This window comes from Patella vulgata, chromosome 3 (assembly GCF_932274485.2).
Source record: "Patella vulgata chromosome 3, xgPatVulg1.2, whole genome shotgun sequence".
Classification (NCBI taxonomy): domain Eukaryota; kingdom Metazoa; phylum Mollusca; class Gastropoda; family Patellidae; genus Patella; species Patella vulgata.
In genome coordinates, this window is record NC_065881.2 from 28,086,804 (window position 1) to 28,375,161 (window position 288,358).

Here is a 288,358-nt window from a genome sequence, read left to right on the forward strand (position 1 = left end):
AAAACTAAATATCTGTAGATGCTATGTTTCAGGTTAAATATTTGTTAGACCTTTAGCCTTAAATCCTATCTGAAAATAAGGTTGAACTTATATAGGCCCTATAAATCCGGTTACTGTTATCAATAATTATCAATGTTTTCTATAAAGGGAGATAACTCCTTTTACCATAAATGGATTTCCGACATTCTATATGTTTCCCTGTCCATTATGTTTTCTGCATTTTGCTTTAAATCAAATTTAACCAACAGCATATTCCTTGCATAGGATGAAGGCATCGGGTGTTTTCGTCAATATTTAATTTTATGTCAACCTCACAATTATTTGTATAAATATAGCATTTACTTGACAATTATCACAATTTTCATCTGGCCCTAAATCAAGTTAGTGCAGACTTTTTGCTTGGAACTCTCTGGATTTGTGTTCCTGGTGTTATTAGCTTTCCAATAATGTATAGTTTGTTTATTTGTGAGGACCATGTAGCAGAACTTCACGCTAGAAATTTTGGCCGCAGGCCTAAGTGCATAAACGGTAAATTTCACCTTTTGACCTACAGTGAATTTAGCAAGTTTGCAGTTTTATTGAAAGTGTGATTACTTTCGATCATTTTCAGCTTCTTTTCATAATACAAGAATGACTGCGCATTCACTTTCAGTACAAATGAACTCATTTGACCTTTGACCCCGAATATCTCAAACGCCCCAACAGCGGACTGATTACCACTCGGTATCGTATTCTACGCAAAATTTAACTGTAGAAAAGTTGGGTCTGGTTTTGTGCCCATTTTATGGACCCCACCCCCGCGCGCTGAGCCTCCGGTCTAATAAGCTCCAGAAGCGAAAGTTATCTTTAATACAGAGGTTGTATTTAGTTAGCACTTTCTAGTCAAATCATTGTGTAATGGGAATGTACTTTCAGTTGGAGGAATGAATTTTAGGAGAATGTTGAAAAGCAATGTGCTTGCTTTAACATGTTATAGAAAAATTATGTCTTTTTTTGAGCCCTCTTAGATGTATATTGTGTAATTCTATTTTCAGGTGCCTGTGTAATTGTTGTATATTACTGGTGCTTTACATTCCCATCAATTCAACAGAGCTTTTAATTATTTTATTTGTTTTGCTGTGACTGTTTTATCCTACTCAGCTGATGAACATTACCTCTGAATTAGTTGAATTGCATAATGGTAATATTTTAATTCGATAACATTAAGAAACTGAGGATATGTGAATACAAAGAGATGATTTTATATTTGCTATTGATTATTGTCAACACTGTTAGCTATATTATGTTTTATACAAGTCTTTCAATCCTGTCTTTCATGTACAAAGTACCAACTTCTGTATGTCAAATCATTTATATTGTTTAAAAAGCATGGAAATCAAGCTTTTCACTGCTACTAAAACATGATTATAGTTCAAAAGGATTTATTTATTATACTGTTCAGTTACATGTGAAGTAAGTAAAAAAAAAAAATGTATATGAAACTATGCCTTTGTTATATTTTAACACTCAGTGTCTATGTATTAAAATTCATTATGCTTGTACCAGAAACATTTATTAAAAAGAGGTTTATATTAATCTGTCTTCATTAGCAGGGTTGTTACAGAATAGTGGGACATTAAATTTCATTTGGTTCACACTGCAAGCTTGTACCAGAACCAACCCCATAAATATATGCAAGAACTGACAACCACCCCCGCACACCAAAAGCTGTTTTCTATAATAAAACTGCCCATATTTTATCGAAATATCATTGTTCTCGAATTAGCAGCATTTTCATCTTTTATAATATGATAGATATGAGAAGTGTGCACCTTCTAAAAAATTTCCAGATACTGGGACCACCGGAACGATGACTCGGTAGTCAAAAAAAATGTTTTCGGCATTAAAAATGTGTATAATACTAATACCTATCACATATGGAAGAATTTTGCCATACCTACGTAAGATAACAAATGTGCTGGAAAATCAAATATAGTTGGGGCCTAAAAATGATCTGAACATAGCACTGCTTTAATTGGGTGATGGAAAAAAAATTTCCCTCTTCAGTTTCACTAACCATAATTTTTTTATACGCCCACATTGAAATGTGGTCGTATATTGTCGTCGCCCCTTCCGTCCGGCGTCCGCAATTGCTCGTGGACGCTCTAGAGGCTAAAGTTAATATTTGATTGACTTTAAATTTATACACAGTGTTTAAGGTCTTGAGACGAAGAAGCCTATTGATTTTCAGCGATTTCCGATAATTACTGCCAGAGTTATGGCCCTTGATCACTTTGAAAAATCTTGTGGACGCTCTAGAGGCCAAAGTTAATATCCAATTGACCTTAAATTTAGACAGTGTTTGAGGTCATGAGACGAAGAAGCCTATTGATTTTCAACGATTTCCGATAATTACTGCCAGAGTTATGGCCCTTGATCACTTCAAAAAATCTTGTGGAGGCTCTAAAGGCCAAAGTTAATATCCGATTGACTTTAAATTTATACACAATGTTTAAGGTCATGAGACGAAGAAACCTATTGATTTTCGACGATTTCCGATAATTACTGCCAGAGTTATGGCCCTTGATCACTTCAAAAAATCTTGTGGAGGCTCTAGAGGCTAAAGTTAACATCCGATTGACATTAAATTTATACACAGTGTTTAAGGTCATAAAATGATGAAGCCTATTGGTTTTCATCGATTTCTGATAATTACTGCCAGAGTTATGGCCCTTGATCACTTTGAAAATCTTGTGGACGCTCTAGAGGCCAAAGTTAATATCCGATTGACTTTCAATTGATACACAGTGTTTAAGGTCATGAGACGAAGAAGCCTATTGATTTTTTAGCGATTTCCGATAATTACTGCCAGAGTTATGGCCCTTGATCACTTCAAACAATCTTGTGGATGCTCTAGAGGCTAAAGTTAATATCCGATTGAGTTTAAATTTATACACAGTGTTTGAGGTCATGAGACGAAGATTCCTATTGATTTTCAACGATTTCTGATAATTACTTCCAAAGTTATGGCCCTTGATCACTTTGCAAAATCTTGTGATGCTCTAAAGGCTAAAGTTATAATCCGATTGATACACAGAGTTTAAGATCTTGAGACGAACAAGTATATTGATTTTCAATGAATTTTTATGACTTGAACAGTTAAATCCATGATATTAAAAGCTATCAGAAATTTTTTTTAACATTTGTCAGATGAGACGAACCGAGGTCCTGTGTACATTTCCTTTAACATTCAGGAATTAACAAAATTTTAATAGTGCTGTATGATAATTTAGGACTATCAACAATAAGACAATATGGAATTGGCATTTTCTATCTTTAGGAATTTTCAGCATATTCCCTTTACATTATTTTTAACTATTATAGCGAGAAGCCGAGAACTGTTGTCATCTCTTTGTCTAATCTTCCATAATTCCACTTAAAGCGCTAATCCCGATAATATTTTGGAGAATAAAACTTCTTAAATTGTGTTAAAATCCCTTAACATTCTCTGCCGAAGGGCCGACCAACTAACTCAATATTTGTGATACGTTTTCAAACAACTTTAACCCGCCAGTCTTTGTCTGGAAATGGAGACCGGTGTTCCAAGCTGTATTATGCGATGTCGGGATAAAACCCAGATATTTTTTTTATAAAAATATGTAGGTGAAATTTACCTTTCGTTATCAAGTACAGCACGTGGGTCATTCACTGTATAGACGGTCATTGTTCATGAGGTCACCCAATGAAAAAATTGACCTGAAATCTTAAAAAGGTTAGTGTCCGGATAAGCAGTTTTGGCGTTCACGTCCCAACGACTCAATATTTGGAGCTGAAATTTTGAGACAAGGCAAATACACCATTCCTCTATATTTTGGCGCTGAAATTTTATACATACTCGGACTTTTATTTTTGAGATACTGTTCAAATCGGGATAGGCCCTTTAAAGTTATCACTCCCGGCATTTTCTTCAAAACTAATTAAATTTTATAAGTATAAAACATGCAACATTCCAACAGAACTAGTAATTAAACAAGTAAATTGGTAACACAAACCTGTAAGTACGTTATGTGTGACTGCTTCCCTACCATTCCAAATGATTTGGTAAGAAGATTAACTGGAGATGAAAGTTAAACATTCTACCTTACCATCAGACAAGACATTAGGGCTGTGCTCTACTAAACAATAAACCAAATAAAAATAAACAAGTGTTGTCCTATTAATTATGGTAGACATGCATTCATTGCCTGTCTCTTTCAACATTAAACAAATCAATTTTAAATTAAGAAACAATAATGGAAATATTCTGTTACCTGTGAAAAGTTTTCCCACTTCCTTCGTATTGTCTATTTTACACAATTGAAAGCCGCATATCAATAACCAGCAGTTGCCAGGCAAGATATGCCCACTTTTTGCAAGAGATAGTTTAGTTTAAATAAAATTGTTCATATGAAAAGGATTGAACAGGCAAAGCCTATATAAGTTCTTTCCCAGTGATAAAGAAAATAATGAACGATATAATATAAATACAGTATATACATAAAAACAAGATTAAATATAATAAATTGTAAAACCAAGCATATACAGTTTCATGTGGAAGTGATATATACGAAATATAGTTGATGCAATTATTTGATTATACAACATTATGTAAAAGCGAATCAAAACCTTTTGGTACTTTTCATAAAATTATGGACTACTTCAAAATATTAGAATTGTTCAAAAGATCTGTAGAGCCATTCAAAATTACATCAAAATTAATAGTTTGATTCTGATAGTTGAATAAAATGAGCAAGAGAAGAAGTGGTAGTTTTCTTCATCCGAAGAATTGCATTTTTGACATATTTTTTATTCAGATATCTATAGGTGGTGGGGGAAAAGGTGATAGAGAACAAGCTAAAAAAAAAATCCAGGTAGTTGTTGGGTAGTAAACTCATCTTTAATATTGGTTACGTTTACTCTTCTTTAAATATAACACGGTACGAACTTGCTCAAAGGGAGCTAACTGTTACAACTTCCTGTAATGTTTTTTTTTTCCTTCATTAAAAGTGGCAGATGTTTTTCCTGTCTTTATTTTTATGTTTAATCCCCACCAATCGCCAATAATACAATGACAGAACATCCACCACCAACACAGAATCCAACAGGTTATGGGTCCAGGAGCAGAATTCCAGTGTTTGACGGTGATGAACGAAAATATGAGTTGTGGGAAGTCAAATTTCTCGGAGGTATGCGAGTCAGAAATCTCCAGAAAGTATTCTCGTCCTTTGAAGATAATATCAGGGTGATAGACAATAATCAAAATGAAGAAGCGTTTGCTGAACTTGTGCAGGTACTAGATGATCGTTCCCTTTCATTAATTATCCGTGAGGCTCGAGATAATGGTAGAAAAGCACTTAGAATATTACGCCATCATTATCTACCCACAGGCAAACCTAGAATAATAACCCTGTACACTGAATTGACCTCATTAGTCAAGCAAGATTCTGAAACTGTTACAGATTATATATTAAAGCAGAATCTGCTGCTTCAGCACTGCGAAATGGAGGAGAAACTATAAGTGACAGTTTACTTGTAGCTATGACAATGAAAGGTCTACCAAGTACTTACCAAGCCTTTACGACTGTGATTACCCAAAGAAGCATAGCTATAACATTCTCAGAGTTCAAAGTGGCCTTAAGAAACTTCGAAGATACAGAGAAAATCAACGCACAGCCATGTACCGGCACATCAATCATGAATTTAAGACAAGGCCAAAACAGATCTAACAATAAGTCAAGATGATGTGAAAACTGTAAGTCTAGTACACATGACACAGATTATTGCCGAAGAAATTCGTCCAAAACAAAACGTTGGTGTGAAATTTGTAGAAGTAACTCCCATGATACATCTTATTGTCGAAATAAAAGTCAAACAAGATGGTGCGAGATTTGCAAGTCTAACACACATCTCACCAAATCCTGTCGTAAGAAAAAGACAGACTTAAAAAGTGTGAAAACGAACAATGATGACGATTTTAATCACAGCTTTGCATTTGTTGTTGCATCCTCTACTCTTAAAAATAGCAAAGCGGACAATTTACTTGTTGACAGTGGTGCGTCAACTCACATTATAATTAATAAAGACAATTTTATAAGCTTTCAGAAGAATTTCATTCCAGAGAAACATGTTATTGAATTAGCTAATGGTACTACAGCTGAAGGTGTAGCATTAGGACGAGGTAATGCCATGGTAACACTCCATGATGCCATGGGAAAACCCCATGAGGTAACCCTTACAAACTCCTTATATGTACCATCTTTTAGCCAAAATATATTTTCCGTCCGTGTTGCTACCCGAGAAGGAGCTCGTGTTGAATTTAGTGGCGATTCTGGTGTTATCAATTTCAAAGAGTATGACAGTGACAATTTTAATATTTATAGTTCAAATAATTTGTATTTTATCAATACATTTAATAGTAGTCGATCACGTACACTCAAAGAATGGCACCAAGTCTTAGGACATTGTAATTCAAAGAACATTACTGACTTACAAAATGTGGTAACTGGCATGAAGATAACAGATCCAGATTCAAATTTAGATTGTGAAATATGTTCTTTAGGTAAAATGACACAAACTCGTTCTAGAATTGATGTTGTACATATTGACCTTGCAGGTCCTGTTGATCCTGTAGCTAGAGACGGCTTTAAATATGCGTTAGTTTGTGTGGATAGTTATTCTAACCTTTCTTCGGTTTATTTTCTTAAGCAGAAAAGTGATTCTGTAAATGCCTTTAAGAAATATCTTGCAGATATTGCCCCTGTAGGTAAAATTAAATCTGTGAGAAGTGATCAAGGTGGAGAATTTATATGAAAAGAATTTAGCTCTCTACTCATTGAGAATAAGATAAAACATGAGAAAACTGCCCCTTTTAGCCCACATCAAAATGGGAAAGCTGAACGCATGTGGAGAACACTATTTGAAATGGCAAGGTGTTTACTTTTGCAATCAAGTCTCCCTAAAACCTTGTGGACATATGCCGTTATGGCATCCTCCTATATTAGAAATAGGTGTTATAATAAAAAACATTATGTATAACTCCATTTGAGGCTGTTACTAATAAGAAACCAGATTTGGAAAATATGCACATATTTGGTCAAACTTGTTTTGCATTGATACAAAATCCAAAGAAGTTGGATGATAGGTCAGAGAAAGGTATTTTTGTTGGGTATGACAGGGATAGTCCTGCTTATTTAGTATATTTTCCTAATACTGGTTCAATTAAGAAAATTAGAGTTGTAAAGTTTCACAATTATGATCTAGATGTCCATGATAAACCTAGTGAAATTGAAAATGATAGTGATGAGAAAGATTTTGTCATTCCGAAAGAAAAACAAAATATTCCAATTAATGATGATGCTGAAATTGAAATCCCTTCTGTTTCTAATCAAAGTTCAAAAACTAGAACTAGAACAAGATTTAAACCTAAACATCTTGATGATTATTACATTGACAAGGAAATTGATGATCATTTAAATATATCTGTCCATCATTGTTATACGGTAAATTTAAATATTCCTAAAACATACAATGAAGCAACTTCTAGCAAAGATTCAGAAAAATGGGAAATTGCTATGGATAAGGAAATGCAAGCTCTTAGAGAGAATGAAACCTTTGAACTTTCTACTTTACCACCAGGTAGAGAAGCTGTTGGTGAAAGATTGGTTTATACCATTAAACATGGTTTAAATGATGATAAAGAACATAAAGCTAGATTTGTTGCTAAGGGATGCTCTCAAATTCCTGAAATGGACTATCAGGAAACTTTCTCTCCAACAGCTCGCATGAATTCACTTAGAATTTTAATACATTTAGCAGTACAAAATGATATGATTATACATCAAATGGATGTTAAGGCTGCATATTTGAATGCTCCAATTGATAAAGAAATTTATGTTGAACAGCCTAATGGCTATGAAATTTCAGGTAAAACTGATGAAAAATTGTATCTCAAATTAAAGAAATCTTTATATGGTTTGAAGCAAAGTGGTCGGAACTGGAATCAAACTCTGCATGAATATTTGATTAATTTAGGTTTTTCTCAATCAAAAAATGATACACGTGTTTATGTTAAGTATTCACATAATAAGCCTTCGGTAATTCTTTTAGTATGGGTTGATGATTTGTTAATAGCATCTCAATGCGAAGAAGAAACAAACATGATAAAATTGAGTCTCAATGAAACTTTTAAAATTAAAGATCTTGGTAATGTGTCATATTTTCTTGGTATTCAGTTTCAAATTCTTAATGGAACAATTATTATGTCACAAACAAAATACATTGAGAGTCTTTTACAAGCTTTTGATATGCAAGATTGTAAACCAAGATATACCCATAGTGAAATGAAAGTTAACAAAATAAATGATGATATTTTGCTAGATGAAAATAATTCTAAAATTTATAAACAGATAATTGGAAGCTTAATTTATATCATGACAAGTACAAGGCCAGACCTTGCTTACATTGTGACTTATTTATCTCAATATATGTCTAAACCAAATGCATATCACACGACTTTGGCTAAGCATGTACTTAGATATCTTAAAGGTACTATTGATCAAAAATTAATCTTCAGTAAATCTGAAAACTCCCTGACTATAATTGGTTATTGTGATGCTGATTGGGCAAATGCAGACGATAGAAAAAGCATCACTGATTTTGGTTTTGGATTATCAAAGGAGGGTCCTTTAATTTCTTGGAAATCAAGAAAACAACCGACAATAGCTTTATCAACATGTGAAGCAGAATATATGGCTCTTGTTTCAAGCATGCAAGAGGGCATATACTTGCTCTCATTCATTAGTGAATTAACAGGTCAAAATTTGATCAAATTTTTACTTTATTGTGACAATCAGGGTGCAATAGCACTAGCTAAAAAATCCAGTCCAACACCAAAGAAACAAACATATTGATATTAAGTATCATTTTATCAGAAATGTAATCCAAAATGGTACAGTTGAAGTTTCATATATTCCATCTGATCAAAATATTGCTGATGTATTCACAAAACCTGGTAATAGAGTAAAAAAATAGCAAATTTAGGTCCTTTATGATGGGAAATTTATATGAATAATCACGTTAATTTTGTTTATAACTTAGCATAATCTGAATGTTTTATTGTTAACAATTATTTTCTTTTGTTTTTAAGAAAATATGACTTTAATATGCTGAGTTTAAGAGGGGGTGTTGGGTAGTAAACTCATCTTTAATATTGGTTACGTTTACTCTTCTTTAAATATAACACGGTACGAACTTGCTCAAAGGGAGCTAACTGTTACAACTTCCTGTAATGGTTTTTTTCCTTCATTAAAAATGGCAGATGTTTTTCCTGTCTTTATTTTTATGTTTAATCCCCATCAATCGCCAATAATATAATGGCAGAACATCCACCACCAACACAGAATCCAACAGTAGTACTTTTAACACTATTTGCATACAAGTAGCGGCCATTTTGTTGGGCAGTTTCGATCCAATTTTTACGAAATTCGACCTCAACGATCATTATGGCCTAATATTCATATATTTGTGATCTCTTAGAGGGTCCACAACCTTGATATACCATATTTTTTACACTATTTGGTTCGAGGGGCGGCCATTTTGTCCGGCATTTTTGGTCCGATTTTCACGAAATACTCGACCGACATTTCAGTATAACAGTGATATATTCAAACATTTTTTAAAATCATATTGATTAGAGTGAAGCAATGTGACTAAAATTTTCAGCATATTCCCTTTACATTATCTAGTTTTTATACGCCCACATTGAAATTTGGTCGTTTATTGTCGTCGCCCCCTTCCGTTCATCGGTTCGGCGTCCACAATTGCTTGTGGAGGCTCAAGTTAATATCTGATTGACTTTAAATTTATACACAGTGTTTAACGTCTTGAGACGAAGAATCCTATTGATTTTCAGCAATTTTCGATAATTACTGCCATAGTTATGGCCCTTGATCACTTTGAAAAATCTTGTGGACGGTCAAAAGGCCAAAGTTAATATCCGATTGACCTTAAATTTATACACAGTATTTAAGGTCATAAGACGAAGAAGCCTAAGTAAACCATACTTACTAGGAAATAGAGGTCAGCAATAAGCAACTAACCCATCTTTGAATTTATTTCAGTTCACAGAAACATAATGAAAAATATAACCATGAACCTTACTTGCCGTGTGATAATGAAACTGTCAACCATACATTTCAGCACTTTGTAGACTCAGACTGAAAAATCAGTGAGGCTGATGTCCCCCGTCGAAATCCCAAAATAGATGACACATATTCATTAATCGCACATTTATTTATATTTTTTTTCTCACTAAGTTTCATCTCTATCAGATAGAATCAAAGTTATCGTGTTCCAAAGCATCGAACAATGAAATTGATCAGCTCTGCTTAGCTTTAGCTCGAAATGTTGATTATTGAACTCAAGTCAAGACATTCACCTAATGAATATCTACATCTAGTTTAAACATTCTACCTCAATTAAAAGCAGAGTTGTTATGTTCCAAAGTCTTGACCAATCAAATTGCTTATCTCTCCTTAGCCTAAGCAGAAAATTCTCATCATCGAACTTAGTCACGGTAATGATGTAATGAATCTATATATGGATTTGACTTCATTACTCTGAAATCGACCGTAAAAATGAAATACGAACAAATATCCCAATATTATACGTTAGAATTAAGAGATTGAGAACGGCCATCTAACTATCTTTGTGTATTGATAAAGTGTACTGTCGTTAATATCTATAATTAATCAACCCGACTAAAGTTGCAGACATGGGGCCATAAATTAATTTACATCTCGATGTAGATAATGATTAGCGTTGCACACACATGGGGTTATAAATTAATTTACAAGTAAAGATGTTGGATTAAGAATGTTGATTAGGTTATTATTAGCCCGCCAGATCAAAGACATCACTCTAGGTAGAACGTGTTAAAACTCCACGAACGAACGACACAAGTTACGGGGAAACTTTGCTGCAAACATTTCTCCACACCACAACTAATCGTTGAATCGTACATTACTCTTACTCATCAGTTGTTTATAATTATTTTTTACCCAATAATCAATTAGATTTGTTCACCGATGTTTTTGTAATAAAGTAGCCTCATATTATTTGTTGTTGGCGTTTGGACAATATTTAATGGACTTGATACGAAATCTGAATATAAATTATTCGATAGATAAACGTTTGCGATAAGATTAGGTTATTGTCTAACATCGTTGAACTTCTTTATAAAAAAAAAGTATTTAACAATTACATTCACACTTTAATAGCTTACCAAACCGCATCAGGAACATTAGTCACGATGATCACGTGTATTAGATATTCATGTCCATGAATCCCATGCAATTGTCGCTCCAAAATTTAACGTCAGTTACTACGGCCGTAGTATGCATGACACCGTACACGATTATAAGATAACCAACGTTGATTGGCTGAGAAATGAGGGCAATCTATTGTTATGCATAGTCATTGAACAATTAAATATTCGCCGTGAATTTCAAATGGAGTTACGATATAAGTTGTTTGTGTATAGAAATGGTTATTATAATTATATGTAACCAATAATGAATAGAACGACAAATTACTGGCACTATTTGTATTTCTGTGCTTATATAGAGATAGTTTGGGAAATCAAATATTATTGCTTGGGTCGTCTTCATCTGTCACGTGACCTTTTAAAACAAAGGACGCTTAAATTGGTCTACGGTATGATAAAGCATTTTAAATTCACGCGAAAATACTCCAATCACAAAAAGTCTAATCTATAACAGCACAAGACGATAATTCGGTGATTATGATTAGGCCAGTCACGTATTAATTGGACCGTGATGTGTATATCAGAGATATACTTTACAGGTAGTGATATATTGTGTATAGATAATGTATATACTATGTGTAGTGCCTGTGACGTCACCAGCCAATCAACCAGATTAAGGTCGTAATTGAAAAATTGAAAAGCGTTTTTGCGTGTCGGATAATCAAACGTTAATAGCCGAATTAATTCTAATCAGATTGGCGTGAGCTTGCCGTAAAGTGGATATAGTAACTATTGGCTACACGTAGCGAAAAAAAAAATGGCCATCTTATGTGGTCTTTAAGAAACGGCAAAAATTCCAATGTTTATGAAAAGAATGTTTTAGTTCTTTATATGTGTAATATGTATATAAAAAAGCAGCTGATGAGTTTATTCGAAATAGGCCAATTCAAAAAAAAAAAAAAAAAATATTAGCACGAAACACGTTGTTATTAAAAGGCTCCACCAAATTGTAAAACATTAGACATTAGTTGCACAGGTAGCTTTTCTTCGTACATGTCGCTTCAGTAACTAACCTGTAACTCTAAATTATTAAAGACCAGTCACATCACACATATCCATACATGTAGTTACACAAACACTCTCTACGTACATTGTTCTATATAAATATGGCAGTGGCTATTTGCCACATGTGGTAAGCAAGAATTTCAAAATAGCCTAACGACTACAGACCGCAATTGTTACCCGATTTTAATGAAACTTACAGATTATAATAACATTGATAACATCTCTGAGTAGCAAAACTTTCGGCCACTTCCGGTTGGCGGTTTCTGAGATATGGGGGTTACCACACATTTCATATGGCACGGCTACATACCGCAATTATAAACCGATATCCATGAATCTTACAGAATATAACATTATTAATATCTCATCAGAGTAGCCAAAATTTCGACCACTTCCGGTTAGCGGTTTCTGAGATATCAGGTTACCACACATTTCATGTGGCACGGCTACAGAACGCAATTACCAACCGATTTCAATGAAACTTGCAGATTATAATGAAATTAATAATATCTCAGAGTAGCCAAAATTTCGACCACTTCCGGTTAGCGGTTTTCGAGATATCAGGTTACCACACATTTTATTTGCACTCGCAAAAGCGACACAGCCATAGTCACATATTGATCTTATCGTGGACCTATATATCATTAGCAGGGTCGTTTTATTTGCTCCCCATATGCCAGTCAGACATCTCATTACGTTCAGACCATCGTGTCCTCGTTTAACCATATTTTCAATATGTGGTATAAACGTCATTTTGCGATCAAAGGTCACCCCTAGAAGCTTTGCCTCATCTTTAAATTCAATTCGGATATTGTTCAATTCCAGTTTCATAGACGACACTCCCCTATGATCCCTACAAAAGAGGATGCCTACTGTTTTACTTTCATATCCCTCTTAGGCCCCGTGTGACATGTACGTCACATGAATTTTAGGGTGGTGGGTTAAAAAACATGAATTCAACTATTTTACCACTTAAGCCCAAAGTGACACTACTGTCCCTCTAGTAAAGCTAACAATATATAGTTATTCTGATAGACTGACAAGAGACATTTCCTGGACTTATTCTGCCTCCTTGATTTTATAGTGGGGGGGGGGGGGGTCTGCGCGAGTGTCCTGTCTATCTATGACTAATGTCTGGGTTTTTTTTAAATTTCAGCATGAGACGCAGATCCAATCTGACTGTAAAGGATATTTTAATTATACTTGACACTGGTGACAGCGCGGACGGTGTAAATTGTGCTCCATAAATAATACGGACACGCTCTGCGAGAAATGTGATCTCCGTCTCTGTTTGCACATGACCAGCGGCGAAGCCGTGAAATATATAATGAAATTATATAAAATGTTGACAGTCTGTGACGCCGGAGGCACGAGACTGCGCAGCAGCCGATGTAGCGCGATTGGGAGAGTGTGGGAGGGGGGGGGGGGGCTACCCCAATAATTTTTTTTTAAAGTTTCAATCTTCTTTAATAGGCAAAAGACCGAAGACATTTATCGTTCAAGTTCGTTGCAACAACCTCTGTCGGAGATTTTAATTTTTTTTAATTACACGTCTCTTTGTATTAATTTAAAAACCATGATCTCCACACATTCGGCATGTGCCAGTATTTAATAATTCTTTTTTAAAAATGGGGGGATCACCTGGCTAAGTGGGTAAGACGCTAGCTCGCTAGCCTGGAGGTCGGGTGTTCGATCCCTGCATTGGCCGAGAAAGTTCATCCAGATTTTCCGACGTGTTCTCCCTTGTCAGTGATGCAGGACGGAGGGGCTGACAAGGAAAGCTGTCTAGTCGTTCGGACGGGACGAAAAACCGAGGTCCCGTGTACACATTGGCGTGCACGTAAAAGATCCCTTGGCAGTTGGAATTCGATATAAGAGTAGGCAGTAGTGCCGCTGTCCGGGCAAAATTTCCCTCATAGCACACTGTATGGCGTATGCCCGTTTTCATTAGCCCAGGTTAGGAGCAGAACAGTAGGACGTTAAACCTCATTTCATTTCATTTCATTTCTTTTTTAAAAATGGAATTCTTTTTAACCTAATCACCTAAAAAATAAACATTACACGCGTAGGAATACACGCGAAGTTTGTTGCCGAGTGCCATTTTGACCAATCAAAATAAAGAAAATGTTTAGCCCCGATCACTCAATCATGGCGTATTATAGTCAACAGAACACAGCTCACCAAATATTTTTACGCCTTCACCCCACGAATGTAGGGCAAAAGTTATTTTTAGTCTTTCTCTCCCTTTCCCTTTTTCCCCCTTTTGCATGGCGATTTTTGTTGACTTTTTGGTGTAGAATCGAAGAAAAGGGTTTGAAAATGCATTTTCTACCAGGTTTTGGTGAATATTCATGATTTTGAGGCGGAAGGATACAAGAGTCAGTTGAGAGGTTGGTTACGTTGAAATGTAGGGTCCAAAATTGCATGTTTTCTTGTCTCTACTTCCAGCTTGTGTATCTCAAGTTTTCCATGGTGAACCTCATACGTGCTTTTGGGCAAGAGGTTGCCACATGTTGCTCCATCTGTGGTAGAAAGCGTTCTACCCAACGAAAATTTGGGAAAAAGTTAGAGCCGGTCTAAGAGACGAGAATTAACATTAAAGTCAATGGGCAAATGTTTAGTGATCTGTGTGTGACAGGCTGAGACTGATATGCCTTAGTTTTGAAAATATGAAGATTAAACTCTCAGAAAATATGAATAAAATATTTTGACTACTGAAAAACTAAAAAAAGTTAAATTTAAAAAAAAAAAAATCAAAATTTGGAGAAAAATTGTGATTTTACTGCAAATTTCTCAATTTTCAGTTTTTATTTAATTTCTAATAGTAAGAAAAATATTTTAATGCCCAATTTTGGCTTATTCAACCTCAGAAAGCACAGATACAGTGAACAGTATTGTAATTTCACCAAATTTTGTCTAAAAATCAGGAATATTCATAGAAAATCTTTGGATTCCCCCCATTTCAATGTAGAAATCAATCCTTTCATGACTACTCAAATGAGTCAACATGTCTAAAATGCATCTGATTTTCATTGCTAATATAACTTAGATGGGATCTACAAGTTTATCAGGTTTAGAAATAGCCCCAGCTTTCCTACAGAAAATTGAAAATTGGTAAAACTGAGTTAATAATGTACAGCAGATGGGTTTGTACAAAATGTTCAAAACAGGGGTTGGCTCAATTTTGCTACTGTTTTACCCAGAACAAGCATTTTTTTCTTCTTTGTAACATTAAATTCTTGCATTTCCTTCACGTAGAAAGCAATATTCCAGTCTTTCTAGTCATTTTTAACTCCACCGTTTCCTTAGGAGAGGCTATAAATGCCCCACCCCACCCTTTTTTATTAATGTGTTTTGAGGGATTTAATTGCACCTGTGTTGACAATAAAATGATCGTAATTGGAATTTGTGGTTGAATTACAGCTAGGAATGTTGTTTTTCACTAATAAATAGCTATTTTGTACATTTCAAAAATTTCTAAGCCTTTTTGTTTAAAGTCAAACTTAGAACCCAGAGACATGTCAGGCCAATGAGACCACACCCTAATATAAAACTGGTGTAGATGTGTAAATGTCAGCTTAATGTTCAATATTTTCTTATCAAAGTCTAGGATTTGTGGTGATTGTTGCATTTATGTTACTTATAGAACAGTTAAATGTTAATATTGCTCCTTTTCAGGCCTCCTTCATCTTGTCAACTCTGTCATAATTACTTTTTGGACTTCATTTTTTCAGGCAATTGATGTAAAGGTCCAGACATCTTGCTTCAGCACAAGAATTGCAATAAAGATTTGTATGGTGCCTTGAGATGTTGAAAACATTGAAATTTTCCCAAATTTGTGAAAATTGTGTATTCTGTGACCCTTTTGTTAGAGAGGGGTGGTCATAGACCAAATATGGCATTTTTTTCTTTCATCAAGGCCTATTTTTAACCATAATTCATATTTATTGCACATATTTTAGTTTATATGTACATATGTTTAAGTATAGATCTCTAATATTACAATCAATGCAGCTGATTTGTGATTTTTCTGTTTCTAAAAATATATCCCTTTTCGGTCTGGCTGTCTAAAAAGTGGAAAATAATTGGGGGGTTTTGAAGATGCTACATGTAAATTTTGTACATTTTTCATGACATGGCAGTAAAAAATTATATTTTTGAAAAAAAAATCCAGCTTATGAGTGTTTTCTGTGTAATTTGTTTGTAACTTGTCTAATTTTTTCACAGAACTCAAATACTGCCTTTAATAAAAAAGATTTTTAAATTTTAGCACAAAAGGCTCATGGACCTGAGATGCACTACTGTACATAAAGCGGCATGTATACTTAAAGGGCCATCATTTTTGCAATTATTCTTTGATTTTGATTTCCTTTCACCGGTATGTTACCAAAACATATGGGAAGCATATAAAAAAGACTTTTTGGTGATACCTGAAGTTTCACCCCTATATAGGACACAGCTCACCAAATATTTCGACGCCGTCACCCACGAATGTAGGGCAAAAGTTATTTTTAGTCTTTCTCTCCCTTTCCCTTTTTCCCCCTTTTGCATGGCGATTTTTGTTGACTTTTTGGTGTAGAATCGAAGAAAAGGGTTTGAAAATAATTTTCTACCAGGTTTTGGTGAATATTCATGATTTTGAGGCGGAAGGATACAAGAGTCAGTTGAGAGGTTGGTTACGTTGAAATGTAGGGTCCAAAATTGCATGTTTTCTTGTCTCTACTTCCAGCTTGTGTATCTCAAGTTTTCCATGGTGAACCTCATACGTGCTTTTGGGCAAGAGGTTGCCACATGTTGCTCCATCTGTGGTAGAAAGCGTTCTACCCAACGAAAATTTGGGAAAAAGTTAGAGCCGGTCTAAGAGACGAGAATTAACATTAAAGTCAATGGGCAAATGTTTAGTGATCTGTGGCCAACAAGGACACATTTTTCTGGCATTCTGACCAGAAAAATGAAGTGCCTTATTTATCAGAATGCAACACAGCCCTGCAAGTTAATGGTTTTTAACGGCAACACCTGGAGGCATTGTGTGGAATATTCAAAACAGTGGCAGACTTTGGATGGAGAAGAAAAAAACATTGCAATCACGTATCGAGATGTGTTCGAAGGTATGTTTCTATGTTATTATTAGTTATTTTATTATTATTATTTTCTTAGTCTTAGTATTTAAATTTTTTCTAGGCTGTGAGTGTTCACGTTGGTTGTTGTTAAGAAATATATAAAGTACTTGTTCACAATACATGGTATCACGCAAACCAGTGGTGGGCAAACTTTCAAGTTTTAAAACAAAACTGAAGCCTAAACTGGTGAAGGGCAAAACATTTTTATGAGACATAACTAACAAATTACATTAGTCATTAATTACAATGTCAAGGGTTATGAAATATCATTTTCAATAAAGTAATATTAGAAATATGGAGTACAGCACATAATATTTAAAATTACATTCTTATTAGAATCATTTTAGTCAGGTTCCATGGAACTTTGTCAAATTTATATTCTGTCGGTGATTGGTCTAAAACAAAACCTGCCGTCTTGTGGGAGCATAGTTTGGAATAGCCTTTACAGCAAAAATCAAAGGCAATTAGTCTAAGCCGTAAAAAGATCTGCAAAGATTATTGATCCTACAGGCGGAAATGCTATTTAAATAAGCAATTTTAGATTTTGATTTCATTTAAAGATTGCATTGCTCAAAAAAAAATTCACACATGTGACATACAATTATGTTTTTTCTATCATATTTCCTATTTTCTTTAGGAACAAAGGAAGAAGCTTCAAAGGTGAATCAAAAAGATGTTCCTGTAAAGTTGCTGCTCTTTCCTGTACAGATCTATGTGGATGTAAAGACTGTCAAAATTCCACACCTACACCCACAGAGATGGCTATGGATGATAATGATGATGATGATCATCATGATGATGAAGAAGAATGTTGAATGTAAAAACTATATATTGTTACAAAGATAATAATCAATACATTCTCAATAATAAAAAAATATATATATATTTTCATTATTACATCAACAAATATTTGTTTTAAAAGTATTATTATTTTTTCCTTTTCTTTAAAATGATTTTCTATCCCCAATTCTTTGTACACCTTTAACCTGGCATTACTAAAATTAAAGCAATATATGGGAGCATGGATTTTATCCTCAGTTGAATGCAACATTCTCACATAGTTTATAACTCTTACATCAGGTTTTTTTTTGTGTCTGTCCCTTATGATCGACTGAAGTTTAGTGATTTTTTTTTCTCTTAATTTCTGATATTTTTAAAATCATGTTATTCCATCGGATTATAATTTTGTTTTATCTTATAGTAAAACTAATGTTTTAAATCTGTATCATTAGTCGAGTTTAAATTTTGAACAGTTTTACAATTCAAGTAATCTTTGTTAATATTGAACCTATCATTGAACTCGCTATAACATATATTAACCATAACAAATTCATTATGCATATTTTGTACACTTTAGTCCATGAATGATTTAGTTTAATTATAAAATCAAAATCAACATGTTTTATTAAATTTTAAAATGACTTTGTATATATGTTTTTACATACCTATTGTATGCTGATTCAAGCCTATGAATTCATATCTTATCAACAGAGCTTGTACATACTGTTTTTTTCCATATTCATTTTCATTAAAATCAGAACTTTTGTCAATTAAAGTCATTACAGTAATATTTAAAGGAGCTAAATCGCTAACACTTGAGACCTAGAAATTGACAAAAGTGGGTCGCAACGCATATAATACCTATGCATTAATTTCAAAAAGTCATAATTTAGCAAACACAAATAACTGTCCACAAAACATCAGTTAATTGTTATTACATTGTCAAACCTTATTAGGGGTGCTTTTGTGGGTATATTGATATTAAAAGGTATTTCCAAGCTTATATGGAGGGTTCGGGGATTAAGCAGTGTATGAGGGGGGGGGGGAGTGCTGGGCCTTGCCTTTGATATATGCATAGTTATATTATTTGGATGCTACAGAGATGAGGAAGGGTGGTGGGCTTAGGGGATTTATTCTAACCAGTTAATATTAGGGTGAACTCGACAATGCAAAGTATGTATGTCTACACACGCAAAGACTACAGTAGGAAGAGAGCCTCTAATAAAATATAGCTTCACACACCTTGATTGATTTTGATATTTGGCAATTATCTTTATTTATATTCGATTATATATAGGCCTATATCATTGCTATCAAACAACATTTCCAACCCTTCTCAAATTATCTTAATACTCGGAGCTGTGGTGGGACGTCAAACACGATGCATGCAAAAATTAATTCCACAGTGTCGTGTAGGCCTACTTTCTTAAGAATAATAAATTGATTCATCACATTTACACAAGCTACAAACAGCTTAAAATTTGTTGAGAGAGGACAAACCCGTCAAGTATTACCGACAGCGGCTTCACGGGGGTAAGAGGGGTAAAGCTTGTCTGGCATCGGGGAAAACTTTTCGTCTGATGGGGCGGAGGGTCTGAAAACACGGCACATGTGACATAATCGCCAAGTGGTAAGCAGCTGTCAGTTGGAAACTCTACCCAATGAGTCATCGCTGACCTAAATCTTTCACATTTATGCACTTATTACATTTTAGCCGATACCGGTAAATACCAGTATTAATAGTGCGCACTTTCTTTTCATTAGAAATATGATTTACAACGAGTTTGGCTAAAAAAAATCGACCTAATTATATTATAGCAAAACAACGACATTGATCTATTAAATTCTCCTTAAGGTCACGTGTATTTACTGTTATTCGCTATTTACTAGATTTTCATTGGCTGAAAGCTCGCCGTCTCACTACCTTTATTATTGCGAGGACAAAAATGCTGTCGTTTAGATTATTTTTTAAAACGTTTCTGGCACATAAATTGGAGTGTGCCAGTTTTGTTTACAATACATTAGGGTTATTTCTCGAGAAATAAATATTAAAACTTTCCAAAGCGGTGAGTTGCAACGACTTTTGAAAACTAAGCTAGTTAGAACTTCCCAGTCCTCCGCCTATATTGTTGAGCAATGGAAATTGCAAATTGTAAAACTAAAATACGTATTTTGAACTACTGACATTTGCAGTTTGCACCGTGAACAATGAAATAAAATTGGCAACGTTATACTTCCATAGTGTTTGGACCTGCGAGACACGCTCACAAACACAACCCTTCACACTTAGGTTCACTAAACAATAATAAAGTAAACAATCTTTATTTTAACCTATAACTATAATAAAATAATTTTATTATAACTTTCCTCTCCCGTTTTTTAACGAAAAAGATTAATTTTTATCCGGTACTACCATTTGTAGTGTCGTGTGTGTATTTATATGCGGGTAGACTAATCACCGGAATTCATTTACAATCACCGGAATTCACTTCTAAAATCCCTGATTCCTCCCACAAAACTCCCTTATCTTAATTGTATAATACATTTTGATCTCCCCACAGGCCAGATAAAGGCGCTGTAGGTGAATTTATTTGAAAGACTACCGGAATTCATTTCAAATATATGCATCATGATTATGATAACGTAGGGCGCGTCGTATTATTATTATTATTATTATTATCATCATTTATATTATAGCGCACGCTTTCACAAAATGTGTTCAGATGCGCTGTACAATATACATTACATAAAAAAAAAAAAAAAAAAAAATAAAACGTACGTTTAAAAATCTATAATAATTGTATAAAATTAAAACAGTAAAAACAAATATATAAATCAAAAGCTTGTTTGAATAAAAGTGTTTTCAATTGCGATTTAAAAATCGATAAAGAGGTAGAACTTCTGTGAGTAAGTGGGAGCTTATTCCACAGTTTAGGAGCCTGCACTGTAAACGATCGTTCACCGTAAGTTTTCAGTCTAGCTGTTTTACAGACAAGTGAATAATGGTCACTTGAGGACCTCAATGTACGAGTAGGGGAATATATATCTAAAAGAGACGATAAATACAACGGTGCCATATGATTTAAACATTTAAAAGTTAAAAGAATGACCTTATATTGAATTCTAAAAACAATGGGTAACCAGTGAAGTTGAATTAAAATAGGGGTGATATGATCATTATATTTACTTCTGGTAATGAGTCGAGCTGCCGCGTTCTGCTGAACCTTTTGCAATTTATCAGTGAGACGAGATGGTAAACCAATAAGCAACGAATTACATTGATCTAATGTGACAAGCGCCTGAACAACAGTTTTGATTACCCAATAGGCGCGTCGTATTACTCCAAAATAACACAATAACAATTTGCGTCGAATTACCCAATAACTCCAAAATAACAGCCAATAACTCCAAAAATGTTGACTGTGGAAACACAATATAACAATTTAGTTGAATTTAAGAAGCCTCGCTGATTTGTGCCCAAATCGGAGGTTCACGGGAGATAACTCGTGTATGTGATTTGGTCTCAGACTAGCAATTTTTTGCCCATTGACTTCAATGTTAAATGACTGTAACATCACAGGCTGTAGCTTTTTGCTCAACATTCCGTTGGTTCCAATCTTTATAGGCACAATGGGGACAACATTTGGCAATCTCCTCATCATAATTTTGTAGGGGGGTGACCATTTAGATTTTTTGCTACGCGGATTTGAAGTTGACTGGGGTGAAAATCTCACTTCCGACACAATGATTGCTCTGCAGAAAGACACTTTACACCCACTATCCCTCCGCTGTAATATCATCAGTATTACCCAAAACTGCTATGAAATTGCAAATTTGATCCCCTTTCTCCAATTCTAGACCAAAAAGTCAACCAAAAAATGCAGGAAGAGGGGAGAAAAAAATTAAGGGACAAATTGTCTATTTATAACTCGCACTACATTCGTACCATCATGAAATAAAGGGGAAATAATTACTAGTCTTAGTCCTAAAAACCTCACACGTTTCTGCAGTTTAAACAAATCTGTTGTTATCTAATAAACAAACATATATGCAATTCCCTGGCCAAAGAATATGAAAATCTATGCATTTTCAGATGAGCTGTGCCGCATTCTGCAAACACTATAATACATCAGAAAACTATGGAAATTTCAGACAGAAATTTAAAAGCACATGAATTTTGAATTCCACAGAACATTTTTATTTTTGAACATAAATGCATTCTGTAAAAAGATAAGATAAATTCAATATAAATCAAACACGAAAATACTTTAAAACAGTCGATCATGATGCAATATTAGACTTTTAAACACTTTCATCAAAAACCACACATTTTTTCTCTGTTAACGTAGTTTCAAGTGCCAAATTGTGGTCAAATCTAAAATGTTGAAACATGCAGTGCCTATCAATTTTAAAATATCTCCTATATAGCTGTATTTCCATAGGAAAAGTAAGTTGAAATAATCTGATTATGTAACACTACAACAGCTTTTTCATCCCCACCCCCAGTTTGGAATCTGATAATTTAAAAGCACATGAAATTTGAATTCCACAGAACATTTTTATTTTTGAACATAAATGCATTCTTCAAAAAGATGAGATGAATTCAATATAAATCAAACACGAAAATACTTTAAAACAGTAATCATGATGCAATATTAGACTTTTAACACTTTCATCGAAAAACCAAACAGTTTTTCTCTGTTAACATAGTTTCAAGTGCCAAATTGTGGTCAAATCTAAAATATTGAAACATGCAGTGCCTATGAATTTCAAAATATCTCCTATATAGCTGTATTTCCACAGGATGAGTAAGTTGAAATAATCTGATTATGTAACACTACAACAGTTTTTTCATCCCCACCCCCCAGTATGGAATCTGATACATTGCTGACCAATCATAGGTCTCCCCGTTCACTCTGGCCTGTCAAATGATTTACAATGGCGATGGTGCCTACAACTTTCCTGACCAAGAGATATGCACAACCGTCGATCAACACACAAGCCATTTATGTTATCTTCCAATATGAGAGGCCATGATAAACACAAGGGCGTCCTTTTCAAGCTCGGAAATGAAGTCATCACCAAAAAGCAAAGTTTACAGAGGTCCTCGGGGCTGGAACCCAAACTGATTACGATTTGCCCTCCACTTCCACCACAGGTGTCATAGAAATCAGGTATGAAATTGATATGCATCATCGTTCTACTAAAGCCAGTCCAGGAAGACATCAGGTTTTGAGATGTAGACCTGAAATGTTAAATTTGGATGAGAATGAGAATTCTGGGGCGAATACTATCCAGGGAAACGGTCATTAACATCCAGAAAATGGTCAAAATGTGGAATTCTGTCATTCAGTTACATGTCAAGGGGAGAAGACAGCCTGTGCAGTACCAAATTTCCAGCCCATTACTATTAGTGAGCAGAAGTGGGGATCAGGTTGGATGTACTTCTTAAAGTGTATGAAATGCACATTTATCTCACCTGTTTTGCTTCTTATTTTTTAATACTTGTGTTGAGGTCAATCATTCCACTCTATGAAACATTACCCTGGCACCTGAAATGATAGGAGGCTGGGGATAAATATGCAATAAAAAACAGTGAGAAAATAAGAAAAAAAAAATGGTTTCAACTGGAAATAGAAATAAACCTCTTTATTTCTAGCGAACAGCCCATCACTGGCCCTCCAAAAAGAAACAAGTTAACAGTCAGTAAAAAAGTAAACCTTGAGTGTCACATAAGTCTATGCCAATCTCAAAGGTAGATCCCATGTTTTAAGGTTCGGTCTAAATATTAAGGCCAACTGCATGTTTGGTCAAAAGTCACACAGGTGTGAATTTTGGAGTGTACATGTTAACATTTCATTGTATGATGTCAAAACATGTTAGGTCTAAATATTAAGGCCAACTGCAGACTTGGTTCAAGGTCACAACATGTAAATAGGGTTAGGGCACATGATTTTTTGACACAATTGTGGGTTTGGGCTAGGGTCAGGACTAGGTCTTGGCTTAGGCCTAGGCTACATGCTTTTTGACAAGATTGTGGGTTAGGTTTAAGAATTTGGGGGAGAGGTTAAGTCTACACATAAGCACTGACCTAGGATGATGAAAAGTTAGTTCGCGATATTTCCTAGTTTTATTAAAAATACATGCAATACATTAGATTAATTTATAGAAGTAATTTCACTGTTTTTGGTGTTGGTGGCGCTGATGGTCTTCCTTGGGTGGTATTTTTGTTTCTGAAGAAGAAAAAAGAATAAATTTGAGGCTCTCGGGGGAGTGCCACATTAGTGTGTTTCCTACTACGAATTGGATTTTCTAAAAAATCGTGTTTGTTCCACATCACCGGGTTAGGGCTAGGGATTCTTATATCTAGTTGATTTTATTTACTAACGGTTAGGGATAGGATTTGATATATGGTTTGTTTTGGGTTAGGGTAGAGACTGGTCTTAGTTGATCTAATTTACCGTGCACAAGGATATCGTTCAGATTTTTATCTTTAGAATATGCAATTATTAGTTTCTGTGTGAATATTTTCGGGTGATTTTCTTGGAGATCAGTATAGTATGGTGGCTGAAAGCGTCCATTTAGATCGGCGGGTTTCTAGATACATCGCGAGAGTCGCCGTTAAGCCAGCACGACGAAAAAGTCGCCGATCGGCGCCTTTTTCGTCGTGCTGACATAACGGCGACTCTCACGTTGTATCTAGAAACACGCCGATCTAAATGGACGCTTTCAGCCACCATAGTATAGTGTTTTCTGATGATTTTGGATGCACTTGCTGCTGTTGCGCTAAATGGGACTACAAAAGGGGCTATAGCGCTAGCCGTATGAATATTCAAACCTAGGGGAGCTGTTGTTTTCAATTTGTCAATCCAGAATTTTTCTCTTGTTAGCCTAAACGTTTTAATTTCTTCTGTAGTTTCAAAGTCGCTCTTGGTCTTTTCTATTGGCGTGACAATGAGATCAGAAATGTCGTGATTTGGTTGGTTGAAATGAATTGAGACAGGTTTGTCTTTTTTGGTGACTATGTCTGATCGGTGACCGTTAATTCTTTCCCTAAGTGCATTTTGAGTCTCCCCTACGTATTGCTTGTCACATTTTCTGCATGCAATTAGATAAATTATATTTGAACTACTGCATGAAAGTTGGTCTAATATTGGGAATTGTGTGCTGTGCCAGATGTTTTGTTATGGTAATGGTCGGATATGTTTAAGATTTTGCACGTTTGACATCTTGGATGACCACAAGTTTTGGTTGTAACTGCTGATTGCATATTTTTTGTTTCTTTGGCGGCAAGTTCAGCTAGAGTGTTGTTTTTAATACGACGTAGATAGCGTTTGGAGTATCCCCTTTCTCTTAGTTTGCCAAATACCAGCGTACATGCTGACTCAAAGTCGGTCTTCTGAGTACATATCCTATGAAAACGGAGAATCTGTGATTTTATGATGCCAGAGAAGGTATGTTTGGGGTGAAAGGAGCTCTTGAACAATAATTGATGTGTATCGGTTTCTTTGAAAAATACTTTAGTTTCCAGTTGGCCGGTGTTTTTGGTGTTGCTACTTTTAAAGATGGTGGTGTCAAGAAAATCTATGCTGTTATGACTTACATTTGCGGTTAATTTGACAGATGGGTGATGATTGTTCAGAATGTTGAAAAACGTCCAAAATTCGTCTAGTGTGTACGTCCAGACTATGAAAACGTCATCTAGAAAGCGCCCATAGAAATCCGGCTTTAATGGACAGAGCGGCAGAACTTCCCTTTCCGCCATGAAGAGGTTTGCATAACTCGGGGCAAATCGTTTTCCCATCGCAGTTCCGGAAGACTGGAGGTATACTTGGTCGTTGAAAGCGAAGTCATTCCTCCTCAGACAAATGTCGAGTAGTTTGAGGATTTCTTCGTCCGGCCTGGGTGCTTGCGGGTTCCTAAGAAATGCTTTCCTAACTGCTTCAGTACCCGTGTTATTATCGATGTTCGTGTACATGCTCTGTACATCGATGGATATTAAAATGGTGTGTTCGGGGACTCTTAACTGTTTGATTTTGTGAATGAAATCGTTAGTGTCTTTAAGGTAGGATGGGTGTTGGCATGCTAGGGGTAATAAGAAATGGTCTATATATTGTGATACGTTGTATGATTCGCTGCCACAGTCTGATATTATTGGGCGCCCCTTGGGTAATTTATTAGGTATGAACCATTCTGTTTCTGGATTTTTATGTATTTTTGGTAGTGTATAGAGATGTCTTTGTCGGCAATCAGATTTAGCAGATAGATAATCATATTGTTTTGCTGTTATGTATTCCTTGTCTTGCAATTCATGTAAGATGTTGTTTATCAAAGTTGCGGTGTCCTTAAAGATGGGTTGGTCTAATTTAGTGTAATGTATAGGATTACTTAATTGTTTTTCTGCCTCTGAGATATAGTCTGCGCGATTCATTATGACACAACACGAGCCTTTGTCGCTTTTCTTAATTATTATGTTTTTGTCTTTTTTGAGGGCGTTTAATGCTGTTTTAGTTGCTCGGTTGAGATTTGTTTTTTGTGATTGTGGTTGAAGGGATGATATTTCTGTGTTCATTTCGTCGAAAGTTTTTAGGATGGCTGGTGATAATGACTTTTTAGGTGGTTTCCATGTGGATTTTTCTGTGAATATTTTTTTTTACCTCTGCCGGGTTTGTTCCTGAAAAAATACGTCAACGAAAGTGTTCTTTGGAAGCGATCGGTTGCCTGGGTGATGGGGTCTATGGTGGTTATTGTGGGGGTTGGGATGAATTTAAGGCCTTTATCAACAATGTTCATTTCTAGGGGGCTGAGAAGTCTGTCGCTCAAATTGACAACTGTCTGTCCTAAAGACGGCTTCTCATTCCTTTTCCCTAATCCTAGTTTAAATTCCTCATCCAGCAGTTGATGATCTCTCTGGCCGTGTCTGGGCTCCAATGGATTGCGTCGTTACCTTTCAGTTCTACTTTGCCCTTGAAGGCTGGTAATGTTGTGGCGTTTGGTGAAGGTGTCGTGGAGATCAATTGGTTGTAGCTGGTAATGTTTTGGTAATCTGCAGTTGAGTTGACCTTAATATTTAGACCTAACCATGTTTTGATATCATTGTGGACAAAATGTTACACATTTACAACCCAAAATTCACACTCGGCCAACGGATACCCCCAATCATGGCAATTTGGATACCAAATAGTCAAAAAACTTACTGCTGGGCAATAAAAAAAGCAGTATTCTTACCATTTCTGACACTTTCCATTCAATACTTCAGGAAATAAGCCGTTGAAAAAATATCAACATCCCAAGTCGGCCATTCTTCATTATATCACCAGGACTCAGACTAGCAATTATTTGCCCATTGACTTCAATGTTAAATGACTGTAACATCACAGGCTGTAGCTTTTTGCTCTACATTCCGTTGGTTCCAATCTTTATAGGCACAATGGGGACAACATTTGGCAATCTCCTCATCATAATTTTGTAGGGGGTTGACCATTTAGATTTTTTGCTACGCGGATTTGAAATTGACTGGGGTGAAAATCTCATTTCCGACACAATGATTGCTCTGCAGAAAGACACTTTACACCCACTATCCCTCCGCTGTAATATCATCAGTATTACCCAAAACTGGTATGAAATTGCAAATTTGATCCCTTTTCTCCAATTCTAGACCAAAAAGTCAACCAAAAATAACTTTGGCCCTTGTTTCGTGGGTGACGGCGTAGAAATATTTGGTGAGCTGTGTCCTATATAGGGGTGATACTTCAGGTATCCCCAAAAGGCCTTTTTTATTTGCTTCCCATGTGTTCTGGCAACATGCTGGTGAAAGGAAATCAAAATCAAAGAATAACTGCAAAAATGATGGCCCTTTAAGTATACATGCTGCTTTATGTACAGTGGTGCATCTCCGGTCCATGGGCCTTTTGTGCTAAAATTTAAAAATCTTTCGTATTAGGGGCAGTATTTGATTTCTGTGAAAAAATTAGACAAGTTGCAAATAAACTACATAGAAAACACTCATAATTTGGAATTTTTTTTTAAAAAATAATTTTTTACTGCCATGTCATGGAAAATGTACAAAATTTACATGTAGCATCTTTCAAAATACCAATAATTTTCCACTTTTTTAAATATCCAGACTGGCAAGAAATATATTTTTAGAATCTGTGGACAATATGCAAACAGAAAAATTGCAAATCAATTGCATTGATTGTAATATTAGAGATTTATACTGAAACATGTGTCCCTACCCCCTGCACATGCCACAGATTGAATCAATCTAATCTTTGGTTGCAGAACTAACATTATCAAAGGAATCTGTCTAACAGCTATGTTTTACCATCCGTGGCTAACATATGTGCATAGAAACTAAAATAGGTGTAATAAATATGAATTATGGTTTAAAATAGGCCTTGATGAATGAAAAAAAATGCAATATTTAGTCTATGATCACTCCTCTCTAACAAAAGGGTCACAGGATACACATTTTTCACAAATTTGGGAATATTTCAATGTTTCCAACATCTCAAACCTCAGAGGCATCATAAAAATTTGTATTGCAATCCTAGTGCTGAAGCAAGATGTCTGGACCTTTACATCAATTTCCTGAAAAAATGAAGTCAAAAAAGTGGTTATGACAGAATTGACAACAAAAAGGAGGCCTGAAAAGGAGCAAAATTTACATTTTATTGTTCTATAAGCAACATAAATGCAACAAACACCACAAATCCTAGATTTTGATAAAAAAAAATATTGAACATTAAACTGACATTTACAGATCTACACCAGTTTTGTACCAGGGTGTGGTCTCATTGGCCTGACATGTCTTATGGTTCTAAGTTTGGCTTTAAATAAGAAAGGTTAGAAATCCTTGAAATGTACAAAATATCCATTTCTTGGTGCAAAATAACATTCCTAGTCGTAATTCAACCACAAATTCCAATTTCTATCATTTAATTTTCAACACGGGTGCAATTAAATCTCTCAAAACACATTAATAAAAAAGGGTGGGGTGGGGCATTTATAGCCTCTCTAAACAGAATGATGGAGTAAAAAATGTCTAGAAAGACTGGGATATTGCTTCCTACATGAAGGAAATGCAAGAATTTAATGTTTCTGAGAAGACAAAAATGCTTATTCTGGCTAAAATAGTGGCAAAATTGAGCCAACCCCTGTTTTGAACATTTTGTATAAACCCATCTGCTGTACATTATTAACTGAGTGTGACTAAATTTCAATTTTCTGTAGGAAAGCTGGAGCTATTTCTAAACCTGACAAACTTATAGATCCCATCTAAGTTATATTAGCAATGAAAATAAGGGCATTTTTAGACATTTTGACTCATTTGAGTAGTCATGAAAGCATTAATTTCTACCTCGAAATGGGAGAATCTGGAGATTTTCTGTGAATATTCCTGATTTTTAGACAAAATTAGGTGAAATTACAATACTGTTCACTTTGTCTGTGCTTTCTGAGGCAGAATAAGCCAAAATTGGACATTAAAATATTTTTCTTACTGTTAGAAATTAAATAAAAACTGAAAATTGAGAAATTTGCAGTAAAATCACAATTTTTTGCCAAAATCGATAATTTTTTTAAAAATTTAACATTTATTTTAGTTTTTCTGTACTCAAAATATTTTATACATATTTTCTGATAATTCAGTCTTCATATTTTCAAAACTAAGGCATGTCAGTCACAGCCTTGTTATACACAGACAGGCCACAGATCACTAATTATTTCCCCATTGACTTTAATGTTAATTCTCGTCTCTTAGACCGGCTCTAACTTTTTCCCAAATTTTCGTTGGGTAGAACGCTTTCTGCCACAGATGGAGCAACATGTGGCAAACTCTTGCCCAAAAGCATGTATGAGGTTCACCATGAAAAACTTGAGATACACAAGTTGGAAGTAGAGACAAGTAAACATGCAATTTCCGGCCCTACATTTCAACGTAACCAACCTCACAACTCTTGTATCCTTCCGCCTCAAAATCATGAATATTCACCAAAACCTGGCAGAAAATGTATTTTCAAACCCTTTTTTTCGATTTTACACCAAAAAGTCAACAAAAATCGCCATGCAAAAGGGGGAAAAAGGGAAAGGGAGAGAGAGACTAAAAATAACTTTGGCCCTTGTTTCGTGAGCTGTGTCCTATATGAAACTAATGTATACTTTCGTTGCAATTCGTTGTAATGTATTGTAATAAAAGATTGATAATAGTTTATTAAAATAAACAATTTAATATTATAGCTATATTTATTTATTTATAATTGCAAATTGCGCCATCGTAACTTGTTTAGAAATAAATAAATTCTCATTCTCATGTTTTCATAGTTTGTTATGTTTTTTGGAGGTGTGATTGTATGTGATTTGTCACCTTTTACAATGACAATTAACTGGTGAACATTCTATATGCCTACTATTGGCATATTATTAAAATTACACTTCATTTAATCTGGACTGCTTCATGCTACAACGGATTATCTATAAAAACATCCAAACCATTATTGATGAGACTTTATAATTATTTGATTGGCTGATTGGAAATATCGTTTTACAGCAGATACATTCTAGTATTAATATTAATGCAAAATATAAGTAAATACAATTGTCTTGGGGCGAATTCCGATTTTCTCAAAGTGAATTCCGGTGTTTTAAAGTAATTTTTTATTAATGTAAAATATTAGTAAATACGAAGGTCTAAAGTGCCAATTCAGATATTTTGTAAGTGAATTCCAGTGTTTTAAAGTAATTTATTATTATTGTAAAATATTTGTGATCGAGAACCAAGGTCTGAAGTGCGAATTCCGATATTTGAAAGTGAATTCCGGTGTTTATATATGTTTTCAATGTGAATTCCGGTGATTTTCGGTGATTTAAAGTAATTTATTATTAATGTAAAATATTAGTAAATACGAAGGTCTTCAGTGCGAATTCTGATATGTTGAAAGTGAATTCCGGTGTTTATATGTTTTCTATGTGAATTCCGGTGTTTATGTGTTTTCAATGTGAATCCCGGTGATTTTATGTGTTTTAAAGTAATTCAATATTAATATTAATGGAAAATATAAGTAAAGTAAAGTAAATTCCAAAGGGAATTCCGGTGTATGGATTTGGTCAAATAATATTGTAAGTTAAAATTAGGACTGAAATGCTGATAAAAGAGGCATTTTGATGAATTACAAATAGGTTCTACACATAATTGTTTTAAAACATCTCAAATTTGACGAGTTACAAGATTTTCTCCACACATGTCAAATAATCTCCCTTTATTAATGGTCAAAATATCGAATTTACAAATCATATTAATGTAAATATTGTCATTGTATAAAGTGACAAATCACATACAATCACAACATAATAAACTATCATAACATGAGGATACTCTGAACAAAGACTATTAATTGTCAGCGGAACTTATTTAAATTGATTTCATTTATTTATTTCAAAACAAGTTACGATGTCAATGACAGAAAGTGACAATCGACACAATTTGCAAGTATAAATAAATAAATATAGCTATAATATTAAATTGTTTATTGCACTATATATAACATAATATGTTTCATGCATATAATTACTGTTTTAATAAACTATTAATCAATCTCTAATTACAATACATTACAACGAATTGCAACGAAAATATACATAAGTTTCTTGTCAACAAAAATCACATACACAAGTTATCTCCCGTGAACCTCCGATTTGGACAAAAACCAGTCACGCTTCTTAAACTCATACTAAATTGTTATTTTGTGTTTCCACAGTCAATATTTTTGAAGTTATTGGTTGTTATTTTGGAGTTATTGGGTAACTAGACGCAAATTGTTTTTAAGTGTTATTTTGGAGATCGGCCTATTGGGTAATACGACGCGCCCTACGTTATCAACCATGATGCATATATTTGAAATGAATTCCGGTCGTCTTTCAAATAAATGTTGTAGAGGGGGTCTGGGGGTCGTTTTAACAAACAATCTAGATTGGGTTCAATACTTTATTATTGTATCAACCAGGCAAGTAATAAAAACCCTGCAAATATAAAATCCAATATAAGTTTTACATCACAAAAGGAAACATCAAGATACAAACATTATAACACATCAACTATAATCATTTCTACAGCATAGACATAAATCTGTGCTACTAATTAAATTACTATTTAAATAAATAATCAACATGGTACCAGTACTTTAACTAGTCTATATCAACATTTTAAACTAACTTACCCGAAGTGGGGTTTTAAATGCTTAGATTAGCTAAATGTAATCAACTTAACAACCTGAAATAGGATGAAATGTATATATATATGATGTGTGAATGCATGTATCGTGTATGCAAATTAACTTTATCCATAAAAACCAACTTCAATATTAAAATATAGATCTACAGAGCTAGACTTATACAGCTTATATAACCAGTAAAACATAATACAACATACCTGGTAAATCACTATAATTCTTCACCAAGGTCCAAAGCTTCTAGAACCAACCACCAAAATTCTAAACTTATACACAATACTTTCTATGACACCTCTTTGAAACAAAGATAGCTAGCAACTGAATGTAGCTACCAACAAAATGAAAATCAGATCACATGACCAGAAACAATGAAACTAAGTTAAAAGTACTCACCATTGCTAAAGCAACAACAGCTTACAGAAGTTGACTTATAAAGTTTAGAATATTAAAGTGGGGGTTTAAAGGTGCTCACTAACATGTGCTATACTAAAAACATTTAAAATTAATATATACAAAAACTGTAAAATATTTTTTCTATTTTACCACTTCGTTCACATCGTCCTCTCTTCCAGTCATATCTGCGGTGTTAACCTGGGGCAGGAAATCTGCTCCATCCACAACATATACTGGTTCGTCATCTTCACCACTGCTGCTGGATTCCTCTCTTAGATGATCATCAGGAATAGGCTTGTCAGCACCTGAAACAGAACTTGTACCTTTTCCTTTGGAATCGTTTGCTGCAAAAACCGGAATGGAACCTATCGGAAGCAAATGGTTGCGATGTAACATCCTGCTTTTCTTGGAACCTACCTCGGATGCCACTTCATAAACCGGAATATCAGGGTTTGGTTTTCTTACTATGGTGTACGGTGTCTCTTCCCACTTATCAGCAATCTTGTGTCTGCCTTCTTTAAAAGCAAGCCTCTTTACCAGAACACAATCTCCAACTTCTAACTGGTTGCGCCTTGCTCTAAGATTAAACTTACCCTTACGATGTTTGTGGGCCTTCTCCAATTCAGCGGAAGCAGTCTGGTATGCATAATCCAACTTCTGTCTTAAATTATCCACATAGGTCTTATAATCCTTGGCATCCTCTTTATTGTTGACCTGACCGAGAAGGACATCAATCGCTAGAACGGGCTTCCTGCCGAACATAAGATGGAAAGGTGAAAATCCTGTGGCTGTATGTTTTATACAATTATACGCATGCACTAACGATGGTACATAGGCTTTCCAGTCACTTTTCTGATTCGGATCCAGCGTTCCTAACATATTCAACAGAGTACGGTTGAAACGTTCGCATTGTCCGTTCCCCTGCGGATGGTATGGGGTTGTTCTTGACTTATCCATGCCGGTTAGTTGACACAGCTCTTTTATAAGTTTGCCTTCGAATTGTGCCCCTTGATCACTGTGGATTTTCTTTGGAATCCCATAATGCACTATAAAATTCTCAAAAAATACCTTTGCTGTCAACTTTGCTGTTGTATTGCGGACCGGGTAAGCTTGGGTGTAACGAGTAAAATGATCTGTTATCACCAAAATGTTTTCAAATCCACCTCTTGATTCCTCTACACAAAGATAATCCATGCAAACTAACTCCATTGGTTGTGACGTGACTATATTCATAAGTGGGCATGCTGACGGTGATGACTTACGCCTTAAACATCTCGGACAATTTGATATTCTTCTACATCTTTACTCATTCTAGGCCAGTAAAATCGATCCCTGATTAAACTTAAAGTCCTATCTCTGCCTGGATGACCAACATCATCATGAGTCCCCTTAAGCACACAGCTTCTATAACTCTTTGGCATAACCAACTGATACTGTAGTACCCCATCCAATTCAACACGCCTGAACAGAGCTCCGGTCGTAGAACGAAGCGTTCATACTCTCTATTCAGCAATGTCTCCTCTAACGATGTTGCTTTACTGGGTTTCCTGCCTTCCTCTAGATCATTGATTACTTCTCGAAGCATAGTATCAGCAAGTTGCTTACCTCGCCACTGACTTGGACTAACAATAGGAGATACCACAGAAGACATATCCAAAATAACTTGACTTGACATGCTCACTGTAGTAACAAATCCTTCGTCGACATCAATATTTTGAAGAGCTTTAATAACGTCAGCTTTAATTTCCGTTGTATCTGTATCTGGCTTCTCCGGCAAACGACTCAGCGCATCAGCATCTACATTTCTCTTTCCCGCTCTATACCGTATATTAAAGTTGTAATCTGCTAGTGAAGCTAACCATCTGTGTCCTGTAGCATCAAGCTTAGCTGTGGTGAGCACATACGTGAAAGGGTTATTATCTGTGTAAACTGTAAAATGGCTGTTGTACAAATACTGGTAAACTTTTCTGTAATTGCCCACTTGAGAGCTAGAAACTCAAGCTTGTGAGCAGGATAATTTCTCTCCGACTTTGATAATGATCGACTAGCATACGCTATAACCCTTTCTTTACCGTCTTGTTCTTGATAAAGAACAGAACCGAGTCCATAACCAATTGCATCGGAATGAAGAATGAACTGTTTACTAAAATCTGCATAGCTCAACACTGGAGGATTTACCAATAATCTTTTCAAACTGCTAAACGCTTCTTCTTGCCTTTCTTCCCATTTCCATTCTTTACTAACCTGGTCACTTACCTTCCTCCCCCTCTTCTTTGTCATTGGTCCACCAATCAGCAAATCATTCATCGGCTTGGCTATCTTGGAGAAATCTTTAATAAACCTTCTATAGTAACCTACGAACCCCAGAAAACGTCTCAACTCATCCACGTTGGTTGGTCTTGGCCAATCAGCAACCTTCTCCGTTTTCTGCAGATCTGTCTCGACACCTTCTGATGAAACAATGTGCCCTAGATACTTAACCTTTTCCTGAAAAAACTTGCACTTCTTCGGGGCTAACTTCAATCCATGGGTCTTTAACTTATCAAATACCTTCGACATTCTATCCAGATGTTCTTCGTATGACTTACTATAAATGATCAAATCGTCTATAAAAATAGCGCATATTGATAAATTCAAATCCCCTAGACAATCCTCCATAAGACGCTGGTAAGATGATGCTGAATTGGACAAACCAAAAGGAAGTCTGTTAAATTCATAGAATCCTAACGAACCTACTGTAAAGGCAGTCTTATGCTTATCTTCTTCCTTTATGCCAACTTGATGGTACCCACTCTTCATATCTAGTACAGAGAAATATTTCGCTCCCGCAAGATTATCCAGCATCTCCTCTATTCTAGGCAAAGCATAAGCATCCTTTATCGTGCGTTTATTCAGCATGCGATAATCAACACACATTCTTATCGAATTGTCTTTCTTCCTTACTAAAACAATAGGTGATGAGTATGGGCTATGGCTTCTAATAATGTCCGCCTCTAATAACTCGTGAAGATAAGTCTTAACCTCATCATACATAGCTGGTGGAATACGACGATAAGGTTGTTTAAACGGAATATTATCCAGCAAGTTAATTTCATGCTCCACTAAATTAACAAATCCTATATCACCACTATGTTTGGAAAACACACACTCCCATTCCGACAGAAATTTTTTAAAACGCATTAACTGATCAGGCTTCAGTATCGATGTTGCGAAATCTATGTTACCTATAAAACTCTCTTGGTCATCTACTTCTACAGGTGATGCTGGCTTCTGAACCAAACCTTCTCTAACTGCATCAACTGGATGTAACTCACAAAGTATTGCTTGGGGGAATATCCTAACTGGTGACAAGGACAAGTTTGAAAGACGAATAACGACATCCTTGGATCCTTCAGCATCATAATCCAATACGGTTGGGGTAACTTCAACATGGCTCGGTAATTTGGAACAGTCTGACCTCTCAAATAAAATCTTCTGTTTCCCAGCCAGCGCATAATCACTAACCTCTCCTGACACGCAGATAGACTTATTAGGACCAAGAACCATTGACCTCTGCTCTGAGCATTTCATCAATCCAACCTTACCATATAACTTCTGCTCCTGAAGACGCATACATCTAAACGTCATTTTCCATGCCTCAGGTAAACCTGTTGACATTGAATAATCTTTACCATGTTTCTGAACAACATTATTCAATACAACACGGAGAATATTTGTTCCTATAAGTGCTGGTGTGGTACGATTATAAGGAGTGTTACTGTTGTTAAATAGTTAGTGGTCTCATTCCCTGTTTGTTTGTCAGAGTTAACAGGAGTGCCTGGTTTGACCTAGGAGTACTTATTGTTTACCTTATATTATATAGTTTATGCGTGGTTTTTCTTGCATAGCCAGCCACATACCTCAGAATTTATCTGTATATGAATTATGCAAATTAATCTAGGTTTTATCCATGTTCTTAAAATGCATCCATCAGCCTTTAAATAATAGTCAAAGTATTAAGGATTACTCAGCACATGGTTGGTGAGTTGCGAGCATAGTGGCGGACATGTTGTAGTTAATTACCCCTGTAAACTCATAGAGTTTTTACGTCTGAATTGAGTCTGAATTGAGTATGAAAAGAGCCGAAAATGATCTATGAAACTTAAGTAATTTTCTTCTCTGTAAAATGTCAATATAAACATTCAATTACATTCAGTCAGTAAACTAATATAAAACCTATGATGATTCTCCTGTTTTAAAAGTCAAGCCTCAAGTGATGGTGGTCAACAGAATTCGGAAAGGTCTAGCCCAGTCAGCCATGCCTGCCCTACTGCCATGCGCCTAGTTAAGCTCAGTGCACGACGTGCGATGTGTCGTGCACGGCAGCTATAAGGAGTGTCTGGTACAACTAAAAATAAACAAGGCACTTCAGCACATTTAAAACTAGGTATTCCAAGTGAAATACATACATATCCTAGATACGGCAACCGATGACCACCGGCACCTTCTATATGTATAATCTGCTCCAATGGTAAAATGTTACACTCCTCATTATGTAAAACATCTTTATAAAATGACTCACTGATTGTCGAAACTGTAGACCCAGTATCTAACAAACCAGAACAGACATTACCATTTACTATTACAGCCGTCTCATTACTATTTCCTATAATATCCATGGGACTGGATAAAAGAATGTCTACTGATTGTCCCTCATCAGTGACATTTAACGGTTTAAATTATGTTGATCCTTTTGTGGCAGTGGCATCCTGCACCCACGAGCTACATGCCCTATCTGACCGCAACGATAACAAGTTATAGCATACCTTGACCTACCCAAAGGCAGCTGAGGAATTCCTTGATCTTTATCAGCCTTAATTGACCCGACTTCTTTCTGCAAAGCTTGAACACTTGCAGTAATGACACCATAGCCTTCAACTCGTCGTCCTGTACCGTTTGAGCCATCTTAGTTATGCCTCTAGCACTATTACTCTTAGATCCTATCAAAGGAATACAGTCATGTTCTATCCTTCTAACTTCTTTGAGAAGATCTTCAAAGTTTGTCAACCGATCAAACTTATGTGCTGACTTATCCTTTAAGTCACTCCTCAAACCGCTCCAAAACTTCGTCCTAAGTTTGGCATCAAATGTTTTACTTTCCACCTGTCGAGTAAATCTTCTAACCGGCAAGCCGACTTTGACACCGTCTCGTCGGGAGCTTGAGTGGTGGAATAAAACTGCGACAAAAGACTCTACCCTTGTTCCACAATACCAAACCTGCTTTGCAGTTTCACCAACAACTTATCAACAGTAACATCCTGGCCTAATCTCATAGCTACTCTTGCAGCTTCTCCACCCAACGCCTTTAAAACAGATAATTTCACAGAGTCTTTGCTATGTAAACCATCTTTCATAAGGCTTAAAACCTCAAACTTCCATAAGTCGAATGAAGTATCTTCTTTACAACCAGGATCACCGGAGAATGTTGATATTCTTGGCACTTGAGGTATAAACTTAAATTTATCTGTTGCTGAACTGGGCTGTTCTTCTTCAACCTTAGGCTGATATTCTACCCCATCATCTTGACGTGCTGATTGATCTGCCATCCCAAAACTTTCATCCATCGGCGGAATTCTACATTGAGATTTCAAATAATCAAACATCCATTCTATAAAATCCTCGGATGATTCAAGCTTCGGTTTTACATCTAAATTAGAGAACATGTCTAACAAATGCTTCTCCTCCTCTGAGGAGAACTCTGATCTGCCACCACCAGTCGCCATTATAGCATAAAAGACAAACAAAACAACAAATGAATGAATTAATGTTAACAAGCGTTTATGTATCATTCAAATATTCCCGTAAAGAAAATATAGATGTGGCACAAATCCACAAAATGAATGATTGACGTACGGACGGATTAGATAACCTAAAACATAAATAAGTTTGTACCATATAAGCATAAACATATATATAATTCTATTCTAGATACAAATGCTGAAATAGAATAAATAATATTTCTATACCGTATCAATTATATTGTAAATACAAATGCTGAAATAGAACATATATTCTCCCATATACTGTATTACGTCACAACATAAAGTCATAAAATGTGAGTGCAGTGATCAATCGTGAAAACAGCTTATACGTTGACCTAATTTCAGAGTACTAAAAAACTAAACCTGAAAATGAAAAATGAACTTTCCTAAAGAAAAAAAACCGAATTCCATTTTGAGTAATGCACAAACTCAAAACCAAAATACCCAACGAATAAATTCAAAATCGACAAACTACTAACATACCAATCAAAGCATCCAAAATACCTGAACCATAAAATTCCAAAGTCCAACAATCAACTTTGAAAGTCCAACAAACACCAAAATACATCAACTTCCAAAACTATCAACCTGGGCCAATATAATGTATAAGTGTATATGATGAATGTAATATCAATTGTAAAATGTATGTTGTTATGTAAAGTGTCACTGAAAACTATCTAAATATCTTTGCTATATATAGAATGTATTAGTCATATCATAGTAAAACCATAACAAAAACAAAAAATTGTTTATAAATCTATCTAAAATCTCAGCTTAAGCTATGACAGTAATATTTTATACAAAAATTTTTTTTAAATAATCTAAATCGATGATTATCTTAAAATAAAAAAAAAATAAAAATAAGGGTTGTTGGAGTGGTAGTTGGGGTGGGGTGGGGTTTGAATTAACAAAAGAAAACAAAAATGTTTCCAATTTAAAGTAGCTAAGTCTCTAACTCAGTATCATCAAAAAATTTCGACATTGAAAACACGAATTATTTGTCAATTCAAATCAACATTGGTCTTGTGATCTTACAGGGAAAAGATGGACTTCTGATATCCAATATTCAAGACAAAATAAACATTTTACCATTGGTACACGAATCGTGTACCATAATGCATTTCAGCGCCATTTAGAATAAGGAACTCAAAGAACAGGGCTAGACATATTCCACAAGTCATGTCAAATGGTGAAGCTATATTCTTATCTCGAGAGCATGCGCAATAAATACCATCGGTTTAGACTGGAAAAACCAGACGCTAAAGATTGCCATTCACATGAGACTTCTGGCCTATTTCGCCGAACATAACTGATTAGAAATTACAGTAACGATTGAATGTAAATCAGTTTATATACATTCATATTACATTATTATATGCTTTGCGACCCATTTTTGTCAATTTCTAGGTCCCAAATATTAGCGATTTAGCTCCTTTAAGTCACTGCTGTGAAGACTAAAGGGAGACAACTTAAAGTACAAAAATCTGAAATGGAGGCAGACCACCATTAATTTCCCCATTGACTTCAATGTTAATTCTGGCCTCTTTGCCCACCTCCAACTTTTCCCAAAATTTTCGTTTGGCTGAATGCTTTTCTCTACAGACAGAGGAACAAATGGTCATGTCCTTGCACTAAAATTTGTATGAGGTTGACCACCAAAATTTTGAGATACACAAACTTGAAGAAGCATACTAAAAACATGTAACTAGTTGCCGTACATATCGCCGTAGCTAACCTGATAACCCTCTTATCCTTCCGCCTCAAAATCATGAATATTTACCAAAACCTGGCAGAAAATGTTAATTCAAACCCTCTTCGTCCATTCTAGACCAAAAAATCAACAAAAATGGGCATGCAAAAGGGGAGAAAAGAGAGAATTGCTATAAATAGACGAACTACAATTCGTGGGTACCGAGATGGTGAAATTTAATGGTGGTCTGCCTCCTATATGGTTTTATAAGTTCATATATCATCAAAATTCTTTTCTTTATAGCTTCACATTTATTTTTGCAACATTATTATAATACAGAATCAGAAAAAAATAATTACTGCAGAAATGGGCCTTTTGTTCTAGAATTGAAGATTCTTTCTTAATTTTGTCGAAATGTGAGTTCTGCGAAAAGATTTAAAGAGTTTCAAACAAGTCACATCAAAAATATTCAAAATATTGGAATATTTTTCAAAAATTGACTTTCTTTTACCTTTTTCTTCAAAATGGTCCATTTTTGACACTTTGTATGCCTCAAAATGCTAATATTTCCCTATTTCTGGGAAAGTCTGAGATGAAAAGCATTTATTTCTAGAAACCTTGGCCGGTATACAGGAAGACAAGCTGCAAATTTGTTGCATTGAAGGTAACTGTAAGGAACTATAGTGAAACCTGTAAGCCCACCCCCTAAAAATGTTGGTGTGGTAACAAATCCCACTTGTGTCCACATAAGTAATACTGTTGATGGAATATCGCTAAAAGCCATGTTCTTCTATCCCTGGCTTATATACATACATATAAACACAGTTTGTTATAAGAAGTATGAATTATTTATTAAAATATGGATTGATAAATGTAAAATAAATGCTGTATTTAGGTGACAACCAGCCACTCTAATAAAAGGGTCGCAAAGCACTATTTTTTTCTAAAAAATGGGAATATTTCAGTTTTTAAAATACTTTAACAATCAGAGGTATCCTTGAAATTACACAGTGTAAATATTATGTGGAAGCAAGTTATTTTGATCTTTACATCAATGTCCTGACAAAATGAGATGGAAAAAGGGAGTTCTGACATAATTCAAAGCATAAAAGGGGTATGAAAAGGCTATTAATTAATATTTTATAGCCCTGTAAGTGCCACATTTTAAAAGATCACCACAAATAATTGATTTACATTCAAAATGTAAAACATTAAGCTGCAAAAAACACATCTACAACATATCCATTTTGGGGTGTGGACTCATTTGGAAGAAATGTCATAGGATTACATGTTTGACCATAAACAAAAAGTCTTAGAAATCCTTGAAATCTTATATGTAACTATTTGTTTGTGTCAAATAAAATGCTCGGTTACAATTCAAGCACAAAATCAAATTACTGCTAATTTGGAGTCAACAAATGTTCAATTGAATATCCAAATATCATCTTCAAGAAAAGGGGTGGGGTGGGGAGGGTAAGCCATTCTAAATGAAATGAAGACAGAGAAATTTCCCTGCAAACACATAGATTTTACCTTCTCGAGAAGGGAAATGCAACAATTTCAGGTTTTGAAAGATTAAAATTATGTTAAGCCTGAGGAAAACAGCAGCAAAATGCAGTTCACTCATGTTTTGAAAATTCTAACACACCTAAGCAGAACATAATTAGACTAAATTTCTTAATTTTTAAATTTTTGACAAACACATGAATACTTTTTCAATATCTGACAAACACATGGATCCTTGCCAAGTTATTTAACAATGAAAATAAAGACATGCAAGACATTTTGGTTCATTTTACAACAGATGAATAATTAATATTTTGACAGCAATACTGGGGGTAATCTGAAGAATTTCAGACAATTTATCATGATTTTTAGGCAAAATTGAGGGAAATTATGATACTTTCTTCCCGTCTAACCTTTATAATGCAGAAAAAGTAAAAATCATACATTAAAATATTTCCCACTAATTTTGAAAAGTAAATAAACACTGAAAATCACAAAATTTTGACTAAAATCAAAACTTCCCCTCCCAAATTTGTCAAATATTTTTGAAATTTTACCATTTCACATTTTTTACTATCAAAATGCCATATATCACATTTTCTGACAATTTGGAGATCATATCATCAAATTTAGGCCTTTCATCCACTGTCAGGTTGTTTTCATATAGGAGGCAGACCACCATTAATTTCCCCATTGACTTCAATGTTAATTCTGGCCTCTTTGCCCACCTCCAACTTTTCCCCAAATTTTCGTTGGGTTGAATGCTTTTCACTACAGACAGAGGAACAAATGGTCATGTCCTTGCACTAAAATTTGTATGAGGTTGACCACCAAAATTTTGAGATACACAAACTTGAAGAAGCATACTAAAAACATGTAACTACTTGCCGTACATATCGCCATAGCTAACCTGATAACCCTCTTATCCTTCCACCTCAAAATCATGAATATTTACCAAAACCTGGCAGAAAATGTTAATTCAAACCCTCTTCGTCCATTCTAGACCAAAAAATCAACAAAAATGGGCATGCAAAAGGGGAGAAAAGAGAGAGAGAGAGAGAATTGCTATAAATAGACGAACTACGGGTACCGAGATGGTGAAATTTAATGGTGGTCTGCCTCCTATATGGTTTGAAGACTAAAGGGAGATAATTAACCTTAAATGGACTCAGACTAGCAATTATTTGCCCATTGACTTCAATGTTAAATGGCTGTAACATCACAGGCTGTAGCTTTTTTCTCAACATTCCGTTGGTTCCAATCTTTATAGGCACAATGGGGACAACATTTGGCAATCTCCTCATCATAATTTTGTAGGGGGTTGACCATTTAGATTTTTTGCTACACGGATTTGAAGTTGACTGGGGTGAAAATCTCACTTCCGACACAATGACTGCTCTGCAGAAAGACACTTTACACCCCCTATCCCTCCGCTGTAATATCATCAGTATTACCCAAAACTGCTATGAAATTGCAAATTTGATCCCTTTTCTCCAATTCTAGACCAAAAAGTCAACCCAAAAATGCAGGAAGAGGGGAGAAAAAAATTAAGGGAAAAATTGTCTATTTATAACTCGCACTACATTAGTCCATCATGAAATAAAGGGAAATAATTACTAGTCTTAGTCCAAATAATTCAAATAACTTAATTACAAAATATCTATAAACTTGACTAAAATATACGTAGGCCTACCCCAAACATCTGCACAGATAGCTATCTTTGTAGATTAAAAAGTTCGCACACGCAATTCACGTTTTAAGTTGATTGATTCTACCGCTGAAGACGAATTTCCACCAATAATTATCCACCATAAGCTGCTTGACACCGACGGATGTTCTCTTCAGCAAACTTATCGGGCTCCAATGTTATAGAGGGGGTCTGGGGGTCGTTTCAACAAACAATCCAGATTGGGTTCAATACTTTATTATTGTATCAACCAGGCAAGTAATAAAAACCCTGCAAATATACAATCCAAGTTTTACATCACAAAAGGAAACATCAAGATACAAACATTATAACACATCAACTATAATCATTTCTACAGCATGGACATAAATCTGTGCTACTAATTAAATTACTATTTAAATAAATAATCAACATGGTACCAGTACTTTAACTAGTCTATATCAACATTTTAAACTAACTTACCGGAAGTGGGGTTTTAAATGCTTAGATTAGCTAAATGTAATCAACTTAACAACCTGAAATAGGATGAAATGTATATATATATAATGTGTGAATGCATATATCGTGTATGCAACTTAACTTTATAAACTTTATCCATAAAAACTAACTTCAATATTAAAATATAGAACTACAGAGCTAAACTTATACAGCTTATATAACCAGTAAAACATAATACAACATACTTGGTAAATCACTATAATTCTTCACCAAAACTTCTAGAACCAACCACCAAAATTCTAAACTTATACACAATACTTTCTATGGCACCTCTTTGAAACAAAGATAGCTAGCAACTGAATGTAGCTACCAACAAAATGAAAATCAGATCACATGACCAAAAACAATGAAACTAAGTTAAAAGTACTCACCATTGCTAAAGCAACAACAGCTTACAGAAGTTGACTTATGAAGTTTAGAATATTAAAGTGGGGGTTTAAAGGTGCTCACTAACATGTGCTATACTAAAAACATTTAAAGTTAATATATACAAAAACTGTAAAATAGTTTTTTCTATTTTACCACCTGTAACATAAATACACACACAGGGCCTTTATTTGGCCTGTGGAGATATCAAAATAGTAATTCTTTACAATATAATGTATTATACATTTAAAATAAATTAGTTTTGTGGGAGGAATCGGGGGTTTTCGAAGTGAATTCCGGTGAATTCCGGTGATTATATGTGAATTCCGGTGTATTCCGGTGATTAGTCAGTCCCACTTGGAGTTCTAAGGCGTCCGCATAAACTAACTAAGTAATTATCTTGATAACATGTAGAAAAAACTGTGGCCGACTCACTGGCCGACTATGCTTTATCAGCCACGGCGGAGGGATCCAGTCAGTGTGATTGGGCACTCGGCAAACCTCGACAGATTCCGGTACCCTACCGAGTCTGTTGAGGTTTGCCGAGTGTGTGATTGGGCATAGCCTCGCCAATCCAGGCGGAATACCGGAAATTACGGTCAAACCACAACATTACTCCAATTACCCCTAAGTACCACTAGAATTTCCAGTCAACAAACTCGGTCGATGGTTGGGCTAAAATTTGGGAATAGTTTGTTTGACTGAAATAAAAAACGCACTAACTCAAATATGATTACATCGTTTTTTGTCTATTTTGATTATTTTCCCCCAAGTTCAAATCTGACAGTTGAAGTCACAACTTTATTGAGATTTTCCTTCCAATAGCAATCCCCTAAACAACGTGTTGACCTCTCTTTGCGAGTAAGGTCGTCATCTAGGGTTAAGGGTCAACGACTGACGTCATCAACTGAAAACAATGGCCGTACTAATATAAACAACTTGAATTAAGTCTGTGTCCGATGCATAAAATTGATGACAGCATAGTATCTAGTCGCTTCGGAATAAAAACAACCGTGTGGAGGGATTTATAGAGGAGTAGGCTACATGTTGTTATCTTAGTTACTGCCACCACTGCTTAATAAAGTCAAGCTTTACGTTTTTCCTCGTCATATTGAGCGACTGGATTATTCGACTGGATTATTCGACTGAATTATCTGCTTGATTTTTTTTTCGACCGGATTATTTGACTGTTTTTTCGGCTATCCCCGGCCCTAAATACCTATTTATCAGACTACTTTTGCCCCATTAATTGAACTTGAAACTATTTTGCAGGGGAGGGAGGTGCAAGCTCCCGGCTCTTTTACAGCTATGGCTATGGGTATGACTGAACTACTCGGTATTATCTTATTCTTAGTTCACTGCAATTCCTGCTTATTATTGAACGGCTGTTTTTAACTTCTCATCATATAACTGTCAAAAGCACATTTTGTCAACTTGATCTGGTATGAAGACCCAACTTGATCTGGGATGTGGATTTATCGACAGTGATATTCGTCTAGTTTTATTGACTGAGATATTCGACTTGTTTTATTGACTGTGATATTCGACTGGTTTTATCATGGTATTATAAGGTCCATGGTTTTATCGACTGAGGTATTTGACTTATTTTATCGACTGAGATATTCGACTTATTTTATCGGACTGGTTTTATCGACTGAATTATTTGACTCGTTTTATTGACTGAGATATTTGACTGGCTTTATCGTCTGGATGAGGCCACAATAAAATAGTTTTATTGACTGGGATATTTGACTTTTTTCGACAATAAAATCAGTCAAATAATTCAGTTGACAGAACCAGTCGAATAATTCAGCCAACAAAACCAGTCAAATAATCCAGTTGAAAAAAAACAGTCAAATAATCTAGTCAACAAAACCAGTTGAATAATCCTGGCGAAAACACAGTCAAATATCCCAGTCGATAAAACCAGTCGCTCAATATTAAGTACCGGTGGCAGTGAGCTAAGGTAATATAGAATAGCCCAATCATGGTCGTAGACAGGGGCTTCACCCCCCGCCCCTCCCAACTACTTTAAAGTCAGATTTTTCGGGCAAAAGTCTTATGATCTAGGTATTTAGTTGATACATGTACTAAACGGAGAGTAATGTTTTTGGCCCGTCATCTAAGTGAATAGAATCCTACATAGGCCTGTAGTCAGGGGCTGGGGGTATTGGACGAGTCAGGTTTTTTTTTGTGACCTCGTCAAGTCGAATATTTCAGTGTATATTTCAGTCGAAAAAAAGCAGTCGCTTGACTTGATGGTGGAGGACCATACTTTATGAATCACTAATTGGAGTGAACTAAGATAACAATAAGTAGCCTGGAGCCACGGTGGCTAAGTGAGTAAGACACTGGCTCGCTAGCCTGGAGGTTTGTTCCTGGTATTGGCCGAAAAAGTTCCTCAGGATTTTCCGGGTGGTTTCCCCCTGTCAGTGGGGCAGTCGTTTGGATGGGATGAAAAACCAAGGTCCCATGTACACATTGGCATGCATGTAAAAGATCCCCTGTATGGCATATGCCTGACTTTATTAGCTCAGTCGGTGCACAACAGTAGGATGTTAAAGCCCATTTTATTTCATTGAGTAGCCCTTTCATGCTCATAACACGGTTCCACTTTCAGGGAATGTATCTGGTCGAGTGTGTTCTCTAAGTATCGGAAATGAATACAGATTTTTCGAATAGATCTTCAACACTTTATTTCAAGAGCAAATAAATAACAGCAACAAGTAAACAACTTATATCTTCCTATAAATTGGTCCTCCAACTGGTACATAGGTTCCCTCAGCTGGTCTCTCCAACTATAATTCATCTTACATACATTTTTCTTTTTATATAAATTAGTTACTATGAAAGTATTGACATAAACATATAATTATTGAAGGATTAAGTCATTTAAACTATAGTAAAAGAAACTTAACAGACCACCCACTTTAGTTATTTAAATCGACTGACAAATTAATTGCTGTCTGCTTCTAATGACTAACCAAGTGAACCAAGATCAATAAGTAGCCTGGAACAACAGTGGCTAAGTGAGTAAGGCGCTGGTTCGCTAGCCTGGAGGTCGCGGGTTCGTTCTCGGTATTGGCGGAGACAGTTCCTCAGGATTTTATCCAGGTGGTTTCCCCTTGTCCGTAGGGCAGGACGGAGGGTGTGACAAAAACTACAGCTGTCTAGTCTTTCGGGTGGCATGAAAAACCAAGGTCCCATGTACACATTGGCGTGCATGTAAAAGATCCCTTGGCAGTTGGAATTCAATATATAAGAGTAGGCTGTAGCGCTACTGTCGGGGCAAAATTTCCCTTGTAGCACACTGTATGGCATATGCCCATCTTCATTAGCCTAGTTGGTGCACAACAGAAGGATGTTAAACCCCATTTCACTTCATTATGTAGCGGGAGTGATTAAGTGGGTAAGACGCCGGCTCGCTAGTCTGGAGGTTACATGTAGGTGTTCGATCCCTGCATTGCCCGAAAGAGTTCATCCAGATTGTCCGGTGTGATTCCCCTTTGTCAGTGATGCAGGACAGAGGGCCTGACAAGGTTAGCTGTGTAGTCATTCGGATGGGATGACAAAACGAGGTCCTGTGTACACATTGGAATAAACGTAAAAGATTCCTTGACAGGTGGAATTCGATATAAGAGTAGGCTGTAGTGCACTGTCCAGACAAAATTTCCCTCATGGCACACTGTATGGCGTATGCCCGTCTTCATTAGCCCAACAGTAGGACGTTAAACTCCATTTCATTTCATATTATTAAGTAGCCCTTTCATGCTCATAACATAGTTCGACTTTCAGGGAATGTATCGCGTGGAGTGTGTTCTCTAAGTATTGGAAATGACTACAGATTCTTTGAATAGATCTTCAACACTTTATTTCAGGAGCAAATAAATAACAGCAACAAGTAAACAACTTATAACTTATAACTTCCTATAAATCAGTCCTGCAACTAAGTTGGTCTCTCCAACTACTGTATAATTCATCCTACATACACTTGTCTTTTTATATAAATTAGTTACTATGAAAGTGTTGAAATAAGCATATAATTATTGAAGGATTAAGTCTTAAGCCATTTAAAACAATAGTTAAAGAAACTGAAGAGATCAAACACTCTAGTTGCCAGCCTGTCATAATTTATATGGAGTGACAAATTAATTGTTGTCTGCTTCTAATGACTAACCAAGCATTAATGAATGTTAAAATATAGATTTGAAATTAAAAATAGAATTAAACAATAATAAAATAACATATGACCTATACATTAGTCATGTGTATCCACCTTAAAATTATTTCAAACAAAAACATGACCCCATGTTTTAATCATTAATACAATCAAAATCCTTATTTTTCCATTATTCAAAATAACATAATCTATAACTATTTTCACGATAATAATTTCTATTCCTGTACAAAGGATTCCTGCTGTAAGGCCTAACATGTCTAAATCTGTGATCTTGAGTCTTGACGGCTGGTGCATTTGGCACTAAAACTTGAAACATCTCGCATGGCTGCAACCTTTATCATGGCAATTGGCAGGATGACACCATTAACACAAGGTTATTAAAAAAAGATACATCGTTAGTATCCAGAACATTTTGAACACCCGCATCCTTTTTACTGGAGGTCACAGAAACCTGTACTTTTTGGGCACCCTTTGCAAAAAATTCCAGCTGTCGCTGTCTATCCCTTTGTATTTGGACAAAAGAACGATATTTCTTTTCCGGACTGGGTAATTAATTTTCTGAGAAGTCCCTTTTAAAGCCCATTTAAACCCCTGTTTGAGACTCCAAGACACTGATAGTTGATCAAGATTTCTTATTGCTGCTACTGCTGCTGAAGGAAGAATAAAGTTGATATCCATGCCTTCTTCTTCAATATATTATGTACAATTTGACTAGCAGGGAATGTAGCTCTTCGACGTGTGTTCTGTTAGGATCAGAAATGAATACAGATTCTTGGACTGGATCTTCAACACTTTATTTCAGGAGCAAATAGTGCCTACATAACAGCAACAATTAAACAACTTATAACTTCCTATAAATCGGATCCCCAATTACATGTAGTATATAGGTTTCCTAGGTCTCTCCAAGTAATGATTCATCTTACATAAATCTGACATTTTAACGTGGCCTCGTCCAGACGATAAAATCCCACACATATCTCAGTCGATAAAATCAGTCAAATACTTCAGTCGATGAAACCAGTCGGAAAAACAGCCCATTGAGTAGCTCAATGTTCGTTGCCATAGCTGTAGGAGCCGAGGGCTTGGGCGGGGTTTGGTCCTCACCCGTCGCAGGAGATAATTGTACTTAAGTAGATACTAATATTGTCGGCCCCCACCTCGAAAAGAATAGTCCCTATATATGACCATAGAAACGGGGTGTTGGTGGAATGGGAGGGGCCCTGTGCGTGGGAGCGAAAATACTAGTATCTAAAGTACATGTATCACTTAAGACTTGAAACTAGTTGGGAAGCCCCCCGGCCCCTTCCCAATGCCCCCGGATCCTTCAGTTATGGCTACGAGCATGATTTGCTAATGAAGACGGGCCTACGCCATACACTGTGCTATGAGGGAAATTTTGCCCGGACAGCGGCACTACGGCCTACTCTTATATCGAATTCCATCTGTCAAGGGATCTTTTACGTCCACGCCAATGTATACACGGGACCTCGGTTTTTCGTCCCATCCGAAAGACTAGACAGCTGTCCTTGTCCGCCTCGAAAAGAATAGAGTCCCTATATATGATATGAACGTAGAAAGGGGATGCGATGGGGCCGGGGTGTGTGTGAGGTATTTGACATTTTCATGTGGCCTCGTCCAGTCGATAAAATCATTCAGTTAGTTCAGTCGAATAATCCAGTCGAATAAACCAGTCGAAAAGTTCAGTCGAATAGTTCAGTCGAATAAACAAGTCGCTCAATATTAAGCAGCGGTGGCAGCGGGCTAAGATAATTAGTAGCAAATCATGCTCGTAGCCATAGCTGAAGGAGCCGGGGGCATGGGGTAGGGACCGGGGGGCTTCCCAACTAGTTTCAAGAAATGAAAAGAAATGAAATGGGGTTTTAACGTCCTACTGTTCTGCTTGGAACTGGGCTTATGAAGACGGGCATACGCCATACACTATGCGATTAGGGAAATTTTGCCCGGACAGCGGCACTACGGCATACTCTTATATCGAATTCCATCTGTCAAGGGATCTTTTACGTCCACGCCAATGTATACACGGGACCTCGGTTTTTCGTCCCACCCGAAAGACTAGACAGCTGTCCTTGTCCGCCTCGAAAAGAATAGAGTCCCTATATATGATATGAACGAAGAAAGGGGATGGGGTGGGGCGGCGGGGGGGGGGGGCGTGTCGGGATGTGGTATTTGACATTTTCATGTGGCCTCATCCAGTCGATAAAATCAGTCAGTTAGTTCAGTCGAATAATCCAGTCGAATAAACCAGTCGAAAAGTTCAGTCGAATACTTCAGTCGAATAGTTCAGTCGAATAATTCAGTCGAATAAACAAGTCGCTCAATATTAAGCAGCGGTGGCAGCGGGCTAAGATAATTAGTAGCAAATCATGCTCGTAGCCATGGCTGAAGGAGCCGGGGGCATGGGGTAGGGACTGGGGGGCTTCCCAACTAGTTTCAAGAAATGAAAAGAAATGAAATGGGGTTTTAACGTCCTACTGTTCTGCTTGGAACTGGGCTAATGAAGACGGGCATACGCCATACACTGTGCTATGAGGGAAATTTTGCCCGGACAGCGGCACTACGGCCTACTCTTATATCGAATTCCATTTGTCAAAGGATCTTTTACGTCCACGCGAATGTGTACACGGGACCTCGGTTTTTCATCCCATCCGAACGACTAGACAGCTGTCCTTGTCCGCCTCGAAAACATTAGAATCCCTATATATGATATGAACGAAGAAAGGGGATGCGATGGGGCCGGGGGGGGGGGGGGGTGAGGTATTTGACATTTTCATGTGGCCTCGTCCAGTCGATAAAATCAGTCAGTTAGTTCAGTCGAATAATCCAGTCGAATAAACCAGTCGAATAATTCAGTCGAAAAGTTCAGTCGAATACTTCAGTCGAATAATTCAGTCGAATAAACAAGTCGCTCAATATTAGGCAGCGATGGCAGCGGGCTAAGATAATATAGTAGCAAATCATGCTCGTAGCCATAGCTGAAGGAGCCGGGGGCATGGGGTAGGGACCGGGGGGCTTCCCAACTAGTTTCAAGAAATGAAATGGGGTTTTAACGTCCTACTGTTCTGCTTGGAACTGGGCTAATGAAGACGGGCATACGCCATACACTGTGCGATGAGGGAAATTTTGCCCGGACAGCGGCACTACGGCATACTCTTATATCGAATTCCATCTGTCAAGGGATCTTTTACGTCCACGCCAATGTATACACGGGACCTTGGTTTTTCGTCCCATCCGAAAGACTAGACAGCTGTCCTTGTCCGCCTCGAAAAGAATAGAGTCCCTGTATATGATATGAACGAAGAAAGGGGATGGGGTGGGGCGGGGGGGGGGGTATTTGACATTTTCATGTGGCCTCATCCAGTCGATAAAATCAGTCAGTTAGTTCAGTCGAATAATCCAGTCGAATAAACCAGTCGAATAATTCAGTCGAATACTTCAGTCGAATAGTTCAGTCGAATAAACAAGTCGCTCAATATTAAGCAGCGGTGGCAGCGGGCTAAGATAATATAGTAGCAAATCATGCTCGTAGACATAGCTGAAGGAGCCGAGGCATGGGGTAGGGACCGGGGGGCTTCCCAACTAGTTTCAAGAAATGAAAAGAAATGAAATGGGGTTTTAACGTCCTACTGTTCTGCTTGGAACTGGGCTTATGAAGACGGGCATACGCCATACACTATGCGATTAGGGAAATTTTGCCCGGACAGCGGCACTACGGCATACTCTTATATCGAATTCCATCTGTCAAGGTATCTTTTACGTCCACGCCAATGTATACACGGGACCTCGGTTTTTCGTCCCATCCGAAAGACTAGACAGCTGTCCTTGTCCGCCTCGAAAAGAATAGAGTCCCTATATATGATATGAACGAAGAAAGGGGGTGGGGCGGGGGGGGGGGGGGTGTGAGGTATTTGACATTTTCATGTGGCCTCGTCCAGTCGATAAAATCAGTCAGTTAGTTCAGTCGAATAATCCAGTCGAATAAACCAGTCGAATAATTCAGTCGAAAAGTTCAGTCGAATACTTCAGTCGAATAATCCAGTCGAATAATTCAGTCGAATAAACAAGTCGCTCAATATTAAGCAGCGGTGGCAGCGGGCTAAGATAATTAGTAGCAAGTCATGCTCGTAGCCATAGCTGAAGGAGCCGAGGGCATGGGGTAGGGACCGGGGGGCTTCCCAACCGGTTTCAAGAAATGAAAAGAAATGAAATGGGGTTTTAACGTCCTACTGTTCTGCTTGGAACTGGGCTTATGAAGACGGGCATACGCCATACACTTTTCTATGAGGGAAATTTTGCCCGGACAGCGGCACTACGGCCTACTCTTATATCGAATTCCATCTGTCAAAGGATCTTTTACGTCCACGCGAATGTGTACACGGGACCTCGGTTTTTCATCCCATCCGAACGACTAGACAGCTGTCCTTGTCCGCCTCGAAAAGAATAGAATCCCTATATATGATATGAACGAAGAAAGGGGATGGGGTGGGGCGGAGGGGGGGGGTATTTGACATTTTCATGTGGCCTCGTCCAGTCGATAAAATCAGTCAGTTAGTTCAGTCGAATAATCCAGTCGAATAAACCAGTCGAATAATTCAGTCGAAAAGTTCAGTCGAATACTTCAGTCGAATAGTTCAGTCGAATAATCCAGTCGAATAATTCAGTCGAATAAACAAGTCGCTCAATATTAAGCAGCGGTGGCAGCGGGCTAAGATAATATAGTAGCAAATCATGCTCGTAGACATAGCTGAAGGAGCCGAGGCATGGGGTAGGGACCGGGGGGCTTCCCAACTAGTTTCAAGAAATGAAAAGAAATGAAATGGGGGTTTTAACGTCCTACTGTTCTGCTTGGAACTGGGCTTATGAAGACGGGCATACGCCATACACTATGCGATTAGGGAAATTTTGCCCGGACAGCGGCACTACGGCATACTCTTATATCGAATTCCCCAGGTCCCTACCCCATACCCCCGGCTCCTTCAGCTATAGCTACGAGCATGATTTGCTACTAATTATCTTAGCCCGCTGCCACCGCTGCTTAATATTGAGCGACTTGTTTATTCGACTGAAGTATTCGACTGAACTTCTCGACTGGATTATTCGACTGAACTAACTGGCTGATTTTATCGACTGGACGTGGCCACATGAAAATGTCAAATACCTCACACACACCCCACACCCCCCGCCCCACCCCATCCCCTTTCTTCGTTCATATCATATATAGGGATTCTATTCTTTTCGAGGCGGACAAGGACAGCTGTCTAGTCTTTCGGATGGGACGAAAAACCAAGGTCCCGTGTATACATTGGCGTGGACGTAAAAGATCCCTTGACAGATGGAATTCGATATAAGAGTATGCCGTAGTGCCGCTGTCCGGGCAAAATTTCACTCATCCCACAGTGTATGGCGTATGCCCGTCTTCATTAGCACAGTTCCAAGCAGAACAGTAGGACGTTAAAACCCCATTTCATTTCGTTTCATTTCTTGAAACTAGTCGGGAAGCCCCCAGGTCCCTACCCCATGCCCCCGGCTCCTTCAGCTATGTCTACGAGCATGATTTGCTACTAATTATCTTAGCCCGCTGCCACCGCTACTTAATATTGAGCGACTTGTTTATTCGACTGAAGTATTCGACTGAACTTTTCGACTGAATTATTCGACTGGTTTATTCGACTGGATTATTCGACTGAACTAACTGACTGATTTTATCGACTGGACGAGGCCACATGAAAATGTCAAATACCTCATCCCGACACGCCCCCCCCCCCCCGCCCCATCGCATCCCCTTTCCATGTTCATATCATATATATTGACTCTATTCTTTTCGAGGCGGACAAGGACAGCTGTCTAGTCGTTCGGATGGGACGAGCATGAACTAACTTACTGATGTTATCGACTGAACTAACTGACTGATTTTATTGACTGGACGAGGCCACATGATAATGTCAAATACCTTATCCCCATATGCCCCCCTAACCCAACATATCATATATAGGGACTCTATATTCTTTTGGAGGTGGACAAGGACAGATGTCTAGTCGTTCGGATGGGACGAAAAACCGAGGTCCCGTGTACACATTGGCGTGCACTTAAAAGATGGGGGCATATGGGGATGAGGGAAAAAGTAAAGCATGACTTTATTAAGCCGCGGTGGCAATAACACCTTAAAGTTTTAATTTGAACAATCAAATTTGAACATGAGGGGACGTAAAAAATAAACAAAAACAATGATAAAAGATATTGGAATTAGTGCGTTTTTTCTTTAACTTATACTGATTACAAACGATTCCAAAATTTTAATAAGCCATCGACCGGTTTATTCGACTGACTATTTGATTTGGACTTAGGGTCGACTCACATTATTATTATTATAAAAACCCTTATTTACAACGCTACTTTCATTTTTTGTATCGCAAGATCTCCATGGGAAACTCATACACGTTTGTTCCATCTGTGATATTAAGCTTTTCACCAACAAATATTTGTAAAAAAAATTTAGGTCCGGTGAAAGGGACGAAAAATTAAGATTAAAGTCATTCCTGAAATCTTTTTAACAGTTGTGGTTCAGTACCATTTCGGACGAAAAGATGGCAGCCTTGTTAAACCATGTGTGGACTCTTAAAACTTGCTCCAAATTTATCCGCAGATCAACTACTTTCTTGAATACTGTGAATATATTTCTAGTTAAGAATTATTTAAATATATATCAAGATTTACATTATATAGATATGATATCATTCACAACCAGAATGGTATCATAATTAAATTTCAGTTGTACTGTCTGTAGTGTTGGCAATTTTTGATTTTCTCGGAATATATCATTCAGTATTGCTAAATCTGATTGTTAAGGGCAAGGTTAAGTGACAAGAATTGTCATAACACCTGAAATGGGGGGGGGGGGGGCTCAATATTGCGACCGGCGCCACCGCTACAGTACAGGGGTCAGACAGTATTGTGCACAGCTATGGACGATTTTCAACCCCACTCCATCTGTTTACAGTGTTTTGGGGTCATGTTTTCGCCGAGCTAGTACAGACTTTTCTGACGGAATTTGGATCGGAAACCGAGTGATTCTCTTAGAGAGTATCCAAGCGTATCTGAAAAAATGGTTAACGGCGGTTGACATACAGACATGCGGTAAGTTCATTGGCTTTTTAATAAATTGTTGAAGTTTTCTTTTTTATTGAAATTGTCTGATACGCTCTGATACGCTAAAAGTTTTACTTAAAATTATGAAAATAAACACCAAATTAGTGATCTGAAATATTGCAGAGGATGGAAACCCCCGTGGAAAGTGTAAATTCCTGGAAATCGGCACCGTGTCGGATTCCAAAGGGACGGAACTCCATCACAATATGGGCACAGACCACAGTTAATACCTCAACTTACTTTGACAAAAGAAAATGTTGCTTGTCGTTCAGTGTGTATTATTAGATTTATAAGTGTAATTTAAAATGCAGATGCAATTTTTGAAAATTGAATTAATACAGTCCATTATAGTTGACAGCAATACTTGGGAAGAAAATATATGTGTACCTGTTGCATACAGGTATTATTTTAATTTATCAGGATTGTGTATGAATGATGAGTGTGAGATTAAAATATACACATTAATAAATCATAAATACATAAACATGCAGTTTGGTATGCATAATAATATAAACTTTAAATCTTTTGTATTTTCAGTAGTATGGTAGACCTGCGTTTTGGTACCCAGGGGAAAGAAAGTATATTTCATGTTGATTTATTTAATACAGTTAGCTACATAAATAAATATGATCCTGATTAATAAATAATTTGTTTGTTTTTTTAATTTTTTTTTTTTATTGGGGGGGGGGGGGGTCTTACAATATTTTTATTTTATTTTATTTTTATTCTTAGTTTATTCTATTCTGTTTTGAATACTCTATGACAAAGTTTTGTTTTTAAATATTTTGATTATATTGTATCATTATTGATTATGATTATGTTTAGTTCAAGTTTAAGTTATTATTTAATTTTCTGTGCGGGTATTTCAAACCTCAGAAAATAAACTATTCAAGATATGTGTCATGTGCTTGTATGGCTGTGTTGATACATAAATAAGCTTCATCTTGGTGAGGTGGGGCTGAAAATGGAAGCAAAATGGCTGATTTCGCGAAAAAGGTGGTCTGCCAGTTGGCGTTACAAAACGGGCAGTAACAATTGGTGTTGTTACAATGCTGAGATGTGCAGCTTTGGGAAAATAACAAGGTTATCGACAACAAATTAATATTAAAAATAGCTGCTTGTAGCTAGTTCAAGTTTATGTAATTATTTAATCTTCTGTACGGTTATTGCAAACATTAGAAAAACAACTTATTGAGCTATGTATAATGTGTTTGCATGATTGTGTTGGTGCGCAAATATGCTTTATTTTGGTGAAATAATTATGTCTCTAGGACCTTTGGTTTCTGAGATATGAAGTGGGGTTGAAAATTGAAGCAAAATGGCCAATTTCGCGAACAAGAGGTCTGCCAGTTGGTGTTACTAAATAGGCATTAACTCAGTCAATTCTGCTCCGATTTACATAAAGTTGGTGTTGTTACAATACTGAGATGTACAGCTTTTGGTAAATAACAAAGCCTCTGAAGAAGAAAATAATATTTAAAAATAGCTACTCAAAAAAAAACATTCACAACACCTTATTTATTGCCTTTATTCACAGGAGTATGACCTATCCGTATAATATGCATACACCATGCCCAACCAGACAAGAGTATTTATGCAAATCAAAACGACTAGATTGAAGAAAAAACATATCTGTGTGAATCGGCAGAGGTTAAATTGCCTTACATTACAAATTGTTGAATAAAACCGAGCCGAGGCAAGAGCAGGTAAAATCGAGGCTTCAACAGGCATTGCATTCCTGTTCTTTTTTATTATATATTGTCTGGTTGGGCATGGTGTAGATATTAATAATATTATATGGATAGAAGGTCAGACTCATATGCTTTATTCTGGTATCTAAATGTGCTTGAGATGATACTGAATAATAAAAAATGGATGAAAATGAAAAATAATGTCTTTGGAATTTGTAACTTCGAAGTAAATATACCATTCAGCAGTGCGCCGTCACTGGGTAAACAACTCAACATGGGAAATCACAAAGTCTCACAGGGGAGATACCGGAATATATATGTTGAGCGCAGATTACCCTCCGTTGTCAGATTACCCCAGCGCATGCACGAATCTCTGTCTAATTTCCGATGACTAATCTGCGTGCACCAAGTGAACTTTGTTCGGGCAATTTAATGGATTACCACGGTGATAATTCGCCTAATCTTACTCGGTATTCACCATGGATTACTGCGTTAGTATTATTCGTTTAATGAATTTTGTGATCGTCGGTTTACTGGTACAACTACAAGTACGAGCAAGGTGATACGGAAAGAAAAGCATGATCGCATAGTTGACTACCTCAGTACCTGAAAGGAAGAAGTAGTAGCGAGAATTCTAAATGGTTTGTTCGGTGGGTGAATGAGTTAAAACAGTTTCCGTCGTTTGGTCTACATGACATACTTTGTTAATCTAGATGTACAAGTACCAAAGCAAAGGTAAGATTACCAAATTACAAATCTATTTTATTTTTTCACTGATCGTTTCTGAAATGAAAGAAGAAGGTAAATGCCTGGAATCGACTGAATAGTAGATATTCCAGTATTTTCCTTCATTTACTTCAGGGAAACTGATTTGGCATTAATTTTTGAAACTCAGAATTTCTGCCATTAATATGGGTAGGCTATCTTGTCTTGCAACAGATTTTTATTCATTTTGATAATAATAGCAGGACCCAGATCTTGTGTCATCTAACTAGTCTAAGCTATAGTATTAATAGCCTAATCCTTTTTTTCTTGCACTATTATAGTCACTTTAGTGACTTGTGGACACTCTAGAGGTCACAATTTTCAAATTTTCATCTGATTTTGATGAAACTTGAAATGGATGTTTATAACCCAATTAAGATCTTGGTTCCTTTCGATATTCGCGCATATCGGATCTTAACTTCTAAATTTTGGTCCCTGGTGGTACGAAAAATCATGTTTTTAGCTTGTGGTCCCTTTAGAGGTCACAGTTATTTAAAAAAAAAAAAACATTCATAAATATGTTGGTTGAGTTCACATTTCGTGAAAATCAGACCAAAATTGTCAGACAAAACGACCGCCCCTTGTACGCAAATAGTGTAAACATATGGTATATCAATGTTATGGACGCTCTAGAGGTCACATTTTTATCCGATTTTGGTGAAACTTGAAACACAGGTTTATAACCGAAAGATCTTGGATCCTTTCCATATTCGCTCATATCGGATTGTCACTTCCTGAATTATGGCCCTTGATTGTACGAAAAATCACGTTTTTAGATTGTGGTCCCTCTAGAGGTAACAATTTGTATCTGATTTAAAAAAGTGTTTGAATATAGCACCATTCCACCCTAATGATGATTGAGTTCGAATTTCATGAAAATCGAACTAAAGCTGCCGGACAAAATGGCTACCCCTTGTATGCAAATAGTGTAAACTTATGGTATATCAGGCTGTGGACGGTCTAGAGGCCACAATTTTGATGAAACTTGAAATACATGTTTATAACCCAAAGATCTTGGTTGCATTCGATATTCGAGCATATTAGATCGTAACTTCCTGAATTTTGGCCTTTGATTGTACGAAAAATCATGTTTTTAGCTAGTGGTCAACCTAGAAGTCACAATTTTTATCCGATTTGAAAAAGTGTGTGAATGTATCACTGTTACACCCTGATGATGACTGAGTTTGAATTACGTGAAAAATGGACTGAAACTGCTGGACAAAATGGCCGCTTCTTGTACGCAAACAGTGTAAAAGTATATAATAACAAAGTTGTGGACACTCTAGAAGTCACAATTTGTATCCTATTTTGATGGAACTTGAAATGTAAGTTTATAATCCAAAGATCATGGTTCCTTTTGATATTTGCGCATTTCAGACCATAACTTTCTGGATTATGGCCCCGGATTGTACGAAAAATCGCTTTTGATTTTAACCATCTCTTGCAAAATGTAGGCGTATCTTGCCTGGCAACCACTGGTTGTACTTTTAAGATATCAAATCCTACCAGCAAAACACGAAAATAAGCCCCACGAAACTAGGTAATATTCAGTTTAATCCTTTAGCCTTATTTCTGGCTGCAAGCTGCTTCAGCACAAGCGCAAAATACTGTCTGTACATTCTAAGCCATCCCTAGTACAGCTACAAGCACACCTACTACATAAGCTTTCACTCTTGTATCCACATCTGATCACATGACAGACCCTGAAGCAAGTTGACCAGTTGTAATGTTCTCAATTTAATGTCCTTATTAACTAGTTTTGGGATTTCAAAATTTTTCTTGTTGTATTAAACTGAACATGACCTAGTTTCTTGGGGGTTATTTTTATATACTGAGCGCCATAAAAAAACGCATCACTTTTTTTTCCCAAATATTTTATTACAAGGTGGTTTTGTATGTATAATATTATGCAATACTATGAACTATTGTTTCACACAATGCTCCCAAACACAAAAAATATCGGCCCGTGTGCAAAAAAATAAATTGCACGAGATGCACATGAAAAACCCAATATTCACATGTAGCATTGTGTGTGACCCCTTTAAAAGCATGTTTTCAACTTAATGTGCAGTACATGAACTGTGAAATTTGTTGTTGGACGTGTGAAGGAATCGAGCTAGAGATGCCGAGACTTACTGAAAATCAACAGAATGAAGCCATGGGAATGTCCAGGGCTGGCATGTCTACACGTGCTATTGCCAGACTCTTCAATTGTCATCAGTCCACTATTGTAAGGTTGGTGGAACGTGTTCGAGTTACTGGATCAACACGTGACCGTCAACGTCCTGGTCCACAACGCGTTACAACCCAGGCTCAAGACCGCTACATCTGGGTCACTCATCTGCGTTTCAGATTCCGCCCAGCAACTCGAACAGGTGCAGCAGTCGTCGGAAGACAAGGACCAGTAAGTGCCAACACCGTAAGACATTGTCTAAGAGAAGAAGGACTCCGTGCACGACGACCTTATGTTGGAGCTATCCTCAGGGATCATCACCATCAGCGGCGTTTGATATGGGCTCAAGGACACCAGACATGGGGAAGAGTAGACTGACAAAGTGTGCTCTTCAGTGATGAGAGTCGCTTTCATCTTTATCACGCTGATGGCCGTCAACGTGTGTGGAGACGTCTTGGGGAACGTCTTGCAGACTGCTGAGTCTTTGAAACGGATCGAAGGGGTGGGGGATAGTGCTCCTACGACTAGTCGGATAGCCGTAAACGGTTAGAACTGGACGGTTAAACGGTTCGAATTCAACGGTACGGTTATTCGGAGATGTCCCCCATTACACAGAGTTGTGTCTGATTATATTCCTCTTTATAACAAAACTTGCCCGTTGTCATTTTGTATTTGATGTTTGAAAATCTTAGAATGTAACAGTCGTCCTACGATGTCGACTGCTAAAAAATAATAATTTTAATAGCACTCGTCATAGTCATAGTCAGGTAAATAAATAACTACGGCCTAAGATAGTTTAAATTTTCATTAAAGAATTGTACATGTCTGAAAAAATTCCTGAAATTTTTGCGCGTGTAATGCCTTTTAGGCCAGTATAGTGTGCGCACGAGTAATGACTCGCACCTCCTGACAAGCTCTGTTTTATGTTTAAAATTGATACCATACGTTTAACGGTTACTAACCGGTTAATAGCTATGGCTATTCGAATAACAAAAAGTCCTAACCGTAGGAGCACTAGTGGGGGAAGTGTAATGGTGTGGGGAGGCTTCACATTTCATCACCGGACCGCCCTACACATTTGCAGGGGTCGCATTAATGCTGTAGCCTACCGTGATGATGCCCGTGGAGGACACACGCGCTACTGACATCTGTGTCGTACTTTTGGTTTTGATCCCTCTGACTTTGTACCCTTGATTACAGATTAAAGATCCATAAGTGTACAAATGTGTTGTTATTGATGTGTTCCCATTTGAATATTGTTCACAATAAGAAGCAAAATAAATAAGATATATTTACAGGATCATTTTGTTATACGAAAAACTAAGTGATGCGTTTTCAATGGCGCTCAGTATACGTCCACATTATGCCATCGCCCCTGTCTGTGTGTGTGTCTGTGGGTCGCCTACAGGGCACAATTCTTACTGGATTTTCTTCAAACTTTGTATACTTATTCCTTACACCCGAAGGATGATCCCTATTGTTTTTGGTGCATGCCCGACCCTCAGGAACCAAGCTACGCCCATTTCTTGTATTTGTTTGTCTACAGGCCGCATTTCTTAACGTATCATCTTGAAACTTTGCATACTTATTCTTTGTACCCTAAGGAACATCCATATCGTTTTGGGTGCAATCCCAACCCCCCAGGGGCAGAGCCACGCCCGTTTTCTTTTTGTGTGTCTGTGTGTCGCCTAAAGGCCACAATTCTTAAGTGATCATCTTGAAGCTTTACATACTTATTTGTTATACCCTAAGGATGATCCCTACTGTTTTTGGTTCATGCCCAACCCCCAATGCCCATATTTGTTTGTTTGTTGTTTACAGACCGCATTTCTTAACATATCATCTTGAAACTTTGCATACATATTCTTTGTACCCTAAGGAACATCCCTATTGTTTGGGGTGCATGCCCAACCCCCAGGGACAGTGCCACGCCCATTTTCTCTTTATGTGTCTGTCGCCTACAGACCACAATTCTTAAGCGATCGTCTTGAAAACTTTTTTATACTTATTCCTTATACCCTAAAGCTGACCTCTATTATTTTTGGTGCATGCCCATCCCCCTGGGACAGTGTGACGCCCAATGTTTGTGTGTCTTGTGATTCTCCTAAGTGTGTGATAACCATGTGATTCCAATTAAGTATTCACTGGTGTCTACTGATAAGTTCATAGCTGTGTTTTTCTTTATTTAATTGTAGTCATTCTATGTGTCTATGACTAGTCTCTGTCTAAGGTTGTATTCCGTTTGCCTTACCATGTTTTTATTTTGCAAAATTAAAATATTTTTCATGTATATATTTAGCAAGGTGTGCCGCTATTTTTTTCATGTGTTCCAAGATGTGTCGTTAGCAAAAAAAGGTTGAGAACCACTGGCCTACAGGCTGCAATTGTTAACAGATCCTTTTCAAACTTTGCATACTTATTCCTTATACCCTAAGGATGACCCCTATTGTTCTTTGGTGAATCCCAACCCCCAAGGACAGAGCCATACCCATTTTTTCTTTGTGTCTGTGTGTTGCCTAAAGGCCACAATTCCTAATGGATCGTCTTTGAACTTGGGATATGTATTCCTTTTAGCCTAAGGATGACACTTGCATGTCCCGACCCCCAGGGGCAGAGCCACGCCCAATTTTTGTGTTTGTTGTTTACAGGCCGCAATTCTGAATGAATCAGCTTGGTACTTGGCATATGTATTCCTTATAGCCTAAAGGTGTCAAATATTGATTTCGGCGAATGCCCCGACCTCCAGGGGCATAGCCATGCCCGCTTTTTACCTTTAGCGCACAAAAGCCACAATTCTGAATGGATTATCCTGGTATACTTATTCCTTATACTCTAAGGACAGCAACTATTGATGTTGATGCACAACCCCCTCCTCCAAACCCCCTGCTCCCCCACCCCCTGCCACACCCACTTTTTGTTGATATTTTGTTTGTAAATGATTTACAGGTTGCAATTCTTAACAGATTCGGATCCAATTTGGAATGATCCAGCATAGGATTATACCTATATATATTCGTTCATGTCCAACACCGAGGGGCAGAGCCACGCCCAATATTTGTGTTTTTTGTCTACAGACTGGAATTCTAAATGGTTTATCTTGGAACTTGGCATATTTATTCCTTATACTGTAAGGATAGCAACTATTTATTTTGGTGCATGTCCCGACCCCCCAGGGTTGTGGTACCACACCCACTTTTTTGTTAGTTTTTATCGGTAAATACTCTACAGGTTGCAATAATTAACAGATTTTGTTAAAATTGACCATATCAATCATTTCAATAACAGGGATGTATCTATTTATATTGTTCCATATCTAACCCCCAGGGGAAGAGCCACGCCCAATTTTTGTATTTATCGTCTACAGGCTGCAATTCTGAATGGATCATCTTTTATTTTACATATTTATTCCGTATACCGTAAAAACAGCAAATATTTATTTTGGTGTATGCCCCACCCCCTGGGGAAGTGTCACACCCACTTTTTGTTAATATTTTGTCTGAAAATTTGGCAAAATAAACCCAACGCCCAGCCTTCTTTGCCTCTTGTCATATTACAGCCATTTCATATTTCATTCTCTTCATTTAAAAAAGTACCATATCAATTAAAGCAGGAATCTGGACGTATATTGCAGCGTTAGCGATGCTCTCGTTGTGTTTTGCGGGTAGAATTTGATTTCTTAAATGTACAAAAAATAGCTTGCCCTGTAACACATGATAAGCATGTATGTGGTGTTATCGTATCACTCATATGCTTCTATATCCAGAAATATATAGTTTGTCTCTAGATATAGTTTGTTTTAGTGCGTATTTTGGATTTTACTATCATCTATTTACCCGACAACATAATAAACGATTTCAGTATATTTCTTGAACCCAGATACATACGGTTAGACACCAAAATTATCATCCTAGAATAAATACTATGGGAGCTATAGGGGATTTTTTGAAATGACGCCCACCTTGGATGCCAAGTTGAATTTCGTAAAACGCTCAAGGGTGACCATTCTTCACCCGGCAGATTCTGAAGGAGGACACCCTAGGCTACTAAAATCAATCATAAAAAAAACTTTGTATACAATTTCCAGGTTCACTCGAAATATTGGGTTTGACACCCAGGCTACAAAGGTAATGCTTCAAATTTGTATTTTTTTTTCTTTTTCAGAATGCTGAGGCTTTAATATCAGGCAGTCACCCCATAATTATGTGGCAGTGTACATGTACCAATGTATCGGAAATATTTTGCTGGGGCATTGGTACATGCCGCAACCAACAAATCAACCCTTTGTGACCTGTCAGCTACATGTCTGAGGCCGAGAAACAAACTTATCCAATGGATAGAATGTAACAATTGTGGTCAGTGACTGCATGTTAAATGTGCTGGTGTCAAATTTAAAGATTTTTCGGTTCAATTTTACTGTGGTAACTGTCAATAATTGTCACATTCTATCACAATTTTTGTACGCCCACATTGAAATGTGGTCGTATTTTGTCGTCGCCCCCGTCAGTCAGTCGGTCCAGTGTCCACAATTGCTTGTGGACGCTTGAGAGGCTAAAGTTAATATCTGATTGACTTTAAATTTATACACAGTGTTTAAGGTCATGAGACGAAGAAGACTGTTGATTTTTTTTGTGGATGCTTTAGAGGCTAAAGTTAATATCCGATTGAATTTAAATTTATACACAGTGTTTAAGGTCATGAGACGAAGAATCCTATTGATTTTCACCAATTAAAATTAATTACTGCCAGAGTTATGGCCCTTGACCACTTTGAAAAATCTAATGGACGCTCTTGAGGCTAAAGTTAATTTCCGATTGACTTTAAATTTATACACAGTGTTTAAGGTCATTAGATGAAGAAGCCTATTGATTTTAGTGTATTATACATGTTTCATTACCGACAAAAGTAAAAATATGCGACAACAATTCTTTATGACTGCTCGGATGATTTAGCCAAATGTTTTTATTGTATATTTGTGACCACATCTCCAACTTCACCTGAGCAATAAGGCTCCTTCCCAAACACAGAATTGAACCCAGGAAATGTTCTGAAAAACGCAACCTGACTTCTGAGATGGTAATGTGTTCTCTGTGATTTTCGTGTAACTCATGCTGTCCGTGCTGTTCACCGGGATCAGCCCTATAAAATGCACCCCCATACCTGGTTGAATCATTCACACTACAACGTCAGCAGCATGCCACGATTCACGACAGCTCAGAGGAACCGGACGCTTGGAATACTCGACGCTGGCCACACTGCCCAAGCCCTTGCCAATCACTTCGGACCATCTACAGGCTTCAGCAACGCTTTTGGGCCACCAACACCACAGATGATCGCCCCCGAACTGGTAGAACAAGGGTTACCACAAGGCGACAAGACCGCCATGTTGTGCGACAGCACGTGCAGAATGCCTTCACACAGGCATCTGGAATGGGCCTGAACCAGAGAGTGGGTCCTGTTGTGTTCCAAAAATCTTGCTCCAGGGAGAGGAGGCGGCATCACAGCAAGCAGTGCACTACATCGATCAAGCTCTCAGACCCTATGTCATACCACATTTCGCACGTCATCGAAACAACGTTTTCCAGTATGACAACGCCAGAGTTACTTGGGACTTTCTACAGCAGAACGGTGTCAACGTAATGCACTGGCCATCCCTTAGTGCAAACTTAAACCCGATTGAACATCTTTGGGATGAAATTCAAAGGAGACTTAATAACATCGTACCGAGACCAAACACAGTCGATTGACACACCAGATACTGATGTATGGACTGTGTACAGACTCTAAACCTTCTCGTAATATCTTGGAATTGTGATGAATTAATCACTAATATGTGTCAACATACTGTTCACAAAATATTGCTTTGATCCACTTAGTAAGTTATTTTCTAGAATGATTTGATTAAAGTGCCTCTCTGATTTTGAAATCGTACTGATGTTTTTTTAGTATATGGTATATATAACCATTCCACCATAATGAAGGTTGATTTCAAATTTCAGGAAAATCGAAACGAAATTGCCCAACAAAATGGCCGTTCTTTGAACGCAAATTGTGTAAAAGTATGTAATACAAAGGTTGTGGACCCTCTAGAGTTTACAATTTTTTTCCCATTTTGATGAAACTTAAAATATATCTTTACATCCCACAGATCTTCGTCCCTTCCTATATTTGCACATTTCAGACCATAAATTTCTGTATTGTGGCCCCTGATTATACGAAAAATCCATCTCTTGCAAATTATGGGCATATCTTGCCTGGCAACCGCTGGTTATTTTTATCTATGCATATATTTCATTTTCAACCGCATGTTTTATTTCCTATACACATTTTAACATATTTATGTTTATGGAATGAAATTCGAATTAGAATTTCGTTGACAGGTCTTAAAAGTATATTGCTTTTTCTGGTACTCACTGCTAGGTTATAAATAGCCTCCAATGGCAATATGTCAATTGGTATTTGTGATAGTAGTTATTTTCGCATTTTTACTGAAAGAAAAGGTGGCAAATAACGAAAACTGTTGGCGAATTACTCAATGATCCCACCAAGCAGTTTGTAATTGGTTTGTGTTACATGTACCTGTTTCTATTTATCGGAAGTTTCTCACATTTCACTGAGGGCGTATTATGTTGTTACCCTGTTGGTCGGCCTGTCCATCAACAATTGGCTTGTGAACGCGATATAAGTTACAGTTTTAACTAATTTTTTTATACACCCACATGGAAATGTGAATGTATATTGCCTTTCCGTCGGTCCATTGGTCCATCCTTCATCAACAATTTCTTGTGAACACTACAAACTACATCATTTTAAGATTAATGATTTATATATGTTTGTAGAACCTTGTGAATGCTCTTAAACTTATCATCCTATTTGTATTAAATTTACATGCATTATTTAAATTAATAAAATGAAGAATCCTATTGAATTTCAGTAATTTCCATCTATAACTTCCAGATTTATGACCCTAGTTTCACTTTGTTGAACCCTGGGAACAATCTATCAACATAAGTTATCAACCGATCTGTATGAAATTTATTTGCCTTATTTAGATCAGCAATTTCTGTTTATAACTTCTAGAGTTATGACCCATGTTTCACTTTGTTGTCCCCCGCCTTTCGAAGAAAGCAGGGGACTATTAAAATGGGTTCGTCCGTCTGTCCGTCCATCTGTCAGTCTGTCCGTCACACTTTTTGGGACACAATAACTCTCTTTCTAATTGAGCTAGAATGTTCAAACTTGGTGTAGGTGTTTATTAGGTCAATGCCTTGATGGAGTTCAAAGATGAGCATTTTCTGCTTAGGGTAAGCAGAGATAAGCAATTTGAGTGGTTGATACTTTGGGACACAATAACTTTAATTCTTAAATTAAAAACACTTATATGGATATACTACTTCTGAATTTATTAACATGCTACGTTTCGATACACATACAGATATCGTTATCAAGCAAATAATGATATATAACAAAAATGTGGTGTAATATATAGTTAACAATTGGAAACCATGTAACAGATTAATCATTAATTAAGAATAAATAAGATGACAGAAGTAACAATATGAATAAACAATTACAAAGGGATTAACAAGATGGAAGACTGTAATGTGTTGTTAACATCTGTTTGACCTTAAATTTATACACAGTGTTTAAGGTCATCAGACAAAGAAACTGATTGATTTTCAACGATTTCCGATAATTACTGCCAGAGTTATGGCCCTTGATCACTTTGATTTTCAATGATTTCCGATAATTACTGCCAGAGTTATGGCCCTTGATCACTTTTCAGCGATTTCTGATAATTATCGCCAGAGTTATGGCCCTTGATCACTTCAAAATATCTTGTGGATGCTCTCCTAGATGCTAAAGTTAATATCCGATTGACTTTAAATTTATACACAGTGTTTAAAGTCATGTGTCGAAGAAGCCTATTGATTTTCAGCCATTTTGGATAATTACCACCAGAATTATGGCCCTTGATCTCTTCAAAATAACTTGTGGACGCTCTAGAGGCTTATGTTATGATCCGATTGACTTCAGATTGATATACAGAGTTGAAGATCTTGAGACGAACAAGTATATTGATTTTCAATGAATTTTGATAACTCGAACAGCTAAATCCATGATATTAAATGTTTCGTATACTAAACGTTAGCATGGAGCAGAACTTTATAAAAACCAAACAAATTCTAATGATTTTCTGATAATTACTTGTTACAAGACGGACGAACGGCCACCTCTGTAGCCACATATTTCCTATCACAAGACAAAAACAAACAGAGAACAGAGTTTAATTATCGGTAACAAAACAAAACAAAACATATATACAGATACAAAATACACATATAATTTTTTTTCCAACCCCCGTGTCGACAAAGTTTATCATCAGGAACCACTGTATGCAGATAAGTTTCACCGTTGGTTGTGTTATGAACGCGATTAACCACCATAAAAAAAAGCACAAATCACTACTGGATTTCTGGTGAAGCGAATAACACAAACACTATTTAATTTCTGGTGAAGCGAATAGCATAAACACTACACGATACAAACTGGACACAGACAGCTTATGTTTTACTTTGTCGTGAACATATTGAAATTATATTAATCTAAAACATTCTACAATTTACTGCCATCTACAAGACAAAAGTATTTTCAGTTAGCAAATTATATACCACATACAAGTATACCTTTTCACCCCATGATATATATCGTAAAATTATACAGCATACTATTCTTAATTCTTAAGTACAATAGGTTAAAATCATAGTATACTTACAGATTGTCATCATTTTACCCCAATATCCGTCACCTAGACTTCATGTCAGTTTGACGTTATATACAATGTCACCAAGACCATCATTTGCCATTAAAGACAAGAAAATCATTATGTCACCAAGACCATCATTTGCCATTAAAGACAAGAAAATAATTATGTCACCAAGACCATCATTTGCCACCACGACAAGAAATATTCACCTAGGATTTTACAAAGACATTTAAAATCACACGGAACAAACATAAGACATTAGACATGTCGCTTTCTCCCTACTGTACTTCGGGAACAGCAACTAACAAAATCAGAATACCTTCTTAAATACCCTACCTCAAACTAAAACTCACACACAGCATGATTTCCAGACAGTCATATGTACACATGTACATCACTCGTGGGTTTTATAATTAACAACCAGAACACCTTGTTAAATTCAATGCATTTATTTCAGTCTGGATAATCAGTAAATAATCTATGGCAGTAAACAAGGTCAATGAGTACATTAAAGAGACAGTACCCAACTCTATAAAGGTGCAATACCTCACTCAAAGCATGATTTTGTGACATTACTTAAAAATCTTTATGGGAGATAAGATAAAGAGATGGCAGTTCTCGCTATAATAGTTAAAAACTAAATAGTGTAAAGGTAATTTGGTGAAAATTTCAGTCAAATTGATCCACTATGAGCCGAGAAAGAAGCGGTGAAATTTTTGCATAGTCTCGGTCATCATTACTAAAATCATTAATATAAACAGCATAGTCTTGATTATCCACTTTTATTGATTTAATAATCAAAAGCTGTTAGCGGCATATAGGAATCTAATCCAGCCAACATCGAAGGCTAGCCTTGACATCGAGAGTTTATTATGGTCTGGATAAGTTAATTAATGTCTAATTGATAATTTAGATAACATTTCAGGCCTAAAGAAAGACTTGTAATAAGCAGATTTTGCTCTTGCATAATGCATGTTTAATAAGTTGTTACTCTTAATCTGATTTTAGTGTATTATAAAAGTTTCATTACTGAAAAAAGTGAAAATATGCGACAACTCTTGTTTACTGCCTGGACGATTTAGCTGCTGTGGGCGTATGTTTCGTTGCCTGACAACCAGGGGTCGAAATAACGCTTGTCTACTTGTCGAATCCAAGTAACATTTTCAATGGACAAGTAGAAAAAAAATATACTTGTCGCCGGCGACAACTAGAATAATATCTATAAAAATCCAGGCTAAAAATGTATGTTTGTTTTATCCATTCCAATAAAATTGGAAGAGGAAAACTTTTCATTTTAAAACAAATTAGACGTTATTTAACAGCACGTGAAAAGCTGTCCGTGTGTCTCCATAGCAGTATGGTGGCGAATTTCTCCTCGATTAACAAGACTGAAACTTAAATGGTCCTTTTAAGTTCGCTCCATACGTCTGGGAAAGGGTTCTTTGCATTAAAATAATAACACTACTGAGTCTGAGAAAGCCGTAATGCCATTGGCCATTCCTTTTTAATCACCGAATCACAGTCAATATTACATAACTCCATGGCAATCATGGCTCAGCTGTAGGTCGTCAAATTGGCGATTTACGATATTAAAATGGAAGTTGTGATTAAAATTTAATTTTGTCGATAATGTTTTTGGGTACATGGTGGTAAAAAATCTTAAAATTCTAATCGTATACATGTATATATGTCCTTGCTGGACCATTAATTGTCCCCCGCCTTTCGAAGAAAGCAGGGGACTATTAAAATGGGTTCGTCCGTCTGTCTGTCCGTCTATCTGTCTGTCTGTCCGTCTGTCTGTCCGTCACACTTTTTGGGACACAATAACTCTCCTTATAATTGACCTAGAATTTTCAAACTTGGTGCAGGTGTTTATTAGGTCAATGCCTTGATGGAGTTCGAAGATGAGCATTTTCTGCTTAGGGTAAGCAGAGATAAGTAATTTGATTGGTTGATGCTTTGGGACACGATAACTTTAGTTCTAATTAAGTGAGAGTGATGTATAGTTTCATTACATCAATATCTTGACTAAGTTCGATAATGAGCATTTTCTGCTCAGGGTAAGCAGAGCGATAAGCAATTTGATTGGCTAAGACTTTGGAACACAATAACTCTTCTTCTAATTGAGCCAGAATGTTCAAACGTGGTGTAGGTGTTTATTAAGTCAATGCCTTGATGGAGTTCGAAGATGAGCATTTCCTGCTTAGGGTAAGCAGAGATAAGCAATTTGATTGGTTGATGCTTTGGGACACGATAACTTTAGTTCTAGTTAAGTGAGAGTGAGGACACTTGGTGTATAGCTTTATTACATGAATACCTTGACTAAGTTTGATAATGAACATTTTTTGCTGAGGGTAATCAGAGTGATAAGCAATTTGATTGGTCGACAGTTGGGAGCACAATAACTCTCCTTCTAATTGAGGTAGAATGTTCAAACTTGGCGTAGGTGTCTATTAGGTGAATGTTTAAATTTGATGTAGATGTTCATTAGGTGAATGTTTAAACTTGATGTAGATGTTCATTAGGTGAATGTCTTGACTGAGTTCAATGATTAATAATTCGAGCTGACGCTAAGCAGAGCTAATCGATTTCATTTGTCGATGGTTTGGGACAAGATTATCTTGATTCTATCTGATAGAGAGTGATGAAACTTAGTGTAATGTTTAATTGCTTGATACTTTTGAAAAAAATAAATGTGCGATTAATTAATATGTGTCATCTTTTTATTTTGGTATTTTGGCGGGGGACATCAGCCTCACTGTTGGCTTGTTACCTTGAAATTTGAATGCCAATCACAACCATGTGGTGAACATGCGGCATACATCAATTATATATATATAAATCTTATCATTTGATGTTTCGTTTTGTCTTAAAAAATAAAATAAAATATATTAGAAAATTCTTTCCGAAGAAAATTGAATATTTTGATTGTTGAATTCCGTTTGCTGTGGTTCATTTGGAATGTAAAATATACACGCATGCCTGATTGGATACCGTATTATTTCAAATTATATTATCACCATGGATGAGTCGGAAAAGTGCAGACAACGAACGAGTCGGAATAGCGAAGATTCTCGAGTGAGAAAACGGTTGTCATTTGTTTCAATACTTCCACCAAGATGTGCTAAAGTGAACGCATAGTCTGATTGTAAGCATCTCTTACAAATGAAATTGAAATACAATAAGTTTATTTCTTATTATTTTTTTTTTATTAAAAACGAAAATCAGTGTAAAAAATATTTCTACTTGTCACCTGAGACAAGTAAAATTTTACAAACATTTCAACCCCTGCTGACAACCTATCTTTTTCTTTGTGTGTCTGTGTGTTGGATCGTCTTGGAACTTAGAATATGTATTCCTTATAGCCTAAAGACAACAACTGCACGTTCCGAGCCCAAGGGGCAAAGCCACGCCCAATTTTTATACGCCAACATTGAAATGTTAAAAACAAAGTCGTGGGTGTCACAAAACCACGACTTTGTTTTTAACCACTCCTACTACTGGTGTCACCGTATCAAGTTTATTATGACTTAGATCCCATCTAAATTCAAATGGTTTTGGATTCCTCTCTCTTTATATATTTGGATTCACACATCGAAATGTGGTCGTATATTGTTGTCTGTCCGTCCGTCCGTCCGGCGTCCACAATTGCTTGTGGACGCTCTATAGGCTAAAGTTAATATCCGATTGACTTTAAATTTATACACAGTGTTTAGGAGTTATGGGCCTTGATCACTTCAAAAAATCTTGTGGATGCTCTAGAAGTCAAAGTTAATATCCGATTGACTTTAAATTTATACAAAGTGTTTAAGGTCATGAGACGAAGAAGACTATTGATTTTCAGCGATTTCCGATAATTACTGCCACAGGTAGGTCCCTTGATCACTTTGAGAAATCTTGTGGACGCTCTAGAGGCTAAAGTTAATATCCGATTGACATTAAATTTATACACAGTGTTTAAGGTCATGAGATGAAGACGCCTATTGATTTTCATCAATTTCCGATAATTACTGCCAGAGTTATGGCCCTTGATCACTTTGAAATTTTTTATGGACGCTCTAGAGGCTAAAGTTATCATCCGATTGACTTCAGATTGATACACAGAGTTTAAGGTCTTGAGATGAACAAGTATATCGATTTTCAATGAATCTTTATGACTTGAACAGCTAAATCCATGATGTTAAAAGTTTAGTATACTAAACGTTAGCATGGGGCAGAACTTTATAAAAACCAAACAAATTCTAATGGTTTTCTGATAATTACTTAATGAGTTGTTACTCTTAATCATATTTTAATGTATTATAAATGTTTCATTACCAAAAAAAGTAAAAATATGCGACAACTCTTGTTGACTGCCCGGACGATATAGCTGCTGTGGGCGTATGTTTCGTTGCCTGGCAACCTATCGTTATGTTTATCATATACAGGCTGCAATTCTGAATGGATCAGCTTGGAACTTGGCATTATGTATTCCTTATAGCCAAAGGGAGGCAACTATTAATGTGATCCTATTAATTTATTATAAAAATTGAGATCAAACGGGGGTGTTTAAAGAGCTCAATGTTTATGTAAACCTACGTCATTTAAAGATGATGATGGCACCATCGGATTTCCTTAACAGGAGCCTGACAAACCCCCTCCTGCAAAAGTTCCTGGGTCCGCCTGTGTGGTAACAAGGATTATGCTCTCTGGTTCAGGGTTTTGGGCTATTTTGAGGAATTCATTGATTATATTGGGAGTTATAAAAGTGTCACTTTAAAATGTTTAATAGTGACAAGGGTTATAAACAGCTCAAACAACTATGCTGCTTGTGGGCATCTTTGATATCCTGGCATCTTTGATATACTGGCAACTTATTCTTATTTTTTAGAGACCAGAAGTACAAAGATGTTTTCATCAATTGAGTGCTGTTCAAAGAAATTCATATTGTTTAAAAGATGTCCGGATTCAATTATCACAGAGAGAGAGAGAGAAAATACAGTTGTCTTGTGTTAGCTTAATAGCTGTGAGATATGATTCGACCTCATCAAACCAAGTAAATCATTTATTTTATTTTTATGATATACAATGAAACCAACTTTGGTTTAGATTATTTTACCATATGATACATTCCTCAAAAATTTGAAAATTCATGAGTTAATGTAAAGCATTTTTGCAGAGACACCATTTTTAGGGGAACACTCTGCTACAGCGTACATTTATTATCTGATATTAATTCAGATAGCTGACCTAATTATGATTCTAACTACTGGGTATGTATAATATGTATTGAGTTATTAAAATGTAATTTTCGATATTTTGGCATTTTTGGCACCTTTAAACATATGATAACTCAATGAGATTTTATTAGCAGTGCCAACGTGTTTTCAGATACAAACAATGACTCTAAAATGACAATGATACTGCAATTGTGAACTATCTAGAATGAAGAATCTGAAAAAATTTTAAAAAAATATTGAAAATTAAAAAAGTTAAAGCGTTTTGAAGAGTCCAAACCAGAGGCACCAAAAAAAGGCTTTTTAAAAAAACCGCAAAAAACTGACCGAAGCCAATATCTCAGTAACTATATAAGGAAAGATCTATGAAAATTTCACTAACTAGAGATCTAAATGTACTTGATAAAGCCAAATTGTCGCTATAATATTCTGATATATACTTTTTGTGTTACAGAGGTTCAAAGTTGGGGTCTGTGCCGATTTCGCACAAATCACAGCAAAAAAATAGACAAATTTGTGTATACTTAAATTGTAGCGCTTTGACATTAATACAGAGCCTTATTTTTGAATGAATAAGCACACACACGCAGTGTTTTCAGTCTGTTCTGTTATTTTTTTTTTGACCGTTTGATGTCAAGGTCGAAGAGAAACAAGTTTATGTATGTAATTGGGCACCTACTGGTCCCGAGGCCGTTGACCACTGGTCATTCACAGTCATAAAACAATTACAAACCGGTTATACTGTAGATTTTTCAAGAATCATCAAAACTGTGTGGCAAAATGGGAAATAAAATTGAACCATTTGAGTCCCGAAATGACGTAGTTTGTGTTGAGTTGACACATTTTTCTCTCTCTCCCTCTCTTTAATAATTAAACTTTTGTCCTCCTATAACCTGACGGAGACCTTAATGTTCCATAGAACAATTAGTGATGAAGTAGATAATTCATGAGTTTCGTTACTAAAAAAATAATGTTTTTCGTAACAAATTTAGGCTTCATCAATATTCTGTAAATGCAACCGGTTAGGTCTTTATGCGCAATGGATTGAACTGATTTTGCAAAAAAAAAGATTGATGTATTTACGCGCCAGGCCAATTATGCACTTTGTGTCATCTGGCGATTATGTGAAATCTAATCGGGAATTTTACCCTTTCATTTCTGTTTCATATTGGCCAAAATCTCGAATTCGGGTGGACACATCAAAGTGTGATGTCCGTTCTAAAAACAGAAAAATACTGCTATATTTGGAATAGTTTCTAGTTGTTGTTACCGTACTATAACAAACAGGAAAATGTGTTTATATTATATGGACATTTTATGTTTAGATAATAGGGGGACAACAGTTTAAGCATTAAAATGCTTAAACTGTTGTCCCCCTATTATCTAACAGGGGCCTTAATGCGTATATATTTATATACAGCTCATCTCCTTATGGTAGAAACCTATATTCCATAGAACAATGAGCGATAAAGTATAGATGATTCACAAGTTTCGTTATTAAAAAAATAATGTTTTTCCTAACATATTTTGGCTTAAGTGTGATGATGTGTTTGCGTATTTGTAAGTACTATTTTTTGCGCATTAGAGGGCCCAATTTAATCTTCTATACCGCTGCAATTTATACAATTTACTGAGTTTTTAAATTTTTCAATGGTTTCTTTTTAATGTTATCTCGGTTTTCAGCTCGAAATCTTGGAAAACATCGATAAATTTAAAACAAAAATCGATTTTTCTGCCCCCCGAGTCTAAACTCGCACTTCGCCAAGTAGTTGCAAGAAGCTTTAATGACGTGGGGCCGACATGAAATCATTTTGGTGAAGTTATCGAAAATAAGCTTTTGCCTCCCAAGTCAACAAAATAAAATGTCCGAAATCCCATTACTTTTTGGTCTTTTCCAACATGCACCAGTCTTCGGACATCGATCATTATCTATTCAGTTATTTTTTCGGGAATTGAAATAGCTTTAAATTTCGTCTCAAGTGTGATGACGTCTATATTTGTAAGTACTATTTATTGCGCATTAGGGAGACCCGATTTAATCTACTGTATCTCTGAAATTTTTATAATATAGTGATTTTTATTTGAATTTCAATGGGTTGCTCTTAAGGTTATCTGGGGGGTTTTTTAGCCAGAAATTTCGGAAAAAATCGATAGATGAAAAAAATCGATTTTTCTGCCCGATGAGTTCTGATCTCGCTTCGCCGAGTAGTTGCAAGAAGCTTTAATGACGTTGGTTCGACATGACACCATTTTGGTGAAGTTGTCGAAAATATCCTTTTGCCTTCAAGTTAACAAAATAAAATGCTTGAAATCCCATTAATTTGGTATTTTTCAACGTGCGACAGTTGATCAGCCTAATAAATGTGCTTGATCACTTTGCTGTGAATGCAGCTGGTTTAGTCTTTATGCGTATTGGGATGAATTTATTTTGCAAAAACAGGTTGCTGTATTCACGTACTGAATTAGCAACGGGTCGATTGTGCGCTTTGCGATTTCTGGCGATCATGTGAAAACTAATCAGGAATTTTATCGTTTCATTTCTGTTTTATCTTGCCCAAAATCTCAAATTCGGGTGTACACATCAAAGTCTGGTGTCGGTTCCAAAAGCATAAAATACTGTTATATTTTGGAATAGTTTCTAGTTTTTGTTACTATAATGGACAGGAAAACGTGTTTATATGGACGTTTTATGTTTAATACTTAGATTTTTGTCCCGCTATAATCTAATGGGGGCCTTAATGCGTATATTTATATACAGCTGGTCTCCTTAAGGTGGAAACATATATTCCACAGAACATTATTAAAAAGATAATGTTTTTTGTAACAAATTTCGGCTGAAGTGTGATGATGTGTATATTTGTAAATATTAGTTTTTGCGTATTTGTGGGACCCGATTTAATCTTCTATACCGCTGCAATTGTTACAATATAGCGATTTTTTTTTTTTTTTATAGTTTATCTCGGTTTTCAGCCCAAAATTTTGGAAAAAAATCATGTTTTTCGTAATGACCCCTACGAGCAAGCCTATTATTGAAAGAAATTGGAGCATTTGAGTCCCAAAATGACCTAGTTTGTGTCGAGTGGACATTAAACCCCATTTTTCTCTCTCTTACTCTCTTTAATAATTAAACTTTTGTCGCACTATAATCTAACGGGGACCTTAATGCGTATATTTTTATACATCTGGTCTCCTTAAGGTGGAAACATATATTCCAGTAAACAATGAGTGATAAAGTAGATAATCCTTGAGTTTCATTATTAATAAAATAATGTTTTTTGTAACAAATTTCGGCTTGATCACTTTTCTGTAAATGCAACCGACTCAGTCTTAATGCGCATTCGGTTGAACTGATTTTGCAGAAACAGGTTGCTGTATTCACGTGCCAGGCCGATTATGTGCTTTGTGACGTGTGGCGATCATGTGAAATCTAATTGGAAATTTTACCTTTTCATTTCTGTTTCATCTCTAGTTTCTAGTTGTTGTTACTATAACAAACAGGAAAATGTGTTTATATGGACGTTTTATGTTTAATGCTTAAACTGTTGCCCCCCCCGCCCCCCCTAACCTAACGGGGGACTTAATGCATATATTTATATACAGCTGGTCTCCTTAGGCCGTGTTAAATTAATTCTGCATTTCGGGTCAACCGCGCGTAGCTTTCACATCGTCAAATCGATGGTTGTGTTGATTTTCTACGCGGTAGTTTGTGTTGTGTTTTGATTTCGACAGCTCCGCGCGTGTACCTATCCACACAGTAAATTCTTCACTATCGAACACACGCCTGTCTAATTTACACGCATAAATATTGGTTTAAAAAAATAAAACTAGAACTGCGACGCAGTAATGACGGGTTTCACCGGTGCCCCGTTACCCTTGAACATATTTCACTTCCGGTACCGATGAAACCATTCAACAGGTTTCCATATAAGCATTGCACACATCAAATAAAATGTACACAGAATCAACCAAATCCAGCAATATCAATTCATTGTATACATTTGTTACATGTAAGTGATACTGACAAAATTACATTACTTCTGTTGATAATGAAAATGTTAAATTAGTTTTATGAAATCAGAAATGGCATAAGGCATCACATGGAGAAAATTTTATGTAAATCGAACAATAATTGCCACTTTTATAGACCAAAAATCTAGAAAAGGGACTTGTAGAAAATCGTCTATTTCTCTGTAACCGTACAAGTTATAAACCATTTTTTGGTATCTGTATGATCGTATGGGTTCAATCTATTTGTTGATTGGAATCAAATATCATAATTTTAAAAACATTACAAATTAGACTCATTTGAATAAAATATCTGTTTTGAAGGCTAAAAATACAGTTTTTGCCAAAATGACATTACTTCCGGTGATAATGAAAATCTTAAATTACTTGTATGAAATCGTAAATGGCATTAGGTATCACACGGTGAAAATTTTATGAAAATCGAATAATAATTGACACTTTTATGGACCAAAAACCTTGAAAAGTTACCTGTATAAAATCGTCTATTTCTCCGCAACTGAACGAGTTAGAAACCATTTTGTGATACCTATATGATCGCATGGGTTCATTCTATTGGTTGATTGGGACCAAATATCAAAATTTTAAACACATAACAAATACGACTCATTTGAATAAAATACTGGTTTTGAAGGCTATAAATACAATTTTTGCCCAAATTACGACATTTCCGGTGACATTGGAAATGTTAAATTGGTTTGACCTTGTTCAAATTGACATTACACATCAAATGGTGTCACTTTTATGAAAATCGAATAATAATTGACTCCTTTACAGGCAAAGTAGCGTAAAGGATGACTCATGCAAAATTGCCCATTTCTCGGCAACTGCTCATATTACAAACTAATTTTCACATACATTCTCTTCGTATGGATTATTGCTACTAGTTTATGAAAGTTTCGAAAAAATATATTAAAATATGAAAAGCCTGAATGGGTTGTGAATAACTCATTTTTTCACCTTTTTTCGCCAAGGCATCACACGATCGCCAGATATATGACAAAAGACTATCCCCACCACTCCCCCCACCCCCCAAAAAACCCACCCTCTAGAGGCCAAAATTGTTATCCGATTTTAATGAAACTTTTTTTAAAATTTATTTTTACATCACAAAGATCTTGGCTCCTTTCAATATTTGTGCATATCAGATCGTAACTTTCTGCATATGGCTCTTTATTATACGAAAAATCACGTTTTTAGCTTGTGGTCCCTCTAGAGGTCACAATTTTTATCCGATTTAAAAAAAAAAACGTTCGAATATATTACTGTTACACCCTAAACATTGTTGAGTTTGAATTATTTGAAAATCGTACCAAAACTGCCAGACAGAATGGCCGCCCCTCCTGCGCATATAGTGTAAATGTATGGTATATCAAGGTTGTGGGCCTTCTAGAGGCCACAATTTCGAACCAATTTTGATGGAACTTTAAATTTATCTTTATATCACAAAGATCTTGGCTCCTTTCGATAACCGCGCATATCCAAACTTAACTTCCTGGATTGTGGACCCTGATTGTTTGAAATATCACGTTTTTAGCTTGTGGTCCCACTAGAAATCACAATTTGTATTCCATTTTAAAAAAAGTTTTTAAAACATTGTTACCTTTACACATCAATGAAGGTTGAGTTCGAATTTTGTAAAAATCTGATCGAAACTGTCGAACAAAATGGCCGCTCCTTAACAGATTTTGATGAAACTTAAAGTATGTTTATATCCCGAAGATCTTGGTTCCTGTGGATATTCACGCATATCGGACCGTAACCTCCTGAATTATGGCCCCTGATTGTACGAAAAATCGCTTCTTTTTAATTTTAGCTTGTTTTCTATCTATAATTCAGGAAGTTACGTTTCGATATCCGCGAATATCGAAAGGAACCGAGATCTTTGGGTTATAAGCATACACTTCAAGTTTAAACCAAATCTGATACAAATTGTGACCTCTACAGTGTTCACAAGCTAAAAATGTGATTTTTCGTACAATCAGGGGCCATAATCCATGAAGTTACAGTCCAATACATGCCAATATCGAAAGGAACCGAGATCTTAGGGTGATAAACCTATATTTCAAGTTTCATTGAAATCAGATAAAAACTGTGACATGTAGACTGTTCACAAACAATTGTGGACGGACAGACAGGGGCGACAACAATATACGTCCACATGAAAATGTGGGCGTATAAAAATTTAAATCAGCTGTAAATTGGGTGGATTATGATAATGTTGATATTGTGAGATTTGTCATGTTACCAAAACAGCTGAACTATTTAAGAAAAAGAAATAGATTGACTGTTCAAAATCACAGAATGGGCAAAGCCAATGATGAGAATGTGGGTGCAATTTGTTCCGTGACTGGATATCGCATAAATCCGCGAAGTCCATTTAAAATGAAGAAACCTGAGAGGAATGTTTGCTCCAAATGGATTTTGCAGAAAATTTCACATGTATATAGCTAGGCGAGATCCAATCCACGCATCGGAAGCAACGTCGAGTGATGATCCTATATCAAATCGAGAAGCTTTCTTAGCCAGCAATAACTTAAAGGCTCAATACCACTCTTGTTATAACTGAATAATATGTCCCAATCTTTATTCTGGTCAACAAATTGTACTATTTTAGAATATTTCAATTAATTGATGATACAAATTTCATCTTAACACACCTTATTTAATAATTTTGAAAAATTCAACATAATGGTTTAAAACGTCTAACGTAAACCTTTTCAAATGAAACTTTGATTTAAAAATATTTTCGAACCCTCTGGACAATTAAAATAGGATGTAATGGATAATTTACACAACATCTAATACTTAGAATAAGGCTATTATTTATTTTCTGAAGCTGTCAAGCCAGCAAGAGTGTTATTGTCCCTTTAAATCATGACAAGAACACCCTTGTGTGCCGTAATTTCTGCACTGTAATTCCAGCACAATTTGAAAGGTAATTCTGTCACGCATGTTTTGCGCAACGAAGCACACTTCTTAGGGATGATTTGTTTATAAAAATGTTTTTTCTATTGTCAGGGCTAGACATATTTTGAATATTCTAAGATGCCCACAGATGTCTTGATTCACAGATTTTATGAAAAATACATAGTTTGCATTTGGGTAATGTCAAAGTGGGTAATTCTGTCATATATAATGTTATAGACCTTATTTCATAAAATGCATCTGATGTAAAGAGTCCATCGAGTATATTCCTATAAGGGGTACCATGTAATTCTGTCACGGTGGAGTCAGGTATATTGTATGGGTTTTGAAACTCATTTGTATTCATTGAACATGGGATTATCGGTAATACTCTGGTCATATCATCTAGAAGTTAACGACTTCACCACACGCTGCGTGCATCGAAAAATAACTAATTTCGCTGGAACTTTACGAAAAAAGAAAGATTTATGAATATGGTACTCTAATAAAATGCTCAAATAAAAGTGTTTTAAAATGGTTTATGGCTATTTTGATCTTTTTGGTCTATTGACTCGTTTATAGACTCTCATTTATAGAGTCATTTTTGTGAAAATCTCAATTTCGACCAAAATCAATATTTTCACTTGCTTCGCATTCCGACTCATGTTGCCGCGAGGGTCACAAAATATAAAAAAAATATACATAAGGACGCCTTAATGCGTAAATTATGCAAAAATATACATATGTCCCCTTAATGAGTATATTATGCAAAAATATATAAAAAGTCGCCTTAATGCGTATATTATGCAAACATATACATAAGGTCGCCTTAATGCGTATATTATGCAAAAATAACAAAACTTCAGGAAATTGTAAAACAAAGGGTACAGTACCCCAAAAAGCATTTTCTGCTATAAAAAATGGAAAACTAGATTATGCAAATTGTCCCCCTAAGGTGGAAAATATAGTGTGGTTGCCTTAATGCGGAAATCAGATATATATATATATATCACTGCCAATATAAATGCCCCAGCTCCCCCATCACCACCATGTTACATTAGTTGTAACGGCCATTTGTCTGGAATCCAGCATAATGGTTCTTTTAAAATTGTCATAAGTGTATCGAAAATGAAATGAAATGGGGTTTAACGTCCTACTGTTCTGCTCCAACTGGGCTCATGAAGACAAGCATGTGTCATGCATTGTGCTATGAGGGAGATTTTGCTCGTAAAGTGGCGCTACAACCTACTCTTATATCGAATTCCAACTGCCAATGGATCTTATACGTGCCATCCAGACAACTAGACAACTAGACAGCTGTCCTTGTCAGGCCCTTCTTTCTGCACTACCAACAAGGAGAAACCACGCCGGAAGATACTGATGAACTTTCTCGGCCAACACTGGCAGTGCCAGAGTTATGGCCCTTGATCTCTTTGAAATATCGTTTGGACGCTCTAGAGGCTAAAGTTAATAACCGATTAACTTTAAATTGATACACAGTGTTTAAGGTCACAAGAGGAAGAAGCCTAGTTATTTTCAATAATTTCCGATAATTACTGCCAGAGTTATGACCCTTGACCACTTTGAAAATTCTCAACAGGCTAAAGGTAATGTTTGATTGACTTTAGATTTATACATGAGACGAAGAAGTTTATTGATTTTCAGCGATTTCTGATTGAATCCTTTGAAAATCACACCTATCTCTAAAACCAAATGCAAGGAACAGGCCTGTTTACATTGAAGCACAACTACTTCCTGTCTTGCGTACGCGAAACTACTAAAAGGTCTATTGAAGAGTTAACATACTCTGTATATTATAATATACTGTTTTCTAAATATGCCTTGAGGGTAGCCACAACACGACAATTTTTGTTTCGTATTTTTCCCATCTTGTTCATAAGGTAAATGTAATTTTTCAGATACCTGATGACATTTATACGTATTGTTTCAATATTGATCAAAATTATTGAAATAAAATTAAACCATATGTTAGTCCCAAAATGGCCTAGTTTGTGTCGAGGGGCCGTTAAACCCCATTTCTTTCTCTCTCTCTTCTCTCTCCCTCTTTTTAGCCTAAGCCGAAAATTATCACCATCGAACTTATTCAAGGTAATAATATAATGAATCTATATTAAGAGTTTCATCTCTCTCAAGGATTCAGAAAATGAAACTCCAATGTCTGTAAGTAAAATATTGCAAAAGCCTTGGGGATTTTTCACATTTCAAGATGGTGGCACTTCCGGTTCATCGATAGACTTCATATTTTGTGTACGCATTAGTAATTTCTTAGCTAGTATAGAATAAATTTCCAAGGCAATCGGACCTATATTTTGTCGATTTTTTTGAAAACTTTGATCCTTACTTTCTTCAAGGGGAGATAACTTAGAAAATTTCTAATGACTTCGTTGAAGTTGGATCAATCAGGTCTACTTACATTCCTAATTTCATGAAAATCGTACTAATATTCAAGTTGTCATGTTGGTTTTACTTCTGGGATGAGATGTCAATTACGTAATATTCGAATTTTGAAAATCGGAAATAGCAGATTTAAAGTAAATGTTTTAAGGTACTCAAAGAAAAAAGAATAAATAAAATAGATCACAAAGTCACAAAGTTACAGCTGTGTAGGTCAATTTTTTCATCAGTAAATTTCAGTGATTTCGGATTCGTAAAATGTTTTGAAAATATATTGATTCCAAAGCCACCACCCATTCTTTGAAGGAGGATAACCTGAAATGTATTAATTTCGGAAATAGGAGACAAATTCACGAAACGCCGGCTGATTTTGATTATTTTCAAGCCGTTAATGGGAATTTTTCACTCGTAAACAACTTTGTCAGCACGAGAAACGTCGAAGGCGAAATTCGAATTTTTGAAATATTCAAATACCAAAAGTTCGACCATGAGCCAGGCTTTCTTGAAATGTATTAATTTCAGAAATAGGAGATGCATTGAACATACTACGGTCTATTGTGTTAATTTACAAGCCTGTTAATGTAGGTTTTTCACTATTTTTCAATTTCATATTTACTTCAAAAGAGTGACCATCAGTTGACCTAAATCAAAATTCTGCTCTGAACGTTTTTTAGGCATTCCTTCAAGGTTTCAGAAAATGTCTCTCCCATGTCTGTAAGTAAAATATCTTGAAAGCCTTAAGGATTTTTCACGTGTCAAGATAGTGGCACTTCCGGTGTTATCGATAGACTTCATATTTTACGCACCCATCAGTAATTCCTCAGCTAGTACAGAAAAAAAAATTTCAAGGCAATCTGACCTACATTTTGTCCATTTTTTTGAAAACTTTGATCCTTAATTTCTCCAAGGGGAGATAAGTTAGGACATATCTAATAGTATCGTTGAAGTTGAGTCAATGGGGTCTACATACATTCCAAATTTGATGAAAATCATACTAATATTAAAGAAGTTGTCAGTTTCCTTTTACTTCCGCGACGGAATGTCAATGACGTGATTTTCGAAAATCAGAAATAGCAGATTGGAAGTAAATATTTCAAGGTACTCAAAGAAAAAAGAATTAGTTAAATAGGTCAAATAATCACAAAGTTATAGGTATCTAGGTCAATTTCTTCGTTCGTAAATTTCGTTGATTTCGGATTCGTAAACCATTTTGAAAATGTATTTAATAAAAAGCTGCCACCCATTTTTTGGTGGGTAGGTCAAAGTTTTAGAAAGATCCTAATTCCTATGGTTAGATTTTTAGAAATCCGATTTGCAGGAAATACACCAAAAAAAAAAAAATAATAACTAAATCTGCATAGCAGATATCAAAGCTTTCATATTAACTGCAAAAGGGTGTATTAGAATCTATTGAAACAATAAGTATAAATGTCGATTAGAGGAACCCTTACATTTTTGTCCTGTATATGCTCCATGAGTGTTTTTCGGGGAATCCAGTATTTTTCTAGTAAGATTGGATATCTCTACTTTCCATATATTCCAAAATTGCCACCCTATAAACACTTTTCTGGGAACCCATCTTTAAATAATAATTATTTCATCAGCGTAGAATTATTAACACATAAAGCGAATATTTAATGAACTAATTGAATAGAAGATCTGTCATTAAATGGCATTTCAATATGCCTTCTCATTTTATCAGCACATGGCATTTCTTCGTTTCGTAGTAAATTTTCCAGTAGTTCTGATTTTTACAGCAGAATAAAAAATGTGCGGGATATAAAGGAATCCCTATCATCAAGTAGCATTATACCTATGTTTTGGCGTTCGCCATTTGCCGTTTTGGGAGAATCACAGACATAGTTGTAGAATGCTATTCAGCACAATAGAGGCCAGAATTTTGATCACATTTATCTGTTATTTTCATTAAGTTTGTAATATGATAATTGAGAATCCCTATTTCTTTATTTTCATCAAAATCTGATTAATATTGTTAGAGTTATGCCCCTTTTTGCTGAAATGTGTCAACGATGCTTGTAATGCTGTCAACATAATAAAGGCCAGGATTTTAATCAGCTTTTAATAACATTATATTGTTGTTAGGTGTCAAATGGAAAAGTAGATTATTTACCTGAACCACCTCAAGTACCAGAACCACAACAACTTGTTGAAGCTCTTAATTCTTTGGGTGAAGCATCTTTAGCAAGCCAGGGATTAGGAGGCTGGTATCCACCAGGATTAGTACAACAGTGTTTAGATGTTATTCATTGTACATTCAACCTTCCTTGGTGGACTACAATTATAGTATGTAAGTACAACACAAATTTTGTTCTTAATCCTCTAGTTCATTTCATTAAAATATTGTAATCACTTTAGAGGTAATCACAATATTGTATATCAACACATTTTCATGTGGACGTATTATGCCAGCGCCCTTGTCGTTTGTCTATTTATATTTGTTTCTGTACACTCAAAAGGTCACAAATTTCACCTGATTTTGATGAAACTTAAAATATGTTTTTATCCCACAGATCTCAAATGGGTTCCTTTTTGGCATGTATCGGACTGTAAATTCCTAGATTATTGCTTTTGGTTTTATGAAATATAACAGTTTTTCTCTTGTGGACCCTCTAGGCATCAAAATTTTTATACGCCCTCATTGAAATGTGGTCATGTATTGTCATCGCCCCCGGCGGTCCGGCGTCCACAATTGCTTGTGGCTGCTCTAGAGGCTAAAGTTAATATCCGATTGATTTTAAATTTATATACATGAGACGAAGAAGCCTAATGATTTTCAGCGATTTCTGATAATTACTGCCAGAGTTATGGCCCTTGATCACATCAAAAAATCTTGTGGACGCTCTAGAGGCCAAAGATAATATCCGATTGACTTTAAATTTAAACACAGTGTTTAAAGTCATAAGACGAAGGAGCCTATTGATTATCAGTGATTTCCTATAATTACTGCCAGAGTTATGGCCCTTGATCACTTTGAAAAATCTTGTGGACGCTCTAGAGGCTAAAGTTGATGCCCGATTGACTTTAGATTCATACAGTGTTTAAGGTCATGAGATGATGAAGTCTATTCATTTTCAGCGATTTTTGATAATTACTTCCAGAGTTATGGCCCTTAATCACTTCAAAAAATCTTGTGGATGCTCTAGAGGCTAAAGTTAATATCTGATTGACTTTAAATGTATACACAGTGTTTGAGGTCATGAGACAAAGAATCCTATTGATTTTCAACAATTTCCGGTAATTACTGCCAAAGTTATGGCCCTTGATCACTTTGAAAATTCTTGTGACACTCTAGATGCTAAAGTTATCATCTGATTGACTTCAGATTGATACACAGAGTTTAAAGATAAACCTGAGACTAGAATATTTTTCTTTAAATGACTAGGAATAAAGCTAAAACTTCTAAATAAAACAAAATTGACGAAAATCGGACATTCCGTTATCGATATATTTAGATTGGAAAACCCCCTTTGCACCTGCCTGGTGAAATCCAATTTGCGTAAGAGTTGACTTCCGGTAATTCCCTGAAATATTTTGTGACGTCACAGGTGTGAGACCAATATAAACAAAATGGCGACAACGTGTTCGTTTGGATAGTGCATAAAATACAGAGGAGTTCTAGGTGAGTTAAATTTGTCGTATAATTAATCGTCGTTTGAGGATTCCGAAAGAGATGTCATTGTGGACGACGGCAGGGTTCATCCATATCAATTTTAGCCTTGTGCAGACTGGGATGAGTCAGACAAAGACGACTGTATCAACGGCTTGAACAGCCACGCAACTACGATCGTCTGGATTCCAGGCAATGAATGGTTAGTTTTATTATTATCTACATTACAATTTATATTTTAACTTTCCTGAATTATCTATCAGTAATATTGTGTTTGTGTCAAATTGAAATTCAAACGTTCTTTTGACTTAGATATGGATTCTTTTAAACAATCATTAACCAAACACGACACGAGTAGGCCTATAGATTTAGGCCGCTATCGATCTATTCTGTGAGCTAGGCCTAGTATGGGTATCTAAGACAAAGGATTTCTTTTCAAATTCATAAAAGACAATTATAAAATATATATAGGCCCCTATCTAGGCCTAATTGTTAAATGGTACGCATAACACAAAATTATTATATACTGAGCGCCATGGAAAACGCATCACTTAGTTTTTCGTATAACAAAATGATCCTGTAAACATATCTTATTTATTTTGCTTCTTATTGTGAACAATATTCAAATGGGAACATATTACACGGTAACATGCATAGTGTGTAGAACCTATCTCTAAGTATTGATTAACTGGCCTATGTGTTAGAATATCTATATATGAAGTAGAAAGGGTTCATTGTGGTTACTATTCATGGAAATTCGTGAGAAATATACGTGTTGTCAGTAGTCGCTAAAACCCGTCAGTATTTGTACCGTACGTCAGTATTCCTATAAATGGTCAGTAATAATCAAAAGGTGAGTATTTAAGTCAATTGGTTAGTATTCCTTACTTGTGCCAGTATGTAAAAATAACGTGAGTAATTAAACAAACGTGAGTTAAGCCGATCATATCACTAGTCAGGCGCATGCGGGAGAAATTGACGAAAGCGTGACTAATTAAGAAACCGTCACTATTTGAGGTCTACGTCACTATCAGAATGAAACCGCCAGTTATCTTTGATGTGCGTCAGTAACTGGACCCGACGCCAGTAGAGCGTGAAATTGTTAATTATATAAATTTATGGTGAGTATTGTTAGTGAGTATCGTCGCTTATAAATTATTAATTAATTATTTACTAATATTCTCGAATCGGGAAATGTTTTTAAACAATAATAGATGGCATTCAACAATCGGAATATTTGTCGGCGATTTCGATTACCGCCCTAGTCTGCAGAATACGGCGCAATGGGTAGTGTTATTTAATTTATATTTATATTTATTCTCGTTATATAACATGCGGATTGGCACATGTTTTGGGACTTGCGGCACTTTGATTTCTGTATGGATTAAATTTGGAATCAATGTATGGATTAAATTTGGAATCATTGTATGGATTAAATTTGGAATCATGGTTAAAAAAAGATCAACACCAATCTGTTTTCTCTAATTTTATTGAAACAGATAATATGATAGCAGATAACAGAAATAATGAATTTCATATACGTACATACAAGCTGAAATTCTGATCACTGAACAATCGTGTGAATGTCTATATACATGTACATTATTATTGGTATCTTCAGATTTGCAACATATTACAAACCGATTCCTGTTTTAAAAAAAAAACAACCAATATAATTCAAACGTCAACCCGACCATTTCAAAAATAATTGTCCGTGTCAAGGTGACTGCAGTTTGATTGCTTTATTTACAAAGATAACTGATAGGGTTCATATTGCAAATATTTTGGTGTCAAGGCAACTGAAGTTCGGTTGCTTTATTTAAAAAGATAACTAATATTAAACTATAAAATTGACTGAGCTATATCCGTTTGAGGTTGTTTGAGGAAAAGCATGTTCTAAAAAAAATCACATAGCAACCACGCCATATATTTGTTAATTTTTGTTTAATATTTCTCTTGGTGTTAAAATTTAGAACGAAAGAGAACAGTCCATACATTAGTAATGTCGGTCTTGTATATTAAACTTTTATGAGAATAATTTTTTTTTAATCTCAGGAGATTAAGAATGTTGATTGGGTAATCGAGCTAAACGTATCTTCTGTGACCTTCGTAACATGACTCAATTAAAATAAGGTTTTGCGTGTACGATAGGTCTACTTTTATTTTCAGGTACCGGAATGGTATCAGAATCCGAACCCCAGATAGGGTAATGAACGTAGCCATGATACCACAATGGGCCGCGCCGGGTGTCTGGACCGAACATTTTAAAGTACATGTACTGTACAGGTTTTAAAACTCGTTTGTATTCGTTAAAATTGGGATTATCGGTAATTCATAAACTAGAGATTCACGGCTTCACAACGATGCCAAATATTACTTAAGTAGACTGATCGGTCGGCCCTCTGCATTATCTATTTTTGAAATATAGTAAGAATGGCCAGCTCTTTATCTTAATCTTAGTATTGAACATGCTTTACGTTTCAATATTCCAAACCCACTGGTTGACGGTTATCTTAAAATTTTGTGGTTTAGTTAACAGGAATAGAGATGAGATAGAGCGCGGCCATTGCTCCGACGATGGTAATCTTTACGAGGAAAAGATTGTCACAACAATGAAAACGCAAGAAAGGAAATGAGGCTTAATGTCCTGCGCTTATGAAGACTGTCATATGCCATACAGTGTGGCGGTACTATGGCCTACTCTTATATTGAATTCCAACTGCCAATTGACCTTTTACGTGCACGCCAATGTATGCACAGGATCTTGGTTTTTTGTCGCCCCGAACGACAAGACAGCCGTCCTTCACCACAGACAAGGGGGAATCACGCCCGAAAATCCAGATGAACTTTCTCGACCTATGCATGGATCGAACACGCGACCTCCTCCCTGTCTAGCGAGCCAGCGTCTTGATTTTTATCTTACCCACTTAGCCACCATGGCTCTCTGAAACATACAGGAGCGAATTTACGAACAAGTGTACGTAGAAGTAAAACGGTGATTTATTTTGTGCAAGAGTTGCAAAATTGATTACAGCTCACAGGAAACTAAAATTTTGTAATGTGGAATCGTTTTACTATTATGTAAGAAAAGAAAATGTGAATTCAAAGAACTATATCAACTTTCGTTTTTTATCCGCGCCTCTCTTGCACGCGTACCAAGATGATAAATCGTGGAAACTCTCTCTCCCTGTCTGGATAGCCATAACGTGGATGGGTATGCTGTGGCGGTCTTCATTTGATTTTATGAATTGTTTTTATTGAATGAATGATGTTTTCAAAGGGTAATAAAATTTACTGCCATCCCGTCAGGTAGCAGATGTTTGTGCGTAGAACGTTTGGCAGTTCAATTAATGATTTTTTGTATTTCAATCTTTAATAATTATTCTTTTAAAGTAAATAAAATAAAGTGCCAAACGAACGACTTGTTACCCTGTCGGGTAGCGCATTCATGCGTAGAACGTTTTGCATTGTATATTATACCATATAATATGTTATTACTATTTTCATCGTTATAAATATATTTTAAAAATTGTTATAAAAGCTAATTTCTCAAAGGTAAAAAGATATTCACATGACTATTCTGTGTAAAAGCAGTGAAAATATATTTACTTTGTTCTTTCTTAACCATTAGTTGTCATTCCAAATTGAATTCATACAGATATCAAAACATAATCAAGAGGCTAAACTCGATTACCCAATCAACATTCTTAATCTCCTGATGTAACACCAAGGTGCTAATTAAGTGGTGAGATTAACAGAATTTATTCCCATAAAAGTTCAATATACAAGACCTACATTACTAATGTATGGACTATTCTCTTTCGTTCTAAATTATAACACCGAGAGAAATATCAAACAGAAATTAACAAATATATGGCGTGGTTGTTATGTGATTTTCTTTTAGAACATAACGATATCTTTAACTTGCTTTTCCTCAAACAACCTCAAACGGATATAGCTCAGTCAATTTTACAGTTTAAAAAAAGTTATCTTTTTAAATAAAGCAACCGAACTCCAGTTGCCTTGACACCAAAATATTTCCAATATGAACCCTGAATAGCTCAGTCAATTGTATAGTTTAATATCAGTTATCTTTTTAAATTAAGCAACCGAGCTGCAGTCGCCTTCAAACAGACAATTCTTTAAATGGTCGGGTTGACGTTTGAATTATATGTTTTTTTTAGTTTTTTTTTTATTATCAGGAATCGGTTTGTAATATGTTGCAAATTTGAAGATACCAATAATAATGTACATGTATATAGATATTCACACGATTCTTCAGTGATCAGAATTTCAGCTTGTATGTATGCATTGGTTTGCGTATGAAATTCATTATTTCTGTTATTTACTATCAAATTATTTCTCAAATGTAAATAGATATTCACACGATTCTTCGGTGCTCAGAATTTCAGCTTGTATGTATGTATATGAAATTCATTATTTCTGTTATCTGCTATCATATTTTCTGTTTCAATAAAATAAGTGAAAACAGATTTGTGTTGATCTTTTTTTTAACCATAAGTTGTGATTCCAAATTTAATCCATACAGAGATTCCAAATTTAATCCATACAGATATCAAAGTGCCGCAAGTCCCAGAACATGTGCCAATCCGCATGTTATATAACGAGAATAAACATAAATTGTAAATTAAATAACACTTCACATTGCTCCGTATTCTGCAGACTACGGCGGTAATCGAAATCGCCGACAAATACTCCTAGTGTTGGCTGCCATCCATTATTGTTTAAAAACATTTCCCGATTCGAGAATATTAGTAAATAATTAATTAATAATTTATTCAGAATGAAGCGACGATACTCACTAACAATACTCGCCAGAAATTTATATAGTTAACGATTTCACGCTCTACTGACGCACATCAAAGATAACTGGCGGTTTCACTCTGATAGTGACGTAGACCTCAAATAGTGACGGTTTCTTAATTAGTCACGCTTTCGTCAATTTCTCCCGCACGCGCCTGACTAGTGATCTGATCGGCTTAACTCACGTTTGTTTAATTACTCACGTTATTTTTACATACTGACGCAAGTAAGGAATACTAACCAATTGACTTAAATACTCACCTTATGATTATTACTGACCATTTATAGGAATACTGACGTACGGTACACTTACTGACGGGTTTAAGCGACTACTGACAACACATATATTTCTCACGAATTTCCGTGAATAGTAACCACAATGAACCCTTTCTACTTCATATATAGATATTCTAACACATAGGCCAGTTAGTCAATACTTAGAGATAGGTTCTCCACACTATGCACCCAGCAGTGTTATTAACAACACATTTGTACACTTATGGATGTTTAATCTGTAATCAAGGGTACAAAGTCAGAGGGGTCAAAACCAAAAGTACGACACAGATGTCAGTAGCGCGTGTGTCCTCCACGGGCTCTCATGCAGTGACGTTGCATGGAATTTACTAATGTTTGAAAGAAGGCCTGGGGCAAATTGTTCCATTCTTGGACAAGAGCAGCTTCTAAAGCAGCAATGGTGGCAGTGCTTCACAGTTAAAAAAAAATAGAGGAGCCATAAAAAGCTCTTCTAAAATTACAACAGCTGAAAATCGCTCCTGCAAAAATATTACTTCTCAACTCTAATCCATTATTTAGAAGGACCATTCATGTATTTCATACTTTACTTTGACTATAGATGTGTTTCAATATTTATTAGAATAAATAAAAAGAAAAATTAAATTTCAGTATCAATCTTTCACTCCTACACTGACTTGATGAAAACCATAAACAAAAAGTCACAGAAAAAATCTTAAGTTTGACTTTGACGCCCTGATAATTTTGGCACAAAGTCAGCACCGTAACAATTCGATGTTTTCTGTTTTGTCTCCAATGAAAATATAAACATTGAAAAAATTCAGAACAATGTTTGCAAATAAGTTTATGTATAATTACTATAATTTACAGGAAAATTTGAGAAAATTAAACAATTTGGTCCAAAGAGTATTTTATACATACATGTATATAATTTATAGCGTATATAAGTCGGAATGTGAGAAATGAATTCCAGGGGGCGCGATAAACTGTCCTCTGCACGTGATTAATAATAGTATAGTGTCATGTACAGGTGCAACGACGTGTTTGATATTCCATTTTATACCGATATTTTAGAATCCGAATTCTACACATTTCTCAACGGCAGGGTCATAGACCTCTTAATTAAACTTAAAACATGATTTGAAACGCATGTTTTACTAAGCGGAATCCACATCAAGACTTACAGCTAGTGTGGCGATTCGCGCGAATTTTTAGTCCTGCCAATGTCGAAGAAATTAATTACGATATTCACATGGATCAAAATAAGAATCAAAACCATTTAATCGTGTTTGTGTGCATGGATAATGTGTGACGTAGAAAATTATAAATGTCAGGTCAGTTACTAAAGCGACATTTCGAGGCCTGTCTGATTGAACTCTATATTTATTTCTATTTATGTAAATTATTTTCTTTTTTGAAAGCCATTAAAAAACACACACACACACACACACACACACACACACCCACACACACACACAGGCCTATAGGCTACTTATTATCGAAAATCGCGTCAGAAGCTCGAATCCTCGATGCAACTGCGTACGTGATCAATTGAACATTTGTATCTATTTTCTTTCTTTTTTGTACGTATTTATTTTAAGGTTGAATAATTATTCTCTGATTCGACATAATCATTGTTTTGTTGGTCATATTCAACCAAGAGGAAATTTCAAAACAATGGCTGAATGTTCGCTACACAACTATTTTTTCATTGGTTAGAGGCGTCTAACCGCGGGGAAAATTTACTGTTACTATTGGCTGACAGCATGCATGCACGAATCAAACAATCTTATTTGCATATTGCATGCTTTATAGTATAATGGCTGGATCGGTAACCTCAACAACCAACATGGTATTACCTTTTATTAGTGTGCTACTGAGTTGACCATTTATACAATAAAAATAAGGCATATTTTCACGTTAACAAAAATATTTACTTGACGCATCGTATGTTTCCACTAATTTCCAGCACCCAGAATCAAATTTAGCGATATTTTCCTGTGGGCCAGAAACACAATTCCCATTAGACAATTATTCGAGGATTGGTTTACATGGGTTTTATTTGCAGTTTGGGGTTCGTTTTTTGACAAATGTAAAATATGACGAGAGCGATTTTATCCTCGGAGGAGAGCGATAAAAAGCTCTTCTATTTTTACGTTTGTGCGAGCCGAGAAGAGCGAGAGCGATCGCTCGCGTCAAACGTGAAGCACTGTGGTGGCCAGTCCAAGACATTGATGTTGTTAGCAGCCAGGTAGTCCATACTAAAACGGGCGGTATGCGGACGTGCATTATCCTGTTGGAAGTGCTGAAGTTGTGGGTGCGCTCGAAACATCGGAACAACAATTGGTTGCAAGACATCATCACGGTAGGCTACAGCATTAACGCGACCCCTGCAAATGTGTAGGGCGGTCTGGTGATGAAATGTGAAGCCTCCCCATTACACTTCCCCCACCCCATCGATTCGTTTTGAAGACGCAGCAGTCTGCAAGACGTTCCCCAAGACGTCTCCACACACGTTGACGGCCATCAGCGTGATAAAGATGAAAGCAACTCTCATCACTGAAGAGCACACTTTGTCAGTCTACTCTTCTCCATGTCTGGTGTCCTTGAGCCCATATCAAACACCGCTGATGGTGATGATCCCTGAGGATAGCTTCAACATAAGGTCGTCGTGCACGGATTCCTACTTCTCTTATACGACGTCTTACGGTGTTGGCACTTACTGGTCCTTGTCTTCCGACAACTGCTGCACCTGTTCGAGTCGCTGGGCGGAATCTGTCACACAGATGAGTGACCTGGATGTAGCAGTCTTGAGCCTGAGTTGTAACGCGTTGTGGACCAGGACGTTGACGGTCACATGTTGATCCAGTAACTCGAACACGTTCCACCAACCTTACAATAGTGGACTGATGACAATTGAAGTGTCTGGCAATAACACGTGTAGACATGCCAGTCCTGGACATTCCCATGGCTTCATTCCGTTGATTTTCAGTAAGTCTCGGCATCTCTAGCTCGATTCCTTCACACGTCCAACAACAAATTACGACAGATTGACGTTTCACAGTTCATGTACTGCACATTAAGTTGAAAACATGCCTTTAAAGGGCTCACACACAATGCTGCACGTGAATATTAGGTTTTTCATGTGGATCTCGTGCAATTTTTATACGCCCACATTTTCATGTGGACGTATTATGCCGTCGCCCCTGTCCGTCCACAATTGTTTGTGGACTCTCTACAGGTCACAATCCTTATCCGATTTTGACGAAACCTGAAATATAGGTTTATCCCCAAAAGATCTCGGCTGCTTTCAATATTGGCATGTATCGGATTAAAATTTCATGGATTATGGCCCCTGATTGTACGAAAAATCACGTTTTTAGCTTGTGGACCCTATAGAGGTCACAATTTTTATCCGATTTTGTTGAAACTTGAAATGTAAGTTTATAACCCAAAGATCTTGGTTCCTTTCGATATTCGCGCATATCGGACCGTAACTTCCTGAATTGTGGCCCCTTATTGTACGAAAAATTGCGTTTTTAGCTTGTGGACCCTATAGAGGTCATAATGTTTATCTGATTTTAAAAAACGTATTATTATATCACCGTTACACCCTAAGGACAGCTGAATTCTAATTTCGTGAAAGTCGGCCCAAAATTGAAAGACAAAATGGCCGCCCCTCGTTCTCAAATTGCGTGAAAATATGGTATATCAAGGTTGTGGACCCTATAGAGGTCACAATTTTTATCCGATTTTGTTGAAAATTGAAATGTAAGTTTATAACCCAAAGATCTCGGTTCCTTTAGATATTCGCGCATATCGGACCGTAACTTCCTGAATTATGGCCCCTGATTGTACGAAAAATCGCGTTTTTAGCTTGTGGACCCTATAGAGGTCATAATTTTTATCTGATTTAAAAAAACGTATTATTATATCATCGTTACACCCTTAGGATGGCTGAATTTGAATCTCATGAAAATCGGCCCAAAATTGACAGACAAAATGGCCGCCGTTCATTCTCAAATAGTGTAAAAATATGGTATATCAAGGTTGTGGACCCTATAGAGGTCACAATTTTTATCCGATTTTGTTGAAACTTGAAATGTAAGTTTATAACGCAAAGATCTCGGTTCCATTCGATATTCCCGCATATCGGACCGTAACTTCCTGAATTGTTGCCCCTGATTGTACGCAAAATTGCGTTTTTAGCTTGTGGACCCTATAGAGGTCATAATGTTTATCTGATTTTAAAAAACGTATTATTATATCACCGTTACACCCTAAGGACGGCTGAATTCTAATTTCGTGAAAGTCGGCCCAAAATTGAAAGACAAAATGGCCGCCCCTCGTTCTCAAATTGCGTAAAAATATGGTATATCAAGGTTGTGGATCCTATAGAGGTCACAATTTTTATCCGATTTTGTTGAAACTTGAAATGTAAGTTTATAACCCAAAGATCTCAGTTCCTTTCGATATTTGCGCATATCGGACCGTAACTTCCTGAATTATGGCCCCTGATTGTACGAAAAATCACGTTTTTTAGCTTGTGGACCCTATAGAGGTCATAATTTTTATCTGATTTAAAAAAACGTATTATTATATCATCGTTACACCCTTAGGATGGCTGAATTTGAATCTCATGAAAATCGGCCCAAAATTGACAGACAAAATGTCCACCCCTCGTTCTCAAATAGCGTAAAAATATGGTATATCAAGGTTGTGGACCCTATAGAGGTAGGGTGACCCACCATAAATAAATATCTCCATATATCTCGACAATTACGCCACAATATTTATATATATGCCAAGCCTCAAATCAGTTTCACACAATTATAGTCACTAAATAAACGATCATGTTGTACTTAATAAGCTATGACCATTAATCATGTATAAATAATAGACTGAAATCTGGTTCCAAGAGTCGTCCATAACATCCAGACACTTTTGAGTAAAAGATAGGTTACGTGCCCTTGTTTTGAAATTAGTCTCGCTTAACCAGTCTATCGACCATTCTACGTCTGATTGACAGGTCGGGATAATCAAGACTACTTTTTTACGAAACGTAACAGAAAGCTAGAACAAGAAATTGAATTTAGAAATAAGCACGTTAGGTAGCTCAACAATCGTTTTAAGAAGCTTGTAAAAGTAAAATGAAACTACTGCTAGTATCATGTTCCTGCCTAACCCGAGTGATTCAGAGATATTATTTGTACTAAACCAAAAGATGCCGCTCTTAACGGTACAGTTAATGATAAAGCGATTTAAAAAATGAAACGAACGTAATTTCTAAATCTGCTGTAATAACCAAGAAGCTTAATTTAACTGCTATTCAAAATCGTCAACAATAAATTTTTTACGGCTGTAATAGTTGATAGATTTGTAGAGAACTGCACGTGCCATGGCTATTTATAGTATCATACTGTCAGAAAGTTGGTCTCGGCACGGCGAATGTGCACGCTTCAGTGGTAGTCTCGAACTATCAGCGGTGGACTGTATTTCTGTGAGTACATGGGTCACCCTAATAGAGGTCACAATTTTTATCCGATTTTTGTTGAAACTTGAAATGGAAGTTTATAACCCACAGATCTCGGTTCCTATTGATATTTGCGCATATCGGACCGTAACTTCCTGAATTATGGCCCCTGATTGTACGAAAAATCACGTTTTTAGCTTGTGGACCCTATAGAGGTCATAATTTTTATCTGATTTAAAAAAACGTATTACTATATTACCGTTACACCCTAAGGAAGGCTGAGTTCGAATTTCGTGAAAATCGGCCCAAAATTGACAGACAAAATGGCCGCCGTTCATTCTCAAATAGTGTAAAAATATGGTATATCAAGGTTGTGGACCCTATAGAGGTCACAATCTTTATCCGATTTTGTTGAAACTTGAAATGTAAGTTTATAACCCAAAGATCTCGGTTCCTTTCGATATTCGCTCATATCGGACCGTAACTTCCTGAATTGTGGCCCCTGATTGTACGAAAAATCACGTTTTTAGCTTGTGGACCCTATAGAGGTCATAATGTTTATCTGATTTTAAAAAACGTATTATTATATCACTGTCATACCCTAAGGACGGTTGAGTTCGTATTTCGTGAAAATCGGCCCAAAACTGACAGACAAAATGGCCGCCTCTCGCTCTCAAATAGCGTAAAAATATGGTATATCAAGGTTGTGGACCCTATAGAGGTCACAATTTTTATCCGATTTTGTTGAAACTTGAAATGTAAGTTTATAACCCAAAGACCTCGGTTCCTTTCGATATTTGCGCATATCGAATTGTAATTTCCTGAATTATGGCCCTTGATTGTAGGAAAAATCACTTTCTTTTTAGCTTGTTCTCTATCCATCTCTCGAAAATGTGGGCGTATCCTGCCTGGCAGCCGCTGGTTTGCGTTTTGGAGCATTGTGTGAAACAATAGTTCATAGTATTGCATAATATTATACATACAAAACCACCTAGTAATAAAATATTTTGGAAAAAAAAAGTGATGCGTTTTCCATGGCGCTCAGTATATTATATATTTCTGGATCAGTTATTACTTAGGTCTAGGCCTATATTCTTATTGTCAAAATAAAAAAAAAATTATCATCATCTTAGGTGTTAGCCAGGTTGGAAAAAAAAAATCATGTTTTTTTTTTTTAAATCACATTTTTTAAAAATTTGAATTACATTTTTTCAAATAAACGAATTATTTAATTTAGATTGTACCATATTAGGTTATTCATGAAATTACCTAATTTGTGTTGTTGAACCTAAACATAATATATTAATTTCAAATTTAGAAAAGACAAACAATGTATAAAATACCTAGTTTAATGATTAAATTCTGTAACACACAATTATATATCAGATTTTCCGGCATGGTTCCCCCTTGTCAGTGATGCAGGATGGAGGGCCTGGACAAGGACAGCTGTCTTGTCGTTCGGATGGGACACAAAACCAAGGTCCAGTGTACACATTGGCGTGCACATAAAAGATCCTGTGACAGTTGGAATTCAATACAATAGTAGGCCGCAGTGCGGCTGACCGGGAAAAATTTCCCTCATAGCACACTGTATGGCGTATGCCCGTCTTCATTAGCCCAGTTTGGAGCAGAACAGTAGGACGTTTAGAAATGGTTCCACTGCTGATTTCTTCCGCCTTATTCCAGCCACAGTAGTGGCTCGTCCTACAGAGTTCCTTTGCCAAGTTTTTTTAGTCAAATGACTACAAAAAGATTACTGGCCTATAGCTTCCTTAATTTACACATAAACTGACCCAAAACTGTACTGCACATAGCTTAACATGTAATAAACCAATTCCTATTGAAATAAAGGTGAAGCCTTACCGCATAATTATATGACATGAAACCCAACTGCTACGCGAAATTTCTCGACTACCGAACTTATTTCAACTGGCCGGTGTCATGGCGGCTTTCACATTATAAGAAACATCGCTTTTGAAAATGTAGAACGCATTACCACAAAGAAAAATTGTTTGATAACTATTTTAGTGGTCCAGTCTTCATCACTATTTGTGATAGAATTACTTAATTTAATACAAACTGTAATGATATGTGTTGACAATTTTGCGTTTGAACCTATTTAAACTTGCGTAGGGAGTCTTGGAAATTTTACCTGAACAGCGGCGCTGCAGCCTACTCATATATCGATTTCCAACTGTCAAAGGATCTAGTATGTGCATGCAAATGTGTACGTGGAATCTCAGTTTTTCGGGGGGGGGTGGATGGCTGAATGGTTAGCTTGCGTGCGCTGTATCATTAAGTCTGTCATTGAGTCGACTGGCGTGGTTTCGAATCCCCGGTTGTACGTGGCAAGGAGTAGGGTCGCCTGTCCAACCTCGTGGGTTGTCTCCGGGACCTTCGGTTTCCTCCCACTGCTAAAGACCCCTACGCGCAAGCGAATTATGTAAATAAAATTAAACCATATGTTAGTCCCGAAATGACCTAGTTTGTGTCGAGTGGACGTTAAACCCCATTTCTCTCTCTCAGTTTTTCGCCCCATCCTGCATCACCCTGGAAAATACCAATGAACTTTTTCGGCAAACACCAGGATCAAACTAGCTATGTCCAGGATAGCAAGCCAGTGTCTTACTCACTTATCAACCTTGTTCCAAACTAATAAATTAGCCACGAAAATCTTGGAGATACACATTTGATCCCACGCTTGAATGTGACTACGTACGGTTATCTGTCTAACCTTGTGGGTTTGCACTGGGTCCTCCCACAGCTAAAAATGCCTATAAGATTCTACCATATGCCATAGATGTATGTTATTCCTGAAATGACCCAATTTGTGTAGTGGACATTAAACATAATGAGTGAAAATAATATACCAATATGTATATTAATTATATTTTCAGCAGACATTAATACCGAACATGGCTTAACGACAGCTTGTCAGGAGGTGTTGGGAAGACAAAATGCTGATGGGTGTACCAAATGTAAAAATTTATCAGACAGACCTTTGTATAAGAAAATGCAAAGGCAGGATTTAAGTAGAAATAAAAACAATATATTATATTCAGACAATTTTTTATTATTTATCTGCAGGATTCCCATTTGATAATTACATTAATCAACCACATGCAAGTGTACTATTTTGTACCATATCAAGCTAAATGTTTTTTTTTTTTATCTGTCATTGATGGGCTGGCACAAATATGTCACTTTGAATAGAGGCTCAGCAAATGTTCTTTCTTCACTACTATTCCTGCAAAAGAAATTGACAGTTATGCATTATAATATAAGTTTAATCTATAGAAGAGAACATATGAATTCTTGTCTAGTCTAAGAGTAAACAATAAAGGGGGGGACCCCTCGGGACTACATCTTATCGTTAATGCCATCCGATGCGAATGTTCTTAAAGTGTGAATCCATTTGAATTCATTGGCTTTCCTTACGGCATCGTTTTTGCCGTTATCTGGGTCAGTCTTAAAAAGCTCTATTATTTTATTCATAACATTCCTAATCGTATGTTTATCTAAGTTGAAGTGTAATGCGACCGGCTTTGACCTGCTGTGTCTAATATCTGCATAGTGTTCTTGATTCATTTTGAAAAGGCATGTTTGCTTTCTCCTACGCTTTGTTTTTTGCAGAGGGAGCATGTTAATAGGTAGACTATATTTCTACTTAAACAATTATAGCCTGTGCGGCAGGAATATTTCTTACCAGTTTTACCACTAATGAAGTAGTTATTTTGGTCTAATTTGTGGCAGATATCACAATCCTTCTTGATACATGGTGGATAGATGAGTCTTGCTTTCATAAGCGTATCCTTCAAATTACGATACCTCCTAAATGCTGTGATTGGTCTAATGTTTGAGATGGAACGACAGAAGTCCGATCCGGTTAATAAGTGCCATTTCTCTTTTATGAGCATGCTAACTTGAACAGCAGTTGGATTATAATCCGTGATAAAAAAGAGCGACTTTCGTTTTTATACGCCCACATGGAAATGTGGTCGTATATTGCTGTCGCCCCCGTCCGTCCATCTGTTGGTCCGTCCGTCGGTCCATCGTCCACAATTTCTTGTGAACACTCTACAGACTACATTTATCATATGATTGTTTTGAAATTGATATATGTTGTTTGCATTAGTGAGTTGAAGAAGCCTATTGAATTTCAGCAATTTACGTTAATTTCTTCTGGAGTTATGGCCCTTGTTTCACTTTGTTGCACATTGTGAACACTCTAACGACAAAAGTTATCAACCGATCAGTATGAAATTTATATGCATCATTTAAATTAGTAAAACAAAGAAGCCTATTGAATTTCAGCAATTTCCGTAAATTACATCTAGAGTTAGTGCCCTTGTTTCACTTTGTTGAATCTTGTGAACGCTCTAATGACAACAGTTATCATCCGATCTGTTTGAAATTGATATGCATCATTTAAATTAGTGAAACGAAGAAGCCTATTGAATTTCAGCAATTTCCGTTAATTACGGCGTGAGTTATGGCCCTTGTTTCACTTTGTTGTACCTTGTGAATGCTCTGACAACAAAAGTTATTATCCGATCTGTATGAAATTTATATGTATCATTTAAATTAGTAAAACGAACAAGCCTATTGAGTTTCAGCAAATTTCCGTTAATTACATCTAGAGTTATGACCCTTGTTTAACTTTGTTGAATCTTGTGAACGCTTGAATGACAAATGTTATTTCCTAATCTGTATGAAATTAGTGAAATGAAGAAGCCTATTGAATGTTAGCAATTTCCGTCAATTACTTCTAGAGTTCTGGTCCTTGTTTTACTTTGTTGAACCTTGTGAACGTTCGAACAACAAAAGTTATCATCTGATCTGTATGAAATTTATATGCATTATTTGAATTAGTAAAACGAAAAAGCCTGTTGAATTTCAACAATTGTTGTATATTACTTCCAGAGTTATGCCCCTTGTTTTAGTTTTTAAAACCTTGTGAACCCTCAAAGAACGAAAATTATAATATCATCTGTATGAAATTGTATATTAAATTCCCCTAATTACCTACAAAAGAATAAATATGCGACAACCCTTGTCGACTGCTCGGACGATTTATCTGATGTGGTCGTATGTTTTGGTGCCTGGCAACCTATCTTTTCAAAATGGTAGCCATAGTCGGGCTTAACAGGTCTTTTCTGGCTAGAGATTTTGCCCTGTTCATATTTTCTGACACTACTTTGTGAGGGTAGCCTCTTTTAAGATAAAAATTGAGAAGATTTTGGCTATGTCTTTCATAGTCTATTTCTAAGCTACAGATACGTTTAAGACGTAAAAACTGACTGAATGGTCCTTTCGTCTTGATATGGGTTGGGTGGCACGATGTATATAGAAGATAGGAGTGTGAGTCGGTGGGTTTGTTGTACAAATTGAAATGTAACTTTTTAGAAATTTGGTTGAAATTTACCCATGTGTATAGAAAGGATACTCTTTCTCTAGAGTATTCTGCAGTGAACTTAATTGTTTCGTGCAAGGAATTCATTTCTTTTATGAATCTTTCTAGCCTAGCTTCGCCGTGAAGCCAGATCATAAAAATGTCGTCGATGTATCTCACATATAAGTCGGTCTATCACTCGTTTGTTTGAGTAATATTTCTTCTAATTCTCCTAGAAAAATTATGGCAAATGAACAAGCTACGGGGGAGCCCATAGCCGCGCTGGAGATTTGATGGTAGATTTCATCATTAAAGGTGAACACATTATTCTGTGTCTAGTCTAAGTCATGACTCACAAAAATCCACAATATAGATTATGACCTTCACCAGGAATGAAATAAATATATGACTGATAATGAAAATCGAAGTACACGTAAAATTATGAAATCAAATGGGGTTTAACGTCCTACTTTCCTGCTCCATCCAAGCTAATGAAGACAGCAAAATGTCATGCAAAGAGCTACGAGGAAACTTTTGCCCAGATAGCGGTGCTATGACCTACATGTATTCTTAAATTTAACTTAAACTGTCAAGGGATCTTTAACGTGCACACCAATTTGTATACAGTACCTAGACATTGTATCTTGCCAGGCCCTTCGTCACACATGTAGAAACCAAAAAGGAAAATCCTGGTTTTAATTATGTACTGTATCTACCTTGACTATGGATAGGCCTACTTTCTGAATCTGTATGATGGCCTCGAATACTGAAATATCTAAATGTTCATCGGCACTGTCATAACATTGTCTTCAATAGTCTCTGGTGATGGAGACTTGTGGGGCTGGGACTTGAGTTTTATTTTTCTTCACCGGCATGTTAAAAAATGGTCTGCAAAAGAAAAGAATTTTTCTTTAACTTAACATTTTTTACAATACAAGTCTCTTCAATTATTACTGCTTGAACCTGTAATCCTGGGGCAGGATACCAAACTAAACCAAGAGCATAATATATTTTATACATGAATATCTTTTCTACAAAAGAAATATGAGAGATATCAATATAAACAGAATTTGACTCACCCTCTTATTTTCTCTTTGACGTCTGCGAGTCTCTACTTTCTTCAGTACTTTTGAACTCTGTCTACGTAGGCCTATCCCATCTTGTGCGGTTTGCTGGGATTTCTACGACCGAATCACAAATAAATCCCCAGTAGGAACAGCATCTGATAACTTAGTGATAAGACACATGTGACTGGCGTTTGTCCTGTTGCTTCTAAAATTATATGGTTGAAAGGGTAGTACTCGTCTGTAACACATTTCATGATTTGGAGATCCTGACCATTTGTCTCGATTTGTCACCACAAAACTAGCCTATCGTTTTAAAATAACTGTTATTTTCAAACGGAAATTAATGGAATGAAACGTTATTGGGTTTGTATTATCACAGCCATAAGCAATACACCTCTTGTCCGATCTTTTGGCGTCATTAATATTGGTCCTGTCAAAAGCGTCTGCCATTGTCTTCGGGATTCCCTTTTTTACGTCTGTAAATTGCACACTTGTGACGTCAACCGGTTAAAAGTCACGAGAGGTTCCACTCAGCCTATTGCTTCAGATGAGAATTTTAGTTTTCCGTCTATATCGTGAGATTGAGTTATTGGATTTCGTTAAAACTTTCAGGAACAATTTATGGGGGAATTTCAGATGTAATAATAATTATTATTATTATTATTATTATTGTTCGATTTATATAGCGCTTCATTACACATGAGTGTTTCTAAGCGCATTCACAACAAAACAGTTCAAAAACATTTTTGAAATAAGTAGGTTTTTAAGTTAGTCTTAAAGCTTTGGATGGAAGAGGACTCTCTAAGAGTTTTTGGAAGATCATTCCACATTTTTGCTGCTTTGACGGAGAAAGCATATTCACCAGAACGCTTATTATATTTGGGGATCCTCAATATGCTACGATCACTTGAAGAACGAAGGTTGGATCGCTGGGGAGTATAGAAATCAAAGAGTTCTTTTAAATAACTGGGTGCGGTGTCAGAATAAATTGATTTAAACACATTCACAAGAGCTTTAAATTGAACCCTCGCTCGAACTGGAAGCCAATGGAGTTTCTGTAACTTAGCTGATATATGATCAAATTTTCGTGTTTTAGTTATAAGACGTGCAGCATTGTTTTGCGCTATTTGTAGTCTGTTTAAAGCTGTTTCTGGTGCTCCTAATAGAAGAGAATTTGCATAATCCATGTGCGATGTTACTAATGCTCTAACAACACTCTGGCACGCATCAGTATTCAGATTAGAGCGTATTCTCGAAATAGCTCTCATTTGATGATGCATTTTTCGTATGATACTATTGATTTGGGGAACTGGGGACATAAATTCATCAGTAACATAGCCGATCTTTAAGATCTTGTGAAGAACAAGTACATGTATATTGATTTTTAATTAATTTTTATGACTTGAACAGCTAAATCCATGATATTAAAAGTTTTGTATACTAAACATTAGCATGGGGCAGAAGTTCTAATTAAGTGAGAGTGACGAAACTTGATGTATAGTTTTATTAAGTCAATATCTTGACTATTAAAATTATGTATCAAAAACATTGGCACTTCTTGGAAGACCTTTTAGAGCGTATATTCCCATTGATTGGCTTTGATTCCGTTAAATTCCGTAATATCTTTGAAAGATGTGTTCGAGAAATCAGACTGGATCCTAATCTGGAGGATTTTAGTGATGTTAGATGAACTATGTGAAGCAGGGAGTGGGATGACAAGTCCGAAGACATCACTGGGGTCAGCACTAAGGAAAGCCAGAGGACAGTTGGAGGAAAAGCAGAAGGAAACTGATGGACTTCAATTCAGACTGCATGTGTTGAGGGAAGAAATGATGAAAAAAAAAAGACGTTGAGCAAAGGCTAGAAAAGTATGAGGCTGAATCAGATACCTTTAGATCAGAACTTTTGACAACCAAAAACAGATTAATAACTTGTCAAATACAATTGACAAACTCCAAAACAGCTCCTTTGTACAAGCGACTTAAAAGGAAGGAAGCCAAATTCCTCAAGTATGAAGCCTTCTATCAAAGAAACAATTATGATAAGATTTCTTGGGAAATTGAAGCGCTAAAAAGAACTGTTAAAAATTTACAAACTCGCATATCAAATCACAGGAAGGACAAAGTTGACTGGAGGCAAAAACGGCGGAAACTCAATCAGACTATTTTAAATTTAAGACATGAATGCGATCAATTTTCTATTGAAGTTAAAGATTTGAGGAAAGGTGTCCAGTTGAAAACCAAACAGAAACGATCCTCACAATATACTGATGACATGGTGAAATGTGTAATATGTTTGATTGGAGAAGTGGGAGTGCCAGCCAATAGGTGTTCTGAAACCATTAAGTGTGTCTCAGAAAGTTTATTTGGAGTCAAGTTGACAGATAAGCAGTTACCAAGCACAAGATCAAACCTCTGATATGCAGACCAGGGGAATGTTGTTTGTAACCTGCACTTGGCAAACTCTATACTTGAGTCGGATGGTTTTGACTTCCACTCGGACGGCACTACTAGAGACCATCGCAGCTACCTTGGCAATCAGGCAACCCTATCAACAGGAAAGGTCATGAGTTTTGGATATAACATGGTCGCAACAGAGAACACAGATACTTTGGTAGATATTGCAACTAACATTTTATAGGAGCTTGCTGATATTTACTCAGAGTCGAATTCTGCCATGGGAAAAGATGTTGTGTTTAGAGATATCCTGAAGAAGCTTGTTGCTCTCATGTCGGATCGTGCAAGAGTGATGAAAAGTTACAATAAAGCCTTTGATGCAAAGTGTATTGAAGTACTTGGGGATGATTCACCCAAACTACAGTTTATCTACTGCAGTGCACACTTTCTGTTGGGCCTCAGCTCCGAAACAGAAAACACTGAAGGAGCAGGTGAAATATCTTAGTAGTAAATTGGGTTGTGATAAGGAAGCTGCATTCAAGTCGTTTGCCAGCGCTGGAGAGACGGCTGTTTCTCATTTAATACGGACTGGTTGTAATGTACTGGTTCCAAGAGGGGATGCAAAGAATGACTGTCGGGATGCATGGGAGGCATATTGTGGTATCAATTAAGAGATTGACTCTACGATTGGTAGCCATCAAAACAATAGGTTCAACAATTTCTTTGAAGGTGCAAGTGCGCTTAACCATCACAGACAGTATTGCAGATTTTTTTACAAATTACCGTGAGAACTCAAATCTCAAATTGCGAAGTGTTCTTGCTGACTGTAATTGTGACACACCCGATTGCCTACTCACTGCTGTTGGAATACTGCACTATGATGTGACCGGACCCTACTGGGAATTGATCACAAGCAGTGTTGAATATCTGGACCTCCACAAATACTTTGTCCCCATGCGTGAAAAGTTTGTAAAGTATTCAAAAGATGTGTCACCTCTGGTAGGTAATGAAACTGTGCAGTCGATAATTCCAGGTTTTTCCATGGGTGAGTGTGACCAGATGAGAAGTCTACATGAAAAACAACTAGGCAAGCAGTTGGTCAAGGAAACCCTTGAGAAACTATTTGCAGGTTTTGTCAGAGTTGCTGACCGTCAGCTAGCTGACTTTCTCCCTGGAGGAGTACATCATGATGTTCAGGATGAAGAATTGAGACACAAAATGAGACATTGCCAACTCACCAATTTGACAGGAGAAGCAAATTTGACGGACATAGATTTCACCATGTTCACACGGAGACATGCTTCACTCCACCATCGCAGCTTCATTAACATGATGAAGAGGAACAAACACTGTAACATTGGTACTGTTTAATCTGGCGTAAATAGCGTTAATTTCTACTCTGTGTCCAATTATTCATAAATATTGTTGAATTCCGGCGAATAGTGCTAAATTTGTACTTCTATCGAATTTCAATCTCACTGTTTAATTTTGATTACTAAGCGCCTAATTAACTAGTGTTTAGTTTCTCGACCTGTATTGAATTATAAGCGTTGTGTCTAATTAGCACGACTGTTCAATAATTAGTTGGACCGTTCAATTTCGAAAGACGTGATTAAAATCAGTCAATGTGTCCAATTACGCAAGGTGTTCAATTTTGTCGTCAAACATCTAATTTCACGTGCGATGTTCAGATATTACGATTTGTTTAGTTGTTAGTCATCGTTCAGTTTTGCCACCAAATGTCTATTTTGCCGCACAATGTTGAAATACTGTAATAAGTGTTAGTTTTAGTATATTATTTATCAGGATTCATACAATGGCAGGTATCTGTAATGCCTGTCATTATCCGGGGATTATTTTTCAAGATCACTACGGTGAAACAGCTGTTGGATTTTTAATGGCGACGGGACGGTTCCGAAGCAAAGCTTACCGTTTCGTCCACAATCATAAAATGTGTATTTATATATCCATTTAAAACAGTATTTCCCACACTGACAACACATCCACGAATGATAAATCTCACGCATCTAATTTACATTGTACGTGTGTACACGTCGACTCCCTACCCTGATTAAATCCTTTTGTTAAAATGTCTTCGCAATTAAGACTAACAGCATGGGTATTGCACCAATCATATATTACATAATATGGGATCTATAGAAAGCATTTTGGATTGAAGGGTAGTGCGATTATCTGTGGCAATAAACACAGAAGGCTTGTAGAATTAATACACATGTGTCAGAAGCTAACAATATGTCTATTGTGTAAGACAAAACGTGAAAATAAACTACTAATTCAAACTCTTTATTTCTTTTTTATTATTATAAAACAACGACCCTTTTTTGCTGAAGATCAAATAAAACCTACTAAATACATTCCATGCTTATATGTAACGCATAACTGTGCCAAACTTTATTTCAGAGAAAGCCAATTTAAAAAGGAATTGTATCATATATATAAGTTTAATTTTTTATAAAGAATGGGGATATCATAAATAAGTTAATTCGATATTAGATGAGATCGAAAGAACATTTTAGATTAGGGGTTGCGACGCCAATCATAAAATTTTACTGAGTTCGTGCTGCCATACTTTCTAGGCAGAAATAGCTCTTTGGAATTAATGTCTTCGTTAGAAATTTTGGCATTTACCTGTGACAATAATTTAAGCTTCGTGCAAAAATCGTGAAGCATACAGTTTCAACTTGGAAGAAATGTTAGAAAATGGCTAACAATCTGCATTGTTGATTGTAAAACATTCTTGGTTCATTTTTGCTTGAACGATTGCTGAATACCATGGACACGTATTAGTCCGATAATACCTTGCTGACTTTTTCATTTCGGCACCAAAGAGTCTGGTTGATGCATACTGTCAATCAAAGTTCCATAATGAGAATTGACACATAACATCAAAAGAAACCGATTGACGACGCCCCTTTAACAACAATATGACTTTTATTGTTAATTGTCAGTAGTAATAATTACAAATTTTGAAAAGAGATGTTGAGTTCCTGTATTTATTACTCAAATGGTTTCTCAAATAGCAGAATGTAAAAATAAAGAAAATACAGTTACACTTACAATATGACTAACTAAGAAGTTATTCGTCACGATTTGGCCGGACCCCCACTCCACCCGTTACATGTAATACCAATTTGTAACGAGTAATTGTGATTACTTTGTTATGGTAAAACTCCTGTTTTTAGGAATGTGGGATTGTTTAATTTTTATACGCCCACATTGAAATGTGGTCGTATATTGTCGTCGCCCCCGTCCGTCCGGTGTTCCGGCGTCCACAATTGCTTGTGGTCGCTCTAGAGGCTAAAGTTAATATCGGATTGACTTCAAATTTATATACAGTGTTTAAGGCCATGAAACGAAGAAGCCTATTGATTTTCAGCGATTTCGGATAATTACTGCCAGAGTTATGGCCCTTGATCACTTAAAAAAATCTTGTGGACGCTCTACAGTTCAAAGTTAATATCCGATTGACTTTAAATTTATACACAGTGTTTAAGGTCAAAGAATCCTATTGATTTTCAATGATTTCCGATAATTACTGCCAAAGTTATGGCCCTTGATCACTTTGTGACGCTCTAAAGGCTAAAGTTATCATCCGATTGACTTCAGATTGATACACAGAGTTTAAGATCTTGAGACAAACAAGTATATTGAATTTTTATGTCTTGAACAGCTAAATCCATGATATTAACAGTTTTGTATACAAAACGTTAGCATGGGGCAGAACTTTATAAAAACAAACAAATTCTAATGGTTTTCTGATAATTACTTCATGAGTTGTTGCTCTTAATCAGATTTTAGCGTATTATAAATGTTTCATTACCGAAAAAAGCAAAAATATGCAACAACTCTTGTTGACTGCCCGGACGATTTAGCTGTTGTGGGCGTATGTTTCGTTGCCTGGCAACCTATCTTTTTAAATTGGTAGAGACTTGAAAGTTCGCGCATGCAGAGCATCTTCTGAACAAACTGATGTTTAGTCATATTTGCAGTTGACAAATTCTGTCAAAAATATTCTTTGTATTTCTTTGTATTGTGCACAAACGTCATTCATTAAATAGCCCCACACCCCTTTAACAACTTATAAAGCATGATTTTTATACGCCCACATTTTCATGTGGACGTATATTGTCGTCGCCCCTGTCTGTCCGTCCATCCACAATTGTTTGTGAACAATCTACAGGTCACAATTTTAATCCGATTTCAATGAAACTTGAAATATAGGTTTATCACCCTAAGATCTTGGTTCCTCTTGATATTGGCATTTATCGGACCATAACTTCATGGATTATGGCCCCTGATTGTACGAAAAATCAGGTTTTTAGCTTGTGAACACTGTAGGGGTCACAATTTTTATCCGATTTGGATTAAGCTTGAAATGTATGCTTATAACCCAAAGATCTCGGTTCCTTTCGGTATTCGTGCATATTGGAACGTAACTTCCTGAATTATGGCCCCTGATTGTACGAAAAATCACGTTTTTAGCTTGTGGACCCTATAGAGGTCATAATTTTTATCTGATTTAAAAAAACGTATTATTATATCACCGTTACACTCTAAGGACGACTGAGTTCAAATTTCGTGAAAATCGGCCCAAAACTGACAGACAAAATGGCCACCGTTCGTTCTCAAATAGCTTAAAAATATGGTATATCAAGGTTGTGGACCCTATAGAGGTCACAATTTTTATCCGATTTTGTTGAAACTTGAAATGTAAGTTTATAACCCAAAGATCTTGGTTCCTTTCGATATTCGCATATCGGAAATGAAATGAAATGAAATGAAATGAAATGGGGTTTAACGTCCTATTGTTCTGCTCCTATACTGGGCTAATGAAGACGGGCATACGCCATACAGTGTGCTATGAGGGAAATTTTGCCCGGGCAGCGGCACTATCACCTACTCTTATATCGAATTCTAACTGCCAAGGGATCTTTTACGTGCATTCCAATGTATACCCGGGACCTCGGTTTTTCGTCTCATCCGAATGACTAGACAGCTGTCCTTGTCAGGTCCTCTGTTCTGTACCACTGACAAGGGGAAACCACGTCGGAAAATCCAGATGAACTTTCTCGGCCAATGCAGGGATCGAACACCCGACCTCCAGGCTAGCGAGCCTGCGTCGTAACCACCTAGCCACCGTGGCTCCCCGAGCATATCGGACCGTTACTTCCTGAATTATGGCCCCTGATTGTACGAAAAATCGCGTTTTTAGCTTGTGGACCCTATAGAGGTCATAATTTTTATCCGATTTAAAAAAACGTATTATATCACCATTACACCCTAAGGATGTCCGAGTTCTAATTTCGTGAAAATCGACCCAAAACTGACACACAAAATGGCCGCCGTTCGTTCTCAAATAGCGTAAAAATATGGTATATTAAGGTTGTGGACCCTATAGAGGTCACAATTTTTATTAGATTTTATTGAAACTTGAAATGTAAGTTTATAACCTAAAGATCTCGGTTCCTTTCGATATTCGCGCATATCAGACCGTAACTTCATGAATTATGGCCCCTGATTGTATGAAAAATCGCGTTTTTAGCTTGTGGACCCTATAGAGGTCATAATTTTTATCCAATTTAAAAAACGTATTATATCACCATTACACCCTATTATATCACCAGTACACCCTAAGGACGACTGAGTTCGAATTTCGTGAAAATCAGCCCAAAACTGACAGATAAAATGGCCGCCTTTCGTTCTCAAATAGCGTAAAAATATGGTATATCAAGGTTGTGGACCCTATAGAGGTCACAATTTTAATCCTATTTTGATGAAACTTGAAATGTAAGTTTATAACCCAAAGATCTCGGTTCCTTTCGATATTCGCGCATATCGGAACGTAACTTCCTGAATTATGGCCCCTGATTGTACGAAGAATTGCGTTTTTAGCTTGTGGACCCTATAGAGGTCCTAATTTTTATCCGATTTAAAAGATCGTGTTATTATATCACTGTTACATCCTAAGAATGGCTGAGTTCGAATTTTGTGAAAATCGGCCGAAAATTGACATAAAATGGCTGCCCTTCGTTCTCAAATAGCGTAAAAATATGATATATCAAGGTTGTGGACCCTATAGAGGTCACAATTTTAATCCTATTTTGATGAAACTTGAAATGTAAGTTTATAACCCAAAGATCTCGGTTACTTTCGATATTTGCGCATATCGAATTGTAATTTCCTGAATTATGGCCCTTGATTGTAGGAAAAATCACTTTCGTTTTAGCTTGTTTTCTATCCATCTCTCCAAAATGTGGGCGTATCCTGCCTGGCAGCCGCTGGTTCTGTTAGGCAATTAATATAACTATTAACTCATTGACCCCTAGACTTAATTCATTATCTACTATTGTCTCTCCCTAAGCCAATTAATTAGACAAATAGCTTATCTCCCTGGAGCTAATTAAAGGATTATCCCGTAATCCAATATATTGCAAAGAACACAAAATAACACACAAACTATTATTCCAGTCAAAAAATGTTCATATATTCAAATGAAGATATATAATTGGGCATCAAAATGGTCTAACTTTTAAGCACTAATACAAAGTAACAACAAAGTTATTTTTTATTTAAATTCAACAATGTTTAGCACACGCACATTGTACAACAGGCCATAGCATGCTTCCGTAGGCATTCGTCTAATTGACGATCAATATGTGCAAGATTTACTACAATGAGCAAATTCAAAAATCAAACTATTTTTATCCTCATTTAAATGTCCTAAAAATGTTGAAAAAATCACTGAATTTAACTTAGTTTGCTGAACAAAGTCGGCATTGTATTCGCTGACCACGTACCGACATTTTGATTTTTTTTTCGTAGTAAGTCGTATCTGGGTCATCTTCTTCTCTGTTTATAATCCCGGAAAAAAACAATTTCCCGAACACTATTGAGATTAATATTCACATAGCGAAGAAATTATTAAAAGAGTGAGCGCTGGGATATTACAATTCGACAAAGAGTGGCTGCCATTTTTGGTACGCCGTATATCACGTATATCTTCTTCTCTGTTTCATTTCTCGGAAAAATCACTTTCCCCGGAACATTTGTCATTACTGAGATTAATATTCTCATGTAAATAAATATCCTTTGATAAAATTCCTTCAAATTCTGAATCGGGATCACTTTCCATAGCAAAGAAATTATTAGATGAACGAGCGTGAAAATATTAAACTGGACCCTGTTTGTACGAAAAATCACGTTTTTAGCTTAGCTTGTGGACCCTATAGAGGTCACAATTTTTATCCGATTTTGTTGAAACTTGAAATGTAAGTTTATAACCCAAAGATCTTGGTTCCTTTTGATATTCGCGCATATCGGATCGTAACTTTCTGAATTATGGCCCCTGATTGTACGAAAAATCACGTTTTTAGCTTGTGGACCCTATAGTGGTTATAATTTTTATCCGATTTAATAAAACGTATTATTATATCACCATTACACCCTAAGGACGGCTAAGTTCGAATTTTGTAAAAATCGGCCCAAAACTGACAGACAAAATGGCCGCCCTTCGTTCTCAAATAGCGTAAAAATAGTGTATATCAAGATTGTGGACCCTATAGAGGTCACAATTTTAATCCCATTTTGATAAAACTTGAAATGTAAGTTTATAACCCAAAGATCTCGGCTCCTTTTGATATTCGCGCATATCAAAACGTAACTTCCTGAATTATGGCCCCTGATTGTACGAAAAAAATCGCATTTTTAGCTTGTGAACCCTATAGAGGTCATAATTTTTATCCGATTTAAAAAAACGTATTATTATATCACCATTACACCCTAAGGATGACTGAGTTCGAATTTCGTGAAAATCAGCCCAAAACTGACAGACAAAATTGCTGCCCCTCGTACTCAAATAGCGTAAAAATATGGTATATCAAGGTTGTGGACACTATAGAGGCCACAATTTTTATCCGATTTTGTTGAAACTTGAAATGTAAGTTTATATCCCAAAGATCTCGGTTCCTTTCGATATTCGCGCATATTGGACCGTAACTTCCTGAATTATGGCCCCTGATTGTACGGAAAATCGTGTTTTTAGCTTGTGGACCCTATAGAGGTCATAATGTTTATCTGATTTAAAAAAACGTATTATTATATCACCGTTACACCCTAAGGACGGCTGAGTTCGAATTTCGTGAAAATTGGCCCAAAACAGACAAAATCGTCGCCCCTTGTTCTCAAATAACGTAAAAATATGGTATATCAAGGTTGTGGAACCTATAGAGGTCACAATGTTGGCGTATCTTGCATGGCAGCAGCTTGTAAGCATTTGGAATTCCTTGCAAACTACAAGTTGAATGCCGGGGATACATTCATCACAGCGTCAATCACTTTGAATTGCACATGACGTCAGAATTTCTGGACGAAACCCAACCCTAACCCTAGCGCGGTGCATGTCAGTGTTGCTAAAAATAAACCTTCATCTCTTTTATCAACGTGAGATTTTGTCAATTGACCATGGCCGGTGTTGTGAGGAATGTCTCCCTTGTGCAAAATTTGCAAACTACAATAATGTAAAACAAAAAAAATCTCAAATAGGAATATCGGTCCAAATATTGTTCAATTCCGTTCAGTATTTACATAGTTATGTTGAATTGAAATTTCATGGATCTATGCTGTTCGCTATGTTATAAGTTTACCGCCATTTTATTGTGGTGAAAGAAAATGATCGGCCTTTCCAAAAGTTTCTTAAATCCAATTGAATCCAGGCCGCAAGGTTATCTAGCATTTGTACTTTGTTTTCTTAAATGTTAAATAATCAATCTGAGTACATATTAGCGTGGATTAAGCTGTTAGGAATTTAATGTTTTAGTGTAAAATGCAAATGACGAATCATTACTTTAAATTTGTAATACTGGTAACCATAATTAAATAATTTGTTTGTATCTACTGTTGGCTGTATGCTTTGTTGCTTTGTAACTTATGAGATTGTTCAGATGGTCATGGGTCAAAACCAGATCAGTATGACATTAAAATCTTAATTCAAATACAAGTAGAGACAACCTCTTTTAATTGCTTGAAAATTTTAACTACAGAAGATATTGATAGACTAATAAACCCTTTTGGGCTTTTGTTTTTTTTATTTTAGTTACTGTTATGCTTAGAACAGTTATGTTCCCAGTTGTTGTCAAAGCACGAAAGAATGCAATTAACTTACATAATCATATGCCTACAATGACAAAGCTCCAACAAAGATTTACAGATGCTCGATCAAGTGCAGATCCAATGGAAGGTATGTATGTTTTAGGCTCAAATTCTATGCCTAAATACAATAGAGCCCAACAGTTAATAGTTTACACCTTTGCTGATAAATTGAATTGTAAAAAATGCCAATGATCATGAAAAAGTCCTGTTATTTCACAAAATATATATAATTTTATACCCCTATGTGGATGTATGATGATGTCGCCCCTGTATGGGTACTCTACAAGTTTTATCTGATTTTGATGAAACTTAAAATACATGTTTATATCCCAAATATCTCTGATGAGTTTGATTTTTTTTACATTTCAAGCAGTAACTTCCTGGATTATCACCCCTGATTGTATTATAATTGTGTTTTTAGCTTGTTGACCTTCTAGATGTCACAAATTTCATACGCCCAGATTTTTATGTGGACATAATTACGCAGTAGCCCCTGTCTTTCCATGTGGCATATATTCATGTCTCCATTCACAATTATTTGTGGACACTCTACATGTAATAGAGTGGTTCATGCTCAAAAGTTTTTACAACAGACAGAGACTATTTCGGGATTATTTTAACATATGATAAGACTTGCCATAAAAACTTCATTCATCAGCAATGGACGTCTGACCACATCTGATTATTGAGGATATAACCATTTGGAAATTTTTTATAAATGCCTCAAAATCTTCCCGGCTTCCATTATCAAGTCAGTTAACTCTTAGTGACAATACGAGTTATGTCCCTTGGTCGCTTTAAAAAAGTAATCATGCCCCTGAAAGGAATATGTCTTTATCGCAGTCGGAAAACAACGCTTATTTCTTTGCTGGAACATAGCGGAATACATTCGATGAGACGATTGAATTTGACACCTGTACGCATGCGCAAACGCTTAGTTGTTTTAACAAAACACCCATGCCTTTACACTTTAAGATTGGTATCGTTTAATATGGTTGTTTTAGCGCGAATAACGATGCATACAGTTTAATTTCAAAACATCGTTTGATAATTGATAATAACGCTTGAAAATTACAAAAATCGTTTAATTAGTACTATCGTTTAATTTAATGGTACAGCGTTGAATTTCTCCGAGAGGTGTTAAGAAATGGGGTATCCGTTTACTTATCTAATGGGTTTAATTACTAGCCGAGTACTTTAATTTCCCGAGACGCGTAAAAAATTAACACCCGATGAATTTATCTACAGGGTTTAAATATTAGTCGAAGCGTTTAATTTCCCGCAAGTCGTTTATCCGATCGTTTATTTTGATTTCGATTATTTACGTATGAATTACGAATAGAAAAGGTGAATATAAAAAGAAAATGACAAATACATCAAAAACCAGTAAATCACGTCCAATGTTATTATACCATTGGAAATCGGTAAAGCACATCCCAGGTAATGTATTTTCTTTAATTGTTGTTAGTTAGTTGTATTTTACGTCCGCTACCACCGAGGTGATATCGCAGACAAATTTAAATCACAAAAGAATGAAAATAGACTTCCACCTGTACACGTCGCTAGAAGACCTGGCAATGTACACGTGTCACTGTGATAATCTCGTGAGACTTTTTCACTGGCGCCTAATAGTTGATCTCTATACAAGATGTCGCTCATTTTCAGACAAAGCTACAGGAATGGCTTCCAACAGTATCAAAAGGATACCGTAGTATTATTATCCATTATCCATTTAAAAAAATAATGATTCCACCATTGACAAATACATCACAAGTCGGTAAATCACGTCCAATGTTACGATTATTTGAATATGAAGTGCGAATACATCAAAAATCGGTAAATCACGTCCGAGGTAATTATACATTTGGAAAGCCGTAAATCAAATCCCATTCGTTCGTTCGTTCGTTCGTTCCTGGAGTTTTACGTCCAGTTCCACCTGAGGTGATATCGTAGACAAGTCACACACATCCCACTACTACCTGTTGTTTTAACGTTCGCTTCCACAGAAGTGATATCACAGACAAGCACACATCCCAGGTAATGTATCTGTTGTTGTTAGTTAGTTGTATTTTACGTCCGCTTCCACCGAGGTGATATCGCAGACAAGGTAATGTATCTTCTTTAAGTCACAAATGAATTAAGTTCCACCTATAGACGTCACAAGCTGAGAAGTCAACCCCGCAAAGTAATGTTGCACGACGATAATCTCGTGAGACTTCTCACTGGCGCCAAAAAGTCGCTATCTGTAAGTCTCTATAGACAAGCTGACGCCCATTTTCAAACAGGTCACACAGGGCTAACCATGTGACACCATCGCACGCCAGATGCTGCCCATCGCAAGAATATTTTCTTTCTCCTACTAGCACAACCATTGTTTCGAATACCCTTTCAGTGCTATGAACATCAGATAATAATTTCGCTAACCCCACTACGTTTGTACTACATTCCGTAATTTAACTGATTTATACTATATCCAATATAACGTTTTGATTAATTAAATGAGAGTAAACACTTTTACCTTGTAATTTTATACCAGTTTGCGATTTATGATTACAATCTTATACAAAGTATTTATATTTTATTGTAAATAATTTCCTCGGGAGATGAATTTATATAAGCTCTGGCTTGCTTTCAGATCCCACAATCATATAGTGTACTTTTATAATATGTAAATATTTATTGAATAAATAGTGTCAGAACCAAAAAAAACCTATTGCATTAAACCAAAGGTACATTTATCACTATTACAATATATGTACATGTATGGTATTAAAAAAATAATGTGTGTCGGGGAGGCCACATAACGGGGATTGGACAGCAGGGTTATATTTTTCTGTCAAGTTGGGTACTAACTCAAAATCAACATTCTCGAAACAGATTTATAAATCAAACAAAACAAATATTTAGCTGTGATAAATTAATAACAAAGAGCAAATTGTATGTATTTATATGTATGCACACTAAACACTAAAAACAATCACAAATAATGCAGGTGGGAAGTGATAAAACAATAGCATTTGAGCAATCAAAGAATTAATCCATACTGTAATAACGGAATGTGTATTCAAAAACATGGTTTCATATAGTACCCAGACAGGTGGCCACAGGTAGGAATTAATGAAACAATAGCATTCGACCAATCAAATAATTAATCTTTACTGACACAGCGGACATCTATGACTTTGTGTTGTACGTGTATTTTCAAAATAACCATCGGATGACTAAAAAGTGAATCGCTCACAATGGCGTGTATACACAGACCCTTTCTGTAATTAATGTGTATGGGGATATAGATTCGGAGGTGATTAATGACTAATATGATAATCGTAGTTAAAAGACGAATCTCAATACCTTTTTTACTGTGCATATATATAAATATCTAATAATTATTTAATCCCTGTTTTAACTAATCACAATGTAAAATATTGCACCATATATACACAACATGTTATTATCTGCGATATCGCCTCGGTGGAAGCGGGTGGTAAATAAAGCGATCTCAAACACTTAAATATCACTCATTCACTTGTTCATTAGCGTTCGCCCTGTTAACACCTGAGCTCCAGTGATCCAGTATTCCAGTCTTATAGTGCTCCAGTTATCCAGTGTTCCAGTATTCTATTCACCAGTTTTCTATTCAACAGTTTTCCAGTATTCAATTCACCTGTTCTCCAGTATTCTATTCACCAGTACTCTATTCACTATGAACCCCATAATCAAAACTTACGAAGTCCCCGAAGATGAGACCAGCAGGGTGTCCTACACGTGGCGGTCAGTAGCACAGAGAGATTGACCGACATGTCTATCTTGAAGTGCCTGATCGACCTGCTCGGCAAGTGGGACGATATATTAACAATATATCAGGTTAAAGAAGAATGGCATGTCCACGTGAAGACGAAAGAGGTCAAAACCACACTACTAGAAAAAGAAAGCCACACCTACATGGGGATAGAATACAGATTCTTCAGACGATTCTCGAAAGTAGTAACCCTCACCGTATATGACTTTCCAGTCTCTTACTCAGACGACTATTTCCATAATATTATGACCGATATTGGGTACGTCAGATCCTTCAAAGCTGCAATAAAAATAAATGAGAGCAGCTTTAACATCCAAGAATGCAGCTACCATCCCTCATCTGATTCTTATACGTAATTCGAGGTGCAATGATATAAATTCGGATTTGAGTGGACGAGTTAACACAATTATATATGTATGTGACCGTAAGCTTATTCTCGGTCTTTTTCATTTTGATTTTAATATTTTATCAAGAAAAACATACATGTAACAACTTTTGGTCAGGTATCACAGCTTTATAACCATTTAATGATTTATTTCTGTATTAATTTTATACTAATTTGAGAAAACCATTGGTTGTTAAAGAATTATCATACTTTTCCCGGGAACTGATTTTTTTATCATTTACTATAATGTTTTTATTACTTCATATATACAAGAATTTCCATAATTGTTACCGGTATATAAAGTTTCATACATCTCACTCAGTTAATCATTTTTTTTATTAATCCATAGCAATTAATTAAGTGTTTAACATTTTATTTAAAATCGGATTACGTATTATTTAAAATCGAATTACGTATGTAAATACAACCGAACTCTCACTTAGCTAATTAAATGAAGCAATCCAAACAATGCGTAATTACTTGAGATTTTTTTATGTTTTTGTTTAAGAATTTTCATGCAATTGAGAATTATATTTACGCATGGTGTAATTGTTGTACTGCAGTCAAGTGTTTACGTAACATCAAGGCAGTATTCATTGAAGCTTATTTACTGTTGATACTGTTTGACCCGCATGAAAATGGGCGACAGCTTGTCTATAGAGATTTTGGCGCCAGTGAGAAGTCTCATGAGATTATCGTTGTTCAACATTACATTGCGGGGTTGACTGCAATCTCTTCCTGTGGCGCCTACAGGTGGAAGTTTATTCATTTGTGATTACCTGGGATGTGTGTGACTTGTCTACGATATCACCGATTTTTGATGTATTTGTCAATAGCGGAATTACTATTTTGAATGGATAATGGATAATAATAATACGACCACGGTAAGGCGATCATCTATGGGTGTGCTTTTTTTTATATTCACCAAATGGTTAATTACCTCGAACGTGATTTACCGATTTTTGATGTATTTGTCAATAGCGGAATTACTATTTTGAATGGATAATGGATAATAATACTACGACCACGGTAAGGCGAGCATCGATGGTTGTGCATTTTCTTTTTATATTCACCTTTTCTATTCGTAATTCATACGTAAATAATCGAAATCAAAATAAACGATCGGATGAACGACTTGCGGGAAATTAAACGCTTCGTCTAATATTTAAACCCTGTAGATAAATTCATCGGGTGTTAATTTTTTTACGCGTATCGGGAAATTAAAGTGCTCGGCTAGTAATTAAACCCATTAGATAAGTAAACGGATTCTGCATTTCTAAACACCTCTCGAAGAAATTCAACGGTGAACCATTAAATTAAACGAATAGTACTAATTAAACGATTTTTGTAATTTTCAAGCGTTATTATCAATTATCAAACGATGTTTTGAAATTAAACTGTATGCATCGTTATTCGCGCTAAAACAACCATATTAAACGATACCAATCTTATAGTGTTAAATGTCTTAATATTAACTGTTTATATTGCTACAGTGGAAATTAAAATACACATCGCCGGATAAAGTACGATGACGATATTCTATAAGTATTACAAATACAATAAAGATCGAGCTTCAGGGAGATTTGATGGGTATTCGAATTCGAAGTTGGTACAGTGGGGAGGGTTACTTACAACATAAAATATAATATATTAACAACAAATTCAAAATTAGGACCACATTCTCTCGTGTGATATGCTAGCATTTAGTACATTTACTCATATGAAGTGTAATTAGATTTTAGTCCCGGATATAACCGCTGCTACGTTATCATTCGAAACGTTTAGATTTTTAAGTTCCATGACCAAATTATGACATTCTGCTGTGTATCTTTGATTTTAGACATCATACAAAATTAATTCGTTTGTCTTAAAATGTTTGGACTTGAAACCAGTTTTTTTTACCTGCCTATTGTTTTTTGTCCCCCGCCTTTCGAAGAAAGCAGGGGACTAGTATTAAAATGGGTTTGTCCGTCTGTCGGTCCATCCCTCTGTCTGTCTGTCTGTCCATCACCCTTTTTGGGACACAATAACTCTCTTTCTAATTGAGCTAGAATGTTCAAACTTGGTGTAGGTGCTTATTAGGTCAATACCTTGATGGAGTTCGAAGATGAGCATTTTCCGCTTATAAGAATTAAATAAGTTTTCACTCGATGTACATCAGCACAATTCGTGAAAATTATCGAGAATAAATACATTGAATTAGATTAATTAGAAGTTTCAATCTTTGGCAGCTTTGACCGCCTATAAAGTGTAACTAACGCAGTCGTCAATGAAAACAATTCACGTGACCACTTTTCTTCGTTTACGTGAAACAAAGAATAATAATTATCTGTAACAATGGGTTGATGCTGTAATCTTTAATATTGTTGTTGAAATGTCGTATATTTACTCTTCTCTCTCTTTTCTTCTTTATCCGGATATATCAAATTGCAATGAATAAGCACTTGTAGGACCTTCAGAAATCTCTGAAAGCTATGACCCAGTCGATAAACCAATATTCAACCGTAGTCGTAGACAAGTGAATTTACAGCGACACCAATGTAATATTTCGTGACTCATTGTGTTGAACCACAAGTAGATGAACTGTAGTAGCGACGTGTTGATAGTTTCGTAGCTTTATAATAAGTGACTTGTTTAACATCAGTTACGTCACACTAATCACATGACCTTTATAAAAACCCTCATTTACAACATTATCATTGTTTGTAGTTTTGACAAGATGTGTGCACAGTGGTAACCGTTTTAATCTAGTTAAAATCTCAAGTATCCGATGCCATCAAGAGTTGATTATGGTCTTGTTTTGTTAATAAATGTCTAATTAATAGTTTATATAACATTTCAGGCCTAAAGAAAGACCAGCAAAAGTCAGATTTAGCTATTACATAGTGTATGTTTAATTGAGGTAGAATGTTTAAACTTGATGTAGATGTTCATTAGGTGAATGTCTTGACTGAGTTCAATGATTAACATTTCTAGCTAAAGCTAAGCAGAGATAAGCAGTTTGATTGGTCAAGACTTCGAAACATAACAACTCTGCTTTTAATTGAGGTAGAATGTTTAAACTTGATGTAGATGTTCATTACGTGAATGTCTTGACTGAGTTTAATGATTAACATTTTGAGCTAAAGCTAAGCAGTTTCATTGGTTGATGCCAGACCCGTCAACTTCTCAGAGCTGCAATGCAGTTGGGTAGTGTAAAAAATGTAGTAGAAGCCATGATTTGACAGTAGATTTCCAAAAACGCGTAAATTTGCACTTCCAAGGGCAATTAATTTAGAAATGATAGATCGAACTGCAGACTCAACAACACAAAAATTACATTAAATGGGGAATAGATATAAACTATACACAGGCAATGGTAACCATATAAAATTGATGTAATTGATCAAAATTGAATATGTAGCCTACAGAAAGAAATAATGTCAAAAATAATTAAAATGACCACTTTAATCTAGCATGATTTTAAAAATATCCTAGTGTTCTCGGAGTGAGAGTTTTTTGTCAATATTGTTTCGTATAAGATAATTGGTGTGCTTATAAGATTTTATAGTGTTTATGGGGGTCATAAAAAAAAATAGTTTTGCAAAACGACTAATATTGGCATTGATTTAATCATACTCCCCATATGGCGATTATCCTCTCACAATGTACAGGATTTTTTTTTTTTCTCCCGAGATTCCGAAAATCTGTTTTGGCATTTATTTGAGAGAGCATTCCATGTATATCCCAATCGGCGAGACGTAGTCTCATCTTGAAATTAAAGTTCCAGGTTGTGGTGCATTTGAAATTTTGTAATTGATGCTCTACGCGCGCGAACGAAAATATCAGCCATTGCCCATTGCTGCCGTAAACAGGTGGCAATCGCTATTGTTTATTTTATCGATTCTCATTTTCAGAGTATTGGAACACATGCCAATAATTATATCCACTTTATTAACTCTAAAATAGGTTGAAAAGAATTTTGGCGAGAAAATTAAAAAAAACAAACCTTGGTTTGAAAATGCGGTAGAAATCTATTACCGCGCAGTAGAGCGATGCATGAGTCCTTTTCGCGGCACTTACCGTGTGATGTGGTAGAGTTGACAGGTCTGGTCGATGCTTTTGGACAAGATAACTTTGATTCTATCTGATAGTGATAAAACTTAGTTTATCACCCAATAATACATTCTACAGTAGATATCGCTTGTGTGATAAATTTCATAATCTACTGATTGGTCAGTTAAAAAGGAACTACTTTTTTGTATTTTCAAAGAACGGTTATTTTTTATTAAAAGTAACTTCTTTTTTTTATTAAAAATGAATTATTTATATTTAATTGACCTTGATTTGATAGAAACACTAGGCCAATATAAAGGACTTTGCAATGGTTGAATTGCTGTCAAAAAATGATGTATCACTACGCCGTAATGTAATCAGGTTCAGTAAAAGTTAAGTCTATAGCAAAGAATTATTTTTATGCATGTAAAAAAAGATTGGGTGATAAATAAAATCTCCTACTCGTCTTTTTTGATATCAAAAAATATCAAAACTCGTCGATAAAGTAAAAAAAACTCGGGAGAGCCTCATTTTTTGTCCCCCGCCTTTCGTCCGTCTGTCTGTCTGTCCGTCTGTCTGTCCATCACACTTTTTGGGACACAATAACTCTCTTCCTAATTGAGCTAGAATGTTCAAACTTGGTGTATGTGTTTATTAGGTCAATGCCTTGATGGAGTTCGAAGATGAGCATTTTCCGCTTAGGGTAAGCAGAGATAAGCAATTTGATTGGTTGATGCTTTGGGACACGATAACTCTCTTCCTAATTGGGCTAGAATGTTCAAACTTGGTGTATGTGTTGATTAGGTCAATGCCTTGATGGAGTTCGAAGATGAGCATTTTCCGCTTAGGGTAAGCAGAGATAAGCAATTTGATTGGTTGATGCTTTGGGACACGATAACTTTTAATTGAGCTAGAATGTTCAAACTTGGTGTATGTGTTTATTAGGTCAATGCCTTGATGGAGTTCGAAGATGAGCATTTTCCGCTTAGGGTAAGCAGAGATAAGCAATTTGATTGGTTGATACTTTGGGGCACGATAACTCTCTTCCTAATTGAGCTAGAATGTTCAAACTTGGTGTATGTGTTGATTAGGTCAATGCCTTGATGGAGTTTGAAGATGAGCATTTTCCGCTTAGCGTAAGCAGAGATAAGCAATTTGATTGGTTGATGCTTTGGGACACGATAACTTTAGTTCTAATTAAGTGAGATTGATGAAACTTATGCTTAGACTATAAGTAAAGATATACTGTTTGATTGTTCAATACTTTGTAAAAGATAATTTGTGATAAATTTATATGTGTCCTCTAATTATTTTCCTATTTCGGCGGGGGACATCAGCCTCACTGTTGGCTTGTTTTTTTTACTTTACCGACTTTTGTTGATATTTTTTGATATCAAAAAAGACTTGTAGGAGATTCTCTATGTATAGTTGATAATCAGTTTAATTGCTTGATACTTTTGAAAAAAATAAATCTGCTATTAATTAATATGTGTCATCTATTTATTTTGGGATTTGAGTGGGGGACATCATCCTGACTGTTGGCTTGTTACAGTCTATGAAATTCTTTGATTAATTTTGATAACTTTATCATATGCCATAGTAAACAGTCCCAAATTATTTTTTAATTCTAGTGAAAATATTTTAATGTTTATAGCTTCTTTTAATTTTCTTATAGCGTTGGTTTGCAGTTAGAATTTCTACATGTTTTAACCTAATGCATATGACAAGTTATCAAACTTAATCATTGATAATGATAAGATGATACTTATCGAAGCGTCATGCTTGTGTATAATAAACCAGTGATTTTTGTCCTACATGACTGTGTCATAACATAATTTCTAAATGCCACAAAGGGATTAATTCTAGCTGCATATTCTGTACTTTTGATACGCCCACATGGAAATGTGGACTTACATTGCCGTTGGCCCCGTCCGTCCATCTGTCGTCCACAATTTCTTGTGAACGTTTTAACGCCAAAAGTTATGATCTGATTGTTTTTAAATTGATATATGTTCTTCACATTGGTGAGATGAAGAAGAATATTTAATTTCAATAATTTCCTTTATTACGTCTAGAGTTATGGCCCTTGTTTCACTTTATTCAACCTTGTGAACGCTCTAACGTCAAAAGTTATCATTCTATCTTTCTGAAATTTATATGCATTATTTACCTGGCAACCTCTCTTTGAAATTTAAAGTTACATAATTATTTTTAACTATGTAGGAAGCTTGACCCAGTTATTCCTTCAATAATCAACATGTTTGTATTTGATTTCCGAGATAGAATAGTACCTTAAGTTTTCTGACTATCAACAACATAATATCTACATCAATTATCATGACATTCGAGTTTACATCAATTATCATGACATTCGAGGCATTTTAATGGGTAATAGATTTTAATGAATCATTATCGTTAATTGAATCTGTATCGGCCGATATGATTCACTGTCGAAATGTGATATCGGTAAAACCGATAGTAGCCATATTGGTACATCACTACCTATAGCAGGCCTGATTCCTTATATAAAAAAAACAATAGAAAAAAAAAATTTGTGTACCCTCTTATTTCATAATCTTTTGTATTTCCCAAAACGTTTGTAAATTGTATATGGATCAATATTGTTTTTGAAATTTGTTTACAGCTGCAAAGGCAGGGCACGAATTGGCAACCTTTATGCAAAGAAACAATATAAATCCAGTGAAAAGTTTTATGATTCCAATGATACAGGTAATTAACAGTTCATTTTTATACGCCCACATTGAAATATGGTCGAATATTGTCTTTGCTCATGTGACGAAGAAGCCTTTTAATTTTCAGCGATTTCTAATAATTACTGAAAGAGTTATGGCCCTTGATCACTTCAAAAAATCTTGTGGACGCTCTAGAGGCTAAAGTTAATATCCGATTGACTTTAATTTGACACACAGTGTTTAATGTCATGAGACGAAGAAGCCTATTGATGTTCAGCGATTTCGGATAATTACTGCCAGAGTTATGGCCCTTGATCACTTCAAAAATCTTGTGGACGCTCTAGAGGCTAAAGTTAATATCCGATTGACTTTTTAGATTTATACACAGTGTTTAATTTTAAAAAATTCACAAACTTCTGGACTTGTAAACAAAATTTCCCTTCAAGATTTCAATTCCTTCATATTTTAGTTTTGCCTCAATAGCACCCAAAATGGGCAATTTGCTGCTGCGGAATGTGTTTCAAATGTGAACCCCTTTCCAGCTCTAGAGAGAAGGCACATAAATATTTTGATTGTATTTGTTTTAACTCTTGCCTGATAGCTACTGATTTCAAAATAAAACAATAATAAATATTGATGTAAAAATTATTTAGAAAACTAGAACTGCGATGCAGTAATGACAGGTTTCACTGGTGCCCCGTTACCCTTGAACATATGTCACTTCCGGTACGGATGAAACTATTAAACAGGTTTCCATATTGAAGCATTGCACACATCAAATAAAATGTATGCAGAATCAACCAAATCCAGCAATATCAATTCATTGTATACATTTGTTACATGTAAGGGGGTTGGGTGGCTGAATGGTTAGCACGTACGCGCTGTACCATAAAGTCTGTCATTGAGTCAACTGGCATGGTTTTGAAACCCCGGTTGTACGTGGCAAGGAGTAGGGTCGCCTGTCCAACCTCGTGGGTTTTCTCCGGGTGCTCCGGTTTCCTCCCACTGCTAAAGACCCCTACGCGCAAGTGAATTATTGAAATAAAATTAAACCATGTGTTAGTCCCAAAATGACCTAGTTTGTGTCGAGTGGACGTTAAACCCCGTTTCTCTCTCTCTCTCTGTTACATGTACATGATCCTGACAAAATTACATTACTTCTGGTGGTATTGAAAATGTTAAATTAGTTTTATGAAATCAGAAATGGCATAAGGCATCACATGGTGAAAATTTTATGTAAATCGAATAATAATTGCCACTTTTATAGACCAAAAACCTTGAAAAGTGACTTGTAGAAAATCGTCTATTTCTCTGCAACCATACAAGTTAGAAACCATTTTTTGGTATCTGTATGATTGTGTGGGTTTAATCTATTTGTTGATTGGAATCAAATATCATAATTTTAAAAACAATACAAATCAGACTCATTTGAATAAAATATCTGTTTTGAAGGTTAAAAATACAGTTTTTGCCAAAATGACGTTACTTCCGGTGACAGTAAAAGTGTTAAATTACTTGTATGAAATCGTAAATGGCATTAGGTATCACACACTGGAAATTTTATGAAAATCAAATAATAATGGACAGGTTTACCAATAATACACACTTATCTGAAAAATGAACATGTATTTTGGGATAATTTATTCTCTGAACAAATTAAATTACAGTACATGAAATTACTTTAAAACCTCATAGTTACCGAAATGTCACATGACCGAATGTTGATTTCACGTGTTTGTCTACATAAAGAATTCCACTTAAATCCGTTCGTTATATGTCACTTGTCCGTTTAATAGTACGTTGGGCACTAGTTCGATGATACGTTTTCATACGCCCACATTTTCACACCTTCTTTGTGGACACTCTAAAGGTCATAACTTGAAATATAGGTATATATCCCAAAGATCTTAGTTCCTTTCGATATTGGCTTGTATGGGACCGTAACTTCATGGATTATGGCCCCTGATTATACACACTAGAGGTCACAATTTTTAGCCCATTTTGATGAAACTGAACATGCGTGTTTATTACCCAAAGATCTCGATTCCTTGCGATATCGGCGCATATATCGGACCGTAACTTCCTGGATTATGGCCCCTGATTGAACAAAAAAAACATGTTTTGAGCCTGTGGAACCTACAATGTATACAGGTCACAATTTTTATCCAATTTTAAAAACTGTTCAAATATATCACCGTTACACCATAATGACAGTTGAGTTCAAATTTCTTGAAATGGTTTGTGCCTTTGATCCTGTGTCCTATATATTAAATTTCAAATCAAAATTTGGACGGCTAGTACCCTGCATATTAACCACAGTACTAAGAATATTATTAATATCTAAATCATTTTCGTCACCAGCCTTTCCATCACACCTTTGACGGCTATTATCCTCCGTATCAAGAACATCACAATTTTTACGGCTATTAACTTCCATATCGAGTACATTACCAAATGTATCAATATCCAAATGCTTATCACATATATTGTCATTATTAATATTTGTTTTCGACTGTTTTATAAACATGTCATCTCCATGTCGAATATTTTGGACTGTCTGTGTATGCTTGCATTATAACTGCAGTGTTTTGTCACATGCATGCATGAGCATGTGCATGTTGTTTCAAGAATATATCCATATCCATTATTTGGTGGCTTGTTCTTTTAGAAAACTATCCATTATTTGTATCTCTATGGTGCCATGTTTTAAGTTTTATAATAGCCAAAGACTGTCCATTATGTAAATACAAAGAAAAACTTTGGGGCTAACGCCCCTCAGTTGTTCTTTCTATTGACAGAATGGACAGTCTTCGGCCATAATCCATCACATATTAGAGATTATTTTTTATGATCAATGTTTCTGATCCCAGTGCATCCGCTTAATATTTGACTGTATGGAACACACTTGAGTCGATTTGTAGCATATTTGACCCACGGTATGTTTGACACTGGTTAAGCATTTTGGTTATGATTATAATGTTGAAAACCACATTGATACCGCATGATTTTTTGCCTTAGCCCCCAATCTCTATTATTAAAACCTTTGAACATCATACAAGACGGGTACTTATCTTTTCCATTTCAGATGCCAGTATTCTTATCCATGTTTTTTGCTTTACGTCAGATGTCAACATTACCAATTGAAGGCTTTAAAGATGGTGGCATATTTTGGTTCACAGATTTAAGTATACCTGATCCTGTATATTGTCTACCAATGCTAACAGTAGCCACTCTTGCTGCTACTATTGAGGTAAATCTTTTTAAATGCCCACATTTAAGTGTGGCTGTATTATGCTGTCAGTCCGTCAAAAGTTTGTTCGTAAACAAGATAGAGGCTACTGTTTTTTATGCGGCCACATTGAAATGTGGTATGGGTGTCACAAAACCATCTTTTAAAAAGCATCTATCGTTTTGTAAGTGTACAGGGTCATGGTGGGTAAGACGCTGGCCTGCTAGCCTGGAGGTGGGTGTTCGATCCCTGCATTGAACGACAAAGTTCATCCAGATTTACCGGCGTGGTTCCCCATTGTCAGTGATGCAGGATGAAGGGCCTGACAAGGACAGCTGTCTAGTCGTTTGGATGGTACGGAAAACCGAGGTCCTATGTACACATTAGCATGCACGTAAGAGATCCCTTGACAGTTCGAATTCGATGTAAGAGTAGGCCATAGTGCTGCTGTCTGGGCAAAATTTCCCTCATAGCACACTGTGTGGGGTATGCTAGTCTTCATTAGCCCAGTTCGGAGCAGAATATTAATATGATTAACCCCATTTCATTTCATTTCATTTCATTTTTCGTAATTGTAAAAACTTACTTCCTCACTCCTCAGACAACAAAATATTAATACGATAAATCCCATTTCATTTCATTTCATTTCATTTTTCGTAATTGTAAAAACTTACTTCCTCACTCCTCAGAGAACACAACTACACAAATGAAATTTGAAGCACAAGGGAAGTAAGTCATAGTAACCAGTAATGTCATGATGTTAATATTACGTCGTAACTTTAATGACATATAAGACCAGCGGCTGCCAGGCAGATACGCCTACATTTTCGAGAGATGGATAGAGAACAAGCTAAAAAGATTGCGAGTTGGAACCGTTGATATATGGACGTGGTCGCGTCCGAACAACAAACAGTGCAAATAATCAACTACCAATTAAACGTGGCCTTGGTCGTGGTTGTGGTCAAACGAAGAACATGGAGAATATTCCACCACCAGCGAAACGGGGTCGTGGTCGCGGTCAGACCACGAACAGTGACATTGTTTCACCACCAGCATAACGTGGTCGACATGGGTGTTAACGGAACATTAAATTAGTAATCATAATAAACACCCAATAGCTAAATGATTCTGTACCCCACCAGATCATAGTAAAATGAACTGACTCATCTAAATGGCCACATTTCCAGTGCTTGAGTTACTTTTCTTTTACAAATCATCATATTTCGAGTGCTATTATTATTCCATTTGTAATATATTTTATTTAAAAAATACTAGTAATTTGTGATACGTTATAATACAATTTGTTATTATGTTTTATTAAATTTATGAGAGTTTTTAGCATACTGTTGTTTCCTAAGTACCCCCTGTTCTATATGAAGTATACCCTGAATTGTCTTTTGAAAAATGTTCTCTTTTCTTATAGTTGATAGCATAAGGTGTTGCATACCGTTGTTTCATTGGTATACCCTACTCTGCAAGGTGTGACCATAACTGATGAGTGACCATAAAATCATCGAATATTTAAAATGATAAATATTAGTTGCATCGACCCAAAACCATGTTTTTCGTATTCAGTGCCCCCGAAAACCTCTAAAATGATATATTACATGATAGAGTACCAAGTATAAGAACTCCAATAATTGCCATTTTGGTGGCCATTATGAAAAACAAGATGGAGGATACAGTCCGGTCGACCCCTGATGCTACAAGGTTCGTGCCTTATAAAACATATAAAATGACATTGCACCAGACTGTTACAAATATATGGTGATAAAAAAACAGAATCGTCATTTTGATCGCCATTTTGATAAAACAAAATGGTTGATATTGTTGGATAAAATTTTACTACTACGATTATCTTTTCGGTCGCCATTATGAAAAATGGAGAAAAAAAATGGCGGGTATTATCGGATTGACTCTTATGCTGCAATTTTTTGATGTAGCACCCCCAAAAACCCATACAATGACATTAATAAACACATAACTTATGAAAACTCGAAAATTTGTCATTTTTGGGTCAATTTTGAAAAAAAAAGATGGCAGAAATTGTCGGATTAAATTTTTACTACAATTTTCATCTTCAGCACCCCTAAAAACCTTTAGAAAACAATATTCGACGACCAAATAGCAAATAAATGGCCTGGTTGCTATGGGATTTTGTTTTGAAACATACCAAATCTTTTTTTGATTTTTCTCAAAACTTACTTTGGTGAGGTGGGTGGCTTCAAGCAGTCACAGCTCAGTCAATTTTTGCCCGATTCAAACTAACTATAGGGTCATTCCATACCAACTGGACCAATGGTGGGAACATGACCCCCTCCAAAAAAATTATAAAAAATATATGTTATAGTATATGGCCTTAAACTAGGAAATCCAAAATTTTACCTCTCTAGGTTGGAAACTCGCTGAGATATGGCCATTTGAAATTAGGGTTTTCACAGCCTCTGGCAAAATCACTATTGTATACACAAATTTCAAAATTGGCATAGTTAATCTCAGTTTGTCTTTTATCAATTTAAAAAAGATTCTAAGTCGATGAGATATATACTTTCCCAAATATTCAGTCTCGAAGTTCAATGCTTACTGAAAACGTACAAAATATACCCATTTTCACCTTCAATTTTGGCCGTGTGGGACAGAGGTTAAAATTATAAAATTATGAAAAAGTGAGATAATGAAACTTCAATTACCCTACTATAACAGACATTAAAGTCCATCTTGTGTATTTGATGGCTCATATTTTTAATTGTCCCCCGCCTTTCGAAGAAAGCAGGGGACTATTAAAATGGGTTCGTCCGTCTGTCTGTCTGTCCGTCTGTCTGTCCGTCTGTCCGTCCGTCTGTCTGTCCGTCTGTCTGTCCGTCACACTTTTTGGGACACAATAACTCTCTTCCTAATTGAGCTAGAATGTTCAAACTTGGTGTATGTGTTTATTAGGTCAATGCCTTGATGGAGTTCGAAGATGAGCATTTTCCGCTTAGGGTAAGCAGAGATAAGCAATTTGATTGGTTGATGCTTTGGGACACGATAACTCTCTTCCTAATTGGGCTAGAATGTTCAAACTTGGTGTATGTGTTGATTAGGTCAATGCCTTGATGGAGTTCGAAGATGAGCATTTTCCGCTTAGGGTAAGCAGAGATAAGCAATTTGATTGGTTGATGCTTTGGGACACGATAACTTTTAATTGAGCTAGAATGTTCAAACTTGGTGTATGTGTTTATTAGGTCAATGCCTTGATGGAGTTCGAAGATGAGCATTTTCCGCTTAGGGTAAGCAGAGATAAGCAATTTGATTGGTTGATACTTTGGGGCACGATAACTCTCTTCCTAATTGAGCTAGAATGTTCAAACTTGGTGTATGTGTTGATTAGGTCAATGCCTTGATGGAGTTCGAAGATGAGCATTTTCCGCTTAGGGTAAGCAGAGATAAGCAATTTGATTGGTTGAACTGTTTGATTGTTCAATACTTTGTAAAAGATAATTTGTGATAAATTTATATGTGTCCTCTAATTATTTTCCTATTTCGGCGGGGGACATCAGCCTCACTGTTGGCTTGTTGGTACTTGAAATCTGTGCGGTGATGAAGATTTAATGGCTATCATGAAAATGGTTGACTTTTCACGTTGATTTTAAAACAACTTTTAAATGACCTATACTCCTCAAATGTGTCTGTTAATAGTGACCTTTGGCGTATAGATTACGAATTTAGCATCACACTCATTATCCAATGCCTACTCTTCGCGCCACCAGGTGGCAAAATGTGAAAAAAATGAACTATTCACTTTTATTTTCAGGATTTCCACAGCCTCTGGCAAAATCACTATTGTATACACAAATTTCAAAATTGGCCATAGTTAATGTCAGTTTGTCTTTTAACAATATACAAAAGATTCTAAGTCGATGAGATATATACTTTCCCAAATATTCAGTCTCGAAGTTCAATGCACACTGAAAACGTATAAATTATCCTTATTTTCACCTTCAATTTTGGCCATGTGGGACAGAGGTTAAAATTATGAAAAAGTTTGATAATGAAACTTCAATTACCATACTATAACAGACATTAAAATTATGAAAAAATTTGATAATGAAACTTCAATTACCCTACTATAACAAACATTAAAGTCAATCTTGTGTATTTAATAGCTTATATTTTTAATTGGCACTTGAAATTTGTGCGGTAATGAAGTTTTAATGGCTGTTATCAAAATTTTGACTTTTCACGTTTATTTTCAAATAACTTCTAAATGACCTATACTCCTCAAACGTGCCTGTTTATAGTGACCTTTGACTTAGATTACAAATATGTAAACATTTTGGGTGTACATTGTATTGTTCTAATTTTTTTTTGCGTCCAAAATGAGAACAAAATGTAAAATACGCTTGACGAATTGGAATAATGGGTTTGAATAATCAGATTAATATTCATTTCTGAAAAACTTAGACCTCTCATATTTGTCATTTTAGATCAACACTTAACATAGAATAAGAATAAGGACTCTTTTTGGATCCAGGGAGTATCGTTTCAGTTTAGTTTTGCTTTAAAAACAGGTGAAAACTTGTTTTGTCTGCTTAGAAAGTTGAAGTTCAGCACTTATGTAGTTTCTCTATCACCAGACGCCTCAAAACTACAGGACGCAATTCTCATTGCATCGTCTTGAATCTATGTATACTAATTTTTCCTTATACCCTAAGGATGTTCCCTAGTGTTTTTGGTGCGTGCCCGACCCCCAGGGACAGAGAGCCACGCTCAATTTTTGTATGTGTCAGTTTATCAACTACAATCCACAATTCTTAAGGGATTGTCTTGAAGTTGTGCATACTTATTTCTTATACCCTAAGAATGATCGCTATTGTTTTTTTTGTGCATGACCAATCCCCAGGGGCAGAGCCATGCCTATGTTTTCTTTTTGTGTCTGTGTGTTTTGATCATCTTGAAATTTATTCATACTTATTTCTTATACCTTTAGGATGACAGCTATTATTTTTGGTGCATGCCTGACCCCCAAGGGCACAGCAGCACCCATTGTTTTTATGTTTATCGCCTAGGGGCCGCAATTCTGAATGGATCATCCTGGAACGTGACAAGGGTCGGGCATGCACTTAAAGTTCAGAATTGCAGCTTGTGGACGATAACACAAAAATGTGGTGTTTCTGTGTCCCTGGGGGTCGGGCATGCACCAAAAATAATAACAGTCATCCTTTGGGTATAAGGAATTTATAGGAATATATATGAGTAGTGTTCAAGACAATCCATTAAGAATTGTGGCAAGTAGGCAAAACACACAGACACACAAAGAGAACATAGGTGTAGCTCTGACCCGGGTTGGGAATTCACCAAAAACAATAGGAAAGATCCGTAGGCTGTAAGGAATAAGTATGCAAAGTTTCAAAACCATGCGTTAAGAATTGCGGCCTGTAGTTTTCAGGTGTTCAGTGATAGTGTAACAACATTACTGTACTTCAACTTTCTAAGCAGACATTTGAATCCCCGGTTGTACGTGGCAAGGAGTAGGGTCGCCTGTCCAACCTCGTAGGTTTTCTCCGGGTCCTCCGGTTTCCTCCCACTGCTAAAGACCCCTACGCGCAAGCGAATTATGTAAATAAAATTAAACCATATGTTAGTTCCGAAATGACCTAGTTTGTGTCGAGTGGACGTTAAACCCCATCTCTCTCTCTATCTCTCTAAGCAGACAAAACAAGTTTTCCCCTGTTCATGAAAGTAAAATTAAATTGAAACGATGCTCCCTGTAGCCAAAATAAGTCTATATTCTTATTCTACATTATAAGTTGCTCTAAAATGACAAATATGAGGGGTCTAAGTCTTCCAAGATAATTTTAATCTGATTATCTAAAGCCCAATATTCTAATTTGTAAAGCAGAATAACCAATTTTTTCTCATTTGGGAGGCCAAATAAAAATTAGAACAATACAATGTACATCCAAAATGATTGCATATTCTTAATCTATGCAAATATATACTCTAAATAGACACATCTGAGAGGTGTAGGTCATTTAGACGTAATTTTAAAATCAACATGAAAAGTCAACCATTTTCATGATAGCCATTAAAACTTCCTCGCTGCACAGATTTCAAGTGCCAATTAAAAATATAAGCCATCAAATACACAAGATGGACTTTAATGTCTGTTATAGTAGGGTAATTGAAGTTTCATTATCAAATTTTTTCATAATTTTAACCTCTGTGCCACATGGCCAAAATTGAAGGTGAAAATAGGTATAATTTGTACGTTTTCAGTGAGCATTGAACTTCGAGACTGAATAGTTGGGAAAGGATATATCTCATCGACTTAGAATCTTTTGTAAATTGTTAAAAGATAAACTGACATTAACTATGCAAATTTTGAAATTTGTGTATACAATAGTGATTTTACCAGAGGCTGTGGAAATCCTGAAAATAAAAGTGAATAGTTCATTTGTTTCACATTTTGCCACCTGGTGGCACGAACAGTAGGCATTGGATTATGAGTGTGATGCTAAATTCGTAATCTATACGCCAAAGGTCACTATAAACAGACACGTTTGAGGAGTATAGGTCATTTAAAAGTTGTTTTAAAATCAACGTGAAAAGTCAACCATTTTCATGATAGCCATTAACACTAAATGACCGCACAGATTTCAAGAGCCAATTAAAAATATAAGCCATCAAATACACTAGATGGACTTTAATGTCTGTTATAGTATGGTAATTGAAGTTTCATTATCAAACTTTTTCATAATTTTAACCTCTGTCCCACACGGCCAAACTTGAAGGTGAAAATGGGTATATTTTGTACGTTTTCAGTGTGCATTGATCTTCCAGACTGAATATTTCGCAAAGTATATATCTGAGTTTATGATCCGTTTAAGTACCCTAATTTCAAATGGCCATATCTCAACAAATTATCGGCCTAGAGAGGTATAATTTTGGATTTGTTAGCTTAAGTCCATGTATAAAACATTATTTTTTTTTTTTTTTTTTTTGGAGGGGGTCATATTCCGAACTTTCCGAAATTTGGTCCACTTGACATGGAATGACCCTATACATGAAATTGGAGGTATTGAGTCGGAGAATGTGAAAATAACAATACCGTATTTTTCGGTGTATTAGGCACACTTTTTTTACCAGATATTTTTATTTATAGAAGGGGTGCGCCTAATACATAGTATTAAGCAAATCTAGACTTTTCCCATGTCAACATCAAAGTTTTTCGTGCAATAAAGATGGCGGCCATTTCACTTACCGCAACCGGTATTCCGTATACCGTTAGTCATAAACGACATTGCTAACAATATGGGCCGATAGCGGTTTAGTGTTAGCAGTATTTAGAATATCTACATAATTATCGTTAATATTTCTATTATTCCTACGTATTTGATGACATATATTTCTGCTATTCCGATTAATGTGTAGTTAGCCATTATCGGCAATCCAAACAGTGTCTTGTCAATGGTGTTGTCAGTCAAGTTGACGAAAAGGTGGGACTTACGACAGACAAGCCTTTTCATTGGCTTTTAGAAAGGTAATATCTATTGAGCACACGCTCATTATACCATAGCCTAACAATATCTGCAAAATTCTCGTTAATATTTCTATTATTCCTGCGTATTTGATGACATAATATTTCTGCTAATCCGTTTATTGTGTACCGGTACTGTTAGCCATTGTCGGCAATCCAAACAGCGTCTCGTCAATGGTGATATCAGTCAAGTTGACGAAAAGGCGGGGCTTACGACAGACAAGAGTTTTCATTGGCTTTTAGAAGGGTAATATCCATTGAGCACACGCTCATTATAACATAGGCTATGGGTATTGTCTATTACAATGAAAGTGTTAATGGGCGGGATTACAGTTAAACTGGCAGAATATATCGAAGAACAGAACAAATTTAAGCTATCGAGGATAACGTGCGGCGCTCCACCTATTCGCTTCTTTACTAGGTTTCATGTCGGTAAGTTTCCCCTTCATCGCCCTACAACGTCTCACGTTCGACTCCCCCAAACTAAATTCACGACCCGCGGCCTTATTACCGTGTGCTTCAGCGTAACTAATTACCCTCAACTTCTCCTTAGCGGTATAAGCGGTTCGTCTCGTAGCCATTCTGAATAAATAATTTCTAAGAATGATGGAATGTTCACTAGTATTTTATATACATTGGGGTGTTTTCTTTGAGCAAGACTGTCTTTTAGTAACCGTTTAAAGTTACCGACGGTTTTCAATCAACATGGATTCAGTGATTGGCCCATTGTTATAATTTACTGGTATAGTTAATTATCTACCAGTGAGCTGTTACCGTTTTCTTTATGAAGTTGTTTGTAGTTGACAAAATCATTGTTTCTTTGATAGGTATTAAAAATGCTATTGTATTATTTTACTGATAGATCTATATAGCTACAATCTGGGTATTGTCATGACGCGTGTAGTGGGTGGGGCAACAGACGCTATCGTTTGATTGTCAGTTGTTTGGGATCACGGTGGCTAAGTGGGTAAGGCACTGGATCGCTAGCTTGGAGGTCGGGTGTTCGATCCCTGCATTGGCCGAGAAAGTTCATCCAGATTTTCCGGCGTGGTTCCCCCTTCCCCCTTGTAGCAAAAGCAATTTATTTCATAAAGAAATATATATAAAGCTTGATACGGCTAAATATCGGTAATTATTATAACTGTAAACAATAGAGTGTGACCTAGTTACTGGAGATCGCAGGTGGATTTGAGTCACGTATGCTATGGCACGAGTTTCACGAGGCGCTGGGAAAGGGTGCGCCTAAACCACGCATATTTTTTTTTCCCTGAAACACCTCTGCTAAAGTCGCCCTGCGCCTTGTCTACGCATGCGCCTAATACACCGAAAAATATGGTAACTCAATTTTCAAAATTTCCTCATTGAGACTCAGTAGTATACCATGGGGGTGTCACAAATGTTCAATAAGAGACGAGGATTAACATTAAAGTCAATGGGAAAAACATTAGTGATCTGTGGCCACATGAAACTCCCGAAGCGAAGTCATCTTTGTTGCCAAGAGTTACTCCTCTTTTAGTCTCGGATAGCAGGCCAGAATTAATTAAATCAGCTGCCACTCGTCACTAAATACCACAATAAGACTAATTTCCTGTTTTTTTAAAAATCTTCAAACGTTAAAAATATTTGTTTTGTCGAAATTTGAATAACATTTTCTTTCATAATTCATTTACCAGCAGCTCGAGACTCAAGATTTTTAAATTTGGAGGAAAGCAGAATATATTGAAAAATGAATGCAGGCACGTGGCCCAATAACGACTTTTTAAAATGGGTGTAAAAATGTTTCCTAAATAATTCTGAAGACAATCCCTAAATATTTTGTTGCCATTTGGAGTAGGTTCAAAATGGGAAAAAAAAAGGTTTTCGAAAATCGGAATCAAAATGACAGCCGAATATCGATTTAAAGCTTTTTTTTTAAAATCCAATATGATGGCCAAACGGTTGAAAATGTTATGGAACAATAAAAGATAAAATCTGGGGCTAACATCACCATATGTCATTTTTAGTCTATTTTTAAAATGTAGAGAGCTATTCATGTTCTGGATATTTCGAAAGCTGTCAAAAAACATTTTCATGTGCTATTTTGAAGGCATATTAAAATTTCAACTTGATACCACAATAATGACGGAGATACGCCATCTTGAATGTCGAAAAAACCGTATGATTATATCGCCGTTACACCCTAAGGACTTAGTTCGAATTTCTGAAAATCGGCCCAAAACTGACAGACAAAATGGCCGCCCCTCATACTCAAGTAGCGTAAAAATATGGTATATCAAGGTTGTGGACACTATAGAGGTCACAATTTTTATCCTATTTTAACGAAACTTGAAATGTAAGTTTATAACCCGAAGATCTCAGTTCCTTTCGATATTCGCGCATATCGGACCGTAACTTCCTGAATTATGGCCCCTGATTGTACGAAAAATCACGTTTTTAGCTTGTGGACCCTATAGAGGTCATAATTTTTATCTGATTTAAAAAATCGTATTATTATATCACCGTTACACCCTAAGGACGGCTGAGTTCGAATTTCGTGAAATTCAGCCCAAAATTGACAGACAAAATGGTCGCACTTCGTTCTCAAATAGCGTAAAAACATGGTATATCAAGGTTGTAGACCCTATAGAGGTCACAATTTTTATCTGATTTTGTTGAAACTTGAAATGTAAGTTTATATACCAAAGATCTTGGTTCCTTTCGATATTCGCGCATATCGGACCGTAACTTCCTGAATTATGGCTCCTGATTGTACGAAAAATCGCTTTTTTAGCTTTTGGACCCTATAGAGGTCATAATGTTTATCCGATTTTAAAAAATGTATTATATCACCGTTACACCCTAAGGACGGTTGAGTTTGTATTTCGTGAAAACCGGCCCAAAACTGACAGACAAAATGGCCGCCCCTCGTTCTCAAATAGCGTAAAAATATGGTATATCAAGGTTGTGGACCCTATAGAGGTCACAATTTTTATCCGATTTTGTTGAAAATTGAAATGTAAGTTTATAACCCAAAGATCTCGGTTCCTTTCGATATTTGCGCATATCGAATTAAAAATTCGTGAATTATGGCCCTTGATTGTAGGAAAAATCACTTTCTTTTTAGCTTGTTCTCTATCCATCTCTCGAAAATGTGGGCGTATCCTGCCTGGCAGCCGCTGGTTAGCTTGTGGACCTTATAGAGGTCATAATTCTTATCCGATTTAAAAAAACGTATTATTATATCACTGTTACACCCTAAGGATGGCTGAGTTCAAATTTTGTGAAAATCGGCCCAAAATTGACAGACAAAATGGCCGCCGTTCGTTCTCAAATAGCGTAAAAATATGGTATATCAAGGTTGTGGACCCTCTAGAGGTCACAATTTTCTTCAGATTTTGATGGAGCTTGAAATTAGTGCTCCTACGGTTAGGACTTTTTGTTATTCGAATAGCTGTAGCTATTAACCCGTTAGTAACCGTTAACCGTATGGTATCAATTTTAAACATAAAACAGAGCTTGTCAGGAGGTGCGAGTCATAACTCGTACGCACGCTATACTCGCCTAAAAGGCATTACACACGCAAATATTTCAGGAATTTTTTCAGACATGTACAATTCTTTAATGAAAATTTAAACTATCTGAGGCCGTAGTTATTTATTTACCTGGTTAACTTGGTTCATTTGAAACATTTTTTAATTCAATATAACGATAAGATACAAAACAATACTCTGTTTCCCTTCGTACGTGACAGATGGCGATAATATTACGATTACACAATGTTACTAAGAATAGAATAAAGTAAATTGGAATGCGTCTATTGATTGGACAATAAAGAAATAATTCCTCGCTTGCAAGTAGAATTTTTATGATTGGTTAATTTAACTAAAAACCAAAGTTGAATTCTTGCGAGAAATTACGAGATATGAAACGTGTTGAATGTCGTAACGAATCTAGTATAATGTCATTTTCTAGCCTTCATGATTATATTTTGAATGGTGGTTACGTTTTGAAGTAAATAATAAACAAGTTAGAATATAGTTAGAAATGCCGAGAAGTATTTAGATTGAATTAACAATAGCTAAAGTCAGAACAAGGTCCGTTGACTACGACGAGTGCTATTAATAGTATTATTTTTAGCAGTCGACATCGTAGGACGACTGTTACATTCTAAGATTTTCAAACATCAAATAAAAAATGACAACGGGCAAGTCTTGTTTTAAAGAGGAATATAATCAGACACAACTCTGTGTAATGGGGGACATCTCCGAATAACCGTACCGTTGAATTCGAACCGTTTAACCGTCTAGTTCTAACCGTTAACGGCTATCCGACTAGTCGTAGGAGCACTACTTGAAATGTATGTTTATATGTTTATGGGCGTATCCTGCCTGGCAGCCGCTGGTTAGCTTATGGACCCTATAGAGGTCATAATTTTTATCCGATTTTAAAAACCGTATTATTATATCACCGTTATACCCTAAGGGTGGTTGAGTTCGATTTTTGAGAAAATCGGCCCAAAACTGACAGACAAAATGGCCGCCCCTCGTTCTCAAATAGTGTAAAAATATGGTTTATCAAGGTTGTGGACCCTCTAGAGGTCACAATTTTCTTCTGATTTTGATGGAGCTTGAAATGTATGTTTATAACCCAAAGATCTCGGTTCCTTTCGATATTCATGCATATCGAAGAGTAACTTCCTGAATTATGGCCCCTGATTGTACGAAAAATCACGTTTTTAACTTGTGGACACTATAGCGGTCATAATTCTTATCTGATTTAAAAAAACGTTTAAATATATCACCGTTATACTATAAGGATGGTTGAGTTTGAATTTCGTAAAAATCGAACCAAAACTGACAGACAAAATGGCCACGCCTTGTAGCGGAAAAATATGGTATATCAAGGTTGTGGACCCTGTAGAGGCCACAATTTTGATCCGATTTTGATGAAACATAAAATTCATGTTTATAACCCAAAAATCTTGGTTCCTTTCGATATTCGCGCATATTGGATCATAACTTCCTGAATTTTGGCCCTTGATTGTACGAAAAGTCGCGTTTTTAGGAAATGAAATGAAATGAAATGGGGTTTAACGTCCTACTGTTCTGCTCCTAAACGGAAGACGGGCATACGCCATACAGTGTGCTGTGAGGGAAGTTTTGCCTGGGCACCGGATGTGATCCCTCTCAATTTTTATCCGATTTAAAAAAACGTATGAATATATCACTATTACACCCTTATGATGGTTGAGTCTGAATTTCGTACAAATCGGACCAAAACTTCCGGACAAAATGGCTGCCCCTTGTACGCAAATATTGTAAATATATGGTATATCAAGGTTTTGGAACCTCTAGAGAGAGGACACAATTTTGATCCGATTTTGATGAAACTCGAAATACATGTTTATAACCCAAGGATCTTGGTTCCTTTCAATATTCATGCATATCGGATCGTAACTTCCTGAATTACGGCCCTGTCATTGAGTCAACTGGCATGGTTTTCGAATCCGCGGTTGTACGTGACAAGGAGTAGGGTTGCCTGTCCAACCTCGTGGGTTTTCTCCGGGTCCTCCGGTTTCATCCCACTTCTAAAGACCCCTCCGCGGGCAAGCGAATTATTGAAATAAAATTAAACCATATGTTAGTCCCGAAATGACCTAGTTTGTGTCAAGTGCACGTTAAACCCCATTTCTCTCTCTCTCTCTCTCTCTCTCTCTCTGTCTGTCACACTTTTTGGGACACAATAACTCACTTCATTTATATTTTCTCAAATAAATCGAATGATGACCAGGTTGTATGAATTATACTAATTATAGGCCTTGTAGATTTTCAACATACCTGTAAATAAAGACTGAAAGGAGTTGAATCGTACTGGCACTGTTGCAGTCAGTTGACAGAGTCGTCGCTTCTCTGTTGCATACATGTAACTTATGACAATTTTTGTTTATAAATAATAGCTGAAGATCACTATATTGTTTGGAGTAAGGCACAAATGAATAAATAGCCCAATTCATTCATTTGCTTCCAACAATATCAGGCTAACAAAATCGTGTGATATTGACACATGTCACCGGAAGTTTAATTTCTCATGAAATCTCACAATTTTGTGGGATTTACTTATCGGTCCTATACCAAGGTTGTGGACTCGCTGGAGGTCACACTTTTGGTCCGATTTTGATGAAACTTAAAATAAATGTTTATATCCCAAAGATCTCGGTTCATTTCGATATTCGCACTGTAACTTCCTGGATTATGGCCTCTGATTGTATGAAAAATCATGTTTTTAGCCGTGGACCCTTGGTCACAATTTTTTATCAGATTTTGATGAAATTTAAAATATATGTTTATATCCCAAAGATCTTTGATTCTTTCGATTTTGTCTCATGTCAGACCATAACATCCTGGATTATGGCCCCTGATTACACGCTAAAATAGATTTTTTTAGCTTGTTCTCTATCTCTTGCGAAATGTGGGTGTATCTTGCATGGCAACCGCTTGTTTTATCTCGTATTTGATCAATAAATATTCTTATTTCAGATGGGTGCTGATGGTATAAAAGCCAATTCAATGGGTCATAATATTAAATGGTTTATGAGAGCATTACCTATAGTTATGTTTCCAATCATATTTAATTTCCCTGCTGTAAGTATAGACCAACACTGAGAACTACTAAGGGGTGAATCTGTGCATGGCCCTTTTAGAAAAGTATGTCTGGAGCATTATCTGTAAATAAGGTGTGTTAATTAACAAGGGTAAGAAACTGTCTAAGAGGTGAGTTAATTAACACTAGGGGTGAAAAACTGCGACGGTGCGTTTTCTGTAGAGGTGTGTTAATTAACCGACCTGTAAAAAATGAATGACAATGGTGTGTATTATTTAATTAGCCTGTTTTCTCACTAGTTGCGATAACTACACCAAAAAGAGTATAATCAAGGACCAACAGAATTTATCTGACACGTACGTGTTAAATCAGAATTTGGGAAGTAAAACTGTTTAACCGTGCGATTTATCATTCGATCGCATGTTTTACGCAGGTTTTTATATAATTATAGACATGTCTTTAGATAGCCGTGTGTGCTCACTATGATCTACGCTTCTCTTATGCGTCTTTTGTACTGCGTACAATATATATATAGTTGCATTTAATGAAATAAAAATATGGACCTTAATCTATCGTACGGAAAGGCGTATGTAATGTCGTGATTTATAAATACCCAGCAGTCAGCGCCCAATTTGAATATCCACGGGAATATAGAGAGTAAATCCAGCAAAAACTATTTTCTACAACCGAAATATATTAAGTACAGCTTTATTACTAAAAAGACGCGCATCCATATTGATTAATAATATGACACAACCAACTGAACAGTGGTAATTCACACACAATATATACTGAGCGCCATGGAAAACACATCACTTTTTTTCCCAAATATTTTATTACCAGGTGGTTTTGTATGTATAATATTATGCAATACTATGAACTATTGTTTCACACAATGCTCCCAAATGCAAAACGTTATCCAATTGTTTTAAAAATGATATATGTTGAGATGAAGAAGCCTATTTAATTTCAATAATCTCTGTTTATTATGTCTAGAGTTATGGCCCTTGTTTCACTTTATTTAACCTTGTGAATGCTCTAACGCCAAAAGTTATCATCCGATCTTTCTGAAATTTATATGCATTATTTAAATTATTGAAACGAAGAAGCCTATTGAATTTCAGCAATTTCCGTTTATTACGTCTAGAGTTATGGCCCTTGTTTCACTTTATTGATCCTTGTGAACGCTCTAACGTCAAAAGTTATCATCCGATCTTTCTGAAATTTATTTGCATTATTTAGATTACTGAAACGAAGAAGCCTATTGAATTTCAGCAATTTCCGTTAATTACTTCTAGAGTTATGGCCCTTGTTTCACTTTATTGATCCTTGTGAACGCTCTTACGTCAAAAGTTATCATTCGATCTTTGTGAAAATTATATGCATTATTTAAATTAGTGAGACGAAAAGCCTTTTGAATTTCAGCAATTTCCGTTTATTACGTCTAGAGTAATGGCCCTTGTTTCACTTTATTGAACCTTGTGAACGCTCCAACAACAAAAGTTATCACCCAATCTTTGTGAAATGTTTATGTATTATTTAGATTAGTCAAACGAAGAAGCCTATTGAATTTCAGCAATTTCCGTTATTACGTCTAGAGTTATGGCCCTTGTTTCACTTTATTGATCCTTGTGAATGCTCTAACGTCAAAAGTTATCATTCGATCTTTCTAAAAATTATATGCATTATTTAAATTAGTGAGACAAAAAAGCCTATTGAATTTCAGTAATTTCTGTGTATTACGTCTAGAGTTATGGCCCTTGTTTCACTTTATTGAACCTTGTGAACGCTCCAACGCTAAAAGTTATCACCGAATCTTTGTGAAATGTATATGCATTATTTAGATTAGTGAAACGAAGAAGCTTATTGAATTTCAGCAATTTCCGTTTATTACGTCTAGAGTTATGGCCCTTGTTTCACTTTATTGATCCTTGTGACCGCCGCTCTAACGCGGAAAGTTATCACCTGATCTTTGTGAAATTTATATGCATGATTTAAATTAGTGAAATGAAAAAGCCTATTGAATTTCAGCAATTTACAATAATTACTTCTAGAGTTATTGCCCTTGTTTCATTTTGTTAAACCTTGTTAATGCTCGATTGATGAAAGTTATCATCCGATATGTATGTAATTTATATGCATTATTTAAATTAGTAAAACGAAAAAGCCTGTCAAATTTCAACAATTTCTTTAGATTACTTCCAGAGTTGAGACCCTTGTTTCAGTTTTTAGAACCTTGTAAACCCTCAAACGACAAAATTTATAATCTGATCTGTATGGAACTGTCTTGTAAAGGCCCCCAATTACCTACAAAGGAATAAAAATGCGACAACCCTTGTCGACCGCTCGGACGATTTAGCTGCTGTGGGCGTATGTTTTGTTGCCTGGCAAACTATCTTTCAAACTCTGTTCCACATAAATTTGGTATGATCGTTAAATAGACATCTGAAGCTGTGATTCAAGTCATAGTTTGGGCACATATCTTTTGTGGTTTTAAAGATATTAAATTTTGAAATCAGCTTAAATATGAACAATTTTTGTCATAAATCTAAAAAGTTCTCAGTCTTGCCTGATCCGAATTAAATAATTTTTGGCATGCAAATAGCTAAGCTAGTGTTTAATAAAATTACGGGAGTTTTTTTTCATGGTGCCAATAATAATGCCAAAATTCCAGAAAATCAAAAGATTTCATAGGTCGTTAAATAAACTGATCTGAAATAAAATCTATTACATATAATCACAATTGGTCCCATAGAAATGTTCCTCCGAATGTAAGCTTCAATTTGATGCCAAGTTTGTTAAAAATCGGTTGATTAGAACTTGTATTTTCTTCATCGTTTTCCTTGGTTACAAAAATGGTCCGTTCGAATCGTGACATATTCGTGTAATAATAAATGCTGTTTGTAAAAAATTGGACAAAATATCATGAATTAGCAATGAGTAGACTTTGCCGCTCCTGTCTGTGTAGTTTATGAAAAATAATATGATATCTTCGTCCCACAAAACAAAGAAAACGAATGGAGCCATTGTTATTGGCAGCTGTCAAAAAGACTGGTTATCCGAGATCAAATGAATTCCCCCTATTCTAGTTTTTGTGTATCAGAAATGACCAAAACCAGGCTACAGAAGCATATTTCTATGCAGAAACAAGAAAGACAAGCTACTATACATATCGTAACGTTCAAAACAAATTCGGATACTATTTTTACATCAACCAAGGTCAGGGATTCCCTCCCTTTGACTGACAACTCTGACCTATCCAGCGAAGTAAAAGTTTCTTTCTGTTGACAATTTAGGTTTTTAGGGGAAAAGGAGACAGGTACTAAAGTATCACCAAGAAATAGTTTGAAAAGTTAGTGCGAATCTTAGACATGGCGACGCCCTTAATGTGCAGTACATGAACTGTGAAACGTCAATCTGTCGTAATTTGTTGTTGGACGTGTGAAGGAATCGAGCTAGAGATACCGAGACTTAGTGAAAATCAACGGAATTAAGCCATGGGAATGTCCCGGGCTGGCATGTCTACATACGCTATTGCCAGACACTTCAATTGTCATCAGTCCACTATTGTAAGGTTGGAGGAACGTGTTAGAGTTACTGGATCAACACGTGACCGTCAATGTCCTGGTCCACAACGCGTTACAACCCAGACTCAAGACCGCTACATCCAGGTCACTCATCTGCGTGACAGATTCCGCCCAGGGACTCGAACAGGTACAGCAGTCGTCGGAAGACAAGGACCAGTAAGTGCCAACACCGTTAGACGTCGTCTAAGAGAAGTAGGACTCCGTGCTGGACGACCTTATGTTGGAGCTATCCTCAGGGATCATAACCGTCAGCGGCGTTTGATATGGGCTCAAGGACACCAGACATGGAGAAGAGTAGACTGGACTGGCAAAGTGTGCTGTTCAGTGATGAGAGTCGCTTTCATCTTTATCACCCTGTTGGCCATCAACATGTGTGGAGACGTCATGGGGAACGTCTTGCAGACTGCTGCGTCTTCGAAATGAATCGATGGGGTGGGGGAAGTGTAATGGTGTGGGGAAGCTTCACATTTCATCACCGGACCGCCCTACACATTTGCAGGGGTTACGTTAATGCTATAGCCTACCGTGATGATGTCTTGCAACTAATTGTTGTTCCGATGTTTCGAGCGCACCCACAACTTCAACACTTCCAACAGGATAATGCACCTCCGCATACCGCCGGTTTTAGTATGGACTACCTGGCTGCTAACAACATCAATGTCTTGGACTGACCAGCCATGTCTCGGACATGGCACCGATATAACATGTCTGGGATGAGATTGGACACCGTCTGTATCGGAGACCACAGATGCACACCATTGCTGCTTTAGAAGCTGCTCTTGTCCAAGAATGGAACAATTTGTCCCAGGCCTTCTTTCAAACATTGGTTAATTCCATGCGACGTCGCTGCACAGCGTGCTTAAGAGCCCGTGGAGAACACACGCGCTACTGACATCTGTGTCGTACTTTTGGTTTTGACCCCTCTGACTTTGTACCGTTGATTACAGATTAAACATCCATAAGTTTACAAATGTGTTGTTATTGATGTGTTCCCATTTGAATATTGTTCACAAAAGAAGCATAATAAATAAGATATGTTTACAGGAAAAACTAAGTAATGCGTTTTCCATGGCGCTCAGTATATTTAAACTAAAATCACTTTAGTTTTTCACTAAATTTACATCGCATACAATCCAACGATCCTCATTCCAGAACTTTTAATGCAATTACAGAATTGTCCCATGATATTACAGATCAAAGAAACACATATGCCCGATTTGACACGTAATCATTTTTCGAGACTCGTCTTTTCTTATGGCTATACCCTGGTGTTTATGCTGCGTACCATATAGTCACGCTACTTATAAAGTTGCATTTAATACAATAAAAATATTGACCATAATCTATCGCACAAATGCAATGTCGTCATTTATAAATATCGACATTTGAATATCCCCGGGTATATAGCGAACAAGCCAAATTTGCCGTATGTAAATATAATGAATCTCATAAATATACTAATTCTCGTAAATATACTTATTCTCATAAATATACTTAATCTCGTCTTCCGACAAGTTATTATTTTTGTCTTCAAATTTGTACCATATAACCAGATTCCTGATAAAAAAATTAATATAATTCAAATGTCGACCCTGCCATTTCAGAATTCACGTCTCACCGTTTCACGAATAGTTCGTGCAGAGCACGGGTCGGCAATCTTAGTAACGGCTCCTCGATCAAAGTAACAATTCTATTTATACATGTAAAGGCGTGCACATTCACACATATTGGAAAACTGCTCGGTTGCTTTATTTGAGAAGATACTGATATTAAACTATAAAATTTGTCAATTTTTTCTTTGAAAATTCTGATAAATTGTTAGCTCTTCGGGTAGCGTTGATCATATCGCTTAGGCCGTGTTAAATTAATTCTGCGTTTTGGGTCAACCGCGCGCGTAGCTCTCACATCGTCAAATCGATGGTTGTGTTGATTTTCTACGCGGTAGTTTGTGTTGTGTTTTGATTTCGGCAGCTCCGCGCGCGTACCTTCTTCACTATCGAACACACGCCTGTCTATTTTTGGCGACATACGCACATTTTTAATTTACACGCATAAATATTGGTTTAAAAAAATAAAATAATATAGTAATTTGTATACAGAAAGATTTGAAAACAAATCACGGTCATAAATTTAAAACGTTATTACATTACTCCATGTGTCAGCACGCGAACTTTCGCTGCCACGTTGTTCTAATAACAGTTTAACAGACTGGACAATTTTTATACGCCCACATTTTCATGTGGACGTATTATGCCGTCGCCCCTGTCCGTCTGTCCACAATTTGTTTGTGGACACTCTACAGGTCACAATTCTTATCCGATTTTGACGAAACTTGAAATATAGGTTTATCTCCAAAAGATCTCGGCTGCTTTCGATATTGGCATATGTATCGGATCGAAACTTCATGGATTATGGCCCCTGTTTGTACGAAAAATCACGTTTTTAGCTTGTGGACCCTATGGAGGTCACAATTTTTATCCGATTTTGGTGAAACTTGAAATGTAAGTTTATAACACAAAGATCTCGGATCCTTTCGATATTCACGCATATCGGACCGTAACTTCCTGAATTATGGCCCCTGATTGTATGAAAAATCACGTTTTTAGCTTGTGGACCCTATAGGGGTCATAATTTTTATCTCAAATAGCGTTAAAATATGGTATATCAAGGTTGTGGACCCTATAGAGGTCACAATTTTTATCCGATTTTGGTGAAACTTGAAATGTAAGTTTATAACACAAAGATCTCAGTTCGCGTAAAAATATGGAATATCAAGGCTGTGGACCGTATAGAGGTCACAATTTTAATCTGATTTTGTTGAAACTTGAAATGTAAGTTTATAACACAAAGATCTCGGTTCCTTTCGATATTTGCGCATATCGAATTGTAATTTCCTGAATTATGGCCCTTGATTGTAGGAAAAATCACTTTCTTGTTAGCTTTTTCTCTATCCATCTCTCGAAAATATGGGCGTATCCTGCCTGGCAGCCGCTGGTTCTTTTATTTACTATTATTTCCGGTACAGCGCGACTTATTTCAACTTACCTACAACTTCCATCATGGCGGATTCGGTGGCGGTAGACCAGTGATGGGATTTCAAAAATTTTTTTGTCTGACATTTTTACCAAAAATAAAGGGACATAACTCTTATCGTTATTTAGACCACACACAAAAATCACGTGTAAACAAAATATTCAAATTCGTCCATAATATAAAAATAGGTGCACCTCGTTATTTTTCATATTTAATTCCCGTACGGTATTCAAATTTATGTCAGTAAATAAAATAAAACCAAGTACGAACAATCCAAACCATAAGACAGAATTCGAAGTCCTAAAAAACTTTTTAGGCAAAATAGTGTATTCAAGCAAAATAGTGTAATCAGCAAATGGACTGCTCATTGTGTACAAAATACACGAGAAACAAAATCAATATGACGGCCATAAAACTTTTTAAAGGTTTTAATAAGTTTAGTGCGCAAGTATCCTTGTAGTTGAAGCTTAGATGACAAATGCCTCGATCTACTTAAAAAATCAGAATAAAAGGAACAAGCTCTCGCGTAACGAATTAGCTGAGACACAAACACTCCATAAGCTGGTGATATTGGAATGTTACTAATAAATGGAAAGTTAACAATCGGAAAGTCAAAGTCATCACGTTTATCGTACAATTTAACACTCAGTTTATGACAATTGTCAAAATCGAGACTCATATTCCTACAAAATTCATAATACAATAGAATGAAAGAGTGCCGACTGCTGCCGATCTGTACTGTTTCAAATTCCTCCAAAATTACCGTATTTTCGGGTCATAAGTCGCTACATTTTTCAGCAGAAGTCCGGCATTCGTCTTAAACTCCGTTACGACTTATGTAAAGAGGGTAAGAATATGATATCCCAAGAAATGACACCATCCGCTAAATAATCGCTATCACGCGCTATCGTCTAAAACAATTAAGTACTTACACTATTTCAATCGACATATTCATCAACATTGCCTAGGTTACTTATTTCTTTATTTAAAAACATAAACCCCATTCAAAATATGATCGTAAATCCGAGAATATGCCATCAAAATAGAATCTTTTCTTCGACATTAGAAGCGTGAATTTAGTCACGTATTCATTTCATAATTTCACGCGTCTCGCGATATTTCTAATACCGGTATAGCACTCGGCAAACCTCGGCAGATTCCGTTACTCTACAAACAGCCCCGCTGTATGACGGTAAGTGATATGTACCTAATCAGATTTTCTTCAAACAAGGACAACTTTGCTCTGAAAATTCTAAACACGCTTCGAACGACGCAATTTTGATAACTTCTTTCTAAAACCGGCAAGTTCGTAGGTACATATCACTTACCGTCATGCAGCCGAAGCTAGATGTAGAGTAACGGAATCTGCCAAGGTTTCCCGAGTGCTGTAAAAGTGTGCTAGAAATGTCTAATATTTTTCGGATATATGTGTGTGTGAAATAGCTTTATTTAACGCTCGCTTCCACCGAAGTGATATAGCAGACAAATTATAATGACTGTCTATTGATCTGGGCGTTATATACTCTTACAATATGTGACTTCTATGACTAGTTTATACATATTGTCGGCTCACATCAATGCGATTAAAATGTCCGTCAATGCAGAAACCACGAGGTTAACAAACGAAGATTAAAATTATAATGGATTGATGAATAGTCCGACAAAGGGGAAACAATGGCTTCCGTTTAAGATTAGATTGATGAATTGTCCGACAAAGGATTAAGTCAATCAATCAAGGCAGATTAAGTAGTTAATCAAGGTAGGTTTATAGACCGTATAACACGATAAATACGTTGATCAATTAATTACCTAATCAATCCAGCGTATTATCGACGATAATCTGGTTGAGTGGTAGTTATACACTCAGTAAACTATATTAATTTCGGAATTTTGAATATTATTCACCGTGTCTTGATGTCCGATTGGGCATATTCCCGGTCGGACAATTTTGGGCGTTTGGAAAAAAGATTCGGACAAGTCCGGAATATACGGGCAAAATCCCATCACTGCGGTAGACACTGGTGAAAACACCCTCCTAAATCTACAAATATCGGTGCTGCCAGGGAAAATAAAGGCACTGCAGTGGACCGTTGTGGAAACTCCATATGAGTACACTTTTAGTGATCTTAAAGAGGCTTTGTGTTGTGTTGAAAAAATGTGTGTTGTGTTAAAAATTTGGATGTGTGTTGTGTTGACCTCCCTCCCTCATTTTATTATGTAGACCGTAAAACCCGAAACACAGAATTAATTTAACATGGCCTTACCCTGTTTGTGTATTGTATGTTTTCATAATAGCCAGCAGATAATTTAGGATATCTGAAAATTTTCTGAAAGAACATATAGCTCGTTATTAGATCAAATATAAATCACATTAAATAGATTAATAACCCAAAGCATATTTGAAACAAACAGCATTGTAATTTTATGCAGAAATACATTTCCCTGTTCCCCAATACAATATATTTCATTACCTTTTCAGACTGAGACAATTTCCTTTCGAACTGGTATGGAGATGTAATTCAAATTTATTATCATCGCAGAGATGTTTTGCAAATAAAGGGGACAAAGTAATATTAATACTATCAATCATAATTTTGGTACTGTTATACATATATTAAACATATATATACATTGTCGGTTAAAAGCCTGTTTAAATCACTGTGTTTTAAATAGTTTTTATACGCCCACATTTTCATGTGGACGTATTATGCCGTCGCCCCCGTCCGTCCGTCCGTCCACAATTGTTTGTGGACTCTCTACAGGTCACAATTCTTATCCGATTTGACGAAACTTGAAATATAGGTTTATCCCCGAAAGATCTCGGCTGCTTTCGATATTGGCATGTATCGGATCGAAACTTCATGGATTATGGCCCCTGATTGTACGAAAAATCACGTTTTTAGCTTGTGGACCCTATAGAGGTCACAATTTTTATCCGATTTTGTTGAAACTTGAAATATAAGTTTAGAACCCAAAGTTCTTAGTTCCTTTCGATATTCCCGCATATCGGACCATAACTTCCTGAATTATGGCCCCTGATTGTACGAAAAATCGCGTTTTTAGCTTGTGGACCCTATGGAGGTCACAATTTTTATCCGATTTTGTTGAGACTTGAAATGTAAGTTTATAACCCAAAGTTCTCAGTTCCTTTCGATATTCGCGCATATCGGACCGTAACTTCCTGAATTATGGCCCCTGATTGTACGAAAAATCGCGTTTTTAGCTTGTGGACCCTATAGAGGTCATAATTTTTATCCGATTTAAAAAACCGTATTATTATATCACCGTTACACCCTAAGGACGGCTAAGTTCGAATTTCATGAAAATCGGCCCTAAATTGACAGACAAAATGGCCGCCGTTCATTCTCAAATAGCGTAAAAATATGGTATATCAAGGTTGTGGACCCTATAGAGGTCACAATTTTTATCCGCTTTTGTTGAAACTTGAAATGTAAGTTTATAGCCCAAAGATCTCGGTTCCTTTCGATATTCGCGCATATCGGACCGTAACTTCCTGAATTATGGCCCCTGATTGTACGAAAAATCGCGTTTTTAGCTTGTGGACCCTATAGAGGTCATAATTTTTATCCGATTTAAAAAACCGTATTAATATATCACCGTTACACTCTAAGGATGGCTGAGCTCGAATTTCGTGAAAATCGTCCCAAAACTGACATACAAAATGGACGCCCTTCGTTCTCAAATAGCGTAAAAATATGGTATATCAAGGTTGTTGATCCTATGGAGGTCACAATTTTTATCTAATTTTGTTGAAACTTGAAATGTAAGTTTATATTTCCTCAAGCACTCAATGTTTATTAAATGGAATAAAACAAATCAGTTCTTAACTTTTGAGAATGAACGGCAGACATTTTGTCTGTCAATTTTGGGCAGATTTTCACAAAATTCGAACTCAGCCGTCCTTAGGGTGTAACGGTGATATAATAACACGTTTTTTAAAATCGGATAAAAATTATGACCTCTATAGGGTGCACAAGCTACAATCAGGGGCCATAATTCAGGAAGTTACCATCCAATATGCGCGAAATTTGAACTCAGCTGTCCTTAGGGTGTAACGGTGATATAATAATACGTTTTTTTAAATCGGATAAAAATTATGACCTCTATAGAGTTCACAAGCTAAAAACGTGATTTTTCGTACAATCAGGGGCCATAATTCAGGAAGTTATGGTCCGATGTGCGCGAATATCGAAACGCCCTTCGTTCTCAAATAGCGTAAAAATATGGTATATCAAGGTTGTTGATCCTATGGAGGTCACAATTTTTATCTAATTTTGTTGAAACTTGAAATGTAAGTTTATAACCCAAAGATCTCGGTTTCTTTCGATATTTGTGCATATCGGACCTTAACTTCCTGAATTATGGCCCCTGATTGTACGATAAATCACGTTTTTAGCTTGTGGACCCTATAGAGGTCATAATTTTTATCCGATTTAAAAAAACGTATTATTATATAACCGTTACACGCTAAGGTGGCTGAGTTCGAATTTCGTGAAAATTGGCCCAAAACTGACAGACTAAATGGCCGCCCTTCATTCTCAAATAGCGTAAAATTATGGTATATCAAGGCTGTGGACCCTATATAGGTCACAATTTTAATCCGATTTTGTTGAAACTTGAAATGTAAGTTTATAACACAAAGATCTCGGTTCCTTTCGATATTTGCGCATATCGAATTGTAATTTCCTGAATTATGGCCCCTGATTGTACGAAAAATCACATTTTTAGCTTGTGGAACCTATAGAGGTCATAATTTTTATCCGATTTAAAAAAACGTATCGTTGTATCACCGTTACACCCTAAGGACGGCTGAGTTCGAATTTCGTGAAAATCGGCCCAAAACTAGCAGACAAAATGGCTGCCCTTCGTTCTCAAATAGCGTAAAAATATGGTATATCAAGGTTGTGGACCCCATGGAGGTCACAATTTTAATCCGATTTTGTTGAAACTTAAAAAGGTAGGTTTATAACCCAAAGATCTCGGTTTGTTTCGATATTCGCGCACATCGGACCATAACTTCCTGAATTATGGCCCCTGATTGTACGAAAAATCACGTTTTTAGCTTGTGAACTCTATAGAGGTCATAATTTTTATCCGATTTAAAAAAACGTATTATTATATCACCGTTACACCCTAAGGACAGCTGAGTTCAAATTTCGCGCATATTGGATGGTAACTTCCTGAATTATGGCCCCTGATTGTAGCTTGTGCACCCTATAGAGGTCATAATTTTTATCCGATTTTAAAAAACGTGTTATTATATCACCGTTACACCCTAAGGACGGCTGAGTTCGAATTTTGTGAAAATCTGCCCAAAATTGACAGACAAAATGTCTGCCGTTCATTCTCAAAAGTTAAGAACTGATTTGTTTTATTCCATTTAATAAACATTGAGTGCTTGAGGAAATATTTAGAAAGAGTAAATACATAATCAAAGATCTTTGCCATTTTACTTTAGTTCAGTAAATTTTATAACTGCCATTGGTTGATAAATTATACAGAAAGGGTGATGTCTAATTAAAATTTACAACAGAGTCACACAAGACTGCAACAAATACTGACGATTTTGTTTAGTGTACACTCTTCAATTTCTCCATCTTTAACATTTAAATAATCAATTGGTAAAGTTCCCTGTAAAACAGTATATTTCTGTCTGACAGATCCTATAACACGTTCTACATGAATACGAACATTGGCAATTTTCCGAGTTGTTTCAATATCTTTAGCTGACAACTGTTTTTTTTCCTTTAGTAAATGCTGGAATGTATACTTCGGCACACCTTACACCAACACTCTCGCTGATATCAAAACCTCTATCCGCAAGAACAAGATCACCTGGTAACAGTTTGTTAAGGAATCCTGAGTCTTCCGTAATTAGCTTGTCACTGACACATCCACCATATCCACTTGATATAAATGATATTACACCCTGTGGAGTAATCCCAATAAGATATTTTGCTGTATTGTGGTGTTTGTAAGATGACCAGGTTTGTGCGCGTGCCATTAAGTTAGAAGGACGATCTATAAAGATTTCAAAACAGTCTACTATTACTGCCACTCTGGTTCCAAAGTTAGTTCGAAAACTCATTGGCATCGTTTTTCTAAGTTCTTCCCTATCTGGTCAGTGTACAAGAGGTTTCATCCGCACATACATTAGTTCAACCATACTTAAAAATATTCTGGATGTAGTTGCCACAGATATTTTAAAATGGTGGGACAAGTCTTGCATTGATAATCAATGTTCAAAGTTTAATCAAAATAAGCAACATTTGTTGAAACTTAGAAAGCAAACTTCTACCAGTGTATACAATACATGGCTCCAGAAACTTGAACAGGGTCATCAGTACAATGTAATTTGGTAAACCTGTGTAATATTTTACCTTCTCATCTGAACCATTAAAGGACTCTGGTAAAAAACAATTCTTCAAATTTTTTTTTTTAATTCCTTATTTTCTACTCGAAGACGTTGGACCTCTGACTCCATAGCTGTTATAAGGTCCATGTTTAAAGAAGTGTGAGTGGCAACACCAGTCTCACCTTCCATCTTTTCAAGAACAGGGTCATGTTTTTGAAGTTGTTGCAGTGTCAATGCTGCCTCACTACGTTTTTTCTTGGTTGATCTTTCCAAATTACGGGAATACCTAGAAGCTGCATCAGTTGGTAGTGGGGACATGAGACGTTTGCCATGACCTAATTTAACAGATGGTATCCAGTCTGGATTTAAACTGTCATACAATGCAGAAGGTTTACCTTAAAAAAAAAAGTTATTCAGTGCAAATATTGATACAATGTACATGATAATAAAATACACCATTTTTTTCATACCTACTGTGATGTTTCAAAAGGTGAGCTTGGGGTTCCTATTTTTAAAAACCTGCAACAAACTAGGCCTATTCGTGCCTGTTAATGTAGGCCTACATGTCTGGACCATATACATGCGTCCACTGTGACCTACAAATGTATTTTTGTTCGTTTTTAAATAGATATATACTGTAGTTAAATTCCTAAGCATTTCAATATATTAACAGAACTTCCACAGTTGATCCCTTTAAGTAGGCCTACCTTAATTACCCCCCCCCCCCCCCCCCCCCCCCCCCCGCGCCTCTTTTTATTTGGAAAATGAACCCGAAAATTTTAATCAATGCAAATATTTATAATTACCAGTAATATAATGATCTGAGGACACTTGTATATTGACCAGGCTGTCCTGTTTTATGTCAGCTCTGGAGATGTTTGACAGCCATTTATCTCGCCGTTGTTTTGACAGTTCCTTAGTTATGTCCAAGCGCTGAAATAAGCGTCCGGACACGGACAATGTCCGGGCGAATTGACCCCTTTTGACAGGCCAAATTGCCTTTCGTCCGGACATAATTGTCCGAACCGTGTTTTTGTAAAACATTATGTCAAAAATATTTGAGTCGATCGCTATTTATTATTAGACTCGAAAGTCCAGAACCAAAAATATCAATGACCCGAGTCATAGTGAAAATGTTACTATTTATATCTCGGCCGCGTTCAGATAAAATCTTCAATAATTTTTAGAATCGACTCTTTTACGCTGGTTATATCAACGACCCGAGTCATAGTAAAAATATTACTATTTATACATGTATCTCTCTCGGCCACGTGAAGAAAAAATAATGAATAATATTGAGAATCGGCTCTTTTACACTGGTTATTCGAGTCTCGTAGCTAGCTTTGCGTTACTTTAGTATATGATTAGCTCTAAATCACACCTAACATGACATGTAATTATATAAATTATTAGTAATAAAAGTAATAATATTTTAAAATTAGTTTACAAGAAAATGTCCAAGTTGACTATGGATGTAATTAGGGACAGATTTTTTATACGAAAATATCTCACTTTGTTGGACACTTCCAATGTGAATGTAAATAGAAGAGCCGTGAAAACATGTCGAATAAAATAACTTCTTACTTTTCCCAACCCTCGGACACGGATATCCCGGCTAGTGGGACCGTTCCAGAAAATTCAAAGACTGGTACTGTGTCTTAATCTTATGTCTCTCATAAAGACACTTCTAAACGGGGGGAGTCGCCGTCACCAGTTGGACAAATACAAAAACGAGCCGTAGAACTAGAAAAGTGGATCAAAAATGACTTGGCAGATTCTGAACCATTTACGACAACTCAAGATGTCTATTCTTTAGTTAAATTTGAATCTTAATCAGAGTTTTTAGGATTTAGTCCCCAGCCCCACCAAAGAGATTAATGACATTATTATATGAACTATAAAGTTGTATTCCATATACATATAAAAACTTAAAACTCCAGGTTGTATGTGAGTCATCAATTTATTTTATTAATAAATGTATGTATAATAATATATATAAACATAGTAAATTTCAACAGTTTTTTGGTTTAATATACTTTATAAAGTATTTGTCAGGCTGAAAATCTGAAATGTCCGGCCGAAAATCAGTTCAGCCTGACATGATGTCAGGCTGAACCTTAGCAGTTATTTCAAGGCTTGGTTATGTCACCGTGATGTTCAATTACTTTCGGTAGCCGATAAAACGATTTCTGGTCCCTGCCGTGTCTGTTTGAACAATTAACAACTACACAAAAGGAAGGCATTATGGTAATATCACAATTTGTTGTCAATCCATCGGACCTGTTAACTTCATTCAAGCGAAAATGTCACGGATGTCGTTATATCTATATTTAGCGCTCTTTTGTTTGTCTACCAGCGTCTCGGTGAAGTCATAGGACCGTCACTTCCTAGATTATGGCACGTGTTTCTACGAACAATCACATTTTAGTTCGTGGACCCTGTAAAAACCGTTCAACTATATCAGGTCACAATTTTTATCCGATATTGACTAAACTTGAAATATAGGTCTATCTCGCAAACATCTCGGTTTTGTTACTTTTGATATTGGCATAAATCGGACCATAACTTCATGGATTATGACCTGATTGTACGAAAAATCACATTTTTAGCTTACGGACACTCTAAGAGGTCACAATTTTCATCTTTCCATATTCGCGCATATCAGATTGCAACTTCCTGGATTATAGCCCCTGGTTGTACTAAAAATCGCATTTTTAGCTTGTGCAGGTTCCATTTTTTATCCGATTTAAAAGGCGTTCGAATATATCACCGCTATACCATTGTTACGGTTGAGTTCACATTTCTTGAAAATCGGACCAAGCTGGCCGACAAAATGGTCGGCCCCCTAAACATATGTAATACCCAGGTTAGATCTAAATATCAAGGCCACCTACAGATTTCACCAAGGTCATGAAATGTAAACAGGGTTAACGGCTATTCTAACCCAAGATCTAGCCCTTACCCTAACCCTCGGCAGCAATCACGTGCCCTAGCCCTGATTACATGTCGTGACCTTGACGAAATCTGCCGGTGGCTTTAATATTTGAATCTGACCATAATACCCAGGTATTATTTTTTATCCAATTTTGATGAAACTAAAAATATATATTTACAATCTAAAGATCTGGGTTCCTTTCGATATTGGCACGTATTGGATGGTAACTTTCTGGATTATGCCCCCCTGATTGTACAAATTATCACGTCTTTAGCTTATGGACAATTTGTATCTTAATCACCTTGTTGTCCAATTCTGTTAAAACTTAAATATGTTAAGGATCAAAAGATCTTGAATGAGAGGATAAGCCCTATTGATTTTACCTCTTCCCCATCCTTGCAAAATGTGGGCATATCTTGCTTGGCAACCGCTTGTTTTAAGTGGTCATAACTGATAGCAGTGAATTATTTGATGGATAAGGGACACGAGGAAAGAGTATAAATAAAACTATCACGTCGTTTTTTCTAATTACCTAATTTGTTATAGATACAACAGACTTGAGATGGACTTGAAATAAAGATCTGTTGTTCAGTTATCTAATCGCGACCCTCACAACAGTAGTCTCTTAACTCAGAGATCAGTATAGAGCATAGCAGGGTTTTCTTCTTCTGAAATTCTACATTCTAGAAGTTTCACTTCTACTCACTTCCATGTTAAAATCAAGCCGCTTGTTTTTTACTGAATAGTTACGTGCGTGCAATAACCTGGAGAAAAGAGTACTTGCGGCCAAATTATTGTTAGCCCCTCCCCCCCCCCACAGTTCGTCTTCTAATGACCCTGATGCTACACACTGTAGTCTTTATCGCATTAAGAGTATTTTTGGCAGAGAGTGGGTAACTCCTGATAATCGATCAGGTTTGTATTCTCATGACTGCAATGCTTCATGTCAAATTTGAAATAAATTGTTAGACTTTATCGCGTTCACAAATGTTAAAATTCAATGTGAAGCACTGCGACAGTAAGAGGATGAGCCCCATTGATATCCCCTATTCTCCGACCATCTTTTTCAAAATGTGCCCACTTGTTGTCCCACTTACTGTGCTTTCATTCATTTGATACTTTGATGGTGGTGATGATAATTTGTAATTGAAATCAAATTATGTCCACTATTATCAGATAGCATAATTGGCATGCCTGATACTAATTTGTAACTGATATTTTGTTGTTGATTACCAATAACACACAGAGTGTCAATCCATGTACCTTAAAAAAAAATACCAAAGAGCTTGAGATGTTGATGACCGAGTCTTCTTGTTTACTCTTGTGGAATGAATCGTTACTAGTTTCTGCCATATTTGTTATGATTCTGTGAGTACTTCAGGTACACATGCATGCCCCAGAACAGTTTTCCATTGACTTTAAAAGAGAATCTCCTACGAGTCTCTTTTGATATGAAAAAATATCAGCGCAAATTGATAAAGTATAAAAATAAAGCGAAGCTTTGTTGATTACTTTATCGATGAGTGTTGATTTTTTTTAGATATCAAAAAAGACAAGTAGGAGATTTTATTTATCACCCAACCTTTTCTTACAAGCAAAAATAATTAAATATAATTATTTGGTATAGATTTTATTTTACGGAACCTGATTACATTACGGAGTAGTGATACATTATCTTTTGACAGCCAGTCACCCGTGAAAAACATTAATGGTAGTCATGTTGAAATATAAACTAAATAAAAGTAGTTTCTTTTTATTAAAAAAGTAGTTTCTTTTTATTAAAAAAGTAGTTTCTTTTTATACGCCCACATTTTCATGTGGACGTATTATGCCGTCGCCCCTGTCCGTCCGTCCTTCCACAATTTGTTTGTGGACACTCTAGAGGTCACAATTCTTATCCGATTTTGGCGAAACTTGAAATATAGGTTTATCTCCAAAAGATCTCGACTGCTTTCGATATTGGCATGTATCGGATCGAAACTTCATGGATCATGGCCCATGTCTGTACGAAAAATCACGTTTTTAGCTTGTGGACCCTATGGAGGTCACAATTTTTATCCGATTTTGTTGAAACTTCAAATGTAAGTTTATAACCCACAGATCTCGGTTCCTTTCGATATTCGCGCATATCGGACCATAACTTCCTGAATTATGGCCCCTGATTGTACGAAAAATCACGTTTTTAGCTTGTGGACCCTATAGAAGTCATAATTTTTATCCGATTTAAAAACCTGTATCAATATATCACTGTTACACCCTAAGGACGACTGAGTTCGAATTTCGTGATAATCGGCCCAAAATTGACAGACAAAATGGCCGCCGTTCGTTCTCAAATAGCGTAAGAATATGGTATATCAAGGTTGTGGACCCTATAGAGATCACAATTTTTATCCGATTTTGTTGAAACTTGAAATGTATTTTATAACCCAAAGATCTTGGTTCCTTTCGATATTCGCGCATATCGGACCGTAACTTCCTGAATTATGGCCCCTTATTGTACGAAAAATCGCGTTTTTAGCTTGTGGACCCTATAGAGTTCATAATTTTTATTTGATTTAAAAAAACGTATTATTATATCACTGTTACACTCTAAGGACGGCTAAGTTCGAATTTCGTGAAAATCAGCCCAAAACTGACAGACAAAATGGCCGCCCTTTGTTCTCAAATAGTGTAAAAATATGGTATATCAAGGTTGCGGACCCTATAGAGGTCACAATTTTTATCCGATTTTGTTGAATCTCGAAATGTAAGTTTATAACCCAAAGATCTTAGTTCTTTTCGATATTTGCGCATATCAGACCGTAACTTTCTGAATTATGGCCCCTGATTGTACGAAAAATCGCATTTTTAGCTTGTGGACCCTATAGAGGTCATAATTTTTATCCGATTTAAAAAAACGTATTATTATATCACTGTTACACCCTAAGGAAGGTTGAGTTCGAATTTTGTGAAAATCGGCCCAAAATTGACAGACAAAATGGCCGCCGTTCGTTCTCAAATAGCGTAAAAATATGGTATATCAAGGTTGTGGACCCTATAGAGGTCACAATTTTTATACGCCCACATTTTCATGTGGACGTATTATGCCATCGCCCCTGTCCGTCCGGATGTCCGTCCGTCCGTCCACAATTGTTTGTGGACTCTCTACAGGTCACAATTCTTATCCGATTTTGACGAAACTTGAAATATAGGTTTATCCCCAAAAGATCTCGGCTGCTTTCGATATTGGCATGTATCGGATCGAAACTTCATGGATTATGGCCCCTGATTGTACGAAAAATCACGTTTTTAGATTGTGGACCCTATAGAGATCACAATTTTTATCCGATTTTGTTGAAACTTGAAATGTAAGTTTATAACCCAAAGATTTCGGTTCCTTTCGATATTCGAAAGGTTGTGGACCCTATAGAGGTCACAATTTTTATCCGATTTTGTTGAAACTTGAAATGTAAGTTTATAACCCAAAGATCTTGGTTCCTTTCTATATTCGCGCATATCGTACCGTAACTTCCTGAATTATGGCCCCTTATTGTACGAAAAATCGCGTTTTTAGTTTGTGGACCCTATAGAGGTCATAATTTTTATCTGATTTAAAAAAACGTATTATTATATCACTGTTACACCCTAAGGACGGCTAAGTTCGAATTTCGTAAAAATCAGCCCAAAACTGACAAGACAAAATGGCCGCCCTTCGTTCTCAAATAGTGTAAAAATATGGTATATCAAGGTTGTGGACCCTATAGAGGTCACAATTTTTATACGCCCACATTTTCATGTGGACGTATTATGCCGTCGCCCCTGTCTGTCCGTCCGTCCACAATTTGTTTGTGGACACTCTACAGGTCACAATTCTTATCCGATTTTGACGAAACTTGAAATATAGGTTTATCTCCAAAAGATCTCGGCTGCTTTCGATATTGGCATGTATCGGATCGAAACTTCATGGATTATGGCCCCTGATTGTACGAAAAATCACGTTTTTAGCTTGTGGACCCTATAGAGGTCACAATTTTTATCCGATTTTGTTGAAACTTCAAATGTAAGTTTATAACCCAAAGATCTTGTTTCCTTTTCGATATTCTCGCATATCAGATCGTAACTTCCTGAATTATGGCTCCTGATTGTACGACAAATTGCGTTTTTAGCTTGTGGTCCCTCAAGAGGTCACAATTTTTATCCGATTTGAAAAAACGTTTTGGTATATCACTGTTACACCCTTATGATGGTTTAGTTCGAATTTCGTGAAAATCGGACCAAAACTGCCGGACAAAATGGGCACCCCTTGTACGCAAATAGTGTAAAATATGGTATATCAAGGTTGTGAACCCTCTAGAGGTCACAATTTTCATCCAATTTTGATGAAACTTGGAATGCATAATTATATCCCAAAGATCTTGGTTCCTTTCAATGTTCACGCATATCGGATCGTAGCTTCCTGAATTATGACCCCTGTCTGTACGAATAATCTTGCTATTAGCTTGTCCCCCTAGAGGTCACAATTTTTATTCGTTTTAAAAAACCATTGTAGTACATCACCGTTACACCCTAATGATGGCTGAGTTTGAATTTCATGAAAATCAGACCAAAATTGACAGACAAAATGGCCGCCCCTTGTACGCAAATAGTGTAAACATCTGGTATATCTAGAGTTCACAATTATGATCCGATTTTGATGAAACTTGAAATTCATGTTTATAACTCAAAGATCTTGGTTACTTTCGATATTCGCGCATATCAGATCGTAACTTCCTGAATTAAGACCCTTGATTGAACGAAAAATCGCATTTTGAGCTTGTGGTCCCTATAGAGGTTACAATTTTTATCCGATTTAAAAAAAACAAAAAACTTGTGAATATATCACAGTTATACAGTAATGATGGTTGAGTTCGAATTTCGTGAAAATCGGACAAAAACTAACAGATATAATGGCCGTCCCTTGTACGCAAATAGTTTAAAAATTGGTATGTCACATTTTTAGCTTGTGGATTCTCTAGAGGTCACAATTTTTTTTCCGATTTTAAAAAATGTTTAGATATATCACCGTTCCACCATAATGATGGTTGAATTGGAATTTCTTGAAAATCGAAATGAAAGTGCCTGACAAAATGGCTGCTCTTTGTACGCAAATTGTGTATAAATATGTAATACAAAGGTTATGGACCCTCTAGAGGTCACAATTTTTATCCAATTTTTATGGAATTTAAAGTAGCTAAGTCCGTAACTCAATATCATCCAAAATCTTCGACATTGAAAACACAAATTTTTTTGCAATTTAAATCAGCATTGGTGTTGTGGTCTTACTTGGAAAAGATGGGCTTCTGATATCCAATATTTAAGACAAATAAACATTTTACCATGGTACACGAATCGTGTACCATAATGCGTTTCAGCGCCATTTGTAACCAGGTGCTCAAAGAATGAGGCTAGACATATTCCAAAAGTCATGTCAAACCGAACGGTGATGCCATATTCTTATTTGGAGAGCATGCGCAATATATACTATTTGTGTTTACTGGAATAACCAGACGCTAGAAACTGTCTTTCGGTTGAGACTTCTGGCGTATTTCGCCGAACATAACTGATGACAATTCACTGTAAAACGGAAACGATTGAATGTAAAACAGTTTATATAAATTCATATTACATTATTATGTGCGTTGCGACCCATTTGTGCCAATTTCTAAGCCCAAAATATTATCGATTTAGCTCCTTTAAAACATATCTTTATATTCCAAAAATCTCAGTCCCTTGTGATATTTAAGCATTTCAGACCATAACTTTCTGGATTATGGCTCTGATTGTACAAAAAATTGATTTTGTTTTTAGCTGTTCTCTATCCATCACTTGCAAAATGTGGGCGTATCCTGCCTGGCAGCGCTGGTATTTCAATAAATCGCTGCATGTAATGGACTTTAGCAGTGGTAATATCCGGGAACAACGACCACTTGACTCCATGACAGATGTTATGATCTATTCGGCCACCCACCAACTCAACAATCCCACCGCAGATTGGGTCACATGACAGGTCATTTAATAAATCAGGCTTGGTTACATGAGCCATATTAAGCAAATGGCAATAATTTATAATTTGTATTTTATTTTCAGGCAATGTTGTGCTACTGGTTCACATCAAATACCTTTTCACTTGTACAAGTTGCTTTTTTAAAAATACCTGCTGTTCAAACTTATTTTAATTTGGGGACAATGGTTCAACATCCACAAAGTGCAATTCCTAAGAAAGCGTTTGTTGATGGATTCAAGGAGTGTAAGTTTTAATTATGTATTTTGGACCTGTAGTTTTTGTTGTTATTTTTTGTGATTTTAGTCAGCGTGGGCAGCCAAAACTGTTCATGGTGGAAACATCTTGGCATCAAATATTTTTTAGTCATGAACCGACCTGCTTATCAAATTTAAATTGGGTAAGTTTTAACAAACTGGAGTAGTTTTACGGATAGGACAAAATATTGCCCATATCTCAGTAACGGATCTGCATACAGTCTTCATTTTTATGTGCCCACATGGGAATATTGTCATATATTTCGAATGACGAAAGTTATCATCCGATCTGTATGAAATTTATATGCATCATTTGAATTAGTCCAACGAAGAAGCCTTTTGAATTTCATCGATTTCTGTCAATTACTTCTAGAGTTATGGCATTTGTTTTACTTCGTTGGAACTTGTGAACGTTCGCATTACAACAGTTATAATCCGATCTGTATGAAATTTAAATGCATTATTTAAATTAGTAAAACAAAAAAGCCTCTCAAATTTCAACAATTTCTATAAATTACTGCCATAGTTTAAGTCCTTGTTTCAATTTATAGAAACATGTGAACCCCCAAATTATAAAAAAATATATGTTATAGTATATGGCCTTAAGCTAACGAATCCAAAATTATACCTCTCTAGGCGGAAAACTTGCTGAGATATGGCCATTTGAAATTAGGGTACTGAAATGGATCATAAATTCAGTAATTTTTTTATGCGCCCACATTTTCATGTGGACGTATATTTTCGTCGCCCCTGTCCGTCCACAATTTGTTTGTGGACACTCTACAGGTCACAATTCTTATCACTGTAATACTGGTGTCGTTTATAATGGGGGTTATAGCGCTAAAGACTAGGTATATAGCTTAATTTCAAAACATCGTTTGATAATTGATAATAATCGTTTGAAAATTACAAAAATAGTTTAATTAGTACTATGGCTTAATTTAATGGTACAGCGTTTAATTTTTCCGAGAGGGGTTAAGAAATGGAGACCGTTCACTTATCTAGTGCGTTTATTTATTAGACGAGTAGTTCAATTTCCCGAGATGCGTATAGAAATAAGACCTGCTTAATTTATCTACTATGTTGAATTATTACATGAATCGTTTATTTTCCCGCGAGCCATCTATCCGATCGGTTCATTTTGATTACGATTATTTGCATATGAAGTGCGAATAATAATGGTGAATATTAAAAAAAGGCACCTTACCGTGGTCGTAGTATTATTATCCATTCAAAATAGTAATTCCGCCATTGACAAATATATCAAAAATCGGTAAATTTAAAAGTGAAAAAAGGTGTAAAGTTAAGCTATTTGCAACCCATTTAGCGTCTTCATATTTTAAAATATTACTTCGAAACTTTTCATAAACTCGTAGCAATAATCCATACGAAGAGAATGTATGTGAAAACTAATTAGTAATGTTTGCAGTTGCCGAGAAATAGGCAATTTTGCATGCGTCACTTTTCACATTATTTTGCCTATAAAAGAGTCAATTATTATTGGATTTTTCATAAAAGTGAGACTTGATGTCTAATGTCAATTGTGACAAGTTCAAACCAATTTAACATTTTCACTGTCGACGGAAATGATGTCATTTGGGCAAAAACTGTATTTTAAGCATTCAAAACACATGTTTTATTCAAATGGGTCTGATTTATAATGTTTTTAAAGGTATGATATTTGATTCCAATCAACAAATAGAATGAACGCATATGGTCATACAGATACCACAAAATGGTTTCTAACTTGTTCCGTTACAGAGAAATAGCCGATTTTCTACAAGGTTTTTGGTGTATAAAAGTGTCGATTATTATTCGATCGTCATACAGTTTTCACCACGTGATGCCTTATGCCATTTATGATTTCATAGAACTAATTTAACTTTTTCATTATCACTGGAATTAATGTCATTTTGGCAAGAACTGTATTTTTAGGCTTCAAAACAAATGTTTTTTTTTTTTTGTCCCCCTGCCTTTCAAAGAAAGCAGGGACTATTAAAATGGGTTCGTCCGTCTGGATGTCTGTCCGTCACACTTTTTGAGACACAATAACCCTTCTTCTAATTGAGCTAGAATGTTCAAACTTGGTGTAGGTGTTTATTAGGTCAATGCCTAGATGGAATTTAAAGATGAGCATTTTCTGCTTAGGGTAAGCAGAGATAAGTAATTTGATTGGTTGATACTTTGGGACATGATGTATAGTTTCATTATATCAGTACCTTGACTAAGTTCGATAATGAAGATTTTCTGCTCAGGGTAAGCAGAGCGGTAAGCAGTTTGATTGGTCGAGACTTTGGAACACAATAACTCTGATTCAAATTGAGCTAGAATGTTCACACTTGGAATAGGCGTTCATTAGTTGAATGCTTAATGGGTAAGCAGAGATAAGCAATCTGTCCATCCACAATTGTTTGTGGACACACTACAGGTCACAATTCTTATCCGATTTTGACGAAACTTGAAATATAGATTTATCTCCAAAAGATCTTGGTCGCTTTTGATATTGGCATGTATCGGATCGAAACTGCATGGATTATGGCCCCTGATTGTATGAAAAATCATGTTATTAGCAAGTGGACCCTCTAGAGGTCACAATTTTTATCGGATTTTGATGAAACTTGAAATGCATGTTTATAAACCTGATTGTAAGAAAAATCGTGTTTTAGCTTGTGATCCCTCTAGAGGTCACAATTATTATTTGATTTAAAAAAACATTCAAATATATCACGGTTACACCCTAATGACGGTTGAGTTCGAATTTCGTGTAAATCTGACCAAAACTGCTGGACAAAATGGCTGCCCATTGTACGCCAATAGTGTAAAAATATGGTATATCAAGGTTGTGGACCCTCTAGAAGTCACAATTTTAATCCAATTTTGATGAAACTTGAAATGCATGTTTATAACCCAAACATCTTGGTTGCTTTCGATATTCGCGCATATCTGATCGTTAATTTCCAGAATTATGGCCCCTGATTGTACGAAAAATCGCCTTTTTAGCTTGTGGACCCTATAGAGGTCACAATTATTTTCCGATTAAAAAAAAAACCCTTCGAATATATCACTGTTACACGGTAATGTTAGGTGAATTTCGTGAAAATCGGACCAAAACTGTCAGACAAAATGGCCGCCCCTCATATGCTAATAGTGTAAACATCTGGTATATCAAGGTTGTGGACAATTTTGATCCGATTTTTAAACTTGGTTTCTTTTGATATTCACGCATATCGAATCGTAACTTCCTGAATTATGGCCCCTGATTGTACGAAAAATCATATTTATAGCTTGTGGATCCTCTAGAGGTCACAATTTTTTATCTGATTTTAAAAACCGTTTAAATATGTCACCATTCCACCATAATCAAGGTTGAATTCGTATTTCGGGAAAATCGAAATGAAGCTGCACAACAAAATGGCTGCTCTTTGTACACAAATTGTGTAAAAGTATGTAATACGAAGGTTGTGGACCCTCTAGTGGTCACAATTTTTATCCAATTTTGATGAAACTTAAAATATATCTTTATATCCCAAAGATCTCAGTCCCTTTTAATATTTGCGCATTTCAGACCATAACTTTCTGGATGATGGCCCCTGATTGTACTAAAAATAGCTTTTGTTATACGCCCACATTGAAATGTGGTCGTATATTGTCGTCGCCCCCATCCGGCTGTCCGGCATCCACAATCTAGAGGCTAAAGTTAATATCTGATTGATTTTAAATTTATACACAGTGTATAAGGTCATAAGACGAAGAAGCCTATTGATTTTCAGTGTTTTCTGATAATTACTGCCAGAGTAATGGCCCTTGATCACTTCAAAAAGTCTTGTGGACGCTCTAGAGGCTAAAGTTAATGTCCGATTGATTTTAAATTTATACACAGTGTTTAAGTTCATGAGACGAAGAAGCCTATTGATTTTCAGCGATTTCCGATAATTACTGCCAGAGTTATGTCCATTGATCACTTTGAAAAATCTTGTGGACACTCTAGAGGCCAAAGTTAATATCTGATTGACTTTAAATTTATACACAGTGTTTAAGGTCATGAGACGAAGAGTCCTATTGATTTTCAGTGATTTCTGATAATTACTGCCAGAGTTATGGCCCTTGATCGCTTTGAAAAATCTTGCGACGCTCTAGAGGCTAAAGTTATCATCCGATTGACTTTAGATTGATACACAGTGTTTAAGGTCTTGAGAAGAACAAGTATATAGATTTTCAATGAATCTTTATGACATGATGTTAAATGTTTCGTATACTAAACGTTAGTAGAATGGGGCAGAACTTTAAAAAAAACAAACAAATTCTAACAGTTTTCTGATAATTACTTAATGACTTGTTACTCTTAATCAGATTTTATTGTATTACACTGTAAAACTTGTATCGTTTAAAAAAGGGGTTTTAGCGCTAAAATCTATGCATATAGTTTCATTTCAAAACATCGTTTGATATTGATAAAAATTGTTTGGAAATTATGTAAGTGATAACCACAAAAATAACGACAGGTATATTTAAATCACATACCATCTTGAAGTTACGTCAGTAATATTCCAGAATAAATTACTGTCTTCGTTTATTCGATGAAACATTCGCGTTTCACAAGTCGATGATCTAAAATATTAAAGTATCAGAAAATACCATAGCCAAAATAATCTGATACGGCACCATGGCATTTCTTCATAACACAATTAGTAGTATTTTGTCTATCATGTAACTTGCAAAAGTTTTTATTCTTTCGTCAATGATACGGCACAATTGTCACATTCGACAACCATACTTGAAATAAGTTTAAAATAAAAATTCCATACGATTATGATATAAGCCTTCAATAAAAACTACAATATTTTTAAAATTAAGCCTTTGTCAGAATGTGTATATAAAAATAAATCATAACGATAAGCGCTATTTAGAACTGGTTTATTGACCTAATTCCATCCGATATGTCACGTGTCATTGGAATTTGCCAGGAAGGATACGCCCACATGTTGCAAGTTATGGATAGAGAACAAGCTTAAAAACATAGGTTGCCAGGCAACGAAACATACGCCTACAGCAGCTAAATCATCTGGGCAGTTAACAAGAGTTTTTCGGTAATGAAACATTTATAACACTGTAAAACTTGTATCATTTAATAAGGGGTTTTTAACGCTAAAAACTATGCATATAGTTTAATTTCAAAACATCGTTTGATATCGATAAAAATCGTTTGGAAATAACAAAAATCGTTTAATTAGTACTATAGTTTAATTTAATGGTACACCGTTTAATTTCTCCGAGAGGTGTTTAGAAAAGGCCGAAGCGTTGACTTATCTAATGCGTTTATTTATTAGACGAGCAGTCCAATTTCCCGAGAGGCGTTTAAAAATCAACACCTGTTAATTTATCTACTATGTTTAACTATTAGATGAATTGTTTATTTTCCCGCGAGCCGTTTATTCGATCGGTTCATTTTGATTAATTTTATTGGAATATGAAGTGCGAATAAAAATGGTGAATGGTCGTAGTATTATTATCCATTATCCATTCAAAATAGTTATTCCGCTATTGACAAATACATCAAAAATCGGTAAATCACGTCCTAGGTAATTATACATTTGGTGAATATAAAAAAAAAACCACATCCATAGATGCTCGCCTTACCGTGGTCGTAGTATTATTATCCATTATCCATTCAAAATAGTAATTCCGCTATTGACAAATACATCAAAAATCGGTAAATCACGTCCGAGGTAATTATACATTTAGAAATCCGTAAATCACATCCCATTCAATCGTTCGTTCCTGGAGTTTTACGTCCAGTTCCACCTGAGGTGATATCGTAGACAAGTCGCATACATCCCAGGTAACATATCTTCTTTAAATCACAAATGAATTAACTTCCACCTGCAGACGTCACAGGAAGAGATCGAAGTCAACCCCCCAATGTAATGTTGAATGAGGATAATCTCGTGAGACTTCTCACTGGCACCAAAATCTCTATAGACAAGCTGTCGCCCATTTTCATGCAGGTCAAACAGTATCAACAGGAAATATGCTTCAATGAATACTGCCTTAATGTTACGTAAACACTTGACTGCAGTACAACGATTTTTGTTATACCCGAATCAAATCATATTGTATTAAATCAAAGGTACATTATCACTACCCCAATATATGGTATTACAAAAATAATTTGTTGGGCAGGTCATAACGCGGATTGGGCAACGGTGTTAAAAAACAATATACTAAAAGGGAAAATAAAAAATAAAAAGCGAGGCCCTTCTCTACCGAAAAGCCTCAGCATGCCAGATAAGTTCAAGTCCATACACAATCAAAAGTATTATTTTAAAAAAAAACAACAACAATACTGTATTTAATAATATTCACGGACTTGAAATAATTCACGTGTATTACAACCCATATATAATTAACGAGAATTTTATATACTTCACCAGTATTTGATATACTTCGCGAGTTTTTCACCCCTAGCGTTAATGAACTCACCTCTCAGACAGTTTTTGTAGTGTTTGTAGACAGTACGATAGTTCTTGCCTGGATTCAAGGTCATGTCCAGAACTACAAACCTTTTGTATCGGCAAGAGTTGGCAAAATTCAAGACGTAACGGATTCATCCCAGTGGTTACATATTCGTTCCGAAGATAATGTAGCAGATGATATTTCCCGAGGCATATCAATTCAACAACTTACGAAAAGGTGGAAACACGGACCTGACTTCCTATATACAGAAGAAGTAGACTGGCCAACTTATACAATTACACCCACAGAAGTAGAAACACGATTAGAAACTGGACTCAGACTAGCAATTATTTGCCCATTGACTTCAATGTTAAATGACTGTAACATCACAGGCTGTAGCTTTTTGCTCAACATTCCGTTGGTTCCAATCTTTATAGGCACAATGGGGACAACATTTGGCAATCTCCTCATCATAATTTTGTAGGGGGTTGACCATTTAGATTTTTTGCTACACGGATTTGAAGTTGACAGGGGTGAAAATCTCACTTCCGACACAATGATTGCTCTGCAGAAAGACACTTTACACCCCCTATCCCTCCGCTGTAATATCATCAGTATTACCCAAAACTGCTATGAAATTGCAAATTTGATCCCTTTTCTCCAATTCTAGACCAAAAAGTCAACCCAAAAATGCAGGAAGAGGGGAGAAAAAAATTAAGGGAAAAATTGTCTATTTATAACTCGCACTACATTCGTCCATCATGAAATAAGGGGAAATAATTACTAGTCTTAGTCCTATATACCTCACATGTTTCTGCAGTTTAAACAAATCTGTTGTTATCTAAAAAACAAACATATATGCAATTCCCTGGCCAAAGAATATGAAAATCTATGCATTTTCAGATGAGCTGTGCGGCATTCTGCAAACACTATAATACATCAGAAAACTGCGGAATTTCAGACAGAAATTTAAAAGCACATGAATTTTGAATTAAACAGAACATTTTTATTTTTGAACATAAATGCATTCTGTAAAAAGATGAGATAAATTCAATATAAATCAAACACGAAAATACTTTAAAACAGTAATCATGATGCAATATTAGACTTTTTAACACTTTCATCGAAAACCACACAGTTTTTCTCTGTTAACGTAGTTTCAAGTGCCAAATTGTGGTCAAATCTAAAATGTTGAAACATGCAGTGCCTATCAATTTTAAAATATCTCCTATATAGCTGTATTTCCATAGGATAAGTAAGTTGAAATAATCTGATTATGTAACACTACAACAGCTTTTTCATCCCTACCCCCCAGTTTGGAATCTGATAATTTAAAAGCACATGAATTTTGAATTCCACAGAACATTTTTATTTTTGAACATAAATGCATTCTTCAAAAAGATGAAATGAATTCAATATAAATCAAACACGAAAATACTTTAAAACAGTAATCATGATGCAATATTAGACTTTTAACACTTTCATCGAAAACCACACAGTTTTTCTCTGTTAACATAGTTTCAAGTGCCAAATTGTGGTCAAATCTAAAATGTTGAAACATGCAGTGCCTATGAATTTCAAAATATCTCCTATATAGCTGTATTTCCACAGGATAAGTAAGTTGAAATAATCTGATTATGTAACACTACAACAGTTTTTTCATCCCCACCCCCCGGTATGGAATCTGATACATTGCTGACCAATCATAGGTCTCCCCGTTCACTCGGGCCTGTCAAATGATTTACAATGGCGATGGTGCCTACAACTTTCCTGACCAAGAGATATGCACAACCGTCGATCAACACACAAGCCATTAATGTTATCTTCCAATATGAGAGGCCATGATAAACACACAAGCGTCCTTTTCAAGCTCGGAAATTAAGTCATCACCAAAAAGCAAAGTTTACAGAGGTCCTCGGGGCTGGAAACCCAAACTGATTACGATTTGCCCTCCACTTCCACCACAGGTGTCATAGAGATCAGGGATGAAATTGATATGCATCATCGTTCTCCTAAACCCAGTCCAGGAAGAGATCAGGTTTTGAGATGTAGACCTGAAATGTTAAATTTGGATGAGAATGAGAATTCTGGGGCGAATACTATCCAGGGAAATGCACATTTATCTCACCTTTTTTGCTTCTTTTTTTTTTAATACTTGTGTTGAGGTCAATCATTCCACTCTATGAAACATTGCCCTGGCAACTGAAATGACAGGAGGCTGGGGATAAATATGCAATAAAAAACAGTGAGAAAATAAGAAAAAAATATGGTTTCAACTGGAAATAGAAATAAACCTCTTTATTTCTCGCGAACAGCCCGTCACTGGCCCTCCAAAAAGAAACCAGTTAACAATCAATAAAAAAGTAAACCTTGAGTGTCACATAAGTCTAAGCCAATCTCAAAGGTAGATGCCATGTTTTGAGGTTCGGTCTAAATATTAAGGCCAACTGCATGTTTGGTCAAAAGTCACACAGGTGTGAATTTTGGAGTGTACATGTTAACATTTCATTGTATGATGTCAAAAACATGTTAGGTCTAAATGTTAAGGCCAACTGCAGACTTGGTTCAAGGTCACAACATGTAAATAGGGTTAGGGCACATGATTTTTTGACACAATTGTGGGTTTGGGCTAGGGTCAGGACTAGGTCTTGGCTTAGGCCTAGGCTACATGCTTTTTGACAAGATTGTGGGTTAGGGTTAGGGTAAGGACTGGGTCTTGGGTTAGGGTTAGGGTCAGTCTTGTTTACATCTCGTGACTTTAGACCAAATCTGGAGTTGAGTTGGCCTTAATATTTAGACCTAAGCATGTTTTGATATCATTGTGAACAAAATGTTACACATTTACAACCCAAAATTCACACTCAACCAACGGATACCCCCAATCATGGCTATTTTGATACCAAATAGTCAAAAAACTTACTGCTGGGCAATAAAAAAGCAGTATTCTTACCATTTCTGACACTTTCCATTCAAAACTTCAGGAAATAAGCCGTTGAAAAAATATCAACATCCCGAGTCGGCCATGCTTCTTTATATCATCAGGACTCAGACTAGCAATTATTTGCCCATTGACATCAATGTTAAATGACTGTAACATCACAGGCTGTAGCTTTTTGCTCAACATTCCGTTGGTTCCAATCTTTATAGGCACAATGGGGACAACATTTGGCAATCTCCTCATCATAATTTTGTAGGGGGTTGACCGTTTAGATTTTTTGCTACACGGATTTGAAGTTGACAGGGGTGAAAATCTCACTTCCGACACAATGATTGCTCTGCAGAAAGACACTTTACACCCCCTATCCCTCCGCTGTAATATCATCAGTATTACCCAAAACTGCTATGAAATTGCAAATTTGATCCCTTTTCTCCAATTCTAGACCAAAAAGTCAACCCAAAAATGCAGGAAGAGGGGAGAAAAAAATTAAGGGAAAAATTGTCTATTTATAACTCGCACTACATTTGTCCATCATGAAATAAGGGGAAATAATTACTAGTCTTAGTCCAACTAGTAAAATTATCTGTGCCAATGCTGTCACTGTTAAAGAAAATATTATGGATAGCAATAATTTCTCCAGCTGGAATAAGTTGCTAAGAGTAGGTGGAAAAGGTGATTTTGAGATTATGATTATACATTTGATTTTATTAGCTTTTCAAGTAGATCTCATCATTCTTCTCACAAAACTTTTTACAGATTCAAAATCGGATAAAAACTTTTTTTTTATTGAGGCTCAAAGTTGCGATTTTTGACTTTTCGCGGAAGAAAGGTTTTTCAACACTTTGAAAAAGCCATTTTTGGTGTTTTTTGTGATGCTATATTTCTTTTCATATCAAACCTATCAAAAATAAAGATATAAATTCATGAAATACAACTTTAAGCCTAATTATGTTTCAATTTTCACATTTTTGTAATAATTACACTGATTTCCACAGCAACTGCAAAATACATAGGTTTTCTCAAAAATTCCATTTTTTCAGAGCGATTTTGGTCAATATTTTCATCAAAAATGGTCTTTGTGCATGTTATATCTGAAATATTGAACCTGGTTGTTATGCATTTTAAAATCAGTAGCTATCAAGTATGATTAAAGAAAAAAAAAAGAGTAAAAATATATATAAGGCTTCTCTCAAGAGCTGGATATATGTTCATTTTCGAACAATTTTCCACGGCACACAATTGCCTTTTTTTGGGGCGTTTTTGGGACATTAATAAAAAAAGAAGGAATGGAGATACACAAGTGAAATTATGGGAATATGTCAAAAAGTTTGTGAATTTTTAAAATTACTTATTTCCAATCTGCCATATATTATCAATTTTGGTTGTCATAGCAACCAAAATGGAAAAAAATGCAATTTTTGAACATTTTCAATGCTATTTACCATAACCCAAAAGGTCATCACCACATTTTAAATTAAGCAGTTTAAAATATTTGAAACCCATGTAATATCAAATGATATGGATTGTGTAAGTTTGAGAAAAATATGAAGGAGTTTGGGCCGTTACCATAGCAACCACATTTATTTTTTTCCGAAAACCATTATTATCCAATAATCATGACATCAATATTGATAACTGTATTATTTTAAAAACAGAAGCTATTGGATAAGATTTTAAAAAATAAATAAAATCAGAATATTTATATGTCTTTTCCCAAGAGCTGGAAAAAAGTTCCCTTTTGAAGAACATTCTGCAGCAGCTAATTGTCTATTTTGGACATTATTAAGACATAAATAAAATATCAAGGAATTAAGATCTTGAAAAGAAATTTTGTTTACATGTATTTATAATTGTGAATTTTTAAAATTACTTATCTTTACTCTTGTATATTACTTAATATTTGGTTGTTATAGCAATCAAAATGAAAACAAACACCCCAAAAAAGGCAATGTTGTTCCATTTTCAATGGTGTTTACCCTGACAAACCAATTGATCATCACATTTTAAGTATAGTAGCAGAAAGCATTTTAGCATATATTTATAGCCCATGTAATATAAAATATTAAGAATTGTATAATTTTAGTGAATTATTAAGGATTTTGGATGGTTGTCATAGCAACCACATAATTTTAAAAAACGTACAAATGTTGTTTCATTATCTTTGTTCTCAGCATTCGTTTCTTACATTATTGTTAGAATTCTGCTTTTACATATTTTCTACTCAGAAGATAACATTGACCAATAAAAAATTATTCTCTAAAGACTAAAGAGTAAAAGTAGGTTACTCAGTTACTGATAGGCCTAGTCATGTTTATAAAGGCCTAGGCCTAAAAGCTACAATTTAACTCAAAGAATTGTTGTTTTTACTTCACTTTTGAATATTTCTATTATTCCTTCAAATCGGTATGTAGCCTATTGAGCAACTTCCTTTTTTGTATATTTTAATCAATGTATTGTAAATAAATATCAAATCAAGGCCTAAAGGCCTTACGTTTGTCGGTTCTTTCAACTTGTTTAACTGGCCAACAAATAATATATGTGATACTCGAGGTGTTAAATATAGTTTCCTAAAAAAACAAAGAATTAAAATTATAATAATTAGTATGAAAACTGTTATATAATGCTAAATTATTTAATAAAATGTTTTGCGAAAATTGGGTATCCGTATCGATACTGAGTGATAGTAATTATTAGTAATATTAAGAGTTACTGCCTATGTTAGGAGGTTTATTTACAATCTACTGGGTAAAATACGAAACAAAGATACCCGTAAAGAGTCGTTATCTGCTGAAGAAATTTTTTTGTTTACATGTTTAAACACCCGATCTGTCCACCTGGAACTGGCCGTCGATTATTCTACCTACGTTAATGATTAGTGATAATGGTTCTCAACTCGTCGGAGCTGAAAAGGAATTGAGAGACATGATTAAAGGAATAGACACTGAGACTTTGAAAGACTTCTGCTCTTTTAATCGAATGCAATGGCGGTTTTCTACGCCCGCCGCCCCACATCAAAATGGCTGCGCTGAATCAATGGTTAAAGTGTGTAAAACAGCATAAAGGAAATCCATTGGAAAACAATTACTGACACCGTTTGAACTCTATACTTACCTGTTGGAATGTTGGAATCCCGAACGACCCAAATGATGGTTCGTATTTGTGTCCAAATGATATTCTGCTCGGTCGCGCCTCGAGTCATGTGGCACAAGGACCCTTTATTAACACTCAAAACCAGAGAAAAAGGGTATAATTTGTTCAAAAACTTGTAGACTCTTTTTGGAAACAGAGGTCAAGAGACGTTTTACCATTATTATTAGTGCCGCATAAGAAATGGAATACACAGAAACGCAATGTCTGTGTGAATGATATAGTTATTGTTGATAATCAAAATACTGTTCGAGGAAAGTGGACAATCGGTAGAGTTATCGAAGTTTATCCAGGAGCTGATAACCGTGTTAGAAATGTTAAAGTAAAATGTCAAGACTCAGAATATACAAGATCGATTACCAAAATAGCTGTTTTATTACCTGCAAACGGTTACGAATTTGGAGGATGTTCTGTTTACTGTTACAAATCATCAGTGGTCTGATTCCAAACTGTTGTTTGTTGTTGCACGTGCTTTTTCTGATGTTAAGAAAGCGGCCTGCGTGTCACTTATTATTTTGTGTAAAACCGTTCTCTTAGAAGGAGCAAGCAGTCCCGCCATAGAAATCAAATAACCAACCAATAAAACCAATATAACCATGTAACCATGCAATGCTGTATAACAACTGCCATTAAATATATTAAAGCATCAGAATAGGGACTCTGCAAGCTCACCCTCATTTCCGCCTTCTTCAACGGTCCAAAAGTCAATTGAATATTAACTTTAGCCTGTAGAGCGTCCACAACATTTTTTGAAGTGATCAAGGGCCATAAATCTGGCAGTAATTATCGGAAATCGCTGAAAATCAATAGGCTTCTTCGTCTCATGGCCTTAAACACTGTATATAATTTTAGAGTCAATCAGATATTAACTTTAGCCTCTAGAGTGTCCAATTGTGGATGCCGGATGGACGGGCGGACGGGGGCAACGACAATATACAACCACATTTCAATGCAGGCGTATAAAAATTGTGACCTGTAGAGTGTCCACAAACAGGGGCGAGGACAATTGACGTCCTCGTGAAAATGTGGCCGTATAAAAACGTAATTTGTCCTACAATCAGGGGCCATAATCCAGGAAGTTGAGGTCTGAAATGCGCAAATATCGAAAGGGACTGAGATCTTTGGTATATAAAGATATATTTTAAAAGTTTCATCAAAATCAGACAATATCCCAAAGATCTCGGTTTCTTTCGATATTCGCTCATATCGGTCCGTAACTTCCTGGATGATGGCCCCTGATTGTATGAACAAATTTAGATTTTAGATTGTGGACCCTCAAGAGGTTGCAATTTTTATCCTATTTTAAAAATCGTTTAAATATATCATTGTTATACCCTGCCCAACCAAACTGCCAGACAAAATGACCGCTCCTTGAACGCAAATAGTGTAAAAGTATGTAATACCAAGGTTTTGGACCCACTAGAGGTCACATTCTTTGTCCGATTTGATAAAACTTAAAATATATGTTTATATCCCAAAGTTTTGAGTTCCCTTTGATACTTGTTTATCCGATTTTAAAAATCGTTTAAATATATCACCATTACACCATAATGAAGGTTGAGTTCAAATAGAAACCAAACTGCCCGACAAAAATGCAGCTAATTGTACTCAAATTGTGTAAAAGTATGTATTACGAAGGTTTTCGACCCTCTAGAGGTCAGAAGTTTATATGTCAAAGGGTTGAATAAAATATAAATAAATAATGATAAATTAAGCAGAAGGCCCTATGATGAAACCTTTTTATAATTATAAATATGAGAGGTATGATATACTGTAATTGAGTTACATGACATAAAATACTGTGAATAGCTAAATAAATTATAGAAAATAATTGAAACATACAAATTTTACATATTGATAACAGAGGATTATAAATAAAATGTGAGGGTTGTTGGTATGGAATCTACAATGAATTCGGTATTGAAAAATGCCAGTAGTTAAATATGGTTTTGCATGGGGAATTACTTAGGGGGACTGTGTTACAATTTGATAATGCGGTCATATGCTCTGGGGATATAGACGCCTGGGTCTCGATTGAGTTTCGGTTCATGTCTTCTGATATTGATCGCCTCATGTATTCTTCTGACTCTTTTGCTGTGGTGGTTCACAGCCAACGTTTTAACTTTGGTCCAATCGACACGGTGTCGTGGGTTGTCATTCAGATGTTCAGCAACTGCCGATTGGTTGGTGGGGGCTTTTGACATGTGTTCTTTCAGTCGGATATCTAATGGTCTTTTAGATTCTCCAATGTAACTTTGCTGGCAACTGCAGTTGATTTTGTAGACACAGCCTTTTGGTGAGAAGGGTTTGGTGGGGTTCAACTTTCCATTCGCTTTTGCTATGTCTTTGGTTGTTGCGCCCTTCAAGAAAGTGGTTTCAATATCTGCTTCCCTTTTCAATAATCTTCTGATTTGGTGAGAGATGTTGCCGTGGAAAGGTATAAAGATTCTAATTGGAGGTTTATCGTTTTGGGGTTTATCAGGTTTTGGTAGGTCGGCAAGTGTGGCATTGATGAGCTTGTTGACCATTTGTTCTGGGTATCCGTTGTGCTGGGTGAATACTTTTTTCAGGTGTTGAATTTCTGCGGGAAGGGATTCAGGGTCACAAATATTCTTGGCTCTTTTGGTTAAAGTGGTGATCATTTATTTCAACTAAATTGTGTATTAGAAGTTGCTGTCTGAATTACGGTTGTTAATTTTATTTATAGATTTATTAATTGACTGTTTTCGCTAACTTAAAAAATCGTGCAATATGAAAAATAAGGTAATTTATGTCTAAAACTTTTTATCGCATGTAAATAGAATGAATACATAGAAATGTGTATAGTAAAATTTACTGCAACAAGTAACAAACTATCTCTTAATTCAGGCGTATCTGTTTTATGGAATAACCAACCATTTAGTTTAAGATGTTGTACATATCTATATTCTTTAAAACAAACTATTTAAAACACTGTTATTTAAACGGGCTTTTAATAGACACTACATGTCCATAATCTTGATTTTTTTTAATATGATTAAATTGTCACTTTGTAAAGTGTCCCTAAACAATTAAGTTACATGGAAGGGCGCACTATAATAATATATAGTGTATCAATATCGCCCATGCATCCGTTATCACTCGTCACTCCAGTCAGTTATATAGAGGGATAAATCGTGTTTTCCTTTTGCGTTCGTCACTTCCGATTGTTGAAACATTGATTACGCATCTATCGTAGCAATAATCTCTGTGATAAAATAATATTTGGAGCGTGTTTAACAAGTTCTATCACATATGTGATAATGACTGGCACCAATATTGTCCTGTTATATATGTATAACAGTAACAAAATTTTGATTTATAGTATTAATATTGCTTTGGCCCCTTTATTTGCAAAAACATCTCTCCGATGATGATAATAAATTTGAATTACTACTCCGTACCAGTTGGAAACGTAATTGTCTAAGGTCTAAATGAAATGTGAAGTTTAATCAAATCAAATTGGATTGGGGAACAGGGTAATGTATTTTACAAATTGACAAATTTTTGTTAGTTTAATATCAGTATCTTCTCAAATAAAGCAACAGAACAGTTTTCCAATACGTGCGAATAAGCTTGTGCATGCCTTTACATGTATGAATAGAATTATTACTTGATCAAGGAGACTGCCGACACCGTGCTATGCACGGACTATGCGTGAAACGGTGAGGCGCGAAGTCTGAAATGGTTGGGTTAACATTTGAATTATATTATTTTTTTTATCAGCAATCCGGTTATATAGTACAAATTTGAAGACACAAATAATAACTTGTCGGAAGACGAGATTAAGTATATTTACGAGAAGTATATTTACTATTTACGAGAATCAGTATACTTACGAGAATCAGTATACTTACGAGAAAAAATAGTTTTTGCTGGATTTACTCTCTATATTCCCGTGGATATTCAAATTGGGCGCTGACGTCTGGGTATTTATAAATGACGACATTGCATTCACCTTTCCGTATACGATAGATTATGGTCCATATTTTTATTTCATTAAATGCAACTTTATAATATATGGTACGCAATACAAAAGACGCATAAGAGAAACGTAGATGATAGCGAGCACACATGCCTATCTAAAGACCTGTCTTTAATTATACAAAGACCTGCGTAAAACACACGGTCGAATGATAAATCGCACGGTAAAACAGTTTTACTTCCCAAATTTTGATTTAACACGTACGTGTCAGATAAAGCCTATTGGTCCTTGATTATACTCCTTTTAGTGCAGTTATCGCAACTAGCGAGAAAACACGCCAATTAAACAATACACACCATTGACATTCATTTTTTACTGGTCGGTTAATTAACACACCTCTACAGAAAACGCACCATCGCACAGTTTTTCACCCCTAGTGTTAATTAACTCACCTCTCAGACAATTGTTCACCCTTGTTAATTAACGCACCTTATTTACAATTTTAACGCGGCAATACCGAGTATTAGTCGAAAAATTAATTTTCTTTCGATAGACGTACAAATAACAAGCCAAACAGAGATTTATATAAGGGCTGCGTACAGTTCAACCTCTTAGTAGTTCTCAGTGAAAGAACATTGTCTTTTCTATGTTCATCCGAATTTCCTCCCAAGATAAATTTGTACAATCGAGCGAACATTACATCTGCTTGTAACTCGAGTCGTGGAATTGTCAATATTTTCAACGGCGCTACACGTGACTTAGCAGCAACAAATCGAACAGCATATCCAAAATCAATTTTCCATCTCAAGTAAGCAGAAGCGCCAAATGCTTCATCGGAAGCATCGGAAAATATACAAAGTACAGGTAAGCCAACGGATTCCACAGGTGTTAAGCACCTTTCAAATTCAACACAGTTAAGTTCATTCATTTCAGTAGACTGATCCATTCAGTGTGAACAGATTGAGGCAGGTTTTCATCCCAATCCAGACCCATTTGCCAAAGTTTTTGCATACCAATCTTCATGCGGATTAAAAAAGCGGCAGCTAAACCAATCGCTATCTGACTGAGGATTCTTCGTTTTGTTAGATTTGTGGGTGTCCTCGTATCCTCTGATGAATATTTATGCAGGCTGTTATGAACTTTAAATGTGAAAACATCCTTGATATTGTTCCATACAACACCCAGAACCTTTTCTTCACACATGTTTTCCAGTAGTTTTAATTCAGTTGACTCGGTTTCTTTAAACCCACCCTGAACTAACACCTTATCAATATCTAACGTCAGTTTACTGGCTTCTTCTATGTTTGTGACAGAAGCACATATATCATCCATGTATGTATTCTCCTTTAGAACCTGGGCTGCATATGGGAATAAGTTTTCAGCTTTCTCGGCAGTTTTCTTCAAAGCTATCTGGGCAATGGCAGGGGCTGGTTTATCTCCAAAAGTTAAGACAGTCTTTATATAAACATCCGGTTTGTTTTCTATCTTCAAGTTTCTCCACAAGAAACGGTGTACATTCTGATCAGCTTCCAGTATTAAGACTCTGTGGTACATCTTGGAAATGTCTGCACAAATAACAACTTCGTGTTGTAGGAATCTTAAAATTACCCCGAACAAATAATTCAGTAAATCTGGGCCTTTCATCCAGTATTCATTTAGACAGTGACCTTGGTAATTTGCAGATGAGTTGAACACAATACGTACAGGTGTACTTTTCTTTTCTGATCTAATTACAGCATGATGTGAAATGTGAACAGGGTCGTGATAATTTTCTACTTCAGTTTCAGTCAGTTGTTTTGCAAAGTTCATTTCAACCAGTTCCGTCATTTGCTCATCATAGTTTCTAGCATGTTCAGGTGAATTAATAAAACGTTGTTCAGTTGATTTTAATTTATATTCAGCTTGTGATCGGTTGTCTGGTAACTGTTTTGGGTCATTTTTCCATGGATAAGGAACTAACCATTGGTTTCCAATCTTTTGACAGGAATTTTCAATTATTCTTAATTCTTCAAGTTCAACTGGACTAAGTTTACTGGGTCTACAATTACAAGTATTTCTAGTAACTCCCATAGATTCAGTGGACCAAACTCTGCCATATCAACCGGAACCGACATTGCTACAAGGTAAATGCAGTTTTCGTAGATACGTTTATCAGACATTGTAGCACCAAATATTACCCAGCCTAAAGGTGAATGTCTTGCCATGAGGTTATCACATTCCCTTATTTCACCACTGCGCATCCGTACATGATCAATACCTATCAGAAGATCAACCGTTCCTTCACCTCTAAACAGATTATCTGCTTTAAGCCCAAACTGACCGGCAATGTCTAGTAGATTAATACCTTGTATATCTCCACTAATAGATGGAATTCCTACAGCTGTTACAGTGTGAAGTGTATTGTTTTCCATGGAATGTATAGTTACTCGAAACAGTGTAGTCGTCATTTCTACAACATCACCTCCGACTTTGGTTAAAGTAATACTAATATCTTTTCCATTCAGTTGTAGTTCTTCAGCCAAAGAAAATCTAATAAGACTTATTTGTGCTCCAGAACCAAATAGTAGATTTGCTTTAAGATGGTAGTTTTGATATCCCACAAGTTCGACCATTAAAATTGTTAAAATGGCTTCTTTCCTGTTAACAACTGATGCGACTCCGACATTGTGACTGCTATTTTCGCGATGAAGTAATGGGTTGTGAAACATTTTACACAGACTACCGTTGTATTCTTTTGTACATTGACGTCTTCTTGAACAGGTAGATAAATTGTGGTCCCTACCACATGCATGGTTATTCTTCACTGCCTTTAGACGATCATCAATTTTCATAGCGGTAAATTTCTGACATTGGTCAACCATGGGTCGAGTTCTTACAGAGCCAACATTTGAAATGATTACTATTTTGACTTTCAGAGCTAGCTACATGATTGATGTTATATTTGGACGGTTGGTGATTGGACCTGATGGGTGCATTGGCTCTTATTCTGGACTTCATTTCTGTGTTCATCCAATCTAATAAATCTTCTAAAGACGCAGACTGTTTTTCTCTTTCTAAATGACGAAACCAAACTTTTCTATCTTCAATGTTCATCTTTTGATCAATGATTGCTAACACATGGTTATTATTCATGTCATTAGGGCGACCAATTTCTTTTAGGTTGTTATAACTTCTTCTTACTAGATGAACTAAATCACAAAAGCGGTTATCTTCACCATCCCGTAGTGGACGGAAATGGTTTATATCTTGTGTAATAGGATCGGTAATAAATCTAGGATCTCCATAAATAGAATCAAGATATTCAAACACAGCATCGTAATTACAACCGATTCCCTTAATTAAATCAAAGGGTTTGTTCATCAGACAAGAGCGTAACAAAGTTATTGCATCTCGTTTACTGCATCTCGAACCGATCATGTGCAAAAAATCGGACTTGAATGTAAAATATTCTTGAACATCTCCATTGAATTTCGGCATTTTCGGTTTCTCCTTTTTAAAACTACATGTATCAGTGTGTTGGACAGGTATATTATATACTGAATCACTGGCAGAACGTCCATTTTTCAGTTCCCTGTAAACGGGAATATCCTGTGCAATATTGTCATAATCACTCGGAATAACAGCAGGATTTTCATTACTCGGAATAACAGCAGCAGTTTCATTTGTCAAGTTAGCAACATTATCAGGACTATTATTCAGGTCATCAGAAACATTGACAACCAGGTTAGCGGAGGAAGGCACATTTTGTAAAACAGGATCAGAAACATTAATATTAACTGAATCAGGTTGATTACTAGCAGGCGTTGTGTGTGGCGATGCAGGTAATTGATCGGGACTATGAACGTTCTGTACAGAATCAGTACTTTTATCAGATTTAGTAGGAACTGTATTCGCTGTCTTTAAGTAATCTTTGGCATATATTTTGAGTGTTGTGACGTGGGTTTGCACTTCATCTAACCATGTTTCGGCGACATTAAATTCATTATCATCATCTAACATTTGCGTGTAATCAGTATGTTTTTCTACAAGATTATCAAACGCTGTGTCAATTTTCAAAACAGTTTCAGTAATTTCTTCTTTGTCTCGATGTTCATTAATTAATCCATCAAGCACGTTTCCTAATCTAGTAATACCAGCTTTACAATTTCGTCTCTTCTTCTTTGCTTCGGAGACTAAATCTTTTACTCCCTCTGATTCAGACATTTTATTTACGGTTCAGTTCAAAAATACAGATCATAAAAGTTTTACTCACAAGTTAGCAGAATTTATCAGACTGGTTTACAGGTTTACAGTATTACGGGTTAGCAGATTCACAGACTGTAGAAAACTTACGTAGCAGGATTCATTTATAACAGGTTAGCAGACAGAGTTCATACGTGTTACCAGATATCTCCAGTCTTTTTCGGTCCCAGGTTAGCAGCAAAAGTAATAACTGGCTTCATTCGTCAGAAAGAAATCAAATTTTTGTGGACCGTTGAAGACGGAAATGGGGGTGAGTCCCGACTAATCGTATAACCGGATTAGTTTTTTTGTTGAAAACACTGTTCTGATGCTTTAATATATTTAATGGCAGTTGTTATACAGCATTGCATGGTTACATGGTTATATTGGTTTCATTGGTTGGTTATTTGATTTCTATGGCTCGCTCCTTCTAAGAGAACGGTTTTACAGTTTAAGATCTTGAGACGAACAAGTATATTGATTTTCAATGAATTTTTATAAAAGACTTGAACAGCTAAATCTATGATATGAAAAGTTGTTTTAACTAAATGTTAGCATGGGGCAGAACTTTATAAAAATCAAACAAATTCTATTGGTTTTCTGATAATTACTTCATGAGTTGTTACTCTTATTCAGATTTTAGTGTATTATAAATGTTTCATTACCGGACAATTTAGCTGCTGTGGGTGTATGTTTCGTTGCCTGGCAACCTATCTTTATCCAATTTTGACAAAACTTGAAATATAGGTCTATCTCCCAAAGATCTTGGTTCCTTTCGATATTGGCATGTATCAGACCATAACTTCATGGATTATGGCCCCTGATTGTAAGAAAAATCACGTTTTTAGCTTGTGGACACTCTAGAGGCCACAATTCTGATCCGATTGTGATGAAACTTCGAATGCATGTTTATATCCCAAAGATCTTGGTTCCTTTCCATATTCGCGCATATGGAATCGTGCCTTCCTGAATTATGGCCCCTGATTGTATGAAAGGAACCGAGATCTTTGGGTTATAAACTTACATTTCAAGTTTCAACAGAATCGGATAAAAATTGTGACCTCTATAGGGTCCACAACCTTGATATACCATATTTTAACGCTATTTGAGAACAAACGGTGTCCATTTTGTCTGTCAATTTTGGGCGGATTTTCACGAAATTCGAACTCAGCCATCCTTAGGGTGTAACGGTGATATAATAATACGTTTTTTTAAAATCGGATAAAAACTATGACCTCTATAGGGTCCACAAGCTAAAAACGCGATTTTTATACACCCACATTGAAATGTGGTCGTATATTGTCGTAGCCCCCGTCTGTCCGTCGGTCCGCTCTAGAGGCTAAAGTTAATATCCGATTGACTTTTAATTTATATACAGTGTTTAAGTTCATGAAGCAAAAAAGCCTATTGATTTTCAGCGATTTCCGATAGTTACTGCCAGAGTTATGGCCCTTGATCACTTCAAAAAATCTTGTGGACGCTCTAAAGGCCAAAGTTAATATCCGATTGACTTTAAATTTATACACAGTGTTTAAGGTCATGAGACAAAGAAGTCTATTCATTTTCAGCGATTTCCGATAAATACTGCCAGAGTTATGGCCCTTGATCACTTCAAAAAATCTTGTGGACGCTCTAAAGGCCAAAGTTAATATCCGATTGACTTTAAATTTATACACAGTGTTTAAGGTCATGAGACGATGAAGCCTATTCATTTTCAGCGATTTCCGATAAATACTGCCAGAGTTATAGCCCTTGATCACTTCAAAAAATCTTGTGGACGGTCTAGAGGCCAAAGTTAATATCCGATTGACTTTAAATTTATACACAGTGTTAAAGGTCATGAGACAAAGAAGTCTATTCATTTACAGTGATTTTCGATAATTACTGTCACAGTTATGGCCCTTGATCACTTTGAAAAATCTTGTGACGCTCTAGAGGCTAAAGTTATCATCCGATTGACTTCAGATTGATACACAGAGTTTAAGAGCTTGAGACGAACAAGTATATTGATTTTCAATGAATTTTTATGACTTGAACAGCTAAATCCATGATATTAAAAGTTTTGTATACTAAACGTTAGCATGGGGCAGAACTTTATAAAAACCAAACAAATTCTAATGGTTTTCTGATAATTACTTCATGAGTTGTTACTCTTAATCAGATTTTAGTGTATTATAAATGTTTCATTACCGAAAGAAGTAAAAATATGCGACAACACTTGTTGACTGCCCGGACGATTTAGCTGCTGTGGGCGTATGTTTCGTTGCCTGGCAACCTATCTTTCGTACAATCGGCTGCCATAATTCAGGAAGTTATTTTCCGATATGCGCGAATATTGAAAGGAACCGAGATCTTTGGGTTATAAACTTACATTGGCCACTGATTGTACGAAAGGAACCAAGATATTTAGGTTATAAACTTACATTTCAAGTTTGTGGTCCCCATATATTGAGGTCACAATTTATATCTAACGATGGTTGAGTTCGATTTTCGTGAAAATTGGACCAAAATTGTCGGACAACATGGCCGCCTCTTGTACGCAAATAGTGTAAACATCTGGTATATCAAGGTTCTGGACCTCGTTCCTTTCATTATTTGCGCATATCGATTCGTAGAGGTCACAATTTTGATCCGATTTTGATGACACTTGAAATGAATGTTTATAGCCCAAAGATCTTGGTTCCTTTCGATGTTCGCGCATATCGAATCGTAACTTCCTAAATTATGGCCCTGGATTGTACGAAAAATCGCATTTTGAGCTTGTGGTCCACATAGAGGTCACAATTTTTATCTTGATTTAAAAAAACGTTTTAGTACATCCCCGTTAGACCCTAATGATGGTTGAGTTCGAATTTCGTGAAAATTGGATCAAAACTATCTTACAAAATGGCCGCCCCTTGTATGCAAATAGTGTAAACATCTGGTATATCAGTGTTGTGGACCTTCTAGAGGTCACAATTTTAATCCGATTTTGATGACACTTGCAATGCATGTTTATAACCCTAAGATCTTGGTTCCTTTCGATATTCGCGTATATCGAATCGTAACTTCCTGAATTATGGCCCGTGATTGTACGAAAAATCGCGTTTTGAGCTTGTGATTCCCATAGACGTCACAATTTTAATCCGTGAAAATCGGACTAAAATTGATGGATATAATGGCCGCTCCTTGTACACAAATAGTGTAAAAATATGGTATATCAAGGTTGTAGACCCTCTAGAGGTCACAATTTTTATACGCCCACGTTTTCATGTATATTGTCGTCGCCCCTGTCCTTACGGACGTCCGGACGTGAGTCCGTTCACAATCTACAGGTCACAATTCTCATCCGATTTTGAAGAAACTTTAAATATAGGTTTTTCTCCAAAAGATCTTGGCTGCTCTAGATGTTGGCATGTATGGCCCTGTTTGTACGAAAAATCAGGTTTTTAGCTTGTGGACACTATAGAGGTCACAATTTTTATCCGATTTTGTTGAAACTTGAAATGTAAGTTGATAACCCAAAGATCTCGGTTCCTTTCGATATTCACGCATTATGGCCCCTGATTGTACGAAAAATCGCATTTTTATACGCCCACATTTTCATGTGGACGTAAATTGTCGTCGCCCCTGTCTGTCCGTCCACAATTTGTTTGTGGACACTCTACAGGTCACAATTCTTATCCGATTTTGACGAAACTTGAAATATAGATTCATCTCCAAAAGATCTCGGTTCCTTTCGATATTGGCATGTATCGGATCGAAACTTCATGGATTATGTTTGTACGAAAAATCACGTTTTTAGCTTGTGGACACTATAGAGGTCACAATTTTTATACGCCCACATTTTCATGTGGACGTATTATGCCGTCACTCCTGTCCGTCCGTCCACAATTGTTTGTGGACTCTCTACAGGTCACAATTCTTATCCGATTTTGACGAAACTTGAAATATAGGTTTATCCCCAAAAGATCTTGGCTGCTTTCGATATTGGCATGTATCGGATCGAAACTTCATGGATTATGGCCCCTGATTGTACGAAAAATCACGTTTTTAACTTGTGGACCCTATAGAGGTCACAATTTTTATCCGATTTTGTTGAAACTTGAAATGTAAGTTTATAACCCAAAGATTTCGGTTCCTTTCGATATTCGAAAGGTTGTGGACCCTATAGAGGTCACAATTTTTATCCGATTTTGTTGAAACTTGAAATGTAAGTTTATAACCCAAAGATCTTGGTTCCTTTCTATATTCGCGCATATCGTACCGTAACTTCCTGAATTATGGCCCCTTATTGTACGAAAAATCGCGTTTTTAGTTTGTGGACCCTATAGAGGTCATAATTTTTATCTGATTTAAAAAAACGTATTATTATATCACTGTTACATCCTAAGGACGGCTAAGTTCGAATTTCGTAAAAATCAGCCCAAAACTGACAAGACAAAATGGCTGCCGTTTGTTCTCAAATAGTGTAAAAATATGGTATATCAAGGTTGTGGACCCTATAGAGGTCACAATTTTTATCCGATTTTGTTTAAACTTGAAATTAAAGTTTATAACCCAAAGGTCTCGGTTCCTTTCAATATTAGCGCATATCGGACTGTAACTACCTGAATTATGACCCCTGATTGTACGAAAAATCGCGTTTTTAGCTTGTGGACCCTATAGAGGTCATAATTTTTATCCGATTTAAAAAAACGTATTATTATATCACCGTTGCACCCTATGGACGGCTGAGTTCGAATTTCGTGTAAATCGGCCCAAAATTGACAGACAAAATGGCTGCCGTTCGTTCTAAAATAGCGTAAAAATATGGTATATCAAGGTTGTGGACCCTATAGAGGTCACAATTTTTCTCCGATTTTGTTGAAACTTGAAATGTAAGTTTATAACACAAAGATCTCAGTTTCTCTCGATATTTGCGCATATTGAATTGTAATTTCCTGAATTATGGCCCTTGATTGTAGGAAAAATCACTTTCTTTTTAGCTTGTTCTCTATCCATCTCTCGAAAATGTGGGCGTATCCTGTCTGGCAGCCACTGGTTAGCTTGTGGACCCTATAGAGGTCATAATTTTTATCTGATTTAAACAACCGTGTTATTATATCACCGTTACACCCTAAGGATGGCTGAGTTCGAATTTCGTGAAAATTGGCCCAAAATTGACAGACAAAATGGCCGCCGTTCGTTCTCAAATAGTGTAAAAATATGGTATATCAAGGTTGTGGACCCTATAGAGGTCACAATTTTTATCCGATTTTGTTGAAACTTGAAATGTAAGTTTATAACCCAAAGATCTTGGTTCCTTTCGATATTCGCGCATATCGGATCGTAACTTCCTGAATTATGGCCCTTGATTGTAGGAAAAATCACTTTCTTTTTAGCTTGTTCTATCCATCTCTCGAAAATGTGGGCGTATCCTGCCTGGCAGCCGCTGGTTATCCGATTTTGATGAAACTTAAAATATATCTTGATATTCCAAATATCTACTTCGCTTTTGATATTTGCACATTTCCGACTATAACTTTCTGGATTATGGCCTCTTAGTGTACAAAAAATAGTTTTTGTTTTTAGCTTGTTCTCTATCCATCTCTTACAAAATGTTGGCGTATCCTGCCTGGCAGCCGCTGGTTGTTTTAGCTTGTTCTTTATCCGTCTCTTGCAAGATGTGGTCATATCTTGCCTATCAACCACTGGTGATCTGATTTTGATGAAACTTAAAATATGTGTGTATATCCGCAAGACTCTTGGTTCCTTTCTATATTCGTGCATATCTATTGCCCCTGATTGTACGAAAAAATGGCGATTTTAGCTTGTGGACCCTCTAGAGATCACAATTGTTATTGGTAACCTCTTTTCTTTTTTTTTGCAGCCTGGAACAATGCAAAAATGGCGCAAGCTCTTGAGCAAAGACAGAGACTTGATGATGTCAGATTCAAGGAGGCTGGTCAAGGCCCACTACAAAAAACATATTTATATGATCCAACTAAAAGCAAAAAGAAATCTATTAGCCCACCATAGCTTATATCAGAGCCACAGCTTATAATTGTTGCCGTAACTGTTTTTCTGTGGACATATATTGTTGTTGCCGTTGTCCATCCACAGTTTTTTTTTTTTGACACTCTACAAGTCACAATTTTTATCCAATTTTGATACACATTGAAATATAGGTTTATCTCGCTGATTGTACAAAGAATCGCGTTTTTGGCTTGTGGACCCTCTAGAGGTCATAATTTTTATCTGATTTTGTAGGTCAGTTTTGTCCCGATTTTCATGGTATGCAAATAGTGTAAAGGTATGTAATATCATGGTTGTGGATCTCTAGTTGTCACAACTTTTATCAGATTTTGATGAAACGTAAAATATATGGTTATCTCCCAAAGATCTTAGTTCCTTTTGATATTCGTGCATATCCTACCGTAACTTCCTGGATTATAGCCGCTGATTGTAAGAAAAATCACATTTTTAGCTTGTGGACCACTAGACAGGGCTGGATTAACAACGGGGCATGATGCTGACCAGGGAAAAGCGATGTAATCATGGTCGGACGGATGAATACATCTGCTAGTGGAAGTGATGGGGCCCCCATCGGATCTTTTAAAAGTGCTTGACAGTGGGGTCCCTTCCATCAATTGTGAGCTCGTCCCAGACCCTCTGTACGTTGAAGTTCTGGGTGACCAAGATTTTGAAACATGATAACTCTCCTTCTAATTGAGGTAGAATGTTCAAACTTGATGTAGGTGTCTATTACGTGAATGTCTGGACATAATTTGTTCATGTTATCTAAATTATTAATTAGACATTAATTAACCTATCCAGACAATAATGAACTCTAGATGGCATCGCTAGCCTGCGATCTTTAATGGATTGTGAGTCAATTTACTGCATAACTTTCCTTCACGATTTAACGATTAAATGGATAATCGAGACTATGCTGTTTATCGTACTGACTTTAGTAATGATGATCAAGGCTAGACGGAAATTCAATCGCTTTGTTCTCGGTTCATAGTGGATCGATTTGAATGAAATTTTCAGCAAATTGCCTTTACATTATCTAGTTTTTAACTATTATAGTAAGAACTGCCAACTCGTTATCGAATCTCCCATAATGTATCTTTAAACATGCATTATGCAAGAGCTAAATCTGCCTATCGCAGGTCTTTCTTTAGGCCTGAAATCTTATCTACATTATTAATTAGACATTAATTAACTTATCGAGACCATAATCAACTCTCGATGTCAAGGCTAGCCTTCGATATTGACTGGATTACAATCCTATATGCTGCAAATGCTAATTGATAATTAAATCAAAACAATGGATAATCGAGACTATGCTTTTTAACGTACTAACTTTAGTAATGATGAATGAGGCTAGGCGGAAATTTACAAAGCTGATATCTGGGTTCATAGTGGATCAATTTGACTGAAATTTTCAACAAATTACCTTTACATTATCTAGTTTTTAACTATTATAGCGAGAACTGTCAGCTCTTTATCTAATCTCCCATAATGTATCTTTAAGTGAGGATGATGTAACTTGGTGTATAGTTTTATTACATCAATACCTTGACTAAGTTCGATAATGAACATTTTCAGCTCAGGGTAAGCAAAGCAATAAGCAGTTTGATTGGTCGAGACTTTGGAACACAATAACTCTCATTCTAATTGAGCTAGAATGTTAACACTTGGCGTAGGTGTTTACTAGGTGCATGCCTTGGTGGAGTTCAAAGATGAGAATTTTCTGCTTAGGGTAAGCAGAGATAAGCAATTTGATTGGTTGGTGCTTTGGTACACAATAACTTGGTGTATAGTTTTATCACATCAATACCTTAAACATACATTATGCAAGAGCTAAATCTGATTATTGCAAGTCTTTATTTAGGCTTCAGATGTCATAGAAATTATAAATTAGATCTTTATTTACACAACAAGCATAAAATCAACTCTGTAGACCCACGGATGGCTTGGATTCGGCTTGGGTTTAAACAGGATTTCATTGATTGATTAAATTTTTAAATGGCGTCGTAAGGGGAGATTAACCGTTACGTTGACGTCATACTGCCGGAAATTTTAGATCGAGGCTAAATTATATAGTGTACAAAGCGAGGCCGCTGATGAGCAAGGTCGCATGTCAGTCAATTTGATTGAAAGTTCGATATATATACGGCCTTGATATTATGTTTAGTTGTGGTTAAAATGGGAGTTTGGATGTCGGTATTATACGCTCTTTTGTCACTTGTGTTTACAGAAAAACTATGGAAATTGATAAACATCGCAGCTAACATTACCCCAGTTGAATTGCAGCCCCATTGGATCACTGTTTCCTATTTGTCTGCTTCGGGAGTTACGTAGGCCTACCAGTTACAGTACAAGAGTACACGCAGGCTAACAAGAAGTCGGTTATAATTATGCCTCATTGATTTGGTCCATTCCTTTCAAACTTTTGCTTCTTATCTATATATTAAAAATCTTATTTTTAATTTGTACAGAGTTCGTACACTAAAATGTGAATGAAATTCCATGACTTTCCAGGACCAAAAAGGGCATTTTCCAGGACCAAAATTAGAGCATTGCACTGAAGTTTGTCTATGCATGTTTACTGAATTAAATCTGCACGAATAAGCTAATCTACATCGTCATGCAAAGAAATCAACTTCTTGCAAATTATGAAACTTTTCTTAATACCAATATTCACTTAAATTACCAAATAAAAGTCGGGCTACAATCTCTGTGATGAATGTTATCTTAAAGCATCAAGTACTTTAAACAAAGTTCAATTATGATTGGTATTTCCTACTTTCGGTTTTAGTGCCAAAACTATCACAATGTGAACTAGAACTTTCTGTTGAAATTTCAGTTGTACTACCCCCTGTTTGACCCGAAAATGAGGCAAAAAACTGACCAATAGGGGTCGTGTGGCTTTTTACTTACAGCTGCTTCCCTCATATTAGATATATCAAAAGACTTCTGACATGCGCAACATCGGGCTTTTCGTGAATTAGTTTTGTCACGCATCAACCATGAACAGGAATCAGTTTTTGTCATCTAACAGTCTTGAAATGTACATTTACCGGGAATTTTAATATTGTTGTAGTTAGTTGGGTATAACAAAGAGAATTCATCATGCTATTCGAAAGCAAAAACACAACTAGTTGAACTAGTAACTGAAAGGGAGATAATTCAGCCAAGTCTGCGTGACTGCTACAGGACGTAGTCCAGATTATCAAGCCAAAAAATTGTCAAGCCAATGACTGTTGCGTCTGAAAAAAAAAAACTACGAAAGTTTGTCTACTCTTGCATCTATTTTTCTTTACCGTGCTTTTCATTCGTATAAGTTTTACAAATTGAATAAATGGGATCAAATTTCGGAGAAAGGGTGATTACTGGACGGAGGTGAAAATTTCATGATTTTCCATGATAAAATACTCATATTCCAGGTTTTCCAGGTGGAATTCCATGACTTTCCAGGTTTTCCAGGAAGCGTACGAACCCTGTTTGTAGTAAAAATAAATGTGATACGAATTGAATTGCAACCCCGTCTCAAACCGAATAGGCTAACGGTACCACAGCCATTGAAAACGTTACTTGATAATTGAGATTATGTAGGTGGAGTTAACGCCTGTCAATCAAACGATCGGCCATTCTGAGAGAGTTGACTCCTATTTCTAGTCAAAAATTACAAACAATGGTGATAACTTTGTTCAGAATAAAGTAATTTGAATGAAATTTTCAATATATTCGTCTTTCATCATCTATTTTTGAACTGTTATAGCAAAAATGGCCAACTCTCTATTAAATTCTTCCATAATGTATACTATTCAAAAAAAGTAGGGGATATTTGATTTTTAAGTGTTATTAAAGTCACCTAATGAAACTGATGAAGAAACAAATGACAAAATGAAATGAAGTTCACATTCATCAATTTATTCCAAATGATCGTTAGACTAAGTAAGGCACAGACTGACCATTATAAGGGTAAAATGATACCCGGGGTCAAACAGCAAAGTTACCACAGCATCACAACCAAGTCAGTAACGGGTAAATCCTCCTCTGTTTGCCAAACAAGCATTGATCCGACGTGGCATACTCCTAATGAGACGTCTAAGGTCATTTTGGTCCAGATTGTCCCATTCCTGTTGCAACGCAGCAGCAAGTTCTTGGACATTGGCAAGACGTTGTTGACGTTGACGTAACCTCTGTCCAAGCATGTCCCAGACATGCTCGATGGGGGAGAGGTCGGGACTCAGTGCTGGCCAAGGTAATGTGGTGATGTTCTGTTGTTGGAGGTAACCTGTAACGATCCTGGCCCTGTGACATCTTGCGTTGTCATCCTGGACGATGAAACGGCGGCCATGACGTCGTGCGAACGGCACAACATGGACTGCCAAGATGTTGTCCCGGTAGTACTGGCCTGTAACACGGCCTGCAACAACATGTAAAGCCGTTCTTCCAGCAACAGTGATGCCTCCCCACACCATAACAGAACCACCCCCAAATCGATCATGTCTGATGACGTTAACGTCTTGGAAGCGCTCGTTTCGACGATGCCACACCCTCCTACGTCTGTCCAAAAAATCAACAGTGAACCTTGACTCATCTGAAAACATCACATTGCTCCAGCGTCGATTATCCCAGTGTTGACGATCCCTACACCAACGACGTCTTGCCTGAATGTGATGATCTCTCAAACAAGGGATCACGCGAGGACGTCGGGCGCGAAGGTGACCCCTATGCAGTCGATTCCGAATCGTCTGGCCACTCACTCTCACACCAGTGTCTGTTTGAAGACGAGCGCTGATCTGATTTGCTGTGATGACACGATTTCTCAAGGCCAAGGTACGGATAAATCGATCCTGGGCTTGAGTTGTCGCCCTTGGTCGACCTGAGCGTGGTCTGTCCTGTACAGATTGTGTATCACGGTATCTGGACCATAGCCTGCTTATGACAGACTGAGAAACATTCATCGTCCGCGCCACAACCGCCTGTGTTGTGCCGATCTGTAGCATGCCAAGGGCACGTAACCTTTCATTTTGGGTAAGCCGACGCATATCAAAATTTGTTTTCTGGTCACTAAAACAATTAAACTGATGTTTCCACCCTGGAATTCAATGCCACAATGACTGTAACATTCAAAGTCAGAGTCGTGCAAATCTTGGGTTGGACCCCCATGATGATCCCAAGCATCACCTGCATTCCATGCGGTAGCTATTGGTGCGTTTGGGCGTCACATGTAACTGGAAATGTTTCTTCTGTTAGGTTCTATAGTGACTTTTTTCGTAGTCATTTGCATATTTTAGTATTATGCCCCCAAAATCAAATATCCCCTACTTTTTTTGAATAGTATATCTTTAACTAAGTTCGATAATAAACATTTTCTGCTGAGGGTAAGCAGAGTGATAAGCAATTTAATTGGTTGAGACTTTGGAACACAATAACTCTCCTAATTGGGGTAGAATGTTCAAACTTGGTGTAGTCGTTCATTAGGTGAATGCTTTTATGGAGTTTGATGATGAACATTGTCTGCTTATGGTAAGCAGAGATAAGCTATCTGATTTATTGATGCTTTGGGACAATATAACTTTGCTTATGATTAAGTAAGAGCAATGAAACTCCAAGTATAGATTCTTTATATCACTACCTTGACTAAGTTCAGTGAGGAGCCATAAGCAATTTGATTGGTCAAGACTTTGGAACATAACAACTCTGCTTTTAATTGACTTAGAATGTTTCAAGATAGGTTCCCAGAAAAGTATTTATCGGGTGGTTATTTCCAATAAAAGTATGGCAATTTTGGTATATATGGAAAGTAGAGATATCCAATTTTATTAGAAAAATACTGGATTCCCTGAAAAACACTCATGGAGCGTATACAGGACAAAAATGTCAGGGTTCCCCGAATTGACAGCCCAACGATTAGTAATATCTGCACGTGTGACGTCAAAGGTTGCACACGGAGATTGAGCGCTTGATGTACATGTTGATAAACTTTATGAAGAGTTAGACGTACAACACTTTCTGAGATAAAAATCACAGAAAAAGACGTGGGCAGTGGATAATCCTAAATTTAATTAGGATTCGATATTTGTAATAAATAGTCAGCGATTAAAGACAACATCGTCTTGTGTATGCGATGAATTCTTCTCCGACTTCGAACCCATGAGTCACGTGACACAAACATGACCTCTTTTGATCGATTTTTTATAGCAAGGGTATTCCTTGACAATTACAATGTTTTGAGAAGGATTTGAAGCAAATTTTTAGGCCAAATACATCATCAAATCACCCAGTTTGTACGCGGAAATGTATTTTTAAACTTGATGTAGATGTTCATTAGGTGAATGTCTTGACTGAGTTCAGTGATTAACATTTCGAGCTAAAGCTAAGCAGAGCTGAGCAATTTCATTGGTCGATGCTTTGGGACAAGATAACTTTGATTCTATCTGATAAAGAGTGATGTAACTTGGTGTATAGCTGATAATCAGTTTGATTGATCGATACTTTTGAAAAAAATAAATGTGCGATTAATAATTATGCGTCATCTATTTATTTTGGCATTTCAGCAAGGGACATCAGCCTCACTGTTGGCCTGTTAATCCTAATTGGTCGTCATTATTGTTCTCCCCCTTTGGAATAAAGCAGGGGACTATTAAAATGGGTTCGTTCGTCCATCTGCCTGCATGTCCGTCACACTTTTTGGGACACAATTACTCTCTTTCTAATTGAGCTAGAATGTTTAATCTTGGTGTAGGTGTTTATTAGGTCAATGCCTTGATGGAGTTCGAAGATGAGGATTTTCTGCTTAGGGTAAGCAGCGATAAGCAATTTGATTGGCTGATGCTTTGGGACACGATAACTTTAGTTCTAATTAAGTGAGAGGGATGAAACTTAGTGTATAGTTTCATTACATCAATACCTTGACTAAGTTCGATAATGAGCATTATCTGCCCAGGACTTTGGAACACAATAACTCTCCTTCTAATTGAGCTAGAAGGTTCAAACATGGTGTAGGTGTTTATAGGTCAATGCCTTGATGGAGTTCGAAGATGAGCATTTTCTGCTTTGGCTAAGAGGAGGTAAGCAATTTGATTGGTTGATGCTTTGGGACACGATAACTTTAGTTCTAATTAAGTGAGCCTGATGAAATTTGGTGAAAAGTTTTATTACATCAATACCTTGACTAGGTTCAATAATGAGCATCTTCTGCTCGGGTAAGCAGAGCGATAAGCAGTTTGATTGGTCAAGACTTCGGAACATAACAACTCTGCTTTTAATTGAGGTAGAATGTTTAAACTTGATGTAGATGTTCATTAGGTGAATGTCTTGACTGAGTTCAATGATTAACATTTCGAGCTAAAGCTAAGCAGAAGCTATACAATTTTATTGGTTGATGCTTGGAACAAGATTCTATTAGGGAGAAGAGCTTTGTAAGTGAATTCACTTTGATGATTTATGATCAATAAAATATGTTTAAATTAAATTTAAATTAAATAGCTAGAGTGATTAAACTTAGTGTATAGTTGATAATCAGTTTGATTGCTTCATACTTTTGAAAAAATAAATGTGCTATTAATTAATATGTGTCATCTATTTATTTTGGGATTTCGGCGGGGGACATCAGCCTCACTGTTGGCTTTTTCATCTTTGTTTATAATAATGCATGAATTATGGGATTTATTTCGGGAAGAGACTTAACTCTTTCTTGACTTGGCCAAATATACTGGATAATCAACCACATACAAAATCAAACTTCTGGTTACGCATGGGCAATGGAACTTTTCGTCAAATATTTACAACAGTCCCAGACCCTCCAATCGTTAAAGATTAGGCGGTTCTGGGTGACCGAGGCTATCTACGTTCTAGTCACTTGTGTTAGGTCTCAAAGTCCCAGTGCCCAACAATGCCTCTAGGAAGTCTCATTTTTTATCCGATTTTAAAAACTGTTCATATATATCACTGTTACACCATAATGATGGTGGAATTCAAATTTGGTGAAAGTCTCACCGAAACTGCAAGACAAAAAGCACACTTAACGTAAGCAAATATTGTAAAAAGTATGTTATACCAAGATTGTTGCCCCTCAAGAGGTCGCAGGTTTTAGCCGATTTTGATGAAACTTGAAGTGTATGTTTAGAACCCAAAGATCTCGGTTCATTACGATATTCGTACATATCGGAATGTAACTTCATGGATTTGGGCCTTTGGGTTTTTTTATAAAAAAAAGTTAAATATATCACCGTTACACCATAGTGACAGATGTTTCCGAATTTCCTAAAAGTCTGACCGAAACTGAAAGTCAATTAAAGTAAAGGTATGTAATACCACGGTTGTGGGCCCTCTAGAATTCACAATTTTTATCCGATTTTGATGAAACTTATAAAATATATGTTAACATCCCAAAGATCTCAGTTCCTTTCGACATTCGCGTATATGGTATATCGGATTCCTGTGGAATACTGATTGTACGAAAAATCCAGTTTTTAGTCTGTGGATCCTCTAGAGGTCACAATATTTATCCGTTTAAAATAAATCGAAAAAAAACGTTTAAATATATATCACCTTTAAAGCTGAGTTCAAAAATTGTGAACAGTTCTAAAAAATGTCCGCTCCCCGTATGCAAATAGTGTAAAAGCATGTAATACCAAGGTTGTGGACCCTCTAGAGGTCACAGTTCTTATCTGATTGTGATGAAACTTAAAAATATATTTATATCCCAAAGGTCTGAGTTCCTTTCAATACTTGTGCATGTCAAACCGTAACGTCCTGGATTATGGCTCCTGATTGTCCGAAAAATCTCCTTGTCAGCTTCTCTGTCCATCTCTTGCAAAATGTGGGCGTATCTTGCTTGGCAACCACTTGTTTATAAAGAATGTATTTGTTAATATATTATATATCTGTATATATGTGTGGGTGTAGTCCATTAGATGATTCCTACAGTGGGGCCCGACTAATCACCAGAATTCACCGGAATTCATTTACAATCACCAGAATTCACTTTAAAAAAACCTGATTCCTCCCACAAAACTAATTTATTTTAAATGCATAATACATTATAATATAACGAATAACTATTTTGGTCTCTCCACAGGCCAGATGAAGGTGCTGTAGGTGTATTTATTTGAAAGACTATTGGAATTCATTTCAAATCTATACATCATGATTATTATAACTTTATGTACGTCGAATTACCCAAAAACTCCAAAACAACACCCAGTAACTCCAAAAATGTTGACTGTGGAAACACAAAATAACAATTTAGTTGAGTTTAAGAAGCCTCACTGCTTTGGGCCGAAATCGGAGGTTCAGGAGAAATAAATTGTGTATGAGATTTTTGTTGACAAGAAACTACCGAATGTATACTTTCGTAATTCGTTGCAATTCATTGTAATGTATTGTAATTAGTGATTGATTAATAGTTTATTAAAACAGTAATTATATGCAAGAAACATATTATGGTATATATAGTGCAATAAACAATTCAATATTATAGCTATATTTATTTATTGTCCCCCGGCCTTTCGAAGAAAGCAGGGGACTATTAAAATGGGTTCGTCCGTCTGTCTGCCTGTCTGTCTGTCCGTGACACTTTTTGGGACACAATAACTCTATTTCTAATTGAGCTAGAATGTTCAAACTTGGTGTAGGTATTTATTAGGTCAATGCCTTGATGGAGTTCGAAGATGAGCATTTTCTGATTAGGGTAACCAGAGATAAGCAATTTGATTGGTTGATGCTTTGGGACACGATAACTCAAGTTTTAATTAAGTGAGAGTGATGAAACTTAGTGTATAGATTGATTACATCAATACCTTGACAAAGTTCGATAATGAGCATTTTCTGCTCAGGGTAAGCAGAGCGATAAGCAATTTGATTGGCTGAGACTTTGGAACACATTAACTCTCCTTCTAATTGAGCTAGAATGTTCAAACTTGGTGTAGGTGTTTATTAGGTCAATGCCTTGATAGAGTTCGAAGATGAGCATTTTCGGCCTAGGGTAAGCAAAGATAAGCAATTTGATTGGTTGATGCTTTGGGACATGATAACTTTGGTTCTAATTAAGTGAGAGTGATGAAATTTGGTGTATAGTTTTATTACAATACCTTGACTAAGTTCGATAATGAGCATTTTCTGCTCAGGGTAAGCAGATTAATAAGCAATTTGATTGGTTGAGACTTTGGAACACAATAACTCTCATTTTAATTGAGCTGGGATCACGTGGCTAAGTGGGTAAGACGCTGACTCGCTAGCCTTGAGGTCGGTGTTCGATCCCTGCATTGGCCGAGAAAGTTCATTCAGATTTTCCGGCGTGGTTTTCCCCTTGTCAGTGATGCAGGATGGAGGGCCTGACAAGGACAGCTGTCTAGTCGTTCGGATGGGACAAAAAACCGGGGTCCCGTGTACACATTGGCGTGCACGTAAAAGTTCCCGTCTTCATTAGCCCAGTTTAGGAGCAGAACAGTAGGACGTTAAACCCCATTTCATTTCATTTCATTTCTAATTGAGCTATAATGTTCACACTTGGCGTAGGTGTTTATTAGGTGAATGCCTTTGATAGAGTTCGAAGATGAACATTTTCTGCTTAGGGTAAGCAGAGATAAGCAAATTGATTGGTTGATGCTTTGGGACACGATAACTCTAGTTCTAATTAAGTGAGAGTTGGGACACTTGGTGTATAGTTTTATCTCATCAATACCTTGAGTAATAAATAAGCATTTTCTGCTTATGGGTAAGCAGAGCGATAAACAATTTGATTGGTCGAGACTTTGGAACACAACTCTCCTTCTAACTGAGGTAGAATTTTCATACTTGGTGTAGGCGTTCATTCGGTGAATGCCTTGATCGAGTTCGATGATAAACATTGTCTGCTTACGGTCAGCAGAGATAAGCAATCTGATTGGTTGATGCTTTGGGGCACGATAACTTTTGTTCTAATTAAGTGAGAGTGATGAAACTCATTACCTTGACCAAGTTTGTTAATGAGAATTTTCTGCTTAGGCTGATCGATAAGCAGTCTGATTGTTCGATACTTTGGAACACAATAACTCTCCTTCTAATTGAGGTAGAAGAATGTTCAAACTTTCATTCTATCTGATAGAGAGTGATGAAACTTAGTGTATAGTTGATAATAAGTTTGATTGCTTGATACTTTTGAAAAAAATAAATGTGCAATAAATGAATATGTGTCATCTGTTTATTTTGGGATTTAGGCGGGGGACATCAGCCTCGCTGTTGGCTTGTTTATAATTGCAACTTGGGTTGATTGTCACTTTCGGCCATCAACATCGTAAATCAATTTAGATAAGTAGGGGCCTATTGCTGACAATTAATTGTCTCTGCTCAAAGTTTTCTCATGTTATGATAGTTTATTGTGTTGTGATTGTATATGATTTGTCACCTTTTACAATGACAATATTTAAATTCAATATGATTCGTAAATCCGATATTTTTATCATTAAAGGGCTAGACATATGTGGAGAAAACTTTGAAAGTCATCAAATTTGAGATGTTTTAAAACAGTTGTGTAGAACCTATTTGTAATACATCAAAAAGCCTTTTTTATCAGTATTTCAGTCCTAATTTTAACTTACAATATTATTTGACTAAATCCATACACTGGAATTCATTTACAATCACCGGAATTCACTTACGATTACCGGAATTCACTTTGAAGATATCAGAATTCGCCCATATAATCTTCCTATCTACTTATATTTTCCATTAATATTAAAGATAGCCATTCTTGCTATAACAGTTCAAAAATAGATGATGAAAGAAGAATATATTGAAAATTTCAGTCAAATTACGTTATTCTGAACATAGTTATCACCCGTGTAATTTTTGACTAGAAATGGGATTGAATTCCATCTTCACCGATTCTTAGTATGGCCGATCGTTTGATTGACAGGCGTTAACTCCACCTACATAATCTCTGCTGTCTTTTGTCTGCTTTCATCATATCCAAATTTGTGTTTTACCATTTTGGATTTTTATAAGAATTGGACAAAATGAGTGAGAGGGTAAATTTTCATTCTTACTTGTATTTTGGGCATGCATTAAATCAACTGAATATAGGACATAATATTATAATACAATTATGATAAATCTATAGGTATACACCAGTTGTGCGTGCATATTGGCAATTTGGGAAATAAAAATATTTTTATTGATATTATTAAGACAAAAGACCTGCCTGTCTGTATTAGTCATTACACGGTCTCCAGGAATTGTATAATTTGTCATTATCTGTGTTTAGTTTATTGCACTTTAAATAGTTTAGATGTCATTTGTTAAGGAATCGCTCAACAGCGGCCTCGCTTCGTACACTCTATCATTTAGCCTCGATCCGGGAGTATGACATCAACGTAACGGTTAATCTCCACTCACGACGCCATTTAAAATTAAATCAGTCAACGAAATCCCGTTTAAATCCAAGCTGAATCCAAGCCATCCGTGGGTCTACAGAGTTGATTTTGTGCTTGTTGTGTAAATAAAGATCTAATTTATAATTTCGATGACATCTGAAGCCTAAATAAAGACTTGCAATAATCAGATTTAGCTCTTGCATAATGTATGTTTAATATTGAATTACTTTAAAACACATAAAATCACCGGAATTCACATTGAAATCATATAAACACCGAAATTCACTTTCAACATATCGGAATTCTCACTGAAGACCTTCGAATTTACTAATATATTACATTAATTATTAATTACTTTAAATCACCGGGATTCACTTTGAAAACGTATAAACATCGGAATTCACTTTCAACATATCGGAAATCGTAGGCCTACTTTAAGACCTTCGTATTTACTAATATTTTATATTAATAATAAATTACTTTTAATCACATAAATTCAACGGAATTCACATTAAAAACATATAAACACCGGAATTCACTTTCAAAATATCAGAATTCGCACTTAAGACTTTCGTGTTTACATGGAACTTATGTATTATAAGGTCCATGTTTTTTACAAATATTTTACATTAATAATAAACTACTTTAAAACACCGGAATTCACTTTGAGAAAATCGGACATTGAAAACGTATAAACACCGGAATTCACTTTGAAAACATATAAACATCCAAATTCACTTTCAACATATCGGTTGAGAAGGCGCCCCTATATCTCCAAGCCACATACGCTCACACAAGGGATCGAAACCACAGTCGCAAGCCAGAGGTGACCGACTAGCTAGAGGTCGAAGCGTGGCCTCGAGAATACTAGGCCCCACCCTCCCCCCAAGTTTATTCGAAGATTATTTTGGTAATAATAAGCCTATCAAATAAAGTCTCATCAATAATGGTTTGGGCGTTTTCATAGATAATCCGTTGTAGCATGAAGCAATCCAGATTAAATAAAGTGCAAAAACACTGGGGTCACGCAATTTTGGCCTAATCCTTACTGATTATTCCTTTAATCAACACTGACGTGTTTAGTAGTTATTTAATAATTAATTTGCAGTGGATATGAAGTTCAGATTTATGTTTAACCTGTTTGTTGACGGGGCGCTTTTGCTGACTGTCTCTAGAATCATAGCTATAATATTAAATTGTTTATTGCACTATTATATACCATAATATGTTTCATGCACATAATTACTGTTTTAATAAACTATTAATCAATCTCTAATTACAATACATTACAACGAAAGTATACATTAGTTTCTTGTCAACAAAAATCACATACACAAGTTATCTCCCATGAATCTCCGATTTGGGCACAAATCAGCGAGGCTTCTTAAATTCAACCAAATTGTTATATTGTGTTTCCACAGTCAACATTTTTGGGGTTATTGGCTGTTATTTTGGAGTTATTGGGTAATTCGACGCAAATTGTTATTATGTGTTATTTTGGAGTTCGGCCTATTGGGTAATACGACGCGCCCTACGTTATCATAATCATATGATGCATATATTATTTGAAATGAATTCCGGTAGTCTTTCAGATAAATTCACCTACAGCGCCTTTACCTGGCCTGTGGAGAGATCAAAATGTATTATACATTTAAAATAAGTGATTTTTGTGGGAGGAATCAGGGATTTTAGAAGTGAATTCAGGTGATTGTAAATGAATTCCGGTGAATTCCGGTGATTAGTCTACCCGCTATAATGTACTAAATACTTAAGCCCGTATTTTCGAAAGTGGATTAGTGCTAATCATAGATTTAATCTCTGATTTTCTGACCAGGTATATTCTGAAAAGCTGATTAAATTTTCATGTGGACGTATATTGTCGTCGCCCCTGTCCGTCCGTCCACAATTGTTTGTGAACAGTCTACAGGTCACAATTTTTATCCGATTCAATGAAACTTGAAATATAGGTTTATCACCCTAAGATCTCGGTTCCTTTCGATATTGGCATATATTGGACCGTAACTTTATGGATTATGGCCCCTGATTGTACGAAAAATCACGTTTTTAGCTTGTGAACACTGTAGAGGTCACAATTTTTATCCGATTTAGTTTAAACTTGAAATTTATGAATATAACCCAAAGATCTCGGTTCCTTTCGATATTCGCGCATATCGGACCGTAACTTCCTGAATTATGGCCCCTGATTGTACGAAAAATCGCGTTTTTAGCTTGTGGACCCTATAGAGGTCATAATTTTTATCCGATTTAAAAAACAGCATTATTATATCACCGTTAAACCCTAAGGACGGCTGAGTTCGAATTTCGTGAAAATCGGCCCAAAACTGACAGACAAAATGGTCGCCCTTCGTTCTCAAATAGCGTAAAAATATGGTATTTCAAGGTTGTGGATCCCAAAGAGGTCACAATTTTTTATCCGATTTTGTTGAAACTTGAAATGTAAGTTTATAACCCAAAGATCTCGGTTTTTTTGTAAGTTCCTGAATTATGGCCCCTGATTATATAAAAAATCACTTTCTTTTTAACTTGTTCTCTATCCATCTCTCGAAAATGTGGGCGTATCCTGCCTGGCAGCCGCTGGTTATAAACTTTGATTAGCCTAATCAGTGAGTAAATCATTGTTCGAGAATACCATAAAATGTGGTATTCTCGAACGTTGACTTGTACTTAATCATTGACTAAATCACCCCAATATTTAGTCATCCCAGGGGGGTTGTTTAAGGATGGATTAAGTACATGGATATGCAATTACAACGTATTGAATGTTATAGAAATGATTATTTTTCATTGAATTCAGACACACTGCACTTATATTTTGCCACGAAAGCAAAAAAATCACATTCACTGTAAATTCTGGTGAAAAAGATTTTTTAAATATTCAACATTCTCTAAAATATAAAACATAAATAATTATGTGTACTTTAGTCAAAATGAATACACTACAAAATACAAATAATTTTTAGAAGTGTCAAAGAACCTTTTAACAAAAGGAATTGCATAGACGGAGAAAATCAACCTCTTATCACAAAAGGGAACCCACAGCAGCTAAGTCGTCCGAGCAGTCAACAAGGGTTGTCACATATTTTTTTTTCTTTGGTCAGTAATGAAAACATTTACGACTCTAAAATCTGAGGACGAGTAACAACCCATTAAGTAATTATCAGAAATCAGTAGAATTTGTTTGGTTTCTAGTTCTGCCCTCTACGAACGTTTACTATACAAACCATTTAGTATCAAGGGCCATAATTCTGGAAGTAATTATCGGAAAGCATTGACAATCAATACATCCCCTCCTCTCATGAAGTTAAACACTGTGTATCAATTTCAAGTCAATGGGATATTAACTTTAGAGCATCCACAAGATTTTTCAAAGTGATCAAGGGCCATAACTATGGCAGTAATTATCGGAAATCGTTGGAAATCAATATAGGCTGCCCAATCTCATGACCCTAAACACTGTATATAAATCTAAAGTCAACCGGATACCAACATTAGTCTCTAGAACGTCCACAAGATTTTTCAATGTGATCAAGGGTCATAACACTGGCAATAATTATCGGATATCTCTGGAAATCAATAACCTTACACACTGTGTATAAAATTAAAGTCAATTAGATATTAACTTTAGCCTCTAGAGCGTCCACAAGATTTTTCAAAGTGATCAAGGGCCATAATGCAGGCAGTAATTATCGGAAATCGTTGAAAATCATGACCCTAAACACTGTGTATAAATCTATAACCAATCGGATATTAACTTTAGCTTTCAAAGTGATCAAAGGTAATAACTCTAGTAGTAAAGATCAGAAATCAATAGGCTCCTCCGTCTCGTGGCCTTAAATACTGTGTATAAATTTAAAGTCAATCGGATATAACCTTTAGCCTATGGAGCGTCCATAGGATTTTTCAATGTGATCAAGGGCCATAACTCTGGAGGTAATTATCGGAAATTGTTGAAAATCAATAGACTTTTGTGTCTCATGACCTTAAACACTGTGTATAAATTTCAAGCCTAGTACTGAATACATGAAAGAACCAATAGAAATATTGAAGCATAGTAATAGTATACAAAGTAGAAAAGTCAAACGTTTCTTTTGATTTAGCATAGTCTTTATGGGTGTTTTTCAAGGTGTCCACAATGGCTTTCTTTTTATACGCCCACATTTTCATGTGGACGTATTATGCCGTCGCTCCTGTCTGTCTGTCCGTCCGTCCGTCCGTCCGTCCACAATTTGTTTGTGGACACTCTACAGGTCACAATTCTTATCCGATTTTAACGAAACTTGAAATATAGGTGTATCTCCAAAAGATCTCGGCTGCTTTCGATATTGGCATGTATCGGATCGAAACTTCATGGATTATGGACCCTGTTTGTACGAAAAATCACATTTTTGGTCTGTGGACCCTATAGAGGTCACAATTTTTATCCGATTTTGTTGAATCTTGAAATGTAAGTTTATAACCCAAAGATCTTGGTTCCTTTCTAAAATCGCGCTTATCGGACCGTAACTTCCTGAATTATGGCCCCTGATTGTACGAAAAATCGCGTTTTTAGATTGTGGACCCTATAGAGGTCATAATTTTTATCCGATTTAAAAAACCGTATTATTATATCACCGTTACACCATAAGGACGACTGAGTTCGAATTTCGAGAAAATCGGCCTACAATTGACAGACAAAATGGCCGCCGTTCGTTCTCAAATAGCGTAAAAATATGGTATATCAAGGTTGTGGACCCTATAGAGGTCACAATTTTTATCCGATTTTGTTGAAACTTGAAATGTAAGTTTATAACCCAAAGATCTCGGTTCCTTCCGATACTCGCACATATTGGACCGTAACTTCCTGAATTATGGCCCCTGATTGTACGAAAAATCGCGTTTTTAGCTTGTGGACCCTATAGAGGTCAAAATTTTTATCCGATTTAAAAAAACGTATTATTATATCACCGTTACACCCTAAGGACGACTGAGTTCGAATTTCGTGACAATCGGCCCAAAATTGACAGACAAAATGGCCGCCATTCGTTCTCAAATAGCGTAAAAATATGGTATATCACGTTTTTAGCTTGTGGACCCTATAGGGGTCACAATTTTTATCCGATTTTGTTGAAACTTGAAATGTAAGTTTATAACCCAAAGATCTTGGTTCCTTTCGATATTTGTGCATATCGGACCGTAACTTCCTGAATTATGACCCCTGATTGTACGAAAAATCGCATTTTTAGCTTGTGGACCCTATAGAGGTCATAATTTTTATCCGATTTAAAAAAACGTATTATTATATCACCGTTACACCCTAAGGACGGCTGAGTTCAAATTTCGTGAAAATCGGCCCAAAATTGACAGACAAAATGGCCGTCGTTCGTTCTAAAATAGCGTAAAAATATGGTATATCAAGGTTGTGGACCCTATAGAGGTCAAAATTTTTATCCGATTTTGTTGAAACTTGAAATGTAAGTTTATAACCCAAAGATTTTGGTTCCTTTCGATATTTGCGCATATCGAATTGTAATTTCCTGAATTATGGCCCTTGATTGTAGGAAAAATCACTTTCTTTTTAGCTTGTTCTCTATCCATCTCTCGAAAATGTGGGCGTATTCTGCCTGGCAGCCGCTGGTTGTCAATAAAAAAGAAATTGTTATATTCTTAGTTATAGCTGTTCAAGCAATGTTTCCGATGTAAGAGATTTAAGAAACGAAAGACAGTCGAGTTCTTTGAAACTTGATAAATGTAAATCAATGTTTCACATTTTTATACAATAATTTATGTTGCTAAATGACATTTTATATGCTTGGCACTCAGTTCAACAGTTGTATATAGAAAAAATGCATACTTCTTGTGTCTCAATAGTCAAGCAACTCGTAAAACTTTGTTATAAATAATAATGAATAAAAATCGCCCATATACGAAGAAAACCAAAATCCCACTAAAATTTGGGAAAGTGTGCCAGTGTAGTATTATTAAAAGCGGATAAATAAATTAATAATACAGATATAGCAAGTTTATGCACAATAGACAATTAGTGATAATTTTGGATTTTAATAGAAAAGAGGTGGCATAAAATTAATTGCATCAGGAGAATATATGGGACTTTGATATTAGCAACAGAAATTCATAATTCGATTACTAAAAGGGAGCCACGGTGATGCGGGATGCATGGGACCACGTTGAGTCGTTTAGATTGGATAACAAACCTAAGTACCATGTACACATTGAGGTGCACGTAAAATAACCCTTGGCTGTTAGAATTTGGTATAACTGTGAGTCGTAGTTTTGCTGTCCAGGCGAAATTGCCTTCATAGCACACTGTATGGCGTATGTTCGTCTCCCTTAACCAAGTTGGAGCTGAACAGTAACCCCCATTTCATTTCATTTCGAATACTAAACATATCCGAACTCCATTTTAATTGCCTTTTTTTTTCACACATTTTATTTCTTTCCTGTCCACCCATATGAACCTCTTTGACTTTGCAGACCCTAAAAATATATTCACGGACCCTAGGATGTGAAAAACTGTTCTAAAACATGTACTTTTCTAATCTACTTCCTCTAATCTACTTCCTGTAATTGGGCCCCTTTATCAATGACAAAAGCCTTTTTATGCGCCCACATTGAAATGTGGACGTATATTGCCGTCACCCCCGTCCGTCGTCCACAATTTCTTGTGAACGCTCTAACGCCAAAAGTTATCATCCAATTGTTTTAAAATTGATATATGTTGTTTAAATTAGTGAGATGAAGAAGCCTATTTAATTTCAATAGTTTCTGTTTATTATTTCTAGAGTTATGGCCCTTGTTTCACTTTATTGAACCTTGTGAATGCTCTAACGCCAAAAGTTATCATCCGATATTTCTGAAATTTATATGCATTATTTAGATTACTGAAACAAAGAATCCTGTTGAATTTCAGCAATTTCCGTTTATTACGTCTAGAGTTATGGCCCTTGTTTCACTTTATTGATCCTTGTGAACGCTCTAATGCCAAAAGTTATCACCCGATCTTTGTGAAATTTATATGCATGATTTAAATTAGTGAAATGAAAAAGCCTATTGAATTTCAGCAATTTACAATAATTACTTCTAGAGTTATTGCCCTTGTTTCATTTTGTTAAACCTTGTTAATGCTCGATTGATGAAAGTTATCATCCGATATGTATGAAATTTATATGCATTATTTAAATTAGTAAAACGAAAAAGCCTGTCAAATTTCAACAATTTCTGTAGATTACTTCCAGAGTTGAGACCCTTGTTTCAGTTTTTAGAACCTTGTAAACCCTCAAACGACAAAATTTGTAATCTGATCTGTATGGAACTGTCTTGTAAAGGCACCCAATTACCTACAAAGGAATAAAAATGCGACAACCCTTGTCGACCGCTCGGAAGATATAGCTGCTGTGGGCGTATGTTTTGTTGCCTGGCAACCTATCTTTAATCACTGATTATATTTAATCATTGATTAAATGTTTAATTATAATCAAAGTTTAAACATGAATTTTAATCGTTGATTACAAAAAATTAAAGTCAAAGATTAGCTAATCTGACTTTTGAGAATACCAAACTTAGTCAACCACTAATCTCTAACCAGCTAGTTACTGATTAGACCTAATCACAGATTATTTTAGACACTGTTCGAAAATATGGGCCTTAATGTCTCTAGATTTATGGGGGGTTGAATGGCCGAATGGTTAGCGCGTCTGCGTTGTATCATATGGTCTGTCATTGAGTCAACTATAGCGTGGTTTCAATAGCTGGTTGTTCGTGACAAGTAGTAGGGTCGCCTGTCCAACTAGTAAATGGGGTCCTAATTTAAAGAGCATATAAAACTAGCACATAAGATGTGCATGAGGTCAGTTTGGACTATACCACTTCCACACAAATAGACACAGAGAAAACAAGTATCACAACACCCAAATGTGATCAAGAGAAATTTATTATGTAAATAAATATATGTAAAAGTTAAATGAGAATTTTGATGTATTCTGTCTATATATACCAGCGAAAGCTGCCAGTGCAGCACGTAACAGTGCATGGGAAGTATGAACAACCCCTTGGCTTGTTTGGGAAATCAGCTGTTGCATTGAGGAAAGTTTTACTAGTGAAAGTGCTTATATATAGGTTGATATTTTTACAATCATTCTCTTTTTGACAAAAGCATGAAAATTGGCATATATCTAGTTTTTGATGTTTTCTTTTGAATAAGAGCCAGACTTTCAAAATGACTTCCTTTTAAAGGACACTATTGGTGTTAGTCATTATAACATACTGATAGAACTGGTTAAACACATGCCAAATAAAGTTTTAACACAGAGATTATTGCTATGAAGGTTTGAAGAAATGGAAACGAAAGCAAAAGGAAAACACAAGTTATCCTTCTATATAACTTAACTGAAGTGATGAGTGATAACAGATTACGGGCGAATTTCTGCTCACTAATAATTCCTTGGAAGACCAAAAGTTGTTATGCGAGACTATGAGAGGATATCTGACAATTCAAAAAAGTAATTGAATGTCACTAGATAAGTGAAAACGAGAAAAATAGAAATAGTCTGTACTTTACCCTGTATTTTATTGTCCCCTGCGTCTGTCCGTCTGTCACACTTTTTGGGACACAATAACTCTCCTTCTAATTGAGCTAGAATGTTCAAACTTGATGTGGGTGTTTATTAGGTCAATGCCTTGATGGCGTTCGAAGATGAGCATTTTCTGCTTAGGGTAAGCAGAGATAAGCAATTTGATTGGTTGATGCTTTGGAACACAATAACTTTAGTTCTAATTAAGTGAGAGTGATGAAACTTGGTGTATAGTTCATTATATCAATACCTTGACAAAGTTCAATAATGAGCATTTTTTGCTCAGGGTAAGCAGAGTGATAAGCAATTTGATTGGTCGAAAATTTGGAACACAAAAACTCTCATTCTAATTAAGCTAGAATGTTCAAACTTGGTGTAGGTGTTTATTAGGCCAATGCCTTGATGGAGTTCTATGATGAGCATTTTCTGCTTAGAATAAGCAGAGATAAGCAATTTGATTGGTTGATGATTTGGGACACGATAATATTGGTGTATGGTTTTATCACATCAAGACCTTGACTAACTTTGATAGTGAGCATTTTCTGCCCAGGGTAAGCAGAGCGATAAGCAAATTGATTGGTTGATGCTTTGGAACACAATAACTCCTAATTGAGGTCATGGGCGTCACACATGGGAGGGTCCGGGGGGTCCGCCCCCCCCCCCCAATTGTTTTTCTGGGGGGGTCTGAATATACTTGGACCCCCCCCCCCCCCAAATTTACATAGTAGGCCCAAACTCCTATTGATTTACAACAATTATTAGGATTAGTTAAGATTCTATCTGTATAAAACCTGTAGACATCACAATATGGTTTATACTGGTAAAATAAAACACAGAGATAATCATCCTGGAAATATGTGTGAAGTGAAAAGTACCTGTGTTCCATAAAATTGTGTCAAGTTAGCCTGTCAGTAATATTTTGTTAATTTTTTTCTGCATTTTATCAGAGTGAATCGAGGGGCAGTAGTAAAAAAAACATCATACGTCAAGTCGAAAAATATGCACTGGACCTGGGTAGACCACCCACCCATTAAAATCTTGCGTAAAAAAATATGCACCATCATTTTTAAGAAAGACCACCCTAAAATCTTGCGCAATAAAATGTGTTCTTCACAGTTGCTTAATTGACCACCCAAAAATCATGTGCAAGAAAATGTGTTCCTCACAGTTGTGTATTAGACCACCCTAAAATCTTGTGCAAGAAAATTTGTTTCTTGAAATATCTCATTTTAGACCACCCAAAAGTATGTGCAATACCTAACTACTAAAGGCTGAGCAATAGAACAAATGACAAGACGATATGTTATAAATACAGTATTTATATTGAGTTGATGTTCGACAAAATTCTGAGTCTGAATTATTAGCAAAGATAGTCTAAGACTGCCCATATGCAGAGACAGGCTAAAATATATGAACTTAGGCTTGTACCTATTCATTTATTGTGCTTTCCCATATCCACTCAAATCTACTGATCACAGGTTGACCAATTTTGACCAGAGTGTGAAGAAGTAAAAGATTACCCAAATCTCATCTTGGCATGCTGCGGTGTTGTAGGTAAAAAAGATGTTAACCCTCTCCACACGACGTGTTTATTCTGAGTGGGCTGGCAAACCAAATTGACAGGACAACAGTCGATCAAATCACGGGATAACACTTGAATGAAATGATAAGGCTTTGAAATATTAATGAATATTTATGTAAATATACATATACAAGAAACAGGAGTTACAGTACAAACATAAACAAGTTGACAGCTTTCTTTGTTGACAGTTCAAATTCAATAATTAGAGTTCACGAGTCACAGAATTCACAGTTCACAGAGTTCACGATGTCTATGGAGATCCGCCATGTTAGAAAGCATGGGTTTTCACGAAATTAAAGTTCACTTTAAAGTTCACTATAAAGTTAATCACAGTCGTCACCTTACGACACAAAGTTCACCATTCACTTAAGTATCACAATTGTCCTAAAAACATAGTTACCAAACACCACCTCCGAGACAGGGAAAAAAACAGTATCGACACAGCATTGTAACATGCTTGTGAATCTTGCGTTTTGGTTGGTGGATTAGACACTGTCGATTGGACAATATATAACTCCCCTGTTTTAGCAAGGCGAATAACTGCATATATAAATATTACAGTGTACTTTTTTTTCATTTTGTGCTCAGCCATCTTCCTCAACCCAAATCTTTATTGACAAATATCTTCAAGAAATTCTGCTCAAATGACCATCACACTATTTTCAAACTTCATCCAAACACATCTCTGAAATATATAAAACAGAAGAAAATCAGTCATAAACAGGCATCATAAATTATTCGTAACTAAGCAGTGTGGACAATTTTGTTTTGGTTTTTTGCACTCTGGGAGTCTCTGCAGTGTTTACTTTAAAGTGGACAATTTAAATCAAAGTTTGCCCAAATTCTGAATAACATGATCTGCCTGATAATGAGTCATTAGTCTCAAGAAATTGTTTGAAAATATAGTCACTAGGGGAGGTGAAATAGCAGCTGATTTGGTCCTAGGATAACGGAAAATTATGCTAAAATTGACAATGACAATGACAATACAAACATTTCAAAATTACAATCAAAAATCGAATTGGTCTGATCCCAATTTGAAGGGGGTTCACAAATGGAGTTACTTCCCTTGGTTCGTAAAATATTCAACAGCGGGGATTTTCAACCTAGCCACGAGGGAATTTATCAAAATGACAAATATTCGTACAATAATCCAGAGATTTCACATATTATTGATGGACAAATATAAATGACGTCTTTACTTACACTTATGGTGCTTTTTTCTAACAATTCTAACATATAAAATACGATTCAATCAAAATAAACAATTTTTAACTGCACATAGTGGGGGTTTTCAACTTTCCAACTCTCCAATTTAAGAAAAACACAAAAGGCCCAACATATCATGTAGACTCGATTTTCTATGTCATGTTTTGACCAAAAAAATACCTCAATCATAATAAAATAATAATTCAAAAATTTATTGTCACAACATACCGCTCGCCATGAACTATTGGGACAAGAAGGAAATAGTTCATAACACTTTCCAACAACAATACTACGCCACTTTCAAACCTTCAATCAATTCTATCAAAATTACAAATACAATCCTAGCAAATATACAAAGTTGCATAGTTACAAGTAGCCTGTTCAACAGTATAGTCCTACAATTTAATTTGGATATTTCAAACATTTCAAATACACCAATATTTCAAACAAATATGTCTAAACTTCACAGTCATGTGCTTCTAATAAACACAGTTTAAGAACGGGTCTTTTTAGAACCGAATTCTTAGTTTTCACTTCAACATTTCGAACTAAATTGTCATTACCGGGGAATACATCAGTTACGCGGCCAAGAAGCCATTGGTTCTTGGGAATATTGTCTTCACACACTAATACCAAATCGCCTATACACAAATTACGCTTAGGTTTTAACCATTTGCTACGATTTTGGAGAGTGGGGATATACTCCTTTAACCACCTATTCCAATAGTGATTGGATAATAATTGGCACTGGCGCCATCTTTTCTTGCTAAATTTATCAGTTTCACAAATAATTTCGTGAGGAATATAATCACTGGGTTTCACATTCAAGAAATGGTTCGGAGTTAAAGGGTCATCGTCATTTTGGCTTAATGGGTTTCGCGTTAAAGGTCTGCTGTTTGCGATCCTTTCAGCTTCTGTTAAAACAGTTGTTAATACCTCTTCGTTGATAGTGTCATTTCCGATAATTGCTTTCAAACTTCGTTTTACACTCTTTACAATTCGTTCCCACACTCCTGACATATGGGCTGCAGTGGGCGTGTGGAAAATCCATTTACAATGACGCTCAACAAGATATTTTTCTACCTTGCCGGAGTTCAGTTTCCGGATGCACTCGCAGATTTCTTTTTCAGCTCCGACAAAGTTACTTCCGTTGTCCGAGGAAATCTGTTTAACACGTCCGCGACGATTCATAAATCTAATCAAGGCTAATAAGAAATCGTCAGTTTCTAGAGATTTCACAAGTTCCAAATGAATGGCACTGTATCACTTCACGAATGGCAATTCTTGATTTCAAAATCCAAAACCTTTCTCGGATTAACGAAAGCACTTGTTCGTGTCCACAGTGTCCATTTGCTTTATGGAAATGTTGGATTATCACCTTCGTTACATGATGTTTTCGCGGAAGTATCATGGGATGTTTCGCATCATATGATATAGGAGCCTTTGTCAGTCTACCACTTACATGGATGATGCCATCACTTAATAACGGTTTTAGCCTGACAATGTTACTCGAGTTGCTCACACATTGGTATGATTTCAAACTTGTCAGTTCATTTGGAAAATTCCGACTTTGAACTTCTCGGATGATACACTTGGTTGCAGATTCATAGTCTTCGGTTGTAATTCGTTTTTCGATTTTCGATCTGTTAGTTGGATCGGTTTTCAACCAGTCAATAAATTTCACGATCCAAGCTACATTTCTGACACACGAAGTCCAGTTAGAATGTCTGTTTATTAATTGAGAAAGACACGATTCGGACTCAGAAGAAAACGCGTTGATCTCCTTCTTAACTTCTAACATTTCAACCGGAACAGTATCAATCTTCAAATCCGGCCATTGATCTTTGGGTTTCCAAAGAAATTGAGGTCCTCTAATCCAACGACTGTCAGAGTTGAATTGTTCAAAGGTAAGTCCCCCGCTTACATCATCAGCAGGGTTCAACTTCCCAGAGCAGTGATGCCATTGGTCGGGTTCTGTTAATTCACGGATTTCGGTTATTCTATTTCCAACAAAGGTCTGGAAACGACGATTTTCATTGTTAATATAGTTCAGTGTTATCATCGAATCAGTCCAGAAATAGGTTCTGTCAATATCAATTTCTATTTCACGGATTAAACTGGTATGGATTCTAGCAGCTAGTACAGCACCCTGTAATTCTAGTCTAGGAATACTTATTGATTTGATTGGTGCATTTCTGGATTTACCCATCACAAAGGAACATTCAATTTCACCATTTGGGTACAAGATTCTCATAAAGGACACACACCCTAAGAAAATTTCAGAGGCGTCACAAAAATGATGCAGTTCAACAACTGTACCCTGTTCATCTCTGTCTTTGAGGAAATAGCTTCTTTGAACTTTGACGTTTCCCAAGAGTTGGAGGTTAGCTTTCCACTTCATCCATTTCACGAGCAATTCTCCTTCTAACCTTTGATCCCACGACCACTTCTTACGCCAGAGTTCTTGCATGATCTGTTTAGCAGGAATCATTACAGGGGCAGCAATATTGAGAGGGTCAAACACAGAACAAATTGTTGATAACACTCCTCTCATTGTGTTTGGTTTGTCTAAATTCATGACTTTGAATCCCAGAGTGTCCAATTCAACAGACCACTGAAGCCCGAGTGCTCTGGAATTCGGCAACTGTTCAAAATCTAAATCAAGGGTAGGATCTGCTCTTAGTTCACTAGGAAAAGTTTCTAAAACGTTTCTGTCGTTACTTAGAAATTTTGTCAATTTGAAACCGCCATTTTTACATATTTCAACAACTTGGTGTCCAATATCAACAGCCGCTTCTGGAGTGGAAAACGATTTTAGAAGATCGTCAACATAAAAGTTATTTTCTATAGTTTTCACAGCTTCGGTGTCAAATTCAATCTCGTTGTCTTTCGCGGTTCTCAATAAAGCAGAATTGGCTGAACAGGGTGAGTCAGCTGCTCCGAAAATATGAACAGTCATGACTTATTCATCTAGGGGTTTATTAAATCCATGTGTCCACCACAGAAATCTTAGCGAATCTTGATCTTTCTTTCTAACACGCACCTGGTGGAACATACTTTCAACATCGGCGGCAAGGGCTATTTTATCTTGACGGAATCGCAAGAGTACTCCGACTAAGTTGTTTGTTCTATCCGGTCCAGTCAATAATTGTTTATTTAACGATGTACCAACGTATTCCGCTGCGGCATCAAATACAATTCTAACTTTACCGGGTTTATTCTCATTCTTTATTCCAAAATGTGGCAAGTAAAACGTTCTCGGGCTTGTGCGCTTCGCCTCCTCGTCAGACAGCTTTCAAGCGTATCCATTTTGGATATAATCCGCCATTGTTTTTGTGTATACGTTACCGAAATCGTCATCCTTTTCAAACCTACGTTTTAAACTTCTCAGCCGATCCTCGGCTTGGTGTCGGTTATTAGGTAGAGTCACGTTATCGTTTTTCCATAACAGACCGCTTTCATAGTGTCCATTAATTAACCGGGTAGTCTTGTCTAAAATCATATTAGCACACTTATCTTCAACCGATTCAGTTTCAAACCGTTCTGGAATATTCAATCTTTTCGAACCAAAGTCATCTAGTTTCCAGAACTTTTCAACCAATTTGTGCAAGTCTTTATCAACATGAGTAAAATTGCAGGTAACTGATTTCGGAATTGGAACTCCTCCTAAAGATCCGGTTATCACCCATCCTAAAGGTCCCCGTAGTCCTTGTAGTTCACTTCTGGGTTGATCAGATTTTCGAACTTCTAAAATATCATGAAGCTCGGGCATGTCTTTACCTATCAAAATGGTCACCTTCTTGATATCAACGTCTGGAAGATCGAGATCTTTAAAATGTGGATGTAGACTGAGGTTAATATTGTGTGGTAACACTTTCTCGTTGATATTAAATTTATCAGTAATAAGTCGTTCTTTTACTTCAAACACAGCACCATCATCAGATGCAGATTGGATTCTAAAATTTGCAATTTCAAATTGTTCGGATTTACTTTGGGTAATTGTGCTCACATTGACCTGGCTTTTTCGACCTCGAATTCCGAGAGGTTTAGAAATCTCACAGTCTATAATGGTTGCCCTAGAAGCATTGTCAATAAGCCCATAGGTGGTCAGAGACTTTCCCCGGGGTCCAAATACTTGCACAGCAACAACATGTAATAGGACCGTCAGAGTTAGATTTTTAATCATTGTAGCATGGCATACTGAAATTGTTTTAACGTCGGTTTCGTCAGTGTTTTTATCTACGGGTGTTTTATTATTCTTATAATCTTCACGCTTGCCCCTAGGATTGTGTAATAATAGATGGTGTTTTCTTTCATTCGAGCAGGGACAATGAATATTAACACGACAGCTGTCATGAAGGTGTCCTGGCAATAAACAAGCGTGACACACTTTCGATTCTTTTACTACTTTCCAACAAGTGTCTAAATCTTTCTTTGCGAATTCGCCACATTTAGATAGGTTATGATTTTGTGAACAAAATGCACATGTTTTATGTGCAGATTTTTGTGAGACATCAGTTGATAATGTAGTTGTACGTCTATTAGGGTAATTGTTCACAAAGGGAATTTTATCTTTTTTATGCTTAATAAAGTTATCACTGGAGTTCAATGGCACAAAAGCTGGGTCATTTTTTATAGCAGCGTGCTTCTTTACAAATTCGCCTAAGTTTCTTAATCGCGGTGTGCAATCCTTACTTCTCAAATTATAACAGAAATCACCCCACTTATTGATGAGATAATTGGGCAAACGAGATACAACCAATTTTAGGTTAGACATGGTACTAGCTTCAGCCTCATAAATACCTATCAAACGTTTGATAGCTGATTCTAAGTTCTCAGAAAATTTCAACAATCCCTTAGTATCAGAGCTTGTCAGTATTGGGACATTCACTAAACCTTTCAAAGTTTCTGCTGCTACCTTTGCAGGGTGTCCATATCGGACTTCAAGCATAGAAACTATGGCACTATAAGAACAACCCGATGCTCTTTCCATCACCCCAAGAGCTTCGCCGTCCAGGAATTTAGGCAAGAATTCAATTCTCTGTTGATCGGTTAGAAGGCCATCTTCCAAGTGATTTCTGATTCGCTCTCTAAACACAGGGTATTTAGAAGGGTCCCCGGTAAATTTCAATGGTTCCATGCTCTGAAGCATATTCAATTTTAACAAAACGGCCTGAACATTCGCAGGGTTGATCTCAGCAGTCTGACTGATGGCATCACCAATATTTCGATCATAATTTGTTACAACATTTTGTATAGGTTGGCGAGTCTCAGGTCTATATTCAGTAGCATTAGCATTCAGTTCTACACAGTTTATTTTAGGTTCAATGGGAGTAGGGGGGTGATATTCAAATACTGGTGGGCGTTCAATATTTCTATCAGAATTTCCATCGGGGGGGTTGAATGGGTGTTGAGGCCCATTGCTGGGTTCTTTTTATTTTTTCACTAGGGGTGGGAGAAGGGAGATTATCTATTGTAGGAGAGCATTTTACAGAACGACTGCTACGAGAAGATGTTGAGTCATTTAGAAAGGCTTCCTTCTCGGCTAACTGTTGCTTAAATCTTAATTTTTTTATTTTGGTTTGTTTTCTATGTTCTATTTCCATTTCAGCCCGTTGTTTCTCCATTTCAGCTTCATATTCAGCCATTTCTTCAGCTTGTGCGATCAAAAGTCGTCGAATTTCTAACTCTTTTTCTGTTTGTCTTGAACTATTCAAGCTTCCACAGGTGCTAATGTCAGGTTTTGCAGAACGACTTTTTACTTCAGCAACTCTACTTTAAACACTAATATTTAATCATATTCAACAGGAAAGAAAACAGCAAATAATTCGAACTGAAAAGATACAAACATTTCAAAATTACAATCAAAAATCGAATTGTCTGATCCCAATTTGAAGGGGGTTCACAAATGGAGTTACTTCCCTTGGTTCGTAAAATATTCAACAGCGGGGATTTTCAACCTAGCCACGAGGGAATTTATCAAAATGACAAATATTCGTACAATAATCCAGAGATTTCACATATTATTGATGGACAAATATAAATGACGTCTTTACTTACACTTATGGTGTTTTTTTCTAACAAATCTAACATAAAATACGATTCAATCAAAATAAACAATTTTTAACTGCACATAGTGGGGGTTTTCAACTTTCCAACTCTCCAATTTAAGAAAAACACAAAAGGTCCAACATATCATGTAGACTCGATTTTCTATGTCATGTTTTGACCAATAAAATACCTCAATCATAATAAAATAATAATTCAAAAATTTATTGTCACAACAGGCATCACATAGTTTTATAGGTTATTCTGAGGGGTGTATGCAAGAACTGCTCTTCTCTGAACAAGAACTAGCAATAAAATTGTGTTGACAGTCTGCAAATAAAATAATAAAGGCTAAAAACTCACCCATGTTAAAGTTATCAAAACTTCAAAAGTGTAGCCATCATTGTTGTTGCCAAGAGTTATCCCTGTGTAGTCTCGGTTAACAGGCCGTAACTAATTCATTCACGACTGGCACTACCGGTCAAAAAGGCCACACTATGGCTAATTTACTAATCTTTTTAAAAATCTTCAGACGTTAAAAATATTTTATTTGAAATATTCGAATAGCATTTTCTTTCATAATTTATTTACCAGCGACCCAAGACTCATCAAGCATTTTAAAATTGAATTTATCTTCGCTTGGATTCGACACACCTCGGTAAAAACGGAAATACGATTCTATTTTGATGGAGTTGTTATTGATATGAACTGAAACACTTCGTATCCCGTTTCATGCAATTTTCTTGCAGGGACCCATTAGACCACTCAATTTTCTTACCCAGAAATGCTATTTTTCTTTCAGAACTCTGTTAGACCACCCAATTTTCTTACCCGGAAATGCTTTTTTTCTTGCAGAACTCTGTTAGACCACCCAATTTTCTTACCGGGAAATGCTTTTTTTTCTTGCAGAACTCAGTTAGACCACCCAATTTTCTTACCCGGAAATGTTTTTTTTCTTGCAGAACTCCGTTAGACCACCCAATTTTCTTACGCGGAAATGCACTTTTTCATGCACTTTTTTCGGCTGACAGACCCACTCCACCCCCCAGTTGCTGTTTGCATTTTTTTTACAGTTGCCCCCTGAGTGAATCGCATGTAGGTATACAAAAACATAACCGCCTAAACCAAATATTTATCGCCCGCTCAGCCAGCAACGTAACCATAATGCTTTTGCACGAGGTGTCTTGGTAGACAGCATGGCCACATGGTGTTTGTTTATATACTATTCAAAAAAAGTAGGGGATATTTGAGTTTGGGGGCATAATACTAAAATATGCAAATGACTACGAAAAAAGTCACTATAGAACCTAACAGAAGAAACATTTCCAGTTACATGTGACGCCCAAACGCACCAATAGCTACCGCATGGAATGCAGGTGATGCTTGGGATCATCATGGGGGTCCAACCCAAGATTTGCACGACTCTGACTTTGAATGTTACAGTCATTGTGGCATTGAATTCCAGGGTGGAAACATCAGTTTAATTGTTTTAGTGACCAGAAAATAAATTTTGATATGCGTCGGCTTACCCAAAATGAAAGGTTACGTGCCCTTGGCATGCTACAGATCGGCACAACACAGGCGGTTGTGGCGCGGACGATGAATGTTTCTCAGTCTGTCATAAGCAGGCTATGGTCCAGATACCGTGATACACAATCTGTACAGGACAGACCACGCTCAGGTCGACCAAGGGCGACAACTCAAGCCCAGGATCGATTTATCCGTACCTTGGCCTTGAGAAATCGTGTCATCACAGCAAATCAGATCAGCGCTCGTCTTCAAACAGACACTGGTGTGAGAGTGAGTGGCCAGACGATTCGGAATCGACTGCATAGGGGTCACCTTCGCGCCCGACGTCCTCGCGTGATCCCTTGTTTGAGAGATCATCACATTCAGGCAAGACGTCGTTGGTGTAGGGATCGTCAACACTGGGATAATCGACGCTGGAGCAATGTGATGTTTTCAGATGAGTCAAGGTTCACTGTTGATTTTTTGGACAGACGTAGGAGGGTGTGGCGTCGTCGAAACGAGCGCTTCCAAGACGTTAACGTCATCAGACATGATCGATTTGGGGGTGGTTCTGTTATGGTGTGGGGAGGCATCACTGTTGCTGGAAGAACGGCTTTACATGTTGTTGCAGGGCGTGTTACAGGCCAGTACTACCGGGACAACATCTTGGCAGTCCATGTTGTGCCGTTCGCACGACGTCATGGCCGCCGTTTCATCTTCCAGGATGACAACGCAAGATGTCACAGGGCCAGGATCGTTACAGGTTACCTCCAACAACAGAACATCACCACATTACCTTGGCCAGCACTGAGTCCCGACCTCTCCCCCATCGAGCATGTCTGGGACATGCTTGGACAGAGGTTACGTCAACGTCAACAACGTCCTGCCAATGTCCAAGAACTTGCTGCTGCGTTGCAACAGGAATGGGACAATCTGGACCAAAATGACCTTAGACGTCTCATTAGGAGTATGCCACGTCGGATCAATGCTTGTTTGGCAAACAGAGGAGGATTTACCCGTTACTGACTTGGTTGTGATGCTGTGGTAACTTTGCTGTTTGACCCCGGGTATCATTTTACCCTTATAATGGTCAGTCTGTGCCTTACTTAGTCTAACGATCATTTGGAATAAATCGATGAATGTGAACTTCATTTCATTTTGTCATTTGTTTCTTCGTCAGTTTCATTAGGTGACTTTAATAACACTTAAAAATCAAATATCCCCTACTTTTTTTGAATAGTATATTTTGTAGGGGTTTTAAAAAATGGGTTAGGGTTATCTGTCATACCGGCTTCATGATTGGATATATAACACTATTAGTCCATTCTTTTGGGACGGTACCAGTCTCGAAACAGATGTTACATATCTTATGGAGGAGTACGGACACGTCATTCTTAGCACTTCCGCTGGGATTTCATCAGCACCAGACGCTTTTCGGGGTTTCAGTTTATCAATCGCAGTGTTTACTTCCTTAAGTGATATAAATGCATCAAGTCTTTGATAGATTCGTATTCTAAATTCAAATTTGTATCTAAGTCCAAATTTGTATCATTAGGTCCTTTATTTAAGATAGTACTAAAGTCAGCTTGCCACCTATTCAAGACACTTTCCTTATCAGTAACGAGTCTACCATTCTTATTAATAACTGCCCAGGGGATCATGTTCTGTCTGTAATTTGAGATACCTATTTGACCGATTGTCTTCCAAAATTCTGAACTATTGGTACACTCAAATTTTTCTGATAGCTCATCTTGTAGCTTTTGGCGATATTGTCTCTTTACTTTTCTGTGTAATTGATCAAAACATTTCCTAGCTTGACAAAATTCCGATTTTAATTTCCCTTTATTAACGTGAAAATTTGATTTTAACCACAACTTTTCACAGTTACGCGCATGAGTCCACTGCGCAGCAAGTTCGTCATTCCAATAAGGCTTTCTAGCTCGTTTGTTTGTCTTGATAGCACAATTGGGGGCTAATGTTTTCTTACACGGTATTCTATTATCCATTTCGGTTTTTATCAATTCTAGAAAGTCACTATAAGCACGCTGGACATCTCTCTGGCATTGCATATTACCCTCTATTGCCATTATCTTTTCATACAATATTGGGTCAATGTTTGTGAATGATAGAAAGTCATCTGGGATATCTCGGAGATGGTACTGTTTTACACTATAACCAGAACATATTACATCATGTTGTCGTTGGTTTAATATATAGTCTATCTCCCAGATCAACATAGAGTGATCAGGGATGGATGACGGCTGTAACTTAATGTCAGCTATTATGTCTGTCATAGTTAAAACATTAAAATGTTTAATAGTTTCTAGAGACTCATGAGGCACACAAACATAGTCCACTACTGCTTTACCTTTTGTCGAAATTGATGTAAAGTCTTGTTCCCCTACCCTTCCATTCAACATAACAAAATTTGTCACGACCAGAAAATCCAAAAATAATTTACCATGATGGTTTCTGTTAACGTCCAGAATCTCTCGAGGGCCAATACCGTCCACCCATTCGACAATATCCGAGTCGTCAGCACAACGCGCATTAAAGTCTCCCAAAATTTGAATAGATCCCAACTGTTGATATTCATAAATTTGATTCGTTAGATTTTCAAAAAAACCCTCAGTTTGATTTGGGCGTGTTGATCCTTCTGGGGGGAGGTAGCAGATAGCAATACATATTGACGGGTCAGTGCCAATACCAGTGATGTGTAGCCACAATATATCTTCTATCGATGTATCTAATACTCTAATATTAAAAACTGTTCTGATCAGATCCCTTTTAATTAAAAACCCGACCCCTCCATTACCACGTTTTGAACGCCTATGTATTTGTTTTCTATTATTTCCAAACCACTTATATCCGGGGATATCTAAAACATTATTAGAAACAAGAAAAGTTTCGCACAGACCTATAACGTCGCAGTTAAGAAAATTCATTATATGTTTTCTAAATTCGCTATTTTCATTGTGTTTCGTGGGAAAGCCACGGCAATTCCAGGACCCAAACCGAACGCATCCCTAATGTTCATCATTACGATCAGTATTCTTAAGAATGCGGCCGCCGTTAACTCGAAATAATTTATTCTTGCCCATTTCTCTTACCATTGTCCGAAAATTAGATTCTTGCTTTCGCTCTTCTGGTGTTTTATCATTTTCAATGTAAACCTCTCGAAATTCTTCTGAGTTTTTGAAGAAACGTTTTGATCTCATAATATCCGACTTCATGCTCTCAGATTCCACAGTTACAGTTAAAGGAGCGCATTGTGTCTGTCGTTTAACTGCTGATGGGCGACGTTCAGCTTTAGCTATCTTTACCGACGTGAGTTTGAGTTCATCTCTAATCAAACGGTTAACACTGTTTATCAAAACATTTGGGTCATGTATTTCGTCGGAATGTTCCGTTAAGTTCCTTATAACAAAGCACGTGCGTTTGGTGTTATTATTAACTGCGACATGCCATGATTTATTCTTTTTGACCTGAGCTACACATTCAGCACACGATTTTTCAATTGTTTTCAGTTTGTTATTTAAATCAACAGTCGCAATGGTTATTTCAGAATTAACCAAGCTTTTAACTTTTTGACCAATATTCTCTTTTAAACTGTTTTCAATCCTTAATATTTCTGAATTTAATCGAGAGTCTATCAAGTGTTCCATTTTTTTAATTAGATTATTTTCTACAGTCTCTTGAAGTTTATTCATTTTGTCGGTCATTTGTTCATGTGATTGTAACATTTGATCACTTAGATTAGACACAACTTGGAGTACACGATCTAACTGTGACTGATTATCAGCCAAGTCTGTCATGTCACCTTTGGATTTCTTTGCAAAGTTCAAGTCATCATCATCAGGGTTTTAAATTCGGCGAAGATTGACAGATAGTTACACAGGTGGCATCTTCTATTGGACTTTGTTGGTGCACATCTACAACTGTTACTACGTTAACGAATTCTTCAGCCAAGTTAAAATGTAAAGGATGAGCTTGTAAAATCATTAAAACACCCAAATTACTATAAATTATACTTATCAGTCCTTATTATATATACAGTTCATACTACAAGACAATATTGAAATCGTGGAATAAGCTTTATTTTGTAGGTTTTGATGTTTGATTACAAAATACCGATGTTGACATTTTTTTTGAGTAGGCCTTCACAGTATGGGAGGCCATTATTTGAGGGTAGCCATTTTGCGATAATATTCCAAATTATTTTTTATTTTCACCTTATTTATAATGTTATCGACATATCAACTGTGATTTGCCAATGTATTAATATTGGCGGCATTCATGACTATGTCTCAGATTGTTTTCCATCATTTCATGATGATATTTCCAAGATGGCGCCCATTTTTAGCGGGAAAATCGGTCGATGTGCTGATTTCGATTAAGTAGTAGTGTTTGGTGTCAATATATATGTTTTCGTGGTCACAAATTCCATTCCTGACATTTACAACCTTGTAAAATGATCACATGTTCATATACTTAGCATATTATCAAGATGGCGGGCATTTTTGGTGGGAAAATGAGACGATGTGCAGATTTTGAATAAGTGGTAGCGTTTGGTGTCAATATATATGTTTACGGGGGCGCAGAATCAATTTCTGACATTTACAACCTTGTAAAATGATCACATGTTCACATATTTAGTATATTTCCAATATTGCTGCCACATGTGGCGGGAAAATCGGACGATGGGTTGATTTCGATTAAATAGTTGTCTTTGGTGACAATATATATGTTTTCGGGGAGGCAGATTCGATTTCTGTCATATACAACTACGAAAAATGGTCGTATGTTCACCAATTTAGCATATTTCCAAGATGGTGGAACGTTTTCTAAACACATTATTAGCATTTATTTATCATCGATTTTCCTGGGAAAGTAAAGCCTATTGCTGGCATGAAGGCAAAAAGAGCATAGCGGCAGCATGGTGCTTACGCCACGTGCCCATCATGCGCCTGCAACGACCACACCAAACACTTACTACAAGATCTTTCTGCGCTCATTGCCAAGATCTGGCTGCGCGAAAAGTGTTCCCACCATGATCTCACGGTTACCAGTCAGACCGGGATACTTTCTCACCACACTCTAGTGACATGCCTACCAGGTGTAAGGCGTTCTCTCGTCACGCCTATAGAGACTGTGCCACGCTCACCCGTCCTAATTCACTTTCAAAGCAGAAAACAACCAATCAAGAACATTTCATAGTTTTCTTGAGGTTTCCTCTTTGGATGCTAGACCGGAGCTGATGGACGAGGCTCAGTATCTTCCCTATATATACATAAAGGTCGTAACAGCGTAGCAAGCATATGGCCAGGAGCTTTGTTCCAGCCTGGCAGCAACGTGGATGATAGTGGTGGGGACGTGGCTGTAAATGAAATACTTGCTAAGAAGCCCTCATAGCATAGATTATGTTATCAATTGACTTCCAAGATGAATGTAGAACGGACATGTGGAATGATATTGCGCTGGAGTTCAACTACTACATTGTTGGATAATATACCTAATGGGTAAACTCGGCACAGGCTTCCAGGAACGTGCTACAAGCTTATACATAGCAGAATTGGATTCAGAAACCTTTACAGTAATGTGTTTAGAAAACACAGTTGTAAATGGCAGAAATTGAATCTGCGCCCCGAAAAACAGATATTGACACAAAAACGCTACTACGTAATCAAAATCAGCACATCGTCCCATTTTCCCGCCCGACATGAAAGCCATATTGGAAATGTGCTAAATATGTGAACATGTGATAATTTTACACAGTTGTAAACGGTAAAAATGGAACCTGCTCCCCCCAAAATATATCCTGGTACCATAGACGACTACTTATTCAATATCCGCACATCGTTCCATCTTCCCGCCAAAAATGTTTTCTGTGCCCTTGAAAACATATATATTGACACCAACGACGACTACTTAATCAATATCAGCACATCGTCCTATTTTCCCGCCAAAAAATGACCGCCATCTTGGAAATATGCTAAGTATATGAACATGTGATCATTTTACAAGGTTGTAAATGTCAGGAATGGAATCTGTGGCCCCGAAAACATATATTTTGACACCAAACAATACTACTTAATCTAAATCAGCACATCGTCCGATTTTCCTGCCAAAAATGGTCGCCATCTTGGAAATATCATCCTGAAATGATCGAAAACAATCTGAAGTATAGTCATGAACCCTGCCAACATTAATACATTGCCAAATCACAGTTGATATGTCGATAACATTATAAATAAGGTGAAAATAATAAAATGAGTTGGAATATTATCGCAAAATGGCTACCCTCAAATAATGGCGTCCCATACTATGAAGAACTACTCAGAAAAAATGTCAACATTGGTTTTTTGTAATCAAACATCAAAACCTACAAAATAAAGCTTTTTCCATGATTTCTACCCGAAAAGCCGACGGGTGGGAATTATGTAACAAACCGAATCCGACTATGATATTAATTATTAATGAAACACTGTTCAAACCCTCACGGTATAGGAAACCATCTATGTGATGATTGTTAAATACGGTGGCTATATAACAATTATTATTGAACAGCTAACATTTCTATTGTATAGAGGGTTTTTTTTGTTTATAATATAAATATAATTGCAAAATGGTTATCTATTAAAAGTTGCAACGAAACAAGTACGGGTTACGTACATTGTACTAATTTCAACACGCAAAACAATAAACTGGCTATGAGCTACGGGTTGCGTGGTACTCATTTCAACACGCAAAACAATAAACCGGCAACGAGTTACTGTTTACGTGGTACTAATTTCAACCCGCAAAACAATAAATTGTCAGAACAAAAGAATATATATAGACATACGGTAACTTAAGCTTATCGCTATATACCCGGATATATTCAAATTGGGGCCTGATTGTTTTCACCTTTTTACGACAGATTAGGGTCCATATTTATATTTTATTATGCAACTTTATAAGTGGCGTGACTATAAAACACGTACCATGTCTTATGTTCATCAACAAATACAAAAGACGCATAGAAGAAACAGCCCCGTGCAACTCCACATATAAAGACATGTCGTTATACAAAGACCTATTTGCGTAAAACACACCTGCGAATGAAAAATCGCACGGTAAAAACAATTTTCCTTACCAAGTTTTGATTTAACACTCACGAGTCAGATAAAGCCTGTTGGTCCTTGATTATACCCTTTTGGCGCAGTTATAACAACTATCGAGAAAACACACCAATTAAACAATACACACCGTGTCATTCGTTTTTAACCCGTCGGATTATTAACACACTCAGTACAGAAAACGCACCGTACCAGAGTCTTTCACCCCTAGCGATAATTAACTCGCCTTTCAGTTCATTTTTCACCCTTGTTAATTAACACACCTTATCTAGAGATTTTAAGCCATAATGAGGAGTAATAATCCGAATTTTATTTTTTTTTATCCGGATACGTAGGAATTAACCTTTTGGGTTAAGATTTATATACGGAAAACATGCAGATTAACCCTTACCTATTTCCCATGTGAAGTATAAAAACGACTGGGATCATGTGTACACGGATGGCTCACGCAATCCTGAAAGGGGCACCAACTCGTTTGGAATATACCTGCCAAACGGGAAACTTTCCAATAACTGTTCGGTGTACACTGCAGAGCTTGTGGCCATTCGTGACGCTATATCATGGATTCCCCATCAAAAGACTAGTAAGTTCGTCATTCCAAGCGACTCTCTGTGCAGTCTGATTTCAATCCAAAATGACAACTCGGACTCAAGACCAGAAGTCATTTTGGAAATCAGGCAGCTGTACCAGAGGGTTTTAGAGAAGGGAAGCAAAGTAGAACTCGTGAGGATTCCATCACATGTCAACATTAGAGGAAACGAGGAGGCAGATCGACTCGCCAATGAAGGTCTCAAGGAAACAGCACCACTCCGCACCATAGACTACAGCACCACGGAAATCTACAGTATGGTCAAAAGACAGGTCAATTCAATCTGGGAATTAAATCTCGTTGAACTTGACACATACAGATTTCGGCTGGGTGACAAGATCTACACAAAGACAACACTCCATCACCCTAGAAGAGATATTTGTAGACTTATATCGAAGCTAAGGGTGAAAGAGCGGCTGCGAGACTACAAACACCAAGTCATCATCTGTGAGTGCAGAGAAGAATGTACCACTAACCATGTCCTGGTAGACTGCGGGGTATACGAGTAGGAGAGAAGGGAACTAGTGAGAACAATGGAGACCAACAACATACCATTCAACACTAAGAACCTACTCTTCCCGAGACCAGATCTGAAACTGCAAATCTTCGAACAAATCCACGCCCTAATGGACACAGTTTTACTAAGTAGAATAGTGAAGTAAGAGGGGGTCACGGTTAGACGGGCCCGGCATCTAAACACTAAACTACATAGGGGATTTATACTAAACTGACAGGATAGTGGAGTAAGGGGGAGTCACGACCAGACGGACTCGGCATCTAAACACTATTCCACCAAAAACAGACACCAAACCTACAGAGTGGGATAGTGGAGTAAGGGGAGGTCACGATAAGACGGGCCTGGCACCTAAACACAAACCCCACAAAGATGACATCTACCAAACTAGCAGGATAGTGGAGTAAGGGGGAGTTACGGTCAGACGAACTCGGCACCTAAACACTATTCCGCAAAAAAAAAAACTGATACCAAACCCAGAGAGTGGGATAGTGGAGTAAGGGGAGGCCACGATAAGACGGGCCTGGCACCTAAACACTAACCCCAAACTAACTACCAATCCAGAAGCAGACGAGATCATCTACCAAACGATATGTTTTATATTAAATAAAGGGAAGAACTTCCCACTAAACCAAATCCATGGCCTAAGGCCAAATGGAAAGATTGCAAAATCATATTCTAAAAAACAGGAATCAGCTTCGGCTCTCCTATGTCTTGTCTGCGATATCACTTATGTGGAAGCAGACGTTAAACCAAGAACTAACTAACTAACTATGTTGGCCTTATGTTGATTCCTTATGTCATTCTAGTGCGATTATATCATTTATTATACCACGCCTTTACAAATCATACGAGGAACTGTTATCGCAGTACATTTATATCATTCTTATATTATATCATATTATACCACGTTTTTACCCAACATAAGAGGAACTGTGGTACTTTCATATAAGTAGATTTACGTCATTCTTATATTGTATTATCTCCATATTCTATTATACAACGTCTGTACTCATCACACGTAGAACTGTCATTTTAGTACGCTTAAAATTGTATCATTTTCATACTCCGTCTCGGCCGTATATTCTAGTATAATATGCTTACCACGTTTTATCTATTAAAGTGCTACTGTAATATCAGTCATATATTCGGTTATACCACGTTTTATCTATCCCATAAGTACGTTTATATCATTATCACAAGTCTTTACATACTACACATTGAACTGAGTTATCTCACAGTGTATTATACCACGCCCTTACCATTCACACGCGGTACTATTATCGCACTACGTTTATAATATTCCCATGCTGTATTATACCACACCCTTAACCATCCGACGTGGCAATGTCACCTCAGGACTCAAGTTCGCAAAGCATTCCCAGTCTTAAGTTAAGAATTTACTCAACTTTCAATCTCTGTTTTCTGAGAAATATCTTTGATCCAGAAACACAAAACTTTGCATATGGGTTCGTATTAATGAGAGAGAGAGGGGAGAGAGAGAGATACGGGGTTTAACGTCCACTCGACACAAACTAGGTCATTTTGGGACTAACATATGGTTCAATTTTATTTCAATTATTCGCTTGCGCGTAGTGGTCTTTAGCAGTGGGAGGACTCCGCGAAAACCCACGAGGTTGGACAGGCGATCTACTCCTTGTCACGTACAACCGGGGATTCGAAACCACGCCAGTTGACTCAATGACATACCGTATGATACAGCGCGCGCTAACCATTCGGCCATCCAACCCCCCTCGTATTAATGTACTTGATACATTAAAGCAACAAAAAAAAAATATATATATATAAATGGCTCTGTTTTAGTTAAGAATAATTTTGAGTAAATTCTTAACGCAAGTCTGAGAATGCTTTGTGAACTCAGGGCCAGAATTTTTATATTCTTCTCATACTGTTTTAAACCACGAAAGTATTCCTTCACACGTGGGATTGTTATCTGATAACCTTTATATCAGTCACACATTGAGACATGGTACTGTTATCTCAGTATATACGTTTAGTTCATTCTTATAATAGAGACTTTTGGCAAGCGTAAATTTCTGGTCCGTATCACGTATCCGTAACGATTATGCTTGTGACGTCATCAATATGTGTTTTTTTCATACGTGATACGGCACACGGATACGACAGCACGTATCGAACGGAAAAGGTCCGTATCACATCGTCATCTTTTTTATCGTCTTGTTTGCTACTTTTAGACGCTGAAATGTTGTGGTATAGCGTGTTTATGAATCTATGTGTATCCTAGAACACAAAGGTGAATATTTGATGTGATTTTAACCATGATAAAGACTGGAATTTAATCATTATTTTTGATGAGATTTTATGGGAATTTTCATATTTTTCCTGTCTGTCTGCATGCTGGTTGATCTACGTGCTACATTTTTTAGGGAGGCGGGACCTTGCAAATCTCTAAATGATGTGATTCTATGATAAATGATACATTAGTGAAACCAAAAAATGTTGTCGAGTCGAAGTCGAAGATTTTTAATAATATTCGACATTAAATGTTTTTTAATAGCTCAGCGACTGTCGAGCTACTTTAGGAATTTGTAGGCTAGATACTTGACTAGTACTGATGGTGATCTTGGTAGATAATTGCCATCATGCTGTAGGGCCTAATAGAACTAAGCTAAACTCATCTACTCATACGTACGCGAGGTTATCTAAGTACGTTTTTATCACTCTCATACTGTATTATACCATGCCGTTGCCCTACACACGTAGTGTAATAAAAACTATAGCCTCTAAGGTGAGCGTACCACGTGTCGGTTGCATAGAAGCAATAAGGAGGGCGTGGTACGGTTATTTCAGTCTCGGATTCTATTATACCTCTTTTTTTTTAACATATCAACTCATGGTACTTTCGTATCATCCTTATATATTATTATACCACGTTTTTCCTACCACGGTTTGTTTCATATCTACCCAATATTCCGATATACCATGTAGGGTCCTTTTAAAAGGGGTATAGTATAATAACTTTTACACAGTATTATTAATCGTATGATCATTAACCGATCGATCGGCGATCAGTGTTGTGATTTATTTTAACAAAAAGTGTAAATATGGCCTATAAAACATTAATATGGATTAAAAAAATCAAAATTTGTTTCAAATAATGTAAAATCCCTATAATTAAAAAGCACGTTAACCGATCGATCGCCTATTTGTATTGTAATTTATTTTAACATAGTCTAAAAATATGGCCTATAAAACATTAATATGGATTAAAATATCAACAAAATTTGCAAAATCTGTTTCAAAACTGTAAAAAGGAGGTGGTACCAAAGCTGAGTACCACATTTCAATTGTATAGGACAAGTAAGGCTAGCGTACCACGTTTCAGTTGTATAGAAGCAATAAGGCGCGCGTAGTTCGGTTATCTCAGACTCGGACTGAATTATACCTGTGGGGTTTTTTTTAACATTTAAACTCGTGGTACTTTCGTATCATCTTCATATTGTATTATACCACGTTTTTAACTACCACGGTTTGTTTCATATCTAGTGCCTTTTTAAAAGGGGTATAGTATAATAACTTTTACACAGTATTATCAACCGTATGATCATTAACCGATCGTTCGGTTATTTGTATTGCAATTTATTTTTGAGAGAGAGAGAGAGATGGGGTTTAACGTACACTCGACACAAACTATGTTATTTCGGGACTAACAAATGGTTTAATTTTATATCAATAATTCGCTTGCGCGTAGGGGTCTTTAGCAGTGGGAGGAAACCGGGGGACCCGGAAAAAACCCACAAGCTTGGACAGGCGACCCTACTCCTTGTAACCTACAATTGAGGATTCGAAACCACGCCAGTTGACTCAATGACAGGCTTTATGATACAGCGCGCACGTGCTAACCATTCGGCAATCCCCCCCCCCCCTGCAATTTATGTAAGGGATAAAGGCCGAAAACTGTACTTTCTGTCAACAGAAGAAACAACTGAGGGGTGTTAACCCCGAAGTTGTTTTTTCTGTTGACAGAAAGTACAGTTTGTGGCCTTTATCTGTCTTAAAACATAGTATCTGCATTAAATGAGCATGCACACAGCTCACTACTGAATGTTGTTTTAAGACAGTTGTTACTTTAAGAATGTACACTTTTAAACATTCATGCATTCATTCATTGAATAGTTGATGCTTCAAGTGTCAAGATGTCAGGTTCTAGTGATGATGATATATTTATTACCCAAACAAAGACTTGTGAAATAGATGATTATAATTTAGAAACGGGTACTGTTCTTAGTGATGCTCTGAATTTGGAGGAAAATTATGTAAAAGAAGCCAAACAGTTACCAAACTTTGATTTGAACTACTCTGATATAAGCGATGTTCAAACACCAAATTTGCCAGAAAATGCCAAGACTTCACTGAGGTTTTCCAAGCCCCTGGACGATTCTGATCTCTAAAGAATTTGGTTAAAAGTGGTCTTAGTATTAAAACTGAAAATAAAACTAGATGGGCAGTTAATTTGTTTAGTATGTGGAAGAAACACAGAAACAATAATAACTCTGAAGAAAAAGGTTTATTAAATCTTTCCAGTCAAGAATTGAATGAGGCACTTTCCTTTTTTATAGCTGAAGTGCGTAAGGAATCCGGTGATAATTATAAACCAAATACTTTGTATGAGATTATTATATCTATACAGCACTACCTTCGTCAGAATGGACGTTTAATAGCCTTTATGGATGATCAAGAATATCAGGGTTTAAGAAGTGTTCTGAACAGTAAAATGAAGGAGTTGTCGAGACTTGGACTGGGTATTAATACCAAGAAGTCAGAAGTTATTACAATAGAACAAGAAGAGATTTTATGGAGTAAAGGCTTGTTAGGTGAAAGTAACCCACAGCAGTTATTGGATACTCTTGTTTTCTTGTTTGGATTACATTTTGCACTGCGAGCTGCTCAAGAACACAGGAATTTAAGGTTTGATATGAACACTCAATTGTCTGTTATGTATGACTTAGAAGGTAAAAAATATCTGCAGTTCATAGAAGATGTTTCAAAGACAAACCAAGGTGGTTTAGATCACAGGAAAGTCAGTCCTAAAATGACAAGAGCTTATGAAAATTCTAACCCATTAAGATGTCCAGTTAGATTATATGAAAAGTATATAGCTCTGCGTCCAAAAAACGGTACAGTAGATGCATTTTATCTGCGTCCCAAGAAGATGCCATGCTCTGATGTTTGGTACTGTGATTCTCCTCTAGGAATTCATACCATACAGTCCACTGTTAAACGTTTATGTCAGTCGGCTGGTATAAGTGGATACTTTACTAATCATTCCCTTCGTGCCACAGCTGCTACTCGTTTATATCAAGCTGGAGTGGACGAGCAATTGATCACTGAAAAGACTGGACACCGATCTAATGCTGTACGAGCATATAAAAGAACAAGTGATGCCCAGCAAGCCTCTGTGAGTTCAGTATTGCATAGTGGTTCCAAAAAACATAAATTGGAAGAATTGGTGGATACAAGCCCAACTAAATTTAAGCAAGAACGTTGCGTTAATGAGGAAACCAGTGACAAAGAACATAAGGAACTCAGAGAGTTCAAACTTTCAATGCCAGGAATGAACTTGTCCATGAAATTTTGATTCATTTGACTGTAGTATTGCTTCAAAAATTGCAATAAATATGTTTGTTCTAGTTATCTGAAAATCTGTTCTTTCTTAAGTTTAATAATGTACTATTTTTTCCAAAAACTGTACATTCTTTGAAATAATGGCCTAAAACAACAAAGGACTACTGTCTAACTATGTTTTAATTTAACATAAAGTCTAAAAATATTGCCTATAACAAAGAACATTAAGATAGAACAAAATATCAACACAATTCGCAAAATCTGTTTCAAAATAGGTAAAATCCCTATAATTAAAAAGCACGTGGTACCAAAGCCGCGTACCACGTTTCAGTTGTATTGGAGCAGTAAGGCGAGCGTACCACGTTTCAGTTATTTTAAAATAAAGTGTAAATATGGCCTATAAAACATTAAAATGGTTTTAAGAATCTACACAATTTGCAAAATCTACATCAAATAATATAAATCCCTATAATAAAGAAAACACGTGGTACCAAAGCCGCGTACCACGTTTCAGTTGTATAAAAGCAGTAAGGTGGGCGTGGTACGGTTATCTCACTCAACTCATGGTACTTTTATATCATCCACATATTTTATTATACCACGTTTTACCTGCCACGTTTTGTTTCATATCTACCCAATATACCACGTATAGTCTTTTTAAATGGGGTATAGTATATGGCCTATCAAAATGGATTAAATAATCAACATAATTTGCAAAATAAAGCAAAGTCGCGTACCACGTTTCAGTTATACAGAAGCAGTAAGGCGAGCGTGGTACTGATATCGAAGACTCGGGTTCTATTATATCACTTTTTTTTACTTATGCGGTGGACACACTAGCCGAATGATTCGGCCGAATCGTTCGGCCGAATCAATCGGCGTCGAAATTCCCCTAGTGTGTCCACTGTCATTCGGCCGAATGATTCGCCCGAATCAAACAGGTTTGATATATTCGGCCGAATTATATTCGCCTGGTGTATCCGCTTCGCCGAAGCATTCGGCCGAATATAGAATTCATTAGCCAATCACCACTCATATCGAAAAGTCACGTGATAGATTGAAGACATAGACGCTGCCATGTTTAATCATGTGACGTGAAAGGTGATGCAATCGACAGGTTGAATCGGGCAAAGAATTCGGCTAGTGTGTCCACCCATTCGGCCGAATAAAATTCGGCACCGATTGATTTGGCCGAACGATTCGGCTAATGTGTCCACTGCTTTATTAACGCATTGTACTTTCGCATCACCCTCATATTTTATTATACCACGTTTTACTGCCTATTTTATTATACCACGTTATTACAAAAGAGGGCAGCAAGAGCTATTCTTGATGCACCGATTGAAACTCCGTCCACCTCTTTATTTACTAAACTCGGTTGGCTTACCCTTACACAGAGGATTCTTTACAATAAAATTGTCTTATCATTCAAAATTATTACATTTAATACTCCACTTTATCTAAATTTCCATTTTATTGAAAAATCTCTTGTTTCCAAAACGGATATCTTGCTCCGTTCACAGACCAGTAAATCTCTTTTTCTTCAAAAATGCAAAACGGAATCCATGAAACGTACTTTTCATTATTCTGCATGTCTTTTATGGAACAATCTGCCTTTTGATATAAAGATGTGTAAAAATGTTGAAAATTTTAAGATTAAACTGAAAACTCATCTATTTTGCACACTGTAGGAACCATAATATTCAACTGATGACATACTTATTATTTTTAACTTGCAACTGCATTCTATTTTATTTTGTGTGTAATTATAGTGTTCTTCCTATATTCTACTTGTATAATGTATATGTTTTGTAGTTTGGGAGTGACTTATCAAACTTCCCACTTTAAAATGCTATTGCATTTCTAATGATTTTAAATTTATCCTGATATTACATGTATATATGTCTTTGTAGTTTAGGAGGGACCTATGGAAGATTAGTTGTTTTTTTTGCAAACTAAATACGTTGCCTCATTAAATAAAGTTTTTATTATTATTATTATTATTATTATTACCTTCATATCTAAATAATATCCAATATACCACGAAGTGTCTTTTTAAAAGGGTGTATTATAACTTTGACACAGTATTCGACCGGTTATCTGTATTGTAATATATTTTAACATAAAGTGTCCATATGTAAATCCCTAGTACCAAAGCCGCGTACCACGTTTAAGTTGCATAGAAGCAGTAATGCGAGCGTACAACGTTTCAGCTGTATAGAAGCAATTAGGCTGGCGTACCACGTTTCAGTAAAAGCAGTCTCGGATTTTAGTAGGCTATACGTCTGTTTTTAACATATTAACTCTGGTACTTTCGCATCATTCTCATTTTTTTTATTAGACACGTTTTAACCGGCCACGGTTTGTTTTTAAAATGGGTAGGGTATAGTAACTTTTACACGGTATTGCCTGTCTGTATTGTAATTTATTTTAACATATAAAGTGTATATTATAGGGCCTTTAAAATTTTAAAATGGATTTTAAAAATCAACACAATTAGCAAAATCTGCTTCAAATAATATAAAATCCATATAATTAAAAGGGCCGTTGTACCAAAGCCGTGTACCACGTTTCAGTTGATTAGGAGCAGTAAGGCGGACGTACAACGTAAGGCGGGCGTGGTGCGGTTATCTCAGCCTCGGATTCTATTATACCACGTTTTTTGAAATTATCAACTCATTGTTTCTTTCGTATGATCCGCATATTTTATTATACCACGTTTTTACCTATCACGTTTTGTTTCATATCAAGGTCTACCCATTATTTCAATATACCACGTAGGGTCTTTTTAAATGGGCTACATTAATTATTACACCGTACGTAAATGGCGATCATAATAACCGACCGATCGACTGTCTGAATTGGATTATATATTAAGGGTTAAGTGTAGATATGGTCTATAAATAGTCTAAACACATCGAAATTGATTAAATAATTCATTTAATTGGCAAAATTAGCTTTTAATAAGGTAAAATCACCATAATTAAAAAGTACATGGTACCAAAATCTCGTACCGCGTTACATTTGTATAGAAGCAATAGGGACAAGCGTGGAATTTTGGAGTGTGGTATTTAGCCACTGCCAAACAAAATGGCGGCAAAATCGGATAAAACTTTCTACGTGAGAAGCTAAACTATGGTAAAATAAAAAGTTATTGGCCGATTTGGCTGAAATTTGGTGTGAAGTCATGGCTAGCCTATGGAAGCCTATAACTACCATTCATAATTTCTACTTTTCGCCTCTTCAGAACACGAAAAGTCGAAAAGTAGAAGTTACGACAAAATGTGAGGCGACAAGACGGTATACAAGCCAAAATCAACTCGAAAATAGGAAATTAAGAAATAACACACCGCGATAATAGCGCCCCCCGTTTTTTCTTAATTTCTACTTTTCGACTTGCATTTTGGCTTGTATACCGTCTTGTCGACTTTCGACTTAGTCATATTTTTGTATTTATTGATGTCAGTAAGAAGGCGCCAACACGCTATACAAGCCAAAATGTAGAAATTAGGAAATTAACACACTGCGCTATTAGCGACCTATGATCTGTCGTACTGTCGACTTTTCGCCTAGGAAGTTGTTGTAGTCTCTGCCTTCCAGGTCACATTTGAATACGCGCAATAACGGGAATTGCGCGTATTCAAATGTGACCTGGAAGGCAGAGACTACAACAACTTAACTATTAACACACTGCGCTATTAGCGACCTATGATCTGTCGTACTGTCAACTTTTCTACTTTTCCACTTTTCGCCTAGGAAGTTGTTGTAGTCTCTGCCTTCCAGGTCACATTTGTTACATAATCAGATCATCTGATGTTAAAGACGCTTCCTGCCAACTTGACACCTGTTCGTTATCGACATGCCTGGAGTCCTTGGTCTATGTGATTATGTAATGATTATGTAAACGTTAACTTGCTGGCATGTTTTATTTGTCTGATTAGCATGTATCGAATGTTAAACTATATATGATACATTAGCCAGATGTCTAATAAGATTCCTTTGTCTGGAATGGTTTATAAACCCAGATTAACAAACGAAAAAGGCAGAGAGGTCCAGGCAGGACATGAGAGCAGTCGGAGGCTAGAGGGGTCCGGCCAGGACGGGCCACGCAGGTCTGGACAACGGCCACGTAATGTAAGTTAGTTAGGAGTTGGCACACTCGTGCCTAGCCGAGCTAGGGCCATGGCTCCCTCAATACAAGTTAGTTATGGAGTCTTTAAGTTTTGTACATAATATGTTAGAAGAAGCAGAAAATGAAAGTATTTTAAGATGTTAAACTAGTCTTGTCATCCGAACCTGATTAAAGAACCAATACTGACATATAAATTGGCGCCGTAGACCAGAGCAACGTGCAAAGTCGTATACCACTAGAAGATCACAGGCCACAGATATTAGTCTACACGGGTAAGTCTTTTTCTAATCCTACCATGGCCGGTTAATAATGACATTGTGCTATAATGTATTATAATTTAACTGGGAAATCAGCAGTTTATCATCACGCTTTATTAAATATCATGGTGTAGTTACTAGATTTAATATATTGCCGTTCAAGCTAGTAGTGGAACAGTCCTTAACTATTTGTAGGAAAATGACTAAAACAAAATTGTATATATATTGTTTGTTTTACAATGGGTCATGTTGTTGTTAAAAGATTATAAATGATAATTGTTTGTTTTTGAACACATATTTTGGCATTTAAAAGTAGTAGTAACAGGTTAATATCGAAAAGTAAAATGTTTTGTGATTGTTTAACTAGAATTGGGTTAACAGTATCGTAATTTGGAATTTAACCCAATAACATTCACAAAGTATTAACGCGTTTATCTCTAAGGTTTTTTTTGTTGTTGTTTTGTCTATATGTGTCTATTACCCCAAATGTTAATGGGATGCCCCGATATTTACGGGAGAGAATTTTATTTGTGATACCCCTAATGTTAATATGGGATGCCCCGATATTTACGGGAGGGAGGTTTTTTTGTGATACCCCTAATATTAATAATGGGATGACCCGATATGTACGGGAGAGATTTTTATTATTTTTTTTATTTTGTGATACCTCAATACTATGAAATTGGGAGGTCCCGATATGTTACGTGAAAATTTTTATGTGAAACCCCAGTCAGGTGGGATTGGTTTAACCCCAGGAGAGGGTCGTGCTCAGAATTAAGAGCGAACGTATTGTCTTGTTTTGTGTTGTGTTTAAAAATTTTAGAGATAAACCGTAATTAATTTTGATAAGTTCTTTCAAAATATCTTATTGAAGATTGGTAAAATGTGTTCAGACCCCCCCCCCCCCCAATATGATATCCTAATTTCAATTCTATCCATGTAAATAATAATGTAAATATCGTTAGATAGCTAATTTAAGTCTGTTCCACTTGCTAATTTGATTAACTAAAAATTAAGTTCACTCCATGGTATGATAAACAGATGATAAAACTTGGGCACGGGTTGCAGTTATTATATAGCACATGTCATAAAACACCGTCCCGGCCAGGTGGTATGGAAAAGATAAGACTACCGGAAGACACCGACTCCTTGCCATTACGGGAAACTTATACAAGAAGACGACGGAATGAAGGAAGGAAAAAAAAAAATTAATTTGTATCTCCCTACAGTTGGCTTCAAGGATTGTATTTCGCGATTATTAGTGATTGTGTGCGAACATTAGAATATTATAGTTTTACAGTGGTTTTTTTTTGTTATAATTATTATTGATTCAAATAACTCGCGTGTGTGCAAATTCAAATATTTTTCATTTTATATGCGATTCCAGGAACTCGTGTGTGTGAACAGTAAAATTATCTGCGACAATATTATGTGATTTCAATGTCGCGCGTGTATGAACACTGTAGTATATATGTATGAACTTTTCAACCAGTATCTTATTACTTTTCAACCAGTGTTTTATTCTTTTGCCATTTGCATTTTTTCTTTTTGTTTATATAACTTTTAATCAGCTTATAGTTATTTTTCGTATTTTTGTTTATATATTAATTAGGGTAGTTACCATCGACTCCATTTATATTTAATTTTGTAATAGTCTTTAAAAGTTATTTCATATAATTCATAACTTTATTCAAAGAAAAGGGAAGGTATGTTACATAATCAGATCATCTGATGTTAAAGACGCTTCCTGCCAACTTGACACCTGTTCGTTATCGACATGCCTGGAGTCCTTGGTCTATGTGATTATGTAATGATTATGTAAACGTTAACTTGCTGGCATGTTTTATTTAAACTTTCTTTGTCTGATTAGCATGTATCGAATGTTAAACTATATATGATACATTAGCCAGATGTCTAATAAGATTCCTTTGTCTGGAATGGTTTATAAACCCAGATTAACAAACGAAAAAGGCAGAGAGGTCCAGGCAGGACATGAGAGCAGTCGGAAGCTAGGCGACGTCTGGTAGTTAACTCCAGGCCACGCTGGTTTGGAGTTAAGACCGGACAACGGCCAACTAATGTAAGCTAGTTATGGAGCCTTTAAGTTTTGTATATAATATGTTAGAAGAAGCCGAGAATAAAAGTATTTTAAGATGTTAAACTAGTCTTGTCATCCAGAACTTGATATAAAGAACCAATACTGTCACGCATTTGAATACGCGCATACAGACATTTTTGTTAACGGGAATTGCGCGTATTCAAATGTGACCTGGAAGGCAGAGACTACAACAACTTCCTAGGCGAATCGTGTACCATAATGCGCTTCGGCCCCAGTTGTATCAAGAGACTCGAAGGACGAGGCTACACACATTGCACCAAATCAAACGGCGTATGTAGACTGGAATAACCAGACGCTAGAAATTTGCACTCGCTTGAGACTGCTGGCTTATTTCGCCTAACATAACTGATTTGAAATTGGAGTAAAAACGGAAACCATTGAATGTTAATCAGTTTATATACATTCATATTACAGTATTATATGCGTTGCGACCCACTTTTGTCAATTTCTAGGTCCCAAATGTTAGCGATTTAGCTCCTTTAACTTTGGTTATTATAAACTTACCTGTGTGTTTGAAATCAACTCCCGTTAAATAAAATCCACTGCACAACTAATTATCCAAACGAATAAAAAAGTTCTCTCTTGAAAAAAATTGAATTCCCACAAACTTTGACACAGAAAAATACCAATATGGAAGCTGATTACGTCACTCTCCGGGAGATATCATTTCGTATAAGGGGTGACATCATAGCAAATCGGCACTTTTATGACAATTCAAGTTTGGTTTAAGAAAAAGCTACAGTACAAATCTCGGCTCGGCATTGAGTTTGGGCGTTCACACACATAACTGTCACGTATTCTTTTATTTTGTTGCCGTCTTTTACATTCTAGTAAAATCTCTGCAAATTTTATAACTTTACACCTTTTGAAATATTTTGTTTTAATTATTTGATTAGCTACTCGGGCGAGATCATTTTCTTTTGAACACACATGCTGCACAACAACAATTACATTTGTTTTACGGGCCTTAAATATTACCCATGATTATCTTTAATATGATAAATTAATAACATAGTTTTAGTTTATATATGACTTTATTTTTACGAGTATCAGTGATATTTTCATTGTGAATAAAATTTGATAGACTGGCGATCAATGGTTTCAACATGGACCGTGTATGCACAGGAAACGTCCACCAAACCTTTAGAATTCTGTGCCGCAACAAAAAATAGACCGGACAATCGTGACTAAAATAAAATTACCTCCCCTCGCGCGATTACCAGTGTTAAGTTTAAAAGCAAAGAAACATAAATCAATTCATAATATTTGTTATTAACCTTGCCACTCTTTTTTTTCTTTGCCACCCATACATAGATAGACTACAATAAATGTAGTAAATGTATCAACACATCGTCTTTGTTTACTTCGGACGCGCCCATGTGAATTCGAAAAAACATGTCGAGTTTTCGTTAAAAACAAACCTACTAAAACATTCTTTTAATTTTTACTTACTTGCACAATTAATCATCATTCCGGACAGTATTATTCCTGAACTTTATTTTCATAATTTTGAAATCCTTCGTCCATGCGGGAATTTGGAGTATTTAGCAAAACCAAAATGCTTACAAAAACTACGAAAATATTGAAATCGATCATTCCACAATTTTCAACTGCTGCATTTTGAAATTTCAAAGTTCTAAACTGGGGAAATTCGTCACTACCGGATAGGAATACTTATTGGGTTGAAAAATTACCATGTAACTATACGAATACTGTAAGTTCGAGAAATTAATCTGTATAAAATCAAGCTATGTCAAATATCACATCGCTTGATTTGCCGTTGACAATTGAGATCTCGTCATGTCTGGAGCGAGCGGCAGAGAATCCAACCAACGGGACTATACGATCCATGGTTTCAATATAAATCTTCAGTTGATATTTTCCGTCGCCCAAACTCAAACGATCGTAATGATCGCGCTTTGTTTTCATTGCAACACGTGGTTATCAAACTATCTGTTAAAATTAAACCACCCCCTCAACAGCTGCAATGGGTTCACCATGGAAAACTTGAGATACACAAGCTGGAAGTAGGGACAAGAAAACATGCAATTTTTGACGCTACATTTCAACCTAACCAACCTCTCAACTCTTGTATTCTTCCGCGTCAAAATCATGAATATTCACCAAAACCAGACAGAAAATATATTTTCAAACCCTTTTCTTCGATTCTACACCAAAAACTCAACAAAAATCGCCATGCAAAAGGGGGAAAAAGGAAAAGGGAGAGAAGGACTAAAAATAACTTTCGCCCTACATTCGTAATTTTGGTGAGCTGTGTCCGTTTCGATCATTGACGTCATATATACCATTATATGTTTCCTGCATATAATTACTGTTTTAATAAACTGTTAATCAATCTCTTAATTACAATACATTACAATGAATTGCAACGAAAGTATACATTAGTTTCTTGTCAACAAAAATCACATACACGAGTTACCTCCCGTGAACCTCCGATTTGGACAAAAAAACAGTGACGCTTCTTAAACTCATACTAAATTGTTAATTTGTGTTTCCACGGTCAATAATTTTGAAGTTATTGGTTGTTATTTTGGAGTTATTGGGTAATTCGACGCAAATTGTTATTTTGTGTTATTTTGGAGTTCGGCCTATTTGATAATACGACGCGCCACTTTATCATAATCATGATGCATACATTTGAAATGAATTCCGGTAGTCTTTCAAATAAATTCACCTACGGCGCCTTTATCTGGCCTGTGGAGAGATCAAAATGTATTATACATTTAAAATAAGTGAGTTTTGTGGGAGGAATCGGGGATTTAGAGGTGAATTCCGGTGATTAGTCTACCCGGTAAAAATATGGTATATCAAGGTTGTGGACCCTCTAGAAGTCACAATTTTGACCCGATTTTGACGAAACTTGAAATATATCTTTATAACCTTGGTTCCTGTCGCTTTTCGCGCATATCGGATCGTAACTTCCTGAATTATGACCCTTGATTGTTCTAAAAATCGCTTGTTCTCTATCCATCTCTTGCAAAATGTGGACGTATCCTGCCTGGCTGGCAGCCGCTGGTTAATTATTATATTCAGAACTGTCAGCTCTTTATCTAAAACTGTAATGTATCTTTAAGCTTATATTATGTGAACGGTTGATATACTTGTATTGGCCTTAGTGCTGACTGCAGATCTATTTTTAACACACTCGGGAGTACACTGACAGAGAGGGACAGAAGAGGGTTGGCTATCGGACAGCACAATGCAAAGCACAAGATAAGCCACCAATCAGAGTCACTATCCCCTTTAATGGCAAAATAGCATACCAAATAAGACGATTGTTGCAAGAAGCTGGGCCCTGTTTCACAAAAACTTAAATCTCCTTAAAATCGTCTTAAACTAAAATTCGATCCTAACTTAAGATAGATGCGTTTCACAAAACGATTTTAAGCATTTTAGATAAAATCAACTAAAATAATATTGTAAGTTAAAATTCTATCTTAACTTATAATAGTGGCGTTTCACAAAGCTATTTTAGGGACAATTTTAACTAAAATCAATTTTAACTTAGGACAGCCGTTACCCTCTCCTAACTTAAAATCACGACATTAACAAACATTGATTAGAGCTACGTTGTGGGATCTATTGCGACATATGGATATATTTGGAATAAGGATAATATTGCCAATGGCCCGGGTTGTATAATTTAAACATACTATAATCCACAAAAATAATTTTCATTCATTTTTTTTTATTGCATAGGAAATATAGCTGCGGCCCACCCGTTTATTTTATTGTAAGGCAATATAAGCAATTAGATGACGCCCCAAATTAAAACCCCAAGAACAAAAAAAACCTCAAAACTCTTTGTTACTATTTTATATATTACCATGATTCAAGTATAAATAATATTATTTTCAAATAATTAATAGACCCCCCCCCCCCCCAAAAAAAAAAAAAATCCTAAAAAAATCTAAACACACTTCATATCTAACGTCTAAAAAAATAGAGAGAGAGTGGGGGGGGGCTTTTCGGGACTAACACATGGTTCAATTTTATTTGAATAATTCGCTTGGGAGGACACCGGAGGTCCCGAAGAAAACCCAAGAGGTTAGTCGGTTAGACGTACAGCCGGGGAATCGAAACCCCGTCAGTCTATAATACTAGATACGCCATAAGCAAAGTAAACGAAATGAAATGGGGTTTAACGTCCTACTGTTCTGCTCCTATACTGGGCTAATGAAGACGGGCATACACCATACAGTGTGCTATGAGGGAAATTTTGCCCGGGCAGCGGCACTATCGCCTACTCTTATATCGAATTCCAACTGCCAGGGGATCTTTTACGTGCATTCCAATATATACACGGGACTTCGGTTTTTCGTCTCATCTGAAGGACTAGACAGCTGTCCTTGTCAGGCCCCCGTCCTGCATCACTGACAAGGGGGAACCACGCCGGAAACATATGCAAAGTATTTATGGCTTTGGGGTTATGATGATTTATATAGGAGCCAAGGGTATTTTATATTGGGAATAGATAGGCATTATCCAATAAGGAGTGTGGCACTTTGGCATTTTCAAATTATTATTGAAAGGGTCCATGGGACTGACATTTCGCCGGAACATTGGTTATTTCGTGTATTAATTTAAAAGTTATTAAATACGTTTAAAAATCGACAATAGTTTAGTCTAGATTAATCGTTTGATTCAGAAATATAACATGTTTGTGACAATTTCTCAGTAGTTTCTGTTATCCAAAATACCATAAAACTACGAAATTCAAGCCATTTAGTTTATCGATACGTATTATTTCCATTGAAGCCTGCGAGTAAATCAAATGCCAAGGTCACGAAAGCGACATGCAAGTTCAAGGCCAACCAACTGATACATTGATTTTCTAGTTCCCAAATATTATTAGCGATTTAGCTCCTTTAATCATACATTATGCAATCTTTAGCTAAATCTGCCTATTGCAGGTCTTTCTTTAGGCCTGAAATTGTATCTAAATTATTAATCAGACATTAATTAACTATCAAGACCATAATCAACTCCCAATGTCATCGCTAGTCTGTGATATTTATTTGATTAGGATCGGATTTGCTGCTCAACTTTCATTCATGATTTAATTATCAAATGGATAATCGAGACTATTGACTTAAGTAATAATGACTTTGGCTAGGCTGAATATTCAATCCCTAAAATCTTGGTTCAGAGTGGATCAATTTGAATGAAATTTTTAGCAAATTCCCTTTACATTATCTCGTTTTTAACAATTATAGTAAGAACTGCCAGCTCTTTAATCTCCCATAATGTATCTTTAATGATTCATTTTGATTCGTATTACTATTACCTTACCTCTTCTATATTAAACTTGTCTAAAACATCCTTCTCTATCTGTCTCGATTTCAAAAAGTTACACACCTGAAGCAAAAAAGGATTACTGAAATCAGATAACGGGTAATAATAAATGAGCAAGATTAGAGTAGCCTATAGGCAGCAATTTTGTAATCAAATTGTTGATGTACATGTAGGTCTATAGGGCTCAACTTTCCTGAACACACAGTTGCACTTGCAGACAGATCCTAGAATTCTAATCTTATAAATGTAGATAGATATGCAATGTCATTTAGATTTATATGAAAGTACATATGGAGGCCATATTTATTATAGTAGTGAGAAAACTAGATGTCTATATAGATGTTGTTATTTGTTATTACTTTATTAGCCTTAAATTCTATCTAAAAAAAGGATTGATTTTTGAGGCGAAATATAGTATTTACTTGACAGTATGACGATTTTCATCAGGCCCTAAATCGAGTTTGTGCAAACATTTTTCTTGGAACTCTCAGGATTTGTGATCCTGGTGTTATAGTTATGCTTTCCAAAATGTATTAAGTTTGTTTATTAGGGAGGACCTATAGGATCTTCACGCTAGTAATTTTGGCTGCAGGCCTATATATAGGCCTATTACATATTCATATGGATCAGTAATAGTAATAGGCCTATACTATGACTATAGGGGCCTAGTCATAAGGCAAGACCAAACAATTTAAGAGTCTTTACTCTTTTTTTTCATAATGTGTGACCTGACTGATCTTCGATAATTGAGAGCGACATTTTAGTCACCGAAACGACAAGTACGGGGGAAAAAAAGCTACATTTCCAGGCCAGTAGGCCTAATAAATATGTTAATTGCAGTTATTTCGAAAAACAACGGTAGTCTACTTCAGTAGCCCTACTTGTCAAGGTTCGGGTTTTTAAGTTTTACGTGCACGCAAATCAACTGTGTACACAAGGGACCTCGGATTTTTGTACTAGGCTATTCGAATCCGAAAGACTAGGCCTATACGTACCGTTGTTCCTTGCCAGACCTCCCGTCCTACACCATTGACGGCAGTGACATTATTAAATCATAGAAGAGGGGCAAGAGGAATCACGCTGGAACACGTGGGCCAACAGAACGTTCTAGAACTTCTCTAGGCCGTGACTTCCATCCATGGTATAAAATCCAAGAAGTTAAGCTTCATCGATATCATGATTAATAAATGCACGTGAAAAACGCAGAACATGACCAATCTACTCATCATAATCTACGATTCATTAACCTGCTGATATTACTTACCTCCAATACACTCTTTCTGTTCATGATTTTAGTCGAGTCCACAACAATGCCAATGGCGGGCGAAAATTAGCGTTTTGGAAACGAGGCTAATTGAGATGACATCACGCGCTGGGTGGAAAATCAACAGAATTGAAATTATATTATAAATGACTTGGGTGAAAATTAAAATTGACTTGGGTGAAAATTATAAAAAACAAATTAAATTACAAATGACTTGGGTGGAAATTAAAATTGACTTGGGTGAAAATTATAAAAAACAAATTATAATAAAATTGACTTGGGTGAAAAAAAAAACAAATTATATTAAAATTGACTTGGGTGAAAATTAAAAAAAACAAATTATATTAAAATTGACTTGGATGAAAATTATAAAAAACAAAATATATTAAAATTGACTTGGATGAATATTAAAAAAATATATATATATTATTTTTCATGTCCCTTATCAGCCACCGTAGATATGAGGGTTTCCAGAATTGAATGTCGACATTAATATGTATTATACAGTAGACCTTTAAAGGCCTACTAATGCAAAGAAGCTGTTAATTAAACCTGCATTATTCAAGAGCTAAATCTGTCTATTGCAAGTCTTTCTTTAGGCCTTAAATGTTATATACGGTACATTATTAATTAGACATTTGTTAACATGACAAGACCATAACCAACCTTCTATGCCGTCGGATAGCTCCAAATTAAATAGATTTTTGGTAAAACAATTCGGTCATTTGATGATTAATTTAAAAATGGAAAAGCGAGGCCAAGTCTCGAATATACCAATACATATGATAGCAATGCACATATCTTGTCAAAACTACAAACAGTGATAACTTGGCTTAGAATAAAATATTTTGAATAAATTTTTCAATATCTACATTTTGCATTATCTATTTTTGAACTACATAATGTATCTTTAAAGTTTAATACTTTAGGCCAATAAAGGAAAACCAAAGTTACTATAGGCCTGGGATGAGCGTTTGGGTTTTTTGGGGTTTTTTAACATATAGAGTATGGAGATAAATTGTAATAGTTTTTAGAAATGTAATACAAATGAAATGAAATGAAACGGGGTTTAAAGTCCTACTGTTTTACTCCGAACTAGGCTAATGAAGACTGGGCTAATGAAGACGAGCATAGGAAATGAAGAGAAATGAAATGGGGTATAACGTCCTACTGTTCTGCTCCGACTGAGCTAATAAAGACGGGCATATGCCATATAGTGTGCTTTGTGGGAAATTTTGCCCGGACAGCGGCACTCTGATCTACTCGTGTATCGAATTCCAACTGCGAAGGGATCTTTTACATGTACGCACACGGGACCTCGTTGTTTTGTCCCTTCGGAACGACTAGACAGTTGTTCTGGTCAGCCCCCCCCCCCCATCCTGCACCAATGAAGACGAGCATAGGAAATGAAGTGAAATGAAATGGGATATAATGTCCTACAGTTCTGCTCCGACTGAGCTAATAAAGACGGGCATATGCCTTATAGTGTGCTTTGTGGGATATTTTGCCCGGACAGCGGCACTCTGATCTAATCGTGTATCGAATTCCAACTGCGAAGGGATCTTTTACATGTACGCACACGGGACCTCGTTTTTTTGTCCCTTCGGAACGACTAGATAGTTGTTCTGGTCACCCCCCCCCCCCCATCCTGCACCAATGACAAGGGGAAACCACGTCAGAAAATCTCGACGAACTTTATCGGCCAATGCAGGGATCAAGATATGTAATACAGGTGTTTTTTGTGTATTATTATTATTACAGCATATTTATAGTGCGTCCTTTCATATAACATGTTCAGGAGCACTTTACAAAGTGACAATGTAATCATAAATAAACAGCAAGATTATGGACATGTTAACGATTGTATAGAGAGTCAGTTAAAAGCCTGATTAAATAAATGTGTTTTAGGTTGTTTTTTAAAAGAATATAGAGATGTCCAACATCTGAAACTAAATGGTAGATGGAGCTTAAGAGGAGATGTCCGCTCCCCTCATGTTTCACACCAAAAAGCTTCGATATAAATCTTCTATAGCTCGGTATCAACCTGAATATTTCATCATATTATGTCTTGGTTTGTTGTTGTTTTTTTTTGTTGTTTTTTTTGTTTTTTGGGGTTTTTTTTTGGGGGGGGGGGCATAATAATAATAATAAATAAAATAAAACAAAGTACGAACAATCCAAACCATTAGACAAAATTCGAAGTCCTAAAAAAACGGTATAGGCAAAATAGTGTAATAAGGTAAAATAGTGTAATCAGCATATTTATTATTTTGCCGTGATAAAATTAAACTGATGTATTTTTACACCTTTCCTAATACTTGAAAGGCACGATTTTATCATTGAGATTGCATTATATTTGCAATAGATATATTTAATGCACCATCAGCTAAATAAAATGAATCTTTGAATTTCTTGGATAAGAAATGTCTATCTTATCGCACTGGTAAAAGATATATAGGCTTATGATTTAGAATAACATACTGTTCCCTGTTTTATGATAGGCCACCGGCTTACTAATACTCACACTGTTTTTCTATGAAGAATTAAAAATTGGATATGATTTTTCTTTTTGGTAGATTCTCCACAATAATTAATATGGATCAGCTTGATTATATAATTATTACAAGTAGGCCTACTGTTGAATCACATTTTCCATTCCATAACCTTAGGGAAAACTATTCCTTCTTTGGTGCGGTGTGATATGAATTTAGTCAAACCTTTTTCCGTCTTTCACTCATTTCAGAAAATGCAGAGTATGCCGTCCGCGCCTTCCCTTGATTACTTTCTCATTATTGTTTGAAATTATAAGTTAAATATAAAATTATGAAATAGTTTTGAAAATTAATTTTTAAAAATTGTGAAATAGTTTTGAAAATTAATTTTCAATATTAGAAAATCAAGTTTAAAATTCAAATAACAAATAGCCCCCCCCCCCCCCAAAAAAAAAAAAACTAAAACATTAAAGAAAAACAACAAGAAACAGTTTGTAATAAATGGGTTTTGATAATTATTTAAAATTCAATCATTTAAAAATCTAAAACTATGAATTTACCCACAAAAATACTTGACAACAAATATTTTAAAATCTAAAACTATGAATTTACCCACAAAAAAAAAAAAATACTTAACAGCAAGTAAGTTAGAAAAAGAGTGACGTGTGAGAGGGGTCTGACGTCAAATAGTGGGTGGCAATGACGTAGACCGCGCAAGCTGTTTGAGTCGAAGGCAAGAAGCACTGACTTCCGCCCGTGACAGAAGACATCAAAATGGCACATTTTTAGTATTACGTTACACTTGACGTATATTCTTTTATGTGAATAAAAATGGTTCGTTCATGCTGCGCAATTGGCTGTACAAATCGCGATACCCCAGAGAATAGAAAGAAGGACATTACGTTTCATCAGTAAGTCATTTTGAACTTTTTTTAGAATGTTAAAATAAACTTCGACTGCATAAGATCACGAACTGACGAAGGTCAAATAGGCCCTATAGTCCTATAGGCCTAGACCTAATCTAACAATTTGAATATGCTACTACTGCTAGACTTCGACCTTTGTTGACACCAATAATAGCCAACCTCACTACATACCACAAATAAGCTTTCTTTAATACTAATAAAATTTGTAGACCTAACAATGATTAATAATGATTAATAAACAAAGTCAAAACAAATGGGTATAGCCTTATATGGCTATGGATAGATACATAACATAGATAGGCCCACTTACCACGTAGTAACCTGCATTCATCATAGTATTCATAGTCAATAGGCCTATTATATATAGACCAACATAAATGGTGATAATACCAGTATCATTAATCATTGGCATAGGATTTATCTGGTTTTAAACTGTTGTGGATATTTTTTTTTTATCTTTACAAATTACACTCATATATTTATTCTTTTGTTTCAGAATTCCTAATGACCCTGGTCAAAGAAAGTCATGGTTAATTGCCATTAACAGATTAGACCTGGATGGAAAACATTCCTGGGAGCCATCAAGTATCCAGACACTTTGTTCCCAACACTTTCAGGAAGATGATTTCATGAAATCAAAACATGCTGGTAACAAATTGTTGAAAAAGGGCAGTGTTCCATCCATTTTTTCTTGGAAGACATCCGCAAATGTTAAGGTACTGGTACAGCAGGTTTTAATAAATTTCTAGTAATGATAATAGTATAAAATGTCCACTTTTTAAAATGACAACTTTCAACTACAGGTGTTTTGTAATTTTGCACCTGATAAATAAGAGTATGTAGTTGATGGCATATGATGGTTATATCATCCAGATTTTCCGGCGTGGTTCCCCCTTGTCAGTGATGCAGGACGGAGGGCCTGACAAGGGCAGCTGTCTAGTCCTTCGGATGAGACGAAAACCCGAGGTCCTGTGTATACATTGGAATGCACGTAAAAGATCCCTTGGCAGTTGGAATTCGATATAAGAGTAGGCGATAGTGCCGCTGCCCGGGCAAAATTTCTCTCATAGCAGGCAGTATGGCGTATGCCCGTCTTCATTAGCCCAGCATAGGAGCAGAACAGTAAGACGTTAAACCCCATTTCATTTCATTTCAGATGGTTATTATGCAATTTAGATTGAAAAAGTACTTCGTCCACCCGAGTGTAGTCTCGTTTACCCTTTTCTTTTATTTATAGATTATTTCAAGACAAACCTCTTCAAGCAAAAGGGCCAGAGTAGATGTAGAGCCCTCAAGAGTTATAGTATCTCCATCATATTTACCATCCATTGAACACAATTACCATCATGATTTAAATACCATGAAAGAAAAATTAGACGATGCCACCAATAGACTGGAAAACACAGCCCACCAACTTGCCTTAAACAAACGCAGAGAAAAACGTGCAAAAATGGTAATTGGTAGTGTTGTTAACCAGCTTCATGATGAAAAGAAATTATCAGAAAAGGCTCAACAAATGATTGATTCATATAAAGGTTTGACTTTACATATAAACATTGCGTGTACCTTTTTAGAATAACTGAGTCTTATGGTGATAATTTAAAGTATTTGTTGTAACAGAATTTAAAATCACACAAGCTATAGAACAATAAGAGCTTGTTATTTCTTTATTATTTTATAATAGATAAGGAACTAATTATTTGTTTTTATAGTGTCATGAAAAAATACCATTCATATTTTTTAAAGGAATATTTCCTTCAGTACACATTTTATATATTTATTACATGCATGCTAAAATAAATTCCTCTGAGAAATTTAGAATCTAAAATATATTTTCTATCCAATAACCCCATCTGAGACATATTTGTTTTTCAGACCCTGTATGTTGCATGGTACATAACAGGCATGTCCCTTTATAAAAACCTGTGGTCATTTGTATTCATAAATGCCTCCAATAGAACTATTAAATTGCTGTTGAAATGGTTCAAAATTAGAAATAAATTAATAATAAACAACTGAATTATGATATTTGTGACAATTTTAGATATTCCTGTTGACCTGTTCACTAAACCTGCTTCTGAATACTCTGAAGACCAAAAGAAGTTTTCAACCACTCTGTATTTTTATGGACCGAAAGCCTACAACTATTTAAGAAGCAAGGTCAACTTACCACACCAATCCACGATTAGAAGGTAATTACTTTTTCTCCATTCATATCTTACAAAATGTGGGTGTATCTTGCATGGGAACTGGTTGTTTTTATTGCTTCTATATTTGTCAGTATTTTATTTTACAATTTGTACTTGGAATATTGCCATTTATTGTCAGAATATTATTATGAAATGTGAAAATAATGAAATTTATAATTTGCTGGGAAAGTCTGTATGATCAAGGACTCTATTTTGAATTAATCATTGGCAAAATTTCATAATAATAATAAGTATTATAGATTTATATTTTTCTCAGTTTTTAGAATTAAGGATTTATTGTTTTTGTTTTACTAAAAAGTAAGTCTTTGTATTTTTTAATTGTTGTTTCTTTATGACTAATTTTACTTTTACAGTTTATTCCAGACTACACCAAACTAAAGTTTATTTATTATTCCATTTGTTTGAATGATACTGTTGTACGTTAATATTTTTTTTGTTTTATTACTTTTAAAAAAAATAATTAAATAATGGTTCAAATATTACTTAAATTAACTCTTTGAAATTGATGTTCCATTTTCATTAAATGTGCATATATGAAACGCTTCATCGAGCACATACATGTATAATAATAATATGTACAGTATTTATGATTGCACTTGCATATAATGTCATGCATAGTTTTGTGTTATCTAGCTAGTGAAGGAAAAGGTACACAGTTCTTAGGATTGCGGCATTGACAGCGAACGTAAAAGATCGTAAGAGTAGATGGATTCGCTACTGCCCAGCCCAGGCAAAATTTTCCCACATTTCGCAGCTCAATATGGAATGAAAACAAAACATGCCGTTGTCCCATTATAAACAACACCAAATGATGACATAAAAATAATTGTAACATGGATGGGAAATCTTTCTTTGTTCTTTTCGTTGAATAAGCGGATTGTTTTCCCTGTAGTAGATTGGGTGGGGCTTAACCGTGCAATAACTAGACATCTTCATTATTATGGTTTTCTGTGCAATAACAATGAGCATGATGAGCAGGTGCCAATGTTACAAGTCATTTATAGCACGCTTCATTCGTCATATTCATATATTTCTCTATTCTGTATACTTGTAGGTGGCTGAGTAACATATCTTCTCAACCAGGTCTCTCTAGTCAAGTTATAAACATGCTTCAGCAGAAAGTTCAAAGTGATGAATGGACCTACAAACACTGCAGTCTGATGATTGATGGCATGTCCATAAGAAAACACATTGATTGGGATGCAAAGAACAGTCAAATGGTTGGTTTTGTTAATTTAGGTTCTGGACCAGTTGAAAATGATGCAGTTGAGGCACCTGAAGTCATAGTGATACTAGCTGTTGGTTTACAAGGTCACTGGAAAGTACCACTAGGTTATTTCCTTGTTGATGGAATATCAGCAGAGATACAAAGCCAGCTTCTTTTGACAGCAATATCATCACTTTACCAAATTTGTATTAGAGTAACATCTATTGTGATGGATGGGCATCCAACCAACCAAAGAATGGCAAACATTTTAGGAGGCAATTTAAACCCTGACAACATCAGAAGTACTTTCCAACATCCATCTAATCCAGAATTAAACATATATATATTCTTTTATGCTTGTCATCTTCTCAAACACTTCCGTGGAGCTCTCCATTCTCTTCAACAACTGCAGGAAGAAACTATTGGTACAGCAAATTGGTCAGACATAAAAAGACTTGAAGAATTACAACGAAATGAAGGCTTAAGAGCAGCTAATAGGCTAACAAAGAAGCACATAGAATTTACCAATCAAAAAATGAATGTTAAATTAGCAGTACAAGTTTTAAGTAGTTCGGTTGCTAAATCCTTAGAATTTGCTTCTTCAGTCTGTGAAGATTTTGGAAATTGTCAAGGAACAATCAATCTTGTTGCCATGGTGGATCGAATGTTTGATATTTTCAACAGTAGAACGCCAGCTGCAAAAGGTTTTAAGCATCCCATTAATGCAAGAAATTTTGAGTCTTTTGAATCCTTTTTTTTATCCACCAGTTCTGTACTATTAAACTTAAAAGATATGACTGGTCAGAAAGTCTGCCATTGAAAAAGGAAGATATGTATCATTGGTTTCTTGTGTAACATTCAAAGCCTTCTTGATCTTGCGAGAGAGATGATTTTATCAAATCCACCAGCACTGAAATACTTGTTGACTTACAAATTGTCACAAGATCACCTTGAGCTACTTTTTTCTGCCATTAGGAGATATGGGGGATGGAACAACAATCCATCTGCAGTACAATTTTCGAATGCATATAGATCTCTACTGGGTCATGTTGGTGTAAGCGGAACAATCGATGGCAGCACCTCATGTGTACCACAAGACATAACCTCTATCTTGGAAGTCAACAACACAGAAATAATTACCTTTGAAGATGCTCTTGCAGACCATGATTATCCCATCAATGGCAGAGGTATCAGTTCATTTGTAGAGGGTGTCCTTGAATATATAGCTGGCTGGGTTGTTAGAAAATTGATGTCTAAAGTTCAGTGTGTGCCCTGTGCCCATGCCTTAGTAAAACCTAAAACTGATAACAAATATGGGCTTCTAAATATACTATTCAAAAAAAGTAGGGGATATTTGATTTTGGGGGCATAATACTAAAATATGCAAATGACTACGAAAAAAGTCACTATAGAACCTAACAGAAGAAACATTTCCAGTTACATGTGACGCCCAAACGCACCAATAGCTACCGCATGGAATGCAGGTGATGCTTGGGATCATCATGGGGGTCCAACCCAAGATTTGCACGACTCTGACTTTGAATGTTACAGTCATTGTGGCATTGAATTCCAGGGTGGAAACATCAGTTTAATTGTTTTAGTGACCAGAAAAAAAATTTTGATATGCGTCGGCTTACCCAAAATGAAAGGTTACGTGCCCTTGGCATGCTACAGATCGGCACAACACAGGCGGTTGTGGCGCGGACGATGAATGTTTCTCAGTCTGTCATAAGCAGGCTATGGTCCAGATACCGTGATACACAATCTGTACAGGACAGACCACGCTCAGGTCGACCAAGGGCGACAACTCAAGCCCAGGATCGATTTATCCGTACCTTGGCCTTGAGAAATCGTGTCATCACAGCAAATCAGATCAGCGCTCGTCTTCAAACAGACACTGGTGTGAGAGTGAGTGGCCAGACGATTCGGAATCTACTGCATAGGGGTCACCTTCGCGTCTGACGTCCTCGCGTGATCCCTTGTTTGAGAGATCATCACATTCAGGCAAGACGTCGTTGGTGTAGGGATCGTCAACACTGGGATAATCGACGCGGGAGCAATGTGATGTTTTCAGATGAGTCAAGGTTCACTGTTGATTTTTTGGACAGACGTAGGAGGGTGTGGCGTCGTCGAAACGAGCGCTTCCAAGACGTTAACGTCATCAGACATGATCGATTTGGGGGTGGTTCTGTTATGGTGTGGGGAGGCATCACTGTTGCTGGAAGAACGGCTTTACATGTTGTTGCAGGGCGTGTTACAGGCCAGTACTACCGGGACAACATCTTGGCAGTCCATGTTGTGCCGTTCGCACGACGTCATGGCCGCCGTTTCATCTTCCAGGATGACAACGCAAGATGTCACAGGGCCAGGATCGTTACAGGTTACCTCCAACAACAGAACATCACCACATTACCTTGGCCAGCACGGAGTCCCGACCTCTCCCCCATCGAGCATGTCTGGGACATGCTTGGACAGAGGTTACGTCAACGTCAACAACGTCCTGCCAATGTCCAAGAACTTGCTGCTGCGTTGCAACAGGAATGGGACAATCTGGACCAAAATGACCTTAGACGTCTCATTAGGAGTATGCCACGTCGGATCAATGCTTGTTTGGCAAACAGAGGAGGATTTACCCGTTACTGACTTGGTTGTGATGCTGTGGTAACTTTGCTGTTTGACCCCGGGTATCATTTTACCCTTATAATGGTCAGTCTGTGCCTTACTTAGTCTAACGATCATTTGGAATAAATCGATGAATGTGAACTTCATTTCATTTTGTCATTTGTTTCTTCGTCAGTTTCATTAGGTGACTTTAATAACACTTAAAAATCAAATATCCCCTACTTTTTTTGAATAGTATATAAAAAACAATGGAGGACTATGCATTCCATCAAATGATGTTATCCAGATTGTTCGACAATGTGAAGTTATACTCAGATCTTTTGTCAATATCAAACATGTTAAACCAAATGAATGGGAAAATGTTGTTGTATCTAAAGTTATGATGAATTTACCTTCTACTTTATTCTCTCATCTGAATGATCATTTCATAGAAACATGTAAAGGAATAGACACCTATTATTATAATTTGTTGAAATTAATTTGTAGTCAGTTCATAAAGTTAAGAAGATTTCATGTGGTGAGATTAACTAATTTAGCACTACAGGGACAATGTGTAAGACAAAAGTTAACAAGAACTGTACTTTTCCAAAATCAGTAGAATTATTAACTATGTTAATCTCTGTTTGACAAAATATAAATGCTTGAAATACTGTGTCGTATGTAGCATTGTTATATTAGTTATAATGACAGATTCGTGTAATCTGTATAGGGGGTCGAATCAACTGCCGTGGTTTTGATTCCCCGTTTGTACGTGACAAGGAGTAGGGTCGCCTGTCCAACCTTGTGAGTTTTCTCTGAGTCCTCCGGTTTCCTCCCACTGCTAAAGACCCCTGCGAGCGCAAGTGAACTATTCATATAAATTGAAATGATATGAAATGGGGTTAACGTCCTACTGTTCTGCTTCGAACTGGGCTAATGAAGACGGACATACGCCATACAGTGTGCTATGAGGGGAAATTTTGCCCAGACAGCGGCACTACGGCCTACTCTTACATCGAATTCCAACTGTCAAGGAAAGATGTACACGGGCCCTTGGTTTTTTGTCCCATCCGAACGACTAGACAACTGTACTTGTCAGGCCCTCCGTCCTGCATCACTGACATGTGGGAACCACACTGGAAAATCTGGAAGAACTTTCTCGGCCAATGCAGGGATCGAACACCTGACCCCCAGGCTGGCGAGCCAGCGTCTTACCAAATAAGTTGAACCATATGTTAGTCCCAAAATGACCTAGTGTGTGTCGAGTAGACATTAACCCCATTTCTCTCTCTCTCTCTCTGTAACCTGTATAATTCAAATATATATTTGTTTGGTTATTTGTAAAGGTACTCCCAAACTCCAAAATGCATAGGCATGAATGAACTAAGATGTGAAAATATTATTAGTAAAATATTCAACCTTTTACACAAGTCGTAATTAATCAGTTAATATATATGCATTTGGTTGTGGCACAATTTACCCAAATCCACATAAATCAAATGCGATTTCCAAGAAAATTTGGAAATTGTAAGCGAATCCATCATTATTCTAACTCATATCACAATAATTTATATCGATATTAGATAATATACAGCTCTTATGCTAAATTGTCATTTGGAAATTAAAATCGTAACGTTCTTGGGACATAACTTGTGTATTTCACGAAATCACTTGCTTTTTGTAAATTGCATTTTGCGGTACAGTTTGGAAACAAATTTTACGATTTTAAATTGAAAATGTCAATTTGACATACAGAAGGATATATTATCAAATACATGTAGATATAAAATATTATAATCAGAGTTGAAATAATGTTGGATTTGGGTACCGGTACATGTGAATTTGGATAAATAGTGCTATCGTGCATTTGGCACATGACTGTCAATTTTCAACTGAGCAATGAAATGTAAAACCTGTGCTAAAAATAAGATGAAAAATATTATTCATGTGATGGTGTATTTGTAATTAAATCTAATATTTGTTCATATTTGTATTCTTTGTGTTTTCCAAAAATCCATTTTCGGTCAAGAAAAATGTACTCTTTTTATTGGAACAAATTCTTCCAACACACTTATATTTATTTACTTGTTTAAACCCCCCGAGTCCTTTACACTGACCGTTTCCAAACATATTTCGGTGTTTACAATATTAGTCCGAATGGTATTATTTCCAGAATCTTACTCAGTAATTATAAACTAGAGATGCTTAAGAATGCGAGTATCCATGTAGGTTATTAAAAGATTAATTTATTAGTTCAGTTAAATCTATTTAAACTTTCCCCACAAACCCCACCACGACAACAACAAAAATACCTAACTTTTCGACACTCCGTCCGACTCTATTTTTTGGAAAGGTGGGGGGGGGGGGGTTACTGTAAGCAAACACAGGTATTATTATTATTTCTAGGGCCCTAATAGTAAAACAAATGTCTGGAAATTAATATTTATTTCATTAAATTATTCAGTCCGAGAATAAATGAACTGAGTGTCTTATGAAGGTAGCGCTAAGGAGTCACGTTCACTATTTGTTTACATAGGATACCGTTCTTCTTGCCACGGGCGGAAGTCAGCAGCGATTGGTCATGGCGGCCAATGACGATTTAGTAGTCTGCGCGGTCTATCTATATATCTACGTCATTGGTGGGTGGTGTCATCAATTTCTGCCAATAGTATAGCGCATGCGCATAAGACCTGGCTCCAGTGGATGGAAAAAAATGCTTACCAAGTGTTGTATCGTAGGTGGCAGACTTTGTAGCAGGCATAGCAGTAGTAAGTAAACACAACGCATTACATGTATATTTTCAGTCAACCATTTTCATAGCACATGGCGCAGACTACTTTATTAACAATGTATTCATACACAACAAAATAGTCCCAAATAATAATGATTATGCAGTTAAAGGGAAATAACTCCAATTAAAGACAAGCATCATTTAGGTAAACAGCTGGATATATCATACCGCCCTTTCTAAGATTGGTAACAATCTCCAAGGCAAGCAAACAAAATAGGAATCAAATGATGAAACAAAATATGAAATGCAAATCTTTTGCAAAATATGAATAAACAAAAGTCAAGTAGAGTTAATAATAGACAAAGTCATCATTTTTTCTAGTTACACCCCACATAACAATATGATGTTAATTTTACGTTACATTTACATAAAAATGGTCAGTCAGTTTACCATCATTTTGCTCATCTTTTTAACGATAATTTTACGTCAGGAAATGACGTTAATCTAACGTAAACTTTACGTCATTTTTACGTTATATTTACGTCATTTTCTGACGTAAATCTAACGTAAACTTTACGTCATTTTCTGACGTAAATCTAACGTAAATTTTGCGTAAAGTTTACGTCACTTATGTTAGATTTACGCCAGAAAATGACGTAAACTTTACGTTAGATTTACGTCAGAAAATGACGTAAATATGACGTAAAAATGACGTAAACTCTACATTAGATTAACGTCATTTCCTGACGTTAAATTTTCGTTAAAAGGATGAGCAAAATGATGGAAATCTAACCGACCATTTTAACGTAAATCTAACATTAAATAAACATCATTTTCGGATGCAATTCTAATGTCAAATGAGCAATTAAAACCTTTAATATAATCTATTATTGGTGGTTGTAATTGTAAAATTCAGTCAACCAATAACCAAATCTTCTTTAACCATATGAGGTGCTAAAGACTCCTGGCGCAAACAATTATTGAACTGAAACTGAATCGTAGGCCCCATTTCTCTCTATCTATTTCGTCCTCGAGGTTTCGGTGGTCAAACAGTTAACGCATGTTCGTTGCATCATAAGTTCCGTCATTGAATTAAGAGAGAGAGAGAGAGAAATCGGGTTTAACGTCCACTCAACACAAATAAGGTCATTTCGGGACTGACACATGGTTCAATTTTTTATTTCAATAATTCGCTTGCGCGTAGGGGCCTTTAGCAGTGGGAGTAAACCGGAGGACCCGGAGAAAACCCACGAGGTTGGACAGGCGACCCTACTCCTTGTCACATATTGAAATAAAACTAAACCACATGTTAGTCCCAAAATGACCTAGTGTGATTCGAGTGGAAGTTAATCCCCATTTCTCTCTATACATGTATTTATCAATAACCATTCAGAATTCTAAATGTAATTGCAACCAAACGCCAAAAAACCAGTACAACTTACATAATTATTCAACAAAATATACTACAAGTATCTATACTTTATTCAAAAAATACATATATAATGTAATAAAATACAAAAGTAGACATTTAAATTGTAACAGTTTATCCACAGCATTAAGTTGGTGACAATTTAGGAAACGGTCTTCGAGAAAAACTTTGAAAATGTGGAAATACGCCAACACATTCAGCAGTATATCAGAAAGGAAAACTGTGACGTTGACCAAATTTGATAAAAAAAAACAAAAAAAACCCCTACGGCCTCTATCACGTTTGCTAAAGGTTTTCGAACTAGGTGGGATAATACTGGAAAGGAAATTTGTGGAATACTGAATATCTATGCTTCACACCAACTTTGAAACAAATGTGAATAAATTATAAGGCAGTGTTCACAGGTTTTGCAGCCAATCTGCGGGGGTGGGGACAAAATTTGAAAAAGATACATTAACGATACTTTCTGTAAGATTTAGATAAAGAGCTGACCATTCTTGCTATGATTGTTCAAAAATAAATAATATACATGTAAAATGAAAATTTCATTCAAATTACTTCATTCTGAGCCAAGTTATCACAGTTTCTAGTTTCGACATGATGTGTGCATTGTGGTAATGAGACAGGTATATTCGAGACTTGGCCTCACTTTCCCATTTTTTAATTAAATTTTTAAATTGCAGGCCAGTTAAAATCTTGAGTATCCAATGCCTTCATATTGCATACTTTTACACATTTTGTCAGGCAGTTTCATTTTGATTTTCCCTAAATTCGAATTCAACCTTGATTATGCGATTTTTCGAACAATCAGGAGCCATAATCGAGGAAGTTACGTTCGGATATGCGCGATTATGAAAAGGAACCAAGATCTTAGTGTGTAATGGTTATATATACACATGTTTTTTTTTTTATAAATCGAATAAAAATTGTGACCTCTACAGGGACCACAAGCTAAAAACGGATGGACGTCTGGACGGACAGGGGCTACGACAATATACGTCCACATGAAAATGTGGGCGTATAAAAATTGTGACCTCTATAGGGACCACAAGCTAAAAACGGATGGACGTCCAGACGGACAAGGGCTACGACAATATACGTCCACATGAAAATGTGGGCGTATAAAAACTGTGACCTCTATAGGGTCCACCAGCTAAAAACTTGATTTTTCGTACAATCAGGGACCATAATCCAAGAAGTTACGGTCAGATACATGCCAATATCGAAAGCAACCAAGATCTTTTGGAGATAAACCTATATTTCAATTGTGACCTGTAGAGTGTCCACAAACAATTGTGTACAGGCGTCCGGACGGACCGGGGCTACCACAATATACGTCCACATGAAAATGTCGGCGTATAAAAATTTTGACCTCTATAGGGTCCACAAGCTAAAAACATGACTTTCAGTACAATCAGGGGCCATAATCCATGAAGTTACGGTCCCACAAACAATTGTGGACGGACCGATGGACGTTCGGACGGACAGGGGCTACAAAAATATACGTCTACATGAAAATGTTAGCGTATAAAAAACTGTCACCTTCAAAATCACAAACTAATTTGGACAAACAAACAGTCAGGGCAGCGATATAATACCCCAATATTGAAATAAGGTATATACTTAATTACACCAATATTACATGTGTGATAGAATTTGTTAAACACATTACAAATATAATTTTAACACAGATTTTTGCTATTATTGATCTATCACAAAAATTTGAAGAATTTGTAAGGGTTTAAAAAGTTTCCCCGTATACTATGGCGGTATATTAGATTCAAAATTCTAACATGCTATCGTCTAATTTCTTACTTCTACTCTTGTAATTTCTAACTTCCATTCATGTAATTTCTAAATTAAGACAATGTATAATTCAACTTCTTTTTTTGTTCAGTGTAAATTTTAATTGTTTCATCTTATTTCTATTATTAAGGCGAAAAATGTCTAGTCACTTTACATGTTAAGCATGAATGGTAAACAAATTTAGAATTTTGATTTCTACCTAGCAACCATCATTATGACGTCGTTTGGTGTCGCCACCGTTCGCTCAATTTGGCGATTGAGCACCTGATCGGGACCATTCTGTTGATACAAACGACTCGCTCTTAGTCCAGTTGAATGGTTTGGTGGAGTGCTAAAATTGAAAACAACTTCGAGAGAGAGAGCGAGAGAGAGAGAGTCTGATGGGGTTAAACGTCCACTCAACACAAACTACATGTAGGTTCGGTATTAACATGGTTCAATTTTATTTCAATAATTCGCTTGCGCGTAGGGGTGTTTAGCAATGGGAGGAAACCGGAGGACCCGGAGAAAACCCACTAGGTTGGAAAGGCGACCCTATTCCTTGTCACGTACAACCGGGGAATCGAAACCACACCAGTTGACTCAATGACATACCTTATGGTACAGCGCGCACGTGCTAACCTTTCGGCCATCCAACCCCACAAACAACATTGAACGTGATATCTATGTATGGTTTGCAAATACGATTTCAAATACGGTCAGTAAGACGCTGGCTCACTAGCCTAGCGGTAGGGTGTTCGATCCCTGCATTGGTCAAGAAAGTTCATCCAGATTTTCCGGCATGGTTCCTCCTTGTCAGTGATGCAGGATGGAGAGCCTAACAAGTACAGCTGTCTAATCGTTCCGTAGTGCCGCTGTCCGGGCAAAGTTTTCTTCGTAGCACACTGTATGGCGTATTAGCCAAGTTCGGAGTAGAATAGTAGGATGTTAAACCCCATTATATTTCATTTTCTATTTCAAATACAAGCTAAACAGCATTTGTTCATTTTTTTTAAGACAAGTTGAGCCAATTAATATTTATATACTGTTGGTCTACATTAACACAGGGTACAATTTTATAGAAAACTCTTACTGAGTTTAATATAAAGCAACGTTTCGACGAGGACACTATCGTCTTTATCAATAATGTGTCGTTTATATCAACACAATGGTCCCGACCAGGTGCGCAATCACCAAAAATGAGCACGCAGTGGCGACACCAAATGACTTCATAATGATGGTTGCTAGGCAGAAGTGTAAAAATTAAGAAGACGTTTTTCGTCTAAATAATAGAAATAAGATGGAATAGAATTAAAATTTACACTGAACAAATAAAGAAGTTGGATTATACATTGTCTTAATTTAACAAAATACATGAATAGAAGTTAGAAATTACATGAATAGAAGTTAAAAAATACATGAACAGAAGTTAGAAGTTAGACGAAAGCTCGTTAGAATTTTGAATCTAATATACTGGCTGCAGTAGATTTGCAACTCACTGATACAACTCAGTTCAAGCCAAAGAGCGGTTATATGATACTGTGACACAGTGACAGGATATCTGCTTGAGGCAAACTATTCATAAACAATTGACTCTTACAAGATCAGACGGAAAATATTTTAAGCCTACTGCTTGTAAAGTAAAGCTTTGGCCTACATTCTGGTGAATTTTGTGCTACCATAGATACATATATGAGTTCGGTACATAATTAAAAAGTCTTTATTTCTTTGCCATCTGGGTGGTTTCATAGACGAGTGTTATTGAGGAGTGTTATTGAGTTCAGTCGCTTGGTTTCAATCCCAAGTCGGTATGTGACAAATAGTTGTGTATGATAAGTAGTAATGTCATCTAGCTTCCATATACAAAGCCCTTATCAACCTTTTTATAACTTCCTCGACATGACTGCCATGAATGGTGCTCAAATATAGGATCTGTAAAAAAAAAAAAAAAAAAAAAAATTCAATTAAAGCAAATTTTATACTCCAAAATCAAAATGAAATTAGGTTTAAATTATCATTCAATGTGTACAAAATACCTTGGTTTTTTGTCCCTCTCCAGACTCTCTGTCGTGCGCTCAAAAGTCAACTTTAGTTATGCACAGCAGGTAGATTTTTGATGAAAAGCAATAGCAGCCGGGGTCCAAGGGGGAGACGTCAAGTTTGGAATTACGTTCTGGTTGATTACAGTGTTACAGAAGAATTTGCTATATTTCTGCTATTTAGAATCAGAGAAGATTGAGATTAAAGTGTTGCCAATGCTATGAAAGTAAAAATGTCATGTGCCAAAGCCTGCAGCGTTGAGTAGTGAGGACATATTTTTTTTTAGTCCAAAAGGTCTAAGTAATTATTAATTAAGTAAAAATGAAAATGTGTACAGTAATAACCTGATAGTAATTATTTTTTTTCACAAAAGCAAACTGTTTCGTAACCTGGCGTCTTACAGAAGTAAGAATTACGGTGAAAAATTAGAAAAATAAGGACAGAAATAATTTTACATCTGTGTGAATAGTATTTATTAGTATTTTTACTACTATTACATTGTATTGTAAGTTCTTTTCATATCGCTGAATTTGTAGTCTCAGTATACGTGTATATCAGCAGTCGGGGATATAAGAAAAAACTTACTTTCAAATAAAACCTCTCAATTTAACTGGTATAATCTATCTTTCTCTGTTTGTGTAATCCAAGTAGCTGTATATTGAACATTTCTCATGCACTCCACGAATAAATTCCAAAACGCCCGCCATCTTTAAAATAACCTTCCCAGAATACCTCGCTTCCGGGTTCAGAGTTGTAAAAAAGTACGTACAAATATAGAAGAATCAAAATGATTTTAATAATGATAGTTTAATCAATGTGGACAATATACTGAAAAAGACAACAAACATAGACCACCTAACATTGAAATCAGTTAATAGAAATTACATTTAATAATCTATCGATGTAGTTATTCATTTGTATTGACTGTAATTTATCTTGACCTTGACCCAAAATGGCGGCATATATCATATACGTAGATAACGGAGTCTACGCGACTATCAACTGTAGGCCTACGCACTTCAATATTTTATATATAGTCTATAACTACGTAATATTTTAGGCTTATGATTAGTAAAATTGAAGAAATTATTATATGATTCAGAGGCCTTTTTTTAAGCATGCACATGATATAATATACATACGTACAGCTTTATTCGGATCACGACGGATGCAGTACTGCACTGGCAGTAGCCAAACTCGTATATTTGGTTGATGTTTTTTTAAATAGATCGACTAGAGCCATTTTATTCAGTTGTATCAAATTAAATAATCCCGATTTTTAAAATAATATTTCCATTGCGAATATAGGTATCTACTTTTAAGATGTCGGAATTTTTTTTATATTTATTTTCCCAGTCTTATATTTATCTAGGTCAAACTACAACATGTTTATTCGACCGTTGGACAACTTTCAAACGTGTGATAGAATCTACTATAAGGACTAAATTAAATATATTTTTTGTGGTAACAGAGCTTAGACACATAACAAATTGTACACACATGCAATAAAATAATATCTAAATTTCTACAAATTTTGACCGAATTTAAATTGGTTTGAAAGGCCACTAACTTGTCTGAGTTGGGGTATTAAGATAATTTATATTTACTTATATATAATTGTGCAAAAGTTAGTCAATTTAATAAATTCAATTACCACCCATGCAGTTAAACGCTGCCCCAAAATTAACATTCAGGCTGTAAAGGTGTTTTGGGCAATGAAATAAAAAAAAGTATTGTAATATTTTGGAGCAGATTTTATTTTGTTTAACTTCTAATTGGTTAATTCTTGTATGCATGGAAAACAGGCCACATGAAGCCAAGCCTAGAAAATATGCCAGAGTGTCCTAAATCTAATTAGCCATCAAATTTCCAAACATTCAACCAAAATTAGACGGAAGAGTCCACTAGGCCTACTATATTATTATTATGGTTCAATTATAGCACTTCATTACACATGAGTATTTCTAAGCGCATTCACAAAAACACCCATTTCAACACCATTTTTGGGGGGTTGGATGGCCGAATGGTGACGACCTGTCATTTAGTCAACTGGCGTGGTTTCGAATCCCCGGTTATACGTGACAAGGAGTAGGGTCGCCTGTCCAACCTCATGGGTTTTCTCCGGGTCCTTCCACTGCCAAAGACCCCTACGTGCAAGCAAATTATTGATATAAAATTAAACTATATGTTAGTCCCGAATTATCCTAGTTTGTGTCAAGTGGACGTTAAACCCCATTTCTCTCTCTCTCTCTCTCTCTCTCTCTCTTTAAACCCCATTTCTCTCTCTCTCTCTCAACACCATTTTTGAAATAATGATTTTTTAAGTTTTGGATGGAAGAGGACTCACAAAGAGTTTTTGGAAGACAATTTCACCTTTTAGCTGCTCTGACAGAGAAAGAATAATTGACAAGCATATTCAATATGTTTCTTTTCTTACGATAGTTTAACAAAATAAAAGTTACAGTTCGCACTACTTTCGAGTAGTTGTTGTAGTCACAGAGACTCGAATAGTAAGGAGAATGTGTTTGTGAACTGCACAGGTTTTTTTTGTGGAATTATATTTATGACCCCTTTGCCACAGTGGCTAAGTGAATAAGACACTGGCTGGCTTGCTTGAAGGTCACAGGTTCGCTCACAGTGTTGCCTGAGAAAGCTCATCAGAATTTTCCGACGTGGTTTCCGCTTGTCAGTGGTGCAGGACGGAGGGCTTGACAAGGACAGCTGTCTAGTCGTTTGGATGGGACGAAAAACTGAGGTCTTATGTACACATTGGCATGTACATAAAAGATCCCCTGGCAGTTGGAATTCAATATAAGAGTAGGCCTGAGCACTGCTGTCCAAACATAACTCCCTTGTAGCACACTGGCGCGAGGTTGGATGGCCAAATGGTTAGCGTGTGCGCGTTGTATCATAAGGTATGATTGAGTCAACTGGCGTGGTTTCGATTTCCTGGTTGTACATGACAAGGAGTAAGGTCGCCTGTCAAACTTCATGGGTTTCTCTGGGTCCTCCAGTTTCCTCCCACTGCTAAAGACCCCTACGGGCACGCTAATTATTGAAATAAAATTAAACTATATATGTTAGTCCAGAAATGACCTAGTTTGTGTCGAGTTGATGATAAATGCCATTTCATTCTCTCTGAGGTCCCATGTACACATTGGCATGCACTTAAAGATCCCCTTGCAGTTGGAATTCAATATAAGAGTAGGCCTTAGCACTCCTGTCCAGACAAAACTCCCTGGTAACGCACTGGCGGAGGGTCGGATGGACAAATGGTTAGGCGGTGGACACACTAGCCGAATGATTCGGTGTCCACTGTCATTCGGCCGAATAATTCGCCCGAATAATTCGCCCGAATCAATTATATTCGCCTGGTGTGTTCGCTTCGCCGAAGCATTCGGCCGAATATAGAATTCATTAGCCAATCACCACTCATATCGAGAAGTCACATGATAGATTAAAGACACAGACGCCGCCATGTTTAATCATGTGACGTGAAAGGTGATGCAACCGACAGGTTGAATCCGGCGAAGCATTCAGCTAGTGTGTCCACCCATTCAGCCGAACGATTCGGCTAGTGTGTCCATCGATTTAGCGCATGCGTGTTGTATCCTAAGGTATGTCATTGAGTCAACTGGCATGGGTTCCATTCCCGGGTTGAATATGACAAGGAGTAGGGACGTCTGTCCAACCCCGTGGATTTTCTCTGGGTGCTCCGGTTTCCTCCCACTGCTAAAGACCCCTACGGTTAGTCCCGAAATAACCTAGTTTGTGTCGAGTGAATGTTAAACCCCATTTCATTCTCACTCTCCCTTTGGATGGTGCCACACTTTTTCATGTATTATCATTATTTGTTTTCCCTCTCAGGTTTGATTTCGATTGCAAAACCACATAAAAAAGGCTATTAATTGGACTACTTTCAAGTTGCTGTAGTCACAGACTCAAATAGTAAGGAGAATGTGTTTGTGAACTGCAAATTTTTTTTTTGTGGCACTACATTTATGACCCCGGAGCCACTGACTGGCTAGTGTTCATCAGGATTTTCCGATGTGGTTTCTGCTTGGCAGTGTTGCAGGACAGAGGGCCTGACAAGGACAGCTGTCTAGTCGTTCGGATGGGACGAAAATCTGAGGTCCCATGTACGCAAAATGAAATGAAATGGGGTTTAACATCCTACTGTTCTGCTCCTAAACCGGGCTAATGAAGATGGGCCTACACCATACAGTGTGCTATGAGGGAAATTTTGCCCGGGCAGCGGCACAACAGAATACTCTTATATCGAATTCCAACTACCAAGGGATCGTTTACGTGCACTCCAATGTGTACAATATCAAGTTACTGTAGTCACAGACAGGAATAATAAGGAGAATGTGTTTGTGCACTGCACAGGTTTCTAGTCTTTCGGATGGGACGAAAAACTGAGGTCCCATGTACACATCGGCATGCACGTTAAAGATCCCCTGACAGTTGGAACTCAATATATGAGTAGGCCTTAGCACAGCTGTCCGGATAAAACTCCCTTGTAGCACACTGGCGTGGTTGAATGGCTAATGGTTAACTTTCAAGTTAACACACTGGCTAACTAACGAGGGGTCCGATCCTGGTATAGAATTTTCCCCTTGTTTGTAATGTAGGACAGTGTCTAGTCCTTCAAATAGGACAAAAAATCAAGATCTTGTGCTCATGTTGCATGTACATGTAAACGAAACCTTGACAGCTGGAATTCGAAATGAGAGTAGGTCATTCATTCATTCCTTTTTCTCTTTATGTGTCGCTTACAGGCTGAAATTCTTAAAGGAGTTAAAAGGTTCGATCCCTGCATTGGCCGAGAAAGTGATGCGGGACGTAGGGCCTGATAAGGACACCTGTCTAGTTGTTCGGATCCGATGAAAAACTGAGGTCCTGTTGACACATTAGTGTGCACGTAAAAGATCCCTTGACAGTTGGAATTCGATATAAGAGTAGGTCGTAGTGCCGCTGTACGGGCAAAATGTCCCTCATAGGACACTGTATGGCACATGCCCGTCTTCATTAGCCCAGTTCGGAGCAGAACAGTAGGACGTTAAACCCCATTTCATTTCTATTGTTGGGCCCCTGGAAATGGACAAAAATGGGTAGCAAGGCATATAATAATATAACATGAATGTATATAAACTGAATAAAGTTCAGTCTTATCTGGTTTTACTGTATATTTTAATCAATTATGTTCGACAAAATATGCAAAAAGCCCAAATTGAATGACAGTCTTTGGCGTCTGCTTATTCTAGTCCACACCAGTATTCTCCTGTGGGATATGGTTAGCCTTCTTCATCGAGTCGCTTCATTACAAATGGTGCTCATGTTATTAAACTGACATTTGTTTACTTAAGAAAACTAAGGATAAAAAATGACAGTAATTTAATTGTTAGTATCATGAAATTAAACTGACATTTGTTTTACTTTATACAACTAATATCAGGTTTATGTTAGAAAACTAACATTAGATTTATGTTAGAAAATTAACGTTAGATTTACGTTAGAAAACTAACGTTAAATAAACGGTTAAAATTATGACATAAAAGTAACGTTATATTAACGTTAGAAAACTAACGTTATATTAACGTTAGAAAACTAACGTTAGATTTACGTCAGAAAACTAACCATAAACTAACGGTTAGAAACCTGATGTAAAATTTACGTTAGAATAACGTTAGAATTATAACCAATAATACATATATAATTATTATGTCTGAATTCCAACTATTTATCAATTGTTAGAATGTGCACACACTTGTAATGTTATTTAATCAAGAAGTATTTAAAGCGAAAAAAATTGGTTAGTAATCCGTCATAAAGTTTACGTTACATTTACGTCATTTTCTGACGTAAAAGTAACCATAACCATTATGACGTAAAAGTAACGTAAATTTAACCAAAGAATTTTACCATTATTGGACGCTAACCAAAATCTAACCATAATGACGTAAACTTTACGTAAATCTAACCATCAATGTTAACTGGGACAACGTCTACTTGATTTACGATTCATTGTAGTATTGTTATCAGATGATAAATCTGGCGGAGGAATAGGAGCAGTACACGCAGATAAATGTTCAGCATTCCATATTTTACCATCACTCAATTTATATGAATTATTACTAACTTTACACAGAATTTGCATAGGTTCTGTGTAACCAGGATTTCCCTTTAAAGGTTTAATTGGTCTACGAACACGCACATAATCTCCTGGCACAAAAACAGATCTTTTTACACAGCGATGATTATCAGAATAACTTTTCATAGCAACTTGTTTGAGTTTTACACGATTACGAACAATATGATCATTAGTAACAGCAGAATTGGTGGGTTCAAACACATGTAATAAAGTTTTCATTTCACGACCATGCATTAAATCAGATGGAGCAATTCCAGTAGTAGCATGTGGCGTAGCACGATAGATAAACAAAAAGTTTCGAATAGTTGGTTTCCAAGGTTTATGTTCAATAACAGCAGATATTATTGTATCCTTAAGACATCTATGAAATCTCTATAAGGCACCATTACACTGAGGGTGATAATTGGATGTACGTAAATGATTTATATTACGTTGAGCAAGATAATCTTCAAACTCTCGAGAGACAAATTGTACACCATTGTCACTTAACAAGTTATTGGGAAAACCCTCTCGAGCAAATATGGTATCTAAAAGTTCAATTGTATGAGCAGTTGTAATATTGGACATAAAACTTATTTCGGGCCATTTTGAATAATGATCAATCAAGGTAACAGCATAACGGCAAGGTAAAGGAGCAGTTTGAAATGGACCCACAATGTCAATTGAAACACGGTCCCATTGTCCTTTTGGGTAAGTTATTGGCGTTAAAGGGGCAGTACGTGGTGTAGCAGTTTTATCATGAGTTTGACAAGTAACACACGATTGAATGGCAAGTTCAACAGATGCACCCATCTTTGGCCACCAATAAAGTAAGCGAAGGCGTTGTTTCGTATGCACGATTCCCTGGTGACTTTCATGAGCCAACACAATCAAGCGACATTGTAATGCTGCAGGTACAGAAACACGATTTCTTCTCAAAATTAGATTGTCGTGAACAGCAAGTTCGTCTCGAACATTATAAAATGGTAGTAAGTCAGCAGACACATATTTATTACTTGCAGGCCATCCATGTAACTGTGTTGTCAACTCCCTTTTGAAATTGAATATCAAACGTATAAACCATAAGACGTACAGCCCATCTAGAAATACGCATACTTGATCGTCCTAATCCTCTTGACGTGAAGATAGTCTTCAATGGCTGATGATCTGTGCGTAGAGTAAATTTACGTCCCCATAAGAACATACGCCATATTTCAACACCCCAAACACACGCTAGGGCCTCCTTCTCGATAGTAGAGTAACGGCGCTCACAATCAGATAATGTCCTGGACGCAAAAGCGACAGTACGTTCGCCATTGGTAGGATAAATTTGGGTAAGCACAGCACCCAAACCGTAATTTGAAGCATCTGTAGATACATACGTAGGCAATGTAGAATCGTAAGAAGCAAGAACAGGACTAGCAGCAATAAGTCCTTTGAGTTTCTTAAAACTGGCATCAGCAGATTGATCCCAAATAAAATTTGTACCATTACGTGATAAGCGTCTTAAAGGCTCGGTGAGAGAACTAAAGTTAGGTACAAATCTGGAGTAATAAGTAGCACTACCAAGGAAAGAACGAACAGCAGTAGCATCCTTGGGTGTAGGTGCAGCAATAATAGCCCGAACAGAGGCAGAAATCACACGACCAGAAAAGTTGATACTAGATTGACGTAATTTGCATTTATCAAGGTTCAGCTGTAATTTGACAGTCTCTAAGCGTTGTAACACTGTAGTAAGGCGTTCATCGTGTTCAGTCATATTACGGCCATAAATAGCAATATCGTCTAAAATACATGTAATACCAGGTAAGTTATTAAGCACAGACGACATTGTTCTTTGGAAAAAAGGGGGAGCAGAAGCAAGCCGAAAGGGTAGAGATCTATATCTGTACATCCCTTCGTGTGTAATAAAACAAGTAAGATTTCGGCTAGATTCATCGAGCGAAATATGATGATAGGCATCCTTTAAATCAATAACAGAAAAGACTGATGTATCTTTAAATTCTGACAAAAGTTCGTCTAAATTAGGTAATGGATGTTGATCTACAACAACAGCCTTATTAGGTTCGCGAAGATCAACACAAAGGCGTACAGTGTTATTTTTCTTCTTTACAACCACAATATTTGAAACCCATGGAGAAGCAGCTCATTTCTCTATGACTCCTGATGTTTCTAAACGTTGAAGTTCAAGTTTTACTTGGTCGCGTACAGCAAAAGGTAAGCGTCTGAGTTCCTGTTGCACTGGTTTAACATCTTCAATAACCATAACTTTATGCACAAAAGAATGTGTGACGGAGGGTACATCAACAGTGTTAAAAGAAATTATCAATCTTAATTTCAGAATAACATCCATTCCAACCAATGGAACATTGCCATAAACAATAAAAACCATGATTTCAGCTGAGCGATCACCATACTGGAAAGTACTCTTCATACAACCTCTACGTAAGTAGAACGTCTCCAAAATCAGACTCATACAGTCTATTCGGCAAAATCGTAACGGATGAACCTGTGCCAACCATCATACTTTCCTTAACAGTTACTCCAGCAGAGGTTATCATGAAGTCACAAACTTTGTCAACAGCAGCAGGGTTAACGGTAAAAACATATAGCTGTGAATCTTGAGAAGTATTACTGGTAGGTACCGTATCAATAGTATTGCATGAATGTTTCGTAGTAGCTTTACTCTCAGACATACAAATCTTCGCAAAATGCCCAATTTTACCACATTTCGAACACACTCAGTAGTTTAGATTCTCGTATACCAGCTTCAGTTAAACGAGCAATTGTTAAAGCTTTTTGCAGGGTAAGGGAAGAACTTTCCATCAGTAAACGTTCACGAATACGTGTGACAAAAGTTTTCTCTATTAACTGGTCGCGGATCATTTCCTCACCGATGGCACCATAATCACATGTAGCTATCAATCCACGTAAGGCAGCAACAAACTGATCGACAGTCTCACCAGGCTGTTGGCTTCTGGAACGAAATTTGTAACGTTCTGCAACCACATTCACCTAGGGTTGAAAATGGGTACGTAAGGCAAGCAAGGATTCTTGAAAGGTTTCACCAGGCACTGGTAAGGTGTAATAAATGCGTTGACCTTCTGTTCCAAGCGCATGAACAAGCAAAGATTTCTTCTTGCAATCAGGAAGATTTTCGGCAGAAATAACGTCCATGTAGTTCAGAAATATTCTCTCCCAGATTCTCCAATCAATGACAGGTTTTCCTGGCGATTCCAAAAATGGTGTAGACAACTGGACGTTGGCATTCGACAGAATATTCGTACCAGTATTCCGAACGATATGGCGTAGAAGATGCCATTGTTCCGTAAGTATTAGCAGCAAAAGAGTTTACCTCGTCGCCAAAATGTTGTATCGTAGGTGGCAGACATTGTAGCAGGCAAACACAACGCATATGTATATTTTCAGTCAACCATTTTCATAGCACATGGCGCAGACTACTTTATTAACAATGTATTCATACACAACAAAATAGTCCCAAATAATAATGATTATGCAGTTAAAGGGAAATAACTCAAATTAAAGACATGCACCATTTAGGTTAGGTACACAGCTGGATATAACACCAAGTTACGACAACTCATTTACAGGCGTCATTTTGGGTCCCAACTATGACGCCATAAAAACTATGACGTCATGGCGTCATATAGCTTTATAGTGTAGGCTCAATTGTAATTTCGTGTCATTTTTTTGGTAAAAGCTAAAACTCTGTTGATTCTGAAAGAAGCTATCATAAGTTTTAAAAAAAAAATAGGGTGCCATTTTTTTTTCACGTTCTAAACGTCCGAAATCCAAGATGGCGTCCAAAATGGCCGCCGTTCAGCAATAATTCAATATCTTCGCTAGTACACATGATATTATGCCAAACAAAGTATATTAATATAGGTTTTCCGACACAAGAAAACCAATGGAACCATCAAATTTCGCTTTAGTTGTGATTTACATACCTAATTTCAAGATGGCGTCCAAAATGGTCGCCGTGTACACTAAATTCTGCTTATTTCGATACAGTAGTCCATACAATGATACTGAAAATAGATGTACAAGCAATATACCTGATTAAAGTATTGTTTTGGTCACGTGGTATGAACAAGTCCTAAACAAATCTATATAACTATAGTGGAACCACGTTAGTTATTGTTCAGTGTCATTGTATGAACGAAAAAGAATGCAAAAGTCACATGGTGTATATGTGTATTTAAGCAAAGGACATCAAACGTCTTCACGCTCCTCATTTATCCCTGGTTGGCTTGTTTTGTTGTTGCAAGTGAAAACCCAGCATGCACAGAATTCTGTACATGGGATATTGATTTTGCGACAACTACACCTTTCTTCACATCCAGATTTACATCCGCACTTGATCAGGTGCAGTATTGCCTCAGGAGCTGGTGGATTCATACATCGAACGGGAGAGGAGTGACTTGAACCTGCGTCAAATGTCCAACCAAATTCAGCGGGTGCTGGGAGGCATGGGTGATTTTTATCAGCTTTCTTCCAAATCATGGCTATGTAGTGTGCACGCCGAATATGTAAGTCCAGTGAACCAGAAGTTGGTGGAAGGTTTTCTCCTTCGGCGGCACGATTTGAGAAGAGGAACCAGCGAAGCTCTTTCACTGTTCTGTGGATTTTTGATCGATACAGCACACAAACAAAACGTTCCAGCTGAGAGCATACATCAGATGGCAGATCGTTGTCATTTCCAAGCATTGCTAGTGCATCCAGGATCTCATCGTCACAAGACGTGAATGCCTTGAAGCACCAGTCTTTGGTTCTGCCAGCAAATCTACCAGACACATCGGAGCCTGTCAGAGCATGAAGACCCAACAGTGCAGAAGCGCGCTTTTGTCCTAAGCTGTTGTATATATTGCAGACAGATATGTTCCTTTTCAGCCTGCCCTTTCCAGTGAGGAAGACTGTAGAAACTGGCAAGTGTGGATACATCTGGACAAGTAGCAACAAGACATCCGTATCTGGAGAACTGACCACAAGTTCTGCATCATGGGGAGCACTTACTGCATGCAGTATGAGCAACGTGTCTGCCTCTTCTTGGCTGTGAGTAAGAAGCGAGTCTGGAATATCAACATTGCCCTTGGTTTGTGTTCCTGAGGTCACCATAAATTTCTTCAGTCTGTTGTTTGAGCTCCTGCTGTGGCGTTCAATCTTATCAGCCAAATACTCGGTGAGCTCTGCTTTGGTCCGGATATCCGAGAGAAACTCCTTCAGAGAAATATTCTTGATCAAAGTGGTGTCCTTCACGTGGTAATATGTTGACTTTCCCTTGGTCCTCTTTGTCCTCATCTGTTCCTTGAGTGATGTTTTCACGTACCTGTCAAACACCAATCTGACCTCATCATAGTTTGCAGCTATGTTACAGACTATCGCCAGAAAGGAGTCTGCAAAATCTTGACACGTCTTCATTTGGTCGGTCTTGGTAACCGAGTTTACCACAGCCATTCCATCGATGATGACTACTCGATATGCTGATGGTTGATTTGTCTACACATCTGTTTGTTCTACTGTTGTAGCTGCTACTTGTAGTGGTACATGTACTGAATTATTGTCAGATGGCTCACTTTCTGTTGCCTCGTTTCTGTCAGCTTCGGCCTGTTCTGCGTTGCTACTGAGTTTCTCAAGATGATGCAGTATCGAAGCCTTATCATAGGCTAGCAGAAGAGACCCATCTGAAGCAAATAAGGATCGTGGTACCACACCAAACTCGTAAGTTCCAATGCACTCCTTCTGGAGATAACAATGAAGCGCTGCAAAAGTCCCCGCTCTTCTTTGAACTTGACCACCTTGTCCCCTACTCTGAAAATTCACCAACTTTGAAGTAGTCTAGAGGAGTCCATAAATCCCCCGAGATGAACTTGATCTGCCGACCCCCACCTTCCAACCTTCTGCATGGTTGTCTTGTGGAATGAATGTTAATCAACGTGGTAACTAGGCCTAGAACAATGTTCTTATTATTAGTTAATCTTATATCTTACCAGTAATCCTCTTCGCTTTCTTATATATTTTATAATATGAAGGAAATTATGACAGAACTGTGGAAAGTGAATTATATATAGCGTAGTGTGTATATTTGACTTATGATTTAGAAAGTATGGGATACCTGTGTATTAATTAATTGTATTGACACTCTATGTCTGTGTTATCTCACAGTCAAAAATTTTTTCTTTATAGCCAGTCTATTGAATATAACTGTAAATGGTTTGTGAATAAATCTATATTCGATTCTTGCCAGTAGATTTAATTAGAGCGATCGTTGAACTACAGAAATGTTGACATTCAAGTAACCAAAACCAATGAAGACATAAATACCAACCAAGATAGAACGGAATGATATTTTATACAGATTGAAACAGAATATTTATCTGTGTATGTTCTACGGGAAAGAGGTATTCACAGAATGGAACTATTTGATATGAAGTTCAGGATGGTGAAATGGCCAATACTCGTTTTATTGGTTAATAATATACCACCCGCAACATGTCAAGGTTAGTTCCCTTTCTTAAAAGTTAAATGATGGTAACCTATATGGTAAAAAATATACAATTTTCAAATCAGTCTGGGAATCGCTCTGTGAGCAAAACGTACGTTGGTTCGATCCCTGTGTTGGCATAGAAAGTTCATCGGTTTTACCAACGTGGTTCTCCCTTGTCAGTGGTGTGAGAGAGAGGGAGAGAAGTGTAACGTCCACCCGACACAAACTTGGTCATTTCGGGACTATAAATTTGTAAAGAATGAATTGAAATGAAATGAAATGGGGTTTAACGTACTACTGTTCTGCTCCTATGCTGGGCTAATGAAGACGGGCATACGCCATACAGTGTGTTACTCTTATATCGAATTCCAAGTGACAAGGGATCTTTTACGTGCATTCCAATGTATACACGGGACCTCGGTTTTTCGTCTCATCCGAAGGACAAAACAGCTGTCCTTGTCAGGCCCTCAGTCCTGCATCACTGACAAGGGGGAACCACGCCGGAAAATCTGGATGAACTTTCTCGGCCAATGCAGGGATCGAACACCCGTCCTCCAGGCTAGCGAGCTAGCGTCTTACCCACTTAGCCACGTAATCCCCAAAGAATGAATTGAAATTTGTGAACTGACAGTTGTCATGAATAATAACGGTAAAGTTAAAAACATTGTCAAAGACGACATGCCGCACATCAATGCCCATGTGCAACGATTTGTAGCACGCTCAAACGAGTTTTGGACAAAAAGTTTGTTTTCGTGTGCCACTTGTCACGTGACTACATGAGACACGCGCTTTTGTGCTCACTTACGCACTGTAGAGTGACAAACCAGGAAAACGAGTTCAAACAAGCACTGATACTGTGAATTGCAATGCCACGACTGTCAAATATTCAGCATGAACTTGCCGTTGGCATGCTGCACACGGGTACGTCCGTAGGTGACGTTGCGAGGGTGATGGGATACAGTCGCCGGACAATTCATAATCTACGGACACGGTTGCAATTAACGGGCTCCACAGCTGACCGCCTCGTCCTAGTAGACCATGTGTTACCGCAGCTCATGGCCCAGGCCTCTCTTTCAACACGATAACGCCAGATCACATACGGCCAACTTGACAAGGAACTTTCTCCGGAACGCGGGCATCCATGTCATGAAGTGGCCATCTAGGTCTCCCGACCTGAATCCCATCGAGCACGTCGGGCATGTGATGGGTAGACGTCTCCGCAAAGTAGAGAACCCCCACTGACTTTACAGGAGCTTGGTACCATGTTGGTGCAGTTATGGCATCGCATCCCCGATGGTGTATTTCGGCACATCAGTCATTCCATGAGGAGGCGATGCATCGCAGTTGTGAACGCACGTGGGGGGAATGCGCGTTATTAGCATCCTGCTTTGGGAACAGTATCCAGGTTGTAAATAAAATTTTCACTCTTAGACGTTTGGATGACTGTTCTGGTCGAAATGGGCACACCATGGACCTGATATCTATACTAGGAAACTTTGTCATCGTGGTGCTCAGAATTAAATAATACCTTAGTCAATGCATTCTTTGCTCATATGTTCTAACTGGCGACCGTCAAACAAGATTTTAATTTGACTTAGTACATTAGTCGGTTCTAAAAATATAAAATCTGAAGGGTTACCGTGGGGTAAACTCCTAATCTGACCCCTTTATTGATATTTTAGGGAATTATCTAATTAATTGTTGCGTGACTGTGACGTTAGTTAACATGAAAGGGCACAGTAAATAATGTGTCCTCTATTTGGGAGATGCCAAAGTGGCAAAGTTATTGGTTTCACCGAAGAGTCATTAAACCAGCGGCTGCCAGGCAGGATACGCCCACATTTTCAAGAGATGGATAGAGAACAGGGTAAAAAGAAAGTGATTTTTCCTACAATCAAGGGCCATGCGCAAATGCGCAAATATCGAAAGGAACCAAGATCTTTGGGTTATAAACCTACATTTCAATCGGATAAAAGTTGAGACCTCTACTGGGTCCACAACCTTGATATACTGTACCATATTTTTACGCTATTTGGGAACGAGGGGCGGCCATTTTGTTTGTCATTTTTGGGCCGATTTTCGCGAAATTCGAACTCAGCCGCCCTTGGGGTGTAACGGTGATATACTAAAACGTTTTTTTTTTTAAATCGGATAAAAATTATGACCTCTATAGGGTCCACAAGCTAAAAATGCGATTTTTCCTACAATCAAGGGCCATAATTCAGGAAATTACAATTCGATATGCGCAAATATCGAAAGGAACCGAGATTTTGTGTTACAAACTTACATTTCAAGTTCCAACAAAATCGGATAAAAATTGTGACCTCGATAGGGTCCACAACCTTGATATACCATATTTTTACGCTATTTGAGAACGAAGGGCGGCCATTTTGTCTGTCAGTTTTGGGCCGATTTTCACGAAATTCAAACTCGGCCATCCTTAGGGTGTAACGGTGATATAATAATACGTTTTTTTAAATCGGATAAAAATTATGACCTCTATAGGGTCCACTAGCTAAAAACGCGATTTTTCGTACAATCAGGGGCCATAATTCAGGAAGTTATGGTCCGATATGCGCGAATATCGAAAGGAACCGAGATCTTTGGGTTATAAACTTATATTCCAAGTTTCATCAAAATAGGATTAAAATTGTGACCTCTTTAGGGTACACAACCTTGATATACCATATTTTTACGCTATTTGAGAACGAAGGGCGGCCATTTTGTCTGTCAGTTTGGGACCGATTTTCACGAAATTCGAACTCAGCCTTCCTTAGGGTGTAACGGTGATATAATAATACGTTTTTTTTAAATCGGATAAAAATTATGACCTCCATAGGGTCCACAAGCTAAAAACGCGATTTTTCGTACAATCAGGGGCCATAATTCAGGAAGTTACGGACCGATATGCGCGAATATCAAAAGGAAGCGTGATCTTTGGGTTATAAACTTACATTTCAAGTTTCATCAAAATAGGATTAAAATTGTGACCTCTATAGGGTACACAACCTTGATATACTAAATCAAAATATTCTGTTACTGAATTATCAAATATTATTTATGAAATAATGGGGATGCCGAATTTCATCCGAAAATTTCATCGGATTCATCCGACACTGTCGCCCGCAAATTTACTAATTATTAAGTCACCTGCACCCTGTTTGTGGGGATACGCCAGAAACGTCTGCCGATGGTTCGTAACTCCCAAAAAAATTCAATTTTAAAGCCTCAGCAAAATTTGAAGATAGCTGGTCTGCTGGCTGAGTATGAGTGCGAGACGATTTCCTGAGGCTGGTGTTAAACATTCCTTGACATTTTTATTAACTCGTTATTTTCCGAGATGAAATTACAGAATTGGGATGTCGGAATGGTCTCAAATTGCCGGAAATGGCCTCCCATTTCCAAAAATTCAAAAATGAATTGTGTTGCGTACGCCTATGCATGTCCGCTCACACTCCGTCAAGGCCACCTGTTATACAGCCTTGACCCAGCGAAAGAACGTTATCTCAGTCCCCGTCCCCATGAGATATATTATTTGACAGAGATTATAATCAGATATACCACCAAATCGCATATTTGGGGTTCATTTTTCAAAATTTTCCAGGGGGAGAGCCACTGGGCCCCCCGTCCTGGCTCCGCGGTCAGTAAAAGGGGCGGCTCCGACACGGCAGCCCGGACCGGTTCCCGGCCCCAATCCGCCCCTGCTCAGAAGTACATGTAACAGAGGGTGGCATTACTAATGGCGCTCCGTGCACCTCTAGTGGCTCTCCGGATAGAAGAGCCCTACGTTCTATAGCACCAGATATAAAGTATAAACCTAGTACCAATGTGTTTGAAGAAAATGTTTATTTTGCCCTAAATATCATAGATGATAGATGAAACACATTCTGCAATACGCGGGACGCCAAAGGATGTTTCTAGATATGTTGTCGACATTAAACTAGTACAGCCTTAATGCAGATGCTGCTAATTGTTTTTCAGGTGCTTATTTACAAATTCCATAGCAGCTAGACAGAGATGATCCATGTCTCATTATGCTTTATAAAGACGAGAATATCCTCGTCGAAACGTCGCTTAGTATTAAACTCAGTAATTGTGTATCCATAAAATTGTACCCTGTGTGACTAGTTTAACATCTTATAATACTTTTATTCTCTGCTTCTTCTAACATATTATGTACAAAACTTAAAGACTCCATAACTAACTTGTATTGAGGGGGCCATATCCTAGCTTGGCTAGGCACGAGGGTGCCAACTCCAATACGCTCTCCCTCATTCCGTCTTGTCTGTGCCAAGGCGCCTATGGCCTCCGCTCTCGTGTCCTGTCCGGACCTCTCTGTCGATTCGTTTGTTAATCTGGGTTTATAAACCATTCCAGACAAAGGAATCTTACTAGACATCTGGCTGATGTATCATGTATCATATCAGGTTTAACATTTGCTTATCATCATCAAGTTTAAATAAGACATGCCATCAAGGTAAGGTTACATAATCACATAGACCAAGAACTCCAGGGATGTCGATAGCGAACACGTGTCAAGTTGGCAGGAAGCGTCTATAACATCAGATAATCTGTGATTATGTAACACCTGTGTTAATATGTTCAATTACTAAATGCCAATCAAAGAAGAGCTATCATCTATTCATAACTTTGGTTTATATTTTGTACATACTTTCTTAATGTATACATCATGCACTTTCCCTAATATAATGTATAATTTATATGCTGCCCGAAAACACTCACGGTAATTATCGTCCCATAAACTTAAACACTGTGTATAAATTGCAATTTAATCATATGATCACTTGTCTAGAACATAAACCAACAATTGGGAACAGCGTACGGATTTGGGGGGGGGGGGATACTACGGGGATCGCTTACCTCTGTACCATCCAAAAGTTGTTCAAGGGGGTGGTATGCTAATTATCTTGTAAACTAAACTTTATTGGACAGTGCACGGTACGTGTAGACCCGATGCCGTTGCGAAGAGCATTCGTACGTAAATGTCAGATACGAGTGCCCCGTAGAAAACTGCCAGGCCCTCGGGACACGGGTGAACATTCAAATTTTCACCAATATCCTGGGCGAAAATACCAGTGCTATCGAAGCGCCTTGCAGCTACTCAGTCGACCTTGACTGAGGCCCTCCAGCCAGATACGCCGACAAACCCTGTTTCCACATCGGCGGCCCTGAGAGCGACCGCAAGGCTCATCTTAGCCAATTTTCGGAAGGAGGTGGCTTTCTGGGAAGGCATCACTCGACGTGGCTAAGCCGTAATTCAGCATGTCAAGCGTGTCTGGCGTATATGACAGGCGATCGCCCAGGACAGGGATCCCTTTGGCGTCTTTGGCTTACACAGAGCGACGGGAGACCTCTGGTTAATACCCATGCTCGCCTCGGAGGCGGCCGTTGGTACCGTAAAATCGTATCTGTCCTCTTTCAGGATGTTCATCAAATTTCTCCGCGAACGGTCCCACGTCGTGGATGCCAGTTACGACTTGTGGCTGACCAAAATCTCCCGCTAGGGTCGGTCTATGCGTAAGAGATTTAGTGAGCGCAGGCACGCTGTGGAACACCGCGATAGCCTGCTTACCGTCAGCGACGTCGCCCACATTGACAGCTGCGACGTGACGACGACCACCCGAGACCGGCTCAGGCGAATTGAAACCGATGCCACACTTCAGATCACCGCCGTCCAGTTCCGTACCGTACTGGCCTACATCTTCGGTCAGATCTTGCTTCACAAGGGGCAGCACAGCCTCGCCTTCTGTAACATTGTCACGGGCGAGTTTTTGGATGCAGTCGGCGAAATAATCTGGGTGGTTTCAGTCTACAAAGCACAAGAACGGCTATGCCGGGCCGGCTAAATTTCCCCTCGAGGAGGAATTCTACGATGAGATCATGCGGTATTTTTTGAATTCATGCGCCGTTTGGCACAGGTCATGCACATCTGTGAGAACAGGCTATTCATCAAGTTCAGGTCCGTCTTGCCTAAAACGCCTTTCGAGATGGGTGCCCTGCTGAATAGCCGCTACGGAAATTTCCAGGGAAAAGGTTTGGCATTACATACAATGTCTTAGATCCAATAACTGGCAAATAGTGAGTACTCATCCAATTGTTATTGCTGATGTAAAGTTTGATGACCGTCTCATGTCTGGAGCTTCCATCTATCACTGTAAGTTAATCCATTTAGGCTCACGAGACTCTATTCTCATTTCAAAGGCCTTCAAAGGCAAATATTTTTGAGTTGATATCATGGTTTCATATATATGACAAAACATAAGTGGCATTGGTGTGAGCAGATAAGATAAAGTATTCATCTGGTCTAATTTATTTTCAAGAGATATGTAAAGTAGCCTAGTCGACCTACCATATCTTTTATTTTCAACTGTACTATGTTGCTACTCTTTTGTCGTTTCTTATACGTACCGTCGGAAGCAAATGTGCTTGGGTTTTTTTTTTACCGTTTTATGGGTTTATCAAAACGGGAGGGGTCTGCAATAACTTCTGAAATAAATTTGTCACGGGACTTGTTACCATTTCAAAAACGTTTGAAAGGAAGTCCGTTGTTGATGAGGAAACTGCTTTACCAGAGCTAATGTTGATTAATATATTATCTTGTTCCATGTTGTTTCTGAGTGGAATGGATTAGACGTGTTGCGACGTGCTGTGTTTTTCTAAATTTTAGCTTGTCTCAAATTAGGAGTTACATCTTCAGGTCTGGAAATAGCTAAATGTTCAAACACATGTCCGTGATACAGGTATGTGAATAGTTTATTGTTTAATCAAATCGGATAAATAGGAAGGTGCCAAATGATCGTTTAAACAGTTGAAAGTGATTGTGTTGATTTTGAAAATGATGCGTTGATTAACCGGTAGTCAATGTAACTGTTTTAGAACAGGTGTAATCTGGTCAGATAGTTTGGTGAGACATACAATTCGAGCTGCTTTATTCTGGATTTTCCATAGCTGAGTTACAAGAGTTTTAGGAAGAGAATACAATAATGAACCACAAAAGCATTTATTAACATTTTAGTGCCATCACGGT

The 288,358-nt window shown here is 36.5% G+C and overlaps 3 protein-coding genes and 3 long non-coding RNA genes across 11 annotated transcripts in view; 4 read left to right on the forward strand and 2 right to left on the reverse strand.

Moving 5' to 3' along the window:
- The window catches only part of LOC126816919 (serine/threonine-protein phosphatase 4 regulatory subunit 1-like), a 383,736-nt gene extending 382,161 nt beyond the window's left edge, over positions 1-1,575 (forward strand). For all 3 annotated transcript variants that reach the window (XM_056099411.1, XM_056099412.1, XM_056099416.1), the window contains one exon: positions 1,035-1,575. In XM_056099411.1, the coding sequence (XP_055955386.1) occupies positions 1,035-1,046 (12 nt within the window). In that variant the 3' untranslated portion in view covers positions 1,047-1,575. The remainder of the gene's footprint in view (positions 1-1,034) is intronic.
- A 39,652-nt stretch (positions 1,576-41,227) lies between these two features.
- LOC130012161 (uncharacterized) lies at positions 41,228-44,853 on the reverse strand. Its single transcript, XR_008787517.1, has 3 exons — positions 44,421-44,853; positions 44,014-44,066; positions 41,228-43,821 (listed from the first exon to the last, which is right to left on the reverse strand). It is a non-coding gene; the product is annotated as an uncharacterized LOC130012161 (long non-coding RNA).
- Positions 44,854-55,140: 10,287 nt separating this feature from the next.
- On the forward strand, positions 55,141-213,378 carry LOC126816902 (mitochondrial inner membrane protein OXA1L). 3 transcript variants are annotated; one of them, XM_050543712.2, is made up of 10 exons: positions 55,178-55,293; positions 74,023-74,187; positions 85,817-86,021; positions 115,858-116,001; positions 126,777-126,862; positions 129,911-130,075; positions 144,089-144,193; positions 153,252-153,339; positions 166,189-166,348; positions 192,913-213,378. In XM_050543712.2, exons 1-8 carry the CDS (start codon positions 55,198-55,200, stop codon positions 153,288-153,290), a joined length of 1,005 nt encoding a protein of 334 aa, XP_050399669.1. In that variant the 5' UTR covers positions 55,178-55,197; the 3' UTR covers positions 153,291-153,339; positions 166,189-166,348; positions 192,913-213,378. The 3 variants fall into 3 exon arrangements, with proteins under 3 accessions (XP_050399668.1, XP_050399669.1, XP_055955482.1); XM_050543711.2 differs by lacking the exon at positions 153,252-153,339 and having other exon boundaries at positions 55,141-55,278; XM_056099507.1 differs by lacking the exon at positions 153,252-153,339.
- Positions 213,379-254,574: 41,196 nt separating this feature from the next.
- On the forward strand, positions 254,575-255,418 carry LOC126815256 (THAP domain-containing protein 6-like). Its single transcript, XM_050540821.1, has 2 exons — positions 254,575-254,654; positions 255,166-255,418. The coding sequence occupies exons 1-2, from the start codon at positions 254,575-254,577 to the stop codon at positions 255,416-255,418; spliced, it is 333 nt and encodes a 110-aa protein (XP_050396778.1).
- Positions 255,419-256,135: 717 nt separating this feature from the next.
- Positions 256,136-258,405, forward strand: LOC126816918 (uncharacterized). Its single transcript, XR_007678659.2, has 4 exons — positions 256,136-256,204; positions 256,714-256,861; positions 257,233-257,295; positions 257,934-258,405. It is a non-coding gene; the product is annotated as an uncharacterized LOC126816918 (long non-coding RNA).
- Positions 258,406-266,522: 8,117 nt separating this feature from the next.
- Positions 266,523-272,011, reverse strand: LOC126816916 (uncharacterized). Of its 2 annotated transcripts, XR_008787662.1 has the most exons (3): positions 269,819-272,011; positions 269,258-269,500; positions 266,523-268,564 (listed from the first exon to the last, which is right to left on the reverse strand). It is a non-coding gene; the product is annotated as an uncharacterized LOC126816916 (long non-coding RNA). The 2 variants fall into 2 exon arrangements; XR_007678656.2 differs by having other exon boundaries at positions 269,258-272,011.
- Positions 272,012-288,358: the final 16,347 nt, after the last annotated feature.

What these genes read in the sequence shown, in the direction of transcription:
- LOC126816902 (XM_056099507.1), top strand. Translation starts at nt 55,198, where the DNA reads ATGGCAGCCTTGTTAAACCATGTGTGGACTCTTAAAACTTGCTCCAAA. An exon ending in CTCTTGCTGCTACTATTGAG is followed by an intron (nt 130,076 to 144,088) that starts GTAAATCTTTTT and finishes TTCTTATTTCAG; the next exon opens with ATGGGTGCTGATGGTATAAA. An exon ending in TGTTGATGGATTCAAGGAGT is followed by an intron (nt 166,349 to 192,912) that starts GTAAGTTTTAAT and finishes TTTTTTTTGCAG; the next exon opens with CCTGGAACAATGCAAAAATG.
- LOC126815256 (XM_050540821.1), top strand. Translation starts at nt 254,575, where the DNA reads ATGGTTCGTTCATGCTGCGCAATTGGCTGTACAAATCGCGATACCCCA. An exon ending in AAGGACATTACGTTTCATCA is followed by an intron (nt 254,655 to 255,165) that starts GTAAGTCATTTT and finishes CTTTTGTTTCAG; the next exon opens with AATTCCTAATGACCCTGGTC.